This window comes from Macrotis lagotis, chromosome 4 (assembly GCF_037893015.1).
Source record: "Macrotis lagotis isolate mMagLag1 chromosome 4, bilby.v1.9.chrom.fasta, whole genome shotgun sequence".
NCBI lineage: Eukaryota > Metazoa > Chordata > Mammalia > Peramelemorphia > Peramelidae > Macrotis > Macrotis lagotis.
The window spans coordinates 53,093,129-53,381,486 of NC_133661.1; the positions used below are offsets into that span (position 1 = coordinate 53,093,129).

At 37.4% G+C, this 288,358-nt stretch overlaps 1 protein-coding gene across 3 annotated transcripts; it reads right to left on the bottom strand.

The window, feature by feature from the left end:
* Window positions 1-3,832: 3,832 nt before the first annotated feature.
* MICU1 (mitochondrial calcium uptake 1) lies at window positions 3,833-225,194 on the bottom strand. Of its 3 annotated transcripts, none has more exons than XM_074232799.1 (12): window positions 225,101-225,194; window positions 192,063-192,224; window positions 185,958-186,111; window positions 174,438-174,600; window positions 164,504-164,547; window positions 144,480-144,591; window positions 116,591-116,673; window positions 108,016-108,213; window positions 69,150-69,287; window positions 50,561-50,669; window positions 15,427-15,516; window positions 3,833-13,022 (listed from the first exon to the last, which is right to left on the bottom strand). In XM_074232799.1, the coding sequence occupies exons 2-12, from the start codon at window positions 192,221-192,223 to the stop codon at window positions 12,865-12,867; spliced, it is 1,410 nt and encodes a 469-aa protein (XP_074088900.1). In that variant the 5' UTR covers window position 192,224; window positions 225,101-225,194; the 3' UTR covers window positions 3,833-12,864. The 3 variants fall into 3 exon arrangements, with proteins under 3 accessions (XP_074088900.1, XP_074088898.1, XP_074088899.1); XM_074232797.1 differs by having other exon boundaries at window positions 3,836-13,022; window positions 144,480-144,594; XM_074232798.1 differs by lacking the exon at window positions 225,101-225,194 and adding an exon at window positions 224,855-224,926 and having other exon boundaries at window positions 3,836-13,022; window positions 144,480-144,594.
* Between the last annotated feature and the right edge of the window lie 63,164 nt (window positions 225,195-288,358).

A 288,358-nucleotide genomic window follows, 5' to 3' on the forward strand; every position in this document is an offset into this window, starting at 1 on the left:
GAGCAGAACCAGGAGGACATTGTACACAGTAACAGCAATACTCCTATATAATGATTAACTCTGAATGACTTAGCAATACTCAGCAATATTATTATCCAGGATAATTCTAAAGAACTCATGAAAATTGCTATCTTATCTCCAAAGAAAGAACTAATGGAGGCTGAATGTAGATTAAGCAACAATATTTTTCATTTTTTTTCTATTTTTAAACATTTGTTTTTCCAACTTTATGCAACAGTAGTTTTGGTAGTTTTTACCAATCATTTGCAAGACAGTTCCAGAAAATCATGATCCATATCCAAAGAAAGAACTATGGAGTCTGAATCCAGATTGAAGCATAGTTTTACTTTTTTTGTTATTTTTTGTGACTTCTTTTTGTTCTTTTCACATGACTAACATGGAAATATGTTTCCATGATTGCACATGTATAGCTTATATCAGAATGCTTGCTGTTTTAGAGGAGGGGGGTAGGAAAGGGAGAGAGAAACATTTGGAGCTCAAAATCTTACAAAAACGAATGTTGAAAACTATTCATGTAACTGGAAAATATAAAATGCTATTTACAAAAAAAAATGGTAAACATTGTCTTTACAGATAGCTGGGGACATTATTTTTTAAAAAAAGGATTGCCTTTGACCTCAGTGCTATTTCCACTCTTCCACATTATCTCTCAACTAACTGAAGTTTCTAAGTCCTGAACCACAGGACTCACAGGAGGAGATTGGAGCAAAGTTGTTACAAGGAAGACTTGATTCCATCTGTGTGTCTATAGAATGACAAACCAACCACTGGAGATCCCTGAGGAAAAAAAAAAGATTGCTTTGGGGCAGGCAGGCAGGCAGGCAGGCGTGGTGCAAATTAGTGACTAAACAAAAATGATCATTTGACTTGGCTCTTGGGCAAAATGGTGCAGGTCTACAAATCTTTGCCCTAAACATTCCAGGGAGAAAGCAAATGATTTCCCTTGAGTCATCCCACCGCAAGGTCGATTTTTTGTTTTGTTTTGCCAGATTCTCTTTTGGATTATTATTGAATTAGGCTCATATTGGACTAATAAATCTTTTTGCTCCAAGTCCAAATGGACAATGAAAACAAGGACAAGATGGAAGGCTGCTAATTGTAGAAGAAACCTAAAGCAGCATCTTTTAATTTGTGGGAAAAGGAACAACCACCTATGATTGAAGTCATCATAGCATTCAAATTAGAGTGACAGCTCACTAATTGGAAAATCAATTAACCTTTAATTTTTTTGAACATCTAAGATCTGCCTGATACTATGGCTGGATGAGAGACAAAAATAAGAGACAGTAATTAGGTTATATAGTATATAGTAACATATATATATATGTATATATATGTATATATATATGTATATATATGTATATGTATGTATATATGTAGGTTGTAAATACAGCACTAGATTTTGAAACAGGACCTGGGTTCAAATTTTGGCTCTTTTACCTTTATTACCTTGGGCAAGTCCCTTAAATCACCTTATGCCTCAGTTTCCCCATCAGTAAAATGAGACTGGACTAGATTAGCCTCTTGGGTACCTTTTAGCTCTAAATATGGGATTCTATGAGGTCTGTTTCTCTGGTTTTTCATTTGTAAAATGAAAGGTCAGATCTTTCACCTCTTAGTTTTTGATTCTCTGATCTGGAGGAATCAAGGCAAGGGGTTGCCTCCCATGGAGCACAGTGAGATCCACCTTTCCTGACTTCTTCCCAGGACCATGTTGCCCAGAGGCGTCAGACTAGAAGATAAGTCAGGTCCCTTGGTTGGCTGCTGAACCTGGGGAGCTAATGGCTCTGTGGATGTACAATAGAAAGTGACCCAGGCCCCCAAGTCTTGTGATTCCAAGAGGGACTGGATGGAACCTTCTCTGCCCCAGATTCAAGGCAACCTTGGAAGTGCCCTACATGTTACCGAACCTCATATATCTCATTGTCTTCACTACATCTCTCTTACCCATCCCTTTCTCTCCACTCAAAATCACCCCCTTTGCCCCGTTCAGACCCTCAGTTTCCCTCTCTGAATTACTGTAATACCCTTCTGACTGACCTTCCTTCTTCCTGTCTCCTCCCCAGAATGTCCTTCCCAGAGCTCAGTGATTACTTAGTATTAACCTTGCTCAAGATTCCCAATGGCCACCTCTTCCCTTTGGGCTCCATTACAGACTCAGACTGGCATTTACAGTTCTTTGTCCAGCTCCATTAATGTCCTGCCAGATTTATTCCATGCAACTCCATTTTTTTTTTTTAGGTTTTTGCAAGGCAAATGAGGTTAAGTGGCTTGCCCAAGGCCACACAGCTAGGTAATTATTAAGTGTCTGAGACGGGACTTGAACCCAGGTACTCCTGACTCCAGGGCTGGTGCTTTATCCACTACACCACCTAGCCGCCCCCTGCCCAACCTTTCTTAGAGGACACAGTTGTACTGGTATCGTGGAGATCAAAAGACCTGGAAAGTCACAATGAGTTTAAATTTGATGTTAGAGGAAATAGTTTATGGAAAGGTTTTGGAATAGCACACAAGTTTCCTCATTGTTAGTACTTGTATTTACTGATCAACGTGTAATGCACTGAGCTATCCAGGTGAGTAGAACACTGGGCTGGAATCAGGAAGACCCAAGTTCCAATCTAGCCTCAGATGCTCTAGCTGTGTGACCCTGGGTAAGTCATTTAACCTCTGCCTCAGTGTCCTTATCTGCAAAATGAGTTAAACAGCCCCTAACTTTTAGGCAGTAAGATATTTGTAAGCGTTTAGGATACAGTAGTCATACAAATCTTAGCCATTGTAATTTTGAACTAGTAACAGTGGGGCAGCTAGGTAATGGAGGGAATAGAGCCACCTGCCCTAGAGTCAGGAGGATCTAAGTTCAATGTGACCTCAGACACTTAATAATGACCTAGCTGGGTGACCTTGGGTAAGACATTTAATCCCATTGCCTTGCAAAAAAAGAAACCAAAAAACAACCCAAAACTAATAACAGGAATACAGTTGGTAAACATTGTATTTCTTGAGTAGAACAGATTGTAAACTTCTGGAGGTCAAGAGCCATTTTCTCCTGGGCCTTTGTGTCCAGCACTTAGCACAGTGTCTGTACCTAGGATTTCACTGGTTTTGGGAAATCCCTGCTGAGGAAATTCTCTCTCCCAAAGCAGGTGGCACTTCCTTTTTTAGTGTACAATGTTGCTGGCATGAATCCGAGCCAGGTCTTGAACCCAGGTCTTCTAGTGTCTGAGGCTCAACTCCCTCAGTGTATGACATTGCCCCTGCTCATGATGCTTGAGTTAAATGAACATTAGCCTGTTAGTGGTGGAGCTGGCATCCCCACCCCCTCCACATTCCCTCTGACACAGTGCCATCGACTTGAGAAACGTCTCATTTCCCTATCCTCAATAGGGGAACACTAGGTAAATAATCCTGACCCCAGAGACTCATCTTTTCCTCTAGAAGGCCGTCGTATGTCATAGATCATGGAGCTGGAAGGGCCCTTCTCCCTCGTTTTAGAGGAGGAATCAATCTGGTCAAGGTCCCACAGGGAGCAGCTTGGGGTGCCTTCCTCTTCCTCACAGCTGTGGGCTCAGGCTCCCTATCTAATCCCATCCTCCTGCCTCTGCCTCCTCAGCTGGCAGATCCTGCCTGAGGTTAAATCAGGTGAGGAGGGAGGCGAGACCCTGGGTGCCCACAGCCACCCTGGCAGGCAGCAAGCACCAGTCTGGCCTCAGACCCTGCAAGAAGCCATATGGTCGGCAGGTGGCACCCGAACTCTTAGGATGAGCTGAGTTTTCTACCCACTTTCTGGAATAGATGAACTGGAAAAGAGAAAAAGTTCTGTTGGGCTTTGGGGTGTTGCCTAGTGATGCAGAGGGAGCTCCTTGCCGCGGGCTGTGGGCCAGCCCACTCCCCAGGCCTCCTGTCCCCTCCCGTCTCTGGCTCAGCTCATTGCTTTGGGTCTATGTGTGGAGAGGACAGAATAACAAGGGGGAGAAGGAATAGTCCTGGAATGCACCAAGCCACTTAGGGAAAGTGGAAAGACGGGGAGTCCTTTTTTCATTTTATTTTCTTTTTTAAAAATAAGTTTTTAATTGATGTCTTTTGTTCTTTTACAGCATTGTATTTTCCTCTTAATACCTCCCCCCTCACATAGCCATCCCATATGACAAATATTTCTAAAGACAAGATTAAAAAGAGAAAAATCAGCATAAATGTTAAAGACTTTGAAAAAAGTGAATGTTCTAAAACTGTAATGAAAAAGAATGGCTCAAATAACATAGTGAAAAAGTCTGAAAATGTGTACAATGTATAACCTGTAGGGTATTCCCTGCAAAGGGGTGAGGTGGGGCTGCCTTCTTTGGAGATGAGGAGTTCATACATGTCTTACATTGCACATGTTCTGACTTTTTCAATATTTCTTTGAGGTATAAAGTAAGCATTTTTTAATCACTAGCTGCTAAAACTTTACAAAAAACTTGTTTATATCATTGTGGACTTCGTGTTTACTTTCTTGGCTCTGCTTACTTCACTCTGTCACATCTACATTCAGAATATTTTATAGAATATGATAAAAGATGTTGATCTAAATCTAATTCATGCTCATCAGCTTCCTTGTTTGGGGAGTCATTTTCCAGGGCTACCTCAAGGCTCACCTGCCTCTTCTATAGATCTCCCATGGTTTTCTGTATTCATCACACATTTCATTTTTATTTTACTCTCTTGTTAAAATTTTTAAAAATTATATTTTTAGTGTATAAAATAAGCCTTTCCAAAACAGTACAAATAAAAAAGATGGTTGCATATGAAACTGCAAATCTACTATGTACAACTTGCTATTACTTTCTTTTTTCTTTATCTTTTGATTTATTTTCCAATTATATAATAGATAATTTTCAACATTCATTTATGTAAGGTTTTCTATCTCACTCCAGCTTGGCAAGTAATCTGATAATCTGATGGGTTATATATGTAATCATTTCTTACAGCACAGAAATATTTTATTTTATTTACAGTTTATTTAGCCATTCCCAAATTAGGGGTGTCTACATTATTTCCAATTCTTTGCTGCCACCAAAAATGGTGGTGTTAACAGTGATGTATATAGGGACTTTCTTCTTATAATGATTTTCTTGGTGTGTAAACTTAGTAGTAGAATTTCTGGGTCAAAGTATGGGGATATTTTAGTGACTTCATTAGCATAATTACAAGTTTTTTTTAAAAAAAGTTTGTATTTATTCAGTTCCACGAACAATGCACTGGAGTGCCTATCTTCCCACAACATCTCCAACACTGATGTTTCCCAACTTTTATTATCTTTGCCAGTTTGCAGCATGTGAGATAAAACCTCAGGGTATTTTTGCTTTGCATTTCTCTTCTGTTTAAAGAATCAGGGGTGGCTAGGTGGTATAGTGGATTAAGCACCTGCCCTGGAGTCAGGAGTACCTGGGTTCAAATCCGGTCACAGACACTTAATAATTACCTAGCTGTGTGGCCCCGGGCAAGCCACTTAACCCCATTTGCCCTGCAAAAACCTAAAAAAACCCAAAATGAATCGGAGCATTCTTTCATATGGTTCTTAATAGTTTGCAATTCTGCTTTTGAGAACTGTCTATTCATATCCTTTGACCTTATATCTATTGGGATATGGTTTTTGAATATATGTATATATATATATATCAGATGTTATACATTATGTACGCTAATTTGATAAAAGATTTCCCCCATTTGATCACTTCCCTTTTTATCCTAGATGCATTAATTTTGTCCGTGCAGAAACCTTTCGGGTTTCATGTAATCAAAGTAATCCATTATGCTTTTTGTAATTGCGTCTATCCTTTGTTTGGTTAAGAATACATCTCCTGGGGCAGCTAGGGGGTACAGTGGATAGAGCACCAGCTCTGGAGTCAGGAGGACCTGAATTCAAATCCAACTCAGACACTTAATAATTACCTAGTTGTGTGGCCTTGGGCAAGCCACTTAACCCAACTGTCTTGCAAAAAACCTAAAAGAAAAAGTACATCTCCTAAATGTATGCATAGAAAAGGAGGACTAGTCCCATAGTGAGGTTGGGGGAAACCACATGAATGGAATGCTTTACTTCTAGCCTTGAAATGTTAGAAGATAGAGAGCAAAATCTCCAGGGAACTGGATATTACACCAGGGAAGGTTTTGACAAGAATGGGAGAACACAGGATATCAAGAAATAAATGGACTGCAATCTTCACTGTTAGGAATAATAAAACATATCTATGGGGTTGTAGATCTGAATCAGGATGCAAATGTTCCTTTGATTAATTTATTTTATTTTTCATTAAATATTGTATCTGAAAAAAAATATATCTCCTACCTGTAGCTGACAGGTTTATACTCTTCTTTTTGTGGTGTCATCTTCAATGTTAAGGTCACATCTACATTTAGAATGTATCGTAGAATATGGTAGAAGATGTTGATCTAATTCCTGCTTGTCAGTTCCCTTGTTTGGGGAGTCATTTTCCCAGGCTACCTCAAGGCTCACCTGCCTCTTCTGTGAACCCCCTTGCTTGCTCACCTTCCCCACAAGTGGCCCCTCCTGTGACCCACTCCTTCCTCCCTTTAGCCTTTTCTTGGAAATGATTTTTAATTTAATTTTCTCTGCACAGGTACATTTTTGTAATGTCCCACAACCAGATTATAAATTCTTCATGGGAAAGAACTGTGAGTCATACTTCTTGATATGCAGGTAAGTGAGGTACAGGTATTGGCAGAAATGAGTGACTTAGGGGGCAGCATGCTACCCTCACTTTAAGGAGGGTGGTGGGTATGGAGCTGACCTCGAGCACCAGGTCAAGTTCTGCCTCTGACTCAGATTAACTAAAAGACCCTAGAACTCCTATTTCTAAAGAAAGTGATGGTAGAGACACTGACAAACTAGGGGGTTAGTGCATCACGAGTTTAGCCCCTATCTCTGGACTTATAACAATAATCATGATTTTTATATAGTAAATATTTAATAAAAAAACATTTAGAGGACTTGCAGGCTTGCAAAGTTCTTTCCTGTGTATGATCTCAATTGACCTTCCCAACAACCTTGAGAAGGAGGGGTTATCCCCATTTTGCAGATGAGGAAACTTAGTAGAGGTTAAGTGACTTGCCCAGGATCACACAATCTGGTCTTCCTGTCCAGAGCTCCATCTGCTGTTCCTCCTCATTGCCTCATGTTTTATGTGGTGTTCCCTAGCAAAATGTAAGCTTCTTTGGTCCAGAATGATGTCATATTTAATTTTTGTGCCTACCACAATGTCTTCTTGGTGTGCACATAATAGGTAAAAGGAGAAGCTCCTACAGATCTGCGAGATGTGGGGAAAAGTGGAGAGGAGTTTCATTTCAAATGAAGTCGACTCCTCTAGTTGAGTTGCTAACAGATGGCTTTGTGGGAGCTGACGGCCCTTGCCTTCTCTCCAGTGACCAAGGCATGTATACTGTTAGCCTGAGTGCTTGCACAGGAGGCCATGACCCCTTTACCTTTGTCACAGGGACTCGGCCTGAACTCTGCTCTGATGGAGCCAGGGAAATCTCACAAATTGAGTCATGTGCCAAAGAAAATGATTTGTGACAATCTCTCAAGACTGATACTGTGGCTCCAGGATAAAAGTTGGGTCTGTATAATTAAGACGTTACTTTCTGATGTTTGCACCTGGGAGGTTATGGGGGAACACATTAAATGCTGGGCTAAGGACTTTGTCTTTTATGCTACAGCAGTAAGGGACACTCCCCTGCCCCCACTCCTGACCAGGGGAGTATAGACATATTTATTAGGAAGCTTATTTATACATTCTTTGTAAACTCCAGACTATTCAGCATTTGACCTTGTATGTGATAAAGACTCAATAAATACTGAATAAATGTTTGGCACATCAGCCCACATCTTCTTCATGGTTCTGTAGAATTCAGTCTGACCTCACTCTTTTCCTTCACTAAAAAAAACTGTTGACCTAACAGACTCCCACAAGTACCCAGATGAATCTCCTTACAAAAACATTCTCCCCCAAACAGTTAACGTAAAGAAGGATTACCTGTTAACATCTGGCATTGTATTTGACCATAATTTTGTTGCCTCTATATAGCAGCTTTGTTTACATTATAATTTCTTTATATTGTTCTCCTGGCTCTGCTTTCTTTAATTCCATCTTTCTTTATGGTACATTAAATATCCATCACATTCACATACCACAATTTGTCCAGCCAGTCTCTAAATATTGGGTATATATATCTTATTTTCAGTTTTTTTGTTAACAGTGAAATGAACATATTTTTGTACCTTATGGGACCTTTCTTGCTGCCAGCAATCTCCTTGGGCTACAGTCCTAGGAATGGAGTCTCTGGGTCTAAGAATATGAATAATTTAGTGACTTTTCTTTCATAATCTCAATTTATTTTCCAGAACAGCTAAGTCAATTTACAGCTCTATCAGCTGTGAATTATTATCCCTGTTTCCTACAGATCCTCCAACCAGTTTTGCCATCTTTTAGTATGCTTGCTAAGCTGGGTATGAGGCAATATCTCAGGATTGCTTTAATTTGCAGTTTTCTAATTAGTAGCAATACTGAACATATTTCAGGTGGTTATTTGTTGTTGTTTGTTTTTTTTAGGTTTTTGCAAGGCAAATGGGGTTAAGTGGCTTGCCCAAGGCCACACAGCTAGGTAACTATTAAACGTCTGAGACCGGATTTGAACCCAGGTACTCCTGACTCCAAGGCTGGTGCTTTATCCGCTAGCTCACCTAGCCACCCCCCTCAGGTGGTTATTAATTAAGACTATTCATGCTTATGAAAATTGCTTCTTCCATCTCATTTGACCACTTCTCTTGTGGAGGGCAACTTTCAAACATGTATTTGTCAATTTCCTATAGATTTTGGATATTACTTTTTTTTTTTTTTAGTTTTTGCAATGCAATGGGGTTAAGTGGCTTGTCCAAGGCCACACAGCTAGGTAATTATTAAGTGTCTGAGGCCACATTTGAACTCAGGCACTCCTGACTCCAGGGCCAGTGCTCTATCTACTGCACCACCTAGCCGTCCCAGATATTACTTTTAACACTAATTGTTTTTCCTCTATTCATGTATTTTATGATTCTAACCCTATCAACTATATTTGTGAAAAACTTTTAAATGTTGTCTATTTTGCCTTTTATAATCTTTTCTGTAACTTGTCAGTTATATTTTTCCTCCATCCATAACTGTAAAATATCTTATTCTCTAATTTTTAAAATACTGACATGTATATTTAGATAATTTATTCATTTTGAATTTGTTGCATTTTAAGGTGATAGTTGCTAATCTAAACCCACTGTTTTTTTTTTTTATCAATCTGTTTTATGATTTTGCCAGAAGTTCTGGTCCTTTCTCAGTAGTTGTTCTTAGGCATGTTGCCTCTCAGAATATCAATATCTTCCTTCAAGACTCAATTCTGTTGCCTCTTGCTCCAGGAATTTCTTCCAGAACCCCAGTTGTTAGTCCCTTCCTCCCATTTCTTTGTATGTGTATTTTCTTCTTTGTGAACATGCTTCCCTGAAAGAACATGAGCTTCTTGAAAAAAAGGACTTATTTGTCTCTGTATCTATCACAGTCCCAAGGCGTGGGGACTGGCTTAAAGTTGGTCCTTAATAATAATTGATGGTTTCTCATTTTAAGTGGTCTATTCCACTCTTTAATGTTTGAAATTTAGTGCCTAGTCTTATTCTGTTTTTTCCTCTACTTTCTCTAACTTCTACTTTTCCCTCTTATTATATCACTTGATATTCCTTCAAATGAGTTATTTTATCTAATTCTAAAGTAACTCAGTTAATTTGGTATGTAGACAGCTAGGGGGCACAATGGATCTGGAGTTAGAAGACCTGAGTTCAAATCTAGCTTCAGACACTTTGTAACTGTGTGACCCTGGACAAGTCACCTGTTTGCCTTAGTTTCCCCATCTATAAAATGCGCTGGAGGACATGGCAAACCACTTTCAGTATCTTCACCAAGAAAACTCCAAATGGGGTCATAGAGTGTCAGACATTACTGAAACAACTGAACAACAACTAAATCTGTAGAGAAACTCTGGTCCTACTATTTTTAGTCTATTGATAGGAGTCAGCATAAACATAATCTCTTTGGGCTTCAGTTTCCTTGGCTCTGTGTACAATGAGGGCCTTGGACCAGATGACAATATTTGGGATCCTGTGATCTGGTTTCAGTCTTCAATTTTCTAACCTGAAGAGGTGTAGCCCTTTAAATTTGTCCTCATATCTTTTCTTATTTGACTTCTGCACTTTATCCAAGGCACGAGTGTTAGGAAATAGAATAAATGGGGTGATGGCCACCCTGTGGCCTCACCCTTCCTGGAGGAGACTCTTTGTCAATGCCTAATTCCCCTCATTGAATAAACCAAAGAGGGAAATCTTTTTCTTTAATGCCATCATCTTCTCTATCCCCAGTGTTTGGTAGGCCAAGGAAAAGCACAGATTGGGGCACTGTGCTTGCATCAGAAAGATGACAGGATTTGAGTTTGCTGAATGAGGAGAACTTCTCTGGTTTTCTAATTGGTAACGGCATTAGTAAGGACTCAGATTATGGGGCACTTCTTGGTACTGGCACCCTCTTTCACAGAGCCGTTCTCTTTCTGTTCTTCTATCAAGCCCCACTCCTGGGCTCTAAGGTTCAGAGGACATAGCCCAGTAAATATTCTCATTTATCTTCTGTCTCTGAATCTCTGATTTGCTCCAAGAAGCCTGTTCCAGAACTATCAGCTGGGTTAGAGTTTGAAGGGACAGATCGAGGACAAGGGCAACTAAGAGAACTTAGGTGAACCTTCCCCCTTGCCTTGTGTACTATGGAGGCTGAAGGGCAGAGGCAGTCTTTACCTGTCCCCAGGGCTGCTTCAAACAGATGAAGTGACAATTTCTCAGTATGGAGCAAGTAAGAATGAACAGGCTTAAAAAGTATGGTGTTGGGCAACTAGGTAGTAGAGTGGATAGAGCATTGGCCCTGGAGTCAGAAGGACCTGAGTTGAAATCTGACCTCAGACACTTAACAGTTACCTAGCTGTGTGATCTTAGGCAAGTCACAAACCTATTGCCTCAAATAAGAAAGAAAAAGTATGGTGACCTCAGGAAAAAAGAAAGGTTAGAAAATGGCATAATATGACCCAGGATAGGATGCTAGAGCTGAGAGTTTTCAAACTATTTTGAGGAAAATGTTGGTCTTGGCAGAGACTTTCCTTTTTGATGCACTAATATCCTCTCAGGAATTTAATCTCTTTTGTTAATAAGAGCTCAATGCCCACATATGCTCCCTCTGTGAGCTCTAAATTGTAAAAATTAACTTACACAGCATACTTTTGGATCACACATGCAAGGCCTATCTGCAGAGATCATCAAACATGGTCTCACAGGTTGAATTAGTGGAGATTCTATGGCAGCTGAAGTAATCCCAATCAATTATATAATCACAGACCTTTAGAGCTAGAAGGAATCTCAGAGGCAAATTCAGTCCAATCCCCTCAATTTACAAATGAGGAATGATTTGTCTAAAGCAGAGATTCTCCTGGATCCCTCTGGTCATTTGGGGAAGACTCAGGGACTCTTCTCAGAATCAGTCAGTGAAGGATATGATTCATTGTAATTAGAGGGTAATGAAAACAAAGATGACATTTCTCCCATCCAAGTTCACTGACCCTTCTGAAATCCAGGTAAAGATCCCTGAGGGTTAAGATTCCTGGGCCTCATAGAGCAGGTGGGGAGACTTTCCAGGAATATCAGTTTGGGCTCTACATCACATTGAGGGCCCCCCCATCCTACTCCCCCCCAGTCATTTATTACCTATTACCAGGAGGGGACTGAAACCCAGCAAAGCTTGAATGGGGATAAAGAAGGCAATTCACTGCAAACTGGTATAATTAAAGTGATATTTTACAAGTATTTAAGACCAAGGACAGATAGGGATTCTGATCTAGGCCTGTCGCAGAGAAGCAGCATTCCATAGCTCCCTATGGGAAAATAACCAGAACTGGCACAGCAGAGAGGAGAGACAGACAACGAAATTTGCTTATTAAGTGGTGTATCCTTGCTGACTTTCAGATAAAGATTCTTCCTTCATTCTTGGTTACAGATCTGGAGAGCAGTGGGGCTGGGTTTTCTTCTGGGTGAACATGACTTCCTCAGAGCCAGCCGGGGAGCATAAAACAAGTTCTTCCTCTGATCAAACCCTTCGGCAATGACCAAGATAATCGCACTGTTGTCCAGAGTTTCCCCATTATGGGTTCTCTTAAAAAAATAAGTGAGAGGAAAAGCAAATAACTTCCTTTAGAAAATATCAGGAAGAGGGGAGGCTAGGTGGCTCAATGGATAGAGCACTGGCCCTGAAGTCAGGAGCACCTGAGTTCAAATCCGGCCTCAGACACTTAATAATTACCTAGCTGTGTGGCCTTGGGCAAGCCACTCAACCCCATTGCCTTGCAAAAATTTAAAAACAAAAACAAAAACAAAAAAAGAAAATACTAGGAAGGTAAAAACAATGCAGGAAGGAAAGAACTTCAGTCTCTCACTGCTGCTCTCAAAGCTCTGGGCCTGCCTGTGGTCCTCCGCAGCCTATATCTGTCAGACTGCTGATGACATGACCCTAAGGAAGAGGCAACCCCAGCCCACTTGCTTCAGAGTGTTCTGAAAGGCCCAGTGTGTGGGGGGGTGGAGAGTGAGGAGGCAGAAAGAGAACCCCGATGATAAGTGCTAGAAAAGGGGAGAAATGTGGTTGGCCAGGCTGATGAGGTTCTGCCCTCCGAGGGAGACACACAGTGCTTCAGGACCCCCATTGGTTGTACTGGAGGGCACCCACCGGGCGCTTCAGGTCACTACTTGGGAAGGGTAAAGTCCCAGGCAGTCTCCTGAGCACACTTCCACATGGCCCTCATGAGGCGGGTGAAGCCCATGTCCTTGGGTTTCTCCAAGCCTCTCATGAGTCGCTGCTTCATGATGGAGACAAACTCTTTGTTGCTCAGCTCCCCATTGCCTGGAGGGAGAGAAACACAGGTGGCATTACTGGAGGCTCCCAGAGCAGGAAATCTCAATAGCCAGTTGGGGAGCAGAGGCTGGAGCAGAGGGTTACCCAAAAATACCGCATGACATCATCCTTAGTGTTTCTGTGACTGACCTTGAAACCAAAATCAAATCTTTAAGTGTCGAATCTCCCAACCTATTTAACACCAAGTTCCATTTTTCTTGCTATATCAGGTAAGTGTGGTTAAATTAGATAATCTCTTGGGCCCTTAAAGGGGTAATGTTCTTTGATTTTATTCTCCAAAGTCCTAGAATTGAGATCATCTAGCCTAACCCTCTCCTCTGACAGCTCAGAGGATCAATGACAGACTCAGGGTAGGACAGTCTGGGACAAAGCTGGCTTCCAAGGGGCCTTGGATAAGGCTGCATTACTAGCCTGGCTCTTGGTCTGACTTCTGGGTCTCATCTGGGACCAGGCCTGGTACTTGCTTCTGAAGGCAGTGGTCTGGGGAGGACCATGCCCTGTGACCCTAACAGCAGAGGTTGATCCCATCAGGAAGGGCAAGAGGTAAGCTTGGCAGTTACCTCTTAGGGAGCAGTGGCAGCAGCTCCTTTATCTGGGAACATGGTGACAGTTTATCTTTCACCTAGAGATACTGACACTGCAAGGATTTTCTAGGCAAGGGCTGGGCTCCTTGGGCAGAAAGCTCTAGACCCTTCATCCAACAGCAGTAATATTTCAGCTGTGCCCCATAGGTTTGGGTCAAAGTCAAGATGGCATCCATGTCATAGTATTAATGCTGAGAATCAATCCCACCCAGGATTGTGCAGGGAAGCTCTGATATCTGCTGAAAATTTGATTTGTTTTTCTGGGTCAAGGCAAGACTTCTGAGGCTCTGAATTCACTCTTGGAGATTCAGATTCAAAGAGAAACAGCATCCACAATTTCAAAGGATGACTTCCCCCATGAATTGGACTGTCCAACATCTTGCATTCACTCTGAATAAGAACTCTATTTTGAATTTCTCTGATTAGTCCCTATAGATGTCCTGCATCTCAAAACTGTATAGCACACAGATCAAGAGTTCCTGGAATTGTCTGCCACTTTTGATAATGGCTTTGTTATGCATCTCTGATTTAGGTTTTATTTATTTTGCAAGTCAGCAGGGTTAAGTGGCTTGCCCAAGGCCACACAGCTTGGTAATTATCAAGTGTCTGAGGTCACATTTGAACTCAGGTCTTCCTGACTCCAGGGCTGGTGCCCTATCCACTGCACCACCTTGCTGCCTCTGATTTAGTTTTGAAAAACCTTCCCCCAAGAAGTAAAATTTATGGTTATCATTCTGTCACCAGAATTATTTTGGCTAAAACTGGAACTTGCTCTAACAGTAAAAGGTAGAATTCTGTTGATAAACAGGTCAAGTCTTCCAACAATATCTTACTGCAGAGATACTGCTGAAAACCTGGCATGTCTTCCATATCAGTGCTACCATGAAGAAGGAGAGGAGTAAAGTCATGGCTTCAACTCTTCTCTCAATGTAAACTCAAACAAGGAGGTAAAAACCTTTCCATTAGCCATCACTGGAAGTTCTGTGATCTGAATCTATAACTAGAGAGGCAGGTCCATGCTGAAACTAAATTAGTGATGTTACCATACAGTGGTAACAAATAAGGCCACAGTGGAGCTGGGAAGATAGGACAAGACCATTCAGTGGAAGGGGAAAACTGAACATTATGGTCAGTCATCAAGTATCTTTTAGAGATGGGCATTATACTAGATGATGGGCGGGAAGAGAGAACATACTTAAACTACATACAAACAAGATATATAAGGAACAAATTGGAGATACTCTCAAAGGGAGGGCACTAACATCAAGGAGGACCAGGGACGGGTTTTTTTGGTAGAGGGATTTTAGCTAGCACTTGAAGCCTAGGTGGCCAGGAGATGAATGGGTAAGGAGAGAATTCCAAGCAAGGAGTCCCTCAGTGAAAAATGCAGAAATTTAATGGAGTGCCTAGAGATGAGGCATCTAGTGCATAATTCTACTGCATGACTGAACAAACCCATCTCTCTTAGAAACTCCAAAATTCTTGTGAGCTCCTAATCTTAGTAAGGAGCAAGCTAGCATTCCTATTTCTGCTTTGAGTTGTAAGATGCTTAGAGTTAAAAAAACTAGCCTAAAAGACTGAAAGCAAATCAAATTTAAGATTTAAAAGCCCAGTCATAGAGTTGGGATCTTTTGAGATCATTACTACTGAAGGCTCTAACTTTGGTATGAGGGGAAGAGGAAGGTGGAAGTGATATGGTATCAGTCGAGTTTAAAAGCTATCTGTAAAGTTACATTATAAATAATGTATACCGCACCAGCAATGATGAAGGAGATACTTTTCCTACCCAAGCAAAGGTCCCAACTCACCATCACAGTCAAAGAGTGCAAACACCACATCACACACATGGTCTGAGAGTTCTACTTTTGCCACAGTCTTCGCCACCTGTTGCATGGTCACTAAAAGAGAAAAAAGGGATATTATAGTGACATAGCTCAGTGACTGGTCAAAGTCCTGGCCAATGGGAATAGTGCTAAATTTGGAGTCAAAGGATTTCTGTCCAATTCCTAGCTCTTTTTGATTATGAGCAGGTCTCATAATTTCATTAAATCTTCATTTACTTATCTGTAAATCAAGTGGGATTGGATTCATTGTCTTCTAAATGCCTTCCAACTCTCTACATGGGATCCATCCTAAGGTCCTTCATAGCGAGAGGGAAAAACTCCAAAAATACTCCCTCCCATAGGTTCACTTTTTATTGTCATCAAAAAGTAAGTAGTTGATTATAAGTTTTTCCTTATGGAAAGCAGTATTCCCTATAGATAGAATATTCTTATACAAAGAATTGTTCAATTAATTGTATACAGAAATAATTATATTCCTTGTAGGTATAATAAAAATACAGGAAATGAATTTTGATTTCTGGATGCTCCCTAATCCATTAGATTTATAACCCTTCTTCAAAGGGCTAACATAAAAAAGTTTGTAATTTGTTGTCTTGGAAAGCCACATCAGCAAAGCATGATCATCTCACTTTTCTCTAAAGCTGCTGCTGTCATATGTCCAAACTGTGTAGCTGAAGTAGGCTGCAGGCTCTTGGGGATGGCTCATAGAGATCTGGACTTAGGAGGCTCCGAATCCCACACTCACTGTTTATACTTCTTTCTTATACTGTTTATACTTCTTTTTCAGTACTACCCCATTCCAGTTCTTAGGATAACAATATTTTGTTTACTTTGTAGGTGTGGATTCAAATCTTTGGCCACGAATTTAATAACATTTAAACCCCAATTAAGAAAACTACAATTTGGGTGGGCCTCGCCTTAAGCCTGGACTCAAGTCTCTTTTGTTGGTTGACAGAAGTGAGAGGTTGGGGCATATGTCATGGTTTGCCAATGATATTTTTAGCATATATTTTCATCTATTTCAGCAATTTTCATCAAAAGTATTTCCCAACAGGGAAACCTAATTGCTTAAAATCAAGTTTAAAACCAACTAGCAAATGACCATCTCTTATATGTTTTATATATATAAATCAAATCTTTGTTTTTCTTTCCAGTAATGGAGAAAAGAGCAATATACTGTTTATAACCAAGGACAATTTGGTTTAAATTAAATTTTATACAGTAATCCTGATCATGCCAAATTTGAAAGCTATTTAGTTTAGAAAGGCTGGAATCCTGAAAGCTATTTAGTTTAGAAAGACTTGAATCTATCACAAATAGATTTTTAAGCCATAAATGAAACAAAATGTTTTCAAACTTTTTAGGCAAGAGAAAAAAATAAGGATCCTGTCACTGCATCCTTCCCTTGCCTCTGCTTGCTTATTATATATGAGCTCTGTACCAGCTATTTTTTGTTTTTCTAATCTTGCTCTGCTGGATAAAAAGTCTTCTCTGTGGCCCCCACATCTCAAAGGCTTATTATGTTCACTTTTATAGTAACCAATATAACATACATTTGTGAGATGCACACACACACACATTACTGAACTGAGGACTAGAAAAACCCAGAGGGAAAAAGAGTCTGTTTCAAGCTATGAATCAATCAGTAATGAAATCTTCTCTAGTAAATATTAGATGAGTTTCATCAGAAAGCACCAATGGCAATGTGAATATAAAACCGGGGTCAGGAAGGCCTTCCTTCTAACTATTCTATTCTGCTACCATCTTTCCCTGTTCTATTTTTCACCTGATCTCTCCTTGTATCTCAAGGTGCTCAATAAAACTAAGAGAAAGGAATATTCTTTTTCTGTATAATTTTTTTTATTAAAGATATTATTTGAGTTTTACAATTCCCCCCCAAATCTTACCTCCCCCCCCCCACGGAAAGCAATCTGTCAGTCTTTACTTTGAGTCCATGTTGTACCTTGATCCAAATTGAGTGTGATGAGAGAGAAATCATATCCTTAAGGAAGAGACAAGAAGTCTAAGAGGTAACAAGATCAGACAATAAGATAATCTGTTTTTTTCCTAAATTAAAGGGAACAGTCCTTGAACTTTGTTCAAACTCTACAGCTCTTTATTTGGATACAGATGGCACTCTCCTTTGCAGACAGCCCCAAATTGTCCCTGATTGTTGCAGTGATGGAATGAGCAAGTCCATCAAGGTTGATCATCACCCCCATGTTGCTGTTAGGGTGTACAGTGTTTTTCTGGTTCTGTTCATCTCACTCAGCATCAGTTCATGCAAATCCCTCCAGGCTTCCCTGAAATCCCATCTTTCCTGGTTTCTAATAGAACAATAGTGTTCCATGACATGAGAAAGGAATATTCTAACAATCCCCAGGCAATCAATCTGGTTTGGTAGGAAGAGTAGCAAACTAGGAAAGACCTGGATTATGGTCTGAGTTTTGCCAATAGCCTAGTGGCACCAGTACTGTTCTGTCTTTCCTATTTCTTCATCTACAAAATTATACAGGGTTGAACTAGACAATCCTTAAGGCCTTCCAGTTTGCTTCATTAATTTACTCATTCAACAAGACAACAAAATGATGTAATAAGCCCTGTGTTGAAGAAGAGAGCAAGTTAAGTAGGACAAGGTCCTTGGCCTTCAAGAGCTCACAACCTTGTAGTTGTGGCTTTAAGATGAAGTATCCTTAGGGAGCAATATCCAGAATTCACAGATTATGATCAAGTGTGCTGAGGAATCCATCTGTTATTCGTGATCTTCATAATCTTCATTTGCTTGCAAGTGAAGATAGCCAGCTCATTATAAGCACTTATTAGGCACCTATTTTGTGTCTAGCCCAGTACTAGATGCTATGAGATACCATTGAAAATACAGATAAATTCTATACTCCTATAAAGAGTAGTTAGAAAAAACAAAAAACAATACAAAATGAGAGCACATTATGTGTCTGCGTATATACATACTTATACCTATAGAATTAAATTTTATTGCCAGCTCTAAATTTTCTCCCTCCAACCTTTCTCCTCCCCTTTGAGAAGGTAAAAAACAATTAACTATGTCAAAAAAAAAGAAAGAAAAAAAAGAAAAAATATGCTTCAGTCTACAGCAAATCTATCATCTCTCTATTTGGATAATGTGTTTCATCATGAGTCCTTTGGAACTGTTAGTCGCTGAGTTAATCAGGGTCTTTCAAAGCTTGCTTTTCTTTACAATACTGTAAATACAATAAACACTACATAAATTGTTCTCCTGGTTCTGCTTATTTCACTTTGTATCCATTCATACATACCTTTTCAGGTTTCTATGAAACCAACTCCATCATTCCTTACAGTACATTCATATATAACTTGTTCAATCCCCATTTGAAAGACATTCCTTTAGTTTTAGATTATCTGTTATCACAATAAGAATTGCTGATAAATATTTTTGGATATACCACTTTAGGGGAAAGATCTAGTAACAATATGGCTTGGGTTTAAAGAAAGGTATGCAGATCTTTTTGGGCAGATCTCCAAACTTTTTCTCAGAATGGTTGGACCAATTTACAGCTATATCAGTAGAAGCACAATTATCAGAAATGTTACAAATTATAGGGGAAAATATTGTAAACTGCAGATGTATGTAATTCTTGCAGAGACTTAGATTAAGGAATGATATTTATCTGGAAAAGTTTGAAATTTTTGAAGTCTCTCACATGAGTAAAAAGGTGGGAATTAGGCCATCATGTGTGGAGGATGGAATGCGGTTCAGCTTGCCTGAAGCATACACAATACTAGGATAAAACAGTGAAAGCTGACATTGGGACTAATTGAGCAGACAGATCCTGGAGTCTTGAATGCCTGGTCAAACCAAGAGACAACCAGAGTAAGGTAGTGAAGTGATAAAGATGGTGCCTGGACAGATAATGATTTTGATAGGTGTGTAGAACAAGGATTGGAAGTGAGGAGAGAAAGGCAGAGGAATCTTGCATAGGAGGTTGTTACAGCCTTCTTACCTCCCCCTACCCTTTCTATCCAGATAACACTTCTGGGGTTAAGGAAGACAAAAGGACAGGGATCCAATAAATCAGACTAAGAGAGGTTTTGCCTCTTTCCATTGCACTTTCTACTTTATGTTCAAGAGTGGTATTGAACACACATGGCAATTAGGGAGAAGCAGCTCTGAGTTGCACCCTCACTAATAATTCCTGATCATTCAATATTTGACAACAGTATCCTTTGTCTTGGAATCACTATACACTTGTTTTGATGCAGCCTTGCAGGGTGGTCTTGGAAGTGTTAAACACTCTGTATTTCAAAGTTTCATTCTCTACTGTACTGTTGTTGGCCACCACTAATCCCCTTTAGGAATGTAGGCTCAGATGTCTATTCAGAATGTTTCAGAATAAGGTAGAAGACATCATATCTAATATACATGTCTATGCTTTAGGGGAGCCAGAGATTGCTTCACTGCTAAATCTTAACTCTCAGCCTTGCAGGCCAAGAAATGTGATTTTTTTTTCAGCTCATGGATCAGGTTCTATGAATCTACCTTATGAATAAGTCCTGCAAACCACATTCACAGGAGAATTGGAGTGTAAATTTTGAATGAGAGCCATAACTGCCAAGTAGACCAGAACACTGTCAGCAGGTCAGCATATTTCCTTTAGTGTAGGGAAACCCAATCAAGATTATAAAATTCCTTTGTGAAGAAAGAATGGAGCAAAATAACTAGATACTCTGCAGGGATATTTTCTCTGTTGAAGGACCCTTCTCCATTCTAAGGAATATAAGTGGTCTGGCACTTGTGTTACTGTATATTTTACCCTGGTTAGTATTAATTCATCATTAATCTTCTCTGTCAATTTCATATTTGTCCACACATTCTTAATTGTCACCTCTCTCTGTCTCATTTCTGTCCACACAGATCTTTCCCTTTTAGAATTGTTCCACTCTTTGAGTCTCAAGAGACACTCTGGAAGAGAACATCTGGTCCAATCTTCCATTTCACAGATAGGACAATAGGCCTAGACTTGTTCAAGGTCATAAAATGGACTAGTGACAGAAGACAATCATGACCTCTGGGGCTTCCACACTTCCAGTCCATTGTTCTTTTTATTATGGCATGCACTGGTGATTCTCGCTTGCCAGTCCCTCTCCTTGACTTTTCTGGAGGGCTCTTTTCTTCCAAATTAAACCAAAACCCAAATGAGCTTCTGAATAATGTCAGTGGCACTATGGGATTCTTTAGGAATCCCTAGGAGGAATACCTCTCTACTTTTCTTCAGATATCTCTCCCTCTCTTCAAGATGAAATGGAGAGAATAGGTTATTTTAAAAGTAGAACATTCAAGCATTATCCTGAGTTCAAGGAAGGGGAACCAGTCCTTGATGATGCTGGTGAGTGAAGGCTTGCCAAAAGTTCTATGATCTTCAAGGATCAGTTTCTCAGATTAGCCCTCAGGGTATGATTTGTAGTGGGTGAAAATAAACAATTAACCAAATGAAGAGTTAGTAAGGTCCCTAGTAAGTGGGATGACAGCACCAGCCAAGAGGTCAACCAGCAACTAGTCCTGAGAGAGTTACAATCTAAATAAGAGTTACAATTCCTTGTTCCTGCTTCAGTGCTTAGGGCTGTCACTGCCACCAGTCTCAGCATCCCCCAGATGATGAACTAAGGTAATGTGAAAATGCTCCAGTGACACTTGCCTAATGTGAAGCACATTTTTTTGTGTGCCAGTTTCCTCATTTGTATAACAAGGGCAGGGGAGAGGGAGGACCAGGTAGAGTAAAGGTAACCAATAGGGTCTATAAAATTCAGATTCTATGATCAAATGAATAAGTCATAAAGACAGTCAAAAAGAAGGAACCTTTGAGGGCCTTTCTCCTCTGCATGATGCCCATGCTACATTAGAAGCAAGAATATTGCTTTCTGATGGATGCTGGGACAAGTAGCAGCCACCTACTGGAAGGAAGGACACTGTTAAGGTTGCAAAGGAGCTTCCAACAAGGCTTTCAAAAGCTGTTGCCACCACCTTCCTAAAGACTTCAGATGTTGGGTTGACTTTCAGATCATTAATATGGCCCAGGCAAATCCCAGACATGGTCAATTTAGTAACAGAAAGAAAAACATGTTGAAACTCTAACTAGAGGCCATATTTTGAACACCTTTATAGATAGGTGAGCTTTCATGGTATGCTGCAGCAATCAAGCCTCTATCACACTTATTGGCCAACACATGGAGAAACCCTTCCCTTACCTCTGTATATGTTTATCTGTCTTTATCTTTGTCTCATCCTCCATCCCCTCTTTTTTTTTTCTCTCTCTCTCTCCATCCTACTAGTCAGGAAATGAGAGATCATAAGTGAAGCTGGTAGGAACTCATTTTTTTTTTAGGTTTTTGCAAGGCAAACAGGGTTAAGTGGCTTGCCCAAGGCCACACAGCTAGGTAATTATTAAGTGTCTGAGACCGGATTTGAACTCAGGTACTCCTGATTCCAAGGCCGGTGCTTTATCCACTGCACCACCTAGCCGCCCCAAACTCATTCTTTTAGAAACATGAGATGTTACAGATGCAAGGACTTAGGACTTGCTTAGGACTCAACTAATCTTAAAACTGCATTTTATTGGAGGACATTAAAGAACTAGAGAAATTAAGTGTGTTCAAGTTTTACAGCTAATGAGTAGACAGCAGAGAATCAAAATGCTGGAATTTTAGAGATTACTGATTTCATCATTTACCTGAATCTTTCCTCTATCTCAGAAGTGTCAAACCTGCTAATCTAGCCAAACCAGATTAAAACTTTACTGGGAAATGTTTAACAAAATAAATAAAAATACAACCTAGATAATGTTAATTTGTAATTTTCTAAGTCAACACATACTTGACAGGGATAGGATTCTTTTTGAATTTGACACCACTGCTCTACATCATGCCTGATGAAGAGTCTTCCAAACTTTACCCGAATCCATCCTTAAATGATAGGTACTGATTATCTACCAAGGAAGGCCATCCTATTTTTGGACAGTTACTTGTTAGGAAATTCTTCCTTGAATTGGGGCAGAAATATGTCTTTCTGTAAATTCCACTCACTGATCTTAATTCTTCCCTGGGATGGGAGGGTAAAGGCAAATAGAATAAAGCAGTGCCCAATTAATAACTGAAACAGACTTTCAGAATAGGAAGGGTTCTCAGGGACTATGAGTTCTATTTTCCTGTAAGGAAATCCAGAAGTATTTCCTGAATGATTACAAGTTTGTGATACAAAATGCCGGACTTCTGAGAGCCTCAAAGTGCCTATGGAGTGGCTACTCAAAGGCACTCTGGGGAATATGGAAGTAGTAGAAGAATAGCTCTGAGCACATACAAAGGCCTCTCACAACAACATAATAAAATGTTAATTGAGATCATAAAAGCAACAAATCTTGGTAATTAATGGATGTTAAGGGAATCAGAAGAGAACTGACAGGGCCTGAATTGGATCCTAAAGAAAGGTACATGGATGGAATCATAAGTGAGACAGGGGAGAGAAGAGGAAGCAATTCAGGAAGGAAGAGTAGCATGAATGAAGAGAGAGAGAGAGAGAGAGAGTGTGTGTGTGTGTGTGTGTGTGTGTGTGTGTGTGTGTGTATCTGTGTCTGTGTGTGTGTAGAGAGTGAAAACTGTCTTTCTGGACTCAGCAGTTGTATCTGGAAAGCCAATTTAATTGTATGTCTCCATTTTCTCAATCTGTTTAGCTCCCTTCTCAATACAAACAGGGTGCTCTAAGATGTCAAGTACAAAGTCAGAAGGAAATTATGCTCACTCATTTTCATTATCTTACACTATATTGCACTGAAATACTCCTGAGTAGTCAATGAATTTTCCAAATATTGTGGATCCTATCACAGTGCCTTCTTATGAACACTGCTTCCCCTTTCTGGTCAAATTTGGTAATCAATGTCATTTATCCCCAGAAATGCATTATGAAATTTCCAAAGACTTGTCCCAATGCAAAAGCAACACTAAAAATGGGAAAAAGATAGGTATGAAGTCTTATACTGAAGATTATGTTCAAAGCCATTTGAGAACCTTAGACCTCAGGCCTTCTGACTGCAGAGAGCTCTTTCCAGAGTTCAGAGAGAAAAGGGAAAGGCAAATTTGTGAATGTGCTATGTGGGATGGCAGGGGGAGGGGGAATGGCTGAATTGGATATAATTTCCTGAACTTGGTCCTAAGGGCCAGATCACAGACCTGGCAGCCTTTGCATAAGGAGAATATATCAGGTATACCTTGGAGTCCACCTCAGTAATTTTAAGAATAGCTGTCAAAGAAGCTTTTATAAGTAGTAAGATGGAATGTGAAACATGGAGTAGGGGGTTAGTATGGAGGATTTCACCATAACTACTTTAAAGGTAAAAACTGAGGTTGTGCCTGTCCTGGCCCAGATTGGAGCTGCCTATTTCCTCCAGAGGTGGAGATGCTTGGCAAGGAGAGATGCTCTGGTAGAATTGCATCCTGAATGGTATGCAGCCTTGTGACTTAGCAGACTGCAGTGGAGAAAATCAAAAGCAGCCTTAGCAACTGCCAAGGTTAATGCCACGGTGCTATGAGGTCAACCCTTTGATGGGTTTTCTGGCCATTTTCTGGCTTCTAAGATTTCACCCCTCACCCCCAAAACTTTTTTTAAAGTAGACAAGGTAAAAATTTTATTTAAAGCAAAATAATTCCAGTCTTATAAGGATGAGGGGAAAAAACCCACCACCTGCAAGATCACTTTGTCTTTTTCCAAACTGAACACATAGGAGCAGCAGCCCTTCAGAAGTAAGCTGCCCTCTCTGGGTGGAAGGGGAAAGGAAAGATGGTAAACTGCCGAGAGGGTATTTAACCTCAAAGTCCCTTTTACTGTCACATTATAAAGGTTATTCACTTGAAGGGAAAACTGTCAAGACATACAAGGGAAGGAAGAAGGTGGGGGCCACTGGGATACTGGCCTCTAGTGTAAGAGAATCCCCACTAACCAGACAGTCAGATCTCCAACAGGGCTTCCTCTGTCCCTTGGCTGGAAGAACAATGGACAGTCTGTGAAGGAACTGAAAGACAATGGTTACAGTTTTATCTGGAAGGTTGGAGGCAGATATGGTGACCTAAGATGGAGAAGGCCTATGAGAGCAACATATCTGAGGGGTAAAAGCTCTACTCTTTGGGACATCTGGGAAATAGCCATAAGAATTCGGGGAGTACCTGGGGGGGAGGGAAGGGTTCAATGATTGAGACTCTTAAAGCCAATATGGTAGATTTAATTTTCACTGTAGTTTCTATGTCAGATCTCTTTGGGAGTGCCTCCACTTCCCCCTCCCTATTTACAGAGCTGTACTGTTCATTGATTCTGTCCAGTAAAATATACTTTCCTCTGTGTAGATAAAGCCTTTCTAGTCACAGAAAATTGGAAGGTAGATTAAAATCTTTTGGGAATAAGGTGAAATGAGTTAAATAATATGGATTATTATTGGGCATTTTCATATACTGTATTAGACTGAATTCAATCTGGGACTCATGCAAGTCCCATCTGCACATGGGGCAGGAGCAATTTAAGCTTGGCCCCCCATGTGCTTTGCCCACTTTTGACACCCAGAGCTCCCTTTCTGTCTCTTGGAGGCGGATTCTCCTGTAGGATCACTCTGACACAGCCCTTCAAGGCTTTTCAATTAATTTCCTTCCTTCCTTCCTTCCTTCCTTCCTTCCTTCCTTCCTTCCTTCCTTATCAAGGTAGTGGGGTTAAGTGACTTGCCCAAGGTCACACAGCTAGGTAATTTTAAGTATCTGAGCTCAGATTTGCACTCAGGTCCTCCTGACTTTAGGACCAGTGCTCTATTCACTGTACCACCCTTTCCAATCAATTTTTATGCACTATCTCATCCAGTCCTCACAGGGTCAGTGGGGCATGTCCACATCTCCCTGTGAGATAGGAGCTATTATTGTCCCTACTTTACAGAAGAGAAAACAGATAAGATTTCACAGTCATTAAGTGTCTGAGGCAGGATCTGAACTCAGATCCTCCTAATGTCAAGTCCAGCAGTCTACCACTATCAAATCCTGTTTCAGACACAAAGGTTCTTGAAGAGGAACAAATAACATCAGGAAGGTGACATCTTGACTTGCAAGTGAGTTGGACTCGGATGAGGGAGGGAGTCATTTGGCTCAAGATGACTTGGAGATGGCCCTGTATGCAGTGGGAAAACTTGTTTTTTTTTAAGCTAAGGTCTTCTCCAGGTCTCAGTTTGACTGGGGCATTGCCCATTTAATGATTGAGGCTAGGTAAGAAATGAGGCAAAGAATGGCTTCTTTTACCTAGCTGTCCCCTGAATAACATGAAAAATAAACATCTGGTTCTGTAACACATTTGAGTCTTTCTAGCTTTCTGATATTCTTAGCATAACAGTGAGATCTGATTTCAGAACTGTTTTCCATTCTGCAAAACTGATAAGGAAGACCCAGGCCTTTTCCCCCATCCCTGGCCCCAGCTTCAAACTGGGTGTCTGCTCAATGTCATTTTTAAGAATTTGAGCTTTCTTTTTCAGATTGATGGTGGCAAACATGCAAACAAAACCTTAAGAACTGTTCTTTCCAAACACACATCATTGTTTTCTCTTAGCATTAATTTGTCAGGGCACCTGTTGCCAGAAGTAAATAAATAAGATAAAGTGATATTCAATCACATAAATGCAGAAACCTTGAGGAGCAGTATGGCAACTTACCATGCACAATGCTTACTGCAAAGCTAGATTCTGATAAAGCAAATTGAGAAGGAACAATGTGCAATTCAATTATAGACCAAGGCCACCAGTTGGATAGACTGACATTCCAATCTTCCCACATAGTCCTGGCTTTCTTTGACTCAGCATTTTCCAGGAGATTCTGATTGTCTGGGGCTTGGAACAAAGGTAACACTTTGGAGGGCATTTTTAATGAAACTCAGTCATTTATTCTGAGTAATGGAGGAATTACAACAAGATTACATTTCAAAAATCAATTTAAGATGAAAAAAATCAGAGTTCATTTTTTAAAAAAAAGATCCAGCTTTCAAAGTGCAGACATATTGCATGTTGCATTCTCACTACAGAGCTCTTTTCTGGCCAATTTTGAGACAGTAACATACTTGGAATTCATAGAGCACCCTCCTCCATGACTGAAGAAAAAATCTGAGAAAGCCTAAAGCAGGGCAAACCTGCTATTACATGATGGCAACCTGGAATGCCAATGATGCTCCACCTCATCCAGAAGTGTTTATTATTCAGCACATGCTGGTATCACAGGCCCTTGTAAGCCAGGCCCTGGCCACACTGAGATAAAATCAAGAGAGGTCCTGGCCTCAAAAGCTCAAGGGTGAGGGGCAATTGCATAGGACCAGGCATGGAGAGGACCTGCTGGAGAGAATCCTGATAATGATAAAAACTCACATGGCCCAAAAACTTGAGAATTCACAGGCTGCTGTATCTATAGCAATTTAATAATGAGGATGATGATGGATTATTTCTACTCACAATAAGAAGAGGATCTTTTTCCCCATAAACTCATTACCTATATGATTCCTTTGTTTCTTTTCTATATTCCAAGTTCCTAAGAAAAGAGATAATGTTATAGCAACATTATAGTCACTAGGAGATAGCTGGATGGGCTAGTGGATAAAGCTGTTCTCCAGGCATGAATAGTGGGAACTCTGTGAATCCCAAGGATGTGATCATTTCAAAATTAGCCAGAACAGAGCTCTGTAGTGAGGATGCAACCTGTAGGATGTCTGTACTTTATTTAGGAAGATTCCTATGCTAGTGGTGTGAATGAATGACTGTAGGTCAGAAGCTAAGTGAAGCTGGACTATGAACAAGAAGGAAAAGGTAGCTGTGGGAGATAACAGGAAAAAAGCTGGGTTTAGTAACTGATTTGATATGGGAGATGCCAGAGTGGGAAGAATTGAAGGATGGAGAATTGCTGACCCTTTCTCCAGAAATAGGGGGAGAGGACACAAGAGGGAGAACTATTGAAGTATGTTTTGATCTACATTCAGACTTCCATCAGTTCTTTCTTTGAAAGTGGATAGGATGGGGTGGCTAGGTGGCGCAATGGATAGAGCACCGGCCCTGAAGTCAGGAGTACTTGAGTTCAAATCCAGCCTCAGTCACTTAACTACCTAGCTGTGTGGCCTTGGGCAAGCCACTTAACCCCATTGCCTTGCAAAAACTTAAAAAAAAAAGTGGATAGGCTTTTTTTCATCATAAGTCCTTTGGAACTGTATTGTTGAGATTAGCTATATCATTCAGTTGACCACTGTACAACATTGCTGTTACTCTGTACAATGTTTTCCTGATTCTGCTCATTTCATTTTGCATCAGTTCATATAAATCTTTCCAGGTTTATCTGAAATCATCTGCTCATCATTTCTTACAGCACAATAGTATTTCATTACACTCATATAGTACAACTTATTCAGACATTCTCCAATCGATTTCCAATTCCTTGCCACCACAAAAAAGAACTGCTATAAATGTATTTGTACATATAGGTCCTCTCCTTTTTGTTTTTTATTTCTTTGGGATACATACCCAGTAGTGGTATTGCTAGGTCAAAGGATATGCACAATTCTCTGAATAAAGTTCTAAATTGCTCTTCAGAATGGTTGAATCTCTTTATAACTCCACCAATAGTACATTAGTGTTTCAAATTTCTCATATACCCTCCAACATTTATCATTTTCCTTTTCTGTCATATTAGTCAATCTGAGAGGTATGTTGTGATACTTCAGTTTTAATTTGTACTCCTCTAATTGATGTGATTTAGAGCATTTTTTCATGACCATAGATAGCTTTGATTTCTTTGCTGAAAACTGCCTGTTTTATACTATCAATTCTTAAAAATTTAACTTAGTTCTCTATATATTTGAGAAATGAGGCCTTTAGCAGAGAAACTTGCTACAAACATATTTTCAAAGTTATGATTACTATGTATTTCCCTCCATACTGCTTCTCCCCATTCCCATTTATCTTTTTTTTTTTGCAAGGAAATGGGGTTCAGTGACATTGCCCAAGGTCACACAGCTAGGTAATTATTAAGTGTCTGAGGCTGGATTTGAACTCAGGTCCTCCAGGGCTGCTGCTCTATCCACTGTGCCACCTAGCTGACTCCACCCCCATATTTATCTTACTCTCTCCTTTCATCCTGGTTCATTCTCAAAAGTGTTTTGCTGGGGTGGCTAGGCGGCGCAGTGTTTAGAGCACCAACCCTAGAGTCAGGAGTACCTGAGTTCAAATCCGGCCTCAGGCACTTAATAATTACCTAGCTGTGTGGCCTTGGGCAAGCCACTTAACCCCACTGCCTTGCAAAAACTAAAAAAAAAAAAAAAAAGTATTTTGCTTTTGACTACTACCTCCCCCAATCTTCCCTCCTTTCTATCAACCCTTTCCTCCCATTCTCTTGTCCCCTTCCTACCTTCCTGTAGGGTAAAATGGATTTCTACACTCAACTAGAGTGTGTCTGTTATTCTCTCTTTGAGTCATTCTAATGAGAGTAAGGTTCAAATGCTTCCCCAAATCTCCTACATCTTCCCCTCCACTATAAAATAGCTTTTGTGCCTCTTTTATGTGAGATTTTACCTCATTCCACGACTTCCTTCTCTGTGCTTTTCTCATTCTCACCCATTACTTTTCTTAAATTATCATACTATCATAGTCAATTCACATCCATGCCCTCTGTCTATATATAGTCCTTCTAACCCTTCTAAGCCCTAATTCTTGGGAGTTATCAGTATATCTTTTTTTTTTTTTTAGATTTTTGCAAGGCAATGGGGTTAAGTGGCTTGCCCAAGGCCACACAGCTAGGTAATTATTAAGTGCCTGAGGCCGGATTTGAACTCAGGTACTCCTGACTCCAGGGCTGGTGCTCTACCACTGCACCACCTAGCTGCCCCACCAGTATATCTTTGAATGTACATTTTAACCTTATGGAATTCCTCTTTCCTATTTATGCTTCTCTTGAGTCTTGTATTTGAAAATCAAATTTTCTATTCAACTCTAGTCTTTGCATCAAAATGCTTGAAAGTCCTCTATTTCCTTGAATATCCATTTTCTCTCCAAAAGATTATACTCAGATTTGCCAGGTAGGTGATTTTTGGTTGTAACTCTAGTTACTTTGTCTTCTGGAAAATCATAGTCCAAACCCTCTGATTCCTTATGTGGAAATTGTTAAATCTTGTGTTATCCTGACTGTGACTCCATGATACTTGAATTGTTTCTTTCTGGCTGCTTGTACAACATTCTCTTTGACCTGGGAATTCTGGAATTTGGCTATAATATACCTGGGAGTTTTCATTTTGGGATCTCTTTCAAGAGGTGTTTGATGGATACTTTCAATTTCCATTTTTATATTCAGATTCTAGGATATCAGGGCAGTTTTCTTTGATAAATGAAAGATGATGTCTAGGCTCTTTTTTTTCTTTCTAAATCAGATAGTCCAGCTAGGCTTTCAGATAGTCCAATAATTCTTTTTTTTTTTTTTAGGTTTTTGCAAGGCAAATGGGGTTAAGTGGCTTGCCCAAGGCCACACAGCTAGGTAATTATTAAGTGTCTGAGACCAGATTTGAACCCAGGTACTCCTGACTCCAAGGCCAGTGTTTTATCCACTACACCACCTAGCCGCCCCAAGTCCAATAATTCTTAAATGATCTCTCCTGGCTCTACTTTCCAGGTAAGTTGTTTTTTAATGAGATTTTTCACATTTTCTGTTCTTTTTTTATCTTTTGATTTTGTTTTATTGTTTCTTGATGTCTTGTGGAGGCATTAGCTTCCACTTGACCATTCTAATCTTCAAGGAATTATCTTCAGTGAAGTGTTTTCTGTACCTCTTTTTCCATGTGGTCAATTCTAATATTTTTTTACTCTTTTTTATTTAATATTTATTCTCATTTTGTACAAATAATGTTTTTTTACATTAATAAAATATTCTTGTTTAAGAGTAAATGAAATACCCCTCCTCCCCCAAAATATAGACTTGCTTGAGCGATAAAGTAAAGGGGAGAGAAAAAAATTAAAATTAAAAAAATAATAGTAATAATTGTAGGTATGGACAGGTGGTGCAATGGACAAAGCACCAGCCCTGGAGCCATGAGCACCCAAGCCCACATCCGGCCCCGTACACACAACAATCACTCAGCCATGTGACATGCAAGCTACCCGAACCCCTCTGCCCTGCAAAAACCAAAAAAAAAAAAAAAGACCCAAAATAAAATAAAATAGTAATAATAGTAGGGGTGGCTGGGTGGCGGACAGAGCATTGGCCCTTGAGCCAGGAGCACCCGGGTCCAAATCCGGCCTCAGACACCCAACAATCACCCTGCTATGTGGCCCCAGGCAGGCCACCCAGCCCCATTTGCCCTGCACCACCCCCAAATATAATAATAATAAAAAATGTGCTTGAGTCTTTGTTCCAACACCAACAACTCTGTCATGGGTGGATCACATTCTTTATGGTAAGTCCATGGCAAAAGTTACTTCCACATTTTTCCACCATTGCCATTGCTGATCGCAACTCCCTCCTTTCATATTTCTCTGTGGTATCATATGTGCTCCAGGCTAAGGGCTATGAAGGGTTAACACAGAAATAGCTATGTGCCTTAACAAGCAAGATGTACTTCAGAGCTTAGATAAGGGAGTAGCTACATGTCTGAGCTAACAAGATGTACTCCAAGGCTCAGATAAGAAAGCACATTCTGAGAAAATACCTTCTGCACTGTTCTCAAAGCATTCTGCACTGTTCTCAAAACATTGTTTGGTTCTCAAAACATTCACCTAAGACAAACACAAGGAACTGCATGTGAAAAAATGCTTGCTAAAACGCTTATCTAAGTGGTTACGTAAATGAAGAGTATAAATGTATGTATCCTGTGATCAATAAACGAACCAGCTTATGCATCACATTGGTGTCTGTCTGCGTTCCTCTCCTAGCGGACTCAACATCAGGAAATGCATGTGAAAAAGTGCTTGCTAAAACGCTTATTGGACTCAACATTTCTCCACTGCCATGTACTATATTTTCTCTCTCCTTTCACTCTGACTCTGCTGTAGGGTAGCTGAGTGGCGCAGCAGACAGACCCCAGGCTCTGGGCCCAAGAGACCCCAAGCCCCCATACCACCCCTTAGGCCCAGCATCCACCTGGCCCTATGGTCCTGGACAGGCCATCCAATCCCAGCCCCACCGCAAGAAGTAAAAAAGAAAATGTGTTATATCTGACCACTCTCCTCCCATGGTCCATCCTCTCCTCCTTCATTCACATTCCCACCCCTGCCCCCTGTCCCCCTCCTCTCCTTCTTACTCCAGATGCCTATACCCCATTAAGTATATATGTAGTTTCCTCTCCTAGCCACCTCTGATGAGAGTGACGTTTCTCTCATTCCCCCTTGCCTTCCCCCTTCCATATCATTGCAATAGCTCAGTGTAATAAAGAAAAATCTTATTATATGAAATATCTTGGCCTATTTCCCCTCTACTTTTTCCCATTACATTTCCCTTTTTTTCTATTGACTCCATTTTTACACCATATTTTATCTTCAAATTCAGCTTTCTCCTGTGCTTCAACTATAAAAGCTCCCTCTACCTGCTCTATTAACTGAGAAGGTTCATATGAGTATTATCAGTGTCATTTTTCTATGCAGGAATACATGCAGTTCATCATCATTAAGTCCCTCATATTTTCCCCCTCTCCTCCAGTCTCCATGCTTCATCTGAGTCCTGTATCTGAAGATCAAACCTTCTGTCCAGCTCTGGCCATTCCAACAGGAACATTTGAAATTTCCCTGGTTCATTGAAAGTTCATCTTTTTCCCTGGAAGAGGACATTCAGCCTTGCTGGGTAGTTCATTCTTGGCTGCATTCTAAGCTCTTTTGCCTTCCGGTATATTAAGATTCCAAGCCCTACGAGCTTCCAATGTAGTTGCTGCTAAGTCCTGTGTGATCCTGACTGCAGCTCCACGATATTTGAACTGTGTCTTTCTGGCTGCTTGTGATATTTTCTCTTTGACTCAGGAGTTCTGGAACTTGGCTATAATATTCCTAGGGATTGGTTTTTTGGGATCTCTTTCTTGGGGGGATCAGTGGATTCTCTTCATTTCTATTTTGCCCTCTGCTTCTAGAATATCAGGGCAATTTTCCTGTAGTAATTCTTTGAAAATGGTGTCCCAGGCTCTTTTCCTGATCATGACTTTCAGGTATTCCAATAATTTTTAAATTACCTTTCCTAAGTCTGTTTTCCATATCAGTTGTTTTTTCAATGAGATATTTCACATTTTCTTCTAATTTTTCATTTTTTTGGTTTTGAAGTATTGATTCCTGATTTCTGGTAAATTCATCAATCTCCCTGAATTCTATTCTTTGTCTGAAGGATCTGTTCTCCTCAGAGAGTTTTCTTATCTCTTTTTCCATCTGGCCAATTTTGCTTTTTAAAGCATTCTTCTCCTCCATAACTTTTTGAACTGTTTTATCCATTTGACCTAAGCTGGTTTTTAGCATGCTATTTTCTTCAGCATTTTTTTGGATTTCCTTGACTAGACTACTGACTTCATTTTCATGTTTTTCCTGCATCTCTCTCATTTCTTTTCCCAGTTTTTGATTTTCAAAGTCTTTTTTGAGCTCTGTCATAGCCTGAGCCCAATTTCTGTTCTTGAAGTCTATAGATGCAGGAGCTTGTGCTTCCACATCTTCAGACTGAGTATTTTGATCCTTCTTGGGCTCATTTGCAAAATATTTCTCAATGGTGTTCCTCTTTTTTCTCTGCTTGCTCATTTTCCCAGCCTGAGCCTGGTTTGGGGGTGCTTCCTGAGCTTTTGGGACACTCCCACAAGGGTCTCAGTGTGAGAGGCTCTGTCCTCCCTCTTGGTCTGTGAGTGACCATAAGTGCCACCCCCACCCCCCACAGGGCTGAAGTGGGGTGGGGCTGCTGTTCTATTGGGGGGGGGGGGGCCTAGACTTTGATCAGGATCTGAATGTGTTCAGAGCCTCAGAGTCCTGTTCCAGGGGCAGAGGACAGAGCTCTGCAGTCTCTCTCTCTCTTCACTCCCCTCCCTAGGTTCAATGGGCTCATGCCCTGGGAGCTCCGCCTGCTTCTGTTCCTGGATCTGGGCTGTGCTGGCTGCTGCTTGCTGTGTGCCCTGAGGGCTGGGCTCCAAGTGCTTGCTCTGGCAGAGGTCCTCTCCTGTTCCCCCAATTTGTGCCCGGTGCTCCCCGGGATGCAGCTCAGGAGACTCCCCTGCTGCTGTAAGCCACTGGCTCCCAGTGCCCTAGGGCTGCCTCTGGGAGGCTGAAATTCTTTCCCTCTGGCGGGCTGTCCCTCCGACCTCAGGGAGCAGAGCCTTTCTGCACTTTTGAGTAGGAGAACTGCCTCCCTGGGTCTCTCTGTGGGTTCTGTCTCTCAAAAGTTTAGTTAGAGTCCTTAGCTTATAAATTTATGAGAGAGAGCGCCTAAAACAGGATCCACTCTTGTCGCCATCTTGGCTCCGCCCCCCAATTCTAATTTTTAAGGAGTTCTTTTCTTCAGTTAGTTGGTTTTTGTAAAGATTTTTCAAGGCAATGGGGTTAAGTGACTTGCCCAAGGCTACATGGCTAGGTAATTATTAAGTGTCTGAGGTTGGATTTGAACCCAGGTACTCCTGACTCCAAGGCCGGTGCTCTACCCACTTCACCACCTAGCCATCCTTCAGTTAGTTTTTGTACATTATTTTTCCAATGGTAAATTCTAGTTTATAAGGGGTTATTCAGTGAATTTTTGTATTTCTTTTTTTTCATATGGCCAATTCTGCCTTTTAAAGGACTTCTCTTCATTGTATTTTGTGCCTCTTTTATCAATTGGTCCATCCCTTTTTCTTTTTCTTTTTTTTTTTTTTTTTGGCAAGGCCGTGGGGTTGAGTGATTTGTCTAAGGTTGCACAGCTAAGTGATTATTAAGTGTTTGAGGCTGTATTTGAACTCAGGTCCTCCTGACTCCAGGTCTGATGCTCTATCCACTGCACCACCTAGTTGACCCTATCCCTTTTTCTAAGTTGTTATTTTCTTCAATTTTTTTGGTACTTTCTTTACCAAGCTGCTGACTTTTAAAAAATGATTTTCTTATAATACTTTCATTTCTTTTCCGAATTTTCCCTCTACATCTCTTATTTGGGTTTTAAAACCTTTTGGCTTTTCATCCAGAAATTCTGTTTTTGGCCTGGGATCAATTATATTTATTTCTCTTTGAAGCTTCTGATGAATCAGTTTTGACTTTGTTGCCTTCTGCATTTTTTGTTTTTTGATCTTCTCTGTCATCACAATTAACTTTCTATGATGAGGTTCTTTTTTTAATTGTTTGTTCATTTTCCCATTCCGTTTCTTAACTTGTAACAGTATTAAATTTGGGCTCTGTTCCCAGAATTGAGGGACATTGCTCTAAGCTTCAGGTTTTTAAAGCTGCTGTTTTCAGAGCTGATTCAGAGGGGTCTGTAAATTTTCAAATTTTCCAAGATTGTATGATCTAAGGAGAAGTGTTTACTACTCTTCTGGTCTGTGGTCTGGTCTATGATTGATCACAAACACTCTTTTATGCTCTGAAACTGTGATCAGGATCCCTGATTCTCTGGAGCCACAATCTCTAGTATGTTAGTGTTACTCCTTGCCATGGGACTGTGATCCAATTCTGTATATGGCAATGCAACACCTGTAATCTTCTTCTGACCAGTTCTCTTGACCCCCTTCAATCTTTACAGTTTCTAAAGGCCATTGTACTTAGAAAACTAAACCATGTCTTTGGAGAAAAAAAATTGCTGCATGAAAAAATATTTATTTTAGAATTTGAGATTTGTGGTTTTCATCATGAATAATTTCATTTTATAAATAGATGGCTTCATCTTGAATGAAATCTGGGCTAATATTGATTCCCATACATAATTTTTTTTTTTAGGTTTTGGTTTTTTGGTTTTTTTTGCAAGGCAATGGGGTTAAGTGGCTTGTCCAAGGCCACACAGCTAGGTAATTATTAAGTGTCTGAGACCGGATTTGAATCCAGGTACTTCTGACTCCAGGGCCGGTGCTATATCCACTGCGCCACCTAGCTGCCCCTATACATAAATGTTTTTACAAAATGTAGCCATGACCTGAAATTCAGCATTGGTCCTTCTCACAGACTATGAAAAAGTTTGTGAGCTGGAAGAAGTTTATTTGTTCATTTTTAAAACATCACCATTTGTGCCTATGCACAAGTCCAGGACCCCTCTACCCAACAACCCATTATCTGGGATTTCTCACAAACTCTTTCCTTCAAAATATTGACTGTTATTTGGCAGTAAGTTAATTGAATATACTAATGACTAATTCCTGGTCTCTCTTTTTCACCTCTAAAACCAAATCAATTTGCTAAATCCTATTGATTCTGCTCCCTCTCCTTTTCTAGTCTCACTGCTTATTATCTTCCTGGCCTCCTACTCCTTCCTTTCCCCATAGCAGGAGCCAGGCTAAAAGCTCTTCTCTCTTTCACATCTAATCCGTCCTTCACAGCCCTGACAGTGCCAGATTAATTCTCCTTATGCACAGATCTGACTGAGCTCTGCCTCCTCTGCTCAAAACTCAAGCAGTTCTCTAATACTTACAGAATAAAGTCTATATTCCTTTGCCTTGCAGTCAAGGCCCTCCAGAATCTTGGGCCAGCCCATAGATATGGGGATCCTTCTCTAAACTCAATGTTTCATCATGCCCTAAATATGTGCCAGGTGTCCCTCTTTCTGAACCTTTACTGGTATTTTCTCAGTTCTAGAACCTTCCCTCTGCTGATTAGCTCCAATTTATCCTGTTATTAGGGCATTGGGAGTCACCTCTGAGACATTTTCCTCACTTCATGCAGGGGAAATATGAGGCTTGGAGAGGTTAAATGACTTCTCCAAAGTCACACAGGTAAAATTAATGACAGAGCTGGAAATCAAACCCATGTTTGACTCCTAAGCCAGTGTTTTATCCATTTTTCACAATGTCACCATTAACACACATTAACACCATTAACGACAATTAACATTTGGGTTGAAAACAGATAGTCTGAGGGGCCTTCCACTTTAAATCTTGTGATCCTGTGATTTTTGTAATGATTTAAGTTTTAAAAGCACTTTATACACATTATAATTTATATATACGTATATAGGTTAATATACATTATAATTTAATTCTCATAAAAACTCTATTCTATAGACACTATAGATTTTATTATACCCATTTTACAGATAAGAGGATCTGGGAAGTTTAAGTGAATAATCACAGCTAGAAAATAAAAACTGATAAAAATAGGATTTGTACCCAGATTGCTCCTTTTTTGGAGTACTTCATTCTTTATATATGCCATACTCTCTAAATATTAACCCCAAGATGCTATATGATATTACAAGGGATAATTTATAAATATCAGAGTATGTCAGCTATAAACTCTCATAAACACTAAGTGAAGGACACAACCTATGGGGAATTGTGTAAAACTTCAGTTGGATATATTTTCAAAGGATCATAATTCATCAAAGGTACTGAGAACTATCATTTTCATTCTGACAGATTGGACCTAATGCTGATACAAAATGGAAGTCTCACAAGACTAGGCCAAATTGATCCACAGGTATCACAGGCAATTGTGTGATAGCCCTGCTGGCATTCGAGGATGTGTATGAGACATTTTCATAGAATTTGACAAACCGAACTCTTTAGTTGTTGCAGTTCAGTTGTTTTCAATCATGTCTGGCTCTTCATGACCCCATTTGGGTTTTTTTGGGCAAAGATACTGGAATGGTTTGCCATTTTTTCTGCAGTTCATTTTACAGATGAGGAAACTGAGGTAAACAGAGTTGCCCAAAGTCAAACAGCTAGTAAGTGCCTATGGCCAGATTTAAACTCAGGAAGAGGAATTTGACTCCAGGTCTGGCATTCTGCATTCTGGTACCTCCTAGTACCCTCACCAAGTTCTATCCAGATTGATTATTCATTCAGGAGCCCACAATGAGTCAGATACTATTTGCTCTCTGTGTGTAATTTCTAACACCCTTCAGCGTCCTGTAAGGCCTTGAATGCTACAAGAGTCAAGCTAATGACTTAAGAGACACTTCCAAGAAAAACATATAGGGCCAGGGGACAAAGTCAATGTTAGAACTAATTCACAGTTTTACTAGTTTATTCACTGCTCCCCCTTTACCACAAACCTGCACATCCCCTTTCCATATCAGACAATGCTGGTATGAGGCAGCAGAAATTATTATGAAAAGATTTCAAGGCAGACAGTCTTATGGACCAAAATTTCCAAGTCTAATAAGGGCATCAATGACTCATATTTCTATAATGGCTTAAGTTTCCAAAATTCTTTCCTCATCACAACACTGTGAGGTAGCTAATATAAATATTCTCATCTTTGTTTTATAAATGAGGATACTTAAAAGGCTTAGAGAAATTGAGACCTGCCCATAAACACAGATCTAGTGAATGTCAGAGGTACCATTAATAGGCAGGGCTTCTGGACTCCAAGTCAAGAACTGTATTTACTGTTGGAAGACAGAATAACAAATGTACTATCTATGTCTATAAGAGGAGATAATCTGACCCAGTGAATAACTGGATTGCTGTTAAAAGATGCTTTATAATGGTTTTTAACAATTTTACCTGGTAGGTCTATATTTTCTTGTGTGGAAAAATAGATTCCTGATGTCTCCAACTTTCCATCATAGCAAGCCATCAGGGAAGGAGCTATGACCAATTTTCCATTACCACCTTCGACAGACTTCTTAAATTACTTAAAAAGCCCTTTAGAGGCTGTCTAAATTTCAGAGAGAGAGAGATGAGAGAGGGAGGGAGGAAGGAAAGGAGAGAGAGCGAGAGCAAGCGAGTGAGAGAGAGAGTGAGAGAGAGAGCGAGAGCAAGAGCAACCAAAGAAAGAACAGCTCAATGGCCCTGGATGCCAATGCCTTCAGAGAGTCATCAATCTCCAAACGTTCTCTTCCCTTGGAGCACAATGAACAGGGCTAAATTCAGGGTTGGGGTCAGCCTGGAGTCTAGCAACAAAAGCCATCACCTGTCTCTGTTTAAATCTAGTTCTCTCAGTTAATCTGGCTTCTGCAATGTCAAAACAAAGTGACCTTGTACCAAGAACATCACTAACATGGACATGGAGGAGGAAAAGCCCACTTAGAACAACATGGAAGGAAGACGATTCACAAATAAGGAATAGCTTATGCTTCTAAGGGATGGTTAAAGGAAAACATTCAGTGAGCATGATAGGAAAAAAAAAGATGCCAATTGTGTCTTAACATTCTTCAATATGCACACAACTATCAGCGTTTTCTTTTTTCTTTCTTTCTTTTCTTTCTTTTCTTTTTTTGCAAGGCAATGGGGTTAAGTGGCTTGCCCAAGGCCACACAGCTAGGTAATTATTAAGTGTCTGAGACTGGATTTGAACCCAGGTACTCCTGACTCCAGGGCTGGTGCTTTATCCACTGTGCCACCTAGCCGCCCCTGCTATCAGCATTTTCAAACATGAAAGACAAGGAGCTATGTTAAGACTAGTAAGCAGAGAGAAAAGAATTATCAAACTTATTAGTTACACTTTTGCTTGTAGTTCTTTTGTGAACTACCTTAAGGTTCATTGCAAAAAGAAAATATGACATAAATATCTCTAGATATTCAAACACTCATTCATTGCTGATTAGCAAAGATAGAATATTTTAGGTCTAACAACAAATTATTTTAACAGACGGGTCAACAATATCCAGTACCCTGATTTTAATGATAAGTTATTCTAGTTCATATTCCTTACTCTTGCAACCATTCCAATGAAGCTTTTTTGGTCTGATATAGCAACACATGTCCAAAGTCAATTTTTAAATATCTAAACCTAAGTTTTCTATTCTATGCAACTACAACAGTGACAACAGTCAGCTAACTTCTCTCTGTTAGATGACTTATATTTGGGCTGCTTCCATGACTACTAGAGATCAGAGTGACATGGTTCCAGAGCTGGGGACTTGAAGAAAATCTCTACCCCCCCCATTTTACAGATGAAGAAAATGAGGCATTGAGAAACTAAATGACTTGTCCAAAATTATAGCTAATTAGTGACAAGCAAGCTAGGACAAGGCCTTGGTCTTATGCTTTCTAGTCCAGGCCTTCTCTACCACTAGGTGCCCATCCCAAGTCCACCATAAATTACTTTTGCTTGTGATTCTCCAGGCTTCCACTCCCCCCAGTTAAAATGAATAATCCAGGGTTGATAGTATGTGCATAATGGCGGAAGAAATTGTAAGTTAAGTGAAGGGAGGCGGCTAGATGACACAATGGATGGAGTGCTGGACCTGAGTCAGAAAGCCCTGAATTCCAATCCTGCCTCAGAGACTCACTAACTCAGAGACTAACCCCTAGCACGTAACTTAACCTCTGCTTGCCTCAGTTTCCTCAACTGTAAAATGGAGATGATAATAGCAACCACCTCCCAGGACCAGCATGAGGATCAAATGAGACAATATTTGCATCAAGTGCTTGGCAAAAAGCTGGCACTATATAAAAGCAAGTTATAATAACAACAATAACTTTATCATTATTGGTAAGGAGTGAGGTGGATGGTAGGGTTAATCATTCAGCTAATATGTATTCATCTAGAAAGAACAAAATAAGTAGGCAAAAGTTATATGTTCATTTGAGGGCCTCCAAAGGCAAAGACAGTTATGAACTTGACTCCTTTCTAAGCCACTGACTGCCTACATTAGGAAGAACAAATAAGAGTGGACTGAATCAACACAGGAAAGGCAAGAACTGCCCCAAGATCCCTGCCCTGCATTTCTCCTCACTAACATTCTCAGCCCTTTCATCTACACCCTAGGCTTTGACATAAAATTTGAAAAGGGCAGTAATTCAGCCCATATAATTGTTCTTTTAAGTTACTTTTCTTATTCTGTTTGGATTGTGAAAACTACATAAAGATAAAACATATCTCAAAAGCTTTTCCTATAAGGGGCTTTTAGCCTTGCTTTGGGGCAGCATGGCCAAGTTTGGAGATATTCTGAAGATGTGAACATAAGGTGTTTACACAGAAGCAGGGTCCTTATATCAATATCACCAACTTCCCCAAGTTTGTCACTGGATTCTGAAAAAGTCACAGGAGCTGTTTTCTTGGCTTAAAAAAAAATCAATAATTGACTGGGCTTTTTACTTACCAATTGTTCTAACATATTTCTTGGTAATTTACTGTCAGCATAACACCTTGGTTTATTAAATCTAGTCTCAGGATAAAAAGGTATTATATGCTTCTGGATAATTTAAAAATCCCATTATTTGCTTCCTTACAGTGTTACTGAATTATAGAGCTGGAATGAATCTTAAAATCATCCAATATGCCCTGCATATGTATTCTTAAACAAATGAAAAAGCTGTGGTTCCAATAGGCTAGAGTGATCTACAGGCACAGTTTTTTTTTTTTTGCAAGGCAGTGGGGTTAAGTGGTTTGCCCAAGGCCACACAGCTAGGTAATTATTAAGAGTCTGAGGCCGGATTTGAACTCAGGTACTACTGACTCCAGGGCCAGCGCTCTATCCACTGCACCACCTAGCTGCCCATAGGCATAGTTTTTTTTTATTAACACAATTTTTGACTTTGACCTTTATTCTTTTTTTCCTTTTCTTTAATATTTATTTATTCTTATTTTGTACAAATAATGGTTTAGGGTTTTTTTTTTAGGTTTTTGCAAGGCAATGGGGTCAAGTGGCTTGCCCAAGGCCACACAGCTAGGTAATCATTTAAGTGTCTGAGACAGGATTTGAACCCAGGTACTCTTGACTCCAGGGCCGGTGCTTTATCCACTGCGCCACCTAGCCGCCCCCAAATAATTTTTTTTATACATTAATAAAACATTCTTGTTTAAGAGTAAACAAAATACCCCTCCCCCCAAATAGATTCGCTTGAGCAATAAAGAGGAGAGAAAAAAAATAATAGTAATAATTGTAGGTATGGCCAGGTGGTGCAATGGATGGAGCACCAGCCCTGGAGCCATGAGCACCCGAGCCCACATCCGGCCCCGTACACCCAAAAATCATCCAGCTGTGTGACCTACAAGCCACCCCAAGCCACTGCCCTGCAAAAACCAAAAAAAAGAAAAAAAAAGACCTAAAATAAAATAAAATAGTAATAATAGTAAGGGCAGCTGGGTGGCAGACAGAGCACTGGCCCTTGAGCCAGGAGCACCTGGGTCCAAATCTGGCCTCAGACACCCAATGACCACCCTGCTATGCAGCCCCAGGTAGGCTACCCAGCCCCATTTGCCCTGAACCCCCCCCCCCAAAATAATAATAAAAAATGTGCTTCAGTCTGTGTTCCAACACCAACAACTCTGTCACAGGTGGATCACATTCTTTATGATAAGTCCATCGCAAAAGTTACTTCCATATTTTTCCACCATTGCCATTGCTGATCGCAACTCCCTCCTTTCGTATTTCTCCACTACCATGTCCTATATTTTTCTCTCTCCTTTCACTCTGACTCTGCTGTAGGGTCGCTGAGTGGCGCAGCAGACAGATCCCTGGTCCTGAGGCCAAGAGGCCCTGAGCCCCCATACCACCCCTTAGGCCCAGCATCCACCTGGCCCTATGGTCCTAGACAGGCCATCCAATCCCAGCCCCTTACTTGCATGAAGTAAAAAAGAAAATGTGTTATATCTGATCATTCTCCCCCCATGGTCCATCCTCTCCTCCATGACTCACATCCCCCCCTTCCCCCTGTCCCTCCTCTCTCCTTCTTACTCCAGATGTCTACACCCCATTGAATATATATGCTGTTTCCTCTCCTAGCCACCTCTGATGAGAGCAAAGATTCCCTCATTCCCCCTTGCCTTCCCCCCTTCCATATCATTGCAATAGCTCATTGTAATAAAGAAAAAATCTTAATATATAAAATATCTTGGCCTATTCCCCCTCTCCTTCTTCTTTTTCCCATTATATTTCCCTTTTTTCTATTGACTCCATTTTTACACCATATTTTATTTTCAAATTCAGCTTTCTCCTGTGCTTCATCTATAAACTCTCCTTCTACCTGCTCTATTAACTGAGAAGGTTCATATGAGTATTATCAGTGTCATTTTTCTATACAGGAATACATGCAGTTCATCATCAAGTCCCTCATATTTTCCACTTCTCCTCCAATCTCTATGCTTCATCTGAGTCCTGTATTTGAAGATCAAACCTTCTGTTCAGCTCTGGCCATTCCAACAGGAACATTTGAAATTCCCCTGGATCATTGAAAGTCCATCTTTTTCCCTGGAAGAGGACATTCAGCTTTGCTGGGTAGTTGATTCTTGGTTGCATTCTAAGCTCTTTTGCCTTCCAGTATATTATATTCCAAGCACTACGAGCTTTTAACATAGTTGCTGCTAAGTGAGATCCTGATTGCAGCTCCACAATATTTAAATTGTGTCCTTCTGGCTGCTTGTAATATTTTCTTTGACTTGGGAGTTCTGGAACTTGGCTATAATATTCCTGGAGGATGGTTTTTTGGGATCTCTTTCTTGGGGGGATTGGTGGATTCTCTCCATTTCTATTTTGCCCTCTGCTTCTAGAATATCAGGGCAATTTTCCTGTAGTAATTCTTTGAAAATGGTGTCCAGGCTCTTTTCCTGATCATGACTTTCAGATATTCCAATAATTTTTAAATTATCTTTCCTAAATCTGTTTTCCACATCAGTTGTTTTTTCAATGAGATGTTTCACATTTTCTTCTAATTTTTCATCCTTTTTGTTTTGAAGTATTGAGTCCTGATTTCTCATAAATTCACCAATCTCCTTGAGTTCTATTCTTTGTCTGAAGGATTTGTTCTCCTCAGAGAGTTTTCTTATCTCTTTTTCCATCTGGCCAATTCTACTTTTTAAAGCATTCTTCTCCTCCATAACTTTTTGAACTGTTTATCCATATGACCTAAACTGGTTTTTAGCATGCTGTTTTCTTCAGCATTGTTTTGGATTTCCTTGACTAAGCTGCTGACTTCATTTTCATGTTTTTCCTGCATCTCTCTCATTTCTTTTCCCAATTTTTCTTCTAACTCCCTCATTTGATTTTCTTTTCTTTTTTTTTAGGTTTTTGCAAGGCAATGGGATTAAGTGGCTTGCCCAAGGCCATACAGCTAGGTAATTATTAAGTGTCTGAAGTCGGATTTGAACTCAGGTACTCCTGACTCCAGGGCTGGTGCTCTATCCAGTGCGCCACCTAGCCACCCCCTCATTTGATTTTCAAAGTCTTTTTTGAGCTCTGTCATAGCCTGAGCCCAATTTCTGTTTTTCTTGGAGTCTTTAGATGCAGGAGCTTGTGCTTTTTATCTTCAGACAGTATTTTGATCCTTCTTAGGCTCATAGGCAAAATATATCTTAATGGTGTTCCTCTTTTTTCTCTGCTTGCTCATTTCCCCAGCTTTTGGGACACTCCCACAAGGATCTCAGTGTGTGAGGCTCTGTCCTCCATCCTGGTTTGTGAATGACCATATGTGGCCCCCCTCTGCCATGGGGCTGAGGTAGGGGGGCACTGCTGTTCTATGGGGTGTCCTAGACTGCGATCAGGATCTGAATGTGGTCAGAACCCCAGTGTCCTGTTCCAGGAGAAGAGCTCAGAAGTCTCTCTCTCTCTTCATTCCCCTCCCTAAGATCAATGGGTTCATGCCCTGGGGCTCCTGCTTGGGCTCTGCCTACTTCTGTTTCCTGGATCTGGACTGCCTTGGCCAGGTTGCTTGCTGTGTGCCCTGAGGGCTGGGCTTCATGTGCTCACTCTGGCAGAGGTCTGTCTCCCCCCCACCATTCTCCTAAGTTGTGCCTGCTGCTCCCCGGAGTGTAGCTCAGGAGACTCCCCTGCTGCTGTGAGCTGGGGCTCCCAGCACCCTGGGGCTGTCTCCAAGAGGCTGAAGTTCTTTCACTCTGGCGGGCCACACCTCTGGTGGGCCACCCCTGCGACCCGGGGAGCAGAGCCTTTCTGCTCTTTTCCAGGTTACCTTGAGTAGGAGAACTGCCTCACTGGGTCCCTCTGTGGGTTCTGTCTCTCAAAAATGTAGTTAGAGTCCTTAGTTTAGAAGTTTTATGAGAGAGCGCCTAAGAGAAGATCCTCTCTTGTCACCATATTGGCTCTGCCCACTTGTCTAGGCACAGTTTTTTTTAATTGAGCTTCACAGATATTGCATTTTTTAAAAAACAAATTTGAAGGTTTGTGGCAAACCTGGGCTAGGCAGATTTATGGAGCCATGTGTTCACATTATGTTTTTGTGTCACATTTTGGCAATTCTCCTAATATTTCAAACTTTTTCATTATTATTATATCTATGATCTGTGATCAGTGATCTTGGATGTTACCATTATAATTGTTTTGGAGCACCACAAACTGTGCCCATATAATACAGTGAATTTAACTGATAGATGTTCCTGTGTCTCTCTTCTCCTATTGTGAGATACAAAAATACTGAAACTAGGTCAGTTTAATAACCTTATGATAGCCTCTAAACATTCAAGTAAAATATTCAATCTGTGTGGTAAACTTCACTGTTGTCACCCCTGATCAGGCAGCAGCCATCGACACTGAGGCAAGATCCAGGAAAAAAAGATGAAGACTCAGAAAAACTCACTGAAGGCAAAACAGATTACAGGACAGAATAAACATAACTTTTATATGCACTGGAAAGCCAAAAACATTCGTGTAACTTATTTTATTGAGATATTTGCTTCAATGTGGTCTGGAACTAAACCTGCAATATGCCTTAGCAATATAGAGTTGGTGGTATGCCTACTGCTATCAGGAGATGAGCTTGGACTAAGACCCTTGGCCTGACTCCTTCTAAGGATAGTGCTGTTCTCTATGATTACAGGAATGCTGGGATCCTAGGCCACATTGAGGATTTAACTGCAGGCACCAAAGATGCCTCTTCTCTTCCCTCAGATAAGCTTTGCCATCTTTGGTTAAAAGATAAGGTGGTTGCTCTTGGGGCAATGGGGAAGGGGGGTGGTGAGCAAAAGGAGCAAGTCCTTCCTGTGCCTCAGTCTCTGATCGGCTGGATGGGTAACCTTCAACCATCTCAGGCACTTTACCAGATTCAATTGCCTGAGAACTCTCTGGCATTAAGAATTGCCCAGGGAGAAGATGTTTGGCAATGTAAGATAGAAGAACCCTGAGAATTCAGGGAACTTTGTAACCTTTTGAACTTAAGATGGGATTCCTGTATAGCTATCAGCCTAAGGAGAGAACAAAAAGGTACTTTTTGGTGATTAGAAATTTCCACTATCTTTCAGTATACTAGACATTCCCCAAAATGACCAGAGCTAGGATGCAACCTGATGCAGTATACATTTCAGGTTATTACTTGTAAAAAACTTTAATTTTAATACATTATTTTTTTTCTTCTCAGCAGTCTGATGAGCTATGTTTTAACACTCTCTCACTCGATTTCTCCCTCTCTTTCTCTCCCTCCCTCCCTCTTCCTCTCTCTCCCTGTTATACTTTTTTATGTTAGCTCCTGGAGGCTGTTCAAGAGATAAGATAGAATAAATTGAGCAGCTCTGTAGGGTTTGGGGGTGGATATCATTTATTTTGCTTTATTATCTGTTGTTGAAGCCTCCCATCCACCTCTCTGCTGAGCTAAAGGCATAATGTCCTGACCATGGTGACAACAGGAAGTCAGCTCAGTCAAAAGTCTTTTACAATCCTAAAATGTTGGCTGCATCCCCGGGTCTAGGTGCTAAGTCAAACACTGGAGAGATCAAAAGCATTTTAGACATTGCTGAATCTCCTTCTCTTAAGGGAGGCAGATGTCTGGCTAACTGATTTTTAACAATATAAAGTAAATCTCCTTTTATGAGCTCCTTGCAATATCTATCAGAACCCATGTGAGAGCTACATTAGCTTTACTAGGAAATTCTTTCTCTTTGAAGTTAAGAGAAGGATCTCAGGTAAAAAGATAAGAGGGTTTTGGGTGACTCTGAGTATCATCAATTATCTTGTGTTTTGGTCTTGGCTTTCAGAGAGTATAAGTGATTGACCTTAGGGTCCCATAGAGAGTGAGAGAAGCAGGATGTGAACCCAGAGCTTTGATTTGTTGCCAAATGCAGCTGTCTTTTTTACAGCACCACCCAATTCCATGCTTTTAATCACTGGGCTTTGTACACTTTATTTGATCTAACTTCTCTTATCTTCCCACTAGAGTTTTTTTGTCTTTAGTCATTAGAACTGCAGTCTGGATTGGTGGGGTTCTGGGTGTGGAGTGTAAGGGAGAAAGGTGGCTATAACTAGAGAGAGCACAGACTTCTTTAAAAGGCAGCAGAAAGGGAAGCAGACAGAGGCTTCAAAGTCTCTGTGCATCATGGAAGGGAATCTGTCTTCTGGGCTGAAGATAGTTGGGTTCTCTGTCTATACCTGGTCCTCTGAGGCCAAACCTTATGCCCAAATCTCCTCACACCAGTAGGGAGGTAGAGAGAGGGAGCTTTTATTGCTCCCCAGAAACCAGGCATCTCAAGGTTCACTCTAAGAAAGAAGATGGGTTCAAGAAGGAGCCCTGAATTCCCAGAGACTAGGGGAAGAGGGTGTAGCAGTTTGCATATGTTGAAGCTAAAGTCAGTATCAACCAAACTATGATGATGATGATGATGATGATGATGTTTTTTGCAAGGCAAATGGGGTTAAGTGGCTTGCCCAAGGCCACACAGCTAGATAATTATTGTGTCTGAGGCCAAATTTGAACTCAGGTACTCCTGACTCCAGGACCAGTGCTCTATCCACTGTGCCACCTAGCCACCCCCAAACTACTATTCCTGGACTGAATATTCCTTCCTGATGTCCTGGTAGCAGAGATAGATCTTGGGATCTAATTCATCTTAACTTGACAAAAGTAGGTATTGAAAAGAAGGAATTCAAATGACTGATAAATTCCCAAGGGAGATTAATTCACATCATCAGTAATAGATAAAGCCTGCAGCTGCAATCACTGTCAAAGCTTCAAGATTCTTCTCCTAATGGATGAGTCTCTATGACTTATCATCCCATTGGTAAATAGACGAGAGGGTTTGATCCAGAAGGCGGATGGAAAGGTCTTCTCGAAGTGGCCTGGATAGAGCCTTTTCTGACAGCAGGAGGCCATGAGGGACATGCTGCAGGACAGGAGGGGAAGGAAATGTTCACTGCATCTTTATTGTGCTCACTGCTCTTTTGCTGCAAAGCATTTCCCTTATCCTCTCCAGTGGGTTGGTCAGTCAATAATTACTTTAAAGTTGCTAACTTGTATTCTTGTTTCGGATAGGACAGAATGAGATGTCTATGAAGGGGTTCAAGCAGACAAAATGAGGCAAGAAGAGGCTGTGAGCATATGTAGGAAAAGAGAACAATTTCTTTACATTAGACATTATGCCTTAGAAGAAAAATGTCAGTCTTGGTCACACGCCAGAGTTTTATCTAAGTACTTTCTACATCTTGTCCAATCTCCATTATCTGGGAGCTAGAATTGACAATCCACTTACATTTACTATAGAATTTTCAGTGAAGATCACTACTAGCAAAATCTCCACTGGTTCTAGCATTGCCTGATGGGTGTACTTGAATTTTTCAATTATCCAGATAACAGAGAAGAACCACAAGAGGGCTAAATATATTAGCTAAGATACAGAGTGACTTGACATACTGACAATCCTTTGTGGTGATCAAGAGTAAATCCAGTTGGAAAATCAACTCTGAAGCCAATTAAGCTCATGCCACCTTTGAAAAACACTAAGTTATATGGTAGTTTTTGGAACTTTAAGAGACATCCTTGTCATCAAAAACTCCCTAACTTCTGATTATGGGGCTCTTGGGTATATCCTGGTTCCTGGTTATTTAAGACATTCTTTTATCTTATTATAGTCAGTGCTCAAGCCTTGAGCTATGAACTGCTTATCATCAAGAATGCATTCTGGGGGCAGCTAAGTGGCACAGTGGATAAAGCACCTGCCCTGGAGTCAGGAGTACCTGGGTTCAAATATGGTCTCAGACACTTAATAATTACCTAGCTGTGTGGCCTTGGGCAAGCCACTTAACCCCATTTGCCTTGCAAAAACCTTAAAAAAAAAAAAGAATGCATTCTGCTCTGTGTTATCAAAGGGCCACAGCTCTGATACCTGGAATTCTTTCTGGATCTCCCCTCTTCTTGGGAATGAGGTTCCCTAACTCATTACTTTTTAAGCTTTCCTTCTTTTCTTTCCTGCTTAATAAAAATCTTTAATTTCACTGGCATCTGTGTTTTCTTCCTTTAGGAAAAAAGGGGAATTTAAATCTTGGGAACTAGCTTTTACATTCTCTGGGTATTTTCCTCTTTGAGGTAAAGAGAGATCTAAATTCTCTAAAAGAACATCTGTCTCAGTTTACATGGGCAAAGCAGTTGAAAACAGAAGCTCAAAGAAAGAGATGAGTTCTACACCAATGCTAATGCTAGAAAAGGATTGACCTCTCTAACTTCATAGACAAGTTATTTTATTTTATTTTTTGGGGGCTTTTGCAGGGCAAATGGGGTTAAGTGGCTTGCCCAAGGCCACACAGCTAGGTAATTATTAAGTGTCTGAGACCGGATTTGAACCCAGGTACTCCTGACTCCAGGGCCGGTGCTTTATCCACTGTGCCACCTAGCCACCCGGAAAAGTTATTTTCTGAGAGCCACTCCCAACCAACCTAACCAGTAAAATTAAATGAGATAATACTTTGGAAGCACTTTAGCATAATGCCAAGCACACAGAGCTTAATAAAGAGTGTTTCCTTTTTTAATGTCTGATGGATGCTAAAAGTCAAAAGCATACAAAACTTCCTCCCTTTTCTGTGCTCTGGTCACTTGACATACTCACTAGAAAGACCACTATTTCAGTCAATTCTTGTAATTTTTGCCTGCTTATTCAACTCATTTCTGCTTATCTTCAACTAGAAGGTAAAAATCTAGATCCAGCACAGATCCCCATCAGACTGCACTCCATGTCAGACTGTACCCCATGGTTGAACTGTACTCCATGATCAAAATGTACCTCATGGTCAGCATCGTTTAATGTACACCATTTTAGAGTTGGAATGGATTATGACTCGCCCCCCCCCCCCCCCAGTCTATTCTGGACCTGACCAAGACTCCTTCATTACTTCCCATGAAAGCATATTCTACTTGCAAAAAACTCTATCAGAAAGTTGTGCTTAGATCAAGCTTGTCTCCTTTTCCACAGCTTCTACCTATTACTGTTCTTGGCTCTGGCCTTTGTGGCAAAGCAGAGTATGTCTAATCCCTGTACACAACAGCCCTTCTGAGACATGTGTGTACCCCTAAATCACTGGGCTATGCAAAATGGCACAAAAAACCCCAAAGAACTTATGAAAAAATGGAGTTGGGGTACAATGCTCAAAAACTTCTTCAATGACAAATAAAAAGGTAATAAACCTAATAAAATGGTAGCAAAGTTTTATGTTACATGGTGAAGAAGTACATAAACACTACAATAAATAGTGGCCCCCTCTTTGACTTTAGGTTGCTGCTGAGCCGGTGCCCAGGGCTGCAGGAACAAGTTGGGCCTTCCACAAATTTAGGCCTCAGGTCATGGCAGGGGATGAGGGTGATGTGGACCAGCCCTACCCCCTCAGGCCACAGCTCCTACTGCACCAGAGACAAATAATGAATATGACACTTTACTTTGACAAAGACAGAAGGGTTGTGAGTTTTCTGTAAAATATGAAGTATAAATATCAGTACTCCCATTTTCAACACAAGGAAATGCAGGTTCAGAAAGAAGGCTCTGTCCAAATTCATGCAAATTCACACTTCAAATTCAGAATCTTACTTTCCATTCTACCCCACCAGTAAACATAAAGGAACAATAAAAACTGTGTATTGCCTGATGACAAAAGACACTGTACAGTACTTTGTGTAGGTGAGGACAGTCCCACCAGGGTTCTTGGCAAAGAGTTTGTTGAGCTGGGTTTTCTCATGTAAAAGATAAGGTTTGGATGATGACCATGAGATTCTCTACTTGGGAGCAAGCTCAAATACCATCCACATGAGACAGTTCGTCCCAACCTTCAATTTTCATGCTAACTCAGTTCGCAGGATTACCTTTATCCAGGGATGCTCCTGCCATGTGGTAAAAACTCAGAGCAGTGTCCACGTCATTAATGTTCTTCAGGAAAGTAAAGAAATTTTCTACTTCTTCAAATGTCAGGCCCTGAAAGAGAAGGGAACATGGCTCCTTCAACAAAAAGTACCCAAGATGCACTAAAGTAGAAATAATTCTATGTCTAGGCTCTGACTAAGGATTGTGTAAAGGGATGTTCAATCTGGACATCAATGCTAAAAAAAGTCAATGTTCCACTTATTTTAAAAGGCAGGCCAACTAATCTAACTTCAGGCATCTCCTGCATGTACTTTTTCCACAAAGATGCCTACAACTGTGGTGATTGTTCAATACCCTAAGAGAAAATACCTAAAAAATCACAAGAGTCAGTTCAGCTTTAGGGAAATATTTCAGTACTGAGCAAAATGAAATGCAAGGCAGTAATACATTGTTCAACATAAAAGCTACACAACCAATCTGTCAACTCCCTTATGAGGAAGGTTTGCTTTGTGAAGAAACTAGAGGTTTGTTCAACTTCAAATTTTATTTTCTATGTACTGTTTAAAGCAAAAGCTGACAAACACAAATGAAAACCAAAAGATGATCTGAGTTTAGGAAATGAGGTCCTTCATAATTGAAAAACAAACTTTAAGGTTTGTTTTCTGTGAGGGGAACCAAGATAAAGAGTCTAAGAATTATCTAAAGGAATTCTAATTTTAATTTACAAAGGGGCTCCACTCCAACAAGGCAAAATCTGTTGGAGACCATTAACAGATGCTGGATTTTACTTAGCCATGTTCTTCCTTTCTGCCTAAGCAAAAGAGAATGCTAAATGAAATCAGGACATGAAGGATTTCTATCTTAATAAAGGTATTGTCTTCTGGTCAAAATGGCTTACTTCTTGTTTCCCATATATTCTACCTGTCCTCTATCTCTGGAATACTCTCCCTTTAAAAAAATATTAATTTTTTTGTTCCATTTAAGTTCCAAACTGTCTCCTTCCCTCTCTCTCCACCCTGCATTAGAAAAGTCACCATTTAACACATAAATATATTTATACACACATATTTTATATTATTTCATTATTTATATATATTATATATATATACATACTGGAAAGAGAGAGAGAGAGAGAGAGAGAGAGAGAGAGAGAGAGAGAGAGAGAGAAGCAGCTGACTACATAGAATTCCATTTATCAGTAACCTCCTTAAGGCAGGGGATATTTTCATTTTTGTGTACATATCCTCAGGGTCTAGAACAAAGCCTAGTTTGTACCAGGTGCTTAATAAATGTTTTCTGAATTGATCCAAAATGAGTCTGAAATAAAATATACATAAAAAGGAACTATTCTGGTATCTTTCAAATTAGGTCCAGGTATGTATCGTCTTTGCTCCCTAGAGAAACCCCTGCCTCCTTTCCAGATTACTGAATCCCTTCTCCCATGCTCCCTCTCTGGTCTTTCCTTCCTCCTCAGGAGGCCCCTGGCCCCAAGGCAGGACCCTTCTGTCCCTTGCTTTCCAGTCTCCCTTTAAGAACTGTCTTACTCATTAGTGTAAGCCCCCTTAAGGCATAGACTGTCTTGTTTGCTTGTATTTGTATCCTCAGAGGTTAGGAAAGCACCTGCTCCATAGTCAGTAGTTAAAAATTGCTGTTCATCTATGAATGAATGAATGAATAAATGAAAACGCACTGATTAAGTAATGACTATGTGGGGCAGCTAGGTGGTGCAGTGGATAGAGCACTGGCCCTGGAGTCAGGAGTACTTGAGTTCAAATCCGGCCTCAGATACTTAATAATTACCTATCTGTGTGGCCTTGGGCAAGCCACTTAACCTTATTTATTTGCTTTGCAAAAACCTAAAAAAAAAAAAAAAAGTAATGACTATGGTATTACTTGTGTGGGGATATCACCTATCCCTCTGTAAAGTATTCTTGCCTCATTCTTCCTCTCCCATTTCAGAGCGACAGACTTTTGTAACTTTAAGGAAGGACACCTTTGAGATCATCTAGTCCAATCCTCTTTTTTTATGTAAGGGAGAAAGTTAGATTCAGAGAAGTTACATAACTTGCCCAAAGTCCCAAAGCTAGTTATGAGTAGAACTAGGAACAGAACCTTGTCTTTTTTGTTTTTTTGTTCCTGCACAATACTTTTTTCTCTTACACTTGCCTGATGCTTGGTGAAATGAGTAAGCTAGGTAGGTCATTGTCCTTCATAATCGAAAAGGATCATGTCTAGGGGCGGCTAGGTGGCATAGTGGATAAAGCACTGGCCCTGGAGTCAGGAGTACCTGGGTTCAAATCTGGTCTCAGATACTTAATAATTACCTAGCTGTGTGGTCTTGGGCAAGCCACTTAACCCTGTTTGCCTTGCAAAAACCTAAAAAAAAAAAAAAAAGGACCATGTCCTCATATACAAGATGGCATGACTTGCATATTATGTTGATTATGGTGAAAGCAATGTTGTGCAAAAACGCCCCCCTCCCTGCTTCCAAAGCTGTTATCCCATGGCTTGATTTAAGAGGAAACAGCACCTCTAGTGAAGATCTGGATGCTGAAGGTGGGGTGGGGGTGGGGTCCTTGGCCTAATGGATAGGCCTTATGCCCATATCAACAAGGCACCTTGGTGGTCCAGCAACTCTGGTCATAACACCAGAATGGTGATTTTTTTCATGACAATCTTGCAACAACATGACAGTTAACCTGCCTTTTAATGGTCTGATCATCAGAAGGATGATATAATTTTTCCTACTCAGCTCTGCAGCCATATACCCCCAGAACCCAAAGACTTGGTTTCCTGGAAGTTGCCTGGCAGGTCACATGGAACAATGCCGCCAGATTGCCAGTTTGCATTGTTTATAGCCAGGATTGCAGGCTTAGCATTTGAGACCCAAGAGAGACCAGTCACTGTTTAGGATGGACTCCTTCAGAAGAAAGGCACTCGGATATTTACTTGGTGGTTAGGGGATGGGCTGTAGTCATCATCCCTTTCCCACAGCCCAAGATGAGGAAACAACTTAGTGTCTATGGAAAATCATCCTACACTTGTTTAAAAATCTTTTGTTCTATTTAGAACATAAAGACTTGGAATTGCGAAATAACAAAACCTGGTTCCACCAATTACTATCACTATGATCCTGGGTCAGATCATTACCTCTCTAAGATATCACTTTCTTTAGATGATACTTTAACTCATATTTCATAAGGCTGTTGTGATGATTATCATAGAAGCATTAGCTATTACTATTATTTAAAGAGTTTACTAAGAGCTAACTTCCATATAAAGGGTAGGGGAAACATTTCCAAAGAAGGTTAGGCTACCATTTTCTATATAATAGAAAATTATTAGAGCTATATCTGAAATAGATTCCAGAAAGACTAATGATATAGAAAACAAAAAGAAACAGAAGGAATCACCTCAATCCAGCCCAGAATTTCATGTAAGGATGGCCAGGAAAGGATGGAGGCATGTAGAGTGATTGTACCAGGGAAGTCATTGTGAGCTCATATAAGCAGGCCAGAAGCTGGTGGGGTGGAAAGAGGGTCTCTACTAGGGAAGTCAGTGTGAGCTTCTGCAAATGGACCTGTAACCAGTTAGTACTCTGAATAGGGGAGTTATAAACCATCATGAATTTTCATAATTGAGGCTCTGAAGCCAGATTCTATCCCTGGTCTGTCAGAACAGAAGTAGGTGACAGAACAAGTTCTTTTAGATCATTGCCCTTGGAGGACTGGGAGCCCCGGTAGGAGACAGGGCCAACTCAGCATATAAAAGTCAGTTTATCCAAAATCCCACTGGTGTACAATAGGGTCAGAAGGTGGAACAAAAGCAACTGCTGATTGGGCATTATGCAAGTAGAAGATAATAGTAATAATAATAATAGCTAGCATTTATATATATGGCTTTAAGATATGTAAAGGGTTTTATCATTTGACCATCATAATAACTCTATACAGATTGGGAAACTGAGGCTAAGAGAGGTTTAACGGTTTGACCTAGGACAGGATTTGAACTCAGGTCTTCTTGACTTCAAATCCATTTTCTAATAGAATCTGTATGGGACTAGAACTTATGGTGAGCCATAATAAGATTACAATAGAAACTAGAAATAAGCAGCAGAGTCTATACTACAGAAAGGACAGAATCAAAAGGGATCATTTAATTCAGCTAAGAGATCTGGAGGGGAAGATCTGAGCACAAAAATCAAATCAAGAATAGAGGAAAATATGAATAAAGAGAAGAAATTCTATGAGTTAAGAGAAATCCAAGAGGTAAACCTAGAAAGAGAACAATCCTGCAAAAAGTACAAGCAGAGTTCAAAAGGGAAAACAAATGTTTTAGCCACAAGAATGGCTTAGAGTGGCAAAAAGAAATGAAACAAGGGAAATTAGGTGACATAGTGGATAGAGCACCAGCTGTGGAGTCAGGAACCTGAATTCAAATCTAGCTTCAGACACTTGATACTTACCAGCTGTGTAACCCTTGGCAGATCATTTAATCCCATTGCCCTGCAAACCGCCCCCCCCACCCCAGAAAAAGGAAAGGAAGGAAGGAAGGAAGGAAGGAATCAAGACATAAAAATTAAATTATACATAAAACAAGAGTTTGGAAAGAAAATGAATTGAAAATAGATAGGCTGAAAGAGAAGGTGTAAAACCTTACTATTAAGGAGAGTAACTCTATATGTATAAGTTTGGTATGGAGAAGCATTAAATTCAAAAACTGATATAGGCAAGAATAAAGAAAGGGAAGAGTAGGGTATAAGGAGAAAAGGGAACAGTCACAAGCAACAATTCAACTTCAGTTGTGGAAGAGAGGGTTGATTATGAAGGAAATATTAAAAAAAAAAAAAGAAAATGTAAAAACCAGATCTAAGGATCAGGATTTGGTGAAGAGAGGAGGGGCAGGGAAGCAAGAACAGATCAATTCAGTAGTAGGGGATGAAAGAAATGAAAAACAATTTATACTAAGAGCAGCACATTATGGCCCAGAGGTCAGATACAGTCCACTATTTGTTTTGAGCTACTATCTCAAAGGGTGGGCTATGAGAAAAGAATGGTTTACATTTTTAAAAATAGTTTTCTCCCCAATTACATGTCAAGACAATTTTTAGTATTAATTTTTTTTAGGTTTTTGCAAGGCAAATGGGGTTAAGTGACTTGCCTAAGGCCACACAGCCATTTATTGTTTCTTATAGAACAATAATATTCCATAGTATTCATGTACCATAACTTGTTTAGCTATTCCCCAAGTGATGGGCATCTCTCAATTTCCAACTCTTTGCCACTGCAAAAAAGGGCTGCTATGAATATTTTGGAACATGTAGGACATTTTTCATTTTTTACAATTTCTTCTGGATATACCCCGAGGTCTTTATTTGGATGTGAATAGCACTTTTCTTTTCGAGTTTTTTTTTTGCTAGGCAATGGGATTAAATGACTTGCCCAAGGTCACACCACTAGGTAATTGTTAAGTCTCTGAGGCCAGATTTGAACTCAGGTACTACTGACTCCAGGGTGGTGCTCTATCCATTGAGCCACCTAGCTGCCCCTTCTTTTCGAGTTTTTTGTACTTGTCTTGGATCATTATGTTGCTGAGAAGAGTGGGGTCATTCATAGTTGATCATCACCCAATGTGGCTGATACTGTGTACGTTTTTTCTGGTCCTGCTCATTTTACTTTTCGTCAGTTAGTACAAGTCTTTCCAGGTTTTTCTGAAATCTATCTGTTCATCATTTCTTTTTTTTTTTAGGTTTTTTTTTTTTTTGCAAGGCAAATGGGGTTAAGTGGCTTGCCCAAGGCCACACAGCTAGGTAATTATTAAGTGTCTGAGACTGGATTTGAACCCAGGTACTCCTGACTCCAAGGCCGGTGCTTTATCCACTACGCCACCTAGCCGCCCCTGTTCATCATTTCTTATTGCACAATGGTATTCCAATATATTTTTATACCATAGCTTGTTCAGCTATTCTTCAATTGATAGGTATCCCCTCAATTTTCAATATTTTGCCACCACAAAAAAGGGTTGCTATAAGTATTTTTGCTCATGTAGGTCCTTTCTCCTTTCTTATGATTTCTCTGGTATACTTAGAAGTGGTATTGTTGGATCAAAGGGTGGGCACAGCTTTAGAGTCCTTTGGGCACAGTTTCAAATTGTTCTCCTGAATGGCTGGCTCAGTTCACAACTCTACCAACAATGCATTAGTGTTCCAATTTTCTCAAATCCACTCCAACAAAAAAAATTATCATTTACTTTTTTTCTTTTTGTCATATTAGCTACTCTGATAGATTGTGAAATGGTCCTTTAGAGTTGTTTTAATTTGCATTTCTTTCATCAGAAGTGATTGAGAACACTTTTTTCAAATTATATAGCTTTGATATCTTTATCTGAAAAGTGCCTATTCATACCCTTTGACCACTTATCAAATGGAAAATGCTTGTATTCTTATAAATTTGATTTGGTTTTCCATATATTTGAGAATGAGTGGTTTTTACTTTTTTAAACAATGAAAACCATTCCTAGCACCAGGGCAGAGAATAGTTCGATGATCCCCAATTTATACTAGCATATAAATACTATAAAAATAAGCAATTTTGAAAGACTTAAGAATTCTGAAAAACTAAAAGATCACTTGTCTTTTCAGATGACTAATGAAGATCATTGCCTAAAGAAATGATGGGTTAATAAATAGAATAAGAATTAGATTATAGTTCAAAATTAATAATGGAATTTGCTTTGCTTGAGAGTGAATGGGAAGAAAAATGAATGTTTGAAAATGGAAAAAAATCTATTAAAAAAGGACAAAAAAATGTATATCCAAGGATCTCACTTAGTTTTTGAAAAAGAAATGGAAAGAAGATGGAAACAAAGGCTACAAGATTTTTTACAATTCCATCATAACACTGTCTAAACTTGGTATGAGTTTAGACTATTGAGAGAAGCAAAGAACTAAAGGATCATTGTTATTATTTTTGGCTATAGTGAAAGAAATTGGAGGAACAAGGAGGCAGGACTTATGTTCGAAGTAGCTGGAATAAGATAACTGACAAAAAAGAAGGTAGAACTGCTTGATTCTGTTTTCTCCCCCTACACACAAGAATTGATTTTTCTAAGAGAAATGACAAAGGACCAATGGAGAGGTGATACCCAGCATAAGTAAAGAGATGCTTTGATGTTGAGGATATAGTTTTAGCAAAATTTTAGAACAGTATCTCATGTTATTTTCATGGAGAAGATAGATCCAGGGATTACATAATAAAGCAGTAAGACACACCAATGAGGAAGCATTTATTAAGTTATCACTATGTGTAAAGCACTGGGGATTTGGAGACTACAAAGTAATAGCAAATATCACCCTGTTCTTGGAAACTATGTCTCATGACTTGGGATTTGCTGAGCCTGCTGCAGTGAGTCAGGGCTGGGGGAAGAGGCCAGGAAAGATTATGTTACTTTGATACAAGAACTGAGTTCAGTACTAGAATATAAGCCTATTTATTTATAAAATGTTCAGGAACTATGAATAGAATTATCTCAACTCAAAGTCAATATGTGCCTTTGAAAGGAGAATGGGAAACTACTTCATTCAACCACAGAATTTCAGAGCTGGAAAGAACATCGGTGGCCCCTTAGTTGATCCTTTACTTGAAAAAGATTCCTTCTATGACATACTTAATAAGTGTTCATTTGGGCTTTGCCTAAGGACCTCCATTGAGGGAGAATCTACTACTTCTCAGTGAGTTCATTTCAATTTTTAATTGAAAAATTGCTTTTTCTACATTAACCTCTTGGAAACTCACTCTGTGGGACCAAAGAATAGTCATGTATCAGCCCTTCAAATACTAGAAGATGGCTTCATATTTCCCCTAAGTTTACAAATGAAATATCCCCAGATCCATCTACATATGGCATGATCTTGAGGCTGTTGGATGTCCTCCAGACATCCCCAATGTAACTGGATTTATTACTGAAATCCAATCAGAAGAGACAAAGGGCCACTTGACTGCACACATGCTACTTCTTAGACAAGTACACACATGTGCTAATCTTAGCAAACTGTAGATTTTTTTTCCATGCTAATAGCCAGTAGACTAGTGGAAACACTCAAATACTTAATATATTCTCTTAAAAATTTCTTTATTTTAAAGGAAGCAAACAGAGAAGGAATTATGTTTTACTACTAGACATCTACAATTTCCCACTGCTGGGGTGGATAAGATGAAAAAGAAGCGAAGAATGAGCTTCTCTGTGTTGGTGGTGTGATTCAGAGGGGCAGTGGATGAATATGCAAACAGACTCTACCTTGATTTTTATTTAGTCACTGAAGCCATCCCCTTGGCATCAAACCAAGCTTCCCAAAGTTACATCTATGTTCCAATAAAAGATAGCCAAGGTCCCTCCTCCAGAAGATTCTCTCATTCGCTTAGCCTCCTGTTTCATATTTTTACTGCTTTAGTCCTGTGTCAATAAAAGCCATCATGAATCCAGACCTCAAGTTTCTTTTCAAATGTGGTCCAGTAATTGGGAAAATAAAGCCATTTCTATTACTTGTAAACATTTAAAAAATACTTTAATCACTTTATCATATTAGAGGTAATTAGTTAAGCTACTGGATTTATTTTAAAGTGGCTACTAGGGGAGGCTAAGTGTTGTAGTGGATAAAGCACCGGCCTTGGAGTCAGGAGTACCTGGATTCAAATCTGGTCTCATACACTTAATAATTACCTAGCTGTGTGGCCTTCGGCAAGCCACTTAACCACATTTGCCTTGCAAAAAAAAAAAAACCTAAAAAAGAAAAGTGGCTACTGAATTTTGCCACATATACATAGGTACAAGTTCTGAGAATCTGATATGCATAAAACAAAATGACATTTCAAATCAAATGGAGCGCATTAATAATTACCTTGTATGCAACACTTTATTTCATGGTGTGAATAACTGTCTAAAAGTTAACATGGGAAATCCTTGTATATTTTTTACTGTCAAATCCTCAGATTTATGGTCAGTCTTGTGTTTTGCCTCATGCATAAACAAAGGTAAAGTCAGCTGTTGATGCTCACAAGAGATGCCAAACCTCTCAGAGCTTTACTTCTGAGTTTAAAAACAAAGCATCTTGTTATAGCCATTCCTACCCAGATCTCCCAACTTCAATGGTGTCCAAACAGATTTACTAATATTCTGCTACATTATAACCAGCTATGAGAAAGAGAAGCATATGGGAACCAAAAGGCTAAGGGCTGGAAAGGTCACCCTTTCCCTGGTGCTGCCCAGGGAACGCCCATGTAAAATTTTATTTTCTAAAAATATCACTTTAATAATTTCACCAGAGTGTTGATCAAATACTTTAATAGTTCTCCACTGCCTTAAAATTTTTTTTTCCTAGGGTTTTTACTGGATAAAGTCCAAATTCTCAAGTCTGACATTTAAGATCCTGGGTCATACTGCTTCACAGTTTATATTTTTCAGTCTTCTCTCACTGCTTCCATAAAGAAACCTCTGTCTACCAAAATGATATTCACATCATCTCCTGAACAAATACTGGGCCTTCCTAACCTTGTACCTTAGTTCATGCCAGTTCCTCTGCCAAGAATGTTTTCCTTTCTTCTTTCTCTGTCTATCCAAATCCTGCTCTTCCTTTAAAATACAGTTCAAACTCAAATTGTTTGTAAGAAGTTTATATTATTCATCTACTTATACCACTACTAGATATCTCTGAAAAAGTCTCTAATGCTTTATTCTGGTGGAGAGATGATCTCGCGTTCTCAAAGGCTATGACAGGAGCGTACAAGTTCTGGAAAGTTCTCTTATGATAGAAAGGCCCTGAACACAGTCCTGGCAACAAACGATTTCTACTTTCTGACAACCAGCCTAGCTACCTGAGGCTTCTCACCAATAGGCTGGTCACTTGGTGATAAATTCTTTGGCCTTGGCAACTGATAAAAAAAAAAAAGTGGTCTTCAGTCCTGTTCTATTCCCTTTTATTTCTAAAGGAAAAGAAGTTGAGAGATGGAAAAGGGGAAGATAATACTAAGAATCATAGTTTTTTAAAGAGTATCTATAAATACTGAGCTGTTAGTGCTCTAAACTTATATATTTCTTCAGAGACTAATGAATGTCCATGGACCAATGAATGGAGAAATCAAATTATATTAATTTTAACATTCTCACTATAAATAAAACCAAAAGACAAAAGAATAAAATGGAAGGAGAATTTACAGGTTTTCCTTGAGGAGGCAAATTCAGGAGTTAGCAAAGTTGACTTTAATATGTGTACAAAAGGGGTGGCTAGGTGGCATAGTGGATAAAGCACCGGCCCTGGAGTCAGGAGTACCTGGGTTCAAATCCAGTCTCAGACACTTAATAATTACCTAGCTGTGTGGCCTTGGGCAAGCCACTTAACCCCGTTTGCCTTACAAAAACCTAAAAAAAAAAATATGTGTACAAAAGTAATAGGATACTTGGTTCTTTTGTATTGAAGCATTCATGATAAGCACTTGAAAAGTATCAAGAATATAAATGATGTTTATGTGTCAATATTTTGTTACAATAAGGTAGAGAAATTTTGTGAGGAACTCAACCTCTAAATTAAATTAACACATACTTAAGACTTTAGTGACTTCAATGCAACAGTAGAGGAAGGTGAAAAATATGATGGAAATTATAATTAGGGAGTGAGAAATAAGAAAGGCTAACAGCTTGCAGCCTAGACAAAGAAGATACAATTATATTTCATAAATGCTTTTTTTTTCCCCCAAAAAGAGTCTGCAGATGCTGGAAATGGAATATATCAAAGAACATCACAGAAAATGAATCTGATTTTATTCTAGCAGTTAGGAAATGACTTTTTACCAAGGTAAAAATCATTTATAAATCAACTGTGTTCAAGTCAGTCACTGAATTCTTAGGGCAAAGATAAAAATTGATACTAAATTAGAAAAATGAAATGAACATGAGATGGTATGCATATGTGAGGCAAAATTAATAACTACCTCAACAAACTGTTGTGCAAAAGAAATGGGAAATGGTTAAAATAACAAACATTTACAGAGACAATTGTCTTCTCATTCACTAAGGAAACTTAACCAAGGCATATTAACTGATATGATGAAGAGACCAAAAAAGCTGAGAATCTGTCCCAATCAACAACAAACACTTCATCCCAGTGTCAAGGTGAGAGACACAGCACCTAAGGATATCTGGTTAGAATATAAACTTGATGGTCAAATCTTATGGAAGAGAATGATGAAAAATTAGGAGCAATATTAACTCATACACCAGTGAGAGTTGGAAACAGAGGGGGGGGGAAACAAATTTACAAAAATATGAGCCAGATCATCCAAAGGATAGTAAAGGGTGAATGAGGACAATAATCAGACAAGACTTATATAAGTCTTGACTTATATAGCAAACTTTTTTCTCTATCAGTGACAATGAAACTATCACATTGGGAATTTAATATGAGCTCCAATGTGCTGTATCAAAAAGGAGAAAAGATATAAAATAAAACAAAAAAAATGGGAAAAGCAGTTGGACTGGAATGAATGTACACAGAATTATGGCAGTGAGCCATGGAACATAGGCAACAGTTTCCAGTTAAGTTATGAACCACCCAATGCAAAGTTGCAAGGTGGAAGCAAATAGGTTGTAACATATTGCCAATGAACTATGCAGAAATATCATAAAAGATATTGTTAGAAAGATGTATGGCTAAAAAAGGAAGTGGGGTAGTCATGTAATGAGAATGAGGAATCACTGGTAGAAAGCCTGCTTTCTACACTGGCATCTACCTCACGTCAGAGTTCTAGAGGAAGCATCTCCCCACACTGGTGGATTGCTCAAGGAGGACTGAAAGAAAGACATGGTTGGGAGTCATGATTGGAAGGACTGTCATACATTTACTTTGCTTGGTCCCTAGGAGACAGAATCAAGAGCACTGGATAAATGTAACCAGGTAAATTGAGTTTTAGCATAAGGAAAAACTTCTAACAATTAGAACTACTGTAAAGTGGAATAGGTACTCAGGAAGGTAATGATTTGACTCTTATTAGAGGCCTTTAAGCAAAAGTCAGATGACCATGAGTACTTCTTGTTTGGATATTGGTTGGTCCAGAAGGTCTCCAAGACCCCTTTCAAGACCAGAGCTCAATGACAGTATGAATGGGTTGCTGTTTACACCACTGAAAAGTGTGCCTACAATTTGTAATAGCTAGCTAGCATTTATATAGTGGTTTAAGTTTTCCAAAATACAAACTCATTGGATCCTCACAACCACTTTGTAAAATAGGTGCTATTATCTTCATTTTTCGGAAGAAGAAACTGAGACTGGGAGAAGTTAAATGACTTCTCCTGAGTTAGAGAGCTAAGGTAAAGTCTGAGGTAAAATTTGAACTCAGGTATTCCTGACTCCAAATCCTATCCAAGTGCTCTCTCCAAGATACAACTTAGCTCTCTTTCTATGAAAACAAAGATTCATTCAAATACTAAATAAATGCTTTTATCTTTTCACAAAAGATTTATTAATTGGATCACATATTCATCTTCACAATTTCTCCTCACTTCAATCCCTTCTCAATTTAGCCATTAAGGTGATTTTTGTAAAGCACAGATCTGATCATGTCATCCCCTATTCAATGAACTCCTCTGGCTCCCTATCACCTCCAGAAGCAAATATAAAATGCTCTGTTTGGCATCTAAAACCCTTCAGAACCTAGTCCTCTCATAACCTTTCTAGTCTTCTTCCACCTTACTCCCTGAGGCAGGTCCATCAACAAGACAAGACATTCCCTCTCTCAGCCTGGAATGTACTCTCTTCTGCTCTGGACTACTGGACTTTCCTGGCTTCTTTATTAACCCCACCTTCAACAAGAAGCCTTCCCTAACCCCTCTTAATTCCACTGCTTTCCCTTTTAATTATTTTTTTATTTATTCTCTGTATGCCTTGCTTTTTTATAGATTAGATTGCAGCAGGAACTCTCTTTTAGGATCCCCGGAGTTTAGCACATAAAAGACTCCTAATAAATGTTTACTGAATGGGGGGCATCTCAGTAGTGAAGAGGATAGAGTACCAGTCCTGGAGTCAGGAGGACCTGAGTTCAAATACAACCTCAGACACTTAACAACTGCCTAGGTGTGAGACCTTGGGCAAGTAAACCACGGTCTTAAATAAATAAAAAATTTTTAAAAATTACTGAATGAAAAACTGTGCTGTCCATCAGCTGGATAGAAGAAAAATGCAAAGCACAGCACAATTATTGGGTTCTGAATAAATGCTCATCATTGCTGCAAGGGCCTTTTTGCCAAGCAAGCTGTTCTTCTACTTAATACAGACTACCCCACAGAAACAGATTAATGTAAAAAAAAAAAGAAAATTTATACTTTCTTATCAACCTATCCAATATTCCAAAATGGAAATACAAAAAATACTTAGAAAGGAGGTAGTACTTATGTAATGAGAAAGGTTTCTAAAAGGTCAGACTGCTCATCTTAGAAAAACAGGCTTTTTAGCTAACTGATAGGTTTATGAACTACTTAGTCTCAAAATCCTGGTCCAGGAACATTGGCAATTTAGAATTACCTTCACCAGTTGATAAAATACATCTTTTGCTTTCTACATTTTATTTAAGGTCTTGAGATCTTAAACTAGATTCTTTTTTATTTTTTAGGGGTTTTTTGCAAGGCAAATGGGGTTAAGTGACTTGCCCAAGGCCACACAGCTAGGTAATTATTAAGTGTCTGAGACCAGATTTGAACCCAGGTACTCCTGACTCCAGGGCCAGTGCTTTATTCACTGCGCCACCTAGCCACCCCTTAAACTAGATTCTTTAAAGACTAAAGTGCTTCCTTCTTCTAAGACAGAGGATGCCAACATCTAATTTATTTATTTTTTTTTTTACTATAACATCATAAAAAGATGATAAATTAGCTCATCATCACAAACAATTAATTCAAGGTCAAATGACTTGGTTAATTATCTGTTAAACATGGACAGAAGGAAGGAAGGGTTAAAAAATACCCAATATTGAAGTTTAAAAACAAAAACAAAACCTATATTCAAATGACTTCAGATACGTATTGGGCACATGTGGAGGTATTTTCTCTTTTTGTTTTCTGCAGTGATCACTATATCTATTCAACAGGGCATCTACCTGGATAAAGAGAAGTGACATCACTGTTAGGCAGCTGATACTTCATAGCTTGGCATATGAGGTATGTTTCAAAGCACAGATATCCCAGCATTGAAGCCAAGAAGAAAACAGGCTGGCTGATCTGATGATATTTTTTTTTTTTTACCAATCAGAGACAAAGCTCATATATATTTGTAGCTACAACATAATAAAGATCAAATGGGACAATTTGAGCATATGACATCCAACTTCTTACAATGAACTCTTGATAACATCCATGTGACCAGTTAACATGTTTTAATCTTATTTTTGATGGGTTTTTTTTTAGATTTTTCAAGGCAATGGGGTTAAGTGGCTTGCCCAAAGCTACACGGCTAGGTAATTATTAAGTGTCTGAGGTCGGATTGGAACTCAGGTACTCCTGACTCCAAGGCCAGTGCTCTATCCACTGCACCACCTAACCACCCCGATGTTTTGTTTTTATATGCCATTTGTTTAAAAATAATGATATTCCACTGAGTCTTCCGCTTGTAATCAAGATTTTTAAAAACTACGTAATACTATGACCTGATCATGTCTGACAGTATTTGCAATATTCCCCATTCATAGTCTCTCTTCTTTTAAAAATTAATGGTGGGAAATATATTTTCTCCATCTTCTCTGGGATCAAACTCAGCCATAGGAACTTTAATTTCATTATAACAGTTTTTTTAATTTTTCATTGTTGTATCCACTGTGTTCTCAGTTCTGGTTTTTCACACTGCATTCCTTAGTGGGTAGCATTCTAGAGTTTTCCTTCATGCCCCAGAAACCTCTTCATACTGGAAGAGCACTTCCCCATTGAATTTACAGCTCAGCAGTTTTCTTTGTTCTTGAAGCCCCTCTTTTTGATTGGAGGGCTCTTCCTAGATCCTCCTTTTAAGGAGGGTACCTAAGCCAGCTATTTCTTTAATTCTCACCAAAATTCACTCCCAGATTTCTCCATCAATTCTATCCCCCCCCCCCCCCCCCCCCCCAACTGCTGATGGGTTCCTTTCTGAAGTAAAGGAAATATAAGCCAGGGAAAATTGTTATAAAAATATTACTTCCTTCTGTGCTGGCCTTGTATATCCAGCTATGATTTCCATCTCACTTTATTTAGATAAATAGCTCCCATTGTGGATCACCTGGAACCTATACACCAGAAAGTTATACCACCAAAAGAGGACTGAGATGTAAATCCACTGAGATAATTGGAATTACCTCAACCCTTCTCCTAACTTCTTTCTTACCCCTTTCCTAGCACTCTCCTCTCTCCTATATAAATCTATATAAAACCTACCCTTATTACTCTTGATGGCTACTGCAGTTACTAGCCTGGTTGTAATCACCTCACAGCTGTCCCTAATTTCTCTATGCTATTCTCTCCCTATAATGCTTATTCCCCTGATGGCTGCTCCTACAATCAGCCCAACACTCTGTAACTGGCATTTCTTTTCTTCTTTGCTGAGTTCCCTGGCTGCTGCTAGTAATAAGTAATAAATTTCCATGTCTCTAGCCCTCAGACTCAGGAATTTGTTCCTAACTTTCTTCTTCTTCTTTTTTCTTTTATTAAAGATTTTATTTGAGTTTTACAATTTTCCCCCCAATCTTACTTCCCTCCCGCCCCCCATGGAAAGCACTCTGTCAGTCTTCACTTTGTTTCCATGTTGTACATTGATCTAAATTGAGTGTGGTGAGAGAGGAAATCATATCCTTAAGGAAGAAACAAAAAGTATAAGAGATAACAAGATCAGATCATAAGATTATCTGTCCCCCCCCCCAAATTTAAGGGGATAGTCCTTGAATTGTGTTCAAACTCCACGGCTCTTTCTCTGGATACAGATGGCATTCTCCATTGCAGACGGCCCCAAATTGTCCCCGATTGTTGCACTGATGGGACCAGCAAGACCAACAAGGTTGATCATCACCCCCATGTTGCTGTTAGGGTGTACAGTGTTTTTCCTGGTTCTGCTCATCTCACTCAGCATCAGTTCATGCAAATCCCTCCAGGTTTCCCTGAAATCCCGTCCCTCCTGGTTTCTAATAGAACAATAGTGTTCCATGACATACATATACCACAGTTTGCTAAGCCATTCCCCAACTGAAGGACATTTACTTGATTTCCAATTCTTTGCCACTACAAACATGGCTGCTGTGAATATTTTTGTACAAGTGATGTTTTTACCCTTTTTCATCATCTCTTCGGGGTATAGATCCAGTAGTGGTATTGCTGGATCAAAGGGTATGCATATTTTTGTTGCCCTTTGGGCAAAGTTCCAAATTTCTCTCCAGAAAGGTTGGATGAGCTCACAGCTCCACCAACAATGTAATAGTGTCCCAGATTTCCCACAACCCTTCCAACAATGATCATTATCCTTTCTGGTCCTATTGGCCAGTCTGAGAGGTGTGAGGTGGTACCTCAGAGAAGCTTTAATTTGCATTTCTCTAATAATTAATGATTTAGAGCAGTTTTTCATATGACTATGGATTGCTTTGATCTTCTCATCTGTAAATTGCCTTTGCATATCCTTTGACCAGTTGTCAATTGGGGAATCCTTTGACCATTTGTCAATTGGGGAATGTTTTTTTTTTTAAATATGACTCAGTTCTCTGTATATTTTAGAAATGAGTCCTTTGTGTTCCTAACTTTCTAAAGAATCTCTCAACTTTTCTTCCTCCCAAACCTCACCCCTAGCTGTCTTCCCTCCAGAATGTAAGCACTTTCTTTTTTGTTTGTATTCAGATTCCCAATACTTAGCACAGTATTTGGAAATAAATGCTTTATGAATCCTTGCTGACTGATTGGCTGAATGTCTTTCTATTCTTCATTTTTAGTTTTTAAATAGAAGAGAAATTCTATCCATCCTCCACCACAAGTTTATATAGTCATTCCATCAATAAAGGTACATCTATTTTGTTGCAATGTTTTTTACTACAATAAAAGGCCTCTACTAAAATGGTAAAACAGATACCTACATCTATAATTTATTCATATATTCACCACAACCTGTTTTACTCAGGTGACCTCCTTGGGATATGTGCCTAGCTGTGGGATCTCTGGGTCAAAGGATATGGGCACTTTAATTACTCTAAAAAAAAAACCAAACACACTTGTTTCCAAATTACTTTCTAGTATGTCTGGATCAAAATGGCATATTACTGTGATGTGGTCAATGTTTTATTTCAGGTCAGCTTCCTTTTTATTTCCCAGGAGGCTAATCCTGTCCAAAGGAAGGAACACGAGGGCTTGAGTTGGGAATTACGAAATCATAAAATGTTAGTGTCAGGAGAGATCTTTGAGATTTCTGAGTGGGACCCTTGAGTCCAGGAAGGGCAAGCTGCTTTCCTGAGGTTAGAATTGTTGTCACCATGTTGTCTTGAGATGCCCAGCTTTATTTCTACCTGGCTGTGTGACTGAATCTTTTATCCACATTAACTTGTTTTCTCAAGCAATAAAACAGAATTATATCTGTCACCTACATCAATGAGAGAGTTGGCCTCTGTCTCCCTCTGGGGAGTGCTCCTAGGGGCTTCCATGTTAATGAAGGGTTCAAGCTGGCCATACTTCATTTCTCGATGCTGCCCCCTCACCCCACTTAGCATTCTTCGATGCTCTTCCTCATCAGAAAATAAACTCTTCAAAACCAAGAGAACATTGTACACATTAACAACAACATTGTGAGATGATCAACTATGATGGATGCAGCTCTTCTCAACAGTTAAGAGACCAAGGACAATCAGGAGGAACCTGCCATGGACACAGTCATTCACATCCAAAGGAAAAAACCACAGAATCTGAATGCACACTATGATCACTTTTTTAAAACTTCTCTTATGTTTTCCTTTCTATCTCGTGGTTTTCTTTTTTCCCCCTTTGTTCTAATTCCTCTTAAATAATATGACTAATATGTAAATATGTTAAACAGAAATGTACATGTACCACTTTTATCAGACTGTTTGCTGCCATGGGGTGGGGGGAAGGGAAGGGAAGGGAGGGTGGTAAGCAAATGTATAACATAAATCTGCAAATAGATGAATGATGAAAAACTACACAGCCTGTAATTGGAAAAATAAAATAAAATTTCAATTAAGAAAAGAATGTAAGCTCTTTGAGGGCAGGGATTGTATGGACAGTGGTGAGCATAGTCCTGGCACATAATCACCACTTAATAAATTCTGGTTACCTTCCTGCCTGCCTGCACCTGAGCATGTTAATACTTGTCCATGAGTAATATGAGCAAGATGATTAGTTCAAAACTATTACAATGAAGTAGTGAGAGGTATGGAATAGCTAAAAAACCAGCATATTTTGAATCCAATTTAAAAGGGCATAGGTTTGAAGTCTTGAGATGCTGGACGTTTTGAGAGAGTGGCAGACACTTGCTGGGCTGTGAAGATGCAGAATGGAACCATACCTATGGTGGTTTCTCCTGCTTCAGGCAAAATTACTCACCTTCCCCTCCTTGAAATGTTTCTTGAGCTGCTTATGCATCACTTTCAGTTTCTTGGACTGTACTCCGCTGTAGGCCAGCAACATACCACCAAACTGCCTCTCAGTGATTCGCCCATTGACAGGGTCCTGACGCTCAAACTAAAAGGGAGAGAGAAAAGGGAGAATTTCACTACATATTGATATGTCAACATGGAGAGGATAAATAGTGTGTAAGAAAATCTTGGAATACTCCTGACAGAGGACAGGATAAACATATGCATGATAGAAGGGAATTATAGAGAACTCAGTATCAAATAAATAAATATTTCATACTTAACATTTTATAAAGCACTAACATTATAATCGCCCAGTGAAATTCATAGTACTTGAATAATAAAATCATTTTACAATGAGGGAAACTGAGGTTCAGACTTGCCCAAGGTCTTTTGGCTGATAAGAAATTGGCCACCTCTAAGGCCAATGTTCCTTCCACCTTCATTAAGAATTAGAAAGCTGGGGGGGGTGGTGGTGGTGGAGCCAAGATGGCCACAGGAGAGGATTGTCTCTTAGGTGCTTTCTCTCTGATATTCCCAAACTTATAAAATAAGGACTCTAACTGAATTTTCGAGAGACAGAATCCACAAAGGGATCCAGTGAGGCAATTCTCCAGCCCAAGGTAACCTGGAAAATAGAGGAAAGGCTCTGCTCCATGGGGTTAGAGGGGCGGCCTGCCAGAGCAAGGAACTTCAGCCGCCCGGCGGTAGCACCAGGGCACTGGGAGCCACTCACTGTGGGGCAGTTTCCTGACTTATACCCCGGGGAGCACCGAGCACAACTTGGGGGATCAGCGGGGGACCTTTGCCAGAGCAAGCACATGAAGCCCAGCCCTCAGGGCACTCAGCAAGCGGCATGGCTGGGCAGCTCAGATCCAGGAATCAGAAGCAGGTGGAGCCAGTAAGCAGGAGCCCCAAGGTTTGCATGCTGAGCCTAGGTAGGGGATTGGAGAGAGACTGCCAAGGTCTGTCCTCTGTCCCAGGAACAGGATTCTGGGGCTCTGACCACATTCAGATCCTGATTGCAGTCTAGGCCCCACCCCCTACCTCAGTCCTGTGGCAGAGGGGTGTGCTTGTAGTCATTCATAGACCAGGAGGGAGGACAGAGCCTCACACACAGAGATCCTTGTGTGGGGGGGTGTCCCAATACTCAAAAGCTCAAGAAGCACCCCCAAACCATGCACAGTTTGGAGAAATGAGTAAACAGAGAAAAAAAGAAACACCACTGAGAAATACTCTGCCTATGATCACAAGAAGGATCAAAATACTCAGTCTGAAGATGAGGAAGTACAAGCTCCTGCATCTAAAGACTCCAAGAAAAACAGAAATTGGGCTCAAGCTATGACAGAGCTCAAAAAAAGACTTTGAAAATCATGTGAGGGAGATAAAAGAAACATTGCGAAAAGAAAGGAGAGAGATGCAGGAAAAACATGAAAAAGAAGTCAGCAGCTTAGTCAAGGAGATCCAAAAAAATGCTGAAGAAAATAACATGTTAAAAACCAGCATAGGTCAAATGGATAAAACAGTTCATAAGAAGAATGCTTTAAAAAGCAGATTTGGCCAGATGGAAAAAGATATAAGAAAGCTCTCTGAGAAAAACAAATCCTTCAGATGTAGAATGGAACTAAGGGAGGCTGCTGATTTTATGAGAAATCAAGATACAATACTTCAAAATCAAAAGAATGGAAAAATTAGAAGAAAATGTGAAACATCTCATTGAAAAAAAAACTGATATAGGAAACAGATTCAGGAAAGATAACTTAAAAATTATTGGAATACCTGAAAGTCATGATCAGGAAAAGAGCCTTGACATCATTTTCAAAGAATTACTACAGGAAAATTGCCCTGATATCATCCTAGAAGCAGAGGGCAAAACAGAAATTGAGAGAATCCACTGATCTCCCCGAGAAAGAGATCCAAAAAAAAAAAAAAACCCTCCAGGAATATTATAGCCAAGTTCCAGAACTCCCAAGTCAAAGAGAAAATATTACAAGCAGCTAGAAGGACACAATTCAAATACCATGGAGCTGCAGTCAGGATCACACAGGACTTAGCAGCAACTACATTCAGGGCTCGTAGGGCTTGGAATATAATATTCCAGAAGGCAAAAGAGCTTGGAATGCAACTGAGAATCAACTACCCAGCAAAATTGGACTTCCTCTTCCAGGGAAAAAGATGGACTTTCAATGAACCAGGGGAATTTCAAATATTCCCGTTGGAATGGCCACAGCTGAACAGAAAGTTTGATCTTCAAATACAGGACTCAGGTGAAGCATAGAGAGTGGAGGAGAAGGGGAAAATATGAGGGACTTAATGATGATGAACTACATGTATTCCCGCACAGAAAAATGATACTGATAATACTCATATGAACCTTCTCATTTAATAGAACAGGTAGAAGGAGCTTTTATAGATGAAGCACAGGAGAGAGTTGAATTTGAAAATATAATATAGTGTAAAATTGGAACCAATGACTAAAAGGGAAATGTAATGGGAGAGAGAAAAAGGAGAGGTGGAATAGGCTAAGAGATTTCATATAAGTTTTTTTTTTTATTACAATGAGCTATTGCAATGATATGGAAGGGGAGGAGGCAAGGGGAAATGAGGGAACCTTCACTTTCATCAGAGGTGGCTAGGAGAGGAAACAGCATATATACTCAATGGGGTATAGATATCTAGAGTAAGAAGGAGAGAAGGGGGGCAGGGGGAGAGGGGGATGTGAGTGATGGAGGAGAGGAAGGACCATGGGGGGGACAGTGATCAGGTATAACACATTTTTTTTAATTTCTTGTGGGGGGAGGGGCTGGGATTGGATGGCCTGTCCAGGACCATAGCCCCAGACGGATGCTGGGCCTTAAGGGGTGGTATGGGGGCTGGCCCCAGGGCCGGAGATCTGTCTGCTGCACCACTCAGCTACCTACAGCACATTTTAGAAGAGGAACAGAATGAAAGGAGAGAGAAAATATAGTATATGGTAGTGGGGAAGTACGAATGGAGGGAGTTGTGATTAGCAATGGCAAAGGTGGAAAAACATGGAAGTAGCTTTTGTAATGGACTTATCATAAAGAATGTGATCCATCTGTGACAGAGCTGGAGGTGTTAGAACACAGACTGAAGCACATTTATTATTATTTATTATTATTATTATTATTATTATTATTATTATTATTTGGGGGGTTTGCAGAGCAAATGGGGCTGGGTGGCTTGCCTCGGGCCACAGAGCTGGGTGATTGTTGGGTGTCTGAGGCTGGATTTGGACTTGGGTGCTCCTGGCTCCAGGGCTGGTGTTCTGTCCACTGCTCCACCTGGCCACCCCTACTATTATTATTATTATTATCATCATTTTATTTTGGGTGTCTTTTTTTTATTTTTGCAGGGCAATGGGGTTGGGAAATGGCTTGCCTGGGGTCACACAGCTGGGTGATTGTTGAGTGTCTGGGGCTGGCTTTGGACTTGGGTGCTCCTGGCTCCAGGGCTGGCACTCTGTCCACTGCGCCACCTGGCTGCATCTACTATTATTATTATTATTATTTTTAATTTTAATTTTTTCTCTTTACTTTATCACTCATGTGGGTCTATATTTTGGGGGGAGGGGGTATTATATTTACTTTTTTTTTTTTTAGGTTTTTGCAAGGCAAATGGGGTTAAGTGGCTTGCCCGAGGCCACACAGCTAGGTAATTATTAAGTGTCTGAGACCGGATTTGAACCCGGGTACTCCTGACTCCAGGGCTGGTGCTTTATCCACTATGCCACCTAGCCACCCCTTTATATTTACTCTTAAGAATACTTTAGTGATATATAAAAACACATCATTTGTACAAAAATAAGAATAAACAAACAAACATATAAACAAATGAAAGGGGGAAAAAAAAAGAATTAGAAAGCCTGAACTCTATCCTTGGGCTCTGCCACTATGTCATAATGAGTAAACCTCTAATTTTCCTTCCTATAAAATGGAGATACTATAACACATTCTTTACCCATCTCACTGAGTTACTTATGAATCTAAAGAAAGCTACAATAACTGTGGTAGTTCTGAAGAAAAGAAACCATAAATAAGTTTGGTTTTGGATTATCCATGTCAATGTTCCCTCAAGAACTGATAATCAAGAATTGGCAATCTGACCAGTTATTAGCTCTTCAAACTATGTTTATTAATGTAATTATTGTGCATTGAGGTTACCCAACTCCCTTAGGGTATCTTCCTTTCAAATAAGATTAACATATTTTAAGGGTGGCTAGGTGGCTAGTGGATAAAGCACCGGCCCTGGAGTCAGGAGTACCCGGGTTCAAATCCGGTCTCAGACACTTAATAATTACCTAGCTGTGTGGCCTCGGGCAAGCCACTTAACCCCATTTGCCTTGCAAAAAAAAAAAAACAAACCTAAAAAAAAAGATCAATATATTTTAAAACTTCCTTCCAAAGGAGAAGACATCCATAGAGCTTAAACAAGCCACAACTCTGAAGAAAAGAACAATGGCCTGTCTCACTGTTGTACTTTATTCTTCTTGCTTCACTGCAAAACTAGAGAAAATCACCAAATCTATTTAAATGCAGATACCCTTTATCAATTTAAGGGGTCAGCAGAAAATAAGATAAAATTTTCATCTAAAATGAAGGGATTAGAATAAGAAAGATTTCTTAGGTGCCAGCTGCAATGTTAATGCCACTTATGAATACAGAAATAATGACATGGATAAAGAAGTATCCAGAAGCTGATTGGAACAGGAAAACTTATTAAAGATATAGGGATGGATAGTAAAATTTCTCATTAGTCCATTATGAGAAACTAATGATTAACGGGGCATTTTCATATTTATACTTGACAAGGTACAATATTGCTCTGGCAAGATGAATGTAAATTTGCTTCATTATCTATGGCTAGATCAAGTTAACTTATTTTAGTACCTCTTTCTTTTAAAAAATTGTTTTTATTGCTATTTTCTGTTTCTTACATCATCATCATTCCAAATATACATCCCCCTTCCCTTCTCAGACTCTTCCCATATGATAAGTGGAACTTTTTAGAGGAAAAAAAAGTGTAGAGATCAATATAATTAAAATGCAATGTGTGACATCTGTGGACTTCTTACTTCCATCAAGGGATGGGTTGGGGGCATCCTGTTATATCTCTTCATTTGAGTCCTGATTGATCTTTCATTATACAACCTCTTCAACTCTGACTACTGCCAGTTTTTGTCATTATTACTAATTTTCAGGATGTAAAGTGAAACCTTAGGGCTGTTCTGATTTGCATTTATCTTATTATCAAGGCTTTAGAACCTTTTTTCATGGGGTTGCTAAAACTCTGTGATTATTCTTTTGAGAAAGACTTGTTCATTCAAGCACTTAACACTGTGTTTGGTTCACAATAGGTGCTTAAAGTTTATTGATTGTTCATATCCTTTGAGCATTTATTCACAGGGGAATGACTATTAGTCTTCCTTCCTTTTTTTTTTTAAATTTTATTTATTTTAGGCAGTGGAGTTAATTAGGCAATCATTAAGCCTCTGAAGCCACATTTGAACTCAAGTCCTCCTGACTTCAAGGCCAGTGATCTATCCTCTGCATCACCTAGCTGCTCCTGACTATTAGTCTTAAATTTATTTATGGTTTATACGTTTTGGATACAAAATCTTTATCAGAGAAATCTGATACAGATACTTCTCCCCCACATCTAGCTAACCCTCTCCCTTCTTATTCTAGGAACATTAATTTTGTCTATGCTGAAGTTTTTCAGTAATTGCCTCTATCTCATTTGAGTAAGAATATGGCTCCTACTCAGTGCTGTGAGAATTACATATTTCCCTTCAATTTAAAAAAAGTTATGATCTTTAATATTAAGATACATATCAATTTATAATATACTGTGGAATATGCTATAAGGTATTAGTTTAAGCCTATTTTCTGTCACACTGCTTTCTAGTTTTCCTTCCAAGTAATCTGTTTCCCACTTTAACAGATACTGCATTGTTTTATTCTGTTTCTGATCCTTCCTTCTCTAGTCTATTTATTGATCTGTGTCCAATACAAGATGGCTTTGATAACTATGATTTTATAATATAGTTTGAAGTGTCTCCCTTTGTCCCTACTTTTCATCAGTTTCCTTTAATATTTTTTAATATTCATTTTCTTCAATTAATTTGATTATTTTATTGAGTATTATGAAGTTTTCTTCAGTAATTTTATTGGTACATAACATTAAAAGTATAAATTTATCTTGATAGCATTGTCATTTTTATTATATTAGCACAGCTTCCCCATGAGCACTGAATATTTCTCCAACTTTTTAAAGTTTTTCTTTATTTCTTTTGAAGGATTTTGTAATTGAATCTTTTCAGGTCTTGAGCATATTTTGTTAAGTCAGTTCCTGGACATTTTATGCATTTTGTAGTTATTTGGAATGGGATTTCTCTTTTTTATTATTGCTTCTTGTATCTTATTATTGTGGATAATTATTGATTTTTGAGGATTTATTTGCTAACTGCAACTTTGCTTTAGCTATTGTCTCAATTAGTATCTTTGCTTATTTCCTCTTACAGTGGCAATACAACCTTAAATCATTTGTATAAGGAAATGGGAGGTTCTCCATTGACTTCAGACTTTAAAAGGTTTTAATAATAACGACCATAGTGGCTAGTGTTTTTATAGTGTGTACAATGCACCCTACACTGAGCTACCTGCTTTATAATTCTTCTCTCATATGATACAATCTCTGTAGGTCAGTGTAATTATAATGGCCATTTTACAGATGAAGGAAACGGAGGCAAGGGGGTGAAGTGATTTGTCACACAGCTAGTATTTGAACTCAGGCCTTTATGACTCCAGGACTCTACCCACTGTACCACTTGGCTGCCTTTCTTATGAACAGAGGTCATGTTCAGAATAGGAGATCAAAAGGTCACTCAGATAGTAGCAATACAAAAAAATGCTTAAATTTTTAGTAACATTAGCTTTAGGTCAAATTCAGTGTTACACTGGCTTTCAAACACTACTTTGTACAACAGGAATGGACGTTAAAGTTATGTTCAACTTAGGAAGAACAAGACTGATGTCTGAATGTAAGGCATAAATAAGGGTAGACAATATCAGAAAGGAAGCAGAACTATTCAATTCCTATGGTGTTTCTGTATTTGCTATTGATAACCCCAAGACTATAAAGAATGGAACAGGGGCAGCTAGGTGGTACAGTGGATAGAACACTGGCCCTGAGTCAGGAGGACCTGAGTTCAAATATGACCTCAGATGCTTAATAATTACCTGGTTGTGTGGCCTTGGGCAAGTCACTTAACCCCATTGCCTAGCAAAAAAAAAAAATGGAACAAAAGGAATTGAAACCCAAGATGAGTTCAAATCACTTGACCCAGGGGATCTTGGCAAATGGCTGACTAAGAGCTCCATGAGATCAATAGAGTTCACAAAACCACTAAATCTGAATTACCTGTTTGCTGTGGCACTATGTTAGGCTCTGTTCTCAAGGTCATGACACTTGAATGAATTTTTGCTACCAGAGTGTTAATCAGATGCAGTTTTCTGAGTCTTTACATGAATTTAATTCTTTCTTATGGGGTTAAAAAAAAGAGTTACAAGCTTATACTGACAAAATAATTTTCTGGTTAAAATACTTTTTCATTAGCATGGGGAATAATTATACTTTGCTTTTCTTACTGGTTTATGAAGCAAATGAAGAATGGTTATAGTTCTGTTTCTTGGAGGCACAAACTTTATCACAATTATAGTTTTAAAGATGACAATAGTGTCTAACAGAGCTTCCTAGAAATAGTTATAAATCCCCATGTTAAACCATTTTTATGAATGCTCTTTGAAATCTCAAACTTATGTCTAATATTTCCCCCTTTCTTAAAACAAAGGGAGCCTAAAGGGCTTGGAAACTTATGATATTCAGTTCTGTATGTAGCATCACCTTCTGGTTAGATCTGATCATGACTCTAATGAAAGAAAATCCATGCTTAGCATATGCTAAGAGCTTAATAATTACTTCTTTGACTGAATGACATACTTGGAGCTGTTTCTTTTTCAAAATTAAAAAATATGTGGTTCAAGGATATGATATGTTAACTATCAATAACCATATAGAAAAAATATTCTAAATTGCTAATAATAAGAAAGCTCGGGTATCAGTTGGGTCTGACTCTGTAACCCCATTAGGGGTTTTCTTGGCAAAGATACTAGAGTGGTTTGCCATTTCCTTCTTGAGTTCATTTTACAGATGGGAAAACTAAAGCAAACAAGATTAAGTGATTTGTCAAGCATCACCTAGCAAGTGTGTGAGGTTAGATTTAAATTCAGAGAGATGGGGCTTCCTGACTCCAGGCCACAAACAGTGTCCATGCGAGGGGACTGAGGACTTGATATTACACTAGGCAGCACATTTAAGAGGAAAGGGATTGCCTCTGAATATAAAATAAAGTCAGAACATCTGGTGTTCCAATTAAGTGATTATCATTCACATTACTACTACTACAGTCAGGAGAGCAAAGTGTAACTTGCTACCTTGCATTTACAGAGTTAGTTGGAAAGTAGCAAATTTGCAGGAAGAACTCAAAGTTCTTGATGTGACAAATGTACTACAATTATAACACTAAAACAATAGTTTCTGACCCAATGTCAAGAAACATTGATTAAGCCTCTACTAGGGACCTGGTATTGTGGTAGATGAAAAAGAAATAGAAGAAAGTTAGTCCTTTCAAAAGATTAGTTGAAGTATCAAGTCTTAACATCCAAAGAATAATGGGAAAACAGTCTTGTGTCTGTCTATTCAAGTGCTAAATTGTGTGGAACAGAGGAGAGCTCTACTTTTTTACATGAAGGAAAAAGTGAAAATGCAGAATCAATAATAGAATTATATTTGGAATTCACAGTTTTCATTCTTAGGATAGAAGTCTTGGGTTTCATCTTATATCCCTTCAAAATCTCTTGCAAGGTGCCAAAATAGTCACCAACAATTCTTTTGTTCCATGCTTAGGCAAGCCAATGCAAGTCCCTGGGACTCAGTTTCCTCATGTAAGAGGGGTCTGATTTGGGGGAAGTTCTTAAGATATCAATGACTTTTTCTTCTAGTCTATGATTTAAACCATACTGCCACCTGAACTTAGATCTATAATCAAAATATTAAGAATATAAAAAAGAGAAGAGGCTAAAAGGAAGGTTAGTGCCAGTAATAGGAGGGATAGAATAGCAGCCTTGGAAGAGGCAGGAGGGAGTCTGGCTTGAATCCCATGCTACTGTGTGCTAGCTGTATGGCCCTGGACAATCTTTTGTATACAAAGCAGGCTGCAAAACTTAGAGGGCTAGAGAAATGTCAATGATTCAATACAATGGAAGGATTTTAAGTTTAAATAACTTAGAACTGGTAGAAATGTCCTATGTTAATGATACTTTGCATACTAAGCCACCCAGAAACATAATTCAGTCAGAACAAATCTAGCTATATATATATATATATATATATATATATATATATATATATATATATATGACATTAACTCACATGTTTATGTATATTTTCCTTTTTAAACTTTTATTTTACTTTTCAGTTAACAAATATTTATTTTTTTCCTCTTAAACAATTCCAAATTAAAAGAAAAAAAAGAAAACTCTTAAAACAAAAATACATAGTCAAGCACAACAAATTCCCACATCATTCATCTACATCAGGGATGGGGAACATCATTTGGTCCAGCACTGCCATGGCAACCATAGCAGGGACTAGAAATTCAATAAATCTAGGAGTCGTTTAGAGGTTAAATAATTAAATGTTTGACCAAATATAGCAGACTAGTTTTTAAGTTGGTAATTTTCTATTTACCCATCCCTGATCTACATGTATTTTTCACAGAATGTCCTGAGAAGAGGTGAAAGGAGTATAATACCATACCATAATACCATAATACCATAGCTCTCTGTCTCTCTCTTCCATTCCTCTAGGAGCTGTGATTCATTATTGTTTGTATTCTAAATCCTGTTCTTATTTGGTGAATGGTCTTATAGAATTACTGTGGTCAAAAAATTCAAATAACTTGGCCCTCAGATGACAGACATGCAGCCCTTTGCTGTGGGTGTGCTTTTAAACCTTCCTGGCCTGGTGGAGCAAAGGGCCTACTATCTGACAGTATCAGACTCCAGGAAAGCCTCCTCCTGGAGGACTTTAGTGAACTTTGGAAATATATAATTGAAGTTATTGAAACTTCAGGTTTGAGAATTAAATAGGGAAATTTTCTCCTTTTTCAAAGGATAATTTACAAAAATAGCTATACCCAAGTCAAGGATCTGAACTTACTGAATAGGAACTATGACAGAAAGAAGACTGGAGCCTAGCACTCTGGTTCTCACTTGATTGCCCTGGTAATAGGGGCTGGGCCCCTCAGTCTGTTGATGTCTGAGTTTTATATATAACATGGTGATCTCCCCATTCATGTGTTTTAAATGTCACAAAAAGCTGGGTGTGAACATGACCAAGGGTGAAGGGAAGGCAATACGGAATTCTGTGGTGCCCACTTACATGAGGCCTTGAGCCATGTACTTTTATTTCATTTGATCCTCACAACAAGCCTGGGAGGTGGTGATATTACTGCAGTTGAGGCTCAGTGACTTGCCCAGGGTCACACAGTGAGTAAGTACCTGAAGCTGAATTTGAACTCAAGTTTCCTAACTCCAGGCCCCTGTCCAATCCACTGTGCCATCAGATGCCTCTAATAGCATAATAAAGCACTGTTTTTCTCAGAAGGAAAGCACTATGGAATATAAGATTTAATAATTATCATGAATAACATCACCCTACTTTAAAATGAACAAAATGTGAACAAAAGAGTACACAGGTGGTATAAATATTATTACCCTCACTTCATATATGGATGATGAATATGAAACTAGGAGGGGTCAAATAACTTATCTATGATTATACAACTAATGACCAACAGATCTTCACTAGAACTTAAGTTTCTGACTTAGTTCAATGATATGCCACTTGGCAGAGATTGGGGAAATCACTGGTTACTGGAATGAAGGAACTTCCTTTGATTTCCACTGGGTATACCAGGAAGCACAAGATAACTGGGGGAGCATGAGAATTTTTTTCAAAACTTTAATGCTGCATGCTTTAGGATCTAAATAAAATGAAATGGTATTTTTAAGCATCAGCCTACATGAAAATATAGCTTTCAAGATCTAGCAGGGTTTAATTAATAATAATAATAATGATAATACAGTAGTCCTATCACACTGACTTAGTAAGCTGAACTTTTTAAAACAAGTTCTTCAGGATAAATGGACTGCCTTTAATTCTCCTGTTCACCTTTGGACTCTAGTGTCTTTGAGATGCTTCACATTTTAAATACAAAAATAAAATATGAGGTCACTGGGACCTTCAATCAAAATCACTTTTGGACTGAAAAGAACATCTTGCATCCCCTAATGCAAGGACAATAAATGTTGTTATTTCTACACCCTTCATCAGAAATGAGAAACTGAGAGAGAAGGGAGAGAAATTTCCTAAGCTCTAAGGACAATTTAGTACCAAAGAGTAAGAAGCAAAAGAGTACTAAAATACAACAAAAGTCTTAAGATAGCTGAAGAATAAGCAATAGTACAGATTATCTCTTATCTGATATTTGATGTACTTTTACTTTTCCATTAAGGTAAGAGTTGTGTAAATATGAACACGCTGAAGGTCCAGCAAAATTAACTGCTATTTAATATTCCAATCAGCCTGTAAAGTTATTGTGAATAAGCTGGGTACAGAAAGGCTGTGTAAGGCAAATCTCTGCATCAAGGAAGAGATCTATCTTATCATGTGTTCAAGGGTCAGGTTCGGCTTTCATTAACCTGCTTCTCCTTCACAGTAATTAAAAAAAAAGTCAAATCATCAAAACAATCTCAGAGACTTAAGAAGCCCCAGTGATCAGAGACATTCTGCTTTTCACTAAGAAGCCCAAAGCTCAGCTAGAGACTTTTTAAAAATTATATGTTTTCCCCATTATATGTCATTTTCAACATTCATTCCTCTGAAAGCTTTTGAGTTTCACATTTTTCTACCATGCTCCCTTATCTTTCTCCTCCCCAGGGCAGTGAACAATCTGAGATAAGCTCTACATATGCAATTGTATTTAACATATTTCCATTTTAGTCATGCTATAAAAGAGGGGGAAAAACATGAGAAAGAAAGAAAAATATAAAAGAAATTTTAAAAAGTGAACATGGTATGCTTTGCTCTCCATTCAGACTCCAGAGTTTGCTTGTTTTATTTCCTGGTTATAGATGGCATTTTCCACAGCTCTCTCAGGATTGTACTTGGTCACTGAACTGCTGAGAGGAGCTGCATCCATCATAGTTGATCCTTCTTATAATGTTGCTGTTAATGTATATAATGTTCTCCTGGATCTGCTCACTTCACTCAGCATCAGTTCATAGCAGAGACATATTTTGAAAGAGGATAGAAGATGGGATTGTTCTATGGGAGCAGGTAGTGGAAGAGATGGAGAGGGAAATTTAGTTGACATAAAAACAAAAAGATAGCAACAAAAATGCACCAGGGCACTTGCCCGTACAGTTTGCTCTCCTTCACCTCTAGGGGCTCCCCTGGAGCCAACTCCTTGGATTCCATCAACTGGGCAAAAGTCAGAAAGATAAGTCTGTGCTACTTCTGTCCTGGCTGTGCAGATAGCATGTTAGCATCTCCCAGAAAACTAAAGATTCAACCTGCTTACAAGCATAAATAAAGCCTTTGGAGGGGTGATAGGACATTTTGCCTTAACTGGGTGGGGCAAACTGTAACAGGTAGTAGACAGTATTGGTACCCATTGAAAAATAATGGTTATGGGGTGGCTAGGTGGCACAGGGGATAAAGCATTGGCCCTGGAATCAGGAGTACCTGAGTTCAAATTTGGCCTCAGACAATTAATAATTAACTAGCTGTGTGGTCTTGGGCAAGCCACTTAACCTCACTGCCTTGCAAAAACTAAAACAAAAAAAAAAAGGAAAAATAATGGTTATAATGTGAAAGAGGCACTTGAGGAAAGCTTAATTCTGAACTGACTGGACTTTGTTCATTATGTAATTATTCATTAACTTATTATTCTGCCATCTGCAAATGATCAAATAAAAAATCAAGGAAAATAATAATGTAATATTAAAAATAGTGATTGAACTTTCAAACAAGTAGAATTCAGATTGGAAAGGAATATTATGAATAATGTAATGAATGTGGAAAAAATTTCAGCAACTATGAAAACCTTATCCAACATCAGAGAATTCGTACTAGAAAGAAACCCTGTGAATATTAGGAATGTGATAAGGCTTTCTTTTATTGCATCTGATAAGTCATATGGGAGAGTAATTATAAATGGAATGAATGTGAGCAATCATTTATAAGCAGGTTATCATTTATTTAATATTAAATAATTCACATCGGCCACCATATAAGCATTGGCTTCTGATAGTAGAGAAGGAGTAAAGTGGCCAGCATGCATAAACCTGCTGAAAAGGACTGTAAGAATCTGAAAGAGATCACTGACCCTTAGAAGATAAAACTTGTTTGTAAAACAAGACAGAGGAAAAGAGTGCAAGATTTTGAGTAATATCATCTAATAATCAAGAAGCAATGAAGGAAAATACAAGTTTGTGGAAAGCTTGATAAGAGACCTAATTAAGCCAAATCATCCCAGAAATGTTTGAGGATGAAACTGGAGAAAGGCTAACAAAGAGATAAAAAAAATGGAAGAGATCTGTTTAGATTTTTGTAATAAATACTTTTTTTCATTGAGGAGAATGGAGTCTCCATATTTGGACTCTAGCATATAGAATCCAGTGTGCTTCCTGAGGAAGTAGAAATGATGCTTTTAAAAAAGTAGGATATGAGTAGCTATATTAGATCAAGTATTTGCAGAGGTGGATCCATGTTGGAAATTACATAATTTTAAGATTATTGAGGAACGAATCTTTAGAATATCAAAAAAGAAGAATACCAAATCTTTGGAGGGGAAAATTACAAGAGAATTAGCCTACTAATACACTGCAGGTAAAGCAGTGAATGTGTTCAACCATTCAAGGGAAAGAATTTGGGACTATCCCTAAAAAGTCATGCATCCTTTGACAGAGCAATACCACTACCCCCACATGACATTAAAGAAGGAGGAAAAGGGAATATATGTACACAATTACAACAGCATGTGTTGTTGGAGAAAAAAATGAAAATAAAAGAAGTCCTTATCTACTGAGGAATGGCTGAACAAATTATAGTACATGAAGGTGACAGAATATTGTTCTGCTGTAAGAAATGATAAAAGAGAAAAATTCAGAGAAACATTAGAAAATGTTTATGAATGGATGCAGAGTGAAGATAGTAGAATTAGAATAATAATTTATTCAATGAATACCACATAGGAAAAGAAGATTATTTTGGAAGACTTAAGAACTGACCAATCATAATTCTAAAAGACTGATAATAAAATATTCTTCTCATTTTTTGGCAAAGGTGATAGACTAGAGTACAGAATGAGACATGCATTTTCAGACACAGTCAATGTATGTATTTGTTTCACTTGACTATATCGGCTACAAGGATGAGCTTTTGTTTGGGGGTAGGGAACAAGTAATTATAGTATCATTGAAAAAGAAAAAGATTATTAATAAAACACTAAAAATGCATAGGAGAAAACAGAAAGAAGCTCAAAAAGGGATATAAACAGGGCTGTGTTCTTACCATCTTTTTAAATTTAATAAGCTCTTTTTGGAAAACAAAACTATAGTATTTTATGTTTCATCTAGTCCTCCTTTTTTCTTCTTTATGTATTAAAATGCTAATGAGTGTTGATATTTAAGATCTTAAAAGAGGGGCAGCTAGGTGGCACAGTGGATAGAGCACCAGGCCTGGAGTCAGGAGAACCTGAGTTCAAATCTGGCCTCAGACACTTAATAATTCTCTAGCTGTGTGACCTTGGGCAAGTCATTTAACCCCATTGCCTTAAATAAAAATAAAAAAAATTTAAAAAGATCTTAAAAGAAAACTCATTTTCTCCCTAAAAAGTACTTGAGAAAATATCAATAACTAACAACTCATCTCTACAAAAAACATTACAAAAATAATTACACTTGTATTGTTTATGAGAATCAGTATTCTTCTAGTGATCTTGTATAGTCATGAGCCTTTGAAGAATTAAAACTGTAAATGATTCAAAGGGTAAAGGAAAAGTTAACAGAGGGTTAAGAGGAGATCAAAATATATTACTAAGGAAAATTTGCACAGGAGAAGTGACTTAAAGCATATCAGAGAAGAAGATGGTGCACCCAAAAACTTGAGTCAGGCCCCAGCACTCACTAGCTCTGAGATTTTGCACAAATCACTTTACCACTGTTGATCTCAGTTTCTTCCTACACAAAATTAATCAGTTAGATTTAGATAACTGACTTTAGATTACAGATTTAAAATTGAGAGAGGCAGAAGAGACAATGAACTGAGAGTGAGAACTGATGGAAGGTCCACATTCTCCACTGGAATTACTTTTGGTCAAACTCTTGAAAAAGGCTCTCTGTATACTGGGTAGACTGCCTGTGGATAGCTTATGGAGGTTATGAACAGGAGTTGCCTAGGGTGAGAAGGCAGAGATAGGCACTGGGCTACACTACTGCAGTGAGCACATCCATGAGTGAGATAACAGATTCATCAAAGTATTGTCTTATTAAAATAAAATTAGTTTAAATTCTGTGAGTTTATATGGATAGTAATTCTATATCTGCTTGGATTTTATTAGTATTTTTTGAGTTTATAGCTTACAATAATGTTTTAAGAGAAACCACTTTTAAGATCTTGGGTTTTCTGGAGTCTCAATACAACAAATGAAGCTTTTTATAACACATACGATCTGAGAGGTTGAGATCTCCTCTGCTGTAGAATTTCATATTTAGTTATTTTATTTTAGGGTAATGCAGTTGGCAGGTAATTAGCAAGCAGCTTGGGGAAGTTCATATTGCTCATTTTTTGGCGTTTCAATTCGGAATGTAGATATGTCAATTTATACCACACTGTGCACCACTGTGGTTTTACATGTTCCTTGCTTCTATTAGACAGTTTTTAGGATCTGCTCATTTGCAGTGATAACACTGAATAGCTTTGTCCCATTTCCAATAATGGTCTTGGGCAACTAGGTGGCTAAATGACTAGAGTAGAGTATTGGTTGTGGAGTTGGGAAGGCTCATCTTCCTGAGCTCAAATCTGGTCTCAGACACTCCCAAGCTGTGTGGCCCTGGACAAGTCACTTAACCCGGATTGGCTCAGTTTCTTCATTTGTAAAATTGAGCTGGAGAAGGGAATGGCAAATTACTCCAATATTTTTGCCAAGAAAACCCCAAATGGGCTCACGAAGAATCAGGCATGACTAAAACGAATAATGACAAAGCACTTCTGCCTCTTCTTTCAGAATTAGTTGTCAAAGAATCTCAGAGTCTGAAGGGACATCAGAAGTTAACTAATCCAACATCTACTCTACGGAATACTTAGATTACACAGGATCTCCCTGAAGACCTTCAGTAATCAAGAACTCACTACCTTCCATGTCAGTCTATTCTAATTTTGAATAGCTCTAATTTTTAGGTCTCTTCATGCTTTTCTGCAACTTCCATTTTTAAACATTTTATTTATTTATTTTGAATTTTACAATTTTCCCCCTAATATAGCTTCCCTCCCCCCCCACTCACCCACAGAAGGCAGTCTGTTAGTCTTTACATTATTTCCATGATCTAAGTTGAATAAGAGATAAGTTGAATAAGTGATAAGAGAGAAATCTTATCATTAAGGGAAAAAAATAAAGTATAAGAGATAGCAAAATTATATAATATGTTAGCGGTTTTTAAAAAAAAATTAAAAGTCTTTGGTCTTTATTCAAACTCCACAATTCTTTCTCTGGATACAGATGGGATTCTCCATCACAGATATCACAAAATTGTGCCTGATTGTTCACTGATGGAATGAGCAAGTCCATCAAGGTTGATCATCACCCCCTTGTTGCTGTTTTGGTACAGAATGTTCTTCTGGTTCTGCTCATCTCACTCAGCATCAGTTCATGCAAATACCTCCAAGATTCCCTGAATTCCCATCCCTCCTGGTTTCTAATTGAACAATAGTGTTCCATGACACACATCACAGTTTATTTCCCCCAACTGAAGGACATTCACTTAATTTCCAATTCTTTGCCACCATAAACAGGTGGCTATAAATATTTGTACAAGTGATGTTTACCCTTTTTCAAGATCTCTTCACTGTATAGACCCTGTAGTGGTATTGTTGGATCAAAGGGTATGCACATTTTTGTTGCCCTTTGGGCATAATTCCAAATAGCTCTCCAGAAAAGTTGGATGAGTTCACAGCTTCACCAACAATGTATTAGTGTCCCAGATTTCCCACATTTCTTCCAACATTGATCATTGTCTTTCTGGCCATATTGGCCAGTCTGAGAGGTGTGAGGTGGTACCTCAGAGATGCTTTAATTTGCATTTCTCTAATAAGTAGTGATTTAGAGCAATTTTTCGTATGGCTATGGATTGCTTTGATTTCCTCATCTGTAAATTGCCTCTGCATATCCTTTGACCATTTGTCAACTAGGTGCAACTTCCATTTTTCATGTAAACCTTCCTTCAGTTTTATCCTTAAACATCCTTGGAATGATCTGATTTTATTAGGTCATTTGCCAAGATTCCTGTGTTCTGCCTCCATTGCTTCTTGTTTATGAGGTGATGTGGCTCATTATCTTCCAGTGTTCTCTCCTCTGTGATGTTTTAAAAAGTAAGTGTATCTTCCACACTGGCAAGGCTACTGGCCATTATTTCTCTTTCCTTGGCCAGAATATCAAATATTTGCTGAAGTATTTTCTAAGTTCTTTTGAACCTTTTTTATTTGGATATTGTTCCTTCCTGTCATGACCATCCTTCATCTTCTGTTTTTCCTGTGTGAATCTTACTCTTCCTTCAAAGTAAAGTCCTCATTCAAATTTCTTCACAATCTTTCCTTGATTACTCTAATTCATTCTGACTTTTCCTGAATATTCTGAACTCTTATTTTACAAATAGTCTATACCAGTGGTGTCAAATTGAAATAGAAATAGGGCCCTCTAATTTGGATTTAAGGATCCCTATGGACAGCAGATTGAATCAGAAAATCACAAATTAATATTATTTATGTTTTACTGCATTTTTATTTATTTTGTTAATTATTTTTCAATTACATTTTAATCTTTTTTAAGTCACATGTGGTCTGTGGGCCTCACGTTTGACAACAGTGGTCTGTAACACTTGGTTTTGTACCTGATTTCAGTTATATTAGATTGTTCTCTAACTTCTTAGACAGAGATCTTGGTTTCTCAAGGGCAAGAACAATGTCTTATATCCCCCACTTTATTCCCTGAAGTGCAAAATATGATGCTGGACACAAAACAACTACTTAATAAACAGCTGACTGACTGATAATATGTCCTCTCTGCCTTGTTACTGACATCTACTTTTAGTTGTCTTCATCGTACACAATAAATCAACAATTTTTTTGGTTATTTCTTGGGTATTTATCATTATACCATGGGATTGGCCTTTTCTTGCTACCCCATATTTGTATATACCAAGCATCACTGCAATATGGCTAAGTTATTAAATCAAGAAAATTTTAAAATAAAAATAAATCAGTAAGTATAGAGGAGACTGGTTGAGTTCAGTTAATGTCCTAAACAAACTGTGCTTACAGCCAGAAATGACGACTATAATGATGCATTAGGAAGTGAATGGCAGGTACATTTATTAATTCAAACAACAATCCAAAAACTCATCAGGAAAATTCTTCCTCTTCACCAATCATCTGTCATAGAGTGTTAGAACACTTCACCACATCATCCATTTTTATAAAATTCAAACCAAGGAAGCTATTGCAAATCATTATATGTCAATTTTTGAGGGAAATGAGGAGAAAAATCTATCCATATCCCAGAGAGCAATCTAAGAAGCATTTGTGATGTACCTACTATGGGCAAGAAAGGCACTGCTGTGGGGACTAGGGATTCAAAGACAAAATGAAAAGAGACCATGCAAACCAGTAGTCTAAATTAGAAATTACTTTTAACTGTTTAGTAACTGGCTATTTCCATGTTTTAAATTCTGATCACCACAGTTTCTAGCTGGATAGCCTTTAGGGAAGTACACTTAGCTAGGCAACCTGCCTTCAACTTCTCCATTACCCTCATCCCACGCCACAAGGTCAGTGATCTCAATTGTCGTGGAATAGCAAAGCTAAATTGTGAGTCAGATTTGCCTTAGTTAACTTCAGTTTTATTTGAAAAGTGATAATCTTGGTGTCTCCAACAAAAGAATCAGAATGAAGAGAAATCAGCACTATCTGAAGAAGCTATTTCTACAGGCTTATTAATTCCCTTCAAGTCACCAACCATTTAATAAGAGCTTACTATATTTGGCACAAGAATATTCCTCAAGTAAATACAAGAAATACCTGAATGTATAAATGTTCAATTTGGGATACAGATGCAATAAAACAATACAAATAGTGTCTATATTTGAACAATTTAACAAGGTAAGGCCCTGAAGCCAGCTTGAGAATCATGAAACCTATTTATCACTAATGGGTGTGCATAAGAAATAACAAAATAAGGCTAAGGTAACTAGAAGGAAAATATCAGTGGTCATTTTATATACAAGGGGAGAGAGAGCATCAATAACCTGGATTACTTATTGGGTTCCTGCCTTGGATTTTCACTTGTAGGAACACTCTCAGGAGTTCAACGGCCTGAAAAATCAATCATGGCCCAAAGAGGAAAGAGGCTTTGTTCAAGGAATCTATCATTATAATTGCCTTTGCTCCTCCCCAAAGCATGAGTATTTAGGAAAGGGACATACAATTATACAAAGTGGGACTTCAGCCAGGCTTTGAAGGAGGCACTTAACTAGTCTGGTAGAGGATAAGTGGGGGCAGCAATTTGGAGAAGTGAAAACAACCCTGACCTTGGAGTCAGAAGATGGGCTTGAAATTCTGATGAGGCTAGTTCCTTTGTTGTGACACTGAAAAAGGTCACTTGACTCTAGGGAAGAGTTGCTTCCTCTGTAAGAAGGGGTTGCATAAGGTGATCTCTTAGGTACCTTCTAACTCTAAATAGTGTGATTACATAAAGATGAGGAAGTAAATGAGGGTGTCTCATTCACAAAGTAGTCTGAGACAAAGTGGGAGATAGGCAGTCACCTGGACAGACCTGATCTAGTCTATTCTAGTTTGCTCTAACCATCTCACTCTCTTTTGCTCACAATGCCCCTTCCTGGGCTCCCTCCAGTAGAGGGATTCTCAGAGACTTTTTGTTTCCAACCAACCCTAAGTTTTCTGTGTATGTGTCTCAAGTGAGGGTATTAGACAATAGATGTTCTTTATTCGATAATCTGAGTCTTTATTCTTGAAGCACTCCTTTTCTGAGCCATATATTCCTGTATGTTAGGTGAGAATACTGAACTCTATGGAATTCTGAGTCTGCTTCCAATTCAGACTTGAGTAACTTTACCTGAGCCTCAGTTTCCCTGTGTGTCTATTGAAGGTATGGGGTTCCATGGGCTCTTCATTGGAAAAATGGTAATATTCTCTTTTAAAATTCAATTTTAAAAAAATTTTTAGTTCCAAATTCTCTCCCCTTCCATTCCCCACTCACTGAGAAGGCAAGGAAAGCATAGCCCATTACAAATATGTGTAGTCATGCAAAACAACTATCTAGTAGCAAAGTTCAAAAAAAAGAAGGAAGAAAAGAAAAAAGTTTCATTATGTATTCTGAATCCATCATTTTTCCAAATGGAGGTATGTAGCATTTTTCATCATGAGTCCTTTGTAATTCTGATTGGTCCATGTGTTGATCAGAGTCACTAAGTCTTTCAGAGTTCAATTCATACAATTCTGCCCAGGTTTTTCTGAAACTATTCCCTTCATCATTTCTTAAGCACAATAGTATTTTATCACATTCATATACCATAATTTGTTTAGCCATTCCCCAACTGACAGACATTTCCTCAGTTTCCAACTTTCATAAAAGGATTTGCTATAAACATTTCTGTACATATGGGTCCTTTCTATCTTGATCTCTTTGGAAGATAGGTTTGATAGCATTATCTCAGGGTCAGAGGGTAGCACAGTTTAATAGTTTTTTGAGCATGGTTCCAAAGCACTTTTCAAAATGGTTGGATCAGTTCACAGCTCTACCAACAATGCATTAAAGTACCTGTTTTCCAGGGCTCTGGTGTTCCCAAACCCAATCTATATAACTGAAATACAGAGCAGAAACCATCATAGGTTTCTATAGCACTCTTTTCTCAAAGATGATGAAATGCTTTTTGAAAAATCCCTTAAAATCATTAATATTTGAAGCCCTTCAGCAGCTTAAAGGTGGCTCTCAAGGAACACTAAGGAAGGGTATTGGTCATTGTAGAAAACATCCTAAACAAAGCTGTTAGAAAGAGAAATTGAGACTATAGAAAATGAAATTCAAAGCTATAGAAGACCGACAGGTCAGAAGATGAAAATGAGAAAAGGAAGAAATAATTTGAATGGGAATGAGACCCAGAAAACTCTATTTCTCTCCCCCACCTCCACCAAAGAGATGATGCTGGAAAAAATTTCCATGTTTATAATGGGAAAGCAGAAATAAATGGAGTTCAGAACACAAGCAGATTAAAAGCAAAGTAATTTGGGCATGAGATGGCAATAGCATTATTCTTTCTTTGCTTACTTATAAAGGAAATGGGCTTCAGGGAAAGAAGTGATCCTAACTGGGACTGGGAATGAGCAAGAAAAGATTATTTAGTCACCAAATCCTTTGGTACTAAGAATGGCCAGAAATGGTTTCTGTATTTCAAAGGGAGGTCAGGAAAAGGATGAACTCAACCTGGACTAGAAAACTGTTAGTCTTTCTGGGTAACAATAAGCTCAGTTTATAATACTGCCTAGTCAGTTCCTTAAGGTAAAGAGAAAAGCATCAAGGTAGTTTCATTGTTAGGTATCTTGGTTCAAACGTCTTTATAAAATTACTAAGAAAATCAGCATGAAAAGAATTAATTTTACCTAGAAACTTTTCATTTTTTAAGCACTTATCTAAATAGAACCATTTCATTCAAATCAAACAGCTGCCTGGCTTACCATGACTGTTAATACTAGACTAATCTAGAAACATCTAAGTTTGCCATCTGCCCACTATTGTTGAACAAACCAGAAATTACCATGTCTATTCAAACAGTCATTGCTAAAGTCCAAAAAGCCTGCTTTTTTTGAAGGTCATAAGTATTAGGTTTTTCCCCTCACTGTTGCAAGGGATGGAAAGGCAAGGGTGAGGGACTGAATGTGCCTATAAAAGCTCTTCTCCACATTTGTAAAGAATGTTACTGATTGACTCAAGACTACGTGAATAGGTATGATTAAATAAGCCATGGCCATCATTCCTTTTCTTGGCATATGCAGAATTCTTTGATATGTGATTGCAGTTGCCAACAGCAAAAGCTGTGGGTTGCCTGTCATGTCTTGTCCCGAGTTTTGGCCAAACAAAGCCACCTCGTCCAGATCTTCTTGCTATGTACTGGCAGCCTTTGTGTCGGTCATGTTGACAACAGCTCTTTCAGCCCTCTTCAAAGAGAGCCTTCTGCCTGCTCTACGAAGTTGACCATAAAAATAGTTTCTTCATCATCTTTTGTCATCTTTCCTCCACATATCAGTTTTAAAAAAGGGTCCAAAATACAAAATGGAAATGGTCTCAGTGGCAATCAGTGAAGAAGTTCTCGTTTCCACGGCTTTCAGGGTCAGGAGTGACTGGAAACTTCATTGGGAATTTAGAGGAGAAGGGGTCAGATGCAGCGTTATATTTACATAAAACAATGCTGATTATGTTTTAAGAAAGAGGAGTAAGAAGATGTTATTTTGTTTGCCCCTGTACTGTACACACTTAGTCACACCTTTACTGCTTCCATTCCCGACTCCACTTGGAAATCTCCCCTTTTGATTCCTGACCATCTGCTCTCTTTAACAATGCTCTGAGAAAGCTGATAGTTGTTTCACAGATGGCCATGGCCTAAAAGGAGGGATTAAACTTAAGTTATTTGATTCGAGTCAATGCAGGAGAAGATGGCGATCAACTCCATGACTTTTTAATATCAGAGAAAACTGTCACATGAAAGCCTATGACCAAACCTGCATCAAATATTTCAGTTTACCAAATACCAGACAAAAACGGGCAATGAAATAGGTTCCTCAGGGTCTTGTCAATGGCCTTTTGCAACTCAAAGATTTTATGATTCTACACAGGTGAATCATGAAAATCAAAGGGATTGTTCTCACACCAGCAAAATCCCATTCTATGCTGGAGTTTCTGAATTGCAAAAGTCAGTTCAAATGACAGGTTAGGAATAGGACTATCCATATAGCATACTTAACAACTCACTATGTTGATATTAGATTCTAAAATTTAAATAATCTGATGACAAACTATGGGAAAAAATTTATTTTTTGAAAGTAGAGTAGGAAAAGTTCAGTCAACCAGTCAAAGCAATTGCCCAACTTCTGCACGGTTTGTTGGCAAATTTGCTGTATTATTTTAGGAGAGTTTTCTTCCCAAATACTATCTAATTCTGAAATCTTACTTGGGCAAAATTCAACTTGAGAAACACATGTTTAATGAATTCCTGCAAATCTGGTACAATTTAAATTAAGAAGAATATATACAGTTAATCAGTGATTTTTCTGATGGACAGTGAAGCCAACTGCTGTCTCTTAGCTGATAGAAAAGAAAGAGGACTTCACTCAATATTTTATCAACTGGAGATCAGTAAAAAAGAAAGGAAATGATAGCTGAGTTTTATTCAATAGCACAAAAGCTACTTGAACAAGGAAACACAATCTTTCAGCTATCTACTAAACTGTCACCAAGTGATGGTTTCTCTAAACTGTAGTTGCTTCTATCTAACATGGAAGTGGAAATCCTAAAATCTAGAGTGAAAATTCAAAATGATTTGTTAGGTTTTTAAAAAAAACCTACAATAATGTTGTGCCACAGAAAGAAATTCTAAAAATGACTACAAATTACTACTGCAGACAATCATAATGTGCTTGCATTACAGACACCAAATCTCAAAACTGTTTTCTCTTCTAAATTAATCAGAGAGAAAACAGGTAAGGAAATCAAATACATATACTGTTCCGTCTTGTCTATAAAGAGACATCTGTATAATATGTCCTATACTCTTGCCAATAATCATAGCAGTAAAACACAGAACAAAAAAACACACTGCCAAGAAAAGAGAAATTCAGGAGGCTCTACTCATAATTTTAAAAGCTGCAAGGGAGGGACTGTTTTGGAGACAGATGTCTGGGAAAAAAACCCAGAATGATGTGAACTGGGATAGGGATATAAAAATTTGGCTGGTGTGAAATTTAATGTAGACCATAGCTATTGTATTGATTGGAGAGCTGAAAACTTGTGGTGCTGTGTCTTGCCAAATAAAAAAAAAATCAACTGAGCCAATCAACTAGGCAATCATAGTTCAAAACAGTAATGGTTAATTATAACATGACAACAATAACTAATCTTTATATAGAACTTAAAGATTGGCAAAATGTTTTAACAAACATTATCTCATTTGACTCTTAAAACAACCTTAGGAAGGAAGTCCAGTGATCATCTCCATTTTACATAGAAGGAAACTGAGATAGAAAAGTTAAATGACTTGTCTAGGCATCAGAGCCCTAGTTATTTACTGTCTGATGTGGAATTTGAACTGAAGGGTGGTGCAGTGGATGGAGCATCGGCTTTGGAGTCAGGAGGATGGGAGTACGAATACAGCCTCAGACACTTAACACTGACTAGCTATGTGACCTTGGGCAAGTCACTTAACCCGGACTGCCTCACATCCAAGACTATCTCCAGTCATTCTGATTCACATCTGACCATAGGGCCCAGATGGCTCTGGAGAAGAAAAGTGAGGCAGGAGACTCAGCACAGCCCCCTCACTCAAATCCAATTCATGTGCTTGTCATGACATCAAATTCAAAAAGGAAGGACAAACATATTTGCTAACTCATCAATCTTTAAATATTGCTGTAAGGCTCTGCTATGCAGGATTGTAAGAAGCCAAGAAACCTATCTAAGGCTTGTTAGATAGGGGAAATCAGTATGAGAACCTTAGGGCAAAGCTCAGGAAATAGTGGATGAATGGTTGGATGGGATTAAGCAGAATCCCACTTCTCCCTTGAATGTTTCTTTCAAGGAGAGCAGGAAGGAGTCTGGGGACTTTAGCAACATGGCAGACTGGCACCCAAAGGGGAGATTGCTGCTGGCAAGATTTTGACATGAGTATATAGTAATAATCCTCAAGAGGATAAAACAAAGTAGTGGCTAGGAATCAAAGCTTTTATCCTTTGGCTATAAGCACTAGCAAACACTTTTCCTGAGCAGACCTCAACCAAAAAGCTTTGATCAAATCATGACACAATTTCACTACACCATTTTCCTCTCATCTTTGTTAATATTGTGATAACAGAGTTTTGACATGACTAGTGACTTTTATGTTTTGCGTGACCCAAGTTAACAAAGCTCTTGTTCTCCAGGTTCCATATTCTGCTGCCTTCGCCAGGGCCTTCCCTTTGGATAGATCTCTTGTTGCCCAAACTGCCTTGTGCATTGTCTCTTCATTGGAAGGTGAGCTCTTTGAGGACAGTGACCTTATTTTTGCCTTTTTTTCCACATCCATACATAAAAAGCACTTTTCAACTGTTACCTGACTGACCTGTCATCTCAATTCCCATGGAGAAGATTGTGATAAACAGTCATCATGTTTCTACACTAGCCTCTGAGGAGACTGCAATCAGTGCCTTCCATCCCTTTTTGATCATGTATGCTATGAGTACATTTTTTGAGGAAGTAGTACCCATATATATATTTAGGAAAGCTAGATAGCACAGTGGATGGAGCACTGGCCTTGGAATCAGGAGGATTGGAGTGTGAATCCCATCTCAGATACTTGACTCTTATAAGCAACCTTGGGCAAGTCACTTCACCCTAACTGCCTTGCATCCAGAGCCATTTCCAGTGTCCTGATTCATATCTGGCTACTGGATCCAGAAGACTCTGAAGGACAAAGTGAGGTTGGTGACTTAGCACAGCCCATCCCCTCCATTCCCCCCACTGAAATCCAATTCTTGTGCTTTGTCATGGCATCACCTCCCTGATGTCATGGTCTTCTTTGAGAATGAAGGACAAAAATCATCAACTTCATATTTGTTTAGAACTTATATACTTATGCTACTAAATATATGCTCATATATTATGTACATCATGAAGCACAGAGGACAGGGTTTGGAGGTGTGATTGCATTGATATAGAAAAGTTCCCTCCACCAAGGAGACTGGAAATGAACAGTCTCAGAGAGCTACCTAGCATGAAGAGGTCAGCCTTGGGTCTACACAGCCCACCATGCTACAGAAGATAGGCTGAACCAGACCAACATGCCATTGGGGAGAGGGGGTTCAGCAAGAAATGCCCCACTCTCCCTCCATTCCTCCCTTCTCCATTTGCCTGATAATTTATAGATGATCTTTAGGGTGTGCCCGAGCAGTCTATTCAAACATGATTCTAGGGTAAAGTCCCTCCAGGTCTTTCAGCACATTTTAATCCAGATTCTCACTTAATTATGGTATGATGTCACTGGTATGATGGTGGGTTATATTTACATAAAACTAGATACCATCATTTATAAGTCCACTTAATCAAGCACAACTAAACTACAATTGGCTGCAATATTTGGAAAGAGTGAATAGTAAGAGTGAATTCCTCAATAATATGGAACTGCTACTTTTTCTTCAGGACAGGCACTACATAGCATGTGAATCAAGGCTGGGGTACCAGAGTAAATCTGTACATTGAAAATTAGTAATATTTACATTCCCTTTATAAAAAAATGTAAAAATACAATGCTAGCATTTTCTTCTAACAGTCCAATGGGTCATCACCCAACACAACTATGGAAATGATTTCTGTTCAATTTGTGGTTTGGAATAGATGGACTCCAAAGACCTTTCCAATTCTGGATTCTGTACTATAACCATAAATTCAAATGGTGGCAACATCATCCAATGAGTATAGAGTGGATCTGGTGAATGTGAAATTTCTACATAGAGTCAGCACTGCTTACTAAATCTACTTTGCTCTATGTTAAGTGAGATTATTTACATTAAAATCAGGAGTGACTGCAAAAGAAAAGCAATCCCAAGAGGATCTTTTAAAATGTTTTTTATTTTGAAAGTATTTTTCTATAAAATAGAAATTATATGATATATCTCACTTAGTCTAAAGTACCTTTTAAATAAGAAAAATCACTTATGCCAATGTTGTAGGCAAGATATGAAAGAAACTAGAAAGATTTGGGTAAGAGAATGAAGGAACGCCTTTTATAACAATGGAACAATGAAAAATGGAGATGATCTGACAAATAATCATTTCTCTACTGTTAAGTGAATTCACGGGATAATAACTCAATCTGTCATATATGACCTCCTAAAATGGCTTTTCCACAAAGCCTGGTTCTTCAGAATATAATGCATTTTTGAGCTGCAAATTATGCAGAGCTGGCTACTGTTCCAAGAATCTGTCTAGACTTCACTAAGGCTACAGAGTTGGCTATATACAAATGCTATTAAAAAATAAACTCTTATTTTCTTCAAGAAAGAGAAGATGAGACCTAATTAGGCCAAAGTATGGCAAAACAAAAACAAGTAGAAATAGAAATTGGTTATCCCATTAACTAGTATAGTTTTTTTAGGCATAAGATGTTGTAGAGACTTTCTCCCAAATTCCATGGATTCTGAATAGTATATGCTGTTAAAAAAGGTATGGACAGATGGAAATAAATGGAAGGAAAACATGTGTATAGGAGTTTTATGTGTGTGTGTGTGTGTGTGTGACTCAATCTTATTCTGGAATCGGTTTTTGTATATAGTAGCTTCCATGTGATCAATTATGGAAATTTAGCTACTGAAATATCCAAAGAACATCATTACAAGGGAATTTCTCCCATAACCCACGGCAAAGGAAGACATATTGTAAAGGACTCAAGGACCATGCTCTACCAAGTCAGCGTAGCCTGAAATCCTTCTGGCTTCATAAAAGTATCATGGCCTGTCAAGATGCTAGTGATAGCACCTGAAAAGAAGGTAGTGTAAGAGGGAACAAAGAATAGTTTCTCTTAGAATCATAGTATGCTGCAAAATAATCTAATATAGCACTTTCATTTTACTTTCATCGGTTAGCTTTTGTTTCCTTTTCCAGTTGATTAATTTTACTTTTTGATGCATTGCATCCCTTTTCCAGCTGGTCGTATTTTTTGGCAAGTTACATTCTTTTCCCATTTGGTCATTGTTATTTTTAGGAGGTGATTTCTTCAGTCAATTTTTTATAATTCTCCTGCATGACTCTTGTATCATTTTTTCATTTTTCTTCTTCCTCTCTTCTTTAGTTTTTAATTTTTTTTGAGATCTTCCAAAGAGGGTTTGGATTTGAGGCCAATTCATAAACTTCTCTGAGATTTTCCATGTAGGCAATTCGTTACTGCTTTCTTCTGAGATGGCATATTTATCATTACTATCAGAATAGTAGCTTTTATGGTTAGCACTCTGTGTTTTTGCTCATTTTCACTATTGAACTCTACTCCTGGTACAGGGAGTATAGACCTGAGCTTTCTGTGCTGGGGCTGGGGTCGATCCCTGGCTTATCACTTGCCAAGGTGTTGCCCCCGCAGCCCAGGTATTCCCATCCCAGTCCTGTCTACTGCCCCAGATTTCCAGGGCTCAGACTTTGTCTGGGGTTGAACCCTCCTGATGATCTGCTATTGAGCTGACTTGCTGAGCAGAGACCTGAGTTGTGCTGTGGCTAAGTCTCCCACTGGCTTTCCTGCTCTCCTGTCTACACTGGGCTATACTTCCCTTTTACCCCAGAAGAGACAGACCTTCACTGAAGTTCCTCCACAATATCTTGAGTTGAGAACGTGTTTCACTTTTTTTTTTTTTTTTTTGGTTGGGATATGTAGCTTTAAGGTCCAGGTAGAGGCTTCATTTAAAGTTGAGTCTAGCAAAGCTCCAGGAGCTTCCTACCTCAAAAACCACCATCTTGACTTTCATTTTACAAAGGAGGAAAATGAGGCACAGAGTCATGGTGATTTGCAAAAAGTCACACAACCAGTCAATGACAAAGTAGCATACAGCTCTCATGATCTAGCACTCTTGCTATTTTAACACACTGCCAAGGGAAAGGATAACTAAGCAGGAGAAAAAAAAATTCAGGTAACTCAGGGAAGGCAGTAGTTTAGCTTATGTTTGTGAGGAATGTTATGAAATACTTTTGAAATTGTCCAAAGACTGATGACCAACTGTGGTACTATGGTACCCATTTCCTGAGAGAGAGGTGATGGATTCAAGATGCAGTCCACTTTTTTTGACATGACCAATGTGCAAACTGGTTTTGCTTGCCTGTGTATTTGTCACAAAGATTTTTTTTTTTGGTGAAAGGAAAAAAATAAATGCTTATAAACCAAAAACCAAAATGAAAGAAACAGGAGGGAACAGATAACTTTCCACTATTAAACAAAAAAAAAATAAAATTTTACTCTTTAATAATGCATTTTGGAATTTTCCCAAGAATTGAAATTAAGTCCAGCAACCTATCAGATGAATCTAAGTTTTCTTATTTTATGTTTCATACTTGTGTAGAAAGAGCTTTGCAATTTTTACAAATGTAAGGGGGTTCTGGCAAAAGTTTAGATGACCTCATTTGGCAGATCCATGCACAGGATGCTAGGGAGAAGATAGTGTTTCTCTCTATGGAAGATGGTAGGGAGCTGTTTCTGGCAGAGGTGCATGGAGAGACAGACTGTGGAGCACACACAGTCTGTAACTGGTTCCAGATGGTTAACCATGTGTGGAACAGGAGACACTGGTTGGCCGAGGAGGCAAACTTCAGCTGGAGTCTCATGGCCTCACTCACTTCTGAAGGTACACTCTTGGTGTACAATGAAAAGAGGATGGTCTGAGATAACCTTGGGAGTTTTGAAAGGTTGGAAAAGCACTTCAGAGCAATCTAGGAGTCTGCCTCCAGGCTGGGTTTCTCAGCCAGTGATAGCCTGGCACAGAGGCTGCCTCTGGAGATGAACCTGGCAGAACAATGCTAAAGAGGAACTGAGCTAAGCCAAGCCTGTGCTTTACCCCTACCTGGCAGAACAATGCTAAAGAGGAAATGAGCTAAGCCAAGCCTGTGCTTTACCCCTACCTCTTCCCCAGTTAGTATAAATCTTGGAGCTATCAGGAGAAATATTTGCTCAGGTTATGTCTTTGAAGCAAATGTCTTTCATAAAAACTAGGTGATGGGAAGTGGTTAAATGGAACTGAAATGCCAGTCAATGGCACTCTTAACCACGGGGGGAGAGGGCAGGAAGACAGACACAGTGGAGACTCAAGCAGATGGCAGGAGAGAAAAACCCTGGAACATTGAAGGGACATATGTAGCCCACTTTGCTTTGAAAAGAGTAAATATGCTATATATAAAATGAAGTAATTATTATATTTTTCAAGTCCAGTAGATTTTTTAGTACACCAACCTACCCTATTCTGTTTCCCTTCCCAGATGGTTGCTTCAGGGCTGATGTAAGTCCTGAGAAATCTGCATTTTCAATTAGATCAGATTATTAAATCTGATTATTATTAAAATTATAATTAATAACAAATAATAAATTAAAGCAAAGACAGAAAAAACGAGAGGCCAATATAACCAATGATACTGGTGCAAAAATACTGAATAAAAATATTAGCAAAGAGGCAACAAGCAAAATATAATCAAAAGATTATTCCCTATGACCAGTTGGATTTATATCAGAAATGTAGGGAGAGTTCACAATTAGGAAAGCTATAAACATAAAAGACTTTATTTCACTATCTCAGATAGCTTCTGCATTTTGTAGTTATTTTGAATAGAATTTCTATTTCATTCTTTTAAGTTTTATTAGTAATATGCAAAAGGCTGATAATTTGTATGGGTTTATTTTTTATCTTGCTACTTTACTAAAGTTATCAATATTTTGATTAATTTTTTCACAAAAATTCATAGTTATATTTACAGATAAAAAGTCTGGCAAAATATAGTATTAATTTATATTAAAAATACCAAAACCACCAGAATAAACAGACCTTTCCCTTAATATGATAAATTTGACTTCAGTCAATAAGCATTTATTATGTTCCTATTATAAGCCAGAAACTCTCCTAAGACTGGACACACAAAGGAAGACCTCCAAACAGTGCCCTGCTCCAAGGAAGCTCCCATCTAAAACTCAGAGCTGACATAGTTTGTCATCAAAAAGCATGAGAAAAGGCTTTCTAATAGATGCAAAGCAAGATCTCTCCTGCCACTGCTATTATTTGTTACAGATCTAGAAATGCTGCTTACAAAAATAAGATTAAGAAGAGAATGTAGAAAAAAGAACAGAATTTAAAAATTCATCTCTATTTGCAGATGAAATGATAGTTTATTGAAAATTAACCAGAATGCCAGTAACTTCAGTAAAATAGAATATAAATAAACCCATACAAATTATCAGTCTTTCTGTATATTACAAATAAAACTCGGAGGAGAGAGAAAAGAAAATGCCATTCAAAATTACTACAGAGTCAAAGTACTGAGATATGCTCAGCATTTTAATTGGCTATAACAATAGAAAGTCATTTACAGAAATAAAGGAAAGCAAATAATTGCATGAAGTCATAGTTTATGATTGGGCCATGCCAATATACTAAAAATGATACTTGTACCTAAATTATTTTATGGAACTGGTTCTTTACTAATTAAACCAAGAAGAGATTACTTCAAAGACCTAGACAAAATAACAGTAAAGTTCAATTGGAAAAGCAAAAAGTCAAGAATCTTTTTTTTTTAATGGGGTCACATTTGAACTCAGGTCCTTCTGACTATAGGGTCAGTGTTCTATCCATTGTGCCACATAAGTGCCCCAAAAGATCAGGTATCATAAAGGAAATCAGGGTGGGGGAAGAAATGAAGGGAGGTTACCAATACCAGATGTTCAACTATTTTACAACCATAAAAAACTATTTGGTACAGGTAAAGAAATTCAAAGACTAATGGAACAGACAAGGGAAGCAAGATCCAAAAATAATCAAACACAGTAGCCTAATAGAGGATAAACCACAGGTTAAGTTTTTTTTAATTTAAAATTTTTTTTATTTATGGCAATGAGGTTAAGTGACTTGCCCAAGGTCACATAGTAAGGCAATCATTAAGTGTGTCTGAGGTCACATTTGAACTCAAGTCCTCCTGACTCCAGGGTTGGTGCTCGATCTACTGTGCCACCTAGTTGCCCCATAAGATTTTCTATTTGATTACTAGATATCCTTGAAAGTTGGGCAAGGATTAGGTTTAGAACAACTTACGTTATGTACTATGATAAATCCAAATAAATAAAATAAAAGGAGATATTTTGTACAACTATGGCTAAGATGAGCATTCTGAAAGAAACCAAGGAAGGCAAAAATGGAGAGCATAATTATATTCCATCAATTAATGTAGTTACAACCCAGTTAACTGGGGAAAAAAATCTTTGTGGCTAATATTTCTGATTTAAGGTTTGATATCGCTTAGCCTAGGGCTTATCATATGGTAAGAGCTTCATAAAACTGTTGACTGATTTATATTTAAGATATATAGATAATTGATACAAAAGAGATAAGAGACAAGGGCCACTACTCAGTAGATAAGTGATCCAAAGATATGAACAGGTAAGCGTCAAAAAAGAAATGTAAATGATCAATAGCCATATAAAATCACTAATAAGAGAAATGCAAACTAAATTCATAAGGTGTTACCTTCTATCATATTGACAAAGATGCAAGATGAATAATTAGTGTTAGAGGGGATATAAAAATGTAGGTACACTAATAATGCACTATTGTTGGAGCTACAAATTGGTTCAACTACTCTGGAAAACAATTTGAAATTACACTAAAAATGATTAAATTGTCCATATTTGTTGACCCAGAGATAACACTATTAGATATATATCCCAAGATGTCAATGGCAGAGGGAATGCTCATATGTATATAAAAATGTTTATAGGAATACTTTCTGTGGTAGCAAAGAAATGAAAGGAAATAATAATAACAGCTAATATTTATATAATGCTTTGAAGATCTATAAAGATTTTTACATCTATCATCCAGGTTTATTCACTCTTACATTAATCAACTCCCACAACACTATTATCCCTGAAGCTAAGCGATGTCTGAGCCAGATCTAAAACTCAGATCTCCCTCATTCTCAGTCCAGGGCTCTCTTTACCCTGAAGGTTAGGTGGGATGGCCCATGAGTGTAATGAACACATGTGGCGACCTCAGAGAAACCTGGGAAGCTTGGGACACAAAGAAGGGGGAAGAAAGTGTGACGAATTTCTAGAGAAGCAACACAAAATGGCCATCGACAGTGGTTTTAAAAACAGAATTCCAAAGTTCTTTTTCAAATGGTTGGACTGATTCACAGCTGTACCCAGAGTGTGCTTGTCTTTCTAGACCCTCCAATAATGACAATCTATTTCCATCTTTGTGAATTTGTTGAGAATGAGATGAAACCTCAAGAGTTTTGTTTTTTCCATTTTAATTATGATCTTTTGGTTATAAATAGTTTATAATTCTTCTTTTGAAAATTATATGCTCAGGGTGGCTAGGTGGCATAGTGGATAAAGCACCAGCCCTGGAGTCAGGAGTACCTGGGTTCAAATTCAGTCTCAGACACTTAATAATTACCTAGCTGTGTGGCCTTGGGCAAGCCCCTTAACCCTGTTTGCCTTGCAAAAAAACCTTAAAAAAAAAAAAAAGAAAACTATATGCTCACATCTCTTGATTCTTTATTCATTAGGGAATGGTTGTTGTTGCCTGACTCCTATATCCATATAAAAATGATTATGCTCCTGACTGCAACTCTATTAGTTAGGTTCTGAAATTTCAGATGCTTTTTGGCATGACTACACAATTCCCAGAACGCACATCTTGAAAAGTATCTCTTCTTTCTGGCACAAATAGGTTTCCAACTGTTTCTAGAACGTTCTGCTTTCTGAAAAGTCTATTTCTTCAATTTCTCATTTTCACTTGAATCACAATTTTACCTTCTAGGACCTTTTCAGCCTTGCCTGAAGCTTCCTTACTCTGGCCTCCAAGAAATCAATAAATACATTAAGTAGAATTAGGCCTGAGGAATTAGTTCCTCCGAGGAACTTGCATGCAACGATTTTTTCTAGTCTTGAACTGAATTTTTAATAACTTTAAATTATATTTTTAAAACTATCTTGAGGTTGATCCACAATTTTTTAGTTCCTTTAAGAAGGGTGGAATTAATCAAATCTGACAAGAACTTAGATACTACTCAATTCCAGTCGATGATCACTTACTGGGTACCTACTATTGTCAATAAGGAATCACAAGTTCATGAAATTTAGTTGAAAACTAGGTTTATCATGTAGAAGGTCATGAGTTTGAATCTCAGCTGTGCTACTTCTCACTCTGTGTGGTGCCTCGGGCAAGGCACTGAGCTTCCGGCTTCAGTTTCCCAGTCTGTAATATTAAGGGGTTGGGCCAGATGAAGTCTAAGGTCCTTTCCAGCTTTAAATTCTACAATCCTAAATGTGTTGTGATTTCAACACGCAGTATGCCAGGACTCCAGCTAGCTCCAAACCTGAAAGCTGCTTTAGAATCCATTTTTTAGTGGAAGCTAAAGAACTTGAAGCACTAGCTCAGGCTCCACCACTGACTAATCTCTGCCAACTTCCTTCTTTTCTGTCTGTCACTTTACATGGTCTACTGGAACTATTGCTTGCCCTTTTCCTGCCCTTTTCCTAGCTTAGAAAGAAGTTCTGAGGAAAAATGAAATAGTCATGGATGAGACTTCTGAAGTTATCAGCTGAATTTCTAGAACAGCCTTGGCCTCCTGAGACCTCACCCCAGTACATCTCAGCCAAGGAGACCCACTCCCAGTAAAATGGTGCTCTAGTTCAGGTGCATATGGTGCAAGGGGTAGACTGTTAGATTCAGGGTCAGAAGATTAATTATTTAACACCTACCACATGTCAGACCCAGTCGCATGTATTTTGCACATATCATCTCATTTGATTCACATAACATCCAGGGAGGGAGGTGCTAGTAATATCACCATTTTACAAAGGAGGAAATGGAGGTAGTCAAAAGTTATATGACTCACCGAGGGTCACAGTGCTATTAAGTGTTTGAGTCTGGATTTGAACTTAGGATCTATGCACTGTGAAGAACAGACAAGGAAAACAATCATGATATTTGAAATTTCTGTCAATAAAATGCAGATTAGTCTAAAATAAACTTCCATCCCAAAGTGAGAAAGAATAATCCTGATTTTGAGAAAAATTAAGAAATCCCAACATCTGGAAGCAACAAAGGTATTAAGGTAGGACTGGTTAAGATTGGAGTGACTATTTCAATATAATTAGTTTTCTTTGTAATTCTCGGTATTTCATTTCATATATTTAAAAACATTCTTTTGAGAAGGAGTTGCTAGGCTTCACCCAACACTGCTAAGCAGTCTGAGTCTCAATTCAATGTTCTTTTCACTAAGCAACACTGTCTATATTCAGTCTCAAAGTTCTGTAGGGGAGAGGAAGAAAGAGAGATGAGGCTTCAAAATGGAATAAAAGTATAATTAAGCAATGAAACAGAACTAGTATGAAATAGGAAAGAATTATGGAACTCTCTGATTCACAAGAGAGTTATTAAGGTGCCATATACCCTTCTATTTTCCTTCTGACTATGGTGATAACATATTTCATACCCAAGAAATTGCTAAAACCTTGAAAAGAAAGCTTCTTTTAAAGAAATTACTGTTTCTTTCCAGATGTTTTAACAACCAGGGAACTCTAATTTAAATGTCTTCAATTTTAAGCGTTCCATGATCTTGTCTATGTGAGTTCTCAAATATTTGATTTATTCAACCAACATTTATTTATTTATTTATTGTAGTGTTCTCCAACTTTAACCATATAGATACCATATCGTAACCATTCCATCAACTTGTTACTGTTCCAAGATTCATAGAATCATAGATTTTTTAGTAGTGTAAGGGGTAGCAACATTTTTCTTATGCATCTTCTTATCACTATGTTGAGACTGATCACCCTAGATCAGGACCTCTGGTCTTTTCACTTCAAGTCTTCCACTGCTCCAATCGACCCTTTACAGAGCTGTTAAAATGAACATCCTAAAAGGCAAATCTTTCTGTGTGACCTCCTCTCCCTGCCATTCTCTTCTCCATTCCCCTCCTATGACCAGCCTATTCAACAGCTCTCTATCACTTCTAGGAGCAAGTGTAAATGCCTTGTCTTTACAACCCCATTTCTTTCCTTCCAATCTTTTCACACATAACTCCCTTGCACATATTTGACCACAGTGGCCTCTATGTGAGCTTACTTGATGTGCTCTCCAAGACTCCCCATGTCTGGTCTCTGGGCTTTTATAATATTTTCCCAGTACCCTTGGATGGTTCTTCATTCATGTCAAACTCACTAAATGTGGGCATTCCCTAAGGTCTTTTCTCTTTTTCCTCTGTGTCATTTCACTTGGTGAACTCATTGGCTCTCATAGGTTCAGTTACCATTGACATATGAATGACTCCCAGACTTAGACATCCAGCTATTATTTCTCTTTTGAGCAAAATTCCTTCATTACCAACCACCTTTTGGATAATTTGGACTTCAAATCAGATGTCTCATAAGCTTCTCAAATTCAACATGTCCCCAAGAAAGCCTATTTTCTTTCCTCTTCAAATTCTTCCATTTTTCCAACTTTCCTATTACTGTCCAAGTCACCACCAGGCTCTCAAGCACCAGGCTTGCAACCTGGTATCATCTTTGACTCTTCACTGGCATCATCCCACACACTGTCACATGTTGTCAATTTTGTTGTTCAACCTAGCAAACAGTAAATCTGTCCTGTATCTCCATACTTGCCAATTCTTCTGAGAAAATAACTTGGTGAAAGTTAGTCCCTCTTTTTCTGGCTCTTATTAAAATATCCTACATTCTTCTCCAAAAATGTAGGAGCTGTCTTTGTACATTCCTTTTTATGCAGCACACTTATTACTGAAATTGTATTCAATATCAAACCTCTTAATTATGCAATAAATGTCGATTCATTTCAATTAAATACTTTTTGAGTGCTTAAATTACCATGGGATATACAAAGAAAAAAACTTGCCACTCAAATTTATCTGTTTTCTGAATACTAGAGCAAATAAGTGGTATTAATATAACATTCAATTGTTTCTGAGGGATAAATAACCTTAGTCTTTAATTTATTCAGAAATAAATACTAAGATTCCCAAGTTCCAAAATCTTAATCTTTAAAGCTCCTTTGAGTAAACTAAATCATCTATAATGTGATTTATCTATAGACCAAATTTTTATTTCAAATTAAGTGAGAGCAATCCCAGCATTTTGCTTAACTACTTGTCCTCTATAGAACATCAATAATTATAACAAAGTCTGGAAATATAGCTACTATGGTTTTCTCATCAACCTTAATTTTACTGGAAAACCATTTCTGCTTTAGATCTGTTGAAAACTTCTTCTTGAACACTTCACTATTTATTATGTCACACACAGCAGGGAAACACTTGATGAGAAGTCCTTTCCTTGTGGTGGGAGAGGCCTGGTTCCTTTTCTTAGGCAGACTAAGTGAACTGCCTCTTTCCAATATGTCACAGGGAGCAGAGGGACTCTACACATAGGAAATGTTAAATTTTTGCTGAATGAACAAATGTTGAATGAGAGAGGTTAGGATGAAGATGACAGTTTCAGCTCCACTTATAGTCATGTCTTCATAATATTTCTTCATTATTTTGAAATGAACCCCATGAACATCAAAAGCATATCCACATTCACAATCAGGCATAAAAATGCATCCCAAATGCATTGTTAACCAACCAACAAGCATTTAATTAAGTGTCTCTTATGTAGCAGACAGTGTGATGGTCAGTCCATCAGTGACTGATCTTTTCAATTTTTTTTTTGGTACCAAAGTAACAACTGGTGAGCTGTTATGGCTACCCAACACCAAGGAAACAAGTGAAGGATCCTAGAGGAACTATCCACACAGCCACCCCCTTCTGTGGGGGATCTATCACTTCAGACTCCAATGCCATCATGAATTCAAAGCAGAAAAAGAAAGGTCAAGGCAAGGCATCTTTCTTTTCTCTGAGCAATTTCTTGGATCCAAAGTGGTCATAAAAAGCTTTTCAGGACAGATGCCTGCTCCTCAGTAGGTTTTTCTGACACTTTATGTGCCCTTCTGTTTTCCACCTTGTGTAGACTTGATGTACAAAAGGACTCATGTACTCTTTGTGCACCTCCTTCCAAGCCCGTTCCCACTGGCTCTTGCTGTTTTCATATCAGTAAATTAAACCAAGGACATTTCAAACACCTCCTTCAGATTTTACCTATCAAATCTGGTAATTTAGTAAAAATAATCACAATTTTTTCCTTGGCCTTCCCTTGTCCCTTTACTCTCATTTACACATTTCAGAGCATTTTCTAGCACAGAATATTTTCTATCCATTGTGAGGTGACCTATTCCTAATGAATTTCAATCCAATCAGCTCTTAGAGGTGAAGTATTTAAGTAACTGTGCCCTCTCAGCCCCAAACTGTGAGGCCCCAAGACTCCTCAGTTTTGCCAAAGCCAACAGAGCCTTACCTCTAACTTCAGGACATCATGCTGAAGTTTACGTTGAAATTCTAGGAAGTTCTTGATGGTCAGCTTTCCTTTGAGATCAGCTCCAAAAAAATAAGTTGTTAGGGCTGAACATAAGCCAGGCTTGAGGGTGTTGCCAGTGGTGGACCGATCTCTGTGACGCATGCCCATGCTGGTTTGGGAGCGAATGATGCTCTGAACCTAAGAGACATCAAAAAGGGAAACAACAAATCAGTTTGGGGATGATCCCAGAGAGCTTCTTTTCAGAAAGAAGTATTCTTTTTAAAGTTTTTATTGTTTCTTGGCAAGCAATGCAGAACAGGCGAGGGACCATTATCCTCAGAGGAATGTCTTATCTCAAGAATTTCAGAAATGTCAATAAACCTTTCACTTCTGGATTCATGGCTTGTCCAGTTTTGATAGAAGAAAGGAATAGTAATAGCCAAATGCTTTAAATCTCCAGGAGACTAGGACATTGGTTAGGAATGACAAATGAAGCTAGTGCTTTAGAATTCTCCTAGGAGAATTCAATCATGGAGGGGAGATGCTAAGTCAAGCACTTGGAAAGAGAACACAGCTACTTGGAATAATTAATCTTTAACCTAAGATAGTAATTAAGGTGTTTTCTTTATTTTTTATTCTTGGGAGAAAGCCTGGGATTGCTTTAAATGGTATTCTTTGTTTCCCAGATGGAACCACAGTTCTTCTATCAGACTACCAAGTGGGAAAATAGCCATTCAGAATAATTAATGCAGCAAAATGTCAAAACAATCATGATGAACTGTAGTCATTATCCTGGGTGATAGTTTTTACAGCACTTCAATATTTAAGATTTGTAATGACATAAAAAGGAAGGGGGGGAGAAGATATGTTTTAACTTAATTTCAAACAGAGGCAGAAACCATGTATTTGCGGAAGTTTTTTTAAGTGTAACCAATATTTTATGCAGACCCCAAATAACATTCTATTCATAATGACAAAAATTCTTTAAGTGAACTGAGTAATAAAAGGTTTCCATACATCACTTGATTTTAGACTGACAGGAATATAAGACAGGAGACAAATGTCTCTGCTAAGTTTTCTAGTGGTTCCTTTTTTCCTCTGAGATAAAATACTAACTTCTTAGCTTAGGGAGAAGGGAAAAGAACAAGCATGTTTTTAAGTACTAATGTGCCAGTCACTGTGCTAAGAGCTTTATAAATATTATTTCAGTTGATTTAAATTCCCAGCATTAAAAGTCCTCCACAATCTGGCTGAAACTTAATCTTTCCATATTTATTTTATATTACTTCTCTTATGCACACTGTATTTCATCCAAACTGGTCTACCAGCTGTTCCTCCAAGTCAGTCTTCTAGCTTCCAAATCCATGCCTTCACACAGGTCAGCCCCTGCCTGGAATGCTCTCCCTCCTCCCCTCTGCTTCTCAGAAGATTTGGGTTCCCTGAAGACTCAGCTCATCTGTCACCTTCCATGTAAAGTAATACTGATCTTCCCAGGTATTAGTCTTCTGTTTCTTTTCGCATTACTTTATGCTGTATTCCCTCAGTAGAATAATAGCTCTTTGAGGACAAGCACAAAATATTCTGTTTTTGTATCTCTGGAAACCAAGCTGAACAAAATATTAACTAAATACACTAAAGTTAAAAATTCATCAGATTTTTTTTTGGGGGGGAGGAAAAAAGGGCAAAAGAGATCAGAATTACTTTGAACACATTTATAACACGCTATGGTTTACATAGTACTTTATAGTTTATCTTATTTAGTCCTCACAAAATTTCTGTGTCGGATTGCATAAGTATTTTTATTTGTAAAAATACAGGTTGGATTAGAGAATCAATTCTCTAAGATACCCTCAAGCTCTAAAACTTAATGGCCTGATTTTTCAGATGAAGGAACTGAGGCTCAGAAAGACAAATGATTTCCCCAAGGTCACATAGATAGTAAATGACAGAATGAAGATCCAAATCCAGGATTCCATCTCCAAAGCTGTTGCCCCTTCTAACACACTATGTTAAATAATGCTCAACTTTATTGCAAGCATATAAAGGGCTTTAATTAAAATCTATGATTACTTTTAATAAATCATAAATAAGAAATTACCTCTCAATTATGCATACCAATGCCTTAATAAAATTATATTTGGATGAAGAAAATATTTTTTAAATGACAGATTTATTTATCTCATAAGGCTTAATTCAGGCTTCTAAAATTAGTCACTATTCCTTAGGTTTACAAATGATGGAAAAAGGGATTGGCATAGGTGATGGTAATTACTTGGTAATTATTTGGGCTTTGTGACCTTTACCCTGTAGGAGAGAATTATTTATGGTTATAAAGAATTTTATATTAGATTATTTGTGACTTCATTTCCTTAGTGTTTGGACTCAAGAGTTGAGAAATCTTTCTCTCTCAAAAACTAGGATATGGCAGAAAGACTACAGGAACTGGATAAGAGAATCTAGATTAAAATCCTGAATCTGAACTTACTTCTAGAGCAAAATGTTTAACCTCTCTATACCTCAATCTCCTCATCCAAAAAATGGGGATACTATTGTACTATCTCAAAGGACTACTGTTCAGGACAAATGATGTAATGGATGTAAAATGTTTTATAATCTATAAAGCCACGTGTTGTTGTTCAATTATGTGCAACACTATATACAGGAGACCATGGACTTTGTCCATGATATTCTCTTGGCAAAGATACTGGAATGATGTGCCTTTTTCTCCTCCAGTGTGCCCTGATTTTATAAATGAAGAATTGAGGCAAATAGGGGTTAAGTGGCTTGTCTAGAATCATTCAGATGCTAAGTATCTGAGGCTGGATTTGAACTCAGGTCTTCCTGATTCCAGGTCTGGTACTCTATTCAATTTAAATTCTTTAACATTTTTAAAACACTTTTAATTCTTTAACGCTTCTTCATTTTAATTGTTTTAATTAAAAAAAGATGAAGTTTAGAATTGGATCACTTGGTTTTTTCCTCTTGTTTACTCTATTTAAAATGCCTATATCTCTTTCCCTTACTTAATACCATTTTATTTTTTCCTAATTACAAGTAAAGATAATTTTTCAATATGCATTTTATGTGAGAGTTTGAGTTCTGTTTTTCTCCCTTCCCTGCTCCCTTCACAAGACAGTAAGTGACCTGTTACAGATTATACATGTACAATCAGTTCCATATTGGACATATTATGAAAGAATCAGAACATGAAAAGAGACAAAGAAGAAAAATCTTAAAAAAGTAAAAATAGTGTGTGCTTCAAACTGTTTGCAGACTCCGTTTCTCTAGATGTGGATAGCATTTTCTATCACAAGTCTTTTGGAATTAGCTTTGATCACTATATTGCTGAGAAGAGCTAAGTCTATCATAGCTGATCATCACACAATGTTCCTGTTATTGTATACAATGTTCTCCTGGTTCAGCTCACGCTTGCATTTCTTAATGGTCAATTCTTCCTGAGTGTAGTAGATAGCATCCTTGGAGCAAAATTCAATTTCTTTTTCTCCTTTACGCTACTGGTAATTTTCAGTTTGATAAGACCCTGGACATTTCATCAACTAGACCCTGACATAAAGTTTCCTTACTTTTATATCTTCCTGTGAACTAACTTTATCAAATTTATTGTTTTGTGATCAGCTTAAAATTTAAGTTAGGAAGTAGCTCTCTGATCCTGCAAAAATCACATTTACTTTAGTCAGTCAGTAAATCATAAAGTAGATGATTAATACTTTTTGGTGCTCTGCATGTGATTAAAGAGATTTAGGAAAAATAGGATAAAAGATTAATATTAGCTGTTACTTTGCTTTATATCACATTAACTTTGCAGATGCCTAATGACAAATGTATGATGTTTTTCACTTATGCTGATGATTCCTTTTAGGTTTCTTCATAAAGTTAGGAAAAATAATACAACATCAGAGAAGAAAATCAAACAAAAATGTCAAGATGCACTCTTCATGTATATATACTTTGTTACTTTTTACACTATAATTCCTTGTCAATAATACTGCCATTAGCCTTTCCTCCCCCACTTCCTTACATTGACATCTGACTGCACATTCAAATCCAATTAGTCTATGTGAACACACACACACACACACACACACACACACACACACACACAAGAAAATTTTCTAGGGTACAAAGTAAAAAGGGAAAAATAATAGCTCAATAAAAAAAGGCCTTTGAAAAGCAAGTATTTTATATGTTCATTCACAGCTTTTCTTTCTATGACCTTTCTCTTTTTTTTTTCCTTTTAGGATTTTGCAAGGCAATGGAGTTAAGTGACTTGCCCAAGGTCACACAGTTAGGTAACTATTAAATTGTCTGAGGACAGATTTGAATTTAGGTCCTCCTGACTCCAGAGCCGGTGCTCTATTCACTGAGTCCCTCTAGGGGCTTTTTCACATGTTATCCCAAAACTCCTTGGGGTAAAAGATAGTCTTATTGAGAGTCACATCTTAAATTCAAGAGGGTATTAAAAAGATATTTCTCTGAATAGTCAAGGGAATTCACTAGGGTTTCAACATGTCAACAAAAAGCTGGAGAGGTTGTAAAGGAGTCCTAAATTCATCTAAGGCTAAGGTGAGACCACTAGGGCTCACAAGCCACTGAAGTGGTTGGTCTCTAAGAGATTTATGAGGCTCCTCTTCGGTGTTTCAAGGCCTACCACAAATTCTCTTGGCAGTGCCTAATCCCACCAGGAGAATTCAGTACAGATGAGGTCCTTAGCCTTTGCCTCCTCACCAACCACTGTACCACTCTGCTTCCCCCCAGGACTCTTCTTGCCTTGACCAATATATTAGGGTCCCAATGGGCCCCTTTGGACACAGTATCTCTTCCTCTGAGTATTCACCTCCCTGCAATGATCCATTCTCCCAGGTTGGGTCACATCACCCTCAATGACTCCTCACTGCTTAACACATCCAATCTAATCTCCTTAACCTAGGCTACAAGGCCCACCTTCACTATTTGATTCCAACTTCACTTTCTCTCACACTATTTCCCATTCCTACAGTTGGACAAATTGCCACCACCCAATACATCTCACATTTCCTTATCCCTATAGCCGTTCACCTCCAGCTGTTCACACCCTGTGCTTAAATGATGAGATGAGGGACCATAACATGTCTGTCAACATTAAAGTAATAAAAAATATCTCTTCTTTGTCTCCTTTCTCTTCCTCCTCCACCACAAAGCCTTTTCAGATTTCCCCAGCTATAGATGACCTTCACTGGACTCCTGGGCATGGAGAAGACCCCAAAGCTAAGCTAGCAGAATATATACTCTGTAGGGATCTAAGCTAGAAAGGTTTTGTGCACAGGCCCACCAATGGACTGATGACAAAGGACCAGGGCAAATTTTGAATAAATTTAGTTATAAGGTGAGAAGTGTTTTGACCACAGTAACTTATGAAATATTAATACTGATGAAATGAGAGATTTTTTTGAGTACTAAAGTGTATCTCCGTCTGAGTGCATACCTTATTAACCCCATTAGAGAACAAACTTTTGGAAGATATGTACACTATCATATATATCTTTAGATCTACTTTAGAATCACAAGCACAGTCCAGTGCATATCACTAATGCTTAATAATTGCTTAACAAAAGATGAATGAATACACAATACTGTTTTTCACAAACTAATCTTTTTCTTCATTAAGGGATATATATTTGATACAGTAATCAGTTATTTTGAAGAATGATCATTATTTTAATAAATATTCGATGCACAAAGTCAATGATGGGGATGCTGCTAGTTTCAAAAGCAGATCTTACATTTCTTAATTATTTTGTGTTGGTGCTACTTGCAACTTCATGTTATAAAAGGTAAAACAGTATAAAATCTGTGTCATTATATTATTTCCAATTAGAACTGTCAGAGACAAATACTTAATGACTCCTTTGAGCCTTCTGTTGACTCTGACTTCAACTCTTTTTTTCTCCCACTGCCCTGACATTCAAAGTGCTAATTGCTTTATCTTTCAGTGAAAGCACATTGACCTCTCAAATCAGTGTTATGACTCTGGAGGATTCTTATCATTTGGTAATTACATGTTTTCCCTTTATGGTCTCAGTCTTTGATAGTTTTTTCCCCGACATAAATTAGCTGAGCAAGAAAACCAACCCAGTCCAGTTAAGAAAGCAATGAGAAATACTACACTGGGGAAGTCAAACTGATTTTTTCAACAGATTTAGCTTCCTTCTTTCCTCTGGAGATTTGTAATTGAAGAAATGGGTCCAAATTGATCGACTAGAGGAATCATACAGTTATCCAGAATAACTCTTTGTTCCAAGGAAACAAGATGATAAATCATCCCAAAAGGGAAGAGTCTCTAGCTATATTGCTGGGGAGATAGAACTTTTCTGTTTCTGGGCAATGCTGTTAATTCCTCTCTTTAGCATGTTTTACAAAGCAATTGTGAAAGACATAAGACAAAGCAAGAAATAAGGTGCAGTGATAAAGAATTGCGTTCCACTACCTATAATGTGATGCCCCTGGGGGCACAGTTGTAAAAAACAACAACAACAACAAACTTTAGTAGAATGGAAGCCCTCTGTGGGCAGGAATCATCATTAAAAACTTTTGTATACAAAGTATTCATAGTAGGCAATCTTCCTAGATTCTCCATTTAAGGAAGGCAGCCATCTCATTGTTTCCCAGCCCTCCGACATGCAAGATCACAACCCTGAAACTCCTACCTCTTCAGCCCCTCTAGTTGGAAGGGGCAAAGATTGAGTAGAGCTCCTCCCAGGCCTTTCTTTAAAGGAAGGTGGCCAAGGCAGAAGTCTTTAATTTCTCGCCTACTACACTGCTCTAGACCTCATCATGCCTGCACCAGGGACCTGCCCCACTGTGCCCCTCACCTTTCCGCTTATCTTTCCTTGAAGGCAGGGGCTGTCTTTCACCATTTTTTATATCCCCCACCACTTAGTTCAGTGTCTGGCAGACCCTTAATCAATGATTGTTGAACTAAACTGAAGACGAACTGAAGATGGAGAACTGCTAAGGGTTACATACAGATCTACAGATCTCAGAAAACCTGTTTGGCTAGTTTGAAATCCTTGTCCCTGTACTACATATCTTTTCTACTTTAAGGATATAAGCATGTACTTCGAACCTGTCTCCTTTACCCCAAAGTATTTTAGGAAGAATAGAAAAATGCTTCCTTCTATATAACATTCTCCTGGCAGTGCCAGGAGACTTGGAGAACTGCCACGGCTGCCAGGCTATGTGAAATTGCTTCTGACTGCCAAGGTCTTCAGGACCAAACTGTGAAAATATAATCATCTCTCCTGGATTTCTGAGGAAGCATCATATATAAATCTGCCATAGGCAGAGACCCACAACAGTTAAAAGAAAAGTGGGATTTTCTTTCCCCAACAAGAAATTTTTTTTTTTTGCAAGGCATTGGGGTTAAGTGGCTTGCCCAAGGTCATAAATGGGGCAGCTAGGTGGCGCAGTGGATAGAGCACCAGCCCTGGAGTCAGAGTACCTGAGTTCAAATCCGACCTCAGACACATCAGGTCAGGAGAAATTCTATGTGACTGCATAGAGTTGGCACCCTAAGAACTAGGACTATTTCCATATGTGGAGCATGGTTAAAACACACCCAGGGCAGTCAGATCGAAATTCAGTCCCTCGTAAACTGCCTATTTAACAATTCTGGAGACACAGCAGACTCCATCTGTCTAAGGCAGAGCTTGTGACCTTTCCTCCCCAAACTGCCCTTCTGCTACATTCCCCTGCTTCCACTGAAGGCATCACCACTCTTTCAGGCTCCAGGTTTATATCGTGTGTGTATGACCCATCATGGGCCACAGTTCCTGCTTCTCTTTACCCATCATCTCTTTCACCTACGTGCAAAAACAGCTACAGCCTGAGACCAGGACTTCTCTGTCTCGGGTCTCAACCACAGTATCCTCCTCCTGGCTCTCTCCACTCCATCCATTCTTTCCACATGGTTGTCAAAACGATCTCTTTAAGTACCCAAATATTATGTGTCTCCCTACTCAACCTACTCCACTGAGCTCCAGAATAAAACAGAAATCCTCCTTTGACTTTTAAAGCTTAGCACCTGGATTCAGTTTCATCAGATGTGATTTTCCTTCCTTCACTCTAGGCTCAGTCAAACTGACCTTTTCTCTGTCCCTCACATAGAACACTTCGTCTTCCATCTCCACCCCTTTGCACTGGCCAACCACCATGTTGGTGCATCCCAGAGACCCCTGCTTCACTTCATCTCTTCTTTGAAGCTGCATTTCAATGTCCATGTTCTACACACACCCTTCCCAATCCTCCCACATGCCAAGTGTCCTCCCTCCTTAATTACCTTAGATTACTCTGTGACTATTTATAGATGTTATAGAAGTATTCTGCATCTAATTATAGATATACGTATGCCTTTGGACAGTTGAGAGTATTGTATTTTTTGCAATCATATCCCCATGGCCTAGCACAAGTGCTTGCCACAAAGCAGGTGCTTGATAAAGGTCAATGAATTGACTGTTTGATGAAGGCACTTGGTAATGCGATAACCACACAAGTCACAAGGTTCTTCAGAAAGACTTGCCTGTTCAAACTCCTCCATATCTACTTCTCCATCTCCATTCAGATCAAACATCTTGAAAGCAATTTCAAAATTTCTTTGAGGAGCTGTGGGTAAAAAAACACAATTAAAAGGCATGGACCAATGAAACAAATGATTTCCAAAGTATTCAGTAACAGACTTAAGAAACTGTATGGACATCCAATATAATTTTTTTTTTTTTAGGTTTTTGCAAGGCAAATGGGGTTAAGTGGCTTGCCCAAGGCCACACAGCTAGGTAATTATTAAGTGTCTGAGACCGGATTTGAACCCAGGTACTCCTGACTCCAAGGCCAGTGCTTTATCCACTACGCCACCTAGCCGCCCCCAATATAATCTTTTATTAACAGAGTTGCCTTTCAAGAATAGTACATTCAATAGTCTGAACAGAATTTTTACTTTGGCTAAGCAAAGATGTCACTTGGAAAGCCGGATCTCTCATTATTTTCTTTTCTAATACCATCAACCACCAATCCAATTTTAGGCAATGTGGTATAGAAGAAAAAGTGATGAACTTGATGTTCAGGAGATCTGGGAGCTCAAACCTAGGCTTGGATACTTACCTGCTGTATCGACTATGAGCAAATCACTGTGCTTCTCTGAACCTCAGTTTTCTCATCCATAAAATGGGTATGGGTATGCTGATTCCTGCACTACCTTACATGGCTGCTTGGAGGATCCCTTTGTAAATCATAAATCACACACAGAAATATGAATTATTATTCATTTAGGTCCTATTTTTTTTTGCATGATACTTATGTTATTTCTTGTTTTCCTAAAGACTGTACTGACTGGAAGAGTTTCTATAATAAGCTGGGGCATATCACCAGAAAGAAAAATGCTGAAAATCCAAGCCTTACTTTTATACAAAAGTAGACAACACAGTCATGCTTGAACCCTGTTCATCCTCGACTTCTTCTATAGAAGTTAAGTTCCATTTTGACATCCTATTTGGCCTTATGCTGAGCTATCCTTCTAGATTAACTTCACTTTGGGGTCAAGGGGAACATGCCTACATGAATAAATTGCTCTCTGAAGGATCTCCATCTTTATGATGCTGGCTAAGGTGGTTCTCATTTATCCAGATAGTGTCAAAGCAAAAATTAAGCTGAATTATAGAGATTAAAAATGAACCATGTGACAGCTAACAGATTAATACATTTTATCTCCACTTAGTGAACACTTAACTTTTTCAGATTTTCCCTAATCTTCTATCTTTTAGTACTTGCCCTTATCACATCTAACATTCAAAGACAAGAAACAAAGACATTTCATTTCCCTCTACTCAGTCTCTGCTACAAGGCCAAAATCAGAATTTGTTCTTTTTTTTTTATGTGACAGTTTTCGTGAAAAACCAGAATTTTTTGCTGCCTGCTTCTAATCAACATGTGGCATCCTCATTTCCTTTGCTCTTTTGTACCATGATGAAGCTTAATATTTCATAAAATTAAACTGTAAGATTCTTAGAGAAATATACTATTTTAGCTAAAATTTCAGTTTTCTGAAAATTTTCTTTTCTTTTTTCTTTTTAAGGTTTTTGCAAGGCAAACGAGGTTAAGTGGCTTGCCCAAGGCCACACAGCTAAGTATTTATTAAATGTCTGAGGCCGAATTTGAACCCAGGTACTCCTGACTCCAGGGCCGGTGCTTTATCCACTATGCCACCTAGCTGCCCCAGTTTTCTGAGAATTTTAAAAAAGTGCTAAAGATTTTATATGTAGACAAAACAAGCATATGACTTGTACTGTAGGGATGGGTGTGTATGTGTGTGTGGGGGAGAACTCCTGCCACTAGTGAACATGGGTAGACTCTCTGCTTCTGCTTCACTTGCTTCTCAAGGATTCCATAATCACAGGATTTTCTTGGCTCAGATTCCATTTTCAGGTAGCTTGCTACTGCTGCCTTGTCCTACTCTCTTCTCCCCTTCCCCTGGATCACTAGACAGAAACTTCTCACGGATGCAACTGGGGCAATAATCAATCAATAGGTATTTATTATGTGCCTGGTATTTTGTGCTGGGTAACAGAAAGACAAAAAAGATGCCAGTCTTTGCTCCTAAGGACTGTAAGCTCTTCACAATCTATTATTAATACAAGGCAGTTATATGGAATACAACTAAAGAGCAGGCACACTAACATTTTGGGGGATCAGTAAAGAGCTTGTATAGAAGATATTATTTGTATTATATCTTGTAAGGAACAAGATCTATATAGGTATTTTTTGGTCTAAAGTCTTTTAAAATGATCAGTAATGTAAACAAGTTCATTGTTTGTATATATATTTACCATAATGGAAGCCTATTCATGGTTAAATATCCTGCCATCTGAAACTGGCTGCTGGATCAAATCAACAAATATTTACAGAATAAATTATTTGTTGATGTGCAAGATTCTACAGGATATATGGAAGGGTTACAGTCTCTTGCATTTTATGCACAATAAGTAGCTTTGTGAACTTTTTAAAAAAATTATATAAATATTTTATATTTGTTTTTCCAATTACATACAGTGGCAGTGTCTACCAATCATTTTTTTTTTGCAAGGTTTTGAGTTTACAATTTTCTCCCTCCCTTCCTCCCCCAACAGAACTGTGAATTTCTTAAAGATAAGGATGGGGTCATTTTTCATCCTTTTATCTCTGAGGCCAAGACCAGGGCCTAATGTATGGTGGATGCTTAATAAACGTGGAACTGAATTACTAAATGAACTGTATAGATAGTATCTGCTGTAATAATTCAGAAAAGAGAAATTCTTTTATGTTAGGGTGATCAGGGAAGAAAGACTTTAAGGAAATAGTGAAATTTGGCCTAGGTTTTAAGAGATGGAGAGCATTAAACAAACCTAGAACCTATGATTTACCAAAGAATGAACTATAGAGTTGGAATATGACAAAAATCATACTATTTTTCATTTTAAAAATTTGTTTATGTTCTCCTCCTTATGATTTTTTTCCTCTTTTGTTCTGATTCTTCTTTCACAACAAGAATAATATGGAAATATGTTTAACATAGGTATGCATATATAACCTTTATCAGATTACTCACTGCCCAGGGAGGGGTGGGGGGGCAGGGATAGAGGAGAGGGAAAAAATATGGAACTCAAAATCATATAAAAAATAAATGTTGAAAACTATCTTTGCATGTAGTCAGAAAAATAAATAAATGAATTTATACATTTAAAAAAAAGAACCTGATTTATGATACAGCTAGGTGATACAAAGGATAGAGCAGCAGCCCTGGAGTCAGGAAGATCTGAGTTTAAATCCAGCCTTAGATAATTACTAGCTGTGTGACCCTGGGCAAATAATTTAATGCCAATTGCCTCCCCCATACCCCTAAAACCGTATGATTTACATGGCTAATTAAACTGTTCTTCTCCCCTCAGTCCTTTCTAGCCTTCTCCTATAAAGAAATCAATAAAAAAGCTTATTAAGCATTTTATATGTACCAGAACAGGGGGCACAAAGACAAAAGTAAAACAGCCCTTCCCTCAAGCTTATATTCTATAGAAGGGGAAACAAGATGAGACCCTAGGAGTGGGAGGATCAGAAAAGCTCTTCTGGAGGGCATGTCCTTTAAGTTGAGCATTCAAGGACATTTGTGATTCTAAGAGGTGGAGGTGAGCACATAGTACATTTCAAGAGGACTGTGCAAAGGTGTGGTGGTGGGAGATGACATGCAGAGTAGAAGAAACAGCAGGAAGGCCAGTCAGGCTACAAGGAAGGAGGCCTACTGGGGAGTGACCTGTGATAAGGCTGAGAAGGGATGTCCATGCCAAAGGAGGTTATAGGGTCTACTAGAATGTCTTGAGCAGGGGAGTGACCCAGTATGCCCAATGGTGGAGAACTCTCCTCATCCACCTACATAATTTCTCCTTCTGCAAATCCTTTACCATTTTGTTTGGGCCTCTTCTATTCAGTTATTAAACTCCAAGGTGTATTACAACATTACATAAATCATGAAAGCTAAAGGAAAATCGTCCAATTCAAATGCTGTTGAGCACCATGGTGGTGGAGAAATGGCAATGAGACTTGGCAAATAAGAGGGGATGAGATGAACAGGTTACCTGGGGTCGAGGAGGGAGGGTGAGAAAATGGAGGCAATGAATGTAGACTACGGATTTCATCAGTTTAGGACTAAAAGGAAGGAAGGGAACAAGGTTCCGTGAAAACATCACTCCCCTGGAAATCAAGGACTCCGGGTTCTGGTCCCAACTGTATTGTGTTAGCTTATGCTAACATGTCTTTAGTTCTTCCAGATCCAAATTCTTTTTTTTTTAAATTTATTTATTTAAGACAATGGGGTTGAGTGACTTGTCCAAGGTCACATAGTTAGGTAATTATTAAGTGTCTGAATTGAACTCAGGTCCTTCTGACCCCAAGACTGGCACTCTGTCCACTGTGCTGCCTAGCTGCTGCCAGATCTAAAATTCTTAAAAAAAAAATTCAATCAAATTAGCAAGTCCCAAGATTTGTTAAGTATTCTGCAAGGTGCTGGGTTTAGAAAATTAAAAGCAAGACAGTTCCTGCCCTCAGGGGGTCTATATCCTTAAGAAGTAAATATGAAACACATATAAAATATGAAAGATGTTTCTGAATATGCATAAAGGAAAGGAGGTCCAAAACATGGCAGAAGAGAAGGAGAACATTTCTGGCATGGGGAGCGTCCTCTACAAAAGACGGAGAAGATGGGAGGTCACATGTAAAAGTGAGAAAATGGGAGAGTGGTGCCTGATGGCCCAGCTTCTTCTAAGTAGGAAACAAGATAATCTGTTGAGAGGAAAAGGGCAAGAGAACCAAGAACAAGGGGAAGAGGAGAGTTGAATAATAGACATTGTGGGGAACAGGCAAGGAAACTGATGAGAGATGAAGAAAAGCAAGGCCAAACAGCAGGAAGAGCTGGACCAAAATCAGGGTACAAACATTTTAAGTTGTCAATGTGGTTTCATGACAATGAAAATTCCCTTCTCATTGGCCACAGAGAAAGATCCCAGTTTTGTTTCTGCTCAAGATTTCAGCCCTATCAAACTTTTTATTATTCATCAACAACCCTGGTACAAAGTTGCCTTCTATGGGCAGTGCCAGATTTATTTCACCAACAAGAGCAGCCTCCCTGCTGTCAGATGAGATTCATCAGCCTGCTCTCTCGATCTTAGCCTTGCCCATAATCACTGGGTGGTGTTGCCTTCTGTGGGGTTGGACAGTGCTCCTCATTCAGGCATCATGTACTGATGGCTCTGGGGCTGAATCCTCAAACGTACACAAGACATGCTGCAGGCATGATACCAACTCTCACATGAACCCCTGTCATTCTGAACTAGAGGAATAAACAGCCAGATCTCCCTACCTATTCAATCTTCGTCTGCTAAGCCTGTCAGCAAAGCCTTCCAGAAACACCCAGGCATGCTTCAAGTGTAATGACATGGTGTCTGGGAATAGAGTGACAGGCAACACTCCTGGAATTTTCCTCTCCTTCCTTCAGTGGATGCTTAAAACTCATTTGCCCAACACAATTCTGCAAAGCTCAGGTGTGCATGGAGACAGATTAAACCTACTTGTTGAGTATTCACATATAACCTACTTTAAGGGTGTTGGGGATGGGCTGTAGGAGAATCTAGTAGTTAGTTGGAGTTCATGAGTCTAAATCTTGGCTGTGTCCCTTCAACTATCTGTGGTGCCTTTGGCAAGTTACTTGGTTTCTCTGAACCTCAGTTTCTTAATCTGTAAAATTAGAAAGCTAGATCAGATAAGGTCTAAGGACTTTCTGGCTCTAAACTTTATAATTCCATAAGGTTCTCATTTCAGTACTCACAAGGACAAGATTCCAGCTGTCTCAGAAACCTGTTGGCTGTTTTGTGAATTATTATTTTTTTTTTTGCAAGGCAACGGAGTTAAAGTGGCTTGCCCAAGGCCACACGGCTAGGTAATTATTAATTGTCTGAGGCCGGATTTGAACTCAGGTCCTCCTGACTCCAGGGCCGGTGCTCTATCCACTGTGCCACCTAGCTGCCCCATTTATGAATTATTTTTAAATGGAAACTAATTAAGGCAAGGAGCTCTGCTGGTGACTGATCTTTGGCAACAAGACATAAGCCACAACTTCCCTTCATTCTAAATCTTTTTCTCTCCCATTCCTTCTATCCTAGCAGCTCTGACTTCTCACACGACAGTGTTGGCCTTGGGTCAACAGAGGTTTGTGTCACTACTCCTGCCCCCCTAATCCTCAACCCCAGTCTAGGAGGCTACTGTTCCATTTGTTCAGATGTTGTATGTGACCATCATAGCACGATCATAGAACCATCAGTCAGGCGACTTGCATTACGGTCAGGGGCAGCTGGGTGGTTCAGGGGCCAGGGCACTGGGACAGGAGGTCCCAAGTTCAAGTGAGTCAGTGGCCAAGGTCTGACCTGATCTCGGTCCTCCAGACTTCCTGCCTGAACTCTCTATTGCCTCCTCAAAGCTGGGGTTCCCCAGTAGTCTAATGGGGATCATACCTGTAATCATCTACTTCATAAGGGATGCTTAAAACAACAATAAGTTATCATTTATAAAGCATTGTACAAATACTGACTCATTGGTTCCTCTCAATAACCCTGGGAAGCAGGTGTGACTGTTATCTTTATAGGTGAGGGAACTGAGGTAGAGAGAGGTGAAGTGATGTGACCAGGACCCTACCACAGTGTCTGAGGTTGGATTTGAACCTGGAACCTCTTAACCCAGTGCCCTGGCCCCTGAATCACCCAGCTGTCCCTGACCAATGATCCTATGATGCCGTGTTATGATGGTCACATACAACATCTGAACAAATTGAACAAATCTCCATAAAGCTGAACTAGGTGGGTTTCTTTTCTATTCAATTCAATACAGGTCATGTTCAAGACACTGTGCAAGGAATTAGGAAGAAAAAGAAAAAACCCACAGACCTTGCACTCAAAGGCTTCGGCCTGTGGGCACTGACCAAGCAATGTCAGTTTTCATCTTAGGAATCACCTGTCTGGGTGGGACATGCTGATGTGACCTTTTCAGCTGTTAAATCTGATCACTCTTCAGCATTTTACAACACGAACACAATAAATAAAATTCATCCCTACTGATTAAAATAATATAAAGCATCTAGAAAATATATGAAATGCTATAGGAATACTTCAGCTGAGATTGATGGGATTTTTTTATAGAGGTATGTGACATTCTATTTCTATATTTTTTTTTATCCACATTTAGCAGTGGAACAGAAAAAACTACATTCATGACTGGCTCATCTATAAAGGACATGCACCACCAGGCAGGGGCAATGATGTAGATATTGCAGTACCCCCCCCCCCCCAGCAAAGGAACTCAAGGCAAGACTGGTTTTGCCTTCAGTGTGAATTGCAAATAATATCTACTATTAATTCTTGTCCGAGTAATGTCATTGAGGATGAGAAGTTTGTGGCACTCTATTTCTGTCTCTGGCAAAAGTTTATACTTGAAATCCAAGACTCTGATGACAAGTGGAAAAATCAATAAAGATTGTTAGGGGATTTTGGAAGGTCCCTCTGACAGTAAATAAAGTAAAAATCAAGACAAGTTTTTATAGTTGAATCATTTTTCATATAGTTTGTTCCATAAAATAAATTCAAGATATACATATACTGTAATATAGAAAAATGTGAGTGAATATTTCAATGTCTATATATGCTATGCATGTAAAAACAAAGTATTAGCTTTTACCCATAGGCAATTCAATATGCTTAAAACAGAGTCAATACAACACTTTTTGTGGTGGCAAAAAAATGGAAACAAAGTAGATTCTTACTAATTGGTGGAATGGCTAAACAAAACAGAATATATGAATGTAATTGTGCTGTAAGAAATGATGACTAGGCAGACAGAGGAACAGATAAGGATCCATATGAACTAATAATGCAAAATAAGTAGAACCATGAAATAATACAGGTAATTTAAAATAAAATAAAAAGAACAATGACAACACCATAGACATTTTCACTTCTAAATTATAACAATCAAGTTTGGCCTGAAAGAAGAGATTTTAAGAAAGTAGCTCTCTCTCTTCCCCCTTTACTCATGTCTTTGCAGAAGTAGGGGAAGATGGATGTAGAACACTATACAATGGGAATGCTCAAACTATAGTCCATAGACCAAAACTAGCCCTCTGTTTTGGTATGGTCCATGGGCAAAGAATTTTAAATTTCAAAATACATTTTATTTTCTATTTCTTACATCACCAAAATTATCCACATTATCCCTCTCCTTCTCCCTGTTGGCCCATCCCATATGACAAATATTTTTTAAGAGAGAGATAAAAACTAGTACAAATGATCGATTAATTGAAAAAGTCCCAAAACAACTGCATGTGTAACACTGATGGAGCTGTCTTTTCATATCTTGTTCATTATAATTTGTTATATTTTCTTCTGATTTTTTTTTGGTGTGTTGTTCTTTTCATTTATTCTTGTTATGGTTACTGTGTATATTGCTTTCTTGGCTCTGCTTACTTCATTGCATCAGTTTACAGATATCTTCCTAGACTTGTCTGTGTTCATCACATATCATTTCTTACAATACAATAATATCCATGTATTACTATTTGTTAGCCTTTACCCAACTGATGAGCATCTATTTTTTTCCCCAATTCTTAGCTATTACAAAAAGTGTTGCTATAAATATTTTGAAATATTTGGGGACCTTCTTCTAATTGATGACTTCCTTGGGATATGTCTAGAAATAAGAGCCTCTTGCTCAAAGGTTTTGCACAACTTTGCCAGGTTATTTGCATAATTCCAAATTGCTTTCCAAAATGATTGTATCATTTCACAACTCCACCAATAATATATTAGTATGCTTGTCATTCTACAGCTTCCCCAATATTGACTGTTAGCATTTTTGGGGGGTCATTTTTGCTAGTTTTCAGAATGTGAGGCATTTGAAACCTTAGGTTGCTTTGATTTGCATTTCTTTTATTAGTAATTTAGAGCATTCTTTCACAAGATTGTGAATATTTTGAAGTTCTTTTTTTGAAAACTGTTTGTTCATGTCCTTTGACCATTATCTACTGGGGAGATTTCCAAAGTTTATATATACATATACATATATATATTTATTAATCATTTATATATCTTGGATATCAAGCTCTATCAGAGAAATGTGATGGATTTTTTCTTATTCAACATTTCCTTTCTTTTCCTAGCTGCATTATTTTTGTCTGTGATTTTCAGGACATTCTTGTGCAAAATATATTTTGAAATGCAAAAACTAATCTTAGATTTTTATAATCCACACAAAAACATGTAGAGCTGAATTTAGCCTGTAGTTGTAGTTTGCCAGCATCACTGATATATTTATTAGTTATGCTAAATTTTGGGAAGGGAAAAATAATATACTTGTAAATGAAGACAATATAAAAACAAAAAGGATTAATAAAATTTTGATGAATACTTAATGACTGTTTTTTGATGATTGTGTTATGTTTTAAGCTGCTATATACCTTGATATTCTTTTCATTAGCTTTTCAAGACATACTCATTCCTTGGTCTTCTACTTATCTGAGCTCTCCTGTCTTTTTTGCTAGGTCTTCATCAAGGTCAAACTTGCTGTGGGCTTTTCCACAGGTCTCTGGACTAGACCCAATTTTTTTTATCATCCTCTATAATATTTTCCTTAGTAATTTCATCAGCTCCTATGATTCAATTATTCTTCTTATGCTGATGATTCCAAAATCCACTTATTCTCTCTGCTGTTCTCCAGTCTTATGCCTTCAACTACCTATGTCACAACACAAGCTGGATGTCTGATAGACATACTAAACTTAATATGTCCAAAACAGAACTTAACATCTTTCCCCTAAAACTGTATCTCCTTCCATAGTCTCCTATTACTATTGGGGTTTCTAACTTCCCAGTCCCCCAGACTCAAAGCCTAGGAGTCATCCTCAACTCCTCATTCACTCTTCCCCCTCATACATGATCTGTGCCTGGTTCATTCAATTTTTACTTTCATGCCTCCCTTATACTTTGCCATCTCTCCTCTGAAACTGTTACCATCCCTGAGCAGATCTTCATGACCACAGGTCTGAACTATTATTGCAGTAGTCTGCTTGTTGGTCCATCATCTATTCAGCTGTCAAAGTAGTTTTTCTAAAGTACAAGTGTGACCATGTCACTTCCCCCTAATCCTCACTCAGTAAACTCCACTAGCCCTTTACCACTGCCAGAATTAAATACAAAATTCTGTTATTGATGCTGTTCTTTGCCCTTCCTTTTCTTTTCTTTTCTTTTTGGAAGGCAATGGGGTTAAGTGATTTGTCCAAGATCACACAGCTAGGTAATTATTAAGTGTCTGAAGCCACATTTGAACTCAAGTGCTCCTGACTCCAGGGCCAGTGCTCTATCCACTGTGCCACCTAGCTGTCCCTGCCCTTCATTTTCTTTTTTTTGTTTTTTTTTTGCAAGGTAAATGGGGTTAAGTGGCTTGCCCAAGGCCACACAGCTCGGTATTAAGTGTTTGAGACTGGATTTGAACCCAGGTACCCCTGACTCCGGGGCCAGTGCTTTATCCATTGCGCCACCTAGCTGCCCCCTTGCCCTTCATTTTCAAAGAGGACCAATGACATCCAGGGGCAAAGTCTTGACTCACCCATGCATATTTGCATAAAGTTGCCAGCCTCACTCTCTTCTGGTGAGTGAAAACCAGTGGCAAGACAAAAGTCAGGACAAACAGCAACAGCTCAGAACACAGTGGATGGATGACCTTAGTATCCTCAGTATCTGACCTAGCTTTAAGGATTTCACCATGCCTGCTTCAGTCACCTTCATGGCCATTAGAAGTAATTTTTCTCATCCACACATTCTACTGAGGGAAGTCTTCACATGCCTGGGGCAGACAACTCTAATTCACCAATGGGTTTGAAGTCTGTGGGTTCCCTTAAGCTGGTTTATTCTGACTGCAGGGACAGTTTACTGGGGTGTGGCCACTGATGCTACAGCTTCCTGGAGTGACAGGGTTTTCAGTGGATACCAGAGGTAGATATGCAGCCCTGGGGGGTTGGCAAGTTCTCACACAAGAGATGCAAGTTATCTTGAACACTTCATACAAAATTCTTTTTTATTAAGTGCAAAAAAAATCCTATTTGGTGTTTAAAATCTTTTATAACCTGTCCCCCTTTCCAATCTTCCTACTGCTACACTCTGCCATATATATTCTTGGATCCAGTGACCTCCTTGCTGATAAGATACTTCATCTTCCAATTCTGAGCATTTTCACAAGTTGTCTTCCAGGCATGGAATGCTCTTTCTTCTCATCTCTGCCTCCTAGCTTCTTCCATTTCCCAGCTGAAATCCCACCTTCTACAGGAAGCCTTTCTGATTCCTTTATTCTAGTGTCTCCCCTTTGCTAATTATTTCCTATTTATCATGTACATAATTTGTGTAACTGCTTGCTGTCTCATTAGATTATGAACTCCCAGAGGGAAGGAATTGTCTTTTGTCTGTCTTTGTAACCCTAGCAATTAACACAATGCCTGGCAGACTGAATTATTTTATAAGTTAATTGTATAAGTTGTTCAGGATCTACTCACTTCACTCTTCATCAGTTAGGTTGCTCATTTCATACAGCACAATAATATTCCATTTACAGGCACATAACATAATTTGTTTAGACAACCCTCAAGTGATAAGTACCCTTTTAGTTTCAAATTCTGACTTTCTTCCTAAGACCCAGAGGAAGAGAACTGCTGAATTAAAAGTAATGGAAGATATATGTCCAAGCATATCATTTAAGTAACAACCACTAGAACACTAGATAGAGGTTACCCTCTCCTCAAAATAAAATGTTTTGTAATTTTGATTTAAAGTAAAAAATTTTTGATATTCTTTCTCTGTGAAACATCTTTTCTCATCTATGTGTAGTACTCAAGTTCTTAAAAATCAAAAGGATCTGGTGAAAGTCCAAACAATTATTCCTACTAACTTTTGTTCTGAGCTACCTAGTATTATATTGAACAGAAGAATTTCCCTGGTGGTAAAACAAGATAATGGAGAAATTTAAAATAGTTAAAGGGGATAAAAGAAATGATTACATTTATTGGCTTTTTCCTTAGCTTTCTTTTTTCATCAGAAGAGGTCTGCTTTTTTTCCAGCTTAGTAATCTAGACAAATAGTCCCCTTTTCCCTTGTTACAATTCTAGATTGTTCCATTTAAAAAAAGTTTCACAGTGCCATATCCATCTCTCAGTGTTTACACTATGTAGAAAAAGCTTGAACTTTGAAATAAAGATGTTAATTTTTTATTTACATAATTTATATTTAAAACAATTTAGAAGGCTAAGTCCAAAATATACTTTTATTACTATACTGTAAATTCAGGCAGCAGAGAAATAATGAATAAGAGAAGAGTTATGCTTTCAGATATGTTAGAGAAAAATTAACTCAAATTTCAACTTTGGGTATTCAATGGAAATTTTGAAATTAGGTTTTTAAAAAAATTGAGTTATTAAAAATCTCTTCCAAATTAATTTTGTTTTTATAGTTGAAATTTCATAAGTAATCACAAGGCTAAAATCACATAAAGAATAGGAAATAGAACTAGGATTTCAGTAGTACATATATTCTTTCAGGTCAAACTCTTATCTACAAAGTCTTAGAGACTTGCTAAGAGTACTAAGAATTTAAATGATTTCTCCAGGGTCACAACAGATTGGGTATGTGTATATAAGTTGGACTTTAATTGACATTTTCCTGGCTTTGGCCCAGCTATCGGTCCACTATGTCATGATGCCTTTTTTAAATCATATAAATTTTGGGAAAATATTCATTTTCTCCTGTTTCTCTCATTTTTCTGAAATTGAATGGAAGTGGCCATTAATTGTTTTCAAGTTTTACTTTTTTACTAAATTATTCTCTTAAATACAGGTTGCTTATTATGTATTAAATTTGGCACTTTCAGAAGCTGCATTAAATTGAAATAGAAATTTATTCCATAGTCTTCTAGGAGAGCAAAAGAATCCCATTGTTTTCTTATTGGAATTTTAGTCATCTTTTCTGTGTAAACATTAGTGTCAGTAGACTGGATCTGTGGACTCCCAAGCTATCTGTAAGAACATCTATAACAAAAAAATTGATCTTACAACTCTGAAAAAGATATTCAAGTTTACTTTCCTTGTTCAATTTATGAAATTAAAGAACACGGAAAAGAAAGTCAAGAAGAAGGACAAGCTTCCTACACTCAACCTTTAAGGATTATTAATTGAAATAGCTGGAATTACTCTTAACACCGCTTCCTCAGTAGTGAAAAGAAGGAAGGAACAGCAAGGAAAAAGATAGAAGAACTTAATCAACAAACATTTATGAAACTCTTCTATGGACAGACATCATACTAGGATCTATGAAAACACAGGGGAAAAAAGACATCAAAGAAGCTTGAATTTACATCATATGGGCAATCAACAGCACAAAGAGATAGGATGTACAATAAAATACACATAAAGAACAAATACAAGATCATTTTCAAGAGGAGGCACCAGAAACTGGAGGATTAGGAAAGGCACAATGAAGTGATCTCTAAACTAAGTTTTGTAGGAGTTGAGGTGTGGAAAGAGTTTTTTAAGCACAAGAAGATAGTCTGCATAGCATAGAGATAGAGGATAGACTGTTATATGTAAGGCAATATTCTTTACACCATAGATTTAAGAGAGTAATGTATGTTTACAGGAAGCTCCAAAAGTTTATTGAGTAGTGTTTGACTTTTGCTTTAGGAAAAATGCTTTGGAAGTAATTTGGAAAATGGATTAAAATGGGAAGAGTCTTGAGACAGGGAGACTAAATACTAAGTTATTATATTTAGTTGACTGACAAAAAGGGTTTGAACAAGGGTGGTAGCCATATGAGTGGAAAGAAGGGGATAGGTCCAAGTGATATTTAGAAGACTGAATTGACTATGTATGGGCAGTGAGGTGTACAGTGGATAGAGTTCTGGGTCTGGAGTCAGAAAGGCTCATCTTCCTGAGTTCAATCTGATATCAGAAACTTACTAGTTGTGTGACCCTGGGCAAGTCACCTCAGTTTCTTCATCTGTAAAATGAACCAGAGAAAAGAATGGCAAACCACTCCAATATTTCTGCCCCCAAAGCTCCAAATTAGTCATAAAGAGACAGACACAAATGAAATGACTGCACAACAAAAGCATTGACTGAATTTGGCAAGTGACTGGATATTGTTAGGGAAAATGAAGAATCAGAGATAACTCAAGTAATATAAGTCTGGGTGAATAGAAGGTTAGTGGTGACCTTGAGACAAACAGAAAAATTCAGTAAAGGAATAGATCTATGGAAAAGGCAATGAGATCCTTTGGTGGTCCTGTGATCTTTTGGTATGGGACCAAATTCTAAAAAAAGCCTCCACCACTGGTAGTACTAGATTCCTTGGGGTCAAATCCAATCGAGATGAATTGTTGATGGGAGCTGCCCAAGGTTCAAAGTGAAGTCCTAGCACAATTGCTAGAACCATGCTGGTTCGTGGAATAGACATCTAAGAGGCCCGAAGGTCCCAAATTTTCTAATATGAACAAACTTTTGATGCTCTAGTTATCTACCAAACTGGGAGTTATATTTAGTAATAAATATAACAAAATAAATTGAACAATACAACAGAAATATGGAAATAATATTCATGTAACCTTGGAAATTTTACATTAGTGTACTCTAGATTTTGGTTTAAAGGGTGTGAAACTAGTAGGTAGCACATGCCATAGAAAATTTCTTTCATCCTTAAACTCAGAATATGGAACTAAAACATTTTTTTTCTCTTTTTCTCATCCTTATCTTGTCCTAATACTGATTATTCAAACATTGTGGTATGGCAAGATGTTCTAAATACAACAATTATTTATCTTTTTAATTAATTAATTTTTGTCAACTACTGCTGAGATGAGCAAGTCCATCATGGCTGATCATCAAATGATGTAGCTGTTACTGTGTACAATGTTCTTTTGGTTCTGTTCACTTCACTCAGCATCAGTTCATGCAAGTCTTCCAGATTTTTCTGAAGTCCCACTTCTTGCAGAACAATAGTATTCCATTACATTCACTATATAATTCATAATATACATAATTAAGTCCTATCCTTTGAATAAAAGATTATGTTTCTAAATTTATCTAATAAGACCAGTTCGAAAAAGGATTTTTCTAAAGACACTTCTTTTCTTCTTCTTGCAATACTAGGAACCATGGGATTTTCTTGAAAATTTGTTTTGACTTTAATTCTAAGATATATGCCTAAGCACAAAAGATACCAACATTTCTGTATTACAATGCATAATAATTATATTTAAGCTATACTTTGCAGAACTTAGAAATAGAAAATAACTTAGAAATCCTCTGGTCCAATTCTTATCTTGATCAGGAAACTAAGGCCAAGAGAAGCTAAATGACCTGCCTAAGGTCTTATAACTACATGTTGATAGAGTTGGGGGCAAAATTCAGAGCTGTTTTTACCAAATTATCCTTTCTCTCTTGCATAGTTACTGGATGAGTTTCAGACAGATGCGAGAAAAACAAAAACCCTTCATTTAAACTGCTCACTTTCATTGAATGAAAAGCATTTATTAAGTGCTTATTATGTATCAAGCATTGTACAAAGTCCTGGGGCCACAAATACAAAAATAAGACAGTCATTTCTCTCAAGAAGCTAACATTCTGACAGGGACATATAGTTTTCTTTTCAGCTCTTCAAGTTTTTCACACTGCAGAGTCAAGACTATTATCAAGAATCTAACACTGATAGAAGAATTCACTATGCAAAGGATTGTCTTGTTTTTTTTTTATTTGTATCCCTAGAACTTGGTAACATGCTTGGCAAGTATAAATTACTTAATAACTGTTTTTGTCCATCCCTCTGTCTGTCCATCTATCCATCTATTCATCCATCTTATCTACTTTTCATGCTTGTTATTCTTTCAGTTTCATTCTTCAATATTCTCAAAGTTTGAGTTTCTCAAAGGGTTGAGTTTCTCATCAAACTTTCTATAAACCTATTTTTCTTTCCTTCACTTTTCACTGTTTTACTGTTTTATCTTCTTTCGCAATTTTCCTCAAAGGTTGTATTGACATTCTAAATCAATCCTGTCTTTAGCTGTCACCTTCCACTTCTCAGAGAGATGAGCTTTGCAGGTCCCCAACAGAAATACAAGGATGGTTGAGAGTATTTGGAGCATTTTGGAATTGTGATGAGCTAGAAGTTGGGAAGAAGAAAATTTGGAAGGACTTGAAGAGAAACTAAATAAACAAAGACTTGAGCAGAAGAAGGATCTGAGATTAGGAGGTAGACTCAAGCAGAACCTGGGAGCAGCTAGGTGGTACAATGGATAAAGTACTGGCCTTGGAGTCAGGAGGACCTGAGTTCAAATCTGGTCTCAGACACTTAAAAATTACCTAGCTATGTGACTATGGGCAAGTCACTTAACCCTCTCCCCAGCCTGCCCCCATCTCCTGCATTGCCTTACAAAAAGGAGGAGGAGGAGGAGGAGGAGGAGGAGGAGAGCAGAACCTGAAGAAGGGGACAAGGATGTTGGTAACAATTGCTAGTCTTATTTTTAAAGAGAACGTCATCCCTCAGAAGGTAGAACCAATGAAGGCAACCTCTACTCTGGATTTTATTCTCATCAAGTAGGAACTGGTTGCTTCAGTAGAAATGAATGATGTAGAAAATATCCATTCCTTCCAATGTATAATAGAGAAAAGTTGGATATAGTATATCAGATATTAGGAGACAGTAGGAGTGCCCCAGATATTAGGAGAGCAGACTTCAAAAGGTTTGAAGAAAGGATAGGGAGAATTCCTACTAAAAAGATTAAAATTATGAAGAACAACAAAAAAAAATCATTCTGGTAAGGAAAAAGGAAATTTTTCTGAAAAGATCAATGTGGACACACAGGAACTTAAAATAAATTGGAATTTTAAAACCTATATACCAAAGGGACCAGGACAAATATAAGTAAGCTAGTGTCAGGACTACCAAAGTTCAGAATGAAAGAAAAGCTAAAGATAACAAATAGGTAGTGGTATTTTTTTAAAAGCTACATTGGGAGAAAAAAATAAGGAAGCAAGGAAGAGACACACTATACAGGGTGGTGGCAGTGGCAGCAATAGGAAGAATAGAATAATGATAACAAATGGCAGAAAAGGAGCAGAATTGCTCTGTCTTTATTTTGCTACTGTTTTTCTGCCAGGGACATTGACCTTTGAATCTGAAAGGACAGAATAAAAATGGCTAAGAGGGAATTGATACTCAGTATAAGGAAGGAGATAATAAGGGCACCTAGTTGCCCTTAATTTAATCCAATTCAACAAGCATTTCTAAAGCATCTACTACGTATCAGGTACAAGTTGAGAATACAAAGACAAAAAAATTCAGGATAGTTTCAGCTTTCCAGGACCTAACCTTATGGAGCAATATGTATTCAGATAATAAGTATAAAATGCAGTATACAGGGAAAAAAATCTGAAGTAATTCCACTGGGAGTTCATATGAAAGCTAATTTTTGGTGAAGATCAGGAAAGGTTAGGAAAGGGGCACTTGAATTAAGCCTTGACTAAAGAAAGGGATTCCAAAAAATAAAAAATAAAAAAAAACTAAAGAAAGGGATTCCAAAGGATAAATGGGAAGAGGGAGTACATTTAAGACATGGAGGACAGTGTACAGTATGGAAGGAGATGGAATGGGTAATGGTTAATAGGACACTTCAACCAGAATACAGTCTGTGCATGAAGAGCAATAAGAATGAAAGGTTCAAGTCAGATTATGAAGGGATTTCAAATAGAGGAAGTGTGCATTTTACTTTAATGGCAAAAGGGGACTACTGAAGCATGTAAGTAAACTGGTTAGACTAGGAATATCAATTTAGTGGCTTTGTGGAGCATGAACTGGAGAAGGGAATAGCTGGAGGTAGAAAATTAGAAGCTATTCTACTGGCAGTAATCCAGTCATAAGCTGGAAAAAATGAACTACATCCTTGAGTACTAAAAGAACAAGTCAATGTGACTAATAAGCTAGTCAGGGATCTCTGAAAGATTAAAGAGAATGAGATGGGTACCACAGGATAGGAGAAAGACAAATGTCCTGCTTTTCAACACAGATAACAAAAATGGTATGCAAGTGTGTTGGATTTAGCATGCTTGGATTTAGAATGCATCATTAAAAGGATACTTAGAGAACCGTAAGAAAAGGGTTTCAGAAAGCCTTGTTTCCTATAGAACAATTAGGACTAACTTGCTTTTTAAGGTTTTTGCAAGGCAAATGGGGCTAAGTGGCTTGCCCAAGGCCAAACAGCTAGGTAATTATTAAGTGTCTGAGACCAGATTTGAACCCAGGTACTTCTGACTCCAGGCCGGTGCTTTATCCACTGTGCCACCTAGCCTCCCAGGACTAACTTTTCTTTTTATTTTTTTTAATGGAGTCTTATAATGGTACATCAGGAGACTCCTATAGATACATCATTTACCTAGATTTCAGCAAAGTATTTGACAAAATTTTTGTATTCTTTTGAAAAAGATGGAGAGTTACAGTCTACACAATACAGCAGTTAACATGGGTTAGGTCAGACATGAATAGTTTAATTTCAACTTGTTAGGAAGTCTTTAGTGCAGCATCCAAGGACTGATGTTTAGTCTTGTGTTAAAGAAAAGTTTTATGGCTGATATGACTAAAGGCAAGGATGGCATGTTTATCAGATTTGCAGGTGATGCAAAAACAGCGAGAAGGGCCAATATAGTGAATCCCAAAGTCAGGATGCAAAGAAAATTTGAACAGGCCACAATACTCTAAAATGAAATTTAATAGGGATAAATGTGAAATCTTAAATCAACTTAACTTAATCAAGTTGAAATCAACTTTCCAAGTACAGGACTACGGAATCATACAATCTCAGAATTAAAAGGAACCTCAGAATCATCTAGCCTAATCTGTATCTATATAAGAAAACTTTCTACACCATAGCCAACAAATGATTGGCAGTAATGCCCAGCAGAAAGGGACTAGGAGGCAAAAGACCTGTATTCAAATCATGATTCCATTACCTAACACCTGTATGACTTTGGGCAAGTTGCTTAATCTGTCTAGCTCCTGGTTCTTTTGTGAAGAGTGGATTTGATGGTCTGTAAGTCCTCTCCTTCTCCAAATCTATGATCCTGTAGTTATATAGTATTTAAGGCAAGATATATAGGAGTTCAAAATTTGTGGGGAACCTCTTGAGTTCTACTTGCAGTTTCTACCCACTGGTCTTCATTCGGTCCTCTATAGCTACAAATGGAACAACACTAATCCATCTTCTTGATGGTATTTCTTTAAATACTCAAATACTCAGCTATCATGATCTTTTAAACACTATTCTTCTCTAGACAACTCTATTTCCAGTTTCTTCAGCCAATCCTTAGATGGTCCATCACCATTTTGGTCTAAGTCCTGTGTATATTGTCTAGATTATCAACTTAATTTCTAAAGTTGTATCACTCACTTTTAGTGAACATACTATTTTATGTATTTTGACTAGAGGAGAGGAAGTTTGATTATCACCTCCCTAACTATGGAACTCATTCTTTAAGACATCCTCAGATTGTATTTGTTTTTTTCTTTCAGTTTCCTTTTATACTCTAAGTTTGGCAAGTACTACCAAACATGAACATTTCAATTTACAAAGAATATGACAAAGAGACTCATACATTTAACTATGAAATTTTGTTACATAGTTTTAAAAAGTATATTAAATTTAACATGATTATAACAAAGTTCTCTGTTTATGTCCCACACCAAACTTACATCTATTTGCTTCTGTGTTTTTTAATTTAATTGATGCCCTTTATTTTTCATCATAATCAATATCTATCTAGGACTTCCCTTGTAACTTCCTCACCTAAATATAATATAATGTAATAAATAAGTATAGTCAACTAAAACAAATTTACTCATTGCTATGGTCTGAAAATAAATGTTTCATTCTGCACCTCTAGTCCATCACCTCTTTTCTAAGAGGTGGAAATCTATCTCATTTTGCTTTCGAGGCTAGATATTACACTGTCAAAATGAGTTTCAGGCCACTAAAACCCCTACATCTTTTTCAGATGAATGGCTGTCTAGTCATGCCTCTGCCATCTGTTACCTATGAAGCTGATTTTTCTGAACCTGAGAACAAGACTTTACATTTATTCTTCTTGGATCCATTTCAAACTCTTTTAAGGTCCTAGCTCTGTGATCCACTTTGAAAACTGTGCCTTCTAGTTTTGTGTCACCTGTAAATTTGATAAGCATGGTTTCTGTTCCTTTATTTAAGTCATGATAAGAATGTTAAGCAACTTAGGACTAGGCTTAGATATTTGAGGTACTCCACTGAAGACTTCTTTCCAAGGTGAATTAACTATCTTTGGGTATGACCATTCCACCCATTCTGAATCCAACTGACTGCACTGCTTTCTAGGCCACATTACTCCATCTTTTCCACAAAATAGTCAAAGTAACTTTGCCTAAAGCAAACACTAGCCCTATCATTTCTCCAATCTACCTGACTAAAGATCCTGCTATATGGGAAATAAGCTTTGCTTGGCATAGCTTGTTCTAGATGATGGCATGGTAGTTTTGGGGATCATAATTGTTCTAGATGTTCTCTAGCCACTGCTTTAACAAGTGTTCTGGAGCAGAGGTGTCAAACACATGATCCATAAGTCACATGCTTCCCATAGCATTCTTGAGTGCAATCCAAACCAGATGACAGTGTAATTAGGAAACATTTAACAAAATAATTAAAAATATAATAAAACATTGATAATGTTATATATTAAAACTAAGTTAATATGTGGTTCTCAGGGATCCTTATGCATGGATTAGTGGCCCCATTTCTAGTTTGTCACCACTGTTCTAAAATTTTACTGAAATACTACTACATAGTTTATTTTTCTCTTCAGCTAGAATTTTCTTGTTATATTGTTTTAGTTTAATAATTTCTCCCTTTTTCTCTGCTAACTTCAGAACTCTTCCAAAACCCATATTGCCTGAGGATAAAATTTCTTCTCTATAAAATAAAAATTGCTTGATCTTGTAGTAAAATGAAGAGATAAATGAGAGCTAAAAAAACTAAATGGATTCATAGCTTCCTCTAAATCAAAATTTTAGTCTGGTTGATGATGCAAAGATTTCAGCTGGACCATCCAAAAGGGAATGGTATTCTTTAGTCATCTGTCTAGAACTACATTCAATACTATCTGTGAATTCTTGATGTACTTAAAAGCATTATTTTATTATCTCTGAATAGGCTATAATTTTCACAAAGGCATTAAATTAACTAAAGCTGCAGATTGTGCCAGAGTAGGAAGTTACTGGTAAACAAAGCCCAAGGACAGACTTAATTTCCTTTATTGCAAGCAGTACTATACCTTACCTATAATAAGCAACAGAGTATCATTGTAATTCAAAATAAATAACTCATAAACGTTTCTGTCTTTTTCTTATAATTTCAGTTTAGTTCTCTGGATACTCATTTGGAAAGGCATTATATGGTCAACATTTAACAAGTCAAAGCAAGATTTTATTTACTTCTTATTCACTCCTGAATTCCTTATGGAAAATGTGATAATTAGAGTTTCTTCTAACACTTTTCCTAATAATTAGGGCTAATTCCCAAGGGGAATGGGTTTCCCTGAAAGGAAGCAGGTTGGCTCTGGGGGGGGGGCGGTGAGTACCAGGTGAAAGCTGAATGGCCACTCAGACTTGGGTTTCCCAGGTGGCCTCTGAGGTTCCTCCCAACATTGATTCTGTGATCTGGGAGGGCCTCATGTATAATGTTAGAAGTGTTCCACTAATAGCCTTGTAAATGTTTTATCAAAAAAACTCATTAACCCTGAATAATGTTTGCATTACCATGAACCATACTTAACAATGGGAGTCATGAGTACTTTAAATTCAACTGAATATCATAAAATCTCTTGATAATAACAATGCTACTGTCAGAAGACCAGGATGAATTTGCTTTTACTGATTTGTTAGTAAGAGAGATGCAGGAAGAATAACACATTTTTGAAAAATTACAGGGAGGATAAGTGAAAAGGTACCAGAACCATAAGCAGGTGACATGGATTTGGATTCTGGCTCTGGAATTTGCTGACTATATAGCGAGAGGCAATAACAATAACAACAACAACAACAACAACAATAATAATAATGAATAATATTTACAAAGGACTTTAAGATTTGCAAAGGACTTTATATCATTTGATGCTCACAATAGCCCTGTGAATTAGGTGCTATTTTATTCCATTTTCCATTGTGGCTGAAATGATTAAGGGTGTTGCCCAGGGTCACAGAACTAGTAAATACATGGGGCATAATTTGAATTCAGATCTTCTTTGTCTCCCAGTCTAGTGTTTTAGTTTCTGTACCACTCAGTTGTACTGTCACTTTTACTCACCGAACTTAGTGTCCTCATCTACAAAATGAGGATGATGATTTGTACACCATCCACCAAAGAGGCCTCATTTAAAGAAATGTCTTTATAAATAAAGAGCTTTAGCTATATGTAAGCATTACCTATGGGATAATTAACCTAATCTAATTTAGATACATAGTGAGCCTTTACTATTTCTACACATATAGAAGTATCTTTAATTTTTCTATAGATTCCAAAGAAAACCCAAGAAATAAAAAATAAGAGACAGACTAATCTGTTTGATTTTCATTAGGCCTATGACAATATGACAATAACTTTAAAGTCCTAGAGCATGACTATAAATAAAATTGCACTTTTCTGATCTCAACTTTTCTGTGATTACTTTACTAAGGATATTAATAAACTGTAAGGAAGAGATTTGGTATAATCTATATTAGACACTTTTATATATCTTCCCTTCTTCATCTAGGATTATTTCATAATATTAGTCTGTAAGCTTATAAATTTAGTTGATTTCCATATGATTAAAGTAATAAATAAGCCAAATTTCATTAATTGCTAAAGACAAAAGTCCAAACTCCAAATATTATTACGAACTGAACAAATTTCATTTCAGAGACCCAACTCAGTTCATACCTTTTGCATATGGATGACATTCACCTGTATCTGATTAATGAGCAAAGCTTTCTTTCATAAAAACATCAATAGCAAGAGTATTTGGTCAAGCTTAACACTAGCCAGTGTTAAAATTTGTCAAGGTTTGACAAATCTGTCAACAACTATTGATATACACATATCTTCTTTTCATTCATTCATTTGATTTACTTTTTTCCTTCAATGTGAGGAATTCCTGATGTGGAAACTCCTACCATTGGGTAGATTCACTTCGCTGTAACTTAAGAGTCCTGGAGGGGCAGCTAGGTGGCACAGTGGATAGAGCACTGACCTTGGAGTCAGGAGGACCTGAGTTCAAATCGGGCCTCAAACACTTAATAATTGCCTACCTGGGTGACCTTGGGCAAGTCACTTAACCCCACTGCCTTGCAAAAAAAAACCTCAAAAAACTTAAGAGTCCTGGAGAGTTGCCTCCTATAACTACCATCTTTCTCTTCCATTCCCACTCACATGATGCTGAAAGGAGTTACAGAAAGCCACTATTCTAATTAAGTCCAATATAAATTTATGTTCACCTAAGTCCAATTCAGATAAGTCTTTATTGCATCAAGATAATTCTTTTATTTCTCTCTGATTCTCTATCACATTCCCTACAGCAGTTGTTGGAATCTCTTCTCAAATCTCCCACACCATCTCTTGACATATATTATTGAAAAAATAAAATGCATTTTCCCTGAGTTCTCTCTCATGCTCTTTATCTCAAAACTACTCAACGCTAATACCCATTTGCTCTTTCTTTTCTTCAGTCTTAAAAGAAGAGGTAGCCCTTCCCACTAAAGACAACTCTTCTACAGATTCTATCTTGGGCATATCACCTCCACAATTATTCCCTCTATTTCCCTAATCTTCATTCTTTCCTTATCTACTATTTCCTTCTTTGCTGCCTTCAAACACACCTATATCTTTTTTTAAAAGAAAGATTTTATTTATTTTGAGTTTTATAATTTTTCCCCCTATTCTTGCCCCCCCCAGAAGGCAGTCTGTTAGTCTTTACATTGTTTCCATGGTATACATTGATCTAAGTTGAATGTGATGAGAGAAAAATCATGTCCTTAAGGAAGAAAAATAAAGTATAAGAGATAGCAAAATTACATGATAAGATAACGCCCCCCCCCCCAAATTGAAGGCCATAGTCTTTGGTCTTTGTTCAAATTCCACATTTCTTTCTCTGGATACAGATGATATTCTCTATCACAGATACCCCAAAATTGTCCCTGATTGTTGCACTGATGGAATGAGCAAGTCCATCAAGGTTGATCATTACTGCCATGTTGCTGTTAGGGTGCACAATGTTTTTCTGGTTCTGCTCATCTCACTCAGCATCAGTTCATGCAAATCCCTCCAGGCTTCCCCGAATTCCTGTCCCTCCTGGTTTCTAAGAGAACAATAGTGTTCCATGACATACATATACCACAGTTTGTTAAGCCATTCCCCAACTGAAGGTCATTCACTTAATTTCCAATTCTTTGCCATGAAAACCAGGGCTGCTATGAATATTTTTGTACAAGTGACAAATACACCTATATTTTACTCATCCTTAAAAAACCCTCACCAGACTAGACAAAGCTGTCTGACATCTGTGATCTTCATTTTCTTTCTTCTAACTCACTCCTCAAATTTTATAATCTATTATCTGCCATTGTCACTCAGCTAAAACTGCTATCTTTACTCATATGCAAAATTATCATCTTTATGCACATGACTCAGTGGAAGAATAATGGACATGGAGTTAGAGGATGTGATTTCAAATCCCAGCTCTGCCATATACTACCTATATGAATTTAGGTATATTCAATCTCCAGTCTCAGTTCCTCACCAGTAAAATAAGGGGGTTGGATTGGATTGCCTTGAGGACCCTTTTGGCTCTAAATTGGTGATTTTATAGATCTAGTCCTTGCCTTTCCCTAAGCACCAGTCCCACATCACCAGCTGCCTATCTGGCATTTAGAACTGAATGTTCCAGAGACACTTCAAATTCAACATATCTCAAGCCAGAACTCATTATCTTTTCTTCTAAACCCACACTGAAATTCCTTATTTCTGAGGAGGGCCCCACCGTCCTCTGAGTCACTCAGATACAGAATCTTTGTCTCATTCTTAACTTCTCACTTTCTCTCACCCCACATATCTAATCAGGTGCCAAGTACTATTAATTCTACCTCCATCCTACCTCTCAGAAGCACACTCTCCTTTTCTCTAACAGTTGAGGCTTTTGTCACCTCTCAACTGGCCTTCAGCAATATTTCACTAATTGGTTTCCCTCCTCCTCCTGTGTCCTTCTGCACAGTTCAACCTTGGAGAGCCTGGGTTCTCCAGATTTTCCAACTATAAACTCCCTTGTAATTGGCATGGCATTTTCAAGTAGAATGAGAAGGTCAGAATCCAAACTATAATGAGATGAGAAATGAGAAAGAGAGGAAATGGAGGCAACAAGTGGAGGATATTATTTGGGAACATTAAGGGTCCTTAGAAAAACTATTAATATTTAGTGAGCTCTTCATTTCCCCTCAAATGAGCTGGGATGTGGTAGCTTGAGGAATTTTCTGATTCACATTTGACAATGTTCAGAGTCCCAACTGATGAAAGAAAAATAAACTTGGACTGGATTGAAAATTCTACTTGCTACTGCTTTCTTAACTCAGGCTTACAATCTACATGCCAATCTGCCAGGAACTATTTGCATCACAGAGGTAGGATGTCAACCAAGAACATTTTTGAAGAAAATAGAATAGAAAAAAGCATGTTCCTGAGTTATCATTACAAATCATGCTTGGATGGAAGGAACTGGTTCTACAAGAAAGGACATTCTCCATCTTTTACTGACACCATCTGTGGACTAAAGGCATCAACTGCTGCAGGGACTTTTCATATTATATAAGACATAAATAGCTGAAAATTTAGATTGGCTTAACTTGCTTTGCATTAGCTATAAAGAAAGTACTTATATTCTGCTTACAATGCATAACAGCACTTCGTGGATAGCAAGAATCTTGAAAATGATGAATGAATGATATAGCAAGTCTTCTCACTGTCATTTAATTACTGTTTTAAAGTATAAACACACACACACACATATATATATATATATATATAAATTGATTATATATTGAACTCTATGATAACAAATTTGAAGTCAGATAAAATGAAGATAACAAGAGTTGTTTGGATGATGAAGGGCCTATACAACTGAAGGTTAAAAAATCAGAGATTTCAAGGCTTTTTAGAGATCATTTAGTCATTCTCTCTCTCAATCATAAGGAAAAGTGACATCCAAAAGGGTAAAGTGATTTATCTATAGTCATATTTTGAGCTAATTGGTGGAATGTATAGACCACAAACCAGTTCTCCTACTGCCATGTTGCTTCCCTATTGGGGATTTTATTATCAATATGAAATGTATGTAAAAATTATATGCATAACACATGAACAAGTTTTTCCCATGACCACAATTCTGGCACCTTGAGAACAGATCTAATTATAAATCTTTTCAAATGTGATATGAATGTGACTTCCACAGTAAGAAAAAATGGTACATTTTAAGATATCAGGTATGTTTTCATTTCAACTGCTTTGTTTCAGAGTGTCAGTGCAAAATTTCTACAAATTACCAGAGCAGTTCCAGTAAGTTCATTCAGGCACTGAGCACATGACTATAAATGCAAGCCCATAAACTCCTTAAAGATGGAACTATGATTTCTAATTTTTCTATTGTCAGTAACACTCTCATAGTGCCCCACATGTAACAAGTGTTCAAAAAAAATTTGTTGATGCTAAGTGAGAAAATGGTGTGGGGGGGCTTTATCATGAATCATTAGAAATACAGGAAACATTACTTTTAAAATTTTAAATTGAATTTTAAATGTACTCTTTGCTTCTGTTTAGAGAGATTGTAATATACTGTAAATAGGATATAGCTAAGAATATTCACTTTGTTTCCCTCTTTATACATTAAAAGCTTTCATTTTATGAAATGAAACTTTTATATGTAGGAAATCCCACTAATAAAGTAAAAAACAAGTTAAAAAATTCAAACCAGTATTTTCCCTCAGTCACATCTGGAGTTAAATATGTCTACACAATGCACTGTGGAATGTGTACCATATTAAATTGCTGAGTCACTTTTTGAAAGCGGAATTGAGAAGACCATGATAGGTACAGAGACTACAGACTACAGACAGAAATTTAAAACTTTTCCAGTCACTACATAGAACTGCCAAGTCACTCCTATTATCTTAACTGAAACATCCAGGGCCTCTTTCCTGGATATTTTCTTTTTCATTTGAACTTCAGTTCTGTAATCTTCTCTTTCTCTTGCTGGAACATCAACCTACATGTTAGGAAAGAACCCCCCAAAAGAAAAGGAAAAACAAATAACCTTTAAGTCTGTGCAGCTGGCTGATTAATTTATTTAGAACCAACTAGTGGCACAATCTTTGATAGAGCCTTAGATGTGGAATCAGGAAAACCTGAGTTTAATTCTGGCCTAATGTAGTTATTAGCTGTGTGATTCTGGGCAAGTCACTCAACCTTTCTCTGCCTCAGTTTCTTCAACTGTAAAATGGGGATAATATTAGGACCTAATTTGCAGGCTGTTGTGAGGATCAAGTGATATAAAATATATAAAAAGTTCTTAGCAGAAGGTCTGGCACACAGTAGGAGCCACACATTTATTCCTTTGCCCTTCCTAATTCTCTTAATATTGTTCACACTTTCTCTCTCCCTTTCCTTCTCCTAACTAAACCTCCAAAAGATAATTTTTTAAATCCAAAAATTTTTATACTTACTAGAAAGGACGGTTGTAAGGAAGATGTAGTCAGAAAAGGATATGAGTCCACATTCTCCAAGTGCATAAAATATACTGTCTTCATCAGCAAATTTCTCTCGTTCCTGAGATATCTTCTAGAAGTGTTCCAGCCCCCCAAAGAAAGAAAATAACAAATTAGTCAATAAGTCAACAATAAGAAAGGAGCCGTTATTTACTTAGTGGATTCAAGCTACTTCTCATAAGCACATTCTTGAAGGCCATTCTAAATCAATGGATCCTTTACAGCCTTCAAGAACACAGAAATTACAAGGCACTTTTGAGTATCAAATCTAATATAATGTGGATGTGACAAATTGAAAAGTCCCAATATATTAACAGGTTTAAAAGCCTTCTGACGACATATTGGCTCAAACACGGATTTGTTATGTTTGTTTTGTTCTCAATGAAATTTACCCTCTTCCTATAGAGGTAATAAAACAAAAAGACATTAAGATCTTTTTGAATCTCCCATAAAGTATATTGCTTCTCTGTTATTCATAGAAGACCAGAAAATTAATTCCTGATATGCTGGAGTTATAAAGGTTTTTACCTAATGTTCCAATGGATATTAATTTTTGTAACACAGAAAAATAAATTATCTAAATAAGAATGTAAAGTAAAGTAAAGCGTGTTTGCTAAATTTGGGGCTTTCTTTTTTTAATTAACAGCTAGCTTTATCATGGTTGGTACTTTGATGTCATTTTGAGACGGACTCTCTGAAAATTTGCCTTTTACTCAAAACAAATATATCTTGGGGCTAATCAAAGAGTTAAAGCTATATGTCACTACTGGCTCTTTGGGCTTTACTGATTACTACATTCCTCTGGATCACTGAACTAGACTAAAGTTTGTTCACTTTGTATTCTCACTTATGAGCCACGAAAAGGGCCACTTGATGACTTTATACCTCTACATCCTCAAATACTGAAAAGGATCCATTAGGGTTAGACTGGGTACTGAATTTCATCTGTGCTGGAAAAAAACTGTAGCTAGGCAAGACCTTATCATACAGAGGGATACCAAAATAGCAGAGAACATTAAAGAAACTAAGAGCAATTAAAATCACATGAAGTCATGCAAGCACATATAAGCAGAGCACAATACAAGCATGAACTTGGGAGGAATGTTAGGAAACCAAACCAACAAACACCATCAGGCCAATAGTCAGTTATACAACTGACCCATGGGTTACCTCGGTCTAGTGGGGATCCCATCATATATACAAGATAAAGGAAAGAAAACTGGTTAACCAATCAAATAAAAGTAATCTCAGGAAGAGTCAGTGTGTCAATGTGCCCTTCCAGAAGAGAAGGAGGATGTAGAGAAATCTCTAAAGAGCAGGTACACAAGTTCAATGACAGCAGGGAAGCATTTTTGGCTTCCATGGTTGGCATCTCCCGGGGATAAATTCTCTTTCATTTCACTTGTACCTATATCTAAAGATTAGTCCTTTTAACCAACAGAAAGAAGGATGAAAAAAGTCTAACAACTTCTGTTTTTAAATAAGCTAAAAGACCATTCCATACTGTCTCCTTTACCAAAATATCAAATAGAAGTTTGAGGAAAATAGGAGCATTGAAGGAAACCTTAAGTGGGAAAGTTTTTCTGGTGAGAAATTTCAGTTTATATTTATGAATGAATAAAACTCTCAAACTATTCAATATGCTGTAAGAGGACATTTATTTGAGGATAGACAAGTGGGAAACAAAGCATATTAATATTATTTCTGTTTGTCCCAAGAAATGGTATATACTGCTAAATAATGTTCAAGAATTATCTAGTTTATACAATTACACACATCATCCATATGTAAAAATATTTTGTTATTGTTTAGTCATATCTGACTCTTTGTGATCCCACTTGGGAGTTTTCTTGGCAAAGATACTAGAGTAGTTTGTCATCTTCTCTAACTCATTTTACAGTTGAGGAAACTGAGATAAACAGGGTTAAGTGACCTGCACACAGAATCACATAGCCAGTAATTGTCAGATTTGAACTCGGGAAGATGTATCTTCTTAACTCCAGGTCTGGAATTCTATCCACTTTGGCATCCCCTAGCTGTCCAAACAATAAATATTGTATATATATATATATATATATATATATATAGTCCAAAAACAAGAACGCAACTTCTAAAAGACTAGTTCTTTTTCTTTCTCTTCCCCTTAAAAAAATAAACCAAGACACAGAGACTAAAAAGATTTACCCAAGATCAAAGGGAAAAGTTAAACAGGATGAAAGTAAGATAGAGGAACCACAACTTTTATTTCCTAATCTAAAAATCAACTGGTTCATACCAACTTTCAGAAGATAAAGAACAAATGTTATTTTCATAAATACCATGACAATAAAAATCTCTGTATAGCAAAATGATATGTAAGTGTATATTCTTTGGAACAAGTTTTACAAGGGAATTTGGTCTCCTAAGTTTTTGGTAACAGGATGAATTGACATATTAAAAAGACAAATGAATAACTGTAAGCAAAGTATCAGACAAAGACAGAATACTGATTTGCATCATGTGTCAGAGCTACATTACTCTAGTTCTTGATCTCTATCCCCACTGTCCTCTTGTCAGCTATTTTAAAAGTAAAATAAATGTTTAAAATCTGTTACTTATTTTACCTTTTAAAATAAATGTAGTAGAAAATGAATTCATTAAGTTTGATTTTTGATTATAATTGCTGTTATAGACAACTCTTTGCATTTTATATATAAGAAATGATGTAAAATGAAAAGTTGCAGGCACACTAATTCCATCTTGTCCTGCAATTTCTCTTTTCCAGGATGTGTAATTTTAATGATATATAAAGCCTCAATATTTCTCTTATAAGTTGTTTAATCACTTCTTTTTAAGATAGGAAGAATTTACTGGAGTTATTTATAATAAATATTTAAATTGTGCCTGTTGTTTTTGCATCATCTGATAGTAAACAAAAAACATTTACTGGTTAAGAAATATAAAGCATTTTATAATGTATCCATCACATCCAGTAGTTTATAAAAAATTCTGCTAATTGCCTGAAAGGATAAAAATAATTCTTGGACTACATATCAGTGGCACAGATATAAAATCTGTTGTAAGAATCATTCTCTTAGAATGCTCAAAGCTAAAGAATGTATTCCTAGTCTAGAAGTCTTCTAAAATGGGGAAGAGAAGGGGAAAAAAGGAGGAAAAATCCTATCCTTGCTTACTGGTAAAAATAATTTCAAATTATTTTGTGACATATGGCTGCTTCTTAGCTAGACTTTTGAAATCAATGAGAACAAGCCATCCTAGATTACTTCCTCAAAGCAACACAGACTAATTGTAGTTTTTGAATTTGATCATCAATAAAATAAACTTTAAGAAATTAAGAATGATGAAACTAGATATCTGGGAACTTGAGAAAGATATCTTTGGATACTGTTCTCAACTTCAAAGCTTCTTAGTGGTTCAATGCAAAAAGAAACGTGTGTGTGTGTGTGTCTGTGTGTGTGTGTGTGTGTGTGTGTGTGTGTCTGGTGAAACCAAAATAAAACATACCACCTCAGAGAGTATAAGAAAAGAAAATTGTATAATTTATAATTTCTTAAAATGTTTTGGAGTCTGTGGATCATAAGAAGCATATAATCAAGACCCAATTCTTTATTAAAAATGCATTTTTCTTTATCTGAAAAGTTTTCTTGGCTTCTAAGCAAGGTATCACTAATACTTAATTTACCTTCTAGTACTTTGTTTTTGTTTTTTGTTTTTTTGCAAAACAAAAGCCCAAGGTTATGTAGCTAAGTAAATATCAAGTTTCTGAGCCTGGATTTGAACTCAGGTCCTCTTGACTCTAGGGCTGGTGCTCTACTCACTGTACCACCTAGTTCTCCCCTTTCTTCTAGTATTTTTGACATACATTTCTTCAGTTTTCAAAATGAGGGAACTATAGATTAAGAATGAGAAAAAAGACATTACAGAAAGAGGACTGAAGGATTAAATATATGAAAAAATGTTTTTCTCGAAATGTCCTGGGAGAAAAATAAACTAAATAGTAGACATGGTCCCCTTTTCTTTTCTATGAGGGTTCCAGTTTGATGTACAACTCTGGAGAGAGTTCCAGGTAACTTCAGCAAAAGTTTCAAAACTCCTCAAGATCAATTAAAAATGAAATGCATTTTCATAGCCATTTTTATGAAAGATTACTTAAATTCACAGCTGATTTATAATTTTTAAACCCATTCTAAGGGATTTAGTTTTAGTTCAAGGGCCTGGTAATTCTTATCATGGGGCTAGGTGGCTCAGTGGATAGAGAACTGGGTCTGGAGTTAGGAAGATCTGAGTTTAAATCCAACTTAAACATTCATTAGTTGTATGACCCTGGGCAAGTCACTTAGCTCTGTTTGCTTCAGTTTCTTCATCAGAAAATCATCTGAAAAAGGAAATAGTAAACCAATCCAATATCTTTGCCAAGAAAACTCCATACAAGGGTCATGATGAGTTGGTCATATGAATGAACAAAAGCAACAATACCTATCATGAAAGGAGCAAAAAAATTAAGTGTATGAGGGAGAAGGCAAGTATGCTTAAAGCTTTATTAATAACACTGACCTAGGTAGTTTAAGAAAGCATAGGATGATATTCTAAATAAAACAATGTCATGAAGGGGATTGAATTTCCCTTCAAGTACAGCACTTGATTCTATCATGGTATCCAGTATAGATTCAAACAAGACTCCATACAGGTAACTAAACGTTTCAGTTCTTAATCAACTAAACTAAGAAGCAAATTAAGAAGGTGTCAGGTTATAACATTTAAGTACAGTCATAATGTATCAAGACTTCATTACACTTAGTTGAATCTCAGAATTCAGACACTCTAAACTCTATTACTCAGAACATGTTTATCAACAGCTTTTCTGTTATTGAAAAACTTTTTCTTAAAAGTGCAAAGGATGATACAATTTGGGATGATTAAAAAAACCAAAACACTAAACTTATTCAAATGATCTAAAAGATACAAAAATTTACATTCAAGAAAACAAGAGTTAAAGAGCATGCAACACTGTTTAGTAACTGTGTATAATTCCAAAGGAGTTACAAGAATGGTTGGACCTATTCACAGCTCCAAAAGTTTTATCACAATGTGCTTGTTTTCCTGCATCTCCTTTAACATCTGCCATCTTCACCAACGTGAAGTGTGAGGTGGAAGTTCAGAATTGATTTAATTTGCATTTCTCTAATTATTGGTGATTTGGAGAGTTTTTCTATGTGGCTATAGATAAGCTGAGGTTCTTCCCTTGAGAAGTTCCTGTTCATATCCTTAAATCATGTTCAATTGGGAGACTGACTCTTATTTTTATACATCCAAATCAGTTTCTCTCAGAGAAATTTATTGTTTGTTTGTTTGGTTTGTTTTTTTTTTTTTTAGATTTTTGGCTAGGCAAATGGGGTTAAGTGGCTTGCCCAAGGCTAGGTAATTATTAAGTGTCTGAGACCTGATTTGAACCCAGGTACTCCTGACTCCAGGGCCAGTGCTTTATCCACTGTGCCACCTAGCCACCCCTTCGGAGAAATTTATTGCAAGAAAATTTCCTAGTTTATTGTTTCTTTCCTAATCTTAAATTATTAGATTTGCTTGTGCAAACACTTTTCAATTTTATGTAATCAAAATTATCCATTTTGTAGTCTATGATTATATCCTCTTGTCGATGAGTCAGACTATTTATAACTTTTAAAACAAATATCAACCAAGAATTAAACTTTTTAAATCTTCCTCTTCTTTCAGTTTTAAATAAAAAAGATTTTTTCACTACCTAGAACTACAGGTTTTAGAAGTAATTTTTAAGTTGTTTGCAAAACGCTTATTATTAAGATCAGAGTTTATCAAGAGCCATAGATTTAAGTGTAGCAGAAGCATTAGAGGTCACAGGATCCTACATCCAGAGTTGTAAGGGAAGATAGTGGTCACTGGATCACAGAGTTCCAGGGAGCTCCAGGACCATTCTCTTCAATCTTGTTCATCGACTTGCCCAAAGTTCCAGATACTCTGTGGCTCAGCTAGTCCTCAGATTCAAATCCAGTCCTTTCTCTACAGTATATGATGTTCTGTGGCTATAGTTTCATAAAGCAAAACTGAAGGACAGGAGTCCACAAATTAATTTAAGCTATCTTTCTTTGGAGTTTCACAGTGTGAGAAAATTTCCACACTGACATTTGTTCTTCATTGTTATTTATATGAATTTTACAGTCTGCCTAAATCTCTCAAGTGTTAGTAAGTTTTACTTCAAACATAAAAACAAACTAATGAAGAATATTTAATTTTCTTTTTTAGGAAAGGAATTTTCACACATTATTTCAAGTTGATAGTATTTCCATCTGAAGGGGAGGAAAACACAGTTCATTAAGTGTATCCTTATAATTTATGATCACATTTCAGTAATTATGTGGTACACAAATACATGTTAAAGATCCAAAAAGTTACCAACTCTAAGCATCTACATACCATTTCCAGCACAAGAAAATAATGCAGAGAAGAGGAAGAGAGAAGGGAATACATATTTATACGGTACTTGTTGTGGGCTGGGCTCTGTGTTAAGCACTTTACAAACATTATTTTATTTGAACTTCAAGATGATCCTGAGTTAGGTACTATTATTATGTCCATTTTACACATCTTCAAGTGACTTGTCCTGGGTCACAAAGCTAGGAGTGTGTGAGATCATATTTGAATTTAAGTCTTCCTGACCTAGGCTTAGGGCTCTATCTACTGCACTGACTAGCAGTTTTTTTTTAAATGGATTACTCTCTGAAATAAGGTTATTTTAGAGGCAAAATCAGGAAGAAAAATGTTTAATTAGATATCTCACTTCTCTCATTGCAATTTTCTCAGTTTTGACAAAATGAAAAGAGTTATGTAACAAGCTGTTGGGATAATGCTCATCATAGTGTAAACTTCACTCTGACCAAAAACAATTTTCTTTCTAGTCCTAATTCTGATCACTTTTTGGCTCTGCAGAATATTCAAAAAATTAGGTTTAAGTATTCATGTTACCTATGATAAATGACTACACATGTTGAATATTTGAGAATTTTAAAAGCACAGTGTTTAAATAGAGTTACCTATGATAAATGACTACACATGTTGAATATTTGAGAATTTTAAAAGCACAATGTTTAAATAGAGGTAGTAGTTTCAATTTTAATAAAAATACACACACACACACATACAAATAAAACTTTACTACTACTACTAATAATAATAATACTGATTTCCAAAGAGAACACTTTATTTTGTAATTATGGTCTCTTTTAACCTTATAGTATTTTCATGAGATGTCAGATCTATGAGAAAATATCTTTAGTTTATTTCTACAATGTTTTCCTTATAAACTGCCTTAACTGCAGTTTTGGGCAATATATCTATATCTATATCTATATCTACATCTATATCTATATATTACACACACAGACATATATTCAATAATGCCCAATTAATATGTAAAGTGAAATTTAGTAGCTGTCAGGTTTTTTAGGTTTGGTTGTTTTGTTTTGTTTCATTTCTTAAGTCTTAGTCAGATGCTGAAAAACTCTTTGCCAGCACAACATGGCTTTAACTCATATGAGTTACTGCATCTTAATATAATCTCACTTACAAGAGTCCTAAGGTGGAATCAACCTTAAATATCCAGTTTTGAAAAACAATTCATTGTAATAATTGCTCAACTTCCTATTTAGAGAAACATAATTCTAAAAACAACTAAAAATCTGTTCAAATTCCTGTTTTATTCTGAAGTATATCCATCACTTCTGGAATTCACCTTTCTCAGATAGAGTTTAAAACAACAGCCATCTATCTATAAATACAAAGATCACTTCTTGTGTCAGGCTTTCAAATATTCTGAAGTCTTTATATATCTTAAAATGTATCTCAACTCACATGAATATAGAGACCTAAATGTAGCTTGAAATCTCTGGATGAGATGGAAATGTATCTTCTTCAAGCTAAAGGGACAACAAATATGGGAGCTGTCCAATGAGAAAAGTTTGCTACTGTTCTTCCAGTAATTTCCTCCTTCACCCCTGGCCCCCACCCCTGATTCTAAGCTCTCCTGTTTTTTCCTCTAACTGCATCAAGCAAGTTTTCCTTGTAGTTGAAAAGCAAAACTTGAGACAGTGATGTGGTTCCATATAACTCTTAATGGATCACAGTTTATATAAAGTCTCACAGAATATTTGGCAGTTATCATAGGCCACTAGAAAGATATCAATGGGTAATCTACAATTGGTGCATTATTTTTTGTTTTTGTGAAACAAAACAGCAATACTGAAATTTCCCCAAGTGCAAGTGGGGACTAAAGCCAAGATTGTTAGTAGCAGTGGTACCCAGAGACTGGAAATATTTTGGGGCATCCCTCTCAGCAGCACAATAAGTATGAAATGAATATGGAACCAAAAACTGCATCAAACTAGAGGGAAATAAATATGCATCAGCAAGAATGGTTCTCACTAAATCTCAGGAACCACAAGTCTGTCCATACAAATCATTTATAACATGTCAGGCATTAACAAAACTAGCAAAGTAAAGAACTGACACCATTAAAATTAAAATTACTTAAAATACAGTGAGCTGAATTAGAGAGGTCTCAAAGAGAAGTTAAAAAAGCACAGACTTTGAGGCCAGGGCATCTGGAACTTAATGCTGGTTTTGCTATCACTACTTCTGTAACTTTTAGGAAACTCTTTAGGGGGCAGCTAGGTGGCACAGGGGATAAAGCAGGAGGATGGAGGATGGAGTCAGGAGGATCTGAGTTCAAATCTGACCTCAGACACTTACTAATAACCTAGTTATGGGACATTAGGCACTCTTCACCCCATTGCCTTAAATAATTTTTTTTTGAAAAAGAAATTCTCTTTAGGCCTGTTTCCCCTTTTGTCAAATGATGAAAAATAACAAGATGATCTCCAAGGTATCTTTCCACCTCTACCTCCCATGGAAGTAGAACAACTGGATGCTGGTTTTATGTCACTTTCACAAAGTTTGATTTAGGTGAATCAAAAATTCTAAATAGTTTTGCTGAAATAGTGAAGGAAATCACCCATTCAAGTCCCACTGCACTGTAATCTAATCTTTGAGATAAAAATACTGAACATACAGAGATTAGCAAGGTCATGTTTATGGTTATATATCAACAACAAAACCCAATGAGCTCAGTTAACCTCACATTTGGAAGAAATAAAACTTAAAATAATCATGCCACTTACTGGTTTTAATATTTGGAAAAAACCAGGAATTTTAAACTTCCCTTCGGAGTACCTTACAATTAAGCTACTTCTGTAATTTTAAGACCAAGTAAAAGTAGGGACTAAAGACAAAATTGTTAGTAGTAGTGGTACTTTTGGACATTCCTCTCAGTAGCACAATAATATCCATCACCATTTGTAACAAGCCGTGTCTGAAACACAAGACCAGCATTCTATACCACAGATAGGGACCTCCCCCCACAATCCTCTACTTTCCACAGGCAGTAGGGATTGAGCATGCAAAGGAGAAGTTCCTGCACTAAAAGCAAGCAGAGAAAGTCTGATCCGGGTTCAATCGAGAAAATGACTGCTCCATGTTTGAACCTGTGGCAGTCCCAAAGATGCAGATGTGTTACCAAGATTTACACTTATTGAAGGTAACACAATAGAACTCTTTCCCCTACTTCCTTTTACAAAGAAAAATCTTTTAAAAAACAATTTTCAAGTTTCAAGACTCTTAAGCAATTCACAAGAGATCCTTGAGAATGCAGTAATACTTAGTCTGGGATGCTTGATCAATAAGGATATGCATTTTAACACAATTAACATGATTAAGGGTCATATGTCATAGTTAACTACAACATAGTTCAAAACAAAATGGTAGCAGCTCTGGGAAAAACTAGCTCTCTTACTTCTCCTGATAAAAATCTAAATAAAAAAGTTTTCCCTGCTATCCAGAGCTCTAGAGCAGAGCATTTTTTGAATGCTTGCAGAACAATCTTTATGGTTAAAGGTATGAAGTGTACATTCAGGTGGCCAGTCTGTTTCTGGGCATTAATAGAGCAGCCTAATAAAAGGGTGCAGCTATACAAATTAACTTCTTTTGCAGAATCCAAACTATTTGGAGATTTCAGTATTGCTATGTATATAAAGCTATTTTCACGTACTCTAAGCTTAAAGACCTGTAAGTGCAATCTGAGTTTGAGTTTATATTTCAAAGACTAATAAGAGTTATCAATGTTCTTCTGGAAGAAAGCAATTTTGACATATCTCTTTGAAGTGACAGCATTTTTCACCTAAGGAAGAAAGAGATCAAATTTTGCATATTTATCCATCCAATTGATATTTGTTTTTCAGTATCCAATCAATACTTAAAATAGAATTCCCTGTGTTGACCTCTCAACAAACCATGTTTCAAGTTCAGGACTCAGAGGTCCAAATAGGATCTTTTGGGATTTTTACCAAATTTTCTGTACCTATATAGTTGAGCACACACAAAGTAGTAGCAGGTCAACAGGACCTGGTCATCTGCCTGCTGCTATTGCTATGTAACTGACTGCTATAAGGTTTCATGCTAGTATATTATAACTAAAACTGAATGTAATTAATAATAAAATAAAATTCTTATTTTAAAAAAAATTATGTTTCAAGGGAAACTGTCCATTTCTTGATAAAGATTTAAGATATTTTGAATATTCAGAGCCGAGTATATAATAGTTATAAACAAAAAACCCCCAGCTACCTAAAGCAAACGAAGTTCATATTCTTGTTAAAAATTGTACTAATAAAACAGCTGTACCTTTCCTAAGTTAGAAGTTTTGACTTTTTGTCTGATTTATTTTCCTTAGATGATGGGCTACCATAATGACTTGAAAAATAATAATCTTAGGGTTAAAAATTATGATAACACTATTGTCACAGAGTTTGAATGAATTCCCTTCTCTATTCATAAATTACAATTTTTAGGTAACAACAGATATTGTGTTTGAAGATGAAGTCTTTAATCAATCCATTTTACTGAACTGAATGAAGTCAATTGAGTAAGGGGCTACTTCGATAGAGGTAAACTCCGATCTCAGGGTATAGCAAAATATGATACAACTTTTATTCTGTTATACAAATGATGGATATAGCAGAATAGGAACTCTCTATAAACTATAGAACTTATAAAATTATTATACGTAACTATCTGGGTTTTTATCATGCAGTTTCCCTATATGATTTTTATTTTCTTGAGCCTAGCACTTGGGGATCCAATAAACAAGGTAATAAAAGGTAATATTAGACAATTTATACCTGAGCATCCTCAAAGTGCTCCCATAGGCACTGATCCTCTTGCAATATACATATAGAGACAGATCAATCTATCTGTCTGTCTGTCTGTCTGTCTGTCTGTCTGTCTGTCTGTCTGTCTATCTATCTATCTATCTATCTATCTATCTATCTATATCTGTGACTGAAGGTTTCTGACGAATTCTTTTTCAGAACTAAGCAATAACTTTCCCTTATTTTACTAAATGAATTTACTAAACAATGCTTAAAATCAAAAGAAAACAAAAACATAGATTTTCTTTCCTATAAGGTGGCCATTGCTGTATTCAAATCAACAAACATGTAAGAAATTGTCTTAGGTAATAGGGACATGGAGATGAAAAGTAACTCAACCCAAGTCCTTAAGGAGATCACAATCTAGTGGATTTAAATTTTTTTTTATCATAATAGCAAATAGTTCATCTCTCCTCAGATTCTACTGTCTCAATGCCTAAAGCATCTTCTGACCATAATTAAAAGACTAGCTAATAGGAACTACCTAAAGGAACAACCTATTTCTTTAGGAATATTAATGAATGCAACATAGACATTTTTCTTTGCACAAAATTTCCTTCATAGATTTGTTTAAAGTCCCCTTTCAATTGTGTCGGCTACTATATTCTCAAGGACTCATTTAATGTTCTAATTGTCTCTTTACATAAGATAAGAACTCAAATAAAAGTGACATGAATTGAGCCAATCTGAAGGGAGCAGGGGAAGGAAATTAGCATGCACTCTCCCTTTTACACCCAAAGCATAACTACTTTCTCTGGAGCACAGACTAATGGAAAGAACATGCTGATGAGTCAGTACCTGCCAGAAATCCTGATCAGAGGAAAGAAAGGTTAGAAAAGGGAAAGGAAAAAATTGGGAACGTTTGATTACATAAAAAAGCAAAATAAAAAAATTGAAAATCAATAAACAAACTATGTACACATACACATATATAAAGTATACAGATTATAACACATTACAACACTTAGAAACCTGGGACAAGAAAAGAACACAAGCAATATTATTTATTTTACTAATTTCCCTACTTTTCCTCCAAAGGAAACATAAGGTTTGAGTCAACAGTTCTCTAGGAGAATGTTTAAGAAGGTTCTTAGGGACAGACTTTTCAATTTAGAGTTGAATTTGAGGAAAACAGACTCTCCACAATGGAAAGGGAAGAAAAGGACATAAAAGTACTTACTGTGAAAATTTGTTTTTAAAGCACTGAATACAAAGTACTGACTAGAAAACCTAGGAAAACCTTCAAATGCAAATTTCACTGGGTATCCAAGGAAAGCTTGGTTTTAAAAATAAAATCTAATTAATGAATTTAACTAGGGAATCAGTGCTAGTTTACTTTGATCTTTGCTGGACATTTCTTAGGAGGGGTTGATTAAAATCCTTCTCAGAAATCCTAATAATTGGTAGGGTAATAATTTTATCTAATTATAGTTATTTATTCCCATGGGTGCTTACATTTAACAAAGTAGGTAAATTGATCATTGTAAAGGAAGAGAAAATAAATTGAGCTTCTTATCAAATAAAAGCAAAATCCAAATTTTTAGCTACATTTTTAGTTTTCTACTTTAAAAGCAGAGGTTTCTATAAAAAAGAAGTCCCAGTCTGTTTTTGAAAATATCAAATGGGGGTGGCTAGGTGGCACAGTGGATAAAGCACCAGCCTTGGAGTCAGGAGTACCTGGGTTCAAATGCAGTCTCAGACACTTAATAATTACCTAGCTGTGTGGCCTTGGGCAAGCCACTTAACCCCATTTGCCTTGCAAAAATCTAAAAAAAAAATATCAAATGGCACTTTCAGACTACTTTGGGTATAAGAAGGATAAAAGGAAACCAACGCAGTCTCCATTCCAATTTCTAAATCCAGTAACTAAATTTAAAACTTTGATAATTTTCTTCTCTTAAAATAAAATTGTTGGACATTTTATGTTAAATACAAATTTCTAATAGTATTCTGATAAAGCAGATAAAATTAAGTCTCATGGAAAGAAAGTGAAATCTGGAGTCATATAAATAAGAATATTACATTTTTTAAGTAGTTTGAAAAAATGAGGACTATATGAAAAAATAATTTCTTATTAATAAATTATGTGAACCAGCATCTTGGGGTAAAACATCATATTGAGAATCAGATAATGTCAAGTCTTAATCAACTAGTAGAAGTAGTTTTTCATTTAAAATTAGGAATATATTGCCTATAAACATAAATTGTATAATGAAAAAATATGGAAAAGTTCATCTCCCAAAGAAAATGAACATGTGATTGTTAGATACATTTGGAAACTTAAAGCTTATATATTTAAATTCATTTTGCTTTTCTTCTGTGATTCAGTGATAGAATATTTAAAGAAAGGATTTTCCTACTAAACAATAAGGACAAAAAAATACAAGTGACAACATGGTTTAATTTAAAGCTGGGGTTTAACATGACAAACAAAAACATGAATGATGAGAAAAAAAGAATATATAGAACTTAGTAAATAAAACTGAAGATGGAATATCAATGGAAAATCTAGCAAAGATTTATATGTACAAAAGAAGAAGCATAGAGTAGATAGGACTTGGAGTCAGGAAAATCTATGTTCAAAAGAAGCTACTAACAATATTAGCAATGTGACTATGGGCAAGTCACATTTCATCTCCCTTGACATTCAAGCAACTCAGACTATAAAGTCATACAGGTGGCTTATAATCTTGGAGTGGAAGAAGTTTCTGTGCTGATGAAACGAAAATACTGCTCAGGTATTTAAACTGTTTTAGTTTTCAGTGATTAAGAATTGGGTTCAACTGGATGATCCCTCAGTTCCTTCTAAGCTTTCAAACTCTTATATTAAATAATTGGAAGTAAAGTCACAGTGATGTGATCAAGTACCATTGCAGTTCTACCCAGAGCATCAGCATTAGTTTCAACAGGACTAAGGGGTTCTCATCCTTTGGGAAGATGAAACCATTTCTGACTAAAATTTAAGTATATATTTAGAAATGCATCCAAATCTACCCCATAGGAGTTGTAACTTGTTAACATTATTACTTTGGACTTCCCCATTCACCCTGGTTGTATCACCTTCCAACATCAAAAAGAGGAGGAGCCTACTTCCCTGATTATGAATACCTCTTTCAATACAGGTAATATCTCTGATATTATTTCACAGAATTACTTTATTTGTGATAGGAAACAAATAATTAGGCTTCCCAAAGGGCAGGACGAACCCCAATTTCTCTCTAAAGAGAAATAAACCTCCAAGAGAAATACAAAATGGGTTCAGGCTACGGATGAGCTCAAAAAAGACTTTGAAAAGCAATTAAAGGAGGTAGAGGAAAAAATGGGAGGAGAAATGAGAATGATGCAGATAAATCATGGAAACCAAATCAGCAACCTGGTGAAAGAAATACAAAAAAAAAAAAAACCTGAAGAAAATAATATGTTAAAAACCAATTTAGGCCAAATGGAAAAAGCAACACAAAAGGCAAATGAGAAGAATGCCTTAAAAAGCAGAATTGGTCAGCTAGAAAAGGAGATAAAAAAAAGCTCTCTGAAGAGAAATAATTGACTTTCTAAACTGATAGGTCTAGAAATTTGGGACTTATATGAAACACACGTATATGACTTACTTTGAAATTTATGTCAACATATTTTTACTAAAACTTCAACCAGCATAAATTACAGACATATTTACATTTCATCTATTCAACATTTCCATTTTTAAACATAGGTTATTTTTTCTAGTTCCTTCTCTGTTTGAGTACCTCTGGACTATAAATATTGTAATCAATATCATCTTCAATTTCAATGTTGACTTTTTAATATAAAGATTTTACTTGACATTAAATTATCCTCTTTTTAGGAATACTATTGTGAATGATGCAGTATATGAAAAGATAAAAAAAATTTAAATTCTCAACACCCTGTGACTCAAGTATGTCATTGTTGTTTGTTCTGATGCCATGACATGTACATGAATTGGATTTGAGTTAGGGGGAGGCTATGCTAAGTTGCCAGCCTCACTTTCTCCTCCAGAGCTGTCTGGGTCAGTGGACAGATAAGAGTCAGGATGACTGGAGATGGCCCTGATTGTGGGGTACTTGGAGTTAAGTGACTTGTCCAGGGACAAATATAAAATAGAAATCATATCTAGAGCTCTAAACTTTTAGAACATCACAGATTTAACCTAATTCTTTTATTTTACAAATGAATAAATTGAGGTCCAGAGAGTAATATCCAAAGTCACAAAGCAAGTTATGGCACTGTTGGAGCTAGCACCCAACTCTTTTGATTTTCTAATCCTGAATTTAAATAATGAAAAACCTAGCTCTAATGACAATGTTTTTCAAAGTCATCTTAGGAGGAAGAAGAGTAGGAAAGTTGAAGATACTTCTACCCCCTAAAAAAATGAATAGAGGTGAAGGCAATGGGTGAATTAATTCTGACTTAAGGAATATGACTTTTACTTTTATTATTATTATTATTATTATTATTATTATTAGCATTATACTTAAAAGAGATAAAAATATCACACCAAAAGATTGGAAGTTAACATATTTCTTTACTAAGAAATAGCTTTAGTGAAGGTCTATTAAATTTCTAGTATGTTTAAGAGTTTGAAAAAATGTGGTGACAAGAAAAAGTTTAATTTGAGAGACTTTCTATGAACAAAAAGGAACGGAGAACATATTTCTCACTTTAACTTATTAGATGTAAAAATGAATAGAGAAAGGGCAGCTAAGTGGCACAGTGGATAGAGTACTGGCTCTAGTCAGGAGGACCCAAGTTCAAATCCCGCCTCAAACACTTAATAACTGTCTAGTTGTGTGACTTGGGGCAAGTCACTTAACTCCATTGTCTTAAAATTAAAAAAAAATGAAGAGAGAAGTAGGAGGGAAAGAAAACAAGGAAGACTAGGAAACATGCCACATAAGCTACATCCAAATATACAAAAGAAACTAAAAATCACCAATTCCATGCATTCTTTCCAAGTGAAATGGCAGTTGAATGATTCAATAAAAGAAAAATTCCTAGAAACTAAAAGGAATAAAGGTCATATTTAGTAGTGATCCCACATATTATATGTCCTTACTACCAGAAAAATGGAAAACATTTCCCCTACTTCTGACTCTTCAACAAAAGACCCCTCCAAAACTCCTAGTTTCTTTCTATTCAAGAAAATAGATACTAAACCTAAAATTCAAAAAAATGTGTTTTCTGATTAAATGACTAAAAGCTTTTATGCCACTAAAAACAGAAGCAAGATCCTCAGGAGAGAGCTAATAGGCTACTTATAGTCTATACCCATTAAGGATCATGTCAGAACATGCTTGAAATCTTTTGGGTTGGGGATTTCAACTTTTTTTAAGACTCTCTGGTGCGGCTAGGTGGCGTAGTGGATAAAGCACCGGCCTTGGAGTCAGGAGTACCTGGGTTTAAATCCGGTCTCAGACACTTAATAATTACCTAGCTGTGTGGCTTTGGGCAAGCTACTGAACCCCATTTGCCTTGCAAAAACCTAAAAAAAAAAGACTCTTTGTAATGTCCCCCACACAATGAAGGAAAAAGAGGCCTAAGATGGATTCTGATCTTCCCTAGAACCTGCAGACCTGGAAAACACACTTCCCTTCTACCAGTCTCAGTTTCCTTGCTGGTAAAACAGAAATAAAGATCCTTGAAATACCTTCCTGAAAGAATTGTTGAGAGAAAAGCACTGACCTATATGGAGTCTATAACTGCTACTTGTCAGAAATTGTACTGCCTAATCCTAAAGGGTTCAAACTGTATTGTTTAATTTAGTTTACATAGTATCTGTGGCAGGAGAGCATTTTTGATAAATGTATTATAATCACAGAAATAAAAGTATTACATTATATCCATTACTTTTAAAACTACATTATAACACAACTATAATGGAAAGAATTAGTAGTCTTGGGGGCATAAATGAAATAAAAATTATATAATAGTATTATGATTCAGAAAGTGTTTATCCCAAACTAAAACAAAATATCTCAAATCTAATTTTACTGAAATTTAATTAGAAGAAGGATGTTTGGTTCCCCCCTAAAGGGGGCTTTTTGCTTAAAGAAATTATATAGGAGAGCTAGCTCATTGGACCACAAGAAAGGTAATCCTCCTTTCCTCATCTGAAATATCTAGAGTAATAACCCTAAAATAGAGATAACCCTTTTCCAAACCTATCTTGCTAATTTTGAACCCCAAAAGTGCCAAAGGCAATCCTATAGCCATAAGTTAACCTTTTGTCAAGTATTATTATTTAAATGAGCTTTATTACATAGTGTGGGGCACAAACTTGATGGAAGTTGATGGAAGAAGCATGATTATTTCTTTTAGGTAACTTTTAATTAGTTTAATCTTACAAATGAAAAGAGTTCAAAGAAAAATCAAGATAATTTTAAAGTGCAATGCCCTAGGATGTTAGTTTTCAACTTAAATCTTTGGTCAAATTGCACACCCTGGCAACAACTGATAAATTATTATGGAAAGTGATAATAAAAAAAGATAGTCAAAAAAGCTACAATCATACTAGAGAAATCATTGGACAAAGATAAATTCTTTTCTTTAGTTTGTGCTCTGTTTACAGCCTCACAAATTTGATACCTGTCACAATAATGATCAGAGAAAGATCTAGTATGGCAAAAATCTTGAAGACTTTTATGCTGATGAAATATTTTATGAATTTTCCATTCTTTATTATATAAAGTTTTAAGATAAAAAGTTGAAAGGATGGTGTTCACTATTTTGATTTTTTTAATGCAACATCTGCTTTTTCATGAAGGCAAAAAAAGAACTCAGAAAAAACTCAACAAAAACCTTTCATAGATGTTTGTTCTAAATCAGTCAAGCAAGCAAGGTGAAATATAGTAAACAAGATCATCTTTCTAATAGGAAATTCATGAAGAATCTTTGGATGCGAAAATTCTAATCAGAGAAATAAATAGATCCATCCAGACAAGGTGTTACCTGGTCCAGGCTTATTTTTCATAGCTCCATGAGCTCATCTCCTTATCTTCAGCATTATCTGATTGCATGCTCTATGTTCTTTTTCTCTATTTCAGAATGTCCTTCTTCAGTACCCAGAACTCTCATGCTATCCCTGGGAAGAGATCTGTTACGTAAGACCTTTTCTTTTCTTTTTTTTTCTTTTTGATTTTTCAAGGCAATGGGGTTAGGTGGCTTGCCCAAGGCTACATGGCTAGGTAATTATTAAATGTCTGTGGTCGGATTTGAACCCAGGTACTCCTGACTCCAAGGCCGGTGCTCTATTCACTGTGCCACCAAGCTACCCCTTGTTACGTAATACCTTTAAGAGTAATTTTTCACTTATAGCCCCAGGGATTTAATAAATGTTGGCTGGTTGATAAATATAATGAAGTATGTTATAAGTAAATTATACTAAAGATAAAATATACAAAAAAAGTAGAGTGATAAATACACTAAAATATCCTAGTACATACTTAGATTCCTTAATGTAATTCTCTTCTCAAATAAAATTCTCTGGACTTTAAAACAGGAAGCCTAAGCCTAATATTTGATCCAAAGGAATGAGCTTTTAAAGGTGGATTTGGAGGCACCAGGGTAAGACAATGCAGGTTGCATATATATTCTCTCATGTTGCCCCTCATAATAATGGACGACAATCTGAAAACAGTCCTTTCCTGTGTCTGCTCCTTTTACTATTAACCCTGCTAAGTGTTAATACAATCTGGTTAAGCTTCCCTCAGAGGCTGAGTCTCCCTGTCCTTTGAGGTACCAATTCTGTTCCTGACTTGTTTAGCCAATTTGCAATTTTTATTCTTAAGGGTTTAGATACTTTATGTTCTGTAGAGTAATTAATGGCTTGTTCTTTCTGATGATTTTTTTTTGCCTTCCTCCAAACCTGTCTTTTCCCTTATATTTTTGAGATTTTTTTTCTTGTATTTTTTGTCCTGTAAAAGAACTAGTGAAAGGGGGAAAAAACATTCCACTGACTAGAAGGTAGTAAGAATGAAGTTTCACATTTCAATGTGTAAGAATGGATTGATGCATATTTTATTCAAATATCTGAAGGCATGTATGCAAACAATACACAATCATATACAAATAAATGCAGTTCAATCCTCAGAATCATTTTACAAATTTAGTTAGGTTCTTTAAAAAGAATTTTGTTAAAAATTCAGTTAGTAACTATTGTCAACAAACTTTGAAATAAACAATAAAAATGATCATTTCTACAACCACAAACTACAAATTATTTATAATCTGTTACCTTTATAATTTTCAAGATTGCTTTACGTTATCCAAAAGGTAGGGTAATATCAGAAAATAATCATAAGGGAAGGTGTTTTCAGGGATAGAAACTATCATAGTAGACTCAATATCCTTATAATTATCTTTATACTCATACACAGATGCCAATAAATACTAGACCAATCATTAATAAGCATAACAGCTGACATAAGATATTCATATAAGTGTGGGAAATGAGTTTTTAAAATCATATTATAAAAGTGTTAGTATGTAATTATATCTTCTGTAACATATAAAGGAACATTTTATATGATTCTTCTAAAATGATATATAGTTATTTGATAGGATACATTAAAGAACTTAAGTATAGTTTCCTCACATGGTTCTAATGAAAATTCAACCAGGAAACTTTTAAAATATATTTAGTAAAAATAAAAATATAATAAGTCACAATTCTCTCACCTTTCCATCAAAACGTTTCACTATGTACTGATCCAGGCCCAAATCTGAAAAAGAGAAGTAACAAAATTAATTCATTGAATTTATATCTCAAAAATAAACATATACATATTGCACAGTTCTCATCTTTGTTTTCAATTATTTGAGGACTATTGCATCAATGGAATAGAGCTTTTTCCTAATTTATCTAAAGGAATGAAAATAATTTCTTTCTTTTTTCCAGTTAAGACAAGAAAAAATTAGTCCGATATTTCTGCATATCTGTATTGGAGTATACAGAGATCTGAAGCTGGAATTAATCTCTGAGCTCATCTAGTCTAACTTTCTTTTTTTTTACTGCTAAGAAAAATGAGGCCCAAGGCAGTTAAGTGATTTGTCCAAGTTCACAAAGGCAGTGTCAGTAGGTTATAAATACAAGTCATTTGCTGAAAGAGCAGTATTATTTCTATCACACTACACTGTATCATTTTATCAATCAATCAATCAATAAACATTTATTAGGCATTTATATCCCTGGCACCAGAGATATAAATACATAAGTGAGACTATCCGTTGCCCTAAAGCAACTTCTATTCTATGTTGCATGTCCAGCATGTACTATAAGCAATACAAAAAAGTACAGTGATAGAGCAACTAACAACTGAGGGAATCAGTAAAATCACATAGAAAATGTGGCTTTCTATTGAAAGGATTGAGAAAAAAGAAAGGGTCTTGACCATGGAAGTGGAACACTTATGGATGATGGTAATATTGAGGGTAGGACCATCTGTGTATAGTTGAGGTATGGTAGAGGAACAGGTTTAGGAAATTAAGGAACTGGAAGATTAGAGTGTTTGAAGGACAATGAGTATAGATGTTGAAGTCCCTTACGGCACTCATTTAGGAAAGAAGTGGAAAGTGTTAGAGGTCTTGATGAGGTAATAAATATGGACTGAATGAACATCAAACATTGAGAGGTTACTAAAGTGATGGTTGGCAGCAGAGCCTCGAAGTGGCAATGGGGAACAAGGAGTTTTCCAACTCTTCCACCATGACCACTGAATCATGAAGTCTAAGTGAAAGTAAACAGTTTGGAAAGGCAACTGTTCCATCAGGAAGAAGCCAGGTTTCAGTGAGTGTGTTGCAGATGAAATGTGAATGTATGGACTGTGACTGTGGTTGGGACAAGCAATAAATATGAATACACAAAAATGAAAAGACTTACATAATCTGATGCAAAGTGAAGTAAACTAAGGCAGGAAAACCATCTATATAATGACAACAATATAAATAGAAAAGTCAAGCAACCACAATACAATTAGAAAGAATCTTTAAAGTTGCAAAAAGCAGAGCTGACCCCAAAGAGTTATGTTCCTTTCTTCTTGGGGGGGGGAGGTGGAATGTCCAGAGGTATGGAACTTGGTATATATTTTCAGATTTTATATACCAAGTTCCACACCTCTGGACATCCCCCTCCCCCAAATGAAACGCAATAATATAGACAGGGTCTGATCAGGGCAGGGTACAGAATGTCTATCATGTCTCCATATCCCTGGAAACAATTTCTGAACAATCTCTTGATCAGTCTAAGATAAGAAAGCAGCAGGATTCATCAGGTTCATTTTCAGTCCATGTTCTTTTCTCTCCAAACCTAAAAGTATTCTTTGAACTTTGTAGCCCCCACTGCCCATGCTTGCCCAGCCTCTACAGTGTTAAATTTTTCCACTTGCTAGATAATCTGATCTAGTTTCTCCCACAATCTGTTGCAAACAAACTCCTGCTTCTCACCCTTCCATTGAAACTGCTCTCTCAAAAGTCCTCCATCACCAAGTCCTGTGTCTTTTTTTTCAGACATCTTCCTTCTTGAAATCTGAAGTTATTGACACTGTTGGATACTCTTGTATCTCTTGACTTCTGAGTCAGTCAATCAAGAAGAATTTATTATGTGCTAAACTCTTTGGTAATTGGGGACAGGGAAAGAGAGAGAGGGGACACAAAGAAAAAGCAAAACCAGTTGTTATCATCAAGGAGAGCTCACAGATTACTGAGGGAAACAACACTCAAATAAAAAGTACAAACTGTAGACAAAATGATGTGGAATTCATCCTAGAAGAAAAGTACTAGTTTTGTGGGGGACTGAGAAAGACTTCTTCCAGAGGTGGGATTTTTTTTTTGAAGGAAGTCAGAAAAGGCAGAAGGCAGAAATAAGGAGGGAAAGAATTCTAGGCATGGGGGACAGTCAATAAAAATGCATGGAGTTCAAAGATGCGATGCTTCATGTGAGGAACAGAAAGTTCTCTGCATCACAGAGTTCATGGAAGAAGTTAAAATTAGGAAATCTGTAATTAGTACCAAGATATAGAAAGAATATGTGAAAGGTAATCTCAAGAGGCAAAGACACTAAGCAGCTGGGGGACTAAGAAAGGCTTTTACAGGAGGTATTATTTGAGAGAAGGCAGGAGATCATCAATTTTTAAAAAATCTCTCAAATTGGCTCCCTATTGTTTACCAAAGGCAGGAGAAAGTTTGAGATTGGCATTCACAATCATGTGTAATGACACCAATCTCCTTTTCTTGTCTTATTTCATGTTATGCTGCCTCTAAATCACCTAAGTTCCCTCTTTATCTGGACTATTCACAGTCTCCTATTTCTTGAATTGTGACTCCTCTTTTCACAAATGAGAAAACTAGGGCCCAGAAAGGCCAAAGAAAAATAAAGGATATGTAATTAATGATCACAGTCCTCAGGTCTCACTCCAAATCCAGTACTCCCTCCAATACATCATATTGCTCACAGCAAATACAATGCAAACCAATACATATAAGCAAGTATATACCAATATGGTCATATACATTACATGCATATAAACACACAAAGTACTTTATAACTATAAAACACTCTGCAAGTGTAGGTAATTTTCTTTATTCCCAGTACCATATCTTTCTTAGGTTACATAGGTTATGTAGCAGATGCTATTAGATGATTATTGGGAAAATGTCACTACTTATGGAACTAAGTTTTTTTGTATGGAAAGTGACAATTACGTCTTTAAATTCATCCCTTTGGTTCCTTTGCCTCACTCAGTTTAAATTATAGGGGGGCACTGCAGGATACTAGAAGACTCTCTAAATTTTAAAGTCTAAGAACTACGCTCTTTAATTTCTCAATAAAGTGAAAAGAGTTACTTAATAACCATGTTTATATAGTGCTATAAGATTTAAATAACTTTTCTGACAATATGTAGATACGTCAAGTATTATTATCCGTTTTAATAAATGGTGGAGAAACTGAGGCTTTAAGAAGCTAAATGAAATGCCCCTTTCTATTAAGAGGTTAGTGAAGACATATATCAAAGACAATCTTTCCTACAAGATTTTAAAAACAAGAAATAAATACCTCCACACACTTATTGATAACTCAGGCAGTCAATGAACATTTATGAAGCACCGACTACATACCAGACAAATAACTAAGTGGCACAGTGGAGAAAGCAGTGAGTTTGAATCCAGCCTCAGACCCTTACTGGCTTTGTGATCCTTGGCCAGTCACTTCACAATGCCTGCCTCAGTTTCTTCATTTGTAAAACAAGCTGCAGAAGGAAATGGTCCCAAACCACTCCAGTATCTTTGCCAAATGGGATCAGGGAGAGTCAGACTTGACTGAAATAACAGAACCAGGATGCAATTCTCTTACTCTCCTCTCCATTAAGGCACCCTCTGGGGCATCAATCTCTAGAGAGACTCCCTGGGTATTTAATCCATTCAGCTTTTCACTTGAGCTAATGACATCCAGACTGACATTGTATCTCGAATGCTCCATATCCCACTTGGTCGTCCACACAAGCCATCTTCTTGCAATATGAAGGCCTCTCCCCATCACCCACTTTCATCTCCATCACTGTGCCTCTTCACAACAAAATATTCCTCGCTGATCATCATTCCCCTATGCGTATCATCTCTCCTTATTAGAATGTAAGCTCCCAGAGGGCAAGGATTGCCTCATTTTTGTATTTGTATCCATTAATATTTCACACATCAACACCAGTAATTAGTAGGTGCACAGACTCATTCCCACTAACTTCTTTAATTATTTGGAACTTTCAATTAAAGCAAAACTAAAATTTACTGCTCCTTGCCCCACCTTCAAACCCCCCTCACCTTTTCGAATCACTTTCCCAGCTCTGGGCCTCTCTCTACCATCTACAGCTTACCTATGTGTCCCATTTTCTGAGTACTATCCTTTACTCCTTTTCTGGTAAATTAATTCCCAATAAAATATCAATGATTTAAAGTAGTTTAATTAAAATATCTGTTAAGATGTTTGTGGAGGGCAACTAGGTGGTGGCACAGTAGATAGAGCACTGACCCTGGAGTCAGGAGGGCCTGAGTTCAAATCCATCCTCAGACACTTAATAATGACCTAGCTGTGTGACCTTGGGTAAATCACTTAATCCCACTGCCTTGCAAATCCTCCCCCCCAAAAGATGTTTGTAGAATGTAATGGAAGATATAGATTAATCCCCACCCCCAAATGGGTCTTTTGATGCTAGAATACCAGGAATTATGGTTATTTTTTGAGGGAAATCACTTTCTGAGATTCTTAAAACACTACCATATAGGTAAGATATCTGCCTTCAGAATAAAGATAGCCTTGGGAAAATAGTAAAACAAAGACAATGTACATATTCAAAAAAAACATTCAAATTACTGCCTTTTAAAAAAAATTAGCTTCCACTTTTCCCACTATAATACTTCCTTTCAAGTCTTTTAACTCAATTGTTATATGTCAAAGGAGAAATAAATTAGGGGATTTTCCTTTTTTGAGGGGTGAGTATGAATAATTTGGGAATGGAAGAGATCATAACATTCAAGAATCACTGCACTATTGTTTTTTTAGACCTAATATGTATATTTATTCCCTACTTCAGTATCAAATTAATTTTGATTTTCCCCCTCAGCTGTCTTCTTTAAATTAAAAGCTTACCAAACAATTCTGTTTTCAGAATGATTTCACACTGTTGGGAATCAATAAATGCCTATTAAGAACAATTACCAACTACCATGTCTTATGTAGCTGACTAGGCTTTGTACTCACAATGTGAAATCGAAAATCAAGAGTAATTGAAAAAAATAACTGGTACTTTAATATCTTCTATTTAAATTTTTTAAAAGTTCTTTTTAGTAACAATGTAAATGTGGAAAACAGTAAATTCTGTCAAGGAATAAAATAGTAAAGCACCTTAAAATGGATAATTTATACCCCTTTAATTGTTAGAGTCCAATGCCTAGTTATCACAATCCCCTTTAGCAATAAACCAATAAACCGCAAGCAGATCTAGCATAAAAATAAATCAGTTGTCAGGCAAAAGAAGCCACACAAATAAATAATCAGGTTCTTTCTGCAATAAAACTTTAACAATAGCTGAGCAAAAATGCAAACCTGATTTGTGAATGCTTAGAAATTTTATTTCAGCTTTGATTAGAAGCCAATGCAACTACTTGGTCTTCCATAACTAGACAGATAATGCCCTCTGAAAGCAGAAATTCTAAGCTACAGCATAGAATCCCTGTCTCTTTTATCTCATAAACTGACAAAATAGCAAGAAGGAAAAATCTATGAATGTGAGCAGGAATAGATTAAACATTTTAAACAACTAAGTATTGCAGTGGATAGAGCACTTATACTTGAGTCAGAAAGAAAAGTTCAAATCCTGACTCAGATATTTATTAGTTTTATGATCCCTGGCAAATCACTTAACTTCTGTCAGCCATTTCCTCATCTGTTTTATGAGATAACAATAGTATTTCACAGGATTGTAGTGAGGATAAAATTATTTGTGTGTGTGTGTGTGTGTATTTTTTCACACATTCCCCCACACATATGCACACATACATATACATAGCACTCTGTAGACCTTAAAGCAACATATAATGTTCACTGTTATTATTATCATTATTAATTTTATTCAGTTTTGGAACTAGCTATCAAACTTATCAATCTTAAGAACTCCAGTAATTAAAAAAGTAGATAAAACAGTCAGAAGTCAAAATGATGTTCAATTAAAATTATATGTCTAAGTTTTTTGGCTTAAAATTCAGAGGAGAGGAGATAAAGTTCAAGAGAGAAAAGAACCAGATCAAAGTCTGTTAGTAGCTCTTCACACAAACTGTCAAATATAGCATTTACTATTAAAGAAATTATATAATTGTATAATAAGTTTACATTTATATAAAGCTTGAAAAAAATTTTCCTCACTACTTCATGAGCTGATAAGATAATCTTCCTAAAATACAAGATGTGACCATGTCATGCCCTTATTTTTCAAATTCTATGGATTCCCTAAATAACTCTAGAAACAACTAGAACATCCTCCATTTGGCTTTTAAAACACTTCATAATCTGGCCCCTTCCTCCCTTTCCAGGTTTCTTTTTCTTTAATTCCTTCTCCAAATTCTACAATCAAGTGACACTGGCCTTTCACAGCACACCATCTCTCTACTGTGGGGTATCTGTTTTTTATGAGCTATTTCTGTGAGTTCACAGAATATCTATCAATTCAATAGTTCTATGTAAATTTTTCATTTTTAGAAAGGACAGCAATATTTTTCTAGTGTGAAGTAGGAGTGAAGCTCTCCATAATCCATAGGGTATCTACAGCTAGAGGACTGCCTACTGGACTTCCAAAGATACAGAAACACATCACTCCTCCCCCTACTGCTTGTGAGATTCAATCCCAGAGAGAACAGCTTTAATTTTATCTTGCCAGATATCCAGTCAAATGTGATTTGGGAGGAAGTGAAAGAAATCTTTAGAAATTATGCTAAGATAATTTCTTTGGAAATGTAATTGTTTCAGATGAGGAATTTTAAAGATTTCCTCATTTTGAAGTTCAAGGACTCTTGATCAGGTTCAGACTAAACGAAGGAGAGAAAGGGATTCCTTCAATAACATTTCAAACATCTTTTAGGAGGGTAATTGACAGGGACCTCATCATTGTGATGGAGTTGCTCTCCATAGATTCGGTAGGCTCATTCAATTCGCTCAAGAAGTAGCTCCCTTTCATTTGTTAGCAGTACAAAAAACTAGTAGTTGAAGTAGGACTCATCCTCTGGGGTAAGTAGTGACCTGAAATGGGGCCAGTCAAACAGTAATTTTGTTTACCTGCTCACTGCCTCCCTTAGACTCAAAGCTTTGCAAAAAATCCCAAATATGTGTGTGTGAGTATAATTTTTTTAAATAAAAGACACTAGAATTAAGAAAGAAAGGAACTAAATCTATAATCTTTTATATGCTTTTTCATTTAAGAGGAGCAAGGAAAGTATCCAAACATAAGGATTTTTAAGAGTAAAGCAAAAATCATTACAATATCTATATATCTATCTCTATCTCTATCTCTATATATTCTTCTTTACTTTGCCAAATACTTCCAATATGCTATCCTGGCTCATATTTTCCCTAAGACAGTACTTATAAAACACTCACTGCAAGACATCAAGATAAAAGAATGTTGCTGCTATCACCCTCATTCTGACTTACTTCAGACAAAAATATTTTCACTTTTTGACATACCCAAATTTGGTGTTTTTTTGTTTGTTTTTAATTACTTGTTGCTTACAGGGCTGAATCACTAGCAGTGCTGATACTGCCTAAAGCTGAAAATGGAAATGTTTTTCCTTGTCTCAGTTCTCCTGTTAATACATTAAAAACCTTCATTTTCTCAATAAAGCCTTTACTGAAAGCTCTATTTCATACCACATTGCATTAAATGTGGCTTTACTTTCTTATTTTTGCTCTAGTCAAGTTAGCAATTCCTTATTCTGGACTCAGGTTAACTCAAAATTACCCATCCTCTTACTGAGATAAGGACTTAAACTAAGGTGGTAGCTGTTTGGAAAAGAAGGATCAGATGTGAAGTTTTGTGCAGGTGGAAATGAAATGACTTAGTTATAGGTTGACTATGTGGGGTAAGGGCAAGTGTAGCATTAGGAACATGAGAGGCTAGATGAATGGTGGTGGCATTTTGGATGTACTGAGCTTGAGATGTTTCTGGAACATCCAGTTGGAAATACCTGATAATGATGCGAGACCGAAGGACCAGAAAGATGCTGGGTAGAATAACAACATCTGAAAGTTTCTGGCACTGAACTATCATCAAACCTCTTGGAGCTAATGAGTCATTAGAGGGAGAAGAGAAGGGGATAATCTAAGACAGCCTTGAGGAGCAATCATAGTTAGAAGGAGTGATAGGTATAATGAACTAGCAAAGAAAACTGACAAGCTGTTGGGCAGGTAGGAGGACGAGTACAGAATATCCAAGAAGAGAAGGTGGTCAATAGTGTCAAATACAGCAAATAAGTCAAGAAGGATGGAAGTGGAAAAAGATCACCAGATGTAACAACAGCCTATTGGTAAAATTAGAGAGATCATTTTCATTTGAGTAATGAGGCCAGACACCAAACTGCAAAGAGCTAAAAAGTACATGAAAAGTTGAGGCAGCAAGCATAGACAGGGTTTTCTAAGAGTGTGACTGACAAGGGAAGTAGATGTATATAGGATGATGGATTAAGGTTTTAGGGCTACTGAAAGGTTTTTTGTTGTGGTTGCTGTTTTTTTAAAGAATGAGAGAGGGGCAGCTAGGTGGTGCAGTGGATAGAGCACCAGCCCTGGAGTCAGGAGTACCTGAGTTCAAATCGGGCCTCAGACACTTTAATAATTACCTAGCTGTATGGCCTTGGGCAAGTCACTTAACCCTATTTACCTTGCAAAATCCTAAAAAAAATGAAGGAGACTTCAATCATGTTGAAGTTTATAGATAAACAGAGTTTGAATGTATGAGAGAGTAGATGACTGAAGTGGCAATCTGCTGAAGAGAATATAAGACAATGGAATCAAAATCATATGTAGAGGGACTGACCGGGCAAGAACAGTCACTTCGTTTGTAGACTAAAGAAGAAAAAAGGAAGGAGAAGGGGAATAACATCAAGAGGTTTTAAGATGAAGAGGACAATTTCTCAGTAAAGTCAGAGATGAAGTCCTCACCTGAGAGAGAGAAAGGAAGAAGAGAGAAGTGTAGGAAGTCTCAAGAAAGAAGGCATATTATGGAATAGGTTGTGTGGTGAATATGATAGGGGATCAATTAGGGAAGACAAAAGGACTGCCTGACTGAAGTGAGGACCCATGTAAAGTTGGATAACACAGATTTAACCCAGGCAACACTGTTGTGTCAACTGTTCCAAGTGCATTGAGCAACATGTGGGTAGGAGCAGATGAAGCATATGGTGAGAATAGTCTTAAGGCTAAGGCTTGGCAAGGAATGAGCATGATATGCTCATATATATGCAAGGTATTTGAGGGTAGAAAACAGAGTAATACTTAGTTCACTATGGAGTAAAGACTAGAGAAGATTGAGAAATAAAGTCAGGGCAGAGTAATAAAGAGTCCGAGGAAGCCCAGGGTAGAATATAGTTTCTTCATCATCACTATTCCACTTTCGTATTTATTTTTTGACTGGTAGTAGATAAAAAGACTTTAAGTAACTGCTCAGTGCCTCAGTTCCTCTGGCAGTCTTATTGATGTTAAGCATCAATTTTAAAGAAAGTAAAACCATTTTTTTCCATTGTCAATTTAGGAAATATCCTTAACATGAAGCCCCAAGATTTAGCTTAATTATCTTAGAGAAGCTGCTCTGGAGGCCTCAAAGACAAAAGCAGATGACAACAGAATCTGTGAACACTCCTTCCTTTGACAAAGTTTCATCAGTATATGATATGGGCATGGTCTTCATCTAAAGTTCTTATTTTTCACAGAGGAATGTTGAGGCTAATAATGTTGTAATAAATGCTAAGATTCTTAGTTGGAAAGAGAAAGATGTTAAAGAATATTATTCATGAAACAAACAGAAAAACAATTTCAAAACTGATAAGTTGACAAGGGTCACCCTCTCCTCCACCAACTTACGTTCTGGCTGCTTTTCATTGGGGGTTATGGATCTCACAAAATCCTGTGGAGTCATAAACACTTCGGCTTCGCCAGGCTCATTTATTATTTTCAAGGTAGCAAAATACCGGAAAATTTTGTCAGGAGTAGAGTAGGCTCGAATCCTGTTTTCATATTCCATCACCTAAGAAATAAATTTGAGAATCATTAGCATTAAAATAGCAGTTCATCTACTCCAATCCTCACAATAGCTCTATAAGACTACTATTCTCGTTTTTTTATTTTTAAAATTTTATTTTTCTAATTACCTACAAAGATAGTTTTCAACATTTATTTTTTCCTAAGATTTTGAGTTTCAGATTTTCCTCCCTCCCTCCCTTTCCTCTCCTCTCTCCTTGACAATTGAGTAATCTGATATGGGTTATACATAATCTGATAAAGTTATACCTTAGAACTACTATTCTCAAACAATGTTCCTCTTTAAATTTTTAAGCTACATAGACAGTTTTACATCAGTTTAATAAATGGTTGTGTTTTTGAGTTAAAATATTATCTTGTTTGAATATCAATTCCTATTTAGAAGTCAAATGAGCAACTGTTCATGTTACTATTTTGTTAAAGAGGGTTTTATGGATCATTAAAGGTTTTCAATTTATTCATGAAGACTGTCAACAAATGCTACATTGTTTAAATAAAGATGTAGTCCTTAAACAGGTAAAGTTGAGAGCTATTTTCAGAGATTTAGACATATTTTGAATATTAATTAGCTTACTTTGCATTTTGTGCTTTAAAATTTGCAGAGCATGATTTTTGTGTTATACTTCCTTTATTCCTTATGACTAATTCTCATTTTACCAAGAAGAAATTAAGCCAAATAAAAGCTCAATGACTTGCAAATTGTCACACTGCTCATTGGTATCTAAAGTGGGATTCAAAATCCAATCTTCCTAAGTCTAAGTTCAACCTTTTGGCCACTACTCCCAGATACTACTCATAACTGGAATTAATTACAGTGTATAGGGCTGACTGTCATTTCTTAAAACATCAAAACTAAAAGGTAGATTTAGTTTTGTGAAGTGTGGGGGAAAAGGTTAATAGGCTTGACTCTTCTAGATGTTTATCTTTAAGAGAGGACCTAACAAGAAGAATCTGAAAGATGATAGTACCTTTGGGAGCAGCCAGCTGGCGCTATGGCTAGGTCACCAGGGGACCTGAATTCAAATCTGACCTTAGATATTTACAAGCTACAGAACCCTAGCCAAGTCATTTAACCCTATTTGCCTCAGATAGCTAATCTGTAAAATGCGTCAGGGAAAGAAATGGCAAAATACTTCAGTATTCTTACTTAAGAAAGTCCCAAACAGTCACAAAGAGGTCAGACATGACTGAAATGACTGAACAACACACACACACAGCTCCTGTAAAAATATACATGTACCTATATAATATGCAAAATGTATAAATATATGCATACTTGCACATATATATGCCTGCATATATTTAAACATTAACATTTTAAACATTAAAATCAACACCACATTCAATGAAAACCCAGTCAAAAAGAAATCTGGAACAACAGATCTCAAAATTCAAACTGTACCAAATTCAAATGATCAAATATAATGCATGGATTGTTTAGTAAAGAGTTAGCTGATGAAAGTAGAAACAAATGAATGAATTGTAGCCAATCAAATCAAAGTTAACCCAAATTTCCTAAATACAAGAATGAGAATAAATTAAAACAGAAGCTTATCTTATCAAAAAGATCACCACTCTGAACATTGCCTTTTCAGGGAACACAAGATGATTATTGAGTATTATGGAAAATTTTTCCAATCCATATACTGTTTTCTGAAAGGTGAAAAAGTAGAAAACTAAACAATGATACTGGTCAGTGTCTGTGAAGCAATTGTGAGAGACATTCAAAAATTTTGATTTTTTTGGTCACATTTTATGATGTATAAATATGATTGGTGATTCATGCTTCACAGACCTGTTCAATTAGCTAGTACTCTCAGTTTTAATACCAGTTTTAGTACCAGATATAATTCAGGAGCCAACAGAATCTGTTAATTTGTATCAGTGCTTGACTAGAATTTCTGACATTTCTTGCATTTTAAATTTGAATGATTTTTTTAAGAAAAAAAAAACTTATCAAAAGTACTACCCAGGGGTGGCTAGGTGGTGTAGTGGATAAAGCACCGGCCCTGGAGTCAGGAGTACCTGGGTTCAAATCTGGTCTCAGACACTTAATAATTACCTAGCTGTGTGGCCTTGGGCAAGCCCCTTAACCCTGTTTGCCTTGCAAAAAAAACCTAAAAAAAAAGTACTACCCAGAAAACATAATGAGGAATTTTTTTTAACTGTTCAATAGTCTAAAGACTCAAGAACTCAGTAGGAACTGGCTTAACTGAAAATGATACAATGTGAAGCAATCTTTCCAAATCAAATTACAAATATTAGTAGCACGGCCTATCTAAGCATCCATACTCTTGCTTATGTTCTTAAGTTTCACTTCATTAAGGCAATATAGCTAAGTGGATCCAGAATACAGTCTATATATATGCTTCCAGAGACTGTTCTGCCCATTAAAATCAAATCACTCACACACTCCAATGTTCTGTGAAAGATCTGAAAGGAAAAGTAAGAACTTAGTGACCAGAGGGAACGATTCTATGGCTGACTCTTAAGATTCCTTGGTTGCTAGGACAGACTCAATGTACTCCTCTACTAATCACTACCACTCAAAGACCCATACATCTGGAAATGGTGTGCATGTGTATATATCACGTTCAGTTCTGTGCAGCACATTTTAAGAAAAAAACTAATAAAGTGGAGGCTAGCAAAAAGTTGGGCAGGAGAATGCTGAAGGATAAGAATATCATGTTGAATGATCAAGGTGTGGGGAAGAGAAGGCACATGAGGTTATAAAGGATATCAGTGGGGATGGACTGATAGATTTACTAAAATACCTCAAGAACTACTTTCAGAAACTATGATCCAAAACAATTTAAAGAATTTGGGACAAAAAATGCTATCCAGAGAAAAAAATTGATAAAAATCTGTTTGCAGATCAAAACATATTTTTCATTTTCTGTATTTTATGACCTTTTTCTTTTTTCTGTATTTTCTTCCAAAATATGATTAATATGGAAATGTTATACATGACTGCACATGTATAACTTATATCAAGGTGTTTACTACTTCAAGGAGAGGGGAGGGGAGCAAGGGAGAGAATTTAGAATTCAAATTTTTTAAAAATGAATGTTAAATTATTTTTATATGTAATTGGGAAAAATAAAAATAGTATTTCAAAAAATTATTTTAAAAGAATTGCTTTATGGAAGATGGTGTAGATTGATTCTTTGTGGCTACAGAGGGTAGAACCAAAATTGATGCATGTGACAGGAAGTAGGAATAGGGAATAAGAGTAGTACAATTATGGAATGGAATATCTTAGTGGGGATGGTATTTTCCCTATCCTAAGATTGTAGGTGTTTATTTAGTATTTTACTTTTGCTCAATTGCATGCAAAAACAATTTTTAACATTGATTTTTAAAACTTGGAGTTCCAAATTCTCTCTTTCTCCCTGCCTCCCTTTTAATTTTTACAAGGCTAGAGGTTAAGTGACTTGCCTAAGGTCGCACCTTTAACTAAGTATAAAGTGTCTGAGGCTGGATTTGAACTCAGGTCAGCCCTCCAGACTCCAGGGCTGGTGCTTGCTGTGCCACCTAGTTACCCTGTCAATTCTATTTTTTTTTTTAGGTTTTTGCAAGGCAAATGGGGTTAAGTGGCTTGACCAAGGCTACACACTTAGGTAATTATTAAGTGTCTGAGGCTGGATTTGAACTCAAGTACTCCTGACTTCAGGGCCAGTGCTCTATCCACTACACCACCTAGTCGCCCTAATTCTAATTTTTTAAAGGATTATTTTCTTTAGCGAGCTTTTATACATACCTCTTTTTCCTTTTGATCAATTCTACTTTTTTTTAGAAATATTTAATTTTTTGAGTTTTACAATTTTCCTTCTAATCTTCCTTGCCTCCCCCCACCCCCCACAGAAGACAGTCAGTGTTTACATTGTTTCCATGGTCAATTCTACTTTTTTTTTTCAGTTTTTGCAAGGCAAATGGGGTTAAGTGGCTTGCCCAAGGCCACACAGCTAGGTAATTATTAAGTGTCTGAGACTGGATTTGAACCCAGGTACCCCTGATTCCAGGGCAGGTGCTTTATCCACTTCACCACCTAGCCACCCCTCAATTCTACTTTTTAAGGAACTCTTTTTTTCAGTGAATTTTTGTCCCTCTTTTTCCATTACATCAATTCTGCTTTTCAAGGTATTCTTCTCATTGTCTTTCTGTACCTCTTTAACCATTTAGTCTAAGCTGTTTTTTAAGGTGTTACTTTCTTCAGTATTTTTTTTGATCTCCTTGACTAAGCAGTTGATTCTTTTCATATGATTATTTTGCGTCACTTATTTCTCTTCCAAATTTTTCTTTTACTTTTCTTATTTGATCTTCAAAATCCTTTTTAAGCTCTTTGATGTTCTGAGATGAATTAATATTTTTCTCAAAGGCTTTGACTTTGTCATCTTCTGGGTGTGAGATTTGATCTTGTCACCAGAATAACTTTATTTAGTCAGAATTTTTTCTGTTGTTTGCTCATTTTTCCAGCCTATTTCTTGATTTTTAACTCTTTGTTTATGTGAGACTCATTTCCAGGGTGGTGGGCAAACTGCCCCAACCTTCAGGGGTTTGATGTAGCTATTTTCAGAGATAATTCTAGGGACCTATAAGTTTTCAATTTTTCCAAAGTATGACCTGGCCTATGCTCCAGTCTGTGAATGACCACAAACACCCCAAGCTGGGATGTATTAGTGCTCCTCCATGTCCTGGGTTCACCTAGGACTGCAACCAATCCAAGTATAGGCAAAGCAACAGAGTCCTACCTCTACTTCCAAACCTTACCATTTGTGAATAGAGCTTCAGAAGTAGCTGATGTTACTAAGGATTCCAAAGACCTGCTCCTGGTATGCTGGGGTCCAGTTTGTGCTAGTGCACAGTCTGTGTTCTACTCTTACACAGGTGTGACAGCCCTTTCCTGGCAAGTTGTCTTTGGCTTTGGAAAATTATTACACCCCATCTTTTTGTGGGTTTTGCTGCTCTATGAATTATTTTATGGCAATATTTAAAAGTGTTTAGAAGGATTTTGGAGAAAGCTCAGGCGAGTTATTGCCTTTTCTCTGTCATCTTGGTTCCATCTCTATGTAGATAAAAGATGATTTTGATGAATCCAATTCCCAAGACTGAATTGTATGAAATATTTCTCAAAACACTTTAGAAACTGATGGAAATGATAGCTGAGCCTCTATGAATGATCTACAAAGGACAAAGCCTAAAGAAAACAAGGCAGAGTTTGTAATTTATAAGTCAGAAAGACTGATTCTGGTTCCTAGAAAAATTTTAGAACTTTTCATTGAAGCCATAGTAAATATATAAAAAAAAAACACTGACCAAAAAGATTGCATGCCTTCATCATCAAGAATAAGTAATTAGATCCAATCATTCTGCAAAGCAATTTGGAAATTACTCTCCATATCTTAAAAAGTACATACCTTTAGATCTGGTGACATAGTACATTTAGACCTAGATCCCAAAGAGGTCAAGGATGTGGGGAATGAACTCATGTGAACAATAATAATTATAACAGCACTTTTTTTTTTTAAATATAGAAAAGAGTGAGATGTAAGAAAAAAAAGAAAGAAAAAATGTGTCCAATGATTATCAAGTGGCTCAACAAATTTTAGCACTTATACTATAGGAAATGAGGACTATGATTGCTGAAAATATGAATATAGGAAGACCTGACTACTGATGCAGAGAAAAGCAGAACCAGGATGACAATGACTGTGAAGGACAATAACTTTGAAAAATATCACAATCTAATCAAATTAATGAATAATTATGACATCAAATGTCTAATGAGAAAACATGTGTGCCTTAGTAGAAAGGTGGTTGAGGATAGATGCAAATAAATAAATTCTCAGACAAGACCAAACTGCTGGTTTTAAAAATAAACATACACACACACACACACACACACACACACACACACACACACACACACACTTATGTGTATGCATGTCAGTGTGTATGTTACAAAAGAGAGAGGGTGAATTAGTGAAAAGTAACAGGTAAAAAGAAGAAAAGCAACAAAACATTATAAAATGAACTGAATAAAATAAAATGTATAGAACAGGGCAGAAACAGAGCAATTTAAAAATGCAATTTAATGTTTTTTTAAATAAACAAAACACATACATACATACATATACATACATACTAGATACCTTGTCATCTTTGATAGAAAACCAGAGCAGCTCCATTTTATGAATAGCACAATTAAAGCTAAAACAATCCAAAGATAATTTGAAAAAAAAATCCCTTGTACCATACACTTTCAAATAAAGCAAGAAAGATTTATGACAATCTTTTCTAATAACTAAAAAAATGTATGTCTACTCAGGTGGGCTTTGCAGTTCAGTTCTGTATAACCCACACTGTGTGCATATGGGTGTGGTCAGATGTGCATATTCTATGTAGAATAGAAATCCCTAATCTGTTTATTTAATTATCCTAATTTTTAAGTTGCTGGATTGAAACAATTTAGAATACTAAAGTATTACATGAAACAATGATTTTTCATGATCAGGATAATTTTTTTACTACTGTATTGAATTTAATATATAATTTCTTTTAAAAAATAAATTGTAGGAGAAAGTCAAGAAAGTAGAAGAGAAGTCACTCAGCTGACCTCTCCCAATACAAGAAGCAGTAGCTTCAGGAGCTCTCAACCTAGCAGTGTTCTAGGTGGCAGTTTCCAAGTGGAGGAGTGCTGGTGTTCAGTCACCCTGGTCATAGGTCCAAGGCAGAGAGGTGCCACTAATGTTTGTGGCTGCAGGGGATGATTAGGAATCCTTCCTGGGTAAAAATCAGAGTGCAGCCTAGGAGAGCAGGGTCACACCTCTCCCTGCCTCACATACAGAAGCACCAAAAACTTGTAGATCTTCAGAACTAGCTTTGAAAATATCAGCACAAAAAAGTCTGAAGCCTGGGACAGTACCTCTCCACCACAAGTAAGTAAAGCTCAACTTTAACATAAAATTCAAAATTAAGAAATAGATTGGGTAAATGAGCAAACAAACAAAGAAGAAGCTTCTATAGTGTCAGGAAAGAAGAAGATACAATCTCAAAACAGACTGAAAAAATTACAACCAAAATCCCTAAGAAAAATGCTAATTTTAACTAAAGCTTAATAAGAATTCCTAGAAGATTTAAAGAAAGACATGAGTGATAGAGGAAAAATTGGGGAAATGAGAACGATAAAATAAAATTATAAAAAGAGAATTGACAGCTTTGTAAAAGAGTCACAAAAATATAATGAATAAAATTAACACTTCAAAAAATATAATTGGTCTAATGACAAAAGAGGTATAAAAATTCACTGAAAGGGTGGCTAGGGGTGGCTAGGTGGCGCAGTGGATAAAGCACCGAACCTGGAGTCAGGAGTACCTGGGTTCAAATCAGATCTCAGACACTTAATAATTACCTAGCTGTGTGGCCTTGGGCAAGTCACTTAGCCCCATTTGCCTTGAAAAAAACCTAAAAAAAAAATTCACTGAAGAAAAGAAGTTCTTAAAAAGCAGGAATTGTTCAAATGGATAAAGAGGTTCAAAAGTTTATTGAAAAAAAATAATTACTTAAAAATTGGAATTGGGTAAGTGGAAGTTATTGACTCCAAGAGACATTAAAAAACCCAATAAAACAAAGTCAAAAAGATGAAAAAAATAGAAGAAAATGTTAAATAGTTCATTGGAAAAACAAATATCTTGGAAAACCAATTAAGAAGAAGTAATTTAAAAGAGCCTAGATATCATATTTCAAGACATTAAGGAAAAACTGCCTCATTATTTTAAAAATAGAAATGGAAAGAATCCAGTGTTCACCACCTGGAAAAGATCCCAAAATAAAAACTCCAAGACTATTATAGCTAAATTCCAGAGCTCTTATGTCAAGGAGACACTGTTGTGAAAGAAACAATTCAAATATCATGGAGTCACAGTAAGAATCACATAAGATCTAGCAGCTTCCACAACTAAAGAAACAAAAGGGGTTGGAATCATTTTTTTTTTGCTTTTTTTGGTAAAGCAATGGGGTTAAGGGACTTGCCCAAGGTCACACAGCTAGATAATTATTAAATGTCTGAGGTCAGATTTGAACTCAGGTTCTTTGGACTCCAGGGCCAGTGTTCTATACACTGCACCACCTAGCTGCCCCAGTAATCATATTATGAAATGCAAAGGAGCTAGGATTATAACCATGAAAAATCTACCCAACTAAACTGAGTATAATCCTGAGTATAATTCCCTTCAGAGGGAAAAATAGATATTTAATGAAATAGAAGATTTTCAAGAATTCCTGATGAAAAGACTGGAGTTGAATAGAAAATTTTACATTATTAGACATTAAAAATTAAGTAATTTGCCAATTTGGTTTCATAACTTTGGCTTCTCTATTGCTTAAGAAAGAACTCAAAGATGAAATAGGATTTAGATCATGGATTTAGATTTGGAAGGGACTTCTGAGATCAACTAGTTCAATTCCTTCATTTTACAGTTGAGAAAACTGAGACTCAGAGAATAAATGACTAACCCAAGAATCACACATAATAAGCCATCTTTAAAAATATTTTTAAAATACCTATTAAAAATTATGACCTAAAATGTAACTTCCCTGCAGGCTGTATACTGACTTAGAAAACCTCATATTAATATTATCTGTGTTGCACTGTATTTTCTTTTATTCTGTGAAACATTTACGAACTACATTTTATTATTGTTCCTGAAGCATTCAGTTTTGCTTAAAGTGGACTCCTCTGACCTAAAGTATGTCAGACAAAATTATACATGCATTTTTTAATTGTTTTGTTTTATTATCAGAAAAAGTTTCTGTAAGTAGGATGGCAATTAAGTTCAGAAATGACTGATATAAAAACCAAAGATATCAATAAAAATATAAAAAATAAAATAAAGCTTGCACAAATAACAAGATGTGTTGGAACGTATCATGTTCTAAACTGAATAAAAAAGTATCACATATCCCCTCAAGTCAAATTATAAGGAATAAAACCATGTAAATAACAATTTGAACTAAGCAGTTTCTTGTAACTATCTTTCTGTTAATCAAAGTTTTTCTAAAGCATGTTACAGTTTAGAAAATAATTTTAAAAAATTAAAATTCATGTCAACCAGTTAAGCCTTAGAAGTTTTGAATTTAATCAATACTCACCTGGAAATTAAGTCACCATACAAAACCTGGATCTCCAACAACACACCTTTACACTCATTAAGTATCAAATTCAAGTCTCTCAATGTATCAAATGAAAACCAAATTGATTCTATCATGTCTTTATACCAAGAGAGAAAACACAACAAAGACCAAAAGGAACATGTAAGCTTCCTCTTCCTCCACTTTAAAAAAGCACTTTGCCTTTATTATGATAAGATTTTTTCTATATTTATTATATGATTACATATTGTCTAACTACTGAAGACTGCAGTGTATCAGGATGAGGTCTCACCCAATTATAACATTCACTCGTTGGAAGTAAAGATATTCTTATCATAAAAATACAACTTGTCCAAAAGTTTTTTCCCCATGGTATTTTTGGAAGTAAAGAAATATGATTAAGTTTATCATTTAATGGAAATCTCCCCTCTCTGGAGAACAAGTAAAACTGCTAATGAATGCAAATGAACTTTCTTAGGACAATAAATTTTTTTGTACTTTTAGTTTCCTAATGGATAGATTATAACATAGAAGGATTAACCTGTGACAGAACTTTAAAATTCACTGTAAGTGGCTTTGAAGTTGTCTAGTTATCACTTATCCCAAACTGATTCTAATAATCTAATTGATACCCCTGCTACCAATCTCTCCCCTCTTCAATCCACTCTCCATACAGTAAACAATTGATATCCCACTTTTTGCTCATTGTAGTGATTTCCTATTGTCTTGAGATTAAGATAGAAATTCTTTTGTTTGTTATTAAAAATCCTTCACAATTTGTCTCCAGGTTACTTTTCCAGACTTATTTCACATTCTTTCCTTTCAGGATGCTCTATGTTTCAAGGACACTGTATTCCATGTTATTCTGTATACAGAATGCTTTATTTCCCCTCTGTATGAATTTGCATAGGATACCCCTAGGCTAAATTCTCCTTACCTCTACAGCTGTATCCTTGGCTCTTCTTAAGGATCAATTCAAGGCTTTTCCTCACACTTTCGGTTGTTAGGACTCCTCCTACCTTACACTGAAATTATATTACCTCATCAGTCCCATACTATCTCTTCTTAGTAGGATATAAGTGTCCAGAAGGCAAAGACCCTTTGGTATAGGGGGGGAAAATTCCAAGGTTTGAAAAGGAGTAACTGGGTTAAAATCCTGGCTCTGACACTTATTGCCTACATGACCTTGGCCAAGTCAACTGAATTCTCTGGACCTCAGCAACATTGTCTGTAAAATGAGACTATTGGAGGCAGTGACCTCTCAGGGCCCTCACACATTTGTGATTATCTATTTATGCTGCTGTATCCACAGTTTCAACATCACTGCTTTGCACACACAGAAGACAATGCTTGTTAAAGAATACGAATTGCTAGTTACTGGGGGAAGCATCAGACAAACAAACTAAATTTCCCATAGAGAATTCTGAGGGGAAAAAAAGAACCACAGATTAGACCTTGAAGCAATGCAATTAGTGGGACAAACTAGAGGGAGTTTCTTAAATTTGAACTTGAGAATAGAAAACTGATTATGGGAATGAAACAGGATGGAAAGTTATTATTTTTTATGCTGCCAGCTCCTGGATACTAAATTCAACATGCTCTAAAATATTAGTCATTAATAGCTATTCTGTGATATAAGTATATGTGATGATATTAGCAGGTGGTGATTGTGACAGAAGTTCACAGAGGAGTATGGAGTACAAACTTAAAGAATAATTATTAATCAGTGGCTGTTTCAGGATCACCATTATGTTTTGCTAAAAGGGATCTAATCACACACAAACTGTCAAGTTTTAACAGTGCAAAACATTAGCAGAGTGAAAGCACAAGATAATAAGTACAATAGTATTTATTGCCACTTAGTTCCATTAAGAGATTAAATTTCAGAAGTCAAATTAAATACAAGATCACAAAAGAAAAAAATATAGGACAACTTTTGCACTAGTTCTGACCTACAAGTTAATATTTTACATTGCTTCAATATTCTTGATAGATGATATGGATAGATGAATATGAAAAAAATAATCATTTTGGAAGTGAGAGAATGGAGTGACTGAAGTATATGTTATATTTAAAACAGACATTTCAGGCATAGCATTCAACTACGGCAAGCAGGTTAGTAAAAAGTAGTACACAATGAGACCTTCTCCAAGAATCCACCCTCTAAGAGTGGAGATTTTATTTTTCCAATACCTTTCGGTCCCTGAATCCAGAACACTTCTTCTTTTTCTCTTCTGAATCACCAGTATTATCATTTTTACAGCTTTCATCATCAATTTTTTTTCTACTGTCCTCGGTTTTATCCTTTAGGTCTTCCTTTACTGATGGTGGAGATTCTGCATTGGCTCTATGATGGGCAAGAACATAAAATGGTTTAATCCAAGCAGTAGGAAACAGCTCACAAATCAAACAAGACCCACCCATAGGAGGAACAAGATCCACAGAAACAGATATTCTGCTTTTTAAAAAATCTAGAATCTATACATAAACATAACTAATACTCTGGGCATAATTGAGACCCTTGTTTTATATGTTCTTTTCAATATTGAGAACGATGAATGTTATGTGTTTACAGGTTTCTTTCTTCTGTCATGCCAAAAATTCAATCTGTCTTTTCTGACTACCTCAATCCTTAGTGATTTCTCACATGTCTCATCTGTGTTCAGCACCTTTATGAGAAGTTACCACAAGTCAGGACATTAAAACCACAAACAAATGAAGAAAAGGAGAAATATTAAACCTGACTAATCATAACATAATAAAAATTACAACCAGCAAAGGACATATGAAGAAAGAATTACAATATTGAATGGAGTCTAAGTAATGTAATTGTAAAGAATTTTGGTGTCAAAGAAAAATTATAAAAAATTTTTTTTTATCAACTACAGATGTGAGAAAAGTTCTTGACCAATTAGGAATTGAGGGTATCATAGAAGATTATATGGATAATTCTGATTTTATAAAATACATTTTTTTTGGCAAAAAAAACTTTTGCTTAAGAGTCTAAGTTGTATGGAAGGTGCCAACCTACAGTGGTCAAGGAAGTTTTCTTCTCTTTGGAGTTCCACATACCTCCTGTCCTGGCTATCTTTTTTGCACAAACAAAATCAATGTGGTTAAAATTAAAAGGAGAAATCTTTGCAATTAATTTCTATGATAAAAGTTCAATATTGAAAATACATATAGAAGTAATTTAAGTATATAAAAATAAAATATATCAGGGCGGCTAGGTGGCGCAGTGGATAAAGCACCGGCCCTGGAGTCAGGAGTACCTGGCTTCAAATCTGGCCTCAGACACTTAATAATTACCTAGCTGTGTGGCCTTGGGCAAGCCACTTAACCCCATTTGACTTGCAAAAACCTTAAAAAGAAAAAGAATAAAAGATATCCTCAACAAATAAATGGTCCAATGACATGAACAAGAATTTCTTAAAAGAAATCCAAGCTATCAACAATCATGTGAAAAAATAGTTCCAAATCTCTAATAAGAAAAATGCAAATAGGAACATCTCTGAGATTCTGTTTCACACTCATAAGTTTAGCAAAGATGACAAAAGTACAATGTTAATTGTTGGACAGGCTGTGGGAAAACAATAAGACTAATAATATTTTTAGTGATGCTGTGAATTGGTCCAGCATTCTCGAAAACAATTTAGAAATATCCCCCAAGTTACAGGACTATGCATACAATCTGACACAGCAAAGCCACTATACTAGGTTTATACCTTAATATATATGTTTCTATATGTCTGTTTTATATATATATATATATATATATATTTTTTTTTTCTGAATCTACCTTCTCTCCAGCTGAGAACTAAAGAAAAAGAAAGTCCTTGTTACAAACAGGCATAGTCAAACAAAACAAATTTCCAAATTAGTCATGTCTCTCTATATAGATAAGTATACATACTTCTGTGTATATATGTATGTGTGTATATATGCATGTATGTATGATTCATTGTACACTGATTCCTTCCATCTATCAGGAACTAGTATATTCCGTTGTTAGTCCTCTAGAATTGGAGTTAACTACACTCATCAGTGTTCCTAGGTCTTTCAAAGTTGTTTATCTTTACAATATTGTCATTTCATAAACTGTTCCCTTGGTTCTGTTCATTTCCCTCTATATCAGTTCATATCTGTCTTCCCAGGTTTCTCTGAAACCATCCCCCCCACCTTTTTTAGGTTTTTGCAAAGCAATGGGGTTAAGTGGCTTGCCCAAGGCCACACAGCTAGGTAATTATTATTAAGTGTCTGAGGCCAGATTTAAACTCAGTTACTCCTGACTCCAGGGCCGGTGCTCTATCCACTGTGCCACCTAGCTGCCCCACTGCACCACCTAGCTGCCCCTAAATAAAATCTTTAATTAAAAAAAAAGAAAGAACTAACAGAAGTCTGAATGTAGATCAAAGCCGACTATTTTTCTGTATTTTTTCCCTTTGTATCGTCTTTTACAACATGACTACTATGGTAATATGTTTTACATGATTGAACATGTATAACATATATCAAATGCCTACCATCTCAAGGAGGAGTGAGGTCAGGAAGGGAGAAAAATGTGGAATTCAAAACTTTTTAAAAATCATTTTTAAGGGGCAGCTAGGTGGCGCAGTAGATAGAGCACCGGCCCTGGAGTCAGGAGTACCTGCGTTCAAATCCGGCCTCAGACACTTGATAATTACCTAGCTGTGTGGCCTTGGGCAAGCCACTTAACTCCACTGCCTAGCAAAAACCTTAAAAATTTAAAAATTGTCTTTCCATGGAACTGGAGAAAAAATAAACCACCATTTAAAAATATTATCTTGTTCTATCTTTCAAACAACCCTGTGAAGTTGATACAATTATTATGCCCATTTTACAGTTGACAGTAGTTAAGTTACTTTTCCTGGATCATACAACTACAAAGTGTCTGAGGTCAGATTGGAGTTTATGTGTTTCTGAATTCAGGCCTAGAGTTCCAACCTCTTTGCCATCAAGATAGATGAACTAAAGGACATTATATTCTATGCTTTCCAGCATAATAATAATAGGTAAGTCAAATCACATCAACAAGTATTTAATAAGTGTCTGTTATGGTCCAGGCACTGTGCTAGGAGCTGCAGATAAAAAGAGAGGCAAAAGACCTCTCAAGGAGTTCTAAAGGAGGAGATACCATGCAAAGAGCGATCAATCAATAGATCAATCTATCAATCTATCTATCTTCTATCATTTATCAGCTATGTATATATATATATATATATATATATATATATATATATCTATCTATCTATCTATCCTGAAATATATAAAATGGAAAAACTAGACATAATCTTAGTGGTAAGATGCTAATATTGAGATTTCATTCAAATAATTAAAGCAGACTGAAATGCTTAGAATATTAGTACCCTTGGTAAAAGTCCAATAAGCTGCTTTTAATTTTGTATGGAACAAAAAAAGAAATCATTTACTCTACCCTGTCATCTTTCTCCCTTTTACTGTCCCACAAGCCACAGATGTATAATGTACACTTCTTACCCAACCCCTGAATTAATCTACGCTAGAGGAGCAAGCTGTAGTCCCACACTGGGTTATCTCTCTTAGAAAACTACTTAAACTTAAATTTGGTATCTAGGAAGCAGGTCACTCTAGTGTACACCCAGATTTCACAAGTTCTAGATAAAATCATAAATCAGAAAATTCCCAAAATTCTCTGGATCACTCCAGGATCCATGGGATTACAGATAACCAAAAGCTACCATGATCCTGACCTTCTTTTCCCAAGGCTGCTTTACTACTTTATTAGAAAGCTGTGGGACAGCTATGCAATACAAAGGATTCACCGATGTGTTCCTCATATTCCAAACTGGAATTTAAACAGGTACCATTTCCTAAGCACCAAGTCCTAGTCTTCTCACAATGCTGTCAGCCCTGAAGGAGGCAGGATTCCCTCACTGTGCAGCGAATACACCAAAGTTCTATCATTCTACCTTCTTTCAGTGTTAAGCTATAAGAGAGCACCTATAAACAGGAACAGAGTGAAGAACATGCATCAGACAAAGGTGAAGGAATGACATCCCTATAAGAAAAAAGAGGAAAAAAGTCACAAGAAATAAGTTTAGTTCCTGATCCCAACACCTCTGCATTGTAACTTCAATTACTTATTTATTTATTTATTTATTTGCTTGTTTGTTTATTTATTTATTCATTCATTCATTCATTTATTTATTTGTCTATCTATCTATCTATCTATTTATTTATTTGTTTATTTATTTTTTGCAAGGCAAGTGGGGTTAAGTGGCTTGCTCAAGGCCACACAGCTAGGTAATTATTAAGTGTCTGAGACCGGATTTGAACCCAGGTACTCCTGACTCCAGGGCCGGTGCTTTATCCACTGCACCACCTAGCCACCCCAGAATTTCAATTCTTGATCCTGAAAAAAAGAAAAGCCTCGGCAGATAGAGATCTCCAAAATGGGGACACAAGCACCACCTGTGGCAAATGAGTCAAGAATTGTTTATTCTATTCTTGGGTGGCAGGTCCTAGAGATACAACAAGAGACAAGAGACAGTCCTTGGTCTCAACAAGTCTACAGTCTAATGGGAGACTATATGGAAACAAAAGCACAAATAGGCTCTAGACAGGCTAAGTAGGAAGAAGAAAGGCACAAGAACTTCCAAGGGCTGGTAAATGCTTCTTGTAAAAGATGGGATTTTAACTGTAACTTGAAGAAAGTGAATGAAGGCAGCAGATGGGGTAAGGAGGAGCACCAAAGAAGAGACCAGAGCCCAGAGAAGGATCTTGTTCACAGGAAAGTACAAGAAGTCTGGAAAGGTAGGAGGCTGATGACTATGAAGGGCCCTGATCACAAGCAAAGGATTTTGTATTTGACCCTGGAGATGACAGAGGGTCACTGGAAGTGACTGAGTAGGGGGTGACATGGTTGGACCTGTGCTTGAAGAAAACCATTCTGATGGTTGAAGGGAATGGAGTAGAGTGGGGAAGAGTTAAAGGCAGACTGATCTACCAGAAGGTTATTATAATAATTCAAACATGAAGGGATGAGGGCCAGGACCAGAGTGTGGGTAGTTTAAGAAGAGAAGAGGGTGAGTACTGAGAGGTGAATTTGGCAGGCCTTGATACAATGTGTGGGGTAGAGCGAGAGTGATTCTCCAGAATGGTAGAAACTAAGGGATTGGATGGGAGTGCCCCTGACAAGAATAAAAAAGTTAGGGATAGGGGAGATGGTATATTTGTAAACAGTAGAAAAGGAGTCAGTAGTGAGAGAGACTGAAAATAACTGAGAGGGAGGATGACAGAGGGGGCAATCTGTTGGAAGAGATGGGATTGAATGGGATCATTGAAAAAGTGGAAGTGTTAGCCTTGTTAAGAATAAGTCCACCTGTGGGGCAGCTAGGTGGCATAGTGGATAAAGCACCGGCCTTGGAGTCAGGAGTACCTGGGTTCAAATCCGGTCTCAGACACTTAATAATTACCTAGCTGTGTGGCCTTGGGCAAGCCACTTAACCCCATTTGCCTTGCAAAAAAAAAAACGTAAAAAAAAAAGAATAAGTCCACCTGAGCATGTAAGACAGGTGTGAAGAAGAAGAGAGTGGCAAAAGACACCTGAGGGATAGGAGATGAGAAAGAGGGGAGAAAAAAGGAGATTGTGGTGAATGGCCTCCATTTTTTTCTGCAAAATGTGAATCAGGTTCTCAGCTAAGGAGATGGGGGAGGGAAAGTCATGGGAAGTTTAAGCAGGTATAAATAGATTTGAAAGACTTGCTGTAGAGTGATGTAGTAAACTGATAAAGGGAGGTATTGTCCAGCAGCAATGCAGTCCCAGTTGAAGTTATGCAACATAAATTTGTAGTAGATTCTCAGAATGGTTGCAAGATTTTCTCCACCTTCATTTAGCTAAACTTTGTGTAGGAACAAAGTTTAGTAGATGAGAATGATCCAATGCTGATACTTGGCAGGTGCAATCAGCAAAATGAGAAGGAGGCTAGTGACTCAAGAGAAGATGTCAGTGTAGAGTTGAACTGTTTCACCAAGGGTTACCAAAAGACTGAGTCACTGATATTCTGAAATTATTGCTGTCATTATTTTTAATCTGGGGGGAAAAAGCACCCATCCATAAGCAGCTTATGATTCAGGAGTCTATGCAATCTCAAATGACAGAGCCCATGAAATATTTTATTTCATGTATGCATATCTGCAGACTGACAACAAGGTATCATAAAAATGAGATCAGAAAACCGATTCTTTTGGGGATGAAGCAGGCAGAGAAAAAAGGACTGGCTCCCTGAGTAAGCCTACCTCTTCCACAAGAGGCCCGTGCTTGCTGCCACTGCAGAGGTTCCCAGGAAGGCAGCCATCATCAACCTGCACCTGCCCTGAGCAAGCTGTGATGAGCCATGGCACCGTCGGGAAACAACAGCCAGCCCAGCCACAGCAGGGAAAAAACGAAGACGAAACATCCTGTGGATAAAAAGTAGAAATGCTATTATCTGCTGTTTAAAAATAAGAAAACATAAAATGTTATTTTAAATTTTTTCAGTAAATTCTTCTCATCAGCACTTCCAATTCTCAAATAATACTTTAAAGTAGTCATCACCAAAATGACTTGATGTTGGTTAAAACACTAAAAAGTAGATCAGTGGAACAGACTAAATAAAGATGAATAAAAAACAATTGACTTAAAAATACAGTATCTCCTAAACACAAATGATTTCAAGAAAAACTGTCTTGGACAAAATGTTTTAGGAAAACTATAATGCTGCTCAGCAGAAATTAGGTTTAGATCAACAACTTAAACCTTATACCACAAAAAGCTTAAAATGGATTAAACTGAATATTAAAACATTATAAAAATAAGATCAGAGACCTTTTATATAGTCAAAAGAGTCATTAAAAATAGATAATTTCTAAGTTAAATTATATTGAAACTTCTGTGTAAACAAAAGCAATGCAAGTTAGATGAGAAATTGTGGGAACTGGTTGTGAAAATAGGGGAAAAGATCTTTGTATCAAATATGTTTAATAAGGATCTGATAGTCAGGATATGGATATAACTAAAATATATGATACTATTCTCAGTGAATAAGTAGTCAAAAGAATATCAATAAACAATTATCAAAAGAAATACAACTATTAATATAATGATTATTCCCAAACTCTGAAATGTAAGTGAATCAAAGCAATTCCGGGTTTTTGTCTTTTAATAAATTGGCAAATCATGGAAATAATGTTGAAAGATTACAGAAAGGTAGGCATACTGATGGTGAAACTATGAATTAGCCCAATCATTCAGGGAAGGAAATTTGGAATTATAATAAGAAAGCGATGAAACTATAATTGATATCTTCTGACTCAATGATTCTACTGATATATATATATATATATATATATATTTATATATATATATATATATATATATATATATACACTAAAGAAATGGTAGATTTTCAAAGACTGGGAAATTGTTAAACAAATTGTAGAATGAGAAAATAGAATAATACTGCATTATAAGAAATAATACATTTGAAGAATTCATAGACATGTGAAGATGTAAAAGAGCTGACATAAAAAGTAACATAACTAAGAAGATGAGTACACAATGACTACAAAATCAAAATAGAAAGAATAAAACCTATACTATTTTGTAATTTCAGAGGAAAGCAGTTTGATTGGAAAAGATACTTGAGTTAAAACTTTGAGCTCAAAACATATCACCTGAGTAACCTTGGGAGAGTCACTTCAGATTAAGAAGTGAAGTGACTCTCCCAAGGTTACTCAGGGGGGACAGCACCTAGCTGGAGCGAAGGAACTTCAGCCTCTGGAAACAGCCCCAGGGTGCTTGGGAGCACTGGCTCCCAGCATCAGAAGCAAGTTTCCTGCACCCCAGGGGACACCAAGCACAACTTGGAAGATCAGCAGGGAGACCTCTACCAGAGCAAGAGTGAAGCCTAGGCCCTCAGCATGGCTGGCACTCAGTGCAGCCCAGATCCCAGGAAATAGAAGCAAGCCCATTAAACAGCACACTAGGAGCCACCTGGCACCCTGAGTGCTCAGCCCACGGAAGGTGGGAGTAGAGGGAGACTGACAAGGTCTTTCCTCTGTCCTTGGGACAGGACTCTGGGGCTTTGACAAAATTCAGACCCTGGTCAGTCTGGGCCCCCTATAGTGAAGGGACCCCCCCCACTCAAAGCCTCCAGGGCAGAGGGATGAGCTTCTAGTCATTTACAGACCAGGAGAGCAGTCAGAGCCTCACACATTGAGTTCCTTGTAGGATGTCCCAATAATACTCAAAAGCTCAGGAAGCACCTCAAAACCAGGCACAGGCTGGAGAAATGAGTAAACAGAAAAAAAAAACAGGAACCTGACCATAGACAATTACTTTGGTACCATGGAAGACCAAACCACACAATCAGAAGATGAGAAAGTCCAAGCTCCTGATCTAAAGACTCCAAGAAATATAGAAGTTGGGCTCAGGCTATGACAGAGCTCAAAAAAGATTTTGAAAATCAAGTAAAGGAGATAGAAGAAAAATTGGGAAAAGAAATGAGAGAGATGCAGGAAAAACATGAAAATGAAGTCAGCAGCTTGGTAAAGGAGATCCAAAAAAATACAGAAGAAAACAACATGTTAAAACCAGCTTAGGTCAAATGGATAAAACAGTTCAAAAAGTTAAGGAGAAGAATGCTTTAAAAAGCATAATTAGCCAGATGGAAAAGGAAATAAGAAAGCTCTCCGAGGAAAACAAATACTTCAGATGTAGAATGAAGCTAAAGGAAGCTAATGACTTTGTGAGAAATCAAGATACAATAGTTCAACACCAAAAGAATGAAAAATTAGAAGAAAATGTGAAATATCTCATTGAAAAAAAACAACTGATCTGGAAAACAGATTCAGAAAAGATAATTTTAAAATTATTGGGCTACCTGAAAGTCATGATCAAGAAAAGAGCCTTGATCTCATTTTTAAAGAATTTCTACAGGAAAATTATCCTGATATCCTAGAAGCAGAGGGCAAAATAGAAATTGAGAGACTCTATTGATCTCCCCCAGAAAGAGATCCAAAAAACCCCAACCCCCTAGGAATATTATAGCCAAATTCCAGAACTCTCAAGTCAAAGAGAAAACATTACAAGCAGCCAGAAGGATACAGTTCAAATACCATGGAGCTGCAGTCAGGATCACACAGGACTTAGCAGCAACTACATTAAGGGTTCATAGGGCTTGGAATATAATATTCCAGAAGGCAAAAGAGCTTGGAATGCAACTGAGAATCAACTACCCAGCAAAACTGAACATCCTTTTCCGGGGGAAAAGATGGACTTTCAATGAACCAGGGGAATTTCAAATGTTTCTGTTAAAATGACCAGAGCTGAACAGAAGGTTTGATCCTCAAATACAGGACTCAGGTAAAGCATAGAGTGGGCGAGAAGGGTAAATTATGAAGGACTTAATGATGATGAACTGTGTGTATTCTTGCATGGAAAAATAATACTGATAATACTCATATGAACCTTTTCATTTAATAGAATAGGTAGAAGGATCTTTTATAGATGTGGCACAGGAGAGAGCTGAATTTGAAGATATATATTGTAAAAATGGAGTCAATGGGTGAAAGGGAAATGTACTGGGAGTAAGAGAAAGGAGAGGTGGAAAAGGCTAAGATATTTCATGTAGCTTTTGCAATGGTATGGAAGGGGGGAAGGCGAGGGGAATGAGGGAGGCTTCATTCTCATCAGAAATGGCTCAGAGAGGAAACAGCATACACACTCAATAGGGTATAGACATCTAGAAGAAAAGGGAGAGAAGGGGGATGAGGGGAGTGGGTGATAGAGGAGAGGGTAGATAATAGGAGAGGATAATCACTAATAACACATTTTCTTTTTTACTTTCTGCAAGGTGCTAGGATTGAGTGGTCTATCTGGGACCATGGGGCTGGGTGGTTGCTGGGTCTCTGGGGTGGGATATGGGCTTGGGGCCTCTTGGCCCTAGGGCTGGTGCTCTATCTGCTGTACTACTCAGCTGCCCCACAGCACATTTCTGAAGAGGGACAGAGTGAAAGGAGAGAGAAAATGCAATAGATGGTAGTGGGGATGAATGGATGGAGGGAATTACTATCAGCAACAACAGCTGTGGAAAAATATGTAAGTAACCTCTATGATGCATTTATGATAAAGAAAATGATCCACCCAAGATAGAGCTGATGGCATCAGGACACAGACTAAAACACATTTTTTTCTTTCTTTTACTGTATTTCTCATGAGGTTTTATATCGTGGGGGAGGGGTATTATGTTTACTCTTAAACAAGAATATTTTAGTAATGTGTAAATAAATTAAAGAAAAACAAAAAAAATGGAAAAAAAGAATCACTATAAATCCCTGAAAAGCAACAATATAATAGAATCCAACCACACTAAGGCAATTAAAACCATATATTCAAATTATTTCCATAAACTTTCCCAAAATTCTATATTGTAGAGTCTAGAAGAAAAAAAAGTTCTACATTGTAGAGACTAGGAAGAAAAAATTTGATAGAGCACTTTAAATAACACTTTAAGATTTACCAAAGGACACTGCAAACAATCTCATTTGCCACTGACAATCACTTTACAAGATATTATTAGCTTTGCCTTCTAAGTTGAAGAAACTGATGCTGAATAAGGAAAGGGACATCATTCAGAATTATAGGAGTACTAAGCTGCAGAGCTAGTTATGAACTCTGGTTTTCTGACTTTAACTCTGCACCATTTCCCTGCATAATGCCACCTCAGGATGACTTGTCAAGGTACACTGACAATTAATGTTTATGTCTACAAAAGAAACTTTTTCATAGTTAGAGTGCCACTGCTGACAGAATGAGGGGTATTACTACCTTAGAAGCCAAAGTATTTCCTATTAGTAGAAACATGTTCCATGACTCAGGAAAATGGCACATATTAAAAAAAAAATAAGATACCTTCTCATGTTATAAAATGGCAACAAGATTCACCACACATCTGTTGTATTCTTGACAAAGCACTGCAAAATTATTTCTTTAGATGGCAACACAATCCTACAACAGGTAAATAATAGAACTTTATTTTATCTACCTCTCAGGACATTTTTTTCACAAGAACCCCACATTATCCTGCTTGTACACACTTTAAATTTATTGAGGATGAAGTAATCATTCCTATAAAACTTCCAAAGTTGCCCCAGGGCAAGATGAAATAAATGAAATTTCCACAAATCTTATCATTCTTACTCTATTCTTCTACTGAGATTATAAATTCTATTCTGCTTTGATGCTTGGCAGTACTGGGAAAAACATATTTGCAAAGTACGTTTATTTTCCTTACTACAAACATACCATATGAAAGAAGCAAAACTCTCACAACATTAGCAGCAACTAATGCACTAGGTTATGACTTTCATATTCTGTCTTGTGCCTATAAGTAAACTGAGGGAACAACAACAGAAACTTCTTCAGATGATAATTTTAAATCTTTGAATTTGAGGAATCTCTAACGTGGCTGTAAGTATAAATAACCATTAACATCTACTGTAAGACAGGTAACACACTAAGTTTCACTGAAAGGGATCACAGGAAAAGAGAAGGACAATATGACCAGAACACAACACAGATCCACAAATAGTCATTCCTATTATTATTACTATTATTTTTTAGGTTTTTGCAAGGCAAATGGAGTTAAGTGGCTTGCCCAAGGCCACACAGCTAGGTAATTATTAAGTGTCTGAGACCAGATTTGAACACAGGTACTCCTGACTCTAGGGCAGGTGCTCTATCCACTGCACCACCTAGCTGCCCCCATTCCTATTATTCTTGTGGAAAAGATGGAGAAATGTAGGTTAGCTGATGAGATAATTTAGGTGAAGACTACTCAAAAACCAGTCATTAATGATTTGGTGTCAGCTAGGAAGTTTCCAATGAAGTGCCCCACTATCAGCCTTTAACTATTTCAGTTTTCTCAAATACTTGAAAAAAAAGTAGAGATAACATCCTTATCAAATTTGCATTTGGAACAAAACTAGGAGGGAACCTTAACTTAGTGGATAACAAGAGTAAGGATGGAAAAGGAATTTAATTTAATTCAACAGAGATAAACATAATATCCTATATTTGGATTACAAAAATTGATTTCCCAAGTACAAGATGGTAGATAAAAAGCGATGGCAGTTCGTCTGAAAAAAAGTAGGGATTTTGGTGAACTCAATGAGTTAATGCAGTGATATAACAGTCAAAAAGGCTAATGTGATTTTTGAGAGGTTTAATTTCCAGCAATAAGGAGGTGGCAAGTCTACTATATTATATTCTGCTGTGGTTACAGGGCATCAGAATACAAAAAAAGCCAGTGTTCAATGCTGGGTTCCACATTTCAGGAAAAATATGGATACACTGCTAGAGCAAGGTATCTGGGGTGGTAAAGGGATTAAATTCAATGGTCAACAAACATTAAACATTTACCAGTGGCCAAACACTGTGCTAATAGTTGGGGATACAAATCTGAAAAAGTAAAGATGGTCTCTATCCTCAAGAAGTTAACAACAGTGTGATGTGGTAAGGGAAGACAAAACACAAAAGGAAGCAGAAGCAGGGGTAGGGCTGGCCTGGGAAAATCCGTGACAGGGAGGCAAGGTGGAAAAGTCAGACAAGTCCCAGAGTAATGCAGGCAGGGGCGGAAGGAGATCTTGGGAAGGAGCTTCCCTCCTTCATGGAGAGTGAGTTCATGGCCTCAGCCTCAGAGAGTCAGAGGGTAGTAGTAAATGAAACACTACTGACATTGTATATGATGAGGGAGTTATCTCAATAATGAGCTTTCTGGAGCATAGGAAGAAAATCAGAGAATTCTCAGAGTACTACAGCCAAGGGAGATATGAAAGATGTGTTTGCCACTCATCTGTGGCCAAATCTTACTTGGATTACTTCCACTATGTGTCTCTGTGGTCCATTCACATGCTGCTGAGTGGGCCTGGGGGAAGTTGCACAATCCTGCTAACCAGGTACATTATAAAATCATGTTATCCAACTTCAACTGGGCCCTCACTGTAATAAGGCAATCTTTCTATTCTTCCCTAATTGGTTCCCCACAAAAGCTTTTCCAAGTTTTTTTTCCTATCCTCAAGCCTCCTATACCTCCTCCTTCCCTTCTCCTCCCTTCAGCTGAGGATCTGCCTCTTACTTTATTGAGAAAGTTGAGATCATTCCACATGAACTCTCTACTCTTTCATTGTCTTGATCTCAAAGCTCTTGGACATTAGCCCTCATTCCTTCAGTCACTACAATAGGGCAGTCTTCCTCTTTGCCAAGGCCAACCTTCTATATGTGCTCTTGGTCCCATCCCCTCTCATCTTTTCTTTTCTTTGTTTTTTTTAGCAATTTAAAAAATTTACTTTCCAATTAAATGCAAAGAGAGTTTCCAACGTTCATCCTTTTGCAAGCTATTGACTCCCACATTTTTCTATCACCTTTCCCTTCCCTTCCTCCCCATGGCAGAAACAATTTAATATAGGTTCTACATGTATAAATGCTGTACCCTTTGTGAGATCTTGGTCTAAGTCTAATTTCTGCCATACTATTCTTTCATTTTTCTAGCAGTTTTTGTTAAAGAGTATATTCTTATTCTAGAAGTTGGAGACTTTGGATTTATCAATCAGTAGATTACCATAGCATTTACTACTGCTTCTTTTGCAAATTTATTCCACTGATCTACCACTCTATTTCTTAGCCGGTACCCAACCTGTTTTGATGACTGCTGTGTTATTGCTCATGTTTAAGAAAAAAATGAAAAATAAAAATCCCACAACCCTCACTAAATCATATCATCCCCCAAATTATTGTCCTATAGCTTTCCTGGCTTTCCCAGTCAAAATCCTTGAAAAAGCTGTCTCTACTTACTCTTCTCTCACTCCTCAACTCTTTGTAATCTAGCTTCTGGTTTCATCATGTAACAGAAACTGTTCTCTCTAAAGTTACCAATGAACTCTTACTTACCAAAAATGATAATCTCTTTGCAGTTCCCCTCCCTCTTGACCTATATGCACTGCATCTGACTTATATACTGCTAATAATCCTTTTTTCTTGGATATACTTTCCTCTGTAAGTTTTTTAATGACATTATCCCCTCATGTTTCTTCTTCTACCCATCTGAGCACTCATACTCAGTCTCCCTTGCTAGTTCACAATCCATATTACACTTCTAATTGTGGGTACTACCCCAGGCTCTGTCTTAGGTCTCCTATACTTCTCCTGGACCTTATTACTTCCTTTGAACTTAATAATTAACTCTATGCAGATGATTTTCAGATTTGGATAGCTAGCCCCAGCATCCCTCATCTAGCTTCATCTGTTGTTGTTCCTGATTGTTGGGGGTGGTAAAGTAGATAAAAGTACTAGACCTGGAGTCAGGAAGACTCTTCTTCCTGAGTTAAAATTCAGCCTCAGACAATTACTAGGTGTGTGACCCTGGACAAGTCACTTTATCCTGTTTGACAATAAGTCAATTTAAAATAGATTTCAGGGGGTGGCTAGGTGGCACAGTGGATAGAGTACTGGCCCTGGAGTCAGGAGTACCTGAGTTCAAATTCAGCCTCAGACACTTAATAATTACCTAGCTGTGAAGATTTGGGCAAGCCACTTAATCCCATTTGCCTAGCAAAAACCTAAAAAAAAATAAAATAAAATAGATTTCATAGATGTGTCAAATTTAACATATCAAAAGAGCACTCATTATCTTTTCCCAAAAATCATCCATCTTCCAATCTTCCCAATTTCTTCTGACAGCACCACTATTCTTCCAGTTCTCTCACATTAATAACCCTGACATTTTATTCTCAACTCCCTACTCTCCCTCACTTCACAGATCTAATTAGCTGTCAAGTGCTACCATTTCTCCCCAACATCTTTCTTATCCATCACTTTCTCTCTATTCAGTTATCCTAGTTCAAGTCAGCACTGCTCAATCAACAGGCTTCTCACTGGTCTCCCTGCCTCAAATCTCTGCCACTTCAGTCAATCCTCCATGAGGTTGCCCAAGTGATTATGTTTAAGCATAGATCTTACCACTTCATTCTACTACTCAGTAAACTCAGTAACCTTTTCACTGTATTTTATCAAACAGAATTCTTTTTTAGAACTTTTCTTTCTTACTCATATCTAGCTTTACAATCTCATTGCACAAGACTCCCCTGCTGTCATTAGCCAGTCAAATTGGCCTTCTCTCTGTTCCTCACAAGTCACACCTCTTTTACCATGCCTCCCTCCTGCTTTAAGGAATTTCTGGAAATTCCTACCTCAAGGAATCTCTTTCCTTCAAGACATAGCTCAAGCACCACCCACAAAGAAAGCCTTCAACTCTCAAACTACCTTGTAGGGAACTCTTATGCATGTGTGCTCTTCATATTTATTTGTGCATTATTCTTTATGCCCTTGTTGTCTCCCCATCAGATCACTAGCTCTTTGAGAGCAGGGACTGCTTCTTCCGTTATTATTTACAGCTTCAGGGCCCAGCACAGTGTTCAGGACCAGCAGGCACTGACTGACAAGGAAGAGAGGAAATCAGGAAGAAGCTAGCTTCAGTATTGGCTGAGGAGGGTTCTATTTGGCATTGAGTGATGGAACTATGAAGAATTGGGTAGAGGTCAGAAAGAAGCAAATTTATGATTAATGACAAGAAGTGCTTTCTATCCCCACTGAAAGTCGAGTGTTCCCTAGAGATAGACGGTTCTCCTCTACTGGAGTTTTTCCAGAAGAGTCTCTTATACTATACAAGGAATTTTTTTTTCAGGCACAGAGTGGAGTAGAAAGTCACCATGTTCTTTCCAAATCTGGCATTCTGTGATTCTGAGATCTTGAAAAAAACTAAAATCACAAGCATCATAATCCTCTCTGGGGTTAAAGGGGGTGCTGATTCTCTTCCTTATTAGTTTCTCCCAACCCAATTTTTAAGAGTATACAAGTTATCTGTCATTGCAGTGTCCTTCAAAGGGATTGTTCAAATTCTTTAGTTAAGTATTTTCTTGGAAGTTTTTACAATATTACAGAAATTAACTTCAATAACATTTGTTCTTATGTGATTTGGCCTATATATAACTTAGGAGGAAAAGTTTGTTATATGTGACCAAAATTAAAATAGCTGAATTAAAACAATGTTCAATTAAATGAAGATTAATAGAGATGTCACAGTCAAATAAATAACAGATCAAAAATCCAGCATGGAGGCATCATAGCAAGGTAGTGAAGGGCTACTTCAACCATCCAGATAGCTTCTGACAGTTACACTAAGACAGCCTACATACCAAAACAGCCTAGGGGAACACAGAAGAAGGTAAACACCCAGGGATTAATAGGGGTGAATGGGTGTGTCACTAAGACATATTTAATTCTCACACTAGCAGTATAAGGAAAGAAAATCCTAAAATTGACTAACAAGGCCCTTTCCAACCAATCCTGGCTCTTTCCCCAGTCTCTCACCATCTCTTCTAGAAGCCTGAGGCAATAAAGCTTCCAGTATGTGAGGTTTGTTTGGGTTTTTTTTAGATTTTTGCAAGGCAAATGGAGTTAAGTGGCTTGCCTAAGGCCACACAGCTAGGTAATTATTAAGTATCTGAGGTCACATTTGAACTCAGGTCCTCCTGACTCCAGGGCCAGTGCTCTATCCATTGCACCCCTAGCCGCCCCACAGTACATAAGTTTTCAATATGGAAAAGGGCAGAAAAGGAGCAGAGCAAGAAGAAAGATGGTAAGAGGTGGCATAGTGGATAGAGTACTAGCACTGGAGTCAGGAGGATCTGAATTCAAATCGGGTCTCAGACACTTGATACCTGTTTAGCTGTGTAATCCTGGGCAAGTCCCATTGCCATGCCAAATTCCCCCACCCCCTCCCCACTACCACCAAAAAAAAAAAAAGATGCTGCAAGATTCTTGGATTCCTTCGATACAACCAGGCTTATTGTCCCAAGATTACCTGAATATAAATGGTGAAGGCAAGCTACTGATGATAAACTTCATAGATCTGCTGAGAGACTTTGCAATTTTCAGAAATATTGATTGGATTTGGATTGTCATTCATTTTCAAATTCTGTCCCCCAAACCATCTTATGTTTCCTGTTATGGTAAAATTAATTTGATAAGCTGAAAAACCTACTGAGAAAAAAATATTACTTCTACTTCAGACATTTGTGTCAATATTAAAAATTAATTTGAATGCTCCCACAAATTAATATTGGAAGTAATATGGATCTCAATGCCCTAACAATATGATAGCACCAGTAGTGCTGAAAATCTCTAGAAGGAAATAAGAAAGCAGTTACATGCAGAGTCACTCTTGGAAAAGATAAATCTATAATCTTATCTAACAGCAAGAGTCCATCTTTAAGGACCCATTAGACTGGCACATTTGATCAAACTAATAGTACATGAAAATAATTCCCAAATAGAAATTGTTGAGTGAAACAAACCATTTCCCAAAACCAATCTTTGTAAGTAAATCAACAGGAATAACAAATTTTGTTAATCTGCTTTTCTTCTCATACAGAATAAATACTGAATTATTAGGGGAAATTACCTGAATAAACTTTAAAAAACAAAGCAAATTAAACAATTTTTATTACACTATGCAAATTACTCTATAGTGGAAAGGAGTGTTTTCAATTTAACTTAGTAATTTTGAAATAACTATGTGTCCCAAAAAGTCAATGGGAGGAAGAAAGATATCAAGATTTTTGTTTTAGCAAAGAATTGGAAATAAAGTAAGTAGCTATATGTATTGTTGTATATGAAAAACTGAATCTTATTGTACTATAAGAAATAAATATGATAAATAGGAAAAGCATGGGAAGATTAGGAATAACTGATATAAGTGAAGTTAAGTAGAGCCACTATACAACTACAACAACCTAAAAGGAAAGAACGACAAATCAAGAAAAGCTAAATGCTGTGACAATAGGGTGACCAAGCTTGGCCCCAAAGAAAGAAATAAAAATGCACCTCCCCACCTTCTTTAAGATGAAGCAGGTAGGCATATCAGCCCCAGACTCTCGGTCCTGTTATCTTGGGCAAGTTACTTAATTTCTGTTTGTCCCAGCTTCCTTAACTATAAAATGGGGATAATAGGTCTTATGACCCAGGGTTAGGGTGAGGATCAAATTAGATAATATTTGTAAGACTTAGCACAATGTCTACCACAGTCAGTGTTAGCTATTATTAGTAGTTGTTAGTACTCAGGGAAGGACTTGTCTGATGTTAGTTTTGCTTATTTTTTTTCCCTTGGTTACAAAAGATGTCTTTGTGAAAGGGAAAGAGAAATATAATTGTCATTGGGAAATAAAGGTGGTGGGAAAAACAAGAAATACTGAAAAGAACTACAAATACAAAGAAACAAAAATATAGTAGTCTTAAAAAAGAACAACAGGCTCCACCCAGGCTTTTGCTCTCAGTAAGCAATCAGATACTAAATGGATCTCCATGGAGATAATGTTTTACCTTGATAAGGAGGGAAAAAACTCTAGTAAGAAGAAAAACTTTAAACAAGTTAAGAGTCCTCTGGCAACGTCTAGTCATGTCCACCAACTATACAGAGCCTACCAGGCCCTTTGCTCAGAGTGGCTCAGAGACAGGAAACTGGGGTTCAAGTCCCACCTTATCATTTCAGAGTTGCCTCTGTCACCCACTTCCTGTCCCCTTTTGGCCATTCTCTCTTCCTCCCTTGGCGTTCATAGAATGAACAAATATATGTTGGATCATCAAGGAGAATATTAACTTCTTTAGATCAGAGACTTTTTTCATCTCTGAATATGCTAAAGAGAGGCCAAAAAATTACCCTCCCAAATCCAATAATTAAAAGATGAATGTAGCTGAGATATCAGGATCAAGACAGAGGATAAGCACAAGTTAGGAAGTACCACAGAATTTTTGAGCTACAAATGACTGCTGGGTCTTCTAATTCAGTCTGCTCCTTTGACAAATTTCCTTCTATTTGAGAAAATTATGCCAGGCATTAAGATCTGGAAGATACAACTTTTTGCTACTATTAACTAGCCATACCCAGCATAACACTTTTGATGATTTAATTAATTTTTGCAACTGCTTTACATCATTAAATATCAGAGAATGTGCCCAATGGCACTCTTTATTACTGTATCTACAAATTCATTTCAAATATAAATTGTTTTAAAAAGATCAGTCCCCATAAAAATGTTAAGAGAAACAGAAAAATAAATTAAATACAGTAATCAAAGAAAATTAAGAACTAGCTATAATATGAGAATTCAGAATCTGCTTTCATTTCCAGAATCTAAAACTTAGAAAAATAAGTTTCCTCCTTTTTCTATTTCATCAATTAGGTGTGGCTAGGTGGTGTAGTGGATAGAGCACCAGCCCTAGAGTCAGGAGTACGTGAGTTCAAATCCGTCCTCAGATACTTAATAATTACCTATCTGTTCGGCCTTGGGCAAGACACTTGACAAAAACCTAAAAAGAAAAAATCACTATTTCATCAATTAGTTCTTTCTTGTTGATCAGACTCAGTGCTAAGAGAGCAAACCTCTCTGTATTCCCTACCTTCTGAATAGCCCAGAATTTATCTATTATACTCCATTTATCAGAGAGAACCATCTAGGAGATCTCCAGAGATTCCAAGGGCCCCCCACTAAAAGAGGCAGTTCAGCTGGTCTATTAGGAACAAACTTTTCATCTTTCTGAACAGCAAGTCTGTGGTATGCTTCTCCTACCATATTGCTTCTTCAGGGATCCTCATCCTACCATACTTAATGAGTTTCCACATAAACTGATATCTCTTATCAAGAAGATATACACCTTCTATGGAAAGTTGTAACTCTTCCTTCAGTATTTTCACATGAAAAAAGGATTAGACTTTTTTCTATTTGGCCCCAGAGGACAGAACTAGGAGAAATTACAGAAAGGTTGATTTTAGCTTAAGGGCAGGAAAACTTACCTAATAATTTGAGTTATTCCAGAAGTAAAATGGACTATCTGGTAAAGCAATAGGTTTCTTCTTTTAAGTGGAGCCCATAAGACCACTTTTTTTTATTTTTATAAGGCAATGGGGTTAAGTGACTTGTCCAAGGTCATACAGCTAGGCAATTATTAACTGTCTGAGATCAAATTTGAACTCCTGATTCCAGGGCTGGTGCTCTATCCACTGTGTCACCTAGCTGATCTACAACTACTTTTAGGGGAGGCTGAAGTGGATATTTTTGAGGAGGGAGGAAGATAGGTTAGACTAAATGGTCTCTTAGTTCCTTCCAACTCAGAAATCTCATAATTCTTTCGGTGAGGATTTTCAAGTAGCCTTACTGAATGTCTCTCAAAACTACACTTTTGATTGTAAAATTCAAAGTAATTTTTCTCCCTGAGAATGACTCCACAGTTCCTTCAGTAGCCTCCTGATAACATATGCCTATTAAGTTTAATATTTATAGAACATGAGAAATATAACAATATATATGTTTAGTATGAACATCACAGGTATAGGGCTTGCCTTTTTTTTTTTTTTAGGTTTTTGCAAGGTAATGGGGTTAACTGGTTTGCCCAAGGCCACACAGTTAGGTAATTATTAAGTGTCTGAGGCCAGATTTGAACTCAGGTACTCCTGGCTCCAGAGCTGGTGCTCTATCCACTGCAGCACCTAGCTGCCTCAAGGGCTTGCCTTTTAAGTACAAAGAAAACCTCTATATTTTTTTTACTATTAACAGAGAGTGATAATATGAATGATATAAAAGTTTCAAGTTACATCAAAAATGTCTACTGAATTATAATTTAGCCTTTACTGCATAAAGTAAAAAATGATGAGTATATTCAATTCCTGTGGGTTTTGTTCACATGCATCCACAGAATCAAAAAAAAAAAAAAACAAAAAACAGAAGCGCTCTCTCTCTTGTTTAAAAAGATCCCAGGATTTATCGACACATATATATCACATATTCACACACACACAGGTGTGTCTGTAAGTCTACTGACTTTTGTGGGCCTGTGCATGTGCCTACAGCACACACACACACACACACACACACACACACACAAACACACAAACACACACACACACACACAAAATCTGATCTTTCCTATAAATCTTGAGGGCAAAAGGAGTATGACAGCCCCTTCTCTCCTAAGCACTTCTCTGACTTTTTTTCTGTTATTTTACTCATTTCAAAGCTGCCCTTGATGATGATTCTGAGTGGGAATATAGGAGTATATGAAGGAAAGATAAGAAACTGAAGTTGGACTAGACAACCCATGAGTCATGGAGTTGGAAGAGACTTCAGAGACTGCCTAATCCAATCTTTCTCCTAAGCATTAATCCCTTTTTACAGTCCTCCAACAAGTAATCATTTAACCCCTGTTCTGATAATTTAAGTCCAAGAGAATCTTGTTTTACAAACCCTTGCAACTAAAATCTTTAGTTGTACCTTCAAGTAAATTTTACTATACCTTTTTTTTTTTAACAAGAATGCTCAGTGAAATTATTGAGAATGTCTACTTGTTTTTTGTTTTTTGTTTTTTGCAAGGCAATGTGGCTTGCCCAAGACCAGTTAGGTGATTATTAAGTGTCTGAAGCCACATTTGAACTCAGGTCCTCCTGACTCCAGGGCCAGTGCTCTATCCACTGTGCCACTTAGCTGCCCCTATAGGAATGTTTATTGAAAGGAAGCCTCTAACTTTACCTCCTAAAGAGATTTAAGATACTCCTATAACCCCGACAAAGTCTTTCAATTCTAAGAAAGCAGATAAAATCGTTGCTGATTAAGAGTTTGTTCATCATACCTAGTATAAGTGATTCTAGATAAGTCAAATTTATGATATTGTGATATAGCTTGTATAGTAGGTTGGATTTCCTTATGGAATCAACACACACATGATATGTATATTTTGTAAGATTTTTATGAAAGGACGTTTAGTATGTTTAGGTTGAAAAAGTAGTCCATTGGGAATCAAGAGAGCTGGTGTCTAATCCCAACTCTGCCATTCATGTAACTGTGAACATATGACAATTTAATATTCTCTATTTTGTAAAATGACCAGGTTGGACAAGATCAGCTCTTAAGTCCTTTGTAGCTGTGAAATCTTGTGAATTTCTGAGTTGGATCCCTGTTTTATAAATATGAATGATTATGGAGGAAAAGAGCACTTAATCTTTACAACATATTATAGACAAATATATTATAAAATATGGTATTATTTTTACAATAGATATACAACTCCTAACTATAATATAATTCCTGAGATAAAATAGGTTTTATACTACAATTTCTAAAATGTCCTATAATGAAAATCTTCCATATTTCATTATAGAATGTAGCTAGATATACTCAATGAGAGAAGTTCATTCTATATATTGTCAAAGATGTAGTTGCAGCTAAGATAATTAACGGTTAACTATATTGTGTCTGCAAGGTCCCTCTCTAGAGGTTCATTCATTCAGAAGTCAAGTTTCTTACTATATGTTAAGTCAGGAACTCAGATTTGAATATGGATGCTATGTAGGATGTGGAAATGAATCATATGTGTTCTCAGTACTCTAGGACTTCACAAATCATCATGGAAGAACTCAATTAAGATGAAGGTTTATATTTAATGGAAGATTAAATCAACAAGACAGTCTCAGTTGAAAATTTAACACATAATTCAGATGACCGAAAAATCTTCAGTTTGGGATTAGAACTTTCTATTAAATTTGAACACCAAAAAGTTGATCAGTCAGCTAAATGGAAAAGGAGAAAGTTAATGACTTTTGGGTTCAGGGGTTTGGGGGTAGAACAATAAATTTTTTAGGTATGAAAAGTCCTGATATTTTCAAAGTCCAGATATGTGCCATAAAACTATATATTGTGCCCTTAGAAGGGAGAAAACTCAGACCAGAGAGATGAAAGGATTGCTCCAAGTCAAGAAAACAGAGTCGTCAGTAGTGGAATTTGAACTCCAGTCCCCAGATTCCAAAGGCAAAGCTCTCTTACTATACTATGCTGTCTCCTTTCCAGCCAAAAAGTAAAGAGGCCAATAATTTCTTGGCTTGCTTATTTAATAACAATTTCATCTTTTAAAAGACAGAGAAATCAAAAAGGGGAAATGATATTCTGGATCTAATTCTTACTAAGGTAGAAATGTTGAGAACTAAGGGAGATGACCCCCTCGTAGAGTTTGTGATAAAGGAAAAGAAATTTAGGTGTAGTCTCACATGTACTCTTAAATTTGACAAAGCAGATTTCAAAGAATTCAGAGAAAAGGTGGAAAGGATTCCATACACTCAAATTCTACAAGAGGAAATCAAACCAGGAGAAATGGAAGATACTTAAGAATTAAACTCTGGGGGGCGGAGCCAAGATGGCGACATGAAGGGATCCAGTCTTAGGAGCTCTCTGATAAAACTCATAAACTAAGGACTCTAACTAAACTTTCGAGAGACAGAACCCACAAAGGGACCCATTTGAGTCAGTTCTCCTACTCAAGGTAACCTGGAAAAGAGCAGAAAGGCTCTGCTCCCCGGGGTCGGAGGGTTGGCCAGCCAGAGGGGTGGCCCGCCAGAGCCAAAGAACTTCAGCCTCCCGGAGGCAGCCCCAGGGCGCTGGGAGCCACGGCTCACAGCAGCCGGGGAGTCTCTTGAGCTGCACCCCGGGGAGCACCGGGCACAAAGTGGGGGGAACAGCGAGCAAGTGGAGCCCAGCTCTCAGGGCACACAACAAGCAGCTTGGTCTTTCTGCAGCCTAGAAACAGAAGCAGGTGGAGCCAGTAAGCAGGAGCCCCCAGGGCATGAGCCCATTGAGCTGAGGGAGGGGAGTGAAGAGAGAGAGAGAGACTGCTGAGCTCTGTCCTCTGCCCCTGGAACAGGACTCTGGGGCTCTGAACACATTCAGATCCTGATCCCAGTCTAGGCCCCCCCATAGAACAGCAGGGCCCCCCCCCCAACCTCAGCCCCGTGGCAGAGGGGGGCGCTTATGGTCATTCACAGACCAGGAGGGAGGACAGAACCTCACACACTGAGACCCTTGTGGGAGTGTCCCAAAAGCTCAGGAAGCACCCCAAAAAACAGGCTTAGGCTGGGAAAATGAACAAGCAAAGAAATAAGAGGAAGACCATTGAGAAATATTTTGCAAATGAGCCTAAGAAGGATCAAAATACTCAGTCTGAAGATGAGGAAGCACAAGCTCCTGCATCTAAAGACTCCAAGAAAAACAGAAATTGGGCTCAGGCTATGATAGAGCTCAAAAAAGACTTTGAAAATCAAATGAGGGAGTTGGAAGAAAAACTGGGAAAAGAAAGGAGACAGATGCAGGAAAAACATGAAAATGAAGTCAACAGCTTAGTCAAGGAAATCAAAAAAAATGCTGAAGAAAATAGCATGCTAAAAAACAGCTTAGGTCAAATGGATAAAACAGTTCAAAAACTTATTGAGGAGAAGAATGCTTTAAAAAGCAAAATTGGCCAGATGGAAAAAGAGATAAGAAAACTCTCTGAGGAGAACAAATCCTTCATACAAAGAATAGAATTCAGGGAGATTGATGAATTTACCAGAAATCAGGAATCAATACTTCAAAACCAAAAAACTGAAAAATTAGAAGAAAATGTGAAATATCTCATTGAAAAAACAACTGATATGGAAAATAGACTTAGGAAAGATAATTTGAAAATTATTGGAATACCTGAAAGTCATGATCAGGAAAAGAGCCTTGACATCATTTTCAAAGAATTACTACAGGAAAATTGCCCTTATATTCTAGAAGCAGAGGGCAAAATAGAAATGGAGAGAATCCACCAATCCCCCCGAGAAAGAGATCCCAAAAAACCAACCCCCAGGAATATTATAGCCAAGTTCCAGAACTCCCAAGTCAAAGAGAAAATATTACCAGCAGCCAGAAGGACACAGTTCAAATATCGTGGAGCTGCAGTCAGGATCACACAGGACTTAGCAGCAACTACAGTGGAAGCTCCTAGGGCTTGGAATACAATATACTGGAAGGCAAAAGAGCTTAGAATGCAGCCAAGAATGAACTACCCAGCAAGGCTGAATGTCCTCTTCCAGGGAAAAAGATGGACTTTCAATGAACCAGGGGAATTTCAAAGGTTCCTTTTGGAATGGCCAGAGCTGAACAGAAGGTTTGATCTTCAGATACAGGACGCAGGTGAAGCATGGAGATTGGAGGAGAGGGGGGAAATATGAGGGACTTAATGAGGATGAACTGCATGGACAGAAAAATGATACTGATAATATTCATATAAACCATCTCAGTTAGTAGAGCAGGTAGAGGGAGCTTTTATAGTTAAAGCACAGGAGAAAGCTGAATTCGAAGATAAAATATGGTGTAAAAATGGAGTCAACAGGAAAAAAAGGGAAATGGAATGGGAGAAAGAAAAAGGAGAGGGGGTATAGGCCAAGATATTTCACATAATAAGATTTTTTTTATTACAATGAGCTATTGCAATGATATGGAAGGGGGGAGGCAAGGGTGAATGAGGGAACCTTTGCTCTCATCAGAGATGGCTAGGAGAGGAAACAGCAAATATACTCAATGGGGTATAGACAACTGGAGTAAGAAGGAGGGGGGAGCAGGGGGAAGGGGTGGGGAAGTGAATAAAGGAGGAGAGGATGGGCCATGGTGGGAACAGTGGTCAGATATAACACATTTTCTTTTTTACTTCTTGCAAGGGGCTGGGATTGGAGGGCTTGCCCAGGACCATAGGGCCAGGTGGATTCTGGGCCTAAGGGGTGGTATGGGGGCTCAGGGCTTCTTGGCCCCAGGACCAGGGATCTGTCTGCTGCGCCACTCAGTGACCCTACAGCAGAGTCAGAGTGAAAGGAGAGAGAAAATAGAGTACATGGTAGTGGAGAAATAAGAATGGAGGGAGTTGTGATCAGCAATGGCAACGTTGGAAAAATATGGAAGCAACTTTTGTGATGGACTTATCATAAAGAATGTGATCCACCCACGACACAGTTGATGGTGTTGGAACAAAGACTGAAGCACATTTTTTGTTATTATTATTTGAGGGAGGGTGCAGGGCAAGTGGGGCTGGGTGGCCTGCCGGGGGCCACATAGCAGGGTGATCTTTGGGTGTCTGGGGCCGGATTCGGACCCAGGTGCTCCTGGCTCAAGGGCCAATGCTCTGTCTGCCACCCAGCCACCCCTACTATTATTACTATTTTATTTTATTTTGGGTCTTTTTCTTTTTCTTCTTTTTGATTTTTGCAGGGCAGTGGGGATTGGGTGGCTTTGCATGTCACATGGCTGGGTGACTATTGGGTTTACGAGGCTGGATATGGACTCGGGTGCTCGTGGCTCCAGGGCTGGTGCTTCGTCCATTGCACCACCTGGCCATACCTACAATTATTACTATTATTTTTTTTATTTTAATTTTTTTCTCTCCCCTTTACAAGCAAGTCTATCTATATTTATGGTGGGAGGGGTATTTTGTTTACTTGTAAACAAGTATATTTTATTAATGTAAAAAAACATTTGTACAAAATGAGAATAAAAATAAATTTAAAAAAAAGAATTAAACTCTGAAGACAAAAGACATTATGAGGAAGAAAATGGGAATTTTCTAAATAGGCTTACATGGATGGAGATGTAATTAGATTTTAAAAAAGAAATGTGTGAAAGATGGAAAAAGGACCAAGTAAAAAAGAATGAATATAAGAAGAATATGGCAAGATCTCATAAAAACAGTGTCAGGGGTGCAATTGGCCAAAATAAGCTGAGACTATCAAGATGGCCAAAGGTCGCAAAAAAAATTGCAGTCTCTTTTGTTTTTTAAGTTATAATACAGCAAAAAAAAAGAGGATCAAAGGAGGGATTGATTAAGAGATGGATAAAATGATGCAAATCAACTAGAGAGAGAAGAAAGAACTGCTTAATATTTATTTTGCTTCTGTTTTCTGAAAAGGATAAAGAACTTGGCCAGGAAAAAGTTATGATATCCAAGATAATGTAAGCAAATGTTGACAGCATCTAGTTGTTTTTTGAGGAGTACTGATAGAACTGGCAAATATGATTGCAGAGCCACTGTCAGAGGTACTATAAAACTGCAGAAAGGGAATGCTGTCCCAATTTTCAAAAAAAAAAATGGAAGACTATAATAGAGCCTACACTATATATAGGGAAAATTCTGGAATGGATAACTTAAAAAATAACTGAAAGACATCCATAAAGAAGAGAGGAGAATAGAAAAAACTAATGTAGTTTCACTAAGAACAGTTGGTCATGCCAGACCAAACTTATTTCCCATCTTGACAGACTATCTGAAATGATAGTTTATACAGAAAAGTTGTAGTTGTAGTTGACCTAAATTTTGGCAAAACAATCGATTAAAGTATCACATACTACCCCTGAGGAAAAGTTGGAATATGGATTAGATGACAGTACAATTAGGTAGATTCAGAACTGGTTGGATGGCTTGACTTAAAAGAGTCTCTAACAAAATGTCAGCTTAGCAAGGGATCTCCAATGGAATATCTTTCAAACTTGTACCAGGTCCTGTGCTGTTAATATTTTTTATCAATAATTATGATATCTTCATCAAATTTTCATATCAAACAAGGCTGAGAAGGATAGTTTTTTAACTTACTATCTGGCAGAGTCGGGGTGCAAAAAGATTCTGACAGGCTAGAGCAGTGGAATAAATAGAACAATAATAGCAACTGGCATTTCTCTAGCATCTTAAGGTTTGCAGAATGCTTTCCATATGTTACCTCATTTGTTCCTTACCACAACTCTAGGTTTACACATCTGTAAAATGAGCAGGAGAAGGAAATAACCAACCACTCCTGTGTCTTTGCGAAGAAAACCCCAAATGAGGTCATGGGCATCAGACACAACTGAACAACTGAACAACAACAAAGGAGAAGGGGGCAGTGCTTAGAGTGAAAGATAATGAGTTTGGTTTAGTGTTGGAGAAGGAAATGGCAAACCACTTTTGTATATTTGCCAAGAAAACCCCAAATGGAATCACAAAGAGTCAGACACTACTGAACACCACCAACAACAAAACCCTGGGAGGTAAGCATTATTATTATCTCCAGTTTACAGTAGAGATAACTGAGACAGGCAGAGGTTGAATGACTTGTCCAGAATCCCGCAGCCAATTAGTGTCTGAGGCTAGAATAGAGCTCAGACCTTCCCAACTCCAGGCCCAATATTCTCTTCTGTAGCAACAGCTGCCTGTAAACTAGATGAAGTTCAATAAAGTCATACAACTGGGTTTGAAAAGCAAATGTCATGCATACTGGATGAGGGAGACTAAGTATACAGGATGAAGGAGACTCTACATATATGGGATGAGGGAGATGGCTGTTCTTTTTTTTTTAGATTTTTCAAGGCAATGGGGTTAAGTGGCTTGCCCAAGGCCACACAGCTAGGTAATTATTAAGTGTCTGAGGTCGGATTTGAACCCAGGTACTCCTGACTCCAGGGCCGGCGCTCTATTCACTGCACCACCTAGCTGCCCCGAGATGGCTGTTCTTAAAAAGATCAAGGAGTTTTAGCAGACTTGCAAGCTCACTAGGAGCAGGAAGTACAAGATGGCAACCAAAAAATTTAATAAAATCTTGGACTATATTTACAGAGACACAGGTTCCAGAAATAAGGAAGTCACTGTTATCATTGGCCCTGATCTGAAGTTTTATTTTCAGTGCTGGGGGTCAGTTTAAGAGAATCATTAATAAGCTAAAGAGCATCCAGAGCAGAACAACCCAAAGTGATGGAAGCCATATCACACAAAGTGGTTGACAGAACTTATATTGGATGAATACTTATATTGGAAAAGAATCAGAGTGGGAATCTTCAAGGATCTGAAGAGCTGCCACATGGAGAAGGACTAGACTTATTCTGGTTGCCCCTAAAAGACAAGAACATCAAAAATGCATGGGAGAAGTAAAAAGGCAAATTTAGTGGGGCTGCTAGGTGGTGCAGTGGATAAAGTACTGGCCCTGGAGTCAGGAGTACCTGGGTTCAAATCTGGTCTCAGACACTTACTTAACCCCATTTGCCTTGCAAAAACCTTTAAAAAAAAAAGAAAAGGCAAATTTAGAGCTGATGATATCAAGAAAACCTTCTTAACAATTAGAGTTATAGGAGAGGCTGACCTAAAAGGCAGTGGATTCTCCCTCCCTGAAATCAGAGATGTGAAGCAGGAATGACTGTGGGTCATGGGATGGGTTCGATATCACTGGGGTTCTTTCTGTCTATCAGACAATGATCATATTCTGTAGACTGTCAAGTGGGAGGCCTAAAAATGAAGAACATACTACAGGTTAGTAAAGATCATTAATGGGATGGTTTGTGAATACTTAGGAAGCAGCAGGGGCAGCTAGGTGGTGCAGTGGATAGAGCACTGGCCCTGAAGTCAGGAGTACCTGAGTTCAAATCCAGCCTCAGACACTTAATAATTACCTAGTTGTGTGGCCTTGGGCAAGCCACTTAACCCCATTTCCCTTGCAAAAACTTTAAAAAAAGAAAAAGAAAAAGAAAGGAAGCTGCAGCAGCAGCAGCTTTTATTCCTAACCACCACCACTACCACTTATGCCATAGCAATTACTATTTGCCAGGGCAGCGTTGTATCACCAAGGAGTGCCAGGCCTGGGATCAGGAGGACCAGAGCTCAATTTTGGCCTCGTTTGCTCACTGTGTGACCCTGGACTAGTCATTTAACCTGTCTGCCTCAGTTTTTTCAACTATTAAAATGAGCTGGAGAAGGAAATGACAATCTCCTCTGGTATCTTTGCCAAGTAAACTCAGGTGGGGTCATGAGGAGTCAGACATCACTGAAACAACTGTACGATAATTCCACCAGGCACTATCCTAAGCACTGTACAAACATTATCTTTTTATCCTCAGTATAACCCCAAAAGATTGGTGCTATTATTATCCCATTTACACGAGGAGGCAAAATTTAAACAACTTGCCTAGGGTCTTGAAGGTAGCAAATGTCTGAAGCCAATGGGACTTCATCAAAAATGGCTACACCAAACCAACTTTATTCTCTTTTTTGGAAGATGAACTAGATTGAATGCTTCATTTGCTAGGCAACAGGACTGACATGACGGGGGAGTGGGGTCTTAACATTATGCTAGACATGCTTTGAAGAAAAGGGAATAGATTAGAGCAGGTAAGAATAGTAAAAATTCTAAGTGAGCAAGAAAGAAGCAACTAGATTAGAACCCTTATGAACTTCATGGGAAAGGGAAGGATGCAAAAGATCCAGGATTTTTAAGAATTCCTTTATAGTTTCATTTCTTTACTTATAACAATAGCTAAGCTGCTGAGACCTTTTTATTAGCAATAAATCAGGATAGAGATATAAGCCACACCTAGGGATCAACTCAAAAAATATTTAGGCAAAATTATTAATATAATCAGCCAGTTTTTTTGTGAAACTTACTGGGGTTAAGAAATATAAACAGAGAGGTAAAAATAAGAAAGCTTAGAGGGCAGTCTGTATAATATTGGTGATGATCCCTTGAAGAGGTACAAAGAGTACCAATGGCAAGTATTTATTTCCCTGAAGTGAAAGCACAATCTAACAGACAGATTCCTACTCTACTTCAAATCAGAGCTCACATCAAAGAAGGGCTCTGAGGTCAGCACAAAGTCTATCCAACCAAAGTACCTGCAACAACTTAACTGAATGATTTTAACATTTTACAAACATATTGATTTATTTTACTACATGATTATTTCTCAGTCCCTCCCCCTACCTGTAACATTAAGACAGAACATGAATAATCCTTCAACTTCCTGTGTTAAACCTTTTTAAAGGCTCCAAAATATGGCAGCAAGATCAGTCCATCTGGATAAGCAAAATTCACATCTAGTTACTACTACCTTATCTTCTCAACTTTTTCATAAAATATTTAATAAAATTAAAGTCAATCAGTTTTGACATTTTTACGACAGTCTTCAAATTTGGGGGTTCCCCCCCAGAAGTACCTGGTTTAAACAATTTTTCCCTAGTACATGAACCTATAGCAAAATGACATTTGTAAACTGCAAAGAAATTCTTGGTGTGTTTTGTAACGTCCTAGATTTCCTAACGGCCATGTAGTAGTAATCCCACCAAGAAACAGAGAAGGGCAGATAACCACATGTATTTGTAATAGATAAGAAATAAGGATCAGATGGAATTTTCTAGGAATATCTCAAAAAAAATCTTAAAATGTATCAGAGACTGATAATGGTTGTTAAACGAACTGTCATAATATAACATCTTATCTTTCTATATATCAATGTTCTGTTTCCTCTACTATTTTTCTCCTCTACTATTTCTCTGTGACAATACTGTTTCCTCTACTATTTTTTATTTTCTTTTTTGGACTTGGTTTCCCTTCACACCTAGGCTGGAAGTGCAACAAACACTCACAGGTCCAGTAACACCACAACTCTTCATGGGAGCTTTGACCTGCTCTGTTTCTGACCTCCACTGCTGGTTCCCCACTCTCAGGGACTCATCATACTGGTGTCAAGCTTAGTATGAACACCCAATCAGCTTTGACACTGCTGCTATAGAGCCAGTAGGGCAAGAAATCCACTAGTTTCCTCCCCTCCAGGAATAAGGGTCAAAAGTGTGACTGGGCTAAATTTACTCCATAACAATAAATTCTTTTTTTTTTTTTTTTAGGTTTTTGCAAGGCAAACAGGGTTAAGTGGCTTGCCCAAGGACACACAGCTAGGTAATTATTAAGTGTCTGAGACCAGATTTGAACCCAGGTACTCCTGACTCCAGGGCCGGTGCTTTATCCACTATGCCACCTAGCCGCCCCAACAATAAATTCTTAAAAATGTTTTGGGGACAGAACAAGTGGCTACTAAATTTTACTAAAATAATTCAACTGGATTTTGATATGGAAACATTTATTTCTAACCTGGAAATCAGACATCACAGCAACAAAAATGTCTTTGCAGTCTACAAGGTGTCACTGAGAATATATACATATATTCAGAATTCAGATTAATCCACATGTCCTTCAGAGTAAGAGTACAAGCAAAACTACAAGTTTGCTTATTCTCAGAATGTTCTTTCCATAAACTAATGTGAACCAAGCAGACCAAACAAACCCAACAAAATAAAATCCTGAACAATAACAAAAAAAAAAGGCATTCAATAAATTGACAGATTTTCTGGATTTGTCGCAAAAAGACCTGAACTTAATGGAAAATTGCAGATGAGATCGAAAAGATATATAAGGTAAGCATCAGAGACTAATTACAAGGGACTCAATAAGAACAAATTGTTTATTTTTATACATGGAAATGTAAAACATATGTCCAGGATTGTCATTAATAATTGGTTAGTTCAAAAAGAAAGACTGGGTAGAGCTGAGTTTGATGTGATTCTAAAAAGCAAAATGGCGTAAGAAACATCAAAAAGTAATTATCTCATAAAAATGAGTTGTAAGAGAAAGAACTGATACAGAAGACTTAGATGGGGGAGTATGGCTAGTCTGGAAACCTACTTTTTAAAAAACTGTTGATGTAATCCCAGGAGCAATTAAAACACTAGTTTAAAACAAAGACTAATGTTTCATATTGCTAATTCCAAAGTTGTGTATTTTTTAAATTTGAAAAAATAAATATCATTTTTTCCTGATACTTTTTCAAAGTCTAGGCAATATTGAACTACTAGAAAGGTCCAAGGGTCCTCACTGGGTCCTTATTAGTTATCACATTCTCTCTCTGGGCACTCATTTTTTTCTCATTTGTAAAATAGGAGAATTTAAACCACATCATCTCTGAGGTTCCAACCAACTTTAAATCTGTCATCTTACGAAAAAAATTTTAAGGTAAAGAAAACATATTAAAAAACCTATTTCTCAAAAGGGTACGCTAAGGTTTCACTCTTCTGACTATCAGAGCAACCCACCTATGAACCTAAGTTTAGCTAGCTACACAGAGAAAAATGGCAGGGCCTATTCATCCAGTTTAAGGGGGGTGGGGGGAAGGATCAATCAAGCTATTTCCTTCTGAATGATCAAGGTTAGCAACATTTCATTTCTCCAGCATCAAAATTGATTTTTTTTCCTCAGTAAAAGAAAGGCAACTTCACAGAACTGTTTCAGAAAACAAAGTGCCAATGAAAAAAAATCTTAAGTAAGTTCCATGAACTATAACTATCACTGCATAAACAGCTCAATTAAAAAATCTACTGGAAATAGTGTGAAAATTTTCATCTTTGAGGAGCTTTACTAATATAAGCAAATACTCTTTTTTTCCCCTACAATATATAGAAGTGACTCAATCACAGAAAGAAAAAAATGCCAAACTTAGAAGTGAGATACACCTACTCTGTAAGTACATGATATTTAGTGATGCCAATATAAGAAATTGCTCAATAGCTTCAAAGAATATTCATTCCCATATGAGAAAAATTTTTTTACCTTCAGGGCATGAGAAAGAAGCAGTAAGATTTTCATCACTATAGAGTAAAGGAGTCAACACAGAGCAATGGCTTTTAAGTTAATAAAAACAGAATACCAGTCAGGCAGAAATGAAAAATTCTTATTTGGTAACCAGTTCACATAGTACCTATACTCCACACTCTTGTGGGCTATAAACTATATCATGATTCTGCAAAATCCATTTTATTGCACTACAGATAAGCCGGTCTTCATGTATAGAAATATTCAGTGGTTTTTATTTCTTTTGTACTACCCTAAAGTTGTCTTTACTCGTAAAATTCTAAAACTTTCTCTAAGTTACAAAAGTTATTTCTAATTCTAATTCCATCTTCCACACAGTGCCAAACACTCCAATTTTTCATGTGGTTTGTTTGCAAATTTGGGAGACATTTTTATTTCATCAACAATTCAGTCGTTTTTCAGTCATGTCCAACAGTCACGTCCAACTCCTTGTAACCCCATTTGGGGTTTTCTTGGCAAAGATACTGGGATGGTTTGCCATTTCCTTCTTGTAAAGTACATTGGGAGAAGCAGGATCTCCCAAACAAATCCCATCCTCATTACCAAGTATAGAAGTGCTGGAGATTTTTCTCTTTCTATATACCCTTTTGGTTCTCTAATTCAGAGGCCAAAGGAATGCAGTTTGGAGGCATGGAGAAATTCATACCATTTTATTTTTGCTACTAGTGGAAAGATAGACAAAGGGTCAAGTTTGTTTATCAGTTCCCCAAGTTCCTAGTCAGCTTCTAGCAAGTCCACTTCTCCCCTTACCTCTCCACTTGTCCTTTCCACTAGTTCTAAGTCCACTAGACTCTTCTCTTTTCCCTGGTTCTGCCCTCTAGTCTGGACATTTATAGGGGAAGCTGGCTTCATGACAGATTTGAGAGTTACAGAAGTAGCAAAAGTATAAACAATGTTATGGAACAAGCTACGTCCAAATTCCATATTTGAATTTTACATCTGGTTAAGCAGGACAACTGTGACTAAGGAAAACTCACAATCACATCCAGGCCAATTATTATTTGCTTTATACTTCTCTAGCTCATTTTACAAATGAGAAAACTGAGGCAAACAGGGTGAAGTGACTTGCCCAGAGTCACATGGTTACTGAGTGTCTCAGGTCATAGTTGAACTCAGGAAGATTAGTCTCCCAGACCTGATACTCTAAGCAATGTGACACCTAGCTGCCCCGACTCCACTTAGCTGCTGTCAAACACTTTGGGCCCAACACTACGAAATCCTGTTATATTTTCCAGACTGATAATCCACTGAAAGAAATAGACATTCTACAGTGAGTCGAACGCATCTAATAACTGGTTTAGATTTTATTTTCCCTGTTAATCGACATGAATGAGGGCAAGATAGAATTTAAAACCAAAACCCTCCCTTGCTCAAATAAAATGACAGGACAGTTTGTTTAATCAATCATTCCATTACATAGTTATTTGAAACCCCTAGATTATAATAAGAAATTTGCAGATCAGTATAAGCTCTTTAAGGGCAGGAACTATTTCACTTTTTTCTTAGTATTTCAAACTTCTAGCACAGTGACAGTCATTGTGTAGTTCATGTTAATTAAGAGTTGCTAACTGATTGAAGGGTTCTAATTTAAGCACAATGTTTTTTGGTGAATATTTGCACATTCTTTTTGCAAAGTAATAAGCTACTGTAAAATTAAAATTTTATTTTAAAATATAGTTAATGATTTAGATGACCTATAAGAAAGGATCATTACAACTAGATATTACTATTAACTACTCTTCTAAATTTTATACCTACTTTAATACTCTAATTTTAGTGAATAGTGAGTTATACTGATGTTTTAATATAGTCCTCAAAGTTTACTGATCACTAGAGTAGTATATTTTTTAAAATAGATAATAATCAAGAACACTAAGAACTCATTCAAATTCTCAGCTAAATAATACCTAAGTAATGGAGTTCACTTTTAGGACATCTAGAACACTAATACTCTGCCTGATCCAGTTCCTGGAGAAACTGATTTCTTAAATCTCCCTAGATTATTTCCTGTGTGGATCTTTCTGCATAAGCAGATCAGTGGGAGAAAAGTGAGAAGATGAGTTCAAAAAGTGCCCTAGGGGTGGCTAGGTGGCGCAGTGGATAGAGCATGGCTCTGGAGTCAGGAGTACCTGAGTTCAAATCCAGCCTCAGACACTTAATAATTACCTAGCTGTGTGACTTTGGGCAAGCCACTTAACCCCATCTGTCTTGCAAAAACCTAAAAAAAAAAAGTGCCCTGGAAGGGCAGCGTAAATAGCAGAATTATAAAGTAATAGTATGAAGAACCAGGAATTCAGATGATCTGTCAAAAATAAAACAACTATTCACTGCTAAGAAACAAAATATAATATTGATAAACTGCTCTTAAGCACAAAAACCATCCACTTTGGTATTCTGTGGATCTGCAATATAATTTTCAAAGCAACAATGACTTTGAATGAAATATATATGCATTTGAGACATTTTCTAATTAAGTCCTAATCATGTTATGATTTACATCATGGATGTAAATCATGGTTTCCCAAAAGGAAAATGTCACAAGCTAGGCTACTAAAAAAGTTGACCCCCAAAAACCCCATCTACCACTCATAACCCATGTGATATAATGCTCAGCCCTAATAAAATCCTTGAGAGTAGTCTATGTATATTTTAAGGCTATCTTGATGAAAATACAAGAAGAAACCAGGCAGTCTTTAGATCTTCGAAAACATACTTTGACCTTACAATATAACTGACTATGAGGGAGTATAATATCAACTGTCTATACTGTATTGATTTTTTTTAAAGCACTTGAATCAATGGAACAAACAGCCAACTTAAAGTTCTCCACAAATAAGTGTCTCCTTTACATGCTAAAAATTACAGAGTAGTATTACAGACAGGAGTATAGAAATAACTCTACTCACTGAACTGTTACACTGATCAATTACATACTGACAGATCAATCGATACCTTAGATGAAGTAAAAGACAAAACATGTTGATTCACATGAAGCATTCCATTAGTGTCATGGAAATATTCTGGGCAGATTTTTTCTAAAAAAAAAGGATTCTCTAGTGAGTGAAGTTTTTTAAATGTTACTATCTACAGATAACACTGTAATATTTGTATCAAGTCTGTGAATACCAGAAACATTTAATGAACTCTCTCTCTCTCTCTCTCTCTCTCTCTCTCTCTCTCTATATATATATATATATATATATATATATACATATATATATATTATGCCTAACCATCCACAATGAAAAAAATGGAACAGATGAAAAATGCCATCTGTCTAGTGCAGCCATACATCTTTTGGGCAGACTGTCAAATCAGTCCAAACACATACTTTGAAAGCTACTGTAAAGAACCTGGGCCTAGAAATGAATAACAAGGGTTCGACCTGGATAACTTGGTATTAAATACATATGTATGACGAGGATCAGACACATAACAAAAAAGGGGCAATAAATAACAAAAGTGCTCTACCAAAACTGATCTAATCATCTTTCCCCTCAAACTCAGCCCCTTGCCTCCTTGCTCTTCATGAAGAAGAGAACCCATCTCAGTTCCAGGTAGTGGAGAGAGTGTTGGCCTTGGAGACAAGAAACCCCAAGGTCAGATCCTGCCTTGAACACTTCCTAGCTATGTGACTTTGACCAAGGTGCTTCTTCTCTCAGCCTGTAACCCATTTGTAAGATGAGAGATACTAAAAGCACCTACTTTACAAGATGTCCTGAGGGCCATATAAGATAAGGTAGGTGAAATGCTCTGCAAACCATAAAGTGCTAAATAAATTCTAGCTATTAATGTCTATAATAAGACACACTGGACTTCCAGATAAACAAGGTCCTTGGGTGGCAGGGCCCTAGCAACCAATGAGTCAGAAAAAGCCTCAGGACAGATTTCAACTGAGACTTGAAGGAAATAAGAGATGATATTAAGAGGCAGAGATGAGCAAGGAGTGACTTCCAGGCTTTAGGGGCAGAGAGAAGGGTGAGGAGAGTACTGTGTGCAAGAAAACACCAGGCTGATCTAACTGACCTAGGAATACAGACTGGCTCAATTTCTGAGGGACCTGACCAGGTCAAGGAGTCTGTGTCATCCTAAAAAGCAGTATAGGGCAGTGCTAACTCACTGAGTAAGGGAGAAACAGACCTTAGGAAAATCACTTTAGCATCCACATGGAGAGTAGCCTGGAATGGGGAGATCTGACATTACCCCAAATTATCAAGCAAAACAAACAGAACTGGTCCAAAAAGCCAATGAACCTGCAGCCTTGGCATCACTATTCCTGTACCTCAAACTAATGAGCAACAGGTTAAATTTTCTTATGAATTTCAGAGATATGACCAAATTCTACTGTTGAGCTGGAACTTGACAACAGGTTAAAAAGTCAAATGACTTAATATCACTAGCACAGGGGAAGCAAACTATATTACCCAACTTCAACACAAATTGAGGGTGTGCCCACACCTGAAATACCATACATAGCTCTGGCATAGTGTGTGTGTCAAGAGTCATTAAAAAGAACTGTGGACAAAGAGAAGGCCAACTAAAACTATAGAGGGAATAGAAGGGATTTCCCATTTGTGTAGGCTAAAATCCAGAACCTCTTCAGTTATTTGTATTATTGAAAAAGTCATAGAATCTTAAGAGATTTTCCAGTCCAACTTCATCTTTATATATCAGAATACTGAAAAGTGAAGGGACTTGAACAAAATCCCAAGGTGAGCTAGGAGCAGAACTGGAGCTCAAGCTCTGTCTTGTGATTCCTGAACTAGCACTGCTTCCAGTCACACCACAGTGCCTCTTAACAAAGCCTATAGAGAGCAAAGTTTTTTGGGTTTTTTTTTAGGTATTTGCAAGGCAAATGGGGTTAAGTGACTTGCCCAAGGCCACACAGACCCAGGTCCTCCTGACTCCAGGGCTGGTGCTCTATCCACTGTGCCAGTGAGCAGCCCCTCAAATTCCTTTTTGGAGCTCTTCCATGGCCTGAGAGCAATTCATGTTTTTCTTGGAGGCTTTGGATGTAAGAGCTTGGACTTTTTTACCTTCTTCTCAGCAAAGTTTTTAAAATGAAATGGGCTAAGGAAATACAGACTTGCTCACAGAACGCCGGACTAGAGGTATACTTTAAAACTTGAAAAGGAGGATTTTGGAATAAATGTACAACTTGATATGCTATGTAGTATTTCTCATGTAATTCAATAAATCGAGGATTGTACGAACTGAAAGAAAGTTGCAACAAAGGGTTGAATTAAGTTTATGTATAATAGATCCGTCCTGGATTAAGGAGAAGTTTTTAAATGTCCAGGGTACAACACGTGTTTTTAATATTTTGGAGTCAATGCGGAGCAACTATTTTGCTGTCCTCAAAAATATTTCACGATGTCTGTTAAACACAGAGAAGAAGATTGGTCTGACCTGGCAAGCCCTGATCGGAGTCTAAAACCTGCCTCACCCAGTGCTGCCACATTCTCTACAGCAAGGACATGCCAGCCCTTCCACGGAGGCACGAGGCGCTTGAACAAGCCTGTGTGGCGTTTGGATTCCTTTGCCCGGGGTGCAGCGCCCAGCTCCTGCCGCGCCAGCCGCCCTGCGGCCCCCCCGGCTCCCGGCACCTCGCCCTGCGCTCCGGGCTCCGCCACCTCTGGGCTCACCTCGGGCGCCTTCCCGCGACCCGCTCACCTGCGCGCCGCTGGGCGGGGACGGACTGGCTTCCGGCCTGGAGTGGGAGGGGCCTGAGGGCCGAGCCCCGCCCGGCAGCCGCGAGGCCCCGCCCCCGGAACGCCCCTTCCCGGGGGAGGGGCTGAGGCGGCGCGGGGCGGGGGCGGGGGGAAGCCCGGGTCCCGGGCGAGGCCGGCCTGCCGGGCGCGGGGCTCTCCCTCGCGCCCCCGCTCCCTTCCCCCCTCCGCCCCGCCGCTCCCCGCTCACCCGGCCTTCCGCGTCCCCGCTCCCGGCGGCGGCTCCTCAGGCGACCATAGAGCCGCGGCGGCCGCCGCTCCGGGACAGAGGAGCCCGGCGCCCAGGCTCGTGCTCACGTGACGCGGGGCCGCGGGGGCCGCCGGGATCGGGGCGGGGCCGCCCGACGGCGGGAAAGTCGGAGCCTCCTGACGAGGGAGCCCGAGAGCGTGCGGAGCTGGGCCCGGCCGCCCCGACCCCGACCCCGCCTGCCCCGACCCCGGCCGCCCCGACCCCGGCCGCGCCGACCCCGGCTGCCCGCGCAGCGCTGCCCCGACCCCGGCCGCGCCGACCCCGGCCGCCCCGACCCCGGCTGCCCGCGCAGCGCTGCCCCGACCCCGGCCGCCCCGACCCCGGCTGCCCGCCCCGACCCCGGCTGCCCGCCCCGACCCCGGCTGCCCGCCCCGACCCCGGCTGCCCGCGCAGCGCTGCCCCGACCCCGGCCGCCCCGACCCCGGCCGCCCCGACCCCGGCCGCCCCGACCCCGGCCGCCCCGACCCCGGCCGCCCCGACCCCGGCCTGCCCCGACCCCCGCCTGCCCCGACCCCGCCCGCCCCGACCCCGGCTGCCCGCGCAGCGCTGCCCCCGACCCCAGCCGCCCCGACCCCGCCTGCCCCGACCCCGGCCTGCCCCGACCCCGCCTGCCCCGACCCCGGCCTGCCCCGACCCCGCCTGCCCCGACCCCGGCCGCCCCGACCCCGGCCGCCCCGACCCCGGCCGCCCCGACCCCGGCCGCCCCGACCCCGGCCTGCCCCGACCCCGCCCGCCCCGACCCCGGCCTGCCCCGACCCCCGCCTGCCCCGACCCCGGCCGCCCCGACCCCGGCCGCCCCGACCCCGGCTGCCCGCGCAGCGCTGCCCCGACCCCAGCCGCCCCGACCCCGGCCGCCCCGACCCCGGCCGCGCCGACCCCGGCCGCCCGCGCAGCGCTGCCCCGACCCCGGCCACCCCGACCCCGCCTGCCCCGACCCGGCTGCCCGCCCTGCTTGCGCGCCCCCGGGGCAGCCGGCAGGGCCGCCCCGATGGAAGCGCCTCCGGAGGGCGAGGGGAGCTGAGTGTGAGGCCCCGAGGTGAAGGACGCGGCAGAAGTGAGGGGGACCCCCGAGGGGAAGGAAGGCGGGGGATGGGGCGGGCCTGCAGGGGGTGGCGGAGGCCGGCTGCCAGCATGCTGCCCGGGGCTTTGGATGGCCTTGCCCTCCTGGTGATGCGCCGGGCATCTAGCCATCATCCGTAAATGCCCGTTTCAGACCTATCCCACTGACGCCTTCATGCCCCAGGTGGGGTTTTCTTGGCCAAGACACAAGAGCACTTTGCCATTTCCTTCTCCAGCTCATGTAGCGATGAGGAAACCGAGGCAAACAGAGTGAAGTGATTTGGCCAGGGTCACACAGCCACATGGTGTCTGAGGCTGGATTTGAACTCTGTCTTGCTGACTCCACTATCCACTAACTGCCCCACTCTTTTAGATAGAGGATCCCCAGTTCTTCATATCCCCACCTCTTCCCCCAAACGCACCAGTTCTCTCTCACCTGCCCTTTTCTCTATTCCTGCTACAGTCACTTGAGTATAGACCGCAATTGCTTCTTGCCTGGACTGTTACAACAGCTTTTGAATTGATTTCCTACATTGTCTCTCTCCTTTCCATTCCATCTTCCAAACAGCTACTCAATTGAATTTCACTAAAATGAAAGTCTAGGGGCAGCTAGGTGGCACAGTGGACAGAACACCGGCCCTGGAGTCAGGAGTCCCTGAGTTCAAATCCAGCCTCAGACACCTAATGATTTCCTAGCTGTGTGGCCTTGGACAAGCCACTTAACCCCATTGCCTTGCAGAAACCTAAAAAAAAAAAGTCTAATCATGTCACTTCTTTGCTCAAAAATAAAAAAATAAGTAAATTCAAAAAGCTTTGATTAAAAAGAGCTTCCTATATTTGAAAAACTGTTAACTCTAGGGATAGGAATTTCAGAGTTCTAGCCTTTCAGGGAGCTCCCCTTCTGGTGGAGCAGACAACATACATGGCAGATTTCAGTTAAGATAGTTGGAAAGATTTCCTGGTTCATAGGGTGCGGCAGCATCACAGGTGGTAATTGATGCATCATCTTTGGTGTCATTTCTATTGATATAGCCATATCTATTTCTGGCTGAGCACTTTGACCACCTAGGACTTTGGTGGTGAGAGCTTTCTTTTCTGTGTCTTCAGTAACTGAGAGACGAGAAGGCTGGAGTTGCAGCCAGTGGCTGACTCTCATATCCACAACAGTTGCTCCTATAGATGATGACTATAGGAGCTGAGTTGTAAACAGGGCACTGATTTTAGAGGTACTCCTATTTCTGAAGCTTTTGAGGCTCTTTTTTTTTAAAGGTTTCTGCAAGGCAAATGGGGTTAAGTGGCTTGCCCAAGGCCACACAGCTAGGTAATTATTAAGTGTCTGAGACTGGATTTGAACCCAGGTACTCCTGACTCCAGGGCTGGTGATTTATCCACTGCTCCACCTAGCCACCCCCTGAGGCTCTTTTGAGCCTTCTTATTCATACTCAACTGATGGTGATGAGTGGTGTTGGGGATACCTGCTCAGGGCTCACACTGGAAGCACAGCCAGCAAGTAGGTGTTATTATTTCCCAAGCCCATGTGACTAACCATTGCTGGTTTTTGCATGATAATGGGGTTAAGTGACTGGCCCAAAGTCACAGACCTAGTTAGTATTAAGTGTTTAAGATCACATTTGAACTCAGGTCCACCTATCCACTGTGCCTCCTAGCTGCCCCCCCCCTCTATTGCTGTTAAGTTAAAATACAAACTCGTCTTATTTTTATTTGCAAGCCCATCATTATCTGGCTTTATCCAAACTTTGTAGCCTGATTACACACAACTTCCCCTCACAATCCTACCTTCGGCCAGACTGTCCTCTCTGTTTTTCCCAATGCACTTCATTCTGTCTTCCATCTCAGTACCTCTTCCCCCCCTGCCTCCCAACCTTCTTGAATGCAATCTACTTCACTTCATCCTTTTGGAAACTTAAATTTAAATTTCTTCAAAGCTCTGCTCAAATGCCACTTCCTTTAGGAAGCCCTTAAATTGTAAGTGCTCATTTAGGATGTAAACTCCAGAAGAGACATTTTAGCTGACTTTTTTTTGTAAGGCAGTGGAGTTAAGTGGCTTGCCCAAGGCCATACAGCTAGGTAATTAGAAAGGTCGGATTTGAACTCAGGTACTCCTGACTCCAAGGCCGTTGCTCTATCCACTGCACCACCTAGCTGACTTTTTTTTAAATATCCCCTGTGACCAGCATAGTGCCTGCCACAAAGTTGGTGCTTAATCATTGCATTTTTTTTAATTGACCAGGAGTTTAAGATAAACTATTGAGAGCCACTAAATGTTTTTAAGTAGAGAAGCTCCATAAACTGGTGTGCTACAAAGATTGTTTAGGCAGTAGAGTACAGGAAAAGAAAAATTGAAGAGAGATTAATAGAATGCTTTTCAAAGTATAAAGGTCAAATGATGATCTGAGTTGGGCTGTTTGTAGTTCAGGAAACAAATGAAATAGTGGCACACTATGATGGGCAAGACTGAGCCACTGATTGAATGTTGGGGATCGAAGAAGTGAAAGAAATATGCTTCCAGGGGGTTGAACTTGCTTAACTGGGAAAATGCTGATGCTTGAATTTTTTTTAAAAACACCACAGGCAGATTTTGGGAGGAAGGAAAAAGAAATTCATTGTTCAACCAGATAGAGATAGCCAGTAGGCACTTGGAAATTCTGAAACTCTGAGAAAAGATTACAGCAGAAATATAAATATGGGAGTAAAGGTATAGAGGTGATAAGTTGAAACCACGAGACTAAATGAGTTCACTAAGAAATATAACAGAGAAAACCTTGGACAAACTTGAATTTAGGAGTCAGGAGGATGATTAGCCTGAGTAAAAGAGACAGGAAGCATTTAAGTAGGAGCAGGCATGAGAGCAGTGGTCTTCACAAGGGAAAAGAGGAGAAACGTTGAAGAGAAGAGGAAATCATAGTATTAAATACAACAGAGAATTGCAGAAGAAAAAAGACCATTGGATTTAGCAATAGGAGGTTAGTAGTGACCTTGAAGAAACTAATGTGAATAAAGTGGTGGTAAGAGAAATTAGATTGCAAAGGGATGAGGAATAAATGGATGATAAGGAATTGAAGACATTATTTCCAGAAGGAGCTGACAAGGTATTTGCATGAAAGGATAGAGAAAACTTAATCATGTTTATATGTCAAGGGAAAGGAATGAGTAGAGAAATTCAATTGAAGAGAATCAGGATTGACTAAGATCATAATTAGAGGAAAATGGAAGGAATAGATAGAAGAAAAGGTCTTAGTCTTGACAAGAAAGCAATTTCCTCTTTAAAAAGTTTATCTCTGGGGTGGCTAGGTGGCGCAGTGGATAGAGCACTGGCCCTGGAGTCAGAAAGGAATACCTGGGTTCAAATCTGGTCTCAGACACTTAATAATTATCTAGCTGTGTGGCCTTGGGCAAGCTACTTAACCCCATTTGCCTTGCAAAAACCTAAAAAAAAAAGTTTATCTCTAAAGCAATTTAGTGCATCCTACAAGCAATAATGGGCATCTTTACTCATGGTCTTTACAAAGTTCATTTCAGTTAGTATTTATTTTAGCATGTGTAAGCTCTGTACACAAATGAAGCTGTCTCAACTTTTTAGTAGGTATTGTTTTCTTAATTAAAAATTTAGTAGGTATTGTTTTCTTAATTAAAAAATAATAAACTTAGAATAAAAAATATATCAAACAACTACTTTGAAGAAATGCTGAGAGATATTATCAGTAGAGACAAAGGTAGATTGAATTAGCTTTACGTAAAATAATGATCTAGACACTTCTATACACTAGATAACCCTGAAATTTGCTACCATCTTTTTTGACAGCTTCCTTCCTCTTTAAACCACTTTCACCTTTATCTTGCCCTGATTCTGAACTAGTACTCAATTCTCTAGATCAGTGGTTCCCAACCTATAAGTAAAAGACAGACTGTGAGCTTTGAAGTATTTCAGTGTTATCTTCAAGGTTTTCATTTCATCAAATGATTCAGTATAATAGATAAGCAAAAATAGCTTCTATGGACCAGATAACCAATATATTTTACATGTATGTTTATTTTTTCAAATACATGCAGATATTAATAATTAATAAAATATAGATTTTTTTAAAAGTGACTAAACATCTTTTTGCCATGTGTTTTCTCAAATCAACAGATAGTTATTGATCAAAATTGATCAAAAACTGTTTGAAAACTTCACTTTTCATAAAATTTTTTGATGAATTTCTTGTAGACAGACTCATGAGATCTTAGATTAAGAGATAGATCTCAAAGATCTTGTTCAATGGTATGGGGTCTACTAATCTATATACAAGAATCATCATAGGCCAATATTAACAGTTTCAAAATGTAATGTTATGTTTTGTTTTATTCTTAGTTATTTTGCTAAATATTTCCTAGTTATATTTTAATCTGGTTCTATCCCATTAAGAGTTAGTCCTTTTCAAATGGGAAGTAACCAAGTCAATAGGGGCAGCTAGATGGCAGTGGGGTAGAGCATGAGCTTTCAAGTCAGGAGGACCTGAGTTCAAATTTGACCTCAAGACACTTACAAACTATGTGATGTTGGATAAGTCATTTAACCCAGATTACCTGGCATATAGAACCATCTCTAGTCATCTTGATTCATATCTGGCCACTGGACACAGATGGCTCAGGAGGAGAAAGTAAAGCCAGTGACTTAGCAGAGCACCCCCTTCATGAAATCCAATTCATGAGCTTGTCATGGCATCACCTCCCTGATGTTGTGGTCTTCTTCGAAAATGAAGGACAACATTAAAACAAGTCAGTATTTTAACATCTGCCCTTTAACTCCAAACTTAATATTATTTCCACTGTGCCGCCCCCCCCCCCTCTATCAAGAATGTAAGGGAACAGCATAAAAGTACTCAAAGGACTTATCATAGTTTTCCAGGTCAAAATTATTTTGTATATACTTACCAAGTGTTAAGGTATTGAGTGCTTTATGTAATACAGATTGACCTTGGTATCTGCTACTGGCATGGGCAATGTCTCTTTTTTAGCTTTCTTTAATGACCAATACTTCAAAAACTCATTTGTCATTCTAAAGCCTTTGTTATTGGTGGATACAAGATTTGTAATGTGTTCTCTATATACATAGTTTAATTCTTGATGTTAAAACAAAATGTAACTCCTACTTAAGCAACTTTTGAGCCTTCACTGCCCCATCTCACCTGGAAGCAGTAATGGTTAAGTATAAACAGACCACTTGATAATAAATCACAAACACAGATTCATTTTGCTACAAGAGTTCTATTTTATAGCTCTTCAGTTTCTTTAAAAATGAATTCTATAAGTCAACCTATGTTTCCATTAAAAGGATTATTTTATCTAGTGTAGTGGTGCATTCCCTATGCAATTCTTCATCGTGAATTTCTTTTCAGGATATTGCCCCCAAGTAGCTCTCTGGAGAATTATGATGTATAAATGCTGCCACTTTGAGGATTCTTACCTACCAATTGTAACCTGAATTAGTTATAGTCAAATAAATGTGAAAACCTCAATGGATAAAACTTTCTCTTCATTTACTATAATGGTCAGAAGTCCCAGGTGCAAATGATTAAGCTACTAAATTACAAGAATGATCAATAAAATTTAAATGCATTGAGATGTGAGGATATTCATTGAATGAATATGCTACTGGTTGAAATACAATTCTTTTTCCATATTAAAGCCTAAGAAATTAAAAAGTTCTTATTTCATCTCTCTTACCTCCCCCCCACTTCCCAGCCTCCACCCCTAACAAATATTCAGTCAATGCATTAAATCTGACAAATTGGTCACTGGTTTCTTTTCATTATTCCTTGGCATTTGTTAGTATTTGTAGCAAGATGTTTTTCTCTTAGCAAGCAGCTTAATATTAAGAAGAGTGCTAAACTTAAAGTCAGATTTGAAACCTGACTTTGCCCCTTATTAGCTGTGTAATATTGGGCAAATGCTTTCACGTCAATCTCATATTCCTCATTTGTAAAATGTGGTGGTTGGACAATTATCCTATCTCTAAAGGCTTCTTCCAACTCTAAATTAGATCCCTTATGTAAAATGGAAATAATTGTGCTTTTACTAATCACTTTAAGGAGTTGCTGAAAAGAAATGACTTATCAACCTTTGAAGTTCTATATAAATGAATTATTATAATTAATTTGATTGATTACTTTATGCCATTACCAGAAAGGAAACCTCTTTTAAAAAGAATGAAAATGAATGGTTTCAGAGGAAATCAGAAAAATTCCTAGTGACCTTGCAGAATAAAATGAGAAAAGAGAACAATGTATACAATGAAAACAACACATAAAATAAAGAGAAAAACAACTTTGAAAGACTAGAATTCTGATCAATACAATGATAAACCACCAATCTGGAGGTCTGGAAATGAAGGATGACTCTTAATGGCCTTTAAATGCTGAATGAAATATGATTTTGGACATGGACATATAGGAATTTCTTTAGCTGGACAATGTATATTTCTTATGAACAGTTTATTATTATTTTTTGGTTAAAAGCATTGGAAAGGAGAGATTAATGATTGTAGAAAAATAAATTATTGTCTTACAGTAAGATTGTCTTACAGTAATCATTAAAGAACAAAATGATTTTTTAATTTCAAATCACAGAGTTGGTCTTTTATGTTTGTAGGTAGAAGCTAGTTTTTCATTCTATATTTTGATATGTAAAGTGAAATAGCTAAAGGTTAAAATTCTATCTCACTAGCTGTTTGAATTTGGTTGTCATGTCACTCTCTTAACCCTAATTTTCTCATCTATAAAATGAAGATGATTTTTAATAATACTTTACAGGAACACTAGGATTGAATGAGAATATGTGTAAAGCAATTTGCAAGACTTAGTTTTCCTTTCAATTCCATCTAAAGTCCTTTTTGTAGGAAGCCTTTCTTAGTCTCTCGATTCTAGTACTTTCTCTCAATCATTTCTTATTTATCCAGTGTATGTAAGATATATATATATGTATATATTTATGAATGTAGATATATAAAAATACACATTTATCTTCTGTATGTATTTGTGTACAGATACATGTATATATAAATATATATAATCTTGTTTGTAAAATCTATTAGACGGTGAGTTCTTGAGAACAAGGACTATTTTTTATCTTTTTGGATCCTAATTGTTTAAAATACACACTTAATAAATGTTTATTGATTGACTAATAGATTAGATATCATTAGAACTTTTATCTTTTTTTCCAAAGGTCATTCTTTAGATTAGTTTTTATTGTGAAAGCTTGTTATATAAATTTCTTCTTAAAGAAATATACTTGTCAATGGGACAGAGCCTGATCTTTATATAAACTTTAGATAAACTGATATTTATATTAAAGTGTCACAGTCCACTTTTAATAATGTACAAAATCTCATAACCAGAAGCCAAGTCAGAAGAATGCAACTTATGCTTGGGGAAATGACAATCCTTATACTAAATTAATCTAGCAAATTGCTTCCCATCACAGCAACTATTAATGATAGTCATCATCTTTCCTGAGGAGAAGTTCCTCGATGTCTTCCTCACTTAAAACACTAGAAATTTAAATGTAAACCATGCATTATAGTTGTTGTTTTATCATATTCACCTCTATTCTTCATAAGGTCATCTTCATTGGCATTTATAGGGTCAGTTCATATTGATAGTATATGGGTTTATGTTATAGTTTATATTAAATTTATTTATGTTACAATGCCAGAATGCACATTATTATCCTTGGGAATTTAATTTTTTGATAGAATGTCATATTTCAGTGAAGATTAGATAGCAGAATGAGAGAAAGCCTTAGAGTCTAGCTTCCTCCCATCCCTACCTTCTCAACTGTGATCTAGAGAATGTATCACACTGAATTCTGATCAATAAAGCCAAGAAGTGAAGTCACAGTGAGGCATTTTTCTAGTCCAGGGCAGCTGAAAGAGAAAGAGAGAAACACACAGACAGAGAGATAGAGAGTCAGAGATGTATGGATTCTGGGGAGGAGATCTGTATAGGAATATATGATAGCATACCAAATACTGAGGAAATTCCAGGAAATAGATCCTAGGAAATCCCCAATTAAGCACTGGGTGCAGGTCCAGTGGGCTTTCTGGCAGTATTGTCACCAGCCACACAGTACTGGGACATGGATGCAGGGTGGGGATGAGCACTGACCCAAACTGTGCACTGAGTATGGGGCAAGTTCCAGGAAGCAAATAGTAACTATGTGGGTCGCTGAATAGCTGCAGCTCAGACCATAGGGAAACTAGCATTTCAATGAATGAACCTGGAGAGTCTCCTGGTGGGTCAATAGTTCCTGGGTCAGGCAGCTCAAATTTCCAACCAGAAACTAGCCAGTGGCTTGTAGAGCTCAGACCAAGAAGGCAAAGTTTAGACCTCCCTCTGGATCACACTTTGGGTACAAGGCAGGCTTCTCTAACTAGAATTGTAAAAGCTAGGATATAAGAAGACAAAAGTTTGGTTCAGACATCCCACCTCTCCTCCCTCCCCCAAGGGGTATGGAGACCTTGACACTAAGATAAAGTCCAAAGAAATAGGCAGCAAAAATAAGCAAAGAATCTAACAATAAAAGTAACTGTGATGATGAGTGCTCAGCTGAGACCCAAGTCCAATTAGAATTCCTAGAACAATAAATTAGAAAGAGTTAAAATAGCTAAAATAGTGTTTTAAAAACTGAGGGGCATCTGGCTGGTCCAGTATATAGAGTACTGGCCCTGGTGACAAGATGACCTGAGTTCAAATCCAGCCTCATATACTTATTAGCTGTGTGACCTGGGAAACTCACTTAACTTCAATAGCCCTCTCCCCCAAATTTGAGAAATATAGAGAAAATAATAATGAGAAAAACGAGGCAAGAGCTAGGGGGAAAATATGGAACAAGAATTAATGTCTTGGGGGAAAAGGAATAAAACCTTACTAAAGAAAATAACTCATTGAAAATTAGAATTAGAGGGGGGGCTAGGTAGTGCAGTGGATAGAGCACCAGCCCTAGAGTCAGGAGTACCTGAGTTCAAATCCAGCCTCAGACACTTAATAATTACCTAGCCTTGTGGCCTTGGGCAAGCCACTTTATCCCCATTTGCCTTGCAAAAAAAAAAACCTTAAAAAAAAGAAAATTAGGATTGGCTACATGGAAGCTAATGATTCCATGAGGCATCAAGAAATGATAAAACAAAGGTAAAATACTGTAAATGTAGAAGAAAATATCAAATATCTAATAGGAAAAACAACTGACAAAATACAGCAGCCATTCCTATTAAAGAAAAAAATCCACTACCAAGCTTACTAATAAATGGAGCTTTTCTTAGAATGATAAGTAGTATTTATCCAAAATCAATAGCATCCATCAGGCCAGGGGTGAAGTAAAGATATCTATTATCACCATTGTTATTTAATATTATACTAGAAATTCTAGGTATAGTAGAAAGATAAGAAAAAGAAATGAAATTAACCTTAGGCAGTAAATAAAACTCTGTTTGCAGATATGATAATATACTTAGAGAACCCTAGAGAGTTAACTAAAAACTAAATGAAACAATTTCAGAAGAGCTGCAGGATACAAAATAAATTCACATAAATCATTATTATTTCTACACATTACTAACAAAATCCAGCAGAAAGAGAGAGAAAAATCTATTTAAAACAATGATGGACAGTTTGAAATACTTACGAATTTGCCTACCAAGACACACATACAGAGGAACTATTTAAACACAAATATAAAATACTCTTCACACAAATAAATACAGAAATAAATAATTGAAATATTATTTACTCCAGGGTTGATGGAACCAATATAATAGAAGCCATACTTTCTAAAATAATTTAATTATTCAGTACCATATCAATCAAACTACCAAATATCTACTTTACAGAGGTTGAAAAAATAATAGCAAAATTGATCTGGTAATTCATAAATCATTAACTTTTCTACATATACTAGCAAGATACAGCAGGAAGAGCTAGAAAGAGAAATCCCATTCAAAATAACCTCAGACAATATAAAATACCTGGGAGTCTATTTGCCAAGGCAGACTCAGAAACTTTTTGAAAACAATTATAAAACACTTCTCACAAAATTAAATCAGATTTAAATAACTGGGCAAATAACAGCTCATGGATAGGTAGAGCTAATATAATAAAAATGACAATTCTACCAAAACTAAAGTACCTGTTTAGTGCCCTACCAATCAAAATTCCAAAAAATTACTTTAATGAGTTAGAAAAAGTTGTAAGCAAATTCATATGGAGAAATCAAAAGTCAAGAATTTCCATGGATTTAAGGAAAAAAGTGCAAAAGAAGGGGGCTCAGCCCTACCTGATCTAAAATCATATTATAAAGTATCAGTCATCAAAACTGTTTGGTACTGGCTAAGAAACAGAGTGGTGGACCAGTGGAATAGACTAGGTGCAATAGCAGGAAACAGTTATAATAATCTGCTGTTTGAGAAACCCAAAGAGTCCAGCTATTGGGATAAAAACTCTCTCTTTGATAAAAACTGCTGGGAAAATTAGAAGTTAGTATGGAAGAAACTTTGATTAGACCAACACCTCACACCCTATACCAAGATAAGATCCAAATGGATACAGGATTTAGACATAAAAAACAATACTAGGGGCAGCTAGGTGGCGTAGTGGATAAAGCACCGGCCTTGGAGTCAGGAGTACCTGGGTTCAAATCCGGTCTCAGACACTTAATAATTGCCTACCTGTGTGGCCTTGGGCAAGCCACTTAACCCCATTTGCCTTGCAAAAAAAAAAAAAACCTAAAAAAACCAATACTATAAGCAAATTAGAAGATCAAGGACTAGTTTACCTGTCAGATTTATGGAAAGGGAAGCAGTTTATGACTAAGGAAGAGATGGAAAACATCACTAAAGACAAACTAGATAATTTTGATTACATTAAAGAGCTTTTGCACAGATAAAACCACTTTAAGCAAGAACCAAGATCAAAAGAAATGTAGTAAACTGGGAAACAATCTTTACAACTAATGTTTCTGGCAAAGGACTCATTTCTAACATATACAGAGAACTGAGTCATATTTTTTTTTAAAAAAAGCCATTCCCCAGTTGACAAATGTTCAAAGGATATGCAAAGGCAATTTACAGATGAGGAGATCAAAGCAATCCATAGCCATATGAAAAATTGCTCCAAATCATTACTTATTAGAGAAATGCAAATTAAAGCTTCTCTGAGGTACCACCTCACACTTCTCAGACTGGCCAATATGACCAGAAAGGATAATGATCATTGTTAGAAAGGTTGTGGGAAATATGCAACACTATTACATTGTAGGGTGGAGCTGTGAACTCACCCAACTTTTCTGGAGAGAAATTTGGAACTACTCCCAAAAGGCAACAAAAATATGCATACCCCTTGATCCAGCAATACCACTACTGGGTCTATACCCTGGAAGAGATGATGAAAAAGGATAAAACTATCACTTGTACAAAAATATTCATAGCAGCCCTGTTTGTGGTGGCAAAGAATTGGAAATCAAGTAAATGTCCTTCAGCTGGGGAATGACTTAGCAAACTCTGGTATATGTATGTCATGTCTATTAGAAACCAGGAGGGATGGGAATTCAGAGAAGCCTGGAAGGATTTGCATGAACTGATGCTGAGTGAGATGGGCAGAACCAGAAAAACATTGTACACCCTAACAGCAACATGGGAGCGATGATCAATCAACCTTGATGGACTCTCTCATTCCATCAATACAACCATCAGGGACAATATGGGGCTGTCTGCAATGGAGAATACCATCTGTATCCAGAGAAAGAACAAAGACCAAGGACCTTTAATTTAGGAAAAAACCCTGATATCTTATTGTCTGATCTTGTTATCTCATACTTTATGTTTCTTCCTAAAGGATATGATTTCTCTCTCATCATACTCAATTTGGATCAATGTACAACATGGAAACAATGTAAAGACTGACAAATTGCCTTCTGTGGGGGGGGGGGGAGTAAGACTGGAAGAAAATTTTAAAACTCAAAATAAATAAAATCTTTAATTAAAAAAAAATTGATCTGGTAAAACAAAAAACAAAAGGAACCAATGGAGGAAAAAAGGAATGAAGGAAGGGAAAACTAACAGTACCAGATATCAAATTACAATCTAAAATTGCAATCATCAGAACAATTTGGTACTATATAAGAAACAGATTGAGCAGTAGATAAGATTGTGCAAATAAAATAATGAAACAAATGAGCACAGTTACCTGTTTGCTAAATACAAATATCCTGGTTATTGGGGAAAGAACTCATTATTCAACAAAAACTGTTGAGGAAAACTAGATATATACCAATATCTCATACCATATGTCAAGTTAACCTTAAAATGGTTACATGATTCAGATATATATAGGGTGAGACCATAAGAAAATTAGTGCAGCATTGGAGCATTGAAGAAATTATCTATCAGATCTTTGGATAGGACTAGAGTTCACGATGAAACAAGAGAAGGAGAGGTTCACAGGAGATAAAATATGTAATTCTGATTACATAAAATTAAGAAGACTTTGCATTTACAAAAACAATGAAGCTAAAATTAGAAAAAATAGGAAACTGAGTGGACATTCTTTGCAGCAAATTTCTCTGATAAAAATCTCATTTGTAAAATATGTAAGGAACTGAGCAAATTTACAAGAATAAAAGTCATTCCCCAATTCATAAATGGCAAAAAAATGTGAATTGGCAGGGGCAGCTAGGTGGCGCAGTGGATAGAGCATTGGCCTTGGAGTCAGGAGTACCTGAGTTCGAATTTGACCTCAGACACTTAATAATTACCTAGCTGTGTGGCCTTAGGCAAGCCACTTCACCCCATGGCCTAGTAAAAAACTAAAAACAAAAAAAATGTGAATTGGCAATTTTCAAAGAAAGAAATGCAAACTATTAATCATTTTTTTTAGGGTTTGTTTCTTTTTTTGCAAGGCAGTGGGGTGAAGTGGCTTGCCCAAGGCCACATAGCTAGGTAATACTAAGTGTCTGCAGTCGGATTTGAACAATTCAGGTACTACTGTGCTCTATCCACTGCGCCACCTAGCTGCCCCTTATTAATCATTTTTTAAATGTTTTAAATCACTAACAATTAAAGAACTCTAAAACAATTCTGAAGTACCATCTCACACCCATCAGATTGGCTAGGATGACTAAAAAAACTATAAATGCTAAAGGAGGATATGAGAAAACGAATACAGGAATGCCCAGTTGTGTACCTGTCAGTTAGTGTACCTGTCAACTAGTCCAACCATTCTGGAAAGCACTTTGAAACCTAAAAAGTTACTAAATTGTGCATAACCTTTGATCTAGAGATCATTTCTTTTATTTCTCCTTCACTGGTTGTGAATTCAGCTTTTTTTATTTTCAGTTTGATAATCTTTCTAATTTTCTTAATCAAATTAGATAATTTCTCATCTATTTTATTTTTATTATTTTTTTTTAAAGAGTTCCTAGTTTTATTTATTTTCCTTTTGGGTAAGATGCATTTTTGTACCTGATTATGTATGTGCATTCTTCTCTCCTTTAATTGGTCCAGATAAGAATGAAGTTCAAATGTGTCCATCTCCTCTACTAAGTTTATACACCAAAGAGAATCAAAGAAACAGGAAAAGGATCCATATGTAGAAAAATATTTATAGCAGCCCTTTTTTTTTGTGGTGGCAAAGAATGAGAAATTGAGGAGATGCATATCCATTGGAGAAATGACTGAACAAGTTATAGAATATTAATGGGATAGGATACTCTTGTTCTTTAAGAATTGCTGAAGGGAGTCTTTTCAGAAAAAATTCGGAAGATTTATATGAACTAATGCAGAGTGAAGTGAGAAGAGCCATGAGAGCAGTTTATACAATAACCGCAGTATTGTAAAGATAATCAACTTTTAAAGACTTAGTAACTCCAATCAACACAATTTCAAAGGACTAATAAAGAAATATCTTATCCACCTTCAGATAGAAAGTTGATGGACTCTGATAGACTGATAGGTGCAAACTGAAGCATTTTAGCTTCTCTTTTTATTTTTTAGATATTGATGATGAAGAAGTTTATGTTTTATTACTTTATATTTGTAATGTTTCTCTTTCCTTCTCAATGTGTAAAAAGAAGGGAAAGAGAAAGGGAATTCAGAATTGAAAATAAAATAAAACAATTTTGAAAAAAAAAGAATGTTAATCATTGTTCAAGGCAAGGGACTCAGTTTCCCAGGCTATGACTTCCCTACCCTTGTCTCTGTCAAATTTCCTCTACTTTCTCTTAACTAGCTCTGTGATTTTGCCTGAGGCCAAGTAAAACTGCCTTAAAGAGCTTTTTCTCTATTTGCAAATCAAAGCCAAAACACTTCAAGGAATCCTAAACTTTCTCCACGTACTCAAAAAGTGGAATTTAGGACAGACAGTGAACTAGTACCAATGGCACTTGCATCTTAACAAGGCCAGATTTGTCTTTTGCTATTAATCTTGCTAGACTTTCTGTTTTCTCTCCTTGGGAGCTACTTTACACATTGAAGTTCAGAATAATTTGAATTAGACTGCTTTGCTTAAGGACTGTAATTTTCACTCTATGTAATTGCATTGTTCCTAAATTTAGGAGAAGTTCTTAAAAGACAGGTATCCCTTTTCATACCAGAAACCAATGAACTTCTTAGCTCTTAGCTAAGAATCTAAATTAATCATTTAAATTTATGTGTAAATTAGATTCTGCTCATTTGATGAAGAAACATTGAAGAGTTTGAAGATGAAGAAACATTTATCACCAGTTAAAGATGAAAATTAAAGCTATGAGAGTCAGTAAGATCTCTGAAGGAAAAAGAACATGGAGAAAAGGATGAGATCAAAAACTCTGGTAGCACCCCATCTTGGGAATAGAAAAAAAACCAGTTAAGAAAATCAGTTTAAGATATAGTCAGAAAAGAAGTCCACTAGAAAACTAGGGATGTCCCAGAATGCAAAAGGGGAAGAGAAGCAGTGCTAATAACACAATACAGATAAAAGATTTCCTTGGGGGAAAAGAATAGCAGGGAATCAGCCCTTTCAAATTAAGTTCAGTGGATTCTGACAAGGAGAATATTACCTTTGTACTACCTTTGTAGAATATATTGCCTCTACTCTACTTTATCAGTGCTATATAGGGGAACTCATTGAGTTTACTTGAACCTGTTCCTTCTATTCTCTGTGCCTCAATTTCCCTAATTTGAAAGTAGTTAGAGTGCTGTATCATGAAATTTATTAGATCTGCTATTTATAACTAAATAGAAAACTTGTAAGGATTACTGATTTATTATTGTTTCTAAAATATCTGGGTTTTGGACTCTATAGAATTACTTAGTTAAATGACCAGCTGTCCTTTTAAAGAGCCTTACCATTACTCTTTTTGGACAGGATCTGAAATATTTTGTACACTGTAAAAGACATTCCTTTCCCCCATTTTTGTTGTTTGTTATTATTTTTCTCAATTACATCTAACAAATGTTTTTAACATTGAACTTTAAGAAATTTTGAATTCCAAATTCTCTCCTACTCTCCCTTCCCTGTCCTTGAAAAGACAAGCAATTTGATATAAATTAAATGAGACATCTCTTTTGATCCAAAAAAGCTTTGTTCTATTTTTGATTTCTTAATGATAATAGGAACTTTCAAAAAATTTAATAAATTTTATTTTTCCAATTACATATAAAAGTAGTTTTCAACTTTGATTTTTTTGTAAGGTTTTGAGTTCCATAATTTTCTCCCTCTCTCCCTTCTCTTCCTCCTTCCCTTGACAGGGAGTAATAATATATCAGTTATACATGTATAGCCATGTCAAACATATTTCCATGATAAATGAAACTTTTAACATAAGTAAAATAGATTTCAACAAATTTAAGAAGGCTTAAAGCTCATACAAGATGAGACCTTCTTGATTTACAGTATAAAACAACAAGCAGTTCCCCTTTCTAGTTCAATTTTTGTATAATTTGAACTGGAAACACCCAAAATAGGGGGGGAAAAAAGGAGACAACTATTTTGCCATAAATCTGAGTAAAATATTTACCCAGAAAAATCTTTAGCTTGTAATCCAGGAAATATCACAAAGGGAGAACCATAAGCAGTCAAGCAAATAGAAACCATCAATTGCATCTTAAAAAGCATATAAACAGTTAGAAATAAGTGATCTTAGGATTGTATTGCATTTAGTAGGTTAAATTGTATTCAATGCCCTCTCATTCACAGTGAGCCTTAAATGAATCCAAAAAAAAGCTGATTACATATACTGCCTGCTTAATCACACCTCACTAAAATGACCTCATTTCATCAAATAATAATTGACACATATATGACTTTAATGTTTATAAAACATTTTACAAAAATTATCCCATTTAGTCCTATTGGTATTATCCCTTATTTTGCTGTGCTAGACCATAAGGATAAGAATATAGAAATGTCCCATGTTCTCATGAAGCTTACATTCTAGTAGGAGGATATGACTTTCACTTATAATTATGCAATTATATATGATCATAGATATAGAATTGGAAGGGCTATTTTATAAAGTGAGGCACAGATAAATGACCTGCCTAGGATCAGTGAGGTAATGAGAGATAGAGCCAAGATTCAAGCCCAAGTCATCAGGCTCCAAACCCAGCAATCTTTCCTTTATACTACACTGTAAATCATTATGATAAATTCATAAAAGAGGTTCAAAGTGCTCTGTGAGATTTGAGGAACAACTATTCTTTTTTTAAATTAAAGATTTTATTTATTTTGAATTTTACAATTTTTCCCCTAATCTTACTGCCCTCCCCCACCCTTCACAGAAGGCAATTTGTCAGTCTTTACATTGTTTCCATGGCATACATTGATCTAAGCTGAATGTGATGAGAGAGAACTCATATCCTTAAGGAAGAAAAATAAAGTATAAGAGATTGCAAAATTACATAATAAGATAATGTTTTTTTCTAAGTTAAAGGTAATAGTCTTTGGTCTTTGTTTAAACTCCATAACCCATTGATTTAAATTGAGTATGATGAGAGAGAAATCATATCCTTAAGGAAGAAATATAAAGTATAAGAGATAGCAAGATCAGACAATAAGATATCAGTTTTTTTCCCTAAATTTAAGGTAATAGTCCTTAGTCTTTGTTCAAACTCCACATTTGTTTCTCTTGATACAGATGGTATTCTCCATTGCAGAGATCAACAAATTGTCCCTAATTGTTACACTGATGGAATGAGCAAGTCCATCAAGGTTGATCATCACCCCCATGTTGCTGTTAGGGTATATAGTGTTTTTCTGGTTCTGCTCATCTCACTCAGCATCAGTTCATGCAGATCCCTCCAGGCTTCCCTGAATTCCCATCCCTCCTGGTTTCTAATAGAACATTAGTGTTCCATGACATACATATACCACAGTTTGTTTGCTAAGCCATTCCCCAATTGAAGCGCATTTACTTGATTTCCAGTTCTTTGCCACCACAAGCAGGGCGGCTATGAATATTTTTGTACAAGTGATGTTTTTACCCTTTTTCATCATCTCTTCAGGGTATAGACCCAGTAGTGGTATTGCTGGATCAAAGGGTATGCACATTTTTGTTGCCCTTTGGGTGTAGTTCCAAATTTCTCTCCAGAAAGGTTGGATGAGTTCACAGCTCCACCAACAATGTAATAGTGGAGGGACAACTATTCTTGATCATAAAGGAAGTCAGATTTGAGTGGAGAACATGAAGGATTGGAAGGAATCCAAAGGGTGAAAGAAGAATATTCTAGGAATAGAAACAAGGGCAGATAAAAACAGGGTTAGAAAAATACCAAGCATATATATGGGAAACATGACTGGATTGTAGAATACACAGAAGTAAATAAGATAAAACAAGTATGACAGTAGATTTTAGAGGGCCTCAAAGGTCAGTCTAAGGGGTTTTAATTCTACTGAACAAATGATAAAGAGGTCTGGAGCAGAATAGTAACACTCCTGTAGAGATTTATACATTCATTGGAAAGATGTGTATGTAGAAGCCATTGGTGTGAAGAATAGGTTGCATTAAGAAAGGCAGGCAGGAGGCTATTAATGGTGGAATAGACAGGTCAAAACAAATAAGAGAAGAAGAGGAATCACAAAAAACAACAGCAAGGTTTCAATAATAATAATAATAATGTTTGTATTTCATATTTAAAAAAATATTTATATTGTATTTTACAAATTTTCCCCTAATCTTGCTTCCCTCCCCCCACGCCCCCACAGAAGGCAGTCTGTTAGTCTTTTTTTTTTTTTAGGTTTTTGCAAGGCAGTGGGGTTAAGTGCCTTGCCCAAGGCCACACAGCTAGGTAATTATTAAATGTCTGAGGCTGGATTTGAACACAGGTACTCCTGACTCCAGGGCCAGTGCTTTATCCATTACACCACCTAGCCGCCCCTAGTCTGTTAGTCTTTACATTGTTTCCATGGTATACATTGATCTAAGTTGAATGTAATGAGAGAGAAATCATATCCTTAAGGAAAATGTCCTTCATTTTCGAAGAAGACCATGACATCAGGGAGGTGATTCCATGACAAGCACATGGATTGGAGTGAGGATGTGCTGTGCTAAGTCACCAGCCTCACTTTCTCCTCCAGAGCTATCTGGATCCAGTGGCCAGATAAGAATCAGGACAACTGGAGAGGGCCCTGGATGCAGGACAGTCTTGGTGAAGTGACTAGCCCAAGTTCACACAACTAAGTGGCAAGTGTCTGAGACTGGATTTAAACTTCCATCCTCATGAATCCAAGACTAGTGCTCTATCCACTGCACCACCTATCTGTTCTGGGTTTCAAAATGGAAGATTAGATAATGATATCAGATAAGAGTCACAAAATTGATTCTGTTCATTGATTCAGTTATTCTTTTGCTAGAATATTATCTTTAAAATAGCATGGAGATGGGAAAAAGAATCTATATCTGTTTTATTTTTTATTTGTAATGTCAGCTATAATCAAAATAAGTTGAACACATATAAGATTAGATGAATAAATTATATATTCATGAAAGGCAGCCTCTTTACTTGAGTATATTTATTTGTAAGTTAAATTTAAAATGATGAATTTTTTAACATTCTTTTTTAAATTCCAAATTCTCTTGCTCTTTTAGATCTCTCCACCATGCATTGAGAAAGTAAGCAATAGGATACCCATTCTACATGTGAAGTCATGTAAAACATATATCCTTCTTAGCCATGTCACAAAAAAAGCAAGAAAAATGAATATAGTGGGAAAAATTGAAAAAAAATGCTTAAATCTGTACTCAGAGTTCATCAATTCCTTTTTTATAGGTCTTCTAATTATTTGAGATCATTGTATTGATCACAGTAGCTAAATTTTTCAGTTGATTATCTTTAAAATGTTTCTGTTACTGTGTATAGTGTTCTGGTTCTGCTCACTTCCCTTTTATATCAATTTATATAAATTTCCCAGGTTTTTCTGAAACCATCCTCCATGTCATTTCTTATAGCACAGTAATATTCCATCACTTCCCAATTGATGAATATTCCTTCAGTTTCTATTTCTTTGTCACCACAAAAACAATTGCTTTTGTATGTATTAGTCCTTTTTCTTTTTCTTTGATCTCTTTGGAATTCATCCTAGCAGTAGTATCGCTGGTTCAAGGGTTATGTGAAGTTGTATAACCTTTGGGGCATATTCTAAAAGTTTACTCCAGAATGACTGGACCACTTCAAGCTCTATCTATGTGTATTATGTATATTAGTATGCCTATTTTTCCACATTCCTTCCAGCATTTTCCATTGCCTTTTTCTGTCATGTTAGCTAGTCTGATAAGTGTGAAGTGTTACCTCAGAGTTGTTTAAATTTGCATTTCTCTGATTATTAGTGATTTAGAGTATTTTATATGACTTAGTAGCTTTGATTTGTTCTTCTGAAAAAACCCTATTCATATCTTTTGACCATTTTAGTAGGTCATATTTTTATAAATTTGACTCAGTTCCCTATATATTTTATTTGTTTCTTTTTTTAGGGTTTTTTTTTTGCAAGGCAAATGGGGTTAAGTGACTTGCCCAAGGCCACACAACTAGGTCATTATTAAGTATCTGAGGTCAGATTTGAACTCAGTTACTCCTGACTCCAGGGCCAGTGCTCTATGCACTGCGCCACCTAGCCATCCCTCCCTATATATTTTAGAATGAGACCTTTATTAAAGAAATTATTTTTTTCCCAAGTTCTTGCTTTCCTTCTAATTTTGGTTGCATTGGTTTTGGTTGTGCAAAAAGTTTTTAATTTCATGTAATTAAATTTATCCATTTTACCTTACATAATTGTCTCTATGTTTTGTTTGGTAATAAACTCTTCCCTTACTCATAGAGCCAAGAGGTATATTTTTCATACTACCCTAATTTACTTATATCAACTTTTTCAATAAGTCTAACAAAGAGGAGAGTGACATGGAATATTAGGTAGATGAAGGTAGAAAGATAAGGAAAAGATTTTTTTTCAGGATTAATTATTATGCAAAATGAACCCATATGAAAAGGAACCGGTGAAATGGGAGAGATCAAAGATGAACAAACAAAAAGAAGTTAGTTGCTGGAATAAAGTTTTAGGCTAGAGGAGAATCTTGCTTATAACATTAACAAGTTTAGTCTTAGCAAGTAGGAATACCTGTGAGATAGAGGGTAAGAGGAAAAAAGGGATGCTGAGCTTTGAGAGTTTAAGAATGAGAGTAAAAGGAGCTCCCATCAGATGACTTTTCCTTTTTAGTAAAGCAAAATGTCAAGTCAAATCTTCTTTAAGTACTGAAGTACAATAAGGGGCTAGAGGAAAAAAGTTGCTGTAGGGAATACGATAGAAATTTAATAAGAGCAGTAAGATCTAGGAGCAATGGCAAGCAATAGGGCAAGCTGAGATTATCCTCTATACATCTATAATAAGGGAAAGCAGCTTAACTTTTTTTCTGGTGACTTTCAGTAAAGGAATTGGTACAGTTGAAATTCCCAAGGTTGAATTCAGGGAAGTTTGGTGAATAAGAGATTCAGCAACTTAAATAATTTAACTTAGCAGACCATAAGATCAAGTCTAGATATGGAACCAAATAAAGTTAGAATGGAGAAGATAGAAGGGGAAAATGGCAAGATGCTCGAGAAGGTCTAGATCAAGATGAGGATGAAGAACAGATTTAGTCTTGGTAAGTGAATTGGACAGCTAGGATGATAAGAAAATTTAGGATCTTTATGAAAAAAGGTAAAAATCCCACATGCTCAAAAATATTCATAGCAACTCTGTTTATAGGGGTAAAGAATTGGAAATTGGGGAGGCTAGGTGGCATAGTGGATAAAGCACCGGCCCTGGAGTCAGGAGTACCTGGGTTCAAATCTGATCTCAGACACTGAATAATTACCTAGCTGTGTGGCCTTGGGCAAGCCACTTAACCCCGTTTGCCTTGTAAAAACCTAAAAAAAAAAAAAGAATTGGAAATTGAGGGAACACATATCAAATGGGGAATGGTTGAACAAATTGTATTTCCCCATGTATAAGATGTACCTTAATTTTGGGGCCAGGAATTTAAAAAAAAGTTATTGCATAAAGTTATTGTATTTGTTTTATTCATCATAAAATTCATACAACACCTCATCTCTGTCAAAACTCCCATCCATTAGCTTGTCCTCATCTGTGTTTGATGACAAGGAGAGGCCTTAGGAGAGGCTCTGCCTGCTCTCCTGCCTGTGTTCTAGTCTGTGGTTGACCACAAGCCCTCCCTGGGCAAGTTTGGTGTGTGGTGACACGCTTAGTCCATTCTGTTTCATGAACCTGAAATGAACCTGAAACACCAATTGTGTCCTTCTTGGAAATTAGTCACTTCTTTTTCATCACCAATTTTTCTTGCCTCCTGCTGAACCATCTTTGTGGACACAAGAATTCTAATGGCCCTTTGCTTTTCAATCCTTAGCTTCAATTTCCTCTCTAACTCAGGCCATTTGACTGACTTTCCTCACCTTTTTCTGCTGTGGCATTTTCATTCATGTTTCTTCTTTATAGCCAGTCTCTGGTTGTTTTCTCAATTGGAGGAGGACCAGACTGACCTTCAGCAGCAAGATTTCCATTTACTTTTTAAAAAATTTATTTAAGGCAATGGAGTTGAGTGACTTGCCTAAGGTCACACAGCTAGGCAATTATTAAGTATCTGAGGCTGGATTTGAACTCAGGTCCTCCTGACTCCAGGGCCAGTATTCTATCCACTGTGTACCTAGCTGCCTCCTCTTTACTCTTCTTGACCATTATACACACTTGATGGAAAAGTACTTTGGTATGAAAGAGATCTTGGTAAATCTGATCACAAGTTTAAGAATGAGGATCTTGAAATTCCTCTCTGCTTTGCCCTTGTTATAATGTATGCTGTGACAAATTACTTGACCTCTATCTAAATGAGATTGAAGAGATTTAATCTTTTGTACCTATAATTAATTAATTGTTTGTCCATTTCAAAGAGGACCAATGACATCTCAGGATGATGTCTTGACTTGGGTGTGAACTGGATTTGTGCAGAATTGTACAAATTTGTCAGCCTCACTTTCTTTTCCAGTGACATTGAAGTTTAGGGGAAAGACCAAAAATCAAAATGACTGGCAATGACTGGAATATATCAATGGCCCTGGCATCTCTGATGTCTGACCAAGTTTTAAGCATTCCATAGCACCTGCTTTAGCCATCTTCATGGCTGTTGGAAAAGATTTTCCTCGTCCTCCTCCACCTAATTCTCTGGTTCCACTGTTCACACACTTTAGGGTAGACATACCCCTAACTCACTGGTGGGTTTAAGGACTATTGGTTACCCTCAACCTGGTTTAATTTATGGACCAAGACAGCTTTACTGGGGTATGGCTGCTGCACATGTTATAACTTCTTAGAGCCACAGGTGAGAGCTGGGTGAAGGTGGACACCAAAACAGCCTTAAAAGGGGCTTAACAAGCCCTCAGATAAAGAGGTGTTAATCCTCCCTGAACAGTCCATACATCCTTCAAGAATATGAACACATCAAAGAAAACACACTAATAAGGAAAAACAATTGTCCAAAGTTAGATATGAGCTAATTTGAATCGTAATGAATACTTCATCACTGGAGGCTAAATGACCTATTCAGGTATGGATTTGCCTGGATGATTTCTAAGGTTCCCTTCTAATCCCTGAGATTCTATGGTTTCACAGTACTATAAATAGACACAAAGAAAGATTATAGGAAGCTAACAATATATGAGAGAAAATATATTAATGAGAAACATGCTAATGAAATTTCATGAGGTTTCAATGTGTTATATTTACAGATGAATAATATTATTGGAAGCCTCCTATGCATAGGAACTGAGATAATGTACTGTTTAATGCATTTAAAATGCATTCAAATATTTTTATAGGATAGGGTGAGAGCCAATTATTATAATTCATTAGTGTAGAAAACCTCTAATATTAAGTTAATAAACTATGTTATTAACCACAGGGTTTGTAGTGTTTCTAAGTTCTGAGAAAGCCTCAATTTGTAGGTTACAAAACCAAGTTCTTTATGAAACATAAAATCTCATTTATATGAAAATGAGTAGAAATATATTGACCCAAATCTTCACAGTCCTTTTTGTATTTTCCAGATCAGTCCCCTGGCAATATTAGTTCCATGAGACAAGGAGGGGAGCACATTGCCATTGGCTATATGGTACAGTCACCATAGAGCAAGGGGAGCTTATAGTTGCGGTAAAATAACCTGGGCAGAGAAGTTCTAGAAAAGAAAAACAAAAACAAAACATGGACATCTCACTGACACCTGCCACTCCCCTGTGTAATCTTTCATTCAGACAGCTGCTGCAGCAAACTCTTTTTCCTGCTTCTTTCTTTTAAATCTTTAGTACAATTCAGCGTGGGCTTTGTTTTACTCTTTAAAATCAGGACTGGAAACAGGCCCTCTTTTCCCTTAGGCCCTGTGAATTATTCTTAATTACTACTTTGGATCTGGCCTTGGGAACTTGACCCAAATAAATTTATTTTAATTAGAGAAGAAATCAGAATAATTAAAATATGTATAGATAATGTTAATGTTGAGTACAGTTCTTTTTGTCATTATATATCTTAGTATATAATAATATACCAGACCCATAAAAAGAAGTACAGAGGATTCAACCATTCCTATGTAATAATGGTGGTGGTGATAGATAATGATCATTAGCATTTATATTGGCTTTAAAGTTTACAAAGTGTTTTTTGTTTATCATCTCATTTGATATTTGGGTTCATTTCTAGATCACTTCATCTAATGTGCAACTTTAACAGATACTAGTTAAACAATCCTGTAGGTTTTCCAAGGAATATAAATGCTTGCAATGTTGTTTCAAATGTTGCTCCAAAAGAGGTTCTGAATGTTACTGCTTTATATACTGCAATATAGTATCTGTGCTAGTGAGGATTTAATAAAAAGAAATCCTCCACTCCACCCCACCACCTCCCCTCCCCTGATCCCAAAATTGAAATACTGAATTTACAACCGAATAGTATAGAATCTCACACTTTGGTTATCCATTGTCCCCTAGTACTTCTATATTATATGTTGAAGAGCATATTGTTTTGAAGGCAATAAGAGAAATGAATGGAAAATAATTAATCCCTAGACAATTCTTTCTTAGCTTTTCAAATAAGAAACAATATACAAAGTAGTCTTTACTTTTAAATGCTCCAAACTTGGGTCTGTGGTCAGTTTGAATTCTTGTGCATTCATAATTTTTGTCTAAACAAAAAAGAGAGGTGTTCAGGTTTTAAAATAATAACTTGCCTTAATAGATTATAGGAAAAACAACTTCTTCTTACCCTCACAATAAATTTTAAATGTAATGGCACTGATAGCCACTTGACCATGTCATTTTTGTTCAGACCTATGTGTACTGGACATAGAGATTATGTTCTCTGGACATAGGAATTCAATGCTTTCCCCTTCTTGCTCTGTTTTTTAGTAGGCAGAAGACCATCAAAAAGACCTAAAGAAGTTAAAAAAAAAGATACCCTACCATGGCAATCTCTTCTATCACCTCCTACCACCCTTATCTGAAGATTTTACCTCATATTTCACTGGAAAAATTGAGAATGTTTATAACAAAGTCCTTATTCAACCCTTTTCATCATTTCCTTCAGTATCTTCTCCAATACAAACATGCCGAGCTTCCCCATTTAAAAAAAAATCCTTACTTGAACCGACCATCCCCACTACTCATTCTGGATCTCTACTCCCCTTTGTTTCTAAACTCCTTGAAAAAACCATTTACAAATGGTGCCTCCATTTCCTCTTCTCTGTATCTTTTAAACTCTGCAATCTGACTTCCTACCTCAATCAACTGAAACTACTCTCTCCAGAGTTACAAATGATTTCTTAATTACAAAATCTAATGACCTATTTCTCAATCCTCATCCTTCTTTACTTCTCTTTAGTACTCTTTTTCACAGTGTCCTTCTGGTTAGTCCTTTCTTGGCTTTTTGTGATACATTTCTTTCCTGATTCTACTTGTCTGATCATTTCTTCTCAGCCTTCTTTCCTAGACTTTCTTCCAAGCTAAACACACTAATCTTGACTATCCCCTAGGGCTCTGTCCTGGGCCCTCTTCTCTTTTTCTTCTATACTACTCACTTGGTGCTCATCACTTTCCATGAGTCCATGAGTTGTATTACCATCTCTATATCTAGCCCTAATTCTCTCCTAATCTGACCTCTAGTTTTGTATCACCAACTGCCTGGAAGTGAGGGAGAGAGAGAGAGAGAGAGAGAGAGAGAGAGAGAGAGAGAGAGAGAGAGAGAGAGAGAGAGAGAGAGAGAGAGATGAGTGTATATACATTTATAAATACATGTAAATATATATTTCTCAGACTCAATACATTTCTTTCCCCAAATTCTCCTCTCTTATTAACTGAAAAAAAAAAACAAATTTTCTCCTCTTTCTAATTTCTCTATTATTATCAAGGGCACAGTCATTCTCTTTTAACATGGGTGCCATCCTTAACTCTTCACTTACACTCATCCCATTTATACAATATATCTCCTTCAATCTCTCCCCAAAGACTTCACCCTAGTACAGGCCCTTATCACTTTACACCTGGACTATTGAAATAGTCTGCTGCTTGGTCGTCTTTGTTTCAAATCTCTTGCCACTCTAGAACATCCTTCACTGAGCTGCCAAATTAATCTCTCTAAAGCAGAGATATGACCATGTTACCCCAGTCCCTATTTAATTATCTCCAGTTTCTGCCAGGGTCAAATATATAATCCTCAATTTTGCTCCTCTTTTTTATAACTGAGTTGTAAGCTCTCAGAGGGAAATTATTATTTTTTTCTTTGAATTACCAGTGCCTAGCATAGGGTCCAACATATACTAAGCATTTAATAAATGCTTACTCAAATGAATTGAATGGAAAGATTTTGTTATTATTCATCCTTTGTTTTCAGAGAGGATCAATGGCATCACAGAATGTCTTGACTTGTGTATGAATTGGATTTAAGAGAGGCAGAGTTCACAGAGTTGTCAGCCTTTCTCTCTTCCAGAATTATTGAAGTCCAATGCCTAGGCAAAAGTCAGGATGATTGTCCATGCCCAGGATACATTGTATGGCTTTGTTGTCTTTGATGCTCTAAGCATTCCATAGCACCTGCTTCAGTCATGATCACTGGAACAAATTGTTCTCATCTGCCCATTTTGTCAGGGAAGTCTTAACATGCTTAGAATAGGTATCCCCCTAACTCACCGATGGGTTTGAGACCTTTTAGCTGTTCTAAATCTGGTTTAGTTTGTCTGCCAAAACTGCTTTACTGGAATGTGGTTTCTGCTTGGGCAATAGCAAAGAGATTCAAAAATGCAATGATTCATTTAATAATTTAAAGTAAATGAGGGTTTTCCATAATCTAAGATAACTCACTTAATTAGGTCACTTTTAGAAAAATTCTCAATTTGTGACAGCAGGTGGTTTGATGGCACTGACACCTTTATTTATAAATTTGGACACATTACAAAAAGTCTAGAAGAGTGTTATATTTCCTTCTCAGTAGGTGACCTTGGTAATGCAGTTGTCTTCTCTTGCAGGATTCCTAGGATAAATCAAGCTATTTTGGCTATACCTGCTTGCGAATATCATTGGGCCTTGGTCACAACGCCCCTTCCTGTAGAATCTCACTAATTTCACTTGTCCTCACCACGTGTGCACTTATATTGTTCCAGAAGAACACATGACTTTGATTTGATTGATTGAAAAAGTGGGTTGACAGCATGATCTCACATGCTAGATTCTCATGCATGGGCATACAAACATACACACAATCGACACAAACATTAGATTAAGGACAAAGTCATAAACTAGGCAATCACAATATTAAATAGATCAATCAATCAAAAGCATTTATTAAGCTCCTACTACATCATAGACATTAAGAGCTAGGGAAACAAAGACAGGTTTACATTATTCAATCAACAAGCTTTTTGTTTTAGTTATTTTTTTTGCAGGGGGGGGCAGGGGAAGCAAATGGGACTAAGTGACTTGTCCAGGATCACACAGCTAATAAGAGACTGAGTCTGATTTGAAGAAAGGTTAGCCTGATTCCTGAGCAAGTGCTCTGGTACCTTAGCTGCCTCAACAAGCATTTTAATAAGAGCCTATTAAGAGCTAAGCATTGAGGATAAAAAGATAAAAATGGAATAATCTCTGTCCTCCAAGAGCTTACATTTTAGCAGGGGAGTCTGTTGTACTTACTGATCCTATATGGATAAGAAGGGACTTTATTATCATTACCGTAAACTCTTTTCATCCCAATTTTATTCATTAAAGTATTTTTCTACATTTGTTATTCCCAACTGCAAGATTTTAATGTAAATTAATGTAAAACATGTCAAAGTGTGTATTTATAATATCAGTTATATTTTCCCACATTATATATTATGGAACTAGATACCTATGTTAGACATTTAATTGTAAAATTCTAGTCTCAATAAATTCAAGTCTCAATAAAAATGATTCTATTTAATGGCTTGTCAGACAGATATAGAAACACTTTCCATCAGGTTCTAACAAGGACATCACCTCTAACAATGACTGAAAATTGATGTCATCTCAAAGCTATAGATGTAGTTATTTTGGCTGTCTCAAAACCAACAGACTTTCTAACATACACACTCAATAGGGTATAGAAATCTATCTTACCCTAGAGGAAAAAGGAGAGGAAAGGGATGGGGGGGAAGGGAACGGGGAGTGGAGGGGGGTCTAGGGGATAGAATTGAGGGAAGATCGTGGGAGAGGGTAGTCAGATACAATACACTTTTGAGGGGGGACAAGGTGAAAAGAGAGAGAGAGAACAGAATAAATAGGAATAGGAAGGAATAGAAGGGAGGGAAATACAGTTAACAATAGCAACTGTGGGAAAAAATATTGAAGCAACTTCTCTGATGGACTTATGATAAAGAATGCAACCGGGGTGACTAGGTGGCACAGTGGATAGAGTCAGTCCTGGAGTCAGGAGGACCTGAGTTCAAATCCAGCCTCAGACACTTAATAATTACCTAGCTGTGTGACCTTGAGCAAGCCACTTAACCCCATTGCCTTGCAAAAAAATGCAACCCATCCAGAGACGGAGCCAATGGTATCTGAACACAGACTGAAGTACATTTTTTTCCCCCTCTCATTTTATTTTTCCTGAGGTTTCTCTATCATTTTGAAGGAGGGGGGATTAGGTTTACTTTCACAACAAGATTATTGTAGTAATGTAAAAATAAGTCATAAAATAAATAAATTTAAACAATAACTTCAATAAAGTATAAAGATACAAAAAATCAAAGAGATTTTCTAAGAAAAATGACAATGAAAAAAGTCAACTAGAAACTTTTCTTTTGGAAACTCAGGGTACCTCTCTTAGATGGTGTTGGAAACAAAATGACTTCTTGCTACTTCTAAGATACTGAGTCAACATACACATTAATTCAATATATGTTTAAGTTTTACATATGAGAATACAGAGATAAAAATGAAATAGACCCTGCCCTCAAGGAATTTTCTACAGAGGAGGAAGTTCTGGGGGCTAAGGGGTTATACTATGAAATATTAATGGATAAACACAATACCAGATGGGAAATGGTGAGGAATGAGAAGAGTTCTAGAAGGAGTACTCTATCAATATTGGAGGAAAAAGAACATCAGCTAGAGGTATCAAAGAAGAGCCTACTTACACTGACCATTGAAAGATTCTGAAAGTTAGGAATGAGAAAGGAGAGAATTCTAGACCAGGGTATAGACTGCATAAATGTGTTGAGGAAAGACATGACAGATATTTTTTGGGTGGGTGGAATTTTAGTTTAGCTTGAATAGTTTTGTAGGCAGGAAAATAATATAGAATAAGGTTAGAAAAATGTTGGTTGAAGCTAGAATGTGGAGCACTATAAATATCAAATAATGGAGTTTTTGTTTCATTTTATTATCAAGTCACTAAAGCAGGAAGTGGAATAATATAGCCAGACTTCTGCCTTGTGAAGATTATTCAGTTGATGATGATGTTTGTCCTTCATTCTTTTTCTTTCTTTTTTGTTTTCAAGGTAATAGGGTTAAGTGACTTGCCCAAAGTCACACAGCTAGGTAATTATTAAGTGTCTGAAGTCACATTTGAACTCAGGTCCTCCTGACTCCAGGTCCAGTGCTCTATCCACTGCGCCACCTAGCTGCCCCGCATAGTGAAATAAATAGAACTTTCAGTGAACACAATAATGTAAAAGTCATGAGAACACTGATCATCACTGTGACCAAAGAGTGACTTCAGAGGAGTGACCTTGAAGCATGCTTTTTGGCAGAGATAATAGACTATAAGTATAAAATGATGTATACTTTGTAGATAATATATTTGATTTACTTTGTTTTGTTATAAAAGATGAATCTATGGGAGGGGACTAGTTAGTTGAGAAGTAACAATATTAAAAAGAGAATATATAAACCACTTCCTGTTTTATTTTGTCTCACATTCTTATGAGTGAGTGACCTTAGGTAAGTTGTTTAACCTCTTTGACCTCAGTATCCTCTTCTGTAAAATTAAGGGGATGGACTCAATGACCTTTAAAGTGTCTTATAGCTTTAAATATGAAATCTTATGCCCCTCAGAATCTTCTATTATATTATTGACAAATGATCTTCCAGTCTTTATTTGTGAGATGTGAGATATGAGATAAACACATTACTTTCCAAGGCAATACATATTGTTTTGATTAGCACTCATTTTGGGAAAGTTTTTCTTTATATCAAATCCAAATCAACTTCACTGCAAGAGCCACATGACAACTTTTAAAATATTTGAAAATAGCAATCATGCCCCCACTAAAGCTTCTCTTCTCCAGGTTCTCCATCTCCACTTCATTTAGCTGATCTTTTCATCACTCTATCACCTTCCTCCTCTGAAGATTAGAACAACAACAATGTAAAGATTATCAGACTGCCTTCTGGGGGGAGAGAAAGGGAGGGAATTCAAAACCTTAGCAGAAAATGATAGGTAGAAATTACTATTGTATATAATTGGAAAATAGATATTTATATAATAAAAAAAATTAAAAAAAACAACTCACATTTGGACATTGTTTTAAGTTTACAGTCTCTACTAAAGTCTTCCTCTGATGGCCTCACCCTGGAGGGGAGGAGATACTATTTTTGTGGGGTGCAAAGTCTAACAGATCTACCAGATAGGACCTGTCTCCAAGGACTGCTGTAAGGATAAAAAGAGATAATATTTGCAAATCTTAGAGCACTAAATAAATGTAATTATTGCTGTTATCTAGTCTGAAAAGGTTTAAAGTTTTAACCCAGGGATAGACTTTCACCTGCCATTTGAGCACAAGCTCAAATTTGGAAAGGCTCATCACTAGTGATCACACAGGGAAAAATCAATTTTTTAGTCACAAAAATGCTTAAAATCATCTACTAGTGATTAGGCTATTGATGGATTTTGGGGAGAAGTTTATCATTAAAGACATTTTGTATCAAACTTAAATAGAAGAGAATTTTTTTTGTAGATTGGTGAGATTTTTCCAGATACTCTCTATTTGTAGGTGTAAATTTAAAAAATAAGCTTTGATACTTTTTGTTTTGATATCATTGTAATGTTTCTGAATATCTTAAATATGCCTTCCCTCTTACCCTCAACCTCAAACTGTTCCTTCCCTTAAGCATTACTTCCAGGTCATGTGACCAACTTTGATGAAGTAATACACATTTTTTCTAAGGAGGACCGTGTAAGTAAATATACAGAAGTAAAGGACAATCTGGAGGAAGAGAAGCAAAAAGCAAAAAACTAAAAGAAAACATAATTTCCACATAAGTAAAACAATGATCTTGAAGACAAAACCTGATATAGTGAATGTAATTTGTTGTATACACAGATATACAGTGAGTATATCTGGCAGGTTATGTAACACCCTGTAGCTATAGTCCCCTATCTCTCTACTAAGAGAATGTGGTTATTTTTCATCATTTGTTCTCTGGGAACAAGATTCTTTTAGAATCAAGCTTCCTTTTAGATTCTTTACATTTCTGTAGTCATTGTGTATATCATTCTCTTGGTTGTGTTTATTTCTCACCATATCAATGGAATCTTTAAATTATTAATATTTGTCACTTCTTATGACTTAATAATTTATCACTTTTGTATATCACAACTTGTTCAGGTATTCTTTTTTCCTTTTCTTTTTTTTTTTTTTAGGTTTTTGTTAGGCAAATGGGGTTAAGTGGCTTGCCCAAGGCCACACAGCTAGGTAATTATTAAGCATCTGAGGTCGGATTTGAACTCAGGTCCTCCTGATTCCAGGGCCAGTGCTCTATCCACTGCACCACCTAGCCACCCCCAGATATTCTTCTAATAGTGCTTTCCTATCCTTGTTCTATGGATTATAATGTTTTAATTTCATTAAGCCACAGAATACTGTAGAAATTTAATGTGATTCATGGCCATTCAGATGAAATCTCTCTAGTAATCCACTTAAGGAAAACATAGTAGATGAAAACTATATATTGTCCAAATCATGATACACAGTTGGATGCAGGTTGAATTATTTTATCGTTTAGACATGTAGATAAAAGATTTCACAGGTATAGAGAATAAGACTTGAAACTAGGAACACAAGAATACAATTCTACCTCTTAAACATACTGGTTATTTGATCCTTAACCTCATAGTGCTTTTAGGGAAAAAAAGACTATAAATTATGGGAAAGATGCAGATCTCTATTAGAAGGAGGAATTTTCTCATATGAAAAGCTTCCTATATCAGTGAAATTATATTCTATTTACCATCTTGAAGTACTACAAATAGATCACGAGTTGGATCCAGAATTCATAAAAAGAGCAAGTTGGATCACATTCGGAAAATCACGCAGTAATTCCAGTGGACCCAAGCTGTAGTTTATCAATAAAGTCTGTAAATCTGAATCAGCATTCTAGAATCTAGAAAAGAACTCAGGGATCATCTAGTCTGGCTTCTTCATTTAAATATGAAGAAACTGAGGACTCAAGAAGTTACATGACTTGTGTAATATTACACAGATACTTAACACAGGGACATAATCAATATTGTTAATATTCATGGTCTCGCAATGATGCTATATGGCTACAACTCATGGAAAACCATGATTTTCAAACCCAAATGATTCAAAGAAAAATAGAGAGATGCATGTTTTATGTAAGTTGCAGGATTCTACTTAAGTTTGTCCTTCATTCTCAAAGAAGACTATGATGATGCCATGATAAGCACATGAATTGGATTTGAGTGAGGAGGTGCTGTGCTCAGTCACTTTCTCCTCCAGAGTCATCTGGGTCCAGTGACCAGATACGAATCAGGGCTAATGGAGATGGCCATGCGAGGCAATCAGGGTTAAGCAACTTGCCCAAAGTCACAGTGCTAGTAAGTCTCAAGTGTCTGAGGCTGGATTCAAGTGCCCATCCTCCTAACTCCAAGGCCAGTGCTCTATCTACTGCACCACATGGCTGCAGGAGGATGCTACTAATGATACATGATAATGATTGGTTAGTTGTCCTTCATTCTTAGAGGACCAAAATGATATCACTGTGTTAGAGTCAAGTTACAGTATATTTGACGGTGATCTTTCCAACTAATAGGAGCTCAGAATGCTCTACCACAGGTTAGGCACAAGTAGTTCATGTGAACATTTGGAATGGATTCTCTGAATCTGAGAAACTCTTTCCTTTGAGCTACTTCAATTCTGCCTTCTTTGATGGGGATATGCTCTGCTGAATGGTTGTTTGCCATCATCTCCTACATTATGCAATTAATTCCAAAATTCTTCAGAGAGACCTTAGGAGTGTCCTTACATAATTTCTTCTGAACACCATGAGAGCACTTGTCTTGCATGAGCTCTCCATAAAATTGTCTTTTAGGCAAGAATACATTTAGCATTCAAACAACATGGCCAACCCATTGGGGTTATGCTCTCTGCAGTAGAGTTTGAATGCTTGGCAATTTACTTTGAGAATAGACCTCAGGGTCCAGTATTTTATCCTGCCAAATGATCTTCAAAATCTTCCTAAGATGATTCAAATGGAAGCAATTCAGTTTCTTGTCATGGCACTTGTAGACTGTTAAGGTTTCACAGGCATACAACAGTGAGGTCAACATAATGGCTATTTAGACCTTCAGAACAAGAAATGGTATAAAAGATATCAAGGATATGTATGTTTGGAAAGGAAAAAGGGTGCCAGTGATTCAAAAATAAAATAAAAGTCTCTATACCCAAGGAGTTTAAATTCTATGGGGGTGGGAGGCTTGGAGTGATATGTCATATTGGTATGTTTTATATGTAGTAGGAAGTAAAATGGCTATATAGACCTTCAGAACAAAGAAACAGTATAAAAGATATCAAGGACATGTATGTTTGGAAAGGGAAAAGGAGCTGTCCCTGTAGCTTCTGTGTGCCAGTGATTCAAAAATAAAATAAAAGTCTCTCAGAGGCTCCTTCCTCTATCTTGGTGGTTTACATTTGTGTCCTTTGCTATTTCTATTCGTGAGTACAGGATGGTCTTTAAAGAATCCTCTGTCATAGGAACTTTACAGAGTGTGTATCCCCATGTGACAATACCACAAGAACTCAATTAGGAGCAAAGTCAGGACATTGATTCCAGAACAGATACTTTGGATATTTGAGTTTCTTCATAAGAAAAACTCAAAGAAGAGAAAATAAGAACCTGGATCTAGTGGGAGAGTCCTGGAATCAGTGCTCTACAATTCCCCCTACCTTGCTTCAGTGCCTATGACATCTTGCTTGCTACTTATAGCTTTCTTTTGCCTATACCTTGGCCTTCTTGATATCATAAACCTGAGTCAAAACCAGAGGTCCTGGTAGCAATGCTGAGTAAAGACTTATCTTACTCAATGACTTTAAGTCAGTTATCAGTATATACATCTGCCATTAACCCATTTTCTCCTTAGTGATATTTACTTCTTAGGCCTTTTCAGGGACACACTTAAAGAGGATCTTAGACCTGTATAGCTCATTCCTGGAAACTTTTTTCTTCCTTTTCTTGTTCCATTCTTTTTGAATTTTCAAGAAATACATAGAAAGTAGATATCATGGAAATGTTTTTAAATCAAGGATGCAATAATTAATTTAAAATAGAAAGAGTTGGGAAACTCAGAGGTTTAATAGTTACCCACATTTTATGTATGTGGGCTGGCAAAGGCATATGGAATTCTGTACCAGGAGCCAAAATCTGTCTTTAGCTACTCTTGTTCCACTCCTACCAGAGTCAGTTCATTCCATATTGGATAGCAAGAAGTAGTTTGTCCTGCCAGGAGAACATTTATTTTTGCATTTTGTGTGTATATTTTAATCTAATTATTTTAATGTCATGTTACTATTGTAATTGCCCCACAACCCCCAGGGACAGAAGGAAGATGCTGATACAACTCATATAACACCCCCATCCCCCAGTATGGATGGGTGATTAGCCTACTATCCAAAGACTATATAAAATCTTAATTATCCAAGTGATGTCCAAAGGAAATTAGATAAATTTAACTTTTCCTAGGCAATAAGTTCAAGTAAGAAAGATTTATAACTTTTTTTTAAAGAGAAGAAAATAAGCAAGGCAACATTCTAATTTGTATTACAGAAAAGGAATTTTTGTCTAAACTTTGCTTTCTGCTACTTGTTTGTACTCTACTCATTGGGCATAGACTCTTTGTCATTTGCATTTCACACTTAATGCACATAATCTGCTTCTTTCCTATTTGTATCCAACCAGTAAGGTCTACCTTCACCAACATAGTTTTGTAGGATACCAGTGAAAAAGGTATATTTCAAGAGATTCAGAACAGTGGCAAAAAACACAAACTGCAATGTAAAGATTTAAAAATACAACCTTCTCTGATTGTAAAACATCATAAGAGCATGTTACAATGGTATATTAGCCAGTTCAGGCCAGTTCAAGCGTGAGGATATTGTTAAGTAAGAAACAGGAGTGAGAGGTGCTGTTGGTATTGAGGAGTGTACTGGAATTTAAATAAATCATGTTTCACTGATACATGCATGTGTATCAAAGGGCAAGCCACTTAATCTCTTAATGTACTAGAAAATTTTCAAAGACCTTTAAGTCCCTGTACCAATAAAAGCATGGAATGGGAATAAAAAACAAACCGATGTCACTATCTCAACTATTTCAGTCTCCCCGGGTTTAAAACTACCTGATTCCTATTGGATCTTCTTGAGATTATGTCAGAATGACGTGTAGAAGGAACAAGAAATGTTTTATCTGAAGAAGTAAACACTTAATGGGCAATATGATCACTGTCTTCAGTAACAGTATCCAAAAGGATGTTATGAAAAACAAGGATTAGATTTTTTTTCTTCTTGGATCCATGAGGCCAATGGGTAGAAATTACTAAGATGAACATTTGAACTTGATGTGAGAGAAAACTTTACAATAATTAGGTAGGGAACACATAGAGTAGTAGGGTAGAGCATCTGTTATATTCTCTCTATGTGCCAGTCATAAATGTTAAACATGGGAATACAGATTAAAACAAAAAAAGACAATGTCTATTCTAGAGGAGTTTATATTCTACAGTTTAGAGCTATTGCAAAGGGAAATGGGCTACCTTGAGGGACTAGGCTCTTTGTGTCTAAAATTTCTTCAAGGAATTTTCTTCATGAATGTCATAGAGGGAATTATTGTTCAGGGCTAGGTTGGACTAGATTTTACCTCTGAAGTAAACTAACATTGAGATTCCATAAATCTTTAACTTTTTTTCTCTTATGCTATGGTTTTCCAGTTTGCTTGGTACAATTTATGTTTTATAGTAATTACATCCATATAGCAATGGATCCATCAGATACCTGATTCTATGGAGCCAGATGCTGCGGGTAGGGCTTGTTTTCTGGAACATGTTAGCTTTGTGTATCTTCTTGGCAGGAAGACTGTCATCCCTCAGATCCTTCTTCCTTCCTGCTGTCTTCCTCTTGATGTTACTCTTTATGAGACTGAAGCTGCTTTTTCTTTTTTCTTTTTTATGTTGATTTTTTTTATTAAAGATATTATCTGAGTTTTACAATTCCCCCCCAATCTTATTTCCCTCCCCCCCCACAGAAAGCAATCTGTCAGTCTTTACTTTGTTTCCATGTTGTACACTGATCCAAATTGAGTGTGATGAGAGAGAAATCATATCCTTAAGGAAGAGACAAGAAGTCTAAGAGGTAACAAGATCAGAAAATAAGATATCTGGTTTTTTTTTTTCAAAATTAAAGGGAATAGTCCTTGAACTTTGTTCAAACTCCACGGCTCTTTATCTGGATACAGATGGTATTCTCCTTTGCAGACAGCCCAAAATTGTTCCCGATTGTTGCACTGATGGAATGAGTGAGTCCTTCAGGGTTGAACATCACCCCCATGTTGCTGTTAGGATATACAGTGTTTTTCTGGTTCTGCTCATCTCACTCTGCATCAATTCATGCAAATCCCTCCAGGCTTCCCTAAAATCCCATCCCTCCTGGTTTCTAATAGAACAATAGTGTTCCATGACATACATATACCACTTTTTTTTTTTTTTTGGTCTTGAGTTGGGGAGCTCTGTGGCACTGAAGCTAAGAAGTCTGTCTCAGTTCATTGGTGAGATGAACCTGCACTGGTTCATTAGCTTTAAGTCTGTGTCAGCAACTACTTCAATTATCTAATAATGAACAAGCCTGGAGGAAGACCTTACCAGACCCAATCCTTATGTCAACTACTAAAACAATAGAATTTTAAGCTATATAAGGTCTGCTTGTTAGTATATATATGGTTCTTTTTATCCATAAAGTGAGTTGATTTAGAAATGAGACGATTTAGTTCTGCCTCTGACACATCTGGTAATAGAGAACAAGTCACTAAAACTCCTTATGTACTGGACAATTTTTGAAGACCTTTGATTCCTTGTGCCAATAAAAGCATGGAATGGAACCAAAAAACAAATTGGTGTTACTATCTCAGCAACTCCCATCTTTCTTGTCTCCTGGATTTAAATTTATCTAATTCTTATTGTTTTTTCTTGAAATCATGCCTATATGATCTGTTGAAGAAACTGAGAAATGTTTTACCTAATAATATTGTTTATTCTTCATTTTCTATGAAGACCATGACATCAGGAAGGTGAATGACAAGCACATGACATGCACGTGAATTGGGTTTGAGTGAGGGGGTCCTGTGGTAAGTCACCAGCCTCACTTTCTCCTCCAGAGCCATCTGTGTCCAGTGGCCAGATATGGATCAGGACAACTGACCCTGGATGCAAGGCAATCAGGGTTAAGTGACTTGCCCAAAGTCACACAACTAGGAAGTGGCAAAGTTCTGAGGCTGGATTTGAGCTTAGGTCCTCCTGACTCCAAGATCAGTGCTCTATCCACTGTGCCACAGACTATGGGGAATATGATCAGTGTCTTCATGTAAAGCATCTGAAAGAATGTCATTGAGAAAAATGAGATTCATTTATCTTGTCTTTCAGAAGGCTGAACTAAGGAAAAATTAAAATTTGTTGGAATTGACTGCATGGGGGTTTGGTACCAAAAGCATTATGCTAAAAATGCCAGTTTATATGGCACTTAATGATTACAATGCATTTATCCTCATAACAAAGCTGTGAAATAGGTTGTATACAACTTAATTTCCCTTTATTTATGGATTAAAGTAAGTTCGTAGAAGTTGGAATAGCCCTAAGTTAGAACAGAACTCTTAGCATTATTGTCACTGCTGCTGCATCACTAATTATATGCTATGCTATTAAGACTTCCTCGAATTTACTTTCTTTCACTCATTGGAAGTAGAGAAGATGGAAAGGGGGTGGAAAATTACATTGTGGAAATGAATGGTTTACACCATGATTCACAGTGAGCATAGGCAGGTCAGGAATATTCCTGCTCTCTCAGCTCTCCAGGGAGAACCTAGAGGAGGACCACCAGGATTGGGAGAACCTCAAGTTCATGCTATGTGATGATTGATTAGAATTGGAGATGTTTAACACAAAGAAGAGGAAGTTCAAGAAGGGTAGACATAAAAGTTATCTTCAATTCTTTGAAAGACTGTCATGAGAAACATCCTGGTTCAGTGGAAGGAACACTAGATTAGAAATCAAAGGATGTCTGGTTCAACTTCACTTCTGTCACCATCCTGTAAGGTTGGGCAAATTCCATAACCACTGTGGGCTTTGGTTTCCTTATCTGTATTTGTAACAGATTATTCTGAGGGCTCAACTCTAAATCTATGAATGTGTGGAAGAAAAATTAGGCTAGAGTTTCTGGTAAGATCCAATAAAAATCCATTAGAATGTGGGGGTGAGGATAATTGCTCTTGTTATTTTGCCTTTATTTGTATCCCCTCTGTTGAACATTGTTTCTGGCTCATAATAATGGCTTCATAAAAGCTTGCTGACTGACAGAAAATGTAATTTAATAAGAATAAGAATAATTTTGACCCACACATGGGATCAAAAATCAACTTCTCAGGTCTAAGATGTTAGACAGCAGTGTTTAAAAAAATGTTTGAATGTTTTAGTGTGCTGAAAGTTTACTATGAGTCAGCAGTGCAATGTGGCAACCAGAAAAGCAAATACAATCCTTTACATAAAGAGGTACTGTCTAAGATGAAGGAACTGTTAGTCCTGTAGGTTTTTCCATACCCCAGTCAGATCACACTGTTGTTCTTTAGACACTTGGGTCAGCACATTTAAAGAAGGACATTGACAGGCAGAATAGAATGGAGAAGCACCCCAATAGAAGGCTGAAACTCCAGAGAAGCAAATGTTAACTCCATGTTGGAAAATAAAAAAAAGGTTCCAACAGCTGGGGATTCTAAAATTGGAATGGGATGTCTCCACAGTTGTTGGGATCCCTCTCTTAAGAGGTTTCCCAGAAAAGGTTGCTGTTACCACTTGTCAACCATATTGTGGCAGGGATCTTTGTTCATGTGTGGCTTGAAGTAAGCCCCTCCTGAGGTCTCCAGATTCTGGAACCTGTAATTCTCCATTTTTTTTTTCATTCTTTAGGGCATAACTTCTGCTTGTAAAAATGAAAATTACATCATGATGTACACGAGCTTTGTAGCTTGCTCTAATCTCTCCTTTAAAAAGTTTTTTTTGACTTCAAATTTTGTTCGTTTTTTCTAAGAGAAAAAGTACTAACTAGACATATGGTTGGCTTCCAGTCTTCTATTTACTTAATAAATTTTAAAATCAGAGTGCTAATGGTTAGCTGTGATAAAAGTTTGAAGGTAAAGGCATACCACAACTAAAAAATCCAACCTGGATTTTTGGGGTTAGAGGAGAGAATCCAAAGCTCTGACTTCTCCTAGGAGAACTTGGGTGTGTCTGGATAAATGACTAGCAATAAATAGCTAGCCCAGAAGGCCATGCCCTCCTCTCTTACCTGAGGATCTGTTGAGTCATCACTGTTTGATTTCCTGTATTCTACTACATTCATAGCACAGTAAATATAATGCTATGAGAAAACTGAATATTTGCTTTTATTTCACTCACCAGTCTCTGAATTCCAGCCAGATTTCAATTTCTGACTTTTGTTTGCAGCTACTGCTTATATATCAAGTCCTCTTCATTGTCCTTTCCTCCTACAGCTCTCCACCCCTCTCTCTCCTAGAACAAATACATCAATCAATTAATAAACATTTATTAATCAACTACTAGTGCCCTGCACTTTGCTTAAGCTTTGGCTATATGGTGAGGTTTTTACTTTCCACTCACTGAAAAATCATAATGGAACTTTTCCAGCATTGGTCTTGTATTGATCTCATCACATATTTTGTCTTCATTTAGAAATACCCCAAAGAAATAAAAGTAAATTATTAAAGCAAAATTATTCAAAAGTAGAAATATAACTCACAAAATGCACTTAATGCTATGGATTTTTCTGTACAATATCTAAAGAAACTTGAGGAAATTTATGTGATGAGGCTTTCAACAGACCACAGTAATATTTTTTTTGCAGCTTCTAAACAATTCTAAACAAATTAAGTAATAGAATGTAAGACATCTAAAATATAAGGGTAAGAAAACATGCTCCCATCTTGGAGCAAAAAATGACACAAACAAAAGTGAAATCAAGTCTAAGTTCCATTAAATTCCATTCATTCCCTTGACTTTTGAACTTCAAAACCAAGCCTATATAGTTATACATCCTGAAATTTAGATGCAAATTTATTATATATTATTATATTATATATTTATATATGATCATGGTGCTATATAAGATTATAAGAGGAGACTACATTTCTTTGAGTCTAAGGTACATGGATATTTCAGAAGAGGTTTATGCCATCCTTCTTCCACTACAAATTTTAGGTATCAGTCCTGTGAATTTTGAATAACTTCACCAAATTCCCTCTGGGGCTCTATTGGGAGACTGAAATGCAACCGTGGAGAGATTGGCGTGTTGTTTTGAGTTTCCAAAAGCCTGGGTGAGTGTGGGGGCAAGCTGATGTTAACCCTAAATTGAAATAAGTCGATTCAGAATTAGATAGAGACTCATTGGTAAGTTGAGAAGGGAAATTGTAGCCTCAGAGACTCTATGTGTCCTTCCAAGGGACATAGTAAATCCAAGACAAAAAAGCTTTTTGGTAGTGGTTGGAATGTTATCTTTGATATAGTAGATAGTGGGGCAGCTGGGTGGTGAGGTGGACAGAATATCAGTCCTGGAGTCAGAAGGACCTGAGTTCAATTTTAAGTTCAACTCTGAGTTCAAATCATCTAGCTATATGACCTTGGGCATTGTCTTGCAAAAAAAAAGTTGATACTAATAGATAGGAAAAAATGCTGGTTCTCTAAAAAAGAGACAGAACAACTTCCAACCCCTAGGAGTAGAAGAGAATTGTAATGAGAAGTAGCCCCTTTGGATTAGGAGGGAACCTTTGACATAATAGTTATCTAAGGTGCTCAGACAAGACCAACTGAATTTTGGTTCCATAGTTGTTTAACCATCAGTTTTTCTATTAAGAAAAGGGTATTGCAACTAGTCTAATTGATCCATGATATGAAATGCTTCTGGGATACATTGGTAAAGAAAACAGATGGGGGAGCTGGGAGTAGAAGAAAGGAAGAGAGGAATAATGAAGAAAAGAAAAGAATGAAGAAACTAAAGGACAGAACAAAGAGAACATACAGGTGGTAGAAAGAAGGGGCAAAAGGAAAAAATATTCAGGTCGTGATCAGAGTTTCTCCTGTAATTAAAAAGCATCCAGATTTCATTTTTTCAATGTATAGACCATATTTTAAGATCTTTTCATCCTATATGTAAGTCAAACAAATCAACCACACTATGTGATATAATGTAAAATATTTCCTTGACAAGTTCCCAAAGGTTTAATTAAAAGAAAAATGGAAGATCCTGCTTTTCTTTCATCCATTAAATTCAAATGGTTGATTAAAAGTCCTAAAGTATGAGATTGGTAACACTTGTGGTCACCTATGATGGGAGGGCTTTCCCCTAGAGCAGGACCTTCCACTTCAGGAAAGCAACTAGTCAGACAGATCTATTAGATCTGAAGAGTTTATGTACAGAATCTGAAATCTGAATGACCCATGTGGGAGTAATATATGTTTTTAAAGACTCCAAGCTCTTTTCTACTTCTGAACTTTGCAAAAAATGAAATTTCCCAATACAATTTAAGGTCAATTTTAAGATTAGAACTACTAATTTTGTTTTCTTGATCTAGGTGTGAGATGGGGAGGGCAGAATTGGCATTGTTCTGTTTACTTTTTTAGAAGTAACCCTCATAAATTATTGGGTCCTTCAGGGTATAGACAAAAATCTCATTTTATGTTCCCATAGAGAAGGCCAAATTGGCCTTTCCAGGAATATTCTAGAGACTGTGCTTCCAGGACTTCTAGAGATTCCAAGAACAAGATCACCCATTTCTTGGGACTTTGATAAATTTCCTGGCTGCTTCCCACTATGTAGCAGCCCATCCCTTAAAGGACTTAGCACTTAGTCATGATGTAGAGTATGGTTGTAATGAAAGATGGTTGAATTGAAGTAAATTCCTCAGTATTGCTGACCATCTCATGCATCCCCTTGACTATTTTCTTAAATTTGAGATTGGTTATTTCTTCTATTCCCACACCCCAACCCCTCCCACTGCTGCCATTAATCTAAAACTTCTCCTATAAATATCTGAAACAATCAATCCTAAAATATTCAGGATGTTTGGCCCTAAGGCCTATGGGTCTGTTTGAGTCAAACATCTGACATGGTAATTTTGAGGAGGGGGCATGGAGCCTTTATTTCAGGTTTGTCAGGAATGGAGAGAAGTGTGTCATTTTTCTGGGATTTGCTGGAATAAATCTCTTGATTCATTCTCAATCTGACTCAAAAACAGTGTTTTAGTGAATGCTTCTGAGCAAATAGGTTTTTTTTTTTAACCAACAGCACCACTCCCCAAGTGACTTACTAAGCCCCTGATTATGAGGGTGTGGTTAACTGATTTGGGAATACATCCAAGTTCACTGCTAATGCCATTCGCAGAGAACTAATATAACACAACAATACTCTACAATTCCCAGATTAACTAAGAACTGGATGATTTATATTTAGTTTAAAGGAACAATGACAAACAAGAGGCAGGAAAAATGGTATTCAAAAAGAGAAGGCTGTGCAGAATGGTAATTCACAGTTGCTTATTTGAAGGTAAAATAAATTGCAGTGAATTAAGAAAAAATTGAATTCTAGCTAGAATTTTCTAGCTACTTTGATTTCAGTGAATTCAAGATTTCATTGATGTAGGTAATTATCCTTTCTTGACACAGATCAAATTTGACATATCCATCCAAGCTTTTTAATTAAGTATTGTCTGTATATTCTCATCAATACACCTTAGAAAAATCTATGCAACATGTCGCAGATCTCATTATTTTACTTAGTGCAACATTCATCTGTCTTTGCTCTCTTCTTTTCTAATCATTTGTAGGATTCCCAAGAATCATAGAGCTAGAGCTGTAGGAGACCTCAGGAATCATCCTCATTTTACAGATGAAGAAAATGAGGCCCAGGGAGATGGAATGGATGGTCCAAGGTCACAGGGGTGATAGTGTTTCACCAATAATGGGTGAATCCACGTAAAGGGCTAGATATGTTATAACTCTGAGACTGGATGCTCAGGATACATCATCTTTTCAGATTCCCTTGATTCAATATCCTAAGTCTCAAGCAATTCAGGACTCAATTTTGGATCACATTAGAACATCTGGGGAAATATAAGTAACTGGCTTACTTACCCTAACCAAGTCTGCTTAACACCACTAAGAAAGATGGAAGCTGGAAACCCAAGTCAACACAGCCAAACCACTGTAAGTTTCCTTTTTTTTTAAAGTTTTTGCAATGAAATGGGGTTAAGTGGCTTGCCCAAGGCCACACAGCTAGGTAATTATTAAATGTCTGAGGTCGGATTTGAACCCAGGTACTCCTGACTCCAGGGCTGGCGCTCTATCCACTGCGCCACCTAGCCATCCCCAAACCACTGTAAGTTTCTAGGAGGTTTGCCCATTGCTTCTCCCAATCTCATACACTGTACTGCAATTCTCATAATAGTGGGGCTTACAGGTGTACCAGAGTTAGATTGAATCTCTAATTGTTATATTTTCAGTGTGAACATTTATACTTCAAAAATCAGCTAAGTGATAAATCAGGGCTTGATTTGTTCTTTTGTTGGTTGTCTTTATTTAAGAAAGTAACTGAAAAATGTTAATAATGGATGATTTTTTTGAGAACTAGTTTTAGACATTTCCCAGCATATCCTTAGGCTGGCCAATCTAACTGGAGTACTTGACAGAAGTTAAACAAATCAATGATCTGTTTATGCATAGTCACTGGCAGTCACCCTATATCCCTTGACTTCATTCACATCCAGAGAGCTCTGGGTTCAATTGCACCCTTGTTCCCACTAATGCAATGCAGCCTTTTTAATGCAGAGCTACAGATACCTTTTCCATGCCCATTTTATGTCAAGGACTCATGAACAGACTTAAGGAGAAAAAAGGGTTTTAGAACAATAGCTCCATCAGAAGTTTTTTTTGAATTCTATTTGAATGACTTTATCATTACATATTTCAAAGAAAGTGGGGAAGGGAATACAAAAAAATAACTTTGATTTAAATACCATGAGTATCAATAAAACTTTAAAAATATGTCAATTATATAAATATATTTGATATAATTGTGTATGTATAACCTATATCATCTGATTGCTTGATGTCTTGAGGAGGGGAAAGGGAGAAAAATTTGAAACTTAACATTTTACAGAAATAAATATCTATCATTACATATTTCACCCCTATTATTAAACTGACTCATAAGGTTCCAACTACCTGACCACATAGGGGAAAAAATACAGAATCCATTGCTCATCTCACCTTCCCACCAGTCAAAAACCCAGAAAAAACATTCAGGCACATACTTATATGCTTATTCCAAAAAAAAACCTTCTAGAAACCTAGATAATGACAACACATCCTTACCAGAGCCCAGGAGGCTAACCTGAGTGACCTTTGCTCTTAGCCTCAGGCAAGTCACCCACTAAGTTAAAGATGGGTTGTTTTTGTTTTTCTCTGTAATAATCTGCCTGGCTCACTCCTTAAGCTTCTCCTAACTTGATCAGGGTCTCTCTTTCTCACTCCATCCAGGGCCATTTCCAGTCATTCCGATCCTTATCTGGCCACAGTATCCATCTGACTCCGTGGAGAAAGTGAGGGTTGTGACTTTGAACAGTTCTCATTCACTTAAATCTGATTCACTTGCAAGTCACCTTCCTGATGTTATGGTCCTCTAAGATAAATACCAACTACATCAACTTGGTTACTTGTAAAGAGATTTAGCTCTGCTGAGGTGTTAGATTGTCTTGTTCATAGTCAGGGGAAGGTTAGCCCTATATCCCTATATCAGGGTTACTTAGTGAGCATTCAGTTGCTGCTTGTTGCTCCTATGTTCTGCCTTTAATATCTCATTTCCTTACTATACATTCCATAGAATTTCTTTAGAAATTCTTCAGTTTCTGCTTTTTTTGCCCCTGGAATGAATATTTCTATCTACATCAATATTTAAACTTATTTACATTTCTTTATCAATTTATATATCTCTTGCCTTTCAAATATGTGTGCATAGAAGATCATAGATTTAGAGCTGGTAGCAACCTTAAAAGACATGTAGTCTGACCACTTCATTTTACTAATGAGGAAATTGCTGCTCAAAGAGGTGCAGTGACTTATTCCAAGACTAAACATATAGTAAGTAGCAAATTCAGAATTTGAACTCAGATTCTCTGCCTCCAAATTAAAATTTTTCTCCCACTGGTTTTATATCCTATTAAATATTTTTGCTTCATTTTATATCTTCTTTTTCTCTTGTCAGCTCTGGAATACTTTAAGGAATTTGATTAGTTTGTTTAAATTATTTAAAATTATTTAAGAATTTAAATAATTTAATCAAATATTTAAATATTTAAAATGGTTTAATCAATTATTAATAATTTTGTATTTATGACTGGGTTCTATAATTTTCTTTTTCCTCAAAGATCCAGAAGACATTGAAAGATGTAGTCAGCATCATAGAGGATAACAAAACAGAGTGGGTTGTGATTTGCATCCCTGAAAGGGAATACCCATATATTATCATCCATTCTAATAAAATCCACCTCAGCATCAAAATGAAGAAGTTTTAGCCAACTCACCTAAGGAAGTCTTGTAGCTTGAACAACAGGAGCCATACCCACTATATATAGACCAAGAGAAAGTACCTAGGTGTGACCTTAGCTGAAAAAGTCAGTAAGATTTAATTTTTATTTTAAAGTGACAGTAGATATATAGATGGACCACAATCAAAGCAGAAAAACATCTATAAATTGCTTGTGTTCAAATTGTATGTGCCATTGTTATTTATCTATCTTAGGAAAGCAAAGGACACACTTCCTCAGAAGGGCATTTGCATTTGACAAACACGTTCATTTGCAAAGTGGTTTTTAAGCTATCAAGTGCCTGACAGAAAAATTTATTCTATCACCACAAAATTTCTCTCGTGCTTTTTCTCCATTTGTACTGCTCTTATTCAAGCTCTCATAGAGACTATTGTAATATACGCCTTAGGGATCTCTGTGCTTCCAGTCTCTTCCCTCTTCCCTCTTCAATCCTCAGAGCTACCAAATTAACATGAGGAACTGTGCCATCTCACTGACATGAATCTTGTAGCTTGCTATTGCCATGGGACAAAATACAAAATTCTCAGCCTGTAATCATCTTCTTTAACAATACTCTCCCAGTGCTTTATTTATGTTTTTATGTCCCCAACACAGAGTACCTTGCAGATGGGAAGCAGTTAATAAATATATTGGACTGAGGTCTTGACCTTTTTCATAACCCAGCTTTACAGTCTTCCTGTCTCCAGCCTTTCCAGGTCTGAGCAGTTCTATTGCCTCCAAGGATCCAATTTTGATTTTATAGGAAGTGGAACAATATGGTCTTCCAGGCTTCTTTTAGGTCTAAGATTCTGGCTTTTAATGAAATCAACTATTAGAAAAGCTAGTCATTCTATAATCCTCACCTTGAGAAGAAAAAAAAAAGATAATCAAAATGAGATTTTTTTCCTTTTGAGTAAGAACACTATCATCGCTGAAAGGGAGACTTTTGCAATGACTGTTAAAATGCCATTAAAGACTTTTGCCTCTTCTTCTATGGGATTCTGGTGTTTTATCTCCAAGCTGCAAAACTACTTTGAATGGCTAAACCATTGCACATTGAAAGGATAAATGGAAAAAGATGTGTGAGTATTTTTCCCAGCCTTGGAAAGAGGTGCTGATGGTGGGTAACATGACAAGTTGTCCCCCCTCAAGATGGAGTAACTGTAACTGGAATTAATTTTTCCTAATTCAATGAGAAGTTGAGTATGTTTCTTTGGGAGACAAGATTACCCTAGCTGTTGTAGGACTACTTAATAACAGACTTAATCACATTTTAACTAGGCCACCATCAATGGCCCAAGGGGTCTAACTCTAAAAAGAGATAACACTTGTCAACAGGAGATGCTGAGAGCCAAGAGTGGTGGTCAGCAAATGGCGGAACACCAGCATGATAAGATGTGGCCGAGCAGTGAGGAAGAAACAAAATGGCAACAGAGGTCAGAGCTTTGGCAGGTGACAACTGTGGCACAATGGTGGCAAGCTTCCCAGCTTTGATGAGGCTGGCAGTGAGCAGGGCCAGAAAGCATCTGAATGCGTCAGTTATGCCAAGGATCTGTGAAAAATAGAGAAATGCTGGTGTGCAGGAGTATTTCAGTCATGGTGCAAATAATGGAAACCTTTTCTTGTTGAGTCCCTTTTCTGGACTCCCTCAGGCTTCCCCAGGTGAATGTTGTAAGGGCAGGAGACAAATTTTTACCAAATATTTACCAAAACAACAGTACTTAAATACCTTTCCAGTCTCTAATCCACTCCCACTCCCGTGGCACTTAGTAAGATAAGACTCTAGTGCTCAAGGACACCAGGTGATGATAGTTTACAGTGTTCCCACACACAACAGTTCCTAACATTTTCCATCTCAGAATGTGAGTTATTCTGAGGAGTTGTTCCCCACCTCAGCTGGCCCAAGTTTGTGGACTCAGGAATCTACTGGAGCTTAATTGTTTAATTTTCAATGTGAGCCTTTAGAAATTAGCAAATTCTACAAATCAGGGCTCAAATATTGTTATATTGATTTATCTAGATTTAAGAAAGGGATTGAGAGAATGTTAATAATAATAAAAAAACTTTAAAGCATGTTGTGTACATTTTTCTGCAAAGTCAGTTGTTAAATATATATTGCAAACCCCTGATTGTACCTGTCTGAGAAAAAGCATAGTCAATATTGCTTTAGCTATGGAATCAAGTGAGTGATCAAGTCCTACTTTAGATACCTATTATTTATGATTGGGCAAGACAAATAACCTTTCAGAGACTCAGATTTCTCACCAATAGAATGGGGAAATAATGTATGTGTTACATACTTTGTAATATTGTCAGGGAAGTGTTTTTCAAATCTCAAAGGCTATAAAAGTATGTTATTGTTATTATTGTGTATGAGAAGTTGAGAATATTTTAATTGCTTGGTTCTCCCTTGTATTTTTTGTAATTGTGTCTCTATGAAATAATTTGCTGGTGAGAATACACCAGAAGGTGGCATGAGCCAAATATTAGCCTCCACATTCAATGTAGGTAACATATGATTCCAGGGTAGAGAGGGAAACCTGTAATTGTTATTTGGATTGAATCTTGATTTCTGAAAGGATCCAAAAGCCTTCTAACTATCTTCTTATACATCCTCCTTCATTCTGTGAGGTTTTATCCACTAATACCCAGGTTTGCTACACCCATGGTCTCAAATAGAACTATATTGGAGTGCAATGCCTCCCTGTTAGCCCATGTTTATACCCTCTCACTGGGCTCAGTGCATCCTCATCCTCATTTGTTATTTGCTGTTTGCTGCCTAGACAACCCTCGGAAACAGCTGTCTCTTGTGAGCTGAGGTGCCTGGAAGTGACAACATAAACCTGAATTGTTAGCTGCCAACAATTACAAATGGTGTGGGATCTTTCTGTTTTCTAAAAACATGTTCCTGAAGACAATTTTACATCTGTCAATGGTGATGAAACAAATGACTCTAAAAAATATTTTCCCCAAGAACTCCAAATGACAGTACTGATTATGTTGATAATAATATTTCTCTTTTCATTTTCTCTTTTGATCTCATAGCACTTTGTAACACTCTTGTGCTCATTCTTATCACATATTAATAATAAGGTAAAATGGGGCGGTGGGTGTCACAATGGATAGAGCACTGGCCCTGGAGTCAGGAGTAGCTGAGTTCAAATCCGGCCTCAGACACTTAATAAATACCTAGCTGTGTGGCCTTGGGCAAGCCACTTAACCCTATTGCCTTGCAAAAACCTAAAAAAAGAATAATGAAGTAAAATGGCATAGTACCTCAGAGTCAATAATACAGAATGTGTCACCATGGATAAATAACTTACTCTCCAAATGCTCTAGATAATGTCCTAGGATTATAAACTATAAAGGAGCTGCCAGACTGCATCTGTGGAGACAGTTTCCAAACTGGAGATCTCTGCATTGATGTATTCACAAGGTTAGGTTTTTTTTAATGATACATTTATATGATACTTTAAAGTCTACAAAGCACTTTGCACAAATTATTTAATTTGAACTTCACAACAGCTATGTGAGGTAAAAATTATTAATCCCTATTTTACAGATAAGGAAATAGACATAGTGGAGTTAAGTGACTTGTACAGGTTCATACAACCCATCTTCCTGATTCTAAGTCCATCTTGGGGAAGTTCTTGGGGAAAATATTTTTTAGAGTCATTTGTTTCATCACCATTGACAGATGTAAAATTGTCTTCAGGAACATGTTTTTAGAAAACAGAAAGATCCCACACCATTTGTAATTGTTGGCAGCTAACAATTCAGGTTTATGTTGTCACTTCCAGGCACCTCAGCTCACAAGAGACAGCTGTTTCCGAGGGTTGTCTAGGCAGCAAACAGCAAATAACAAATGAGGATGAGGATGCACTGAGCCCAGTGAGAGGGTATAAGCATGGGCTAACAGGGAGGCATTGCACTCCAATATAGTTCTATTTGAGACCATGGGTGTAGCAAACCTGGGTATTAGTGGATAAAACCTCACAGAATGAAGGAGGATGTATAAGATGTATAAGAAGATAGTCTTACCTTTATCCACTGTGATCTGTTTTCTTATTGCCCCATCATAATGTAGCTTCTTTGAAGCACAGGAGAACTTTGCCTCTTCTGTGCCAAACATAATCCAATACATATAATCAGCATTTGTTTTTTACTTTTTTTTGGAAGGCAATGGAGTTAAGTGACTTTTCCAAGGTCAGATAGCTAGGTAATTATGAAGTGTCTGAGGTCGGATTTGAACTCAGGTCCTCCTGACTCCTTGGCCAGTGCTCTATCCAGCTGCCCCAATAATGAGCATTTAAAAAAAATCTTCCCTCTATTTTCTAGAAAGCTGGCAGCCAGTTGGAGGGAAAAATATGGAACCCACTTCATAGTTGAAGAAACCAGTGCCCTAAGATTTGAAACTCTTGGCTCAGATCCATGTGATGTCCAGGAGTGGAATTGGGTCTGCCCATTCTGTAGTTAGTGAGCCAGGGGAGTTGTTTGCTTATATCCTGTGCTCCCCTTCTTTATATAGCTGAGATTCCAAGTGATAATAATAGGTGATGGTCATGGCATCTCAATGTTGGTGGTAATGAGCCAGGGATAGAATTGGAAATACAGTCCAAGTCTTCCAACTCCCACTCTGTCGATTATACCATTAGGTCACAGTGCTAAATTACAGAAGTTTATCAAAGAGGCACAGTTTGATGCCATTAGAGTTTCTGCCAACTAGCTGTTAGTTCATTCCATTCTTAATTTTGCATAGTTGAATATATTATTCTTGTTTTGCCTTAATCAGAAGCAAATCTGCATTGAAATTTTTGAGAGATTCCATATCCTCTACTTAATTAAATTCCTGCCTAACTGACATAAACAGATTTTTGATTGACCATTAACTCATCCTAAATTGGAAAAGAAAAGAAGGCTTTCTTTGGTCAAAACAAGTACCTTTTTTTTTAGGATTTTGCAAGGCAAATAGGGTTAAGTGGCTTGCCCAAGGCCACACAGCTGGGTAATTATTAAGTATCTGAGCTCGGATTTGAACCCAGGTAGTCCTGACCCCAGGGCCAGTGCTTTATTCACTGCACCACCTAGCTGCCCCATAAGTACCTTTCTGTCTGCAGAGAAAATACGAAGTTTCTTTTCTTTAAAAATAAACTTTTGGGGTAGCTTGGTGACTTAGTAGATACAGCACTGACCCTGGAGTCAAGAGGACCTGAGTTCAAATCCGACCTCAGATACTTGGGCAAGTCACTTAACTCCCATTGCCTTAAATAAATAAAATTTAAATAAAAATAAATTTTTATTGATGTCGTTATCTTCTCTCTCTCTCTCTCTCTCTCTGTCTGTCTCTCTCTCACTCTGTCTCTCTGTCTCTGTCTCTTTTTATCATTTCCTTCAGGATCTCCTCTCAGAGACTATCTTACATAACAAACAATGAAATCACCATCCTCTTACACCCCAGGCTCAGAATGTCAGTGTTTTCCTTAACTCTTCACTCATACTCACCCTATATAACTAAGCTGTTGTCAAGTCTTATCATTTTACCTTTATAACTTCTCTCATTAGGTGTCTATATGTTCACAAAGCTGCCTCCATAGTATAACTGTCAACATCTCATAGTTGTGCTATTGTCATATTCTTCTGGTTGGTCTCCCTACTCCAGTCTATCCTCCATTAAGCTTCTGAAGAGATTATTCTAATTGGAGGAATGATCTTGTCACCCCACTATTCAATAAGCCTTAATGGCTCCCTAATACCTCGAGGATCCATTATAAAACCTCTAGGCTTTCAAAGCCCTTCCCACCCTTGACCTCTTTCTCCTTTCTGGTCTTCTGACAATTTATTCCCTTTTACTCACTGAAGGATCAAGTGACAGTGGCCTCTCACACAATTTCTCTTCTCACCCCCGCTGTTCCACATGCCTTAAATGCTCACCAGGCTCATCTCTGCTTCCTTGCCTTTCTGGTATTCTTTTAGACTCATATCAAATTTCACCTTCTACAGGAAGCCTTTTGCTTTCCTGCTCTACTCCTTCATGTTAGTGCATTGAAATTATCTTCCATATACACTCCTACTCATGGCCACCATACCTACTCATTGCCCTTAGTGGCTAATTCTATTCCTATGTAGATTATAGTATTATATGACTCACTTATCCCTTATTTTCCAGATAAAGAAATTGAGGTCTGGAGAACCCATATTCACAACCCTAAAAAGTGTCACAGATAGGGTTTGAAATCTCCTGACTCACAAACCTGGTTAAATTTACCTACCCTGGTGCTGGGAGTAACTCTTTCTTTCTTTTATTTTGATTGACTCGGGCCAGCTACTAATGCTCCCTTTCTGCCTCCCACAGGCTGATAAAGACAAATCCCCTACTAGGGATTTCTGCCAACTACAAGATACTGTTCTAAAGACCTAGCCTGGAATATGCAAATTCTGAGGAAATTTCACTCATACAAGCAATAACAAGGGGGGGGGGTGTGAAGTAAGAGGAATGCCAAGAAGTCTGTGGTTTGCCTGCCTTAGGTTTGCAAGCATTCCATTTGAAGTCTCTCAACAAATCTTTCCTTGGAGATAGGGCAGATGGTTAGGTGAAATCACTAGGTAGAAGGCTAAGTCAGCCACTGATCCTCCAGGGTAGGCAAAATCACTCTTCATTGAGAAATATCATAGATTTAAAGTTGCAAGGAGTGTCAGAGGCCAAGTAGTCCAATTCCCTCATTTTATAAATGAAAAAACTAAAGCCTTCAGAGGGTAAGCGAATGAATGAAGGAAAAATCATTTTTAAGATCATACAATGTGTTAGGCACTGTGCTATGTCCTGAAAATATGAAAACAAGTAAGAAAGAAAATTCCTGCCCTGTGGGAGCTTACATTCTAATAAGGGATGACCAAGGAGCAGTCATGCGAACAAGAAAAGAAGAGAGAATGGTGAGTCCCATGTCCTTTCCAAGAGAGGGATTTGCTTGTTCTCAGAGTCAGAGCTTGGAATGTGGGAAGTAAAGTGGGGAATTAAGCTTAGGATCAGAGGAAGATGGCAGAAGAAGAGGAGGATCCTGAAATGGAAGTATTATAACATAGAGCGTACCATAAAGTGGCATCACAGGCCTGAGTTTAGGACAAGGTAAGTGACTTACCCAAAGTCACTAGGTAAGGAAATGACAGAGTCAGGATTCAAACTTAGACTCAAGGCAGCACTTGTCCCTTCATTACACTGTGTATCACCTGCTAAGAATTCTTTCCAATTATGTGACTCCTACAGTTTCTCTTCCCTCCTGATTTATTCTCTCTTCATCCCTGTTTATTTGACAACTTCCTACCCAGTGTTCACTTTTATGAACAGTTTTCAGCAAATAGACATTCTTTTCCCTAGAGTTTTTAGTCATAAGTTATTCAAACACAGATCTTCTCTCTCCTTTAGGGTCTATTTCTGAATCCTCTATTCTGTTTCATTGATCTCTTTTTTCTGCTTATTTCCGGAATGAGACAGTTTTTATAATTATTGCTTTATAATAGATTTTGAAACTTGGCAGAGTAAGTATCTCATTCACTAGATCTCATTTTCATCTTCTAGATATTTCTCATCTTTATGGTTTTCTACATGCATTTGATATTTCTGGTAGTGATTGGTATTACATTTGTTTTCCATGGTCCAGTGCTCTAAACTTTGGACTTAGACAGCCCAGCTTCACATACAGAATTGCAGACTTTCAGAGTGGGAAGAAATCTCAGTAGCCATCTTGTCCAAGGAAATACTTTCTAATACGTGGTCATCTGGTCTCTGCCTATAGACCTCCAAGAGCAGGAACCCACTCCTTCCCAAGGTGGTTCAATCCACTTGTAGATAGCACTATTTCTTAGGAAGCTTTTCCTACTATCATGCCTAAATTTGATTCTTTCAAATTCTACCTATTTCTGCTATTTTGTTCCCTTAGAGTTTAAGCCAAATATGTTCCTTCTCTGTATGATAGCCTTTCAAGTGCTTGAAGACAATTATCACATTCTGATACACACACAAAAACACACCAGTCTGATCCTGGCTAAACAATTCAATTCCATTAACTGATCCTCATGGCAGGGCTCAAGGACAATTATCTTGAATACCCTTCTCTGGATGCTTGCCAGGTTATCAATGTCCTTCCTAAACTGAAATAAGCCCAGGGCTCCAGATATAGCAGGTCAGAGTATAGAGGAATTATCACTTGTCAATATTGCATTAGTAGCTTTGGCTTCCATATTACTCTGTCCACTCACACTGAGTTTGCAATCTATGAAAACCAAAATCTTTTTCAGACAAACTTCAGCCTAAGATCTTTTTTGGATCCTGCCTCTGCCATCCAATGTGTTTGCTCTTCCTACCAGCTTTGAGTCATCTGCAGATCTGATAAGCATGCCATTCTAGGCCTTTTTCCAAGTCAGTGACAAAAAAAAAAATGTTAAAGAGCATAAGGGCAAACATAGACTCCTGGGAAATGAGCCTGGAGACCTCTTCCCAAGGGTACATTGAAGCATGAATGACAATTCTTTGAGTTTACTCATTCAATCAGTTCAAAATTCATCTAATTTTACTACCATCTCTTCCACATGTCCCCTCCCTTTCTCCAAGGAACAGCAAAGGTTGAATGTCCATCTAACTGTAGTTATGGAGAATGTAATAGAGAAAAGGTAGCATGGTTTAGTGAAAAGAATCCTGGATTTGGAAGGCAGAAGGCTGGAATCCTGCTGCTTTTGCTCACTAGCTATTTGACCTTGGGCAAATATCCTCGCTCCTTTGAGTCTCATCTTTGTCTTTTGGAAGAATGAAAAGTCTGTGGGAGATATGCATATGCAGGGGCATATATATGGGAATATATATTATCTATGGGAATAAATAGGATACCTATAACATATATAATACCTTCCTGACAGATTTGTTGGAAGAATCAAATGAAATATCTCTTTTTAAATATCTTTTTAAAGCTTAAAAGTATCGTAGAAATACCTGGTAATAATTGTGTTTCACGATATTTACATGTGGTTTCATATATACTACTTTAGCACATTGTTTTATTATTATACTTACAAATATCATAATATCACACACACATATATGTATATATGTATATATATATATATATATATATATATATATTGTTTGTTCAGTCATGAACAACTCTTTGTGATCTCATGAATTACAGCACACCAGGTCCTTCTATCTTCCATTATCTCTCAAAGTCTGTCCAGTGTATGTTAGTTGCTTCCATGATACTATCTATTCATCTCATCCTCTACCACCTCCTTTTCCTTTTGCCATCAATCTTTCTCACATCAGAGTCTTTTCCAGTGAAAATGTTTTTTCATTATGTGGCCAAAATATTTAATCTTCAGCTTCAGAATTTGACTTTCCAGGGAATAACTTAATTAGTTTCTTTAATATTAACTGATCCGATCTCTTTTCTGTCCAAATGATGCTCAAAAATCTTTTCTGACAGGGCAGCTAGGTGGTGCACTAGGGGTGGCTAGGTGGCGCAGTGAATAGAGCACTGGCCTTGGAGTCAGGAGTACCTGGGTTCAAATCCGACCTCAGACACTTAATAATCACCTAGCTGTGTGGCCTTGGGCAAGCCACTTAACCCCATTGCCTTGGAAAAAAAAAATCTAAAAAAAAATCTTCTCTGGCATCACAATTTGAAAGGGTCAATTCTGCAGTTCTCAACTTTCCTTGTAGTCCAATTCTAACAGCCCTCCATGCATTGCTTGTTTTAAGCAAGATGATGTCTGTTTTTTAGTATGATGTTCCAACTTGTCCTAGCTTTCCTTCCAAGGATCAAGTATCATTTTTTTTCAGATTTTGATATTATTTAATTTTTAGAAGAAAATTCATTACCAGTGGTCCAAACCCAATTGGTTAAGGCTGTTTCCTTTTTAAAATTTATTTTGTTTTATGGAATAAAACATATTTTTACAACATAGTATAATAATAATAATAGGATGATTGAACATGAAACTTTAAATGTGTTATGTATAATTTGCTATTCCTTTTAAATGTATAATAAAGTTAGCATGCAATTTTCTTTTTCTTTCTTTTCCCTAACTCCACCTTAAAGATGGCTACCAATACACACAAATGTATGTGCATTGATATACATACATACATACATACATATATATATTATATATATACATACATTTATATTTTTATGTAAAATCATTCTGTATACATTTCTACTTTTCAATTCTTTCTCAGATACTGATAGCATCTTCCTCCATAGGTCCTTTGTAATTAATTTGGTATTTATAATAGCCAAAATGACTCATTCATGGTTGCAGTTGTCACTGTCTGCAGTGATCTTTGAGTCCAAGAGTATAAAATATAATAGTGCTTCCATTTCTCCTCCTATTTGCCAGGAAATGATGGGATCAGTTGCCAAGATCTTCATTTTTTAAACTTTAAGTTGCAATCCAGCTTTTATATTCTCCTATTTAATCAAAAAGCTTCTTAATTCTTTTTCACTTGCTGTCATTAGAATGGAATCATCTGCTTAGATGTGATTATTGCTATTTCCTTTAACAACCTTATTTCTGGCTTTTGATTTGTCCAGCTGGCATTTCACATGATGTACTTCACATAAGAAATGAGTAAATGAAATGACCACATACGGCCTTGTCATACTTCTTTCCTAATCTTAAACTAATCGGTTGTTTTGTGTCAGTTCTGTTGCTTCTTGTCTTGTATACAAGTTCTTCAGGAGACAAGTGAGATAATCTGGTACTCCCACCTCTAAGGATTGCCACATTTTATTGTGATCCACATAGTCAAAGGCTTTAGTGTAGTTAATGAAGCCAGAAGTAAATGATTTTCTGGAACTTCCTTTCTTAATAATCCTTGAATATTCACAATTTGGTCTCTAGTTCTTCAGCCTCTTAAAAAACCCAACCTACCCTTATGGAAATTCTCAGTTTACATATTGCTGAAGCCTAGTTTTTAGAATCTTAAAAATAACCTTGCTGGTATGTGAAATGAGAACAATTGTTCAGTTATTTGAACATTTTTTGGCATTCCTCTTCTTTAGGATTGGGAAATAAACTTATCTTTTCCAATCCAGTGGCCACTGTTACACTATGCAATATCAATCTTTACAGGGCCAGACTGTGTTACCAGACACATCTCCAGTAGAGTTTTCTTTTAGCTTTGACTCAGTTGCTTCATTAATACTGGAACCACTCTTCTCCAGTAGGGTATTGGACACTTTCCTACTTGAGGAACTCATTCTCCACTGTCACATCTTTTATTATTTTAATATTATCCATGGATTTTCTTGGCAAAGATATTGGATTGATTTTGTCATTCTCCAGTGAACCACCTTTAGTCAGAATCCTCCACCATTACCCAGAGAGAAAAGTGGAGAAGCAGTACACCATGTTGGACCTGGAGTCAGGAAGACCTGAGTACTAGATCTAGTGTGACTCTGAGTAAGTCCTCTAACAAAGGTCAGCCTCAATTTCCTCTCAGTTATAAAAGGGGTATTATAATAATAGTATCTACATCCCAAGGCTGTTGTAAGGATCAATGAGATAATATAGTTGTAGTTCGGGGTGTGGTAACAAGCTTGTACCTTCCTCTAGTTGCCTCACTCCCAATCCCAGCCCTTTCCCAGGGACTGCCAAGAGCTAACTTCTTCAGTGAGACTTTCTCTACCTGGTTGAGATGAAATTTGGATCTCACTCAAAAGTCCAAGAGTCCACACTCCCCTGTGTAATTTATCATCTACCCTAATATGCAGAACTTCCATGATTTCTGTCTTGCTATTTGCTAGGATAATTATGTTTGCTAGCTATCCAGGCTGGCCTTTCATGTACTGTTTGGAGGCAGGTGGCATTGGTAAAGAATGAGTAATGATTCATTTAATGCTTGTTTTAGGGGACAAACTCTGGAACAAAACCCAGAGAGAACAATGAACTATTTCTCCATAGCACTTCCACCTATTGAGTTCATTGTCCAGCCAAAATAATAGAGAGAAAGCATCATATTTCAATCTTCATTCACTTCAAAATGCATGTGTGCTCAATCTTATAGATAAAATTAAGGAGGAAACAGAAAGGAAGTATAAGATAGAAAAGAAAGCTAGGAAGGAAGGAAGAAGGAAGGAAGGAAGGAAGGAAGGAAGGAAGGAAGAAAGTAGGAAGGGAGGAAGAAAAGATGAAAGTGAGAGGAGAAAGGGAGGAAGGAAGGAAGGAAGGAAGGAAGGAAGGAAGGAAGGAAGGAAGGAAGGAAGAAGGAAGGAAGTCAGTTGCAGAGGACTATACAACCTAGCCATGCCCTGGTTCCTTTGCAATTAGTTATCCATCTCTTAATGTTCCAAGGGAGCCATGCAAGTCTTTAGTTATATGGAGCACACTAAGTGCCATTATACTTGGGGATTGGGACTTATTTTTCTCTTTTCTCCAATTTTATATCTCTTTTTTATTGATATTTTATTTTTCCAAATACATGTTATGAAAGTTTTTCAACATTTATCCACATGCATATATTTATTTTCAAGTTACAAAATTTCCTTCCATCCTGCCTTCCCACTCGCCCTCCCCTCAGAGGAGCTATCAGGTTAATATTGTACAAACACATTTGTGTTAAACATGTTTACAGATTGGACATTTTCGGTATGAGGAATTAGGATTAAGGGAAAGAAATATATGAGATTTTTTTTAAAAAAAAATGAATGTAGTGTTTATCAGATTCTGGAGGGTTTTTTGTTTTGTTTCATTTTGTTTTGTTTTCTCTGAATGGGGATAGCATTGTCCATAATGGTCTAATAGGGTTGTCCTAGCTCTCTGAACTGTTGAGAGGAGCTGCTTCCATCAGGGTTGATCATCTCACAATGTTTTTGTTAATGGGTACATTGTTCTTTCGTTTTTGCTCCCTTCACTCAGCATCAGATTCTGTAATTCATTCCAGGCTTCTCTAGAGTCTAACCATTTATGGTTTCTTATAGAACATAGTATTCCATAACATTCATAACTTATTTAATCATTCCTCAATTGATGAGTATCCCCTCAATTTCCAATGCATCGCCACTACTAAAACTGCTGCTATGAATATTTTGGAACATGAGGCACTTTTCACAATTTTTAGGATTTTTTCTTGATATAGACCTAGAATTGGAATGGCTGGGTCAAAGGGTATGACCAATTTTATATTTCTAGCCTTGGAATTTTAACTGCAACTCTAAAGCTACACTGCCTCAGACCTTCATATTGTCTGTTGTGGAAAGATGTAGTCAATCTGAATAGCCATGGTTTACAGGTTTTCAATATTTAGAGGTCTATAGTAGATAGCAGTTTTGTTTTGTTTTTACTTTTCAGTACTTAATTTTTGTGTAGAAAACTAGGTATTTTTGCTCATCCACTCTCTGAGGAAGAATTGTTGTTTAAAGAAGGCCTTGTTGAAAAGAGAATGAGAGTCATTCTCAAATCTATAGACAATCACTCTCATATAATTAGCATGGTGGCCTTAAATAGAAAGTATCTCCAACTTCCTATTGGACATCTTGAAATGGATGTCCCAAAGATATCTTAAACTCATCATATTCAAAACGAACACATTATCTTTTTTTCTTTTTAGATTTTTTTTTTGCAAGGCAATGGGGTTGTGTCTTATACCCAAGGCCACACAGCTAGGTTATTATTAAGTATCTGAGGCCATATTTGAACTCAGGTACTCCTGATTCCAGGGCCAGTGCTCTATCCACTGTGCCACCTAGCTGCCCCCAAACGCACTATCTTTTCACCAAAATACTAGACTTTCCAAATTTCCTTTATTTGTATTAAAGCTCAGTAATGTAGGCTCACAACCTACATGCCATCTTCAAGTCCTTAATCTCTAACCTTTCCCCCCGCTCTCCAATTCAGTCTTTTCTCAAATCTTGTTTTTTTCCTACTTATGTAACTTTTCTCATGGATACTCCCTTTTGTACTTTGATTTTGCCACAATCCAGGATAAACCTTCATCTCATCAAGACTAGACTATTCCAACAGCCTGCTGGTGGGTCTATTTATCTCATCTATCCTCACTGAAATCCATCCTCCACTCAGCTGTGAAAAATGATCATCTTAAAGCACAGGTCTGATCATGTCACCAAACTATTTCATAAATTCCAGGAACTTTGTATCCCCTCCAGGAGAAAATATAAAATCCTTTGTCTGATATTCAAAGGTCTTCATTGTCCACATTGCCCAATCAGACTTTCCCAATATTCTCACACCTTACTTTCCCTCAAATATTCTTTAGACTCAATGACCCTGGCCTCTTTGCTTCTCCTTACTGGATATTTTTTCTGGCTGTCCATCATGTTTAGAATTCTCTTTCTCCTCATATCTATCTTCTGGCTTGCCTGGCTTCCTTCAAAGTCCAAGGCAAAATCCCATTACTTTATCATGTTCTGAATATATGCATGTATGTATGTATGTATGTATGTATGTATGTATATGTTTATTTGGGTACATTTATGCATGTGTGTATATTCTTTTGTACATAAACATACATATATACTTATTTATCTTGTTTATACAAAATGTAAGCTTCTGGAGGGCAGGGATTACCTTTTGATTTTCTTTGTATTCCCAGAATTTAACACAATATCTGGAATGTAGTGGATACCTAATGAATATTTATTCACTGACTATGGTAGGCAGATACTGTAGACTAAAAATTGACATTTTTTCCTAGATCAGAACTGTATCTCCCAGGAGACTGGCCCTGAGAGACTTGAGAGGGATGGATAATAGTGGATTTAAGGCAGGAGAAAGTGATTGAATCAGAGAAGGTGATGAGATTGTCTAAGAGGCCTCAGTGGTCAAGAATAACTTCACTAGTGAACAGCCAAATGTCACCTGGAAGGGAGGTGCCCGAGGACATGGACCCAGATGTCTGAGGGAGGGAGATGATCAGAAGAAGAATGCTGTGAAAAGGAGAAAAACTTTAGGTTCCTACTCAGAGAAGACCAGTCCCCTTGCAAAACTCAATCAGGTTAAGCTCATAATCTGTCACTACACTACCTAAACACAACTTCAGGGTTTTTCACAAGGGTGATTCTCCAGGTGACCCAGGCAATCAACCTCTAGTTCTGTTGAAAATAAAGGAAAACAAATCCGTGTTAACAGCGTATGTATCTGACATGGCATTATCCCAAGTATCACCTGACAAGATCCTTCTTCATTCATGTACAGGGTGCAGCAAAGGCATAACTCAATATACATATCCAGGGCCCATAGCAATAATCATGAATAGGGAAAGAACATTTAACCACCCTAGCAACATTAGCTAACTACAACAATAACATTATTATCTTTTTTTTTTTTAGATTTTTGCAAGGCAAATGGAGTTAAGTGGCTTGTCCAAGGCCACACAGCTAGGTAATTATTAAGTGTCTGAGACTGGATTTGAACCCAGGTCCTCCTGACTCCAGGGCCAATGCTCTATCCACTGTGCTACATAGTCACCCCTAACAATAACATTATTAATAGGTCTGTTTTTAAACAAAAACTGCATGATTAAAAACATTAGTATTTACACAAAACTGTTAATGAATAGATATCATTGAACATAGTCAAATGGACATGACAGCTAAAAGATAGCCATATTCAAACATGCAGCAATCAGCACATACAGATAGGTATATGCAAGGAATCCTTCATGTGAGCAGTCTCTATCATTTGCTTGGAAAAAAAGTTACATCTTTATTATTACTAATTTTTTATTTCCTTTGTAAACTTTTGTGTCTGATATATTTAAAAATATTAAGAAGATGCTCATGTTACCTTCATTGGACTGCCATAAGAGTTCCTTAGGACAAAAAAATTTGTGAAAAACACTTGTATTGAATGGTAGAGGAGGACCATAGGCATTATTATAGATTTCTTTGGACTGTCAGTAGAGGCTTTGGAGA

Coding starts and splice junctions, on each gene's coding strand:
- MICU1 (XM_074232797.1), bottom strand. CDS start 192,223: ATGTTTCGTCTTCGTTTTTTCCCTGCTGTGGCTGGGCTGGCTGTTGTT. Junction 50,670..69,149: donor AACATTTCAAGGAGGGGAAG/GTGAGTAATTTT, acceptor CTTCTCTTTCAG/GGCCTGACATTTGAAGAAGT. Junction 15,517..50,560: donor AGGAGCATCCCTGGATAAAG/GTAATCCTGCGA, acceptor TTTCTCTTTTAG/TGACCATGCAACAGGTGGCG.